Source organism: Rattus rattus, chromosome 15, assembly GCF_011064425.1.
Source record: "Rattus rattus isolate New Zealand chromosome 15, Rrattus_CSIRO_v1, whole genome shotgun sequence".
Classification (NCBI taxonomy): domain Eukaryota; kingdom Metazoa; phylum Chordata; class Mammalia; order Rodentia; family Muridae; genus Rattus; species Rattus rattus.
The window spans coordinates 14,824,241-15,112,598 of NC_046168.1; the positions used below are offsets into that span (position 1 = coordinate 14,824,241).

Sequence of the window (288,358 nt, forward strand, 5' to 3'; positions counted from 1 at the left end):
AGAGGCTTGTTTCTTAGATGATTCTAGTCGATTTGAATAACACAAATTTCTTATTCTGTGAAAATACGACATATATTTTTACATGGTAAAACATTTACAGCTTTTTCTCAAAGAATAAAAATATTAAACATGTTTCATTTGCTAATTTAATATTTTTAGTAGTCACAGAAAAATGAAATGAAAAAATTCTATCTTAAAATCTTGTGTGTGTGTGTGTGTTGTGTGTAATAACAAGGATAGTGACATCCTTGCACCTTTTACTCAGTTTTCTTTATAGTTAGAATTTTTCAGTGTGAACTGTATATCCACACAAGGTATGAGCATTCATTAACCTTCACTAATCTTACTCTTATTTTCCATTTTTACTTTACTCATTTTAAGGTGTATTCCTGCACATATGAATGAAGTTCATTAACCTTGTGTGGGTTTATAACTGTGGTTGCAGAACAATTGTCCTGTGAGGTAATGCATCCTTCTTATTGCCCTTGTATAGGCATGTCACCATCCTTGATCACATCTCATGCTCTAACTGGGCATCTAACTTTCCTATAATATTTGTAATACAATACATGTAATGTTAATGATATTTGATGATATAATATATCCAAACTATGCTTATTTCAGCGTGCAATGATGTAAACATTCTAGTCCATTACCTTCCGTCTTACTTCTAGTACATTCTTTAAAACTGAAGCGTGTTTTCTGTTTAAAATGTTACCCACTGGCTTGGTGGTCTTTGGAGTGTTTAGTAGCAATAGGTATCATGTAGCTACTGCCTTAGATCACAGAAATGTTGAAATAAAGTTATTGTTATATCGTGTTTGTAACACGTAATTCTCTTAAGACTTTAGATACTTCTGATTGGCCCAAGATCAAGAAAAACAATTAAAACACCTGACTAATAGCTAATCAGAAAAAGCCAATCAGATTCTAGTTCCTGATCATTTCTACTGAGCTGGAGAATCATCTCAATGGTCAATTACAATGTATTATATTGAATATAGAATTGATATCGACTAACTGGTTTCGGGATATGGTTAATATAAATGGAAAAATATATACAGATTATAACACTGAATCATATAGGACTGAAGAGAAATGTTTCTTCGATGTAATATTTCTAGCCATTTGTCCTGACTATCTGCTACTAAATCACCATTGAATTTTAGGCTGGAAATAGGTAGGTAAGGCTGCAACTATTCGGTACTTCATTTATTACTTCTCAGTTTTACTAGAATGTTACCTGTGGCTATGCAATGCCACTACATAATTAGCATGTCCTATGGAAATTTATTGTCTACTTTCTCCTGTTAAAAGTAGAATTTGCCACAATATCTTCAAGGACTGGCATCTTTGTTCAGAGTTGTTTCTTTGAGAGGACAAGGCCAATGTTGTAAACAAACAGAAAAATATCAATCATAAACATGCATGTTAAGGAAGGTTAGCCTAACCAGGGTAGGTTACAGAGGAACAACAACAACAAAAACAACAACAACAACAATTTTTCTCCTAAGGTACTAGCAAATTCAGATCCAGAGTATTTCAGTCTAAAAGCAGGTCTTGGCTTTCCATGGAAGTAGGTTACTCTGAAACAGCTTTGAACTCAGAAAGCCAGGTGTGCGGTTTCCTTCACAAGGCACTGGGCTATACCATCTGCTTCGGGGCCAAAGAGTCTCATCTCAGACAATTTATTTACCACTAAAAGATGAATGAATGGTAGTATGTAAGTGTGCTGGGTAATATGGTACCTGTTTGGGCAGGGTTTTTAGTTCTTTCTGTGTCTGGGGCTAAGGTTGATTTTGATAAGGTTGCCAAAGGACATACACACTTCTCCTCCTCAAAAACATCTGTGGGTGATCCATTCCCCAAAATGACATTATCTGTCTTTCTGCTAGCTGGCTGGGGAGCCAGTGTGCCAAACTCTCACAGCTGTGGGGGCATAGCTGACTATCCATCTTCAAAATGTGCCACATGCCAGTTGTTTGGATAGAAGTCACTTGGAAAAGTCACTTCATGCAAAGAAACTTTATCAGAGATCTATCTTCCTGGCAAGTGTTTGGCTTCTGTTTTGTCTGATCCCAAGGGAGAGCTGTGATGAACCCAACCACATCTTTCATCAGATGATGACCTTGACTCCAGGGACTTCCCATCAGCTTCAACAGCATTCCCGATTCACCTAAATTGAGTGTGTTCACACACTTGCCACACTGAATAAAGAAAATCTTCATTTTTCAATTTGTGATGGCAGCTACAAGTTTTAAATATTACAGTTACCTCTGATCAAAATATCTCTTACGAGCATGAGTTAATAGCAGTTCTCTTAAATAAATGAAAATACTGCAGGTATTTCAATCTTTTGAGTAGTTGTATATTTCGGCAGAAATATTAATTTATGTATTAAGTAGCAATACAAATAAGTTCTAAATTTCTATTAGAAAGTGTGTTCTATAGCATTCTATAAGGAAATAGAAGAGATTGATACATGATTTACACATAGCTATTATATTGTTATGCACACATACACATTGTAAAAGCACACAACATAATCACATAGTATGTGACTAATTTAAATATACTTAGGAACTTTCTAGATTTCCATGACAAGAGCTCTAGGTTCCTTTTAATTATGACTAAGTGAGTGTATAAATATGAGTAAGTGACTGTAAAAGTTTGTGAGAAAATGGTTAACCATGATGATGATGATGATGATGATGATGATGATGATGATGTGTGTGTGTGTGTGTGTGTGTGTGTGTGTATGTGTGTGTGTGTTACTGTGGCTTAAACCTGGGGCCTTATGCATGGTAGGGAAGTATAGTACCAATGACCTACACCTGTGACATAGCTCTCTGATGTTACTGCAATGTCTTCAATCATGGTTATTTATCGGGATTGACAAATGCATTTTTGACATTTTTCACAGCTAAGCAGTTTTTTTTTTTTTTTTGATTAAACTGATGAATAGCACTTCAGGACAACTAGTTACCTTTATCCTCATCAATGTCCCTTCTTACAGTCTAGGGCCCATTGACTTATCTAGGGATTATGATGCCTCTGCTTCACAGTCCAGGAGATTTACACTGGTCACTGCTCTCTAGTCCATATTTATTAACTGAAAAAGAGCTTTGTAGTAAAGTAAGTATCATATAGTTTAAATGTTTTTTTTTTTAGTTTTCTGAGAATTACCATACCTCTTCCCATATTTTTCCTCCAGTGCCTCTAATGACCTACAACTTTCAAATGATAGCCTCTTTTTTCTTTCAATATATCGATGATTCGTGTATGCATAGATAGGGAGGTGTTCATTGGTAGGGTACTTACCTAAAACGGACAACACCCCAGGTAGCACACACACACACACACACACACACACACACACACCACACACACACACATACACACACACACACATATACACATGACACACACACAGACACACACACACAGACACACACACACACACACACACACACACACACACACACACACACACACAAACACACACACACACACACACACACACACACACACACACATACACACCCACATATATACACACACATACACACACACATACATACACACACATACATCACACATGCAAACACACACACATATACACATACACACATACATACACACACACGCAAATACACACACATGCACACACATATACACACACACATACAAACACACACATACATGCACACACACACATATACACGCACGCACACACACACACACACACACACACACCCATGCTCCCTTACTCTCTCTGTCTCTGTCTCTCTCTCCATATGTGTGTGTGTGTGTATATGACGTTTGTGTATACATGGTTTTAAGGTTGACTACTGTGTACTAGGCCATCATTGAAGGGACTCATTCATGGGAGAAGCTAATTTTCTCCAGAATCAAAAGTTGCCTCTGACTCTTTGTCTAGGGATGAGTCCCTATGAATTCTCCCTCCTTGTATGCATACATTTCCATTGACACTGTTGCTGGTACAGACTTGATTATGTAGCCATTTCCTAGAGACCCCAACTAGACACAATGCAGAGATCAGCAGACTGTGGGAATCCAGCCATAATCAGTACCTCTACATCCCAGTTCCTATATCTATGGCTGAGTGAAGATCTGAGAAGAGGGGTAGAAATTAAGACCCAGAATACCAGAAATTCAGCTATAAACCATTGTATTGTTTGATGTAGCACCTTATTTTTTTAAACTAAGCAGCCATTATTTGTCAGTTACATAGCAGAGTTGCTTATCCAAGTAAGAGCTCAGTGGTACTTGTTCTATTTTGATTTAAATAATGAAGTACCATAGCAGCCAAGGAGAAAGACCACATGGACAATTTTCTCTGAGTTACAGAGTGAAATATGCAAGAAACTAAATGAAAACTGAATAATCCAAAGAGGGACACAGCAAATTGCTGTAAAAGAGTGCATCTTACGCAGTCGTGGAGATACAGAAGACTGGAAGGACAAAGAATAACCTATAGCTTACTTCCTGAAGGTAAAGGAGCCTACAGAATGCCGGTTCAACTTGTGAAATAGAAAACAATATCTCTATAATAGATGACATGGGATTTTAGTTTGTGGTTATCTGTATAATACTGCTATTTCTATTGCAGATTAAAAATTTAATGTTTAATAAGCAAATTTACTTATGCTGGTGATATGACAATTTAATTTGTTACACATTTTATGGCTGTATATCCCTAGATGGATTGTTATTCCTACACATAATCAATATCTGCTAAGAGGAGAATGAGTCTTCTCCAGGGATGAGCATCCTAAGAGGTTATCCAATCCCAAGTTGTCAGCTATAAAAACCTGTTCATATGAGTGTAACTAAAAGGACTCAGTAGCTTGTACGCTTGTGCTGGTAGCACCAGTAAAGAAAATGTCATGAAATTAAATGTGGGGGATGACAGAAGGAGGAAGAAAGGAGAGGAGGAGGGAGGGAAGAGTGGGAGGGGTAAAGAGGGAAGGGAGCGAGATAGCATGTACAAGAGGGAGAAAGAGTGTGTCGGGGGCCATACGAAGAGGTAGAGGAAGAGAAAGGGTGAGAAAAGATGAAAACTCAATACTCAGGTATGAGATTCTCAGTGATCTGAGGCAAAAGACTCTGACGTATTGGACAATGGATGCTTGTCAAATAGACCAGGACAATCAGCTCTGCTCAATAAGAAATCCAAGTACTGAGAGAAGTCATTTGGGAAATACTTGCTCGGTGTCAGCACATAGAACACATGGTCCATGCAGAGAGGGAACACTGCTCTTAAAGCTGGCAGCAAGTCATGACAATTAATATGCAAAAATTTCCCACATGGTAAGATTTTGAAAGGCATGAAGGGATCCCATCGAACAGGAGAACCTGGACAGTTATGGCAAAGTCAGATCTGCATTGAAGCTACTGGTTAAGGTGAAGCTTGAGTCTTAGTGTAGACATCAGCATATTGGAAGTTCTGGAACCACTAGATGTCCACCGAGGACAATGTTAAATGTGGAGTTGGCCTAAGATAATTGAATGATTTTGCATTCTGTGGATGACATGACTAGATAAATGGGATTATCCAAGACTTGGAACCGCAAAGACTGTGAGTGAGTTCTGGAGTCAGAATGGAGGTTTTTCTTTCTTTTTTTTTAAATACTCTTACATTTTAGTTTTGATTTGATCTTATTGTAGCTGTGGCCAGAATCTTTATATGTATATAATAATTAAGAGAAAATATGTCAAAAAAATTGAAGAAAGAGCAAGATGACGTGCATGGAGGTATATGGAGTAAGACATGGAAAATTATGTAATTATAGTAACAAAATATTAAAAAAGATTACAAGTTCTGCAGCTATTTTGGATTTTATAAAAGACCTCATTTAAGAATGTTTGGAATCTTAAATAGAATTTAGACTTTTAAAGTGTTCAAAAATTTTAAAGACTGGGACTTTGAAGTTGGATTGTCTTATATTGTGATATTAATATGAGATTTTTGAGGATAAACATGAAAGAAAGATATGGCTTAAGAGCAAAATATTTTTGTTTAAAGTTAACAAGGGGTCAGTGGGGCTGGTTAGCTTTTATCAACTTAACACAAACTGGAGAGACTTGGAAAGAGGAACCTGAATTGAGGCATTTTTTTTATTTATTACAGTGACTTATGGGCATACATGTGGGGCAGTGTGATGACTGAAATGGGAGAGCTCAGCCGGCTGCTGATGTACGGAGTCTGGAAATGCAGGGGATTTTGGCTTTGAAAACTAAAGCAAACTGAGGAATCTCTGCTGAGCAAGTCAGTCGGCAATATCCATGGTCTCTGGTTCGGTTTCCGAATCCAGGTGTCTGCCTTGAGTTTCCGTTTTGGCTCCCCTTGAGGATGGACTGTAGGCTGTAAGATAAAATAAACCCCCTCCTCTCTAGTTTGCTTTTGGTCTTGGTATTTATCACAGCAACAAAAGTAACCAGAGGAGGCAGGTAGATGGCACTACAGATAAAACATGAATAATTGAATTCCACTCGTCTAGGGGAGTCCTCTGCAGGTAGCACCGATAGACCTTCACATCCGGATGATGCATCCTGCATCTGAGCCTGCAACTGCAATGTCTGAATGCGGACAACACTCTCCCTTCTCCCCTCCCTCAGATAACATCTGTCAAAAGCTGCCTTGGACAAAGCTCTCAAGGACGTTTGTGTTTGCAAATCCTTCTCTTGAGGAAGAAAGGGAGGGAGAGAACACATGGCTCAGAGGTCTCTTCTTTCTCAGAGGATTCCCCTATCTCTGCTGGAGTCCTCTGAACAACAAGGGATACCATCTGAAAGCAAACCCTTCCCTCTCTGGCTGACCTACAAAAACAATGAGTACTGCAGACTCCCAGTGGAAGGCGTGTGTCCTTTTCCTCTTGACTGATAAGAGTTCACAGTACTTTCTGAATAAGCAGTGATCTTTTATTGTCTTTGTTAAGAGTATGATAAATGTGTATCCTGCATTAAGAAGATGGATAAACAGAGAGACGGTACCTCGGGGACATGCTTAGAAGGGAAGTGGCTGCCTTCTGAAGAAGAGGGTAAAACAGATGCCAACAAAGGCCTTCTCAGAAAACGATCCTTTGTGAGCATGCTGATAAACTTGACTGGAAGGAGGGCTGTTCTGCCTATCTGAGAGCTTAATTTCCTATAATCGTCTTTGATGGAAGAGTTTATCTACACAGTTATCTCAGGTATTGTCTGAGTGGAGAATGAATTACTTTTATATTTCCAATTGATGTGGAGAAACAGGGAGTAGTTCCAAACTTTATTTCCAAAATCTTTTTTATTCTTCTTCTTAATTTTCATATGTCTGTTTGGGATAGTAACTTCTTATTTTAATCTGCTTAAAGTTTCCTTCTGCAGATATACTAAATATAAGATTTAAACACTAAGAACTGGAAGACAGCAATGAGCTGATCAGCACTCATTGTACAATGTGAAAAAAAAATGTTGGAAATACACAAGCCACAAATGGCAACATTTTGAAGAAGCTGTTTATCCTTTCCACATCAGTGAGTTTAGGCTTCTCCTTCTAACTGAAATGCCATTTCCTAAAGAGTGATGTAACGTATTTGTTGACGTCACAAAACAATGCTTTTAATGTATGAAAATACATTTCCCACATATAATAAAAATTAAATCCCCTGTAAATTATAGCGTGGCAAACAGTCCTATTCTTCTGTTGAGTATATTTAAGGGATAAATGCTGATTAAGTTTTCTTTTTCTTCTTTCTTTTTGTAAACTGTGTGCTGGGACCATTCCAAATCTGCTTCAAAGCATACCCAGTTCCCCCATGGCAAACTAATAAAAAGTAGAAAATCAATACTGGTCTTGTTCCCTTGTATAGTATAATAAATATGGCTGTATATATCTACTGTTTGTATGTCTGCCAGGTGCTTTGATTCTCTCAACAGAATCAAGAAGAAGTTTACATGTTAACGTGTGAAGTAATTTGACAGTATGAGAAGTGTTTTTTTTAGATGTGAATGGTGTAGTTGTCTCTCATCTGTTACTTTGTATTATTTCAGCTTTTAAAATACACTAATACAAACATTTTCAAAGTGTGTTTTTCTTTTGTTAGTCTTGTACTTCTAAGAGTTTGGGGATTATCACATGCATTCACACTTTTAGAAGTTCTACTTTACCAATAAAATGCTCTAAAACTGGACAGAAACATCTGATGGTTAAATCAAGTGGGATGTACTTCAACTAACTCTTTGGTAAAACCTATTAAAAGACGGAAAACATCAATCTGTCAATAATTTACAAAGATCACACATCCCAATTTGAAAAGGTCTATCTATATACCAGAATACCATATAACAATGCATTAGTTCATAGCATGGACATCTTTAGAATAAATACAGAGTAATAGCCAGAGAGTGGTGGCACATGCCTTTATCCCAGCTCTGGAGGGTAAGAGACAAATATATCTTTGAGTTCAAGGCTAGCTTGGTCTACAGAATGAATTCTAAGACAGCCAAGGTAAATGCTATCTTGAAAAACAAACCAAGCTAAACCAAGCCAAACTAAACCAAACCCCAAATCAATCCAAATCGAAACACAAAATCTTGACAATTAGAGGATAAAATAAACGAAGGTGGTGGCAGTTGGCTCTTGTACATAGATGAGGTAGCATCTGATTTTCCAGTTATGAACTAGAATGTCATGAGATACCAAAGGCGTAAGAAGATGACGACAGTGTACAATTAGTTCTCATACTTTAAGCCTTAATTGACTTTCGGAAACAAATAATGAAGTCAAATAAACTGGCTAAGGTTTACTCAGTCCCACAAAATAGAGAATCAGGCAGGAGGCTCTAATCCTTCTTTAATGTTTTTTAAGCCAAGTGGTAAAAGCTGTGTGAAAAACCAATGTAGCCCAACTGGGTATGTAGAAAACAAAGACCACGTGATGAGGAGGATCAAGCTTGTCTTGATTTGCTATAGACACCATGGAAAGTCTTGGCCAGATTCCAGAGTTTGAGTCTGTTTCCATGCTTGTCAGTGTCTCAGGTTAATATACGAGTGTGTTCCTTGAACTACACTAAGCTTCTCTGTAGAAACTGACGTAATTGAAATGCACTTGAGGAACTATAACTGCAGCTGGGAGCATTGTCAGGGGGTTTCTTGTCCCTGGATTGGGAGTGACAACTCTCTGTGTCTAGTCTACAGACTTGTTGGCATGGCTTCACAGATTATAGAGTCTGCTTGGCTTTTGGGCTGGGAAATTAAAATGGGTCTACCATTATCTCTACTAAAGATCAAGTTGTTTTTTTTTTTTTAATTCTTTCTAAACGTTGATTATTCCATGGTCACAACTTGTCTTACACAGATTCCATCTATGGTTCTCCTCTCTCCCCAGATTTAATATGCACAACTTCAGCTTGAACATGGTAAGTACACAAGTGAAACTCTATTGTACCAAGTAGAACAAAATCTTCACTTATTTACTTGTCCAAAAGCATGTTTTTAGTTTGCATTTTATGGGATTTTTAAAATTTGTTTTTGAGACTTGGTTTTCTGTAGCTCAGGCTTGTTGTGAGCTTGCTATACACTCAGTGATCTCCTGAGTCCTCCTCCTTCACTTCCAACATTGTGGAACTCAGGTGTGCACTGGAACTATGCTTTTCTGTTTGAAAACTGGACAGAATAAGAGCTGAAGTCAAGTTAAAGAGCAATCAAGGAATGACATTTAACATATGCTAGTGTGATGTGTGCTGATTTTCATTTTTCATTCAGAAGATTTATGCTAAATTTCATTTGCTCTGATAATACATATATAGGACGATTTCTTTCCTCCTTTTTATACTTACACCACCATCATGGATTCCGATGTCATTTGTCTGGGCTAGAAATCTCACACTGGCACTTAGCCGCTTCCATGTCTTTCGCTTCCATTTCACTCACAGAGTGTAGAAGAAGGGAAAATGGCAATACCTAACTAAAAGGGCTGTTGGACACATTAGATAATGTCATATTGATAAACCATTTAGAACTGTGTTCAGAACAAAGGTAATTTAAAAGTACCATGAATTCTCATCATTATCAATAATGGTGTTAATGTTGCAATCATTCCCCTATTTATAGGAATTAAACCCACATTATTTTAGTAGTCTCATTTCATTTCCTCTTCTTCTGAAATCTATGAACTAAATACCTTCATCCCTGGATATTGGACATGTGAATATTGATGCATAAAAAATTGTAAATGTGACAAGCTTGTATGCAAAAAGCTAAGTTCCAAACTTCTCTGATTTTGGTTTGGCCTCTTCATTCATACTCATGCCATATTTGTTGAAAACACCAGTGAAACGCTTTGCTTCCATAATGAGTGTGTGTCCCTTTATGTCTGTATTGTATTAATAACAATCACTGTAAAACCAGGGGGTATTTTGAAATTATTATTCTTATCCTTTGTAAAAGACTCAAAGTCACTGTCACAGTTCCTTTGCCACTCTCTAGACATGATTTCATGGGCTTAGATGGAGCTGCTTGTTAGAGGAAATGATCTCACATGTGTGCAAATCCTAGGCCTGATACATTATATTTTAAGTGTAGAAATTTAGAGGCATATTTCCCGCATATTTCCTCCCGAAGGATTATATATTCTATTCCCGAGGAAATCAGACATCCTTGAAAATGATCAATTAGTACATTTATATAATTAGACATTGTTAGGATTGCATAAAATAAGAACAATGCACCTTAGAACACAAGTAATTTTCAAATAGATTCTTTCAAGTGAAATAATCACCCACAATTCTTATTTTCTTCTTGTTACGATTTTTGGGGAAGTTGAATAACCATTGAAGGTCTGACTACATCTTTACTCGTTCCTGGCTTACAAACTGAGAGACCCTTAGGTATATCTAATGTCCATTTCACATAAATGTTTTGTGTGTGAACAGTCACTCCTTGCCTCTTTGCAATTTAGAATACACAGTTCCTTCAATCCCTTTATTTCTCTATATTCTACTATTATACCTGAAACAATAATCTTAACTTTTTAAAAACTAAGATCCTGTAATTTGTTTTCTAAAATTCTTAATAATTGCATAAGATCCACCTCTTCTAAGTTTTTAGTTTGGTTACTTCTTATAATTGTTTACACACACACACACACACACACACACACACACACACACACACACAAAGAGAGGGAGAGAGAAACAGACAGAATGCAGACAAATGTCATCACTGAACTGTTTTTTGAATTTTCTGTTTGTATCATACAAATTGTTTAACTCTCATTGTAGTTCATATTCATAACTTTTAGTCTTCTAGAAAAATGCTGTATACTTAAATGATTCCCTTTACCTTCTGTGATAGTTTATATAAGTTTGGCCCAGGGAGTGGCACTATTAAGAGATATGGTCTTGTTGGAGTAGGTGTGGTCTTGTAGGCATGGGCTTTGATACTCTTGTCCTAATTGCCTGAAAGTCACTCCTCTCATAGCATCCTTTACATGAAGATGTAGAATTCTCAGTCTCTCCTGTGCCATGCCTGCCTGGAGATTACCATGCTCCCACCTCCACGATAATGGACTGAACCTCTGAACCTGTAAGCCTGCTCCACTTAAATGTTGTCTAAGAGTTGCGTTGGTGATGGTGTCTGTTCACAGCAGTAAAACTCAAGACACCTTCTGCTTGTCACCACAGTCCCAATCATTCTACTTTATTTGTCATAATATGTACCTCAGGTACCACCTGTAACAGAAATCCAGCCATGTATGTCTTTTCTATAATGTGTGTATTTCACTCAGTCCAATGTGCTTGAGGTTTTATAACGATGTCATACACTTGCAAAGCAGATTGTTTACTGTATACGTGCATGTAAAGATAACTGGGCTCCAAATATAAACGTGCTTTTATTACTGGTAGCAATGTGATTGGAGACGAAGAAAGCACACTGATGTTGAACAAAGCAGGGGATAGAGAAACATCACAGAGGATAGGACATATATGACAGAAAACAGCAGAAGACAAATACTCCTTAGATCCTCTTCAGGGGAAGCATCACATCTTTGAGTTTAACTGGACACCCAAAGCCACTCAGGAGGCTTGGAATCATCCGACCCCTTGAGCTTATAGCAAGAAAGGACAGAGAAGCCTCTGAGACATTGAATCACAGTAAGCACACCCAAAAGACACCTTCAATTGTCCTGTCCTCTGTGACGTTTCGGCCAGATATCCTCTGCTTTCTGCAAGATTCTTATTCTTCTTCTCCAATCACCCCGGGAGCCAAATGTAAAAGCACATTTTACTTTTACATGCATGCATTCCTCCAAAACACTGGGGAAGAGGTTTTGTCTGTTTCCACATTTATCAAAACACTATGGGTTCCATCAATTGATAAAGATCCAATATGAATAAGAAAAGTTTTGACCTGAAAGAAATGACTCATGGAAGGAAAAGATGCAGAAAGGAAGAAATACAGATGATGCAGAAAGCTGACCCACTGCATGGGGTCAACAACCTGGCTGAAAAAGGACAGATCATTTCTCAGAGTGGGAGAATAGAAATGGACATTTGTTGAAGGACAGATGATCAGGTCTGCAGTTATGAAAGATGATCACGTGCATCAGAGTATGTATTTTCTTAAGGACATTTAGACTGTTAAATTTTGGGGATTGTTAAATTTTGTTGTAAATGTTAAGCAGCATACACTTTTTAGCTTAAGTAGAAAGGAAGAAGATGTAGAGAAATTTTAATATAGCAAGATGGTTTCTCTGGCAAGGAATCACATTTAAAGACCATCTAGGACTATATGATCTGGCTGGAATGCAGACGTGCCCTTAGTACACACATTTAATCCCTAACACTGAATTAACCTGGAAAACTTTACAAAGGCAATTTGAAGGTAAAGACAATAATCCAGAAAATGAGAAGGAGCTAGAAGATTAGAAAAGATTGCAGAGTTAGTTTGAGGCCAAGTACAGCAATTCAGTTAGAAGTCAAGGGAAGCTAGTCTGAAACAATCAACCTAGGGAGTTTAATAAATATTAAATATATTTGATAACATTCTTATTAATGTATCAAACCACATGAACAAAGGTTGAGATATACAAGGGAGTACATAATAAAGAGCAAAACACAGAGCTAAATGTGGTGGTGGGTTCTCCACTACATCAATGTACAACCAAGTTCTGAGACCTAAGTGAGCCACATGCTCTTTCAAGCATGTTTGGTTTTTTTGTATTATATCATTTTCAAAGCTCACTACAGAAGGAAAATAATTTAATGTTTTATATTATTTGTATTAAATAAATATATCTATATTTATAGATAATTTTATTTAAATATTTATATAAATATATTTAATAATTCTTGAACCATAATTCAATATTTTGGTAGTTTCTCATTGTATTAACTAATTCCATTTGTTTACTACTTTTTAGTTTGCCCTCTCTCTACTTCTCCCATTTCTCCCATCACACCTACCTCCCTTCTTCCCCAAATCCATACTCCTTCTATCTCCCTTCAGAAAATAACCAAACAGAACAGTAAAAAAAAATACTTAAAGTAAGACAAGGGAAAAGCTCTCACACCGAAACTAGACAAGGAAGCCAAACCAGAGTTAGATTCCCAGGTTAGGCAAGGGAATTAAACACAGTTAGGAGTTCCACTAAAACATCAGTTAACTGCCACAACATATATACAGAAAACCATGCAGGCCTGTGCTTCCTGTTTTAGTCTCCAGGAGCTCATATGTGCCCAGTTTTTTAGTTAACTCAGTAGACCATGTTCCCCTCCTGTCTTCCATCAATTCTGACTCCTGAAGCCTTTTCATTCTATCTGCAATAGGATTCCTGGAGCTCTGAGGGAAGAACCCAATGGAGACCTCCAATTTAAACACTATTTCTTCATAATGTCTGTTTGTAAGTCTGTACATGCACTTTCATCAGCTGCCAGTTTTAAAGCCTCTCTGATGTTAACTGGACATGGCAGTATATCATTAGAAATCATTTCACTAATTTTTTTTGATTTATTTATTTTTGCAGCAGTTGGGTTTGGTTCTATCGTAGGTCCCTGGGCTACCTAGTTTCCAGTTCCTGGTTATCTCAAGCACTGTTGGGTATGGGTACACCACCATTGGGTAGTCCTGTCATGGAGTGCTCCTCAAATTAAATCAGAAAATGATCTGCCAAGCACACAAGGTCCATGCTATTATTGATCCAGAACATCTTGTAGGTGGGAAAGATTGTACATCAAAACTGTTGTGATTGGATTTGTCCTTTACAGCTGCCTGCCTTGTAGCATTCAAGAGATCTAGAACATAGAAGGTTCCATGAAGGCATCAGCTCAACTTCTCTACAATCAGTGAGCAGTGTGGATATCATCATCAGTAACATGATCCAGCTGTCAGTTTGCTGAGAGAAACCCTCTGTCCTAGCATCAGACTTGGTTATTTAAAGATCTCCATAGGACTCCCTGGGCCAAGAACTGCATAAAAGCAACCTAGTCCCACAACTGGGTGCCTGGTGTAGCTGTATTAGATGTCCAATTCACACTGTATATATAATCCCTTACTGGAAGTCTTCACTAGGATTCCATAGATACCAGGAAATTTCCATTGCACTAGGTTTTAGTCCCATGGCCCAAATTTTACCCCAGTTCCAGTGGTCTCTCCCTGCACTCTCTTCCTCAATCCGATCTTTTCCTTCAACCTGATTTCAGACACTCCTGTCCCTACTTGGGCCCAGTCAACCTGGAAAAATAAATCCATTCTATTTCTCCTTTTCTGGAAGGTTCAAGTGTACCCCCTAGAGCTCTCCTTGGTTTATGAATTATAAGTTGGTTATTACTTGTTTGTCAGCTAGTATCCTCTTTGAAGTGAATACATAACATATTTATTTATGGGTATGGGTTGTCTCAGAGAGAATGATTATTTTCCAGGTTAGTCAATTTTCCTGCAAATTTCATGATGTCATCATATTCTGAAGAACTGAGTCACCACCATTGGGTAAAAGTACCACATTTTCTTTATCCATTCTTCAGATGGGGCCCATATAGTTTGTTTCAAGCTTATGGATGTTATACAATAAAGCCACAGTTAACATAGTTGTGTACATGCCCTTGTAGTAGGATGGAGTGCCCTTTGTGTATCTGCTCAAGAGTGGAATATCTGGTTCTTGAGGTAGATCAATTTGTAATTTTCTGAAGAATCACCATATTGATTTCTGTAGTGGTTGTACATGTTTGAACTCTCACTAGCAATACCAAAGTATTTGTCTTTCTCCACATCTTCTCCAGTAAAAGCTACTATTTTTATTGTTCATAATCATTCTAAAATGTGTAAGATGCAGTCTTGAAGTAGGTTTGATTTGTGTTTCCTTAGTGCCTAATAATTTCTATAAGAGCTTCTCAGCCATTTGAGATTCCTCTATTGGAAATTCCCTGTTTAGATCTGTACCCCTTATCTAATTGTATCATTTGATTTTTAGATTCTAGTTTCTTGAGTTCTTCATGTATTTTGTATACTAGTCCTCTGTGAGATGTAAGGTTGGTGAAGATATTTTCCCAGTTTGTAGGCTGCTGTCTTGTATTGTTGACAGTGTCCTTTACCTTACAAAAGCTTTTCAGTTTCATGAGATCTCATTTATCAACTGTTTATCTTGGAGCCTGAGACATTGATGCTCTATTCGGAAAGCTGTCTCCTTTATCAATATGTTCAAGGCTATTTTCCACCTTCTCTTCTATCAGGTTTAGTTTATCTGGTTTTATGCTGAGGTCTTTGAACCACTTGGACTTGGGTTTTATGCAGCATAATAAACATGGATCTATTTGCACTCTTCTATATGCAGACATACACTTCGACCAACAAACTTTGTTAAAAATGATTTTTTCATAGTATATTTCTGGCTTATTTATAAATACTCAGCTGTCCACATGTGTGGATTTATGTCTTTAATTCAATTCCAATAATCATTACATAAAATTAGTTTTATGTCGACAACATGAAGTCTTTGTTACTGTAGCATTGTACTAGTACTTTAAGTCAAGCACGGTGTCCTTTGAAATTAGAGCAGATAAAACTGCAGAGCCTTGAACTTTTTTTTTTTTTTCTTTTTTTTTTTTTTTTTTCGGAGCTGGGGACCGAACCCAGGGCCTTGCGCTTGCTAGGCAAATGCTCTACCACTGAGCTAAATCCCCAAACCCCAGAGCCTTGAACTTGAAGATGAAGTCAAATGATTGCAATTATTTCCACCACTACCCAAGGCGAGTGCCTCTTTTCAGTAGTTGCAACACAGGTGACCATCAAAGATATTCTGATAATGCTTTAGAAAATTTCTCATATTAAGGATTTGATATGAATGATTTGAAATGCCTGGGCTTGCTTATTCCTTCCACTGATTATTATACATGACAGCATAAAGCCTGCTTCCTCTACTGCAGTCACACCTTACAGAGAATTATGCAAAGTTCTAGATTAACAAATTGGGGAAATTTTCCATTAATGGGGGAAACAAAAATCTTGTTACTTTTCTTTTGTTATTGAAAATAAATTATCTTATGAAATCAGTTTTAAGGAAATTTAACTGAATTATCTATCCTGTCTACCACAGTAGTGTCTTAGGGTTTCATTTGCTGTGAGGAGACACCAGGACTAAGGGAACTCTTATAAGAGACAATTTTTATTGGAGCAGGCTTACAGTTTCAGAGGTTGAATCCACTATCGTGATGACAGAAAGCATGGCAGCATCCAGGCAGACTTGGTGCTGAGGAAGCTGGGAGTTCTATATCTTGATCCTACTGCATCCAGAAAAGACGAAGATTCAGGCAGCTAGGAGGAGGTTCTCTTCTGCCTGACCATAGGACCTCAAAGCTGGCGTACAAAGTGACTCACTTCCTTCTTTTCCTTTTCTTCTCATACCCTTCCTCTCTTTCCTCTCCTCCCTTCGTTTTTTTCTTCTATTCCTTATGGGGAAAAAAAGAGTAACTGTTCTCTGAGAGGACAGCTAACTAAAGCAGATGCAGATACCTACAACTAAACACTGAGTAGAGGACGGGGACCCTTATGAAAGAGTTGAGGGAAGGATTAAAGGCCCTGGATGGAAGGCAAACCCCACAGGAGGACCAGCAGAATCAAAATCAACTAACTTGGACACCTGGGAGCTCTAAAAAACTGAGCCACCAACCAGAGAGAATATACGTGGGCTGGAGCACAGTCTCCATGTGAACCCCCAACAACTGGAGTGGAGGCTCTCCGTAAAGCTGTATCCTGAATGTGGTATCTTTTCCCTAACAGGGCTGTCTTGTATGTCCACAGTTGGAGAGGATGTGCCTAATCTGGCAGAACCTTGATGCCCTAGTTGGGGGGAATATTCAAGGGGAGCTACCCTCTCAGAGAAAGGGAAAGGGGATGGGTGAAAGTCACTAAAGATGGGGAGCATTTGGGATGTAAATAAATAAATGTAAACAAACAAATAAATATAATAATGGCCATTAGGCTTTAAATGTTTGTTCTCCTTGTAGAATTTTTCACTACATCATTTCTTACCATTTCTCTGTTGGATCATTATTGACAGTAATCACCACTGAAAGTTGTATTAAAATTGTAAGTGTATGCAGGGACTTATCAAGAGTAATATCATATTTGTAGTAATAAACAGTCACTGCAAAACCAACAAATATACTTGATTTATTTATTGATTGATTAATTAAATTTTGCTGGTGATGGGGATATAAACCAGAGCTTTGTGCGTTATAGATAGTTTACATACTTTGTAATTGAAAAAAAAACATTAATTCTAAAGTATCATCTTTTTCTTCTCTAAATTCATGTTTATCTCATTTGGCTGGTCTGAATCTGGGATTGCAATCGTGTGCGTTTAGAATACCTTCATATGGAGTCTTGATCTTGTATTTATTTTGTCAAACCTGAAACACCAAACATTATTTCTCCTTAATAACATTTCGGTCATTTATTTACATCTATTTAGAGAATAGTCCAAATAAATGCTGAACTTTTAACAGTAATAAGATCAAGGAGTTGAAAAATAAGGAAAAATACTACCATTTTAGAAATCGGCATGCATGTTGTTTAAAACTTATCATAAAATTTTCAACGAAAATTGAAAGCTTCTTAAATCTTTACTTCCTGTGTTTTGTCTGTTATATTTAGAATTTTGAAAGAGAAAATATCATTTTTTTTCTGGCCAGGAATATGTGGTTTATTTTGAAAATAGAGATAATCATAAACGTGAAAAAATAAATAATTCTATAGTCCAGTTTTCTAGAAAAACAAAAGCAGTAAGAAGTGATGTATTGTGTTATCTACTAACATATTAGGAAAGCTGAGAGGTCCACATTCTCACTGCTCTTCAAGCTGAAGCCACGAGGTAGATGATAAGTAGGCAAGCTAGAACTATAAAGCAGAGAAAGACCATTATAAAAGCTGAGATGAAACGGTTCAGTTCCATCATGAGGCAGAGCACCAGAACACATGGCAGTTTAAATCAGGTCAGATTTGGATTTGAATTTTTAATCTCTCCTTTTCTTCTGAAAGGACAGAAAGGCATCCAGTAACAGTTCAAAAGCTAATTTTATCTGGTGACATACATGCAGACAGACTTGAAGATTTCCCTTAGCTAGATATCTGGACATGCTCTTGTCCACTCAAATTCACAAAGAAACCAAGCACCCTAACCCCTGATTTTACTGTGAAGACAGGAACACAAACCCTTTAGTGAATTAAGCATTATAGGAACTTATCTTCGACTCCTATTTACTAAATTCATGCTATCATACATGATTAATGAACACATTTGCTCCCAACTTATATTTTCAACAAAAAATATGTAATGATAGCATTTTAATAAATGTAATATACATAATCATATGAATGTTCCATAACATATTTAAACAGGTAATATGATTATGTATAATTTATTGCCAAACTCATAAGAATTTAAGCACATCATCTGAATAGTTTTATCCATATCTTTTATCACAGAACTTTTATGTTCTAAAAATAAATTTTAAAAAATATGTCTCATCAATGAACATGCCCCTTTTATTTTTAATATACTATTATACTTAGTCCTTGAGACTTTCATATGTGAACACAATGCATATTTTTTCATAGTGAATGCTCCATAGCCCACTTCTTCTTGTTCCATATTCTTCAGTTATGGCCCCTGACATCCCTGAACAGGGGGCTTGGTTCAGCCCCCTCACCAAAGGTCATGGAGGTCTACCATTTAGAGCTTGCAGTTCTAGAATTACTACAACACGTTTGCCCGTGAGGTAGAAAATATATCACATCTCATTTTAAGGTATCTTTTGAGGTAGTTTGCTCTTGATATCTTAGTTGCTTCGTAGACCCTTACATTGGTCAAAATGTAAACATGTACACGGGGATTTAAGTTTGCTAATATTGTAAATTTTGTATGAGTTCAGATGAAACTGTATAACTGAGTCATGAAATTAGTCACTTCATCATCTGATCATCCAAATCATACACCATTAGGTACAGGCCAAAATAACAAATTGCCTCAATTTAGTCTCAGAGGAGGCCTAAAAGACTAAAACCTCAGACCATTTCTGTTCTCCTTTGGAAATTGTCTTTCATTTAGTTATAAAAAAAATGCACCATCAGTTTTTGATTGGGAAAAAAGACAGATTTTAATACCATGTATTCAAAGAACAAACAGGTAAGTAATTAATTGGTTGTGCTTTGGTAGCAAATTTTCATATATCTTTTTTAGAGTCATAATGCCTTCAGAATTTTACAAAGTTTTGAGGTACTTGAGTAGCTTTGATCAAGGGATACCTTAATTTTTACTGGGACAGTGTGTAAGGGTGTGTGTTCTGAGTGTCACCCCAACACCAGGAAGTCAGAGTTCACTGTCAATGGTATTTCAAACTGTACAGTCCATCTGACTTCTAAGGCTGTAAGGAGCATATATGCTGGACTTTGAAATAATGTGAGACGAAGGATTATAGAATATTTCTAGCAAACATCTTCACACCTTGCTTTGTTTGAGTGTTCTGATCTTTCAAAATCTCCAGTTAATGTCTACGTACTCATATAGAAATTATCTTCATGCCAACTAGAAAGTGGCTTCCTTATCTGTGTTCCTGTAACCTGTTGTGGTGCTGTTCCGACTGTGTCTTGTCATATCTGACTAAATACAGTAAAGGATAGTTAGACTCATAGTTAGACTATAAACCTTAAAGGCACTGCAACTGCCATCATATGAGTGACTGACCAAATATTTTTGATTAATGTCCATACAATTCCCATATTTAATTTAATTATTACTTTTTGAAACAGGGTCTTATCTCCCAGCCTGGCCTTAAATATTCTGCACAACTAAGGATGAAATGGAACATCTTGTTCTAGGATTGTAAGCATGCACCATATGCTTGTTTTATGCAGTACTGGGAACTGATCAGGATTTTGTGTATTCTAGACAAGCACTGACAAAAGTACATGCCCAGTTAGATAGGATGCCTATTAAGAAAGCGTGCAAGCTAAGGAGATTAATTGACCATGGCATAGCAAATCAAAGACAATACGTCCTACAGAGGAATAGTGTCTACACATTAAATGTTATTTGGCCTAAAATAGTGCAGCATATCTCTTAAAGTTCTGCTCAGAAAACAAGAATACATCACAGGTATGTTTGATTGATGGAGAAAAAACCTAAGAAAACTCTTTGATAAATTATGTAACATATAAGATTGCATGCAGAGGGACAATATTTTTCCCTTAAATGTACCATGAAGAGGAGGTTCAGATATGTATGATATGGTAATCAGTGGGAACATAAGAATCATTATGCTAAGTCAAATAAATTGACTAAGTGAAAAATAAATTGAACAAAGATATTCAATTAAGAGTGTAAAGTGATCGACTTCAAAAAGTTCATATTTCGAATAATCTTGCGCTTTACAAAATTAGGAAATTCAATAAACTTTGATTGTTTTTAATTCACACTCTAGTTTTGGCAAATAAAACAAGGCTTTAGTGTTGAGTTATGTGTTGTCAAAGGGTACAAGAGTGTTAGAGGCATTATTAAATAAAGATTAATGCAGCATGACCAGGAATTTGAAATAAAGCAAAAACAGGTAAATGGGATAGTTTTGTGGGAGGAAAGGGAAGACAGAACTGATTTAATTATATTATCATTTCCAAAATATAAAAGAAATAATTTCTAAAACGTAATGCATTCTTGATCTTACATTTTATAAAGGCAAAAGGTCTTCCAGATTTAATTCCAGAAATTTATTGTTTTCCTTCAAAACATAACACAGCATGATCTACAAAATGTTTACAGTTCTCTTAGTCTTCTCACAATGAGTAAATCATAGGAAATGGTCTCTGGTAGTCAGCATTCCTTTTGAGAAATCAACGTACATTTGTAGCAAATATTCTTTTATTTGATATATAAAAATACTTGATTCTGGCACTTCAAGTATATCCGATTGTTCTATGAGTGTCTGGCATCTGTGAGTTCTGATTACATAGATTCTGAACATGACCCATATGTGTTAACCTTATTGATAATATATATATATATATATATATATATATATATATATATTCTTTCTTCTAAAACTTCACATAAATATCTCATCTTATTTATCTTTAAACTTCAATAATAATCAGTAGGAAACTTTTGCATTTGTCCTTTGTAATGTTCATTGAACTTCTCACAGGTATGGATTCTGCTTGGCACTGATCATAAACTCTGCAAGTGCTTGCCCACCAAATTTTGATGTTGTCTCCAACTATCTCTTTTCTTAAGGGATCTACAGTACTTGCCATGCCTTTAAGACTGTTCATCTATCTTCTCCCTTAGAAAGAATAGTGTACATTTACTACATTTTAGATAATATCTGAGTTCTTGAATCCACTCAAATGTGTGGAGCTCTCTGGTGATATTTTTAATTTAAAAATTCATATAATGTGTGCATTGTCTGGTTTTATGTGTTGACTGTACACAAGCTGAAGTTTTCACAGGGAAAGGAGCCTCAGTTGAGGAAATGCCTCTATAAGATCCAGCTGTAAGGCATTTTCTCAACTAGTGATCAAACGGGGAGGATCCAGCCCATTGTGGGTGGTGCCATCCCTCGGCTGGTAGTCTTGGGTTCTACAAGAGAGCAAACTGAGCAAGCCAGGGAATGCATGCCAGTAAGTCACATCCCTACATGGCCTCTGCATCAGCTTCTACTTCCTGACCTTCCAGACCTGACTTCCATTGGTGAGGAACAGCAACGTGGAATTGTAAACTAAATAAATCCTTTCCTCCCACTTGCTTCTTGGTCATGATGTTTGTTCAGGAATAGGAACACTGACCAAGAGAAATTGGTACCAGCATAGTGGGGGTATTCCTGTGAAAACCTGACCATGTTTTAGGGAAGACTGTGGAAGGACTTTAGAACTTTGATCTGGAAGAGCCATCAGGATGTTAAGAGCTCTGTGGAATTTTCTATAGAAGCTTGGAAGATAATGTTAAGAACAGTGCAGAAGAAGAAGGCCTGGCTTGTGCAATTTCAGAGGGAAGATTAATGACTCTTATCTGGCTGTTGATATTTTGATTGTGATGATTCTGTGGTTTTGGTTAGCTGGGGCTGAAAAATCAGCTGTGATTAACAAGATACCAGAAATATTGAAGCAAAACCTTTGCATTTACTGGGACCATTGATGGTGGTTAGCTGGAGCTAAGAAATTAGCAGTGATTAAGAAGAGACCAGCCAAACTAGATAAGATGAATGAAGCAAAGAAGTGCAGGCCAACAGGAACCAGATGTAGATCTCTCCTGAGAGACACACCCAGAATACAGCAAATACATAGGCGAATGCCAGCAGCAAACCACTGAACTGAGAACGGGACCCCCGTTGAAGGAATCAGAGAAAGGACTGGAAGAGCTTGAAGGGGCTCGAGACTCCATATGAACAACAATGCCAACCAACCAGAGCTTCCAGGGACTAAGCCACTACCCAAAGACTATACATGAACTGACCCTGGGCTCCAACCTCATAGGTAGCAATGAATAGCCTAGTAAGAGCACCAGTGGAAGGGGAAGCCCTTGGTCCTGCCAAGACTGCACACCTAGTGAAAGTGATTGTTGGGGGGGTGGTAATGGGGGAAGGATGGGAGGAACACCCATATAAAAGGGGAGGGGGAGGGGCTAGGGGATGTTGGCCCGGAAACCAGGAAGGGAATAAAAATCAAATGTAAATATGAAAATACTCAAGTTATTAAAGATAAAGAGAGAGAGAGAGAGAGAGAGAGAGAGAGAGAGAGACCAGCATCAATGAGGTAAGTCTTCTAGGAAGTGTTTTCTGAGAGCGCGAAGAGGCTGTGTTCCAGAGAGGCTGTGTTCCTCATGCTGTGGCAGGACTTTGTAATATGTAAGAATCACTCAGCTGGTACTGGTTTTGCAGGCATGAAGGGGTCGTGAAGAGCAGCTGAAGTTTGGCACTATGAGAAGCCATGGAAGGCCACTGGTGAAGGTACAACCTCAGTTGCAATTGATGGCTCAGGATTGAAGGGGTCATGCAAGGGAGGTGAGGCTTGGCATAATAAAGAGAAGCTATTGGTGAAGCCTAGTTGTAGAAGAAAACAGCAGTGTTTTAGATGCAAGTACCATGAGATGACCACCAAAAACAGCAGCAGCAGTGGAGAACAGGCAACTGGAGCCTAGAAGACAAGATGTGTACTGCAAAGGGCAGACCTGGAGAAGTGTCCCAAGGCCCTTTGAGGAGCCCAGATGATCATGGGTGGATCCCGATATTGGATGGATAGAGTTTGATTTTTGCTTTTGATTGTGACTGTGCCCTGATATTTTTCCCTCTTGAAGGAAAGAAAGTATTTCAGTGGAGCCCACAGTTAAGAGACTTTAAATTGAAAAAAGACTTTGAATTTTAAAAGAGATTAAATAATTTAAAGGGATTGAAATTTTAATATGAAGTTGTAAGAACTGTGGGACTCTTAAAGTTATTTAGATCTTGGGGATGAATAAGAAAGTAAGGGTTGAGGCTTAATAGTGATGTGTTTGTGTGTCAAATTGAAAAGGGGTCAATTGTACTAGTTCATTTTGTGTGTCAACTTGACACAAGCTGAAGTTATCACAGAGAAAGGAGCCTCAGTTGAGGAAATGCCTTCATGAAACAAAGCTGTAAGGCATTTTCTCAACTAATCATCAAAGGAGGATCCAGTCTATTGTGGGTGGTGCCATCCTTGGGCTGGTAGTCTTAGGTTCCCAGAGAGCAAACTGAGCAAGCCAGGGGAAGCAAGACATTAAGTAACATCCCTTCCTGGCTTCTGCATCAACTCCTACTTCCTGACCTGCTTGAGTTCCAGTCCTGACTTCCTTTAGTGATGAACAGCAATGTGGACCTGTACGCTAAAGTTCTTTCCTCCCCAACTTGCTTCTTGGTCATGACGTTCGTGCAGGAATAAGAGTCCTGACTAAGACAATGTGATTTTGTCTTCTCTCCTCCTCCCCACAAAATTCAAAGATGCCTTCACTTTACTATCACCCCACTTCATGTTCTTTCCCTCTCTGCTTAAAAAAATTGAATACAAAAACTAAAATAAACAAAAAAAATACAAGCCACAAAAAGCACGCATACAAAAAAAATCAAAGTAAGTAAGCAAAAGAATAAGATAAAAATGGCAACAGAAAAGTGAAGGGTCACAAACAAAGAACACCATGGAGTTTGTTTTGCACTGGCCACCTACTCCTGACATGGGGCCTGCGCTCAGATGTGGTTAATATACCTAATGCCACTTTATTGGGGAGGAAAGATTTTCTCATTGTCAGCCAGTATTAATTGCAGAGAATTTCTTGTTTATGGATGAGTCCCTACATTCACTTATTTTTTCTCTGAGTGTGTGTGTGTGTGTGTGTGTGTGTGTGTGTGTGTTATATGTTGTTTCTGCGTAGTTTATTTTCTGTACATTAACCCTTTACCTCCTGCTTCTTACACTCTTCAATTTTGGAAACTGTGCCCCGTACCTTTTGCTTCTACAGTTTTGTGGCAGATCTTGTTTCTTAATAAGTTTTCTGAACTAACTATGATATTCAGTGTTTGTCAGATGAGGTGAATGAAACCCTGTGTTATCTTGGTACTTACCTAGAGACATGTAATAATTTCAGGAACACCCAGAACAACCCCCCAAAACAAAACAAAACAACAACGAAAAACAAGATGGTGTGTGTTTGAGACTCACATGTAATACCTAGGATTTTCAAACTTATTTAGAATCTACCCTTTCTGATAGCAGCCAAGATGTTGGTTTCTACTATGACCAAAGCCTCCTATGTTCAAGGCTATTGTGAGCTGGATGAGTGAAGAGAGGAATGGAAATAGGCTGAGTTAGGGTATTAGGAAGCTTACTGTTCTTGGCAGGGATTGGCAGTTTTTCGTGAATAATTGCTCCTAAAATTGCAGAAAGCTATGGCTAATACCCATGATTTGAGAACTGTTCATTTGTTACTTTTGCTGGCTTTCTTGTTTTTATGGAGTGGAGAATTTTTAGAGGTTCTTCACTGACCATTCTTGCTGAGCATAACATTTTGCTCTCTCACATTTTTTGTCGATTTATTTAAAAATTTCCATCTTTACTAAGGTATAATTGAAAATATATTCTACGTGCATTTGTTTTAGGCAAGGAGACATTCTCTGATAAAGGTAAACATTTGAAATGACTGTACTGTCATAATCGAATAACATATCAATGAACACACATAATAAAGATATAATTGTGTATATAATGATTAAGATCTACTCCATTAGCAAATTTTAGCTATAAATATGCTCTATTCCCAATCATTTCCTAGCCCTGCCTTAGGTACAGGCAATTGTTCACTATGAAGACAAATGTCAATATTATTAATAACATATCCTTCACCTGTTAAACTCTGAGCTACAAGAAGCCACCACTTTTTATGGCTTCCATTGGTTCTGATATATATCTTAATTTAGAACACAATGGACTTGTTTTCTATGACTGGCTTCTTTCATTTAGTAATTACCTCCATATTCTTTAGTGTCTCAAAAATCATGATTTCTCTATTCTATGTGTTTAATGTGTGTGTGTGTGTCTTTGTGTCTGTGTCTGTGTGTATATTGTTTGTACAGTTGGAAAGCAGGTTTTTACGTACATGGTGTATGCTTATGTGTGTGCTTCTTTGATGTGCATGTGTGTATTTTGCATATGCTATATGTAGCATGTATTTGTGAGGGTGAGTGCGCTTTCTTTCTGTGGTATATATGCCTGTGTATATCTGATATACATGTACACACATGCTGTGTGCTACATTGTGTCTATATTTCTGTATGGGTAGTGTGTATGCATATGCTTGGTGTATATGTGTATTAATGGGTGTGATCAGGCGCTTAAATCAATTTCTTTAATAGTTCATCTGTTAATCAATTTATTTGTGTCAATTCCATCTCTGAAATGTTGTTAACAAGGCTAAAATGAAAATAGAAGTGCATATACCCTTAGAAAACACCGATCTAATATTTTTAGGTATTTCAAAATGTAGCCTGTTATATTGATTGTTGATTCTATTTTAATATTTTAAAGGCTTCTGTTCTGCTTTTCCATAATGACTATGGTTTGAATTGCCAATAACGGTGACCATGGACTCTTTATTCTCCATACAGTTGATAGTATCCATATTCTCATTTCATGTTAGTAATAGCATCCTAATAAATGTGATAGGATATGTCCTTGTGATTTTTTCACACCTCTCTGGTAATTAAAATTTTGAACTCTATTTCACATATCTGTCATCTACCTTTATGTCTTGAAAAACATATATTCTGAGACATTTCAATTTTATAACTGGATTATTTATTTTTATGGGATTAAATAAATTAGTGCCCTTAGGTTATAAAATAATTTTTCTCTTACCAAATATACAATTTGCAAATATGTATCCCATGAATTCTTTCACTATTTCAGAGGTTTTTGAAGAAAAATATTGATTTGATCCACTTGTTATTTCTGCATTGTTTTCATGTGTTTTTGTAATGTACAAACAACTGCTGTTATAACTGCTTTTATTTTCAGTGAATACTCATCTTCAATATTGACTTAAAGTGGGCTAGAATGTCAAATTACTATTTTAGAGATATTTTTAAATTTTGGAAGAGTTTATTTTATTTTGGTATATTAAAATGAGTCAACTAATTAAATCTTTATAAATAGAGTTTTTCATATTTTAATCTATATTGTCATTATTGATAACAGCAGATCAGCTTAACTCTGTTGGGGGTATTTAATTTATGAAAATGCTGACATTTTTATATTCTTACGGATTTGCCACCCCTAAGAGATCTGCCTTCTCACTCACACATCAGTAATTATTTAAACCCAAAGCCACATGATAGAGAAAACAATCTTCACCTGAGGACGAAAGAAGAGAGCAAAAAGGAAGAATTGCTCAGAGGAAAAAAGTAAGGTGTGTTTGTGAACAGAATGTTGTTGGTGTTCTGTATTAGAGAACAAACACAACTGAAGAAATAAATCTCACTAAGACATAGCATGACACAAGTCTTACTGTTTTCATTTTTTAATAAATAAAGAAAATTTAATAACTGTATTTATTGGGTAAGAGAGTCATAACTCTACTATGGTCATGGGTCTTTCCTCTTCTTTATTTTTTCCCCAAAAATATGAACTTAGGAAAAGCCAATTTCATGTGCTATTAATTTCATTCTCTACCATAAAACCTTACTTCTACTGATGGAAAATGAAATTACCCTTTCTATATTCTTTTTATCTGACAATTAAATCCCTTTTTTAACCCTAAAATTGTGAACATTATTTGAAATATTATATCATTTTATGACAAAATTAAAAACAAACTAATTCACACTACTAAGACTAGCAAATTTTGTTACTCATTGTCGTTGTCACAATGATTCCCAAATTTACTGTTCACAGTAGTAATAGAATACAATCATAACAGAGATAGATGAGGTTATTTTTCCTTTACATGAGTATGTATATACATGACATTCTCTAGGCAATTGAACAGGAAGCACCTACGCTGTGTTCGTGTGTATATCCTCAGTTCTTCAATAACTCTGACACAAGAATCAGGAAACTGAGGTTGTGAGGTGAGAAAGATACAGTACAGAACAATACAAAATTATTCTTTCAACTTAATAGTGGCCCTGAGCACGTCACTTCAACCAAAAACACACATTGGACTTATGCACAGACACAAATACAATATTATCTTTGAGCTTTTACTGGTTTATGATTTTTGCTTTTTTTATATAAACTTCAGATAAAGGGATATACAGATACACACACACACACACACACACACACACACACACACACACAAATGTCCTTGATAAGGGAAGTTCAGTATTAAATCTCTACCACTTAGTATGTGGGAACTAATGTGAAAATAGTTAGTGTAGTTAGAATGTGAAAAGGGACATCATTGATAGAAGATAGAGTAATTTTAATTGCATGAAATTACATTAAAAAGGAGATCAATAAATATCTAGAAACATAAAAATTAAGCATGAAAGTGAGCAATCTTTATGAAACAATTACCTTAGATAGACTGGAATGCTGATGTAAGGTCTGCTAATTAGACAAAGCAAAGCCCATATAGGTTTCTCTGTGAATTGTGAATAGGCTTTAATGATTATACAATTCCAATAATATTCAAAATATTGTAGTTTTATAATTGAGTGTATGCTATGTCAAGGCTTCTAACTCAGATAACATAATTATAATCCTAAATTTAACTCAAACTGTGGGAGAACAAATGAAGGTTATCTAAAAATCTTTGCAATTTGTTAGAGGAAGTATTTTTCATTAAATTAAATTAATTTAATGTTATTATATATAAATATTATGTATAAACAGTTTTTCCCTGTAAGTACATGCATGTTGCTTCAATATTTGGGAACCAACCAATGAAGTGACCAGGCATGAGGACATTCAAGGGCAAAGTTTACTGTCAAAGTTGGTTAAATGGCAAACAGCTAAAAAGCTACCATGAACTGCATAACATTTCATATTGAAAACAAAGCAAACCTCTGCAAATAGAAACATAGATAAATAGAAAGGTTTTTCCTGTGATAAAACCCAATTCTCTATGAAGAGCCTTAGCCATATCCATTGCACCAGGAGTAAAAAATAAAGTCGTTTACTAAATTAATAATTAATTACCATGATTTTAGCAGATCTGAAATAACAACTTGTTCATTTAGTGGGCTCCAATTTCAGAGTTGAGAGGTATGCCAGGTATGAGAGCTATGACAATATAAAACTTGCTCACCCTGATTTAAGTGGAATTATTTATTCTAGTGGGAGCAACAGAAAATAAACACTAAAGACTCTAAGATAAAGGTACATGTGGAAAACCCAAAGATGCGAAGCAACTGCACAGCTTTTCTTTTCATTAAAATGCAGATATAGTGTGTCCTCCACATAAACTCACTGCAGAAGTCTACTTCCTACAAGTTTCAATAGTGACAAATGTTACCAAGAAATTAGCATATTTATAAGTGTAGATGAATAGTGGAGAAACTGTGTTCATTTTTTTTATAGAAAATGTGACATAATCATTCTATGAATGAATTCGAGTATAACCTTTTGATTTCAGAAAGAATTTCTAGGAAAACATCTTACTTAATAATGTGTCTTTATTTGCAATGATTATTTCTGCCATTTTATTCAAAGGTGACTAGAGGTTTTTATTGAGTTGGTTTTTTTTAACATTATAATTTTTATTAATTTTAACATTAATTATTTTATTTATTTTCATCCCAATGTTGCCCTTTTCTGGGTCCCTCTCCCTTCTTCGTGCTTATCCCATTCCCGGCATCCCCTTCACTGGAGTATCAAGTATCTACAGGATTAGCCGCATCCTCTCCCACTGAAGGAGAAAGGGGATCCTCTGCTACATATGTGCTGAGGGGCTCAGACCATCCAGTGCATTCTCTTAGGTTGGTGGCTTAGTCTCTGTAAGCTTTGAAGGCTCTCAGTTAGTTGACACTGTTGGTCTTCCTATTGGGTTGCCATCCCCTTCAACTTTGTCAATCTGCTCCCTAACTCTTCCAAAGGGTTCCCCAACCTCAGTCCAATGGTTGGCTCTCAGTATCTGCATCTGTCTCAGTCAGCTGCTGGTAAAGCCTCTCAGAGGACAGACATGCTAGGTTCCAGTCTGCAAGCCCAACATAGCATCCGTAATAGTGTTAGGGTTTGGTGCCCACCCACAGGATGGATCCCAAGTTTTAATTTTTTTGAAATTATAATTTCATCATTTCTCCTTTTCTTCCCCTATATCCTCTCATTTGTCTTTTCTTGCTCTATTTCAATTCATGGCCTCTTTTTTCATTAGTTGTTGAAATACATGTGTGCATGTGACTGTGTCTAGATATTGACAGAGACATCCCTAAATATATAAATATAGCATGATCAGCCTGTATATAATGTCGCTGGTATGGATGTTTTCATAGTTGACCATTTGTTATTGGTCAACGATTGATGTGCTTTTCCATGAGTAAGACTAATTCTCCTACTCTCAGCATCCCTTAGATACCTATGTTTCTTTATATAGTTTTAAGGCCTCTGGGACTTTCTCCATCCACATCAGAGTTTCTGTTTTTGTCCTTTATTCAGCTGAGGTTTAGGCAATAATGTTGGTGAGATTGTTCTTGACGCTGTTCTTGTTGTCCTTTTGTTTTGTTTTTAAGAGAAGTATTCTGCCTTATATATTATTTAAAGAAGAATAATTTAAAGTTAACATAACACTAGTCTACAAATATGGCCTAGGTGGATTTTGATTCGGGGGCAGTGTTTTATGCAGTATAACTTATTATTTTTAAGTTATTTAGCACAATTTTTTAAAGAAATGAACAGTTCTGGAGATACAGATGCTGCTCTTGCAAAGGACCTGACTTTGATTCCCAAAACCTCCTAGAGTGGCTCCCAACTGCCTAACGTCCAGATCTAGAAGATCTAATGTCCTCTCTTGGCTTCACCAGGTACCTACATTCATGTACATAGACTGACGCCTCCCCAAATATACACATAATTAAAAAATAAGAAATCCTTGACCAAAGTAAAAGTTGATAGTGTCCAAGATAATGTATCATGAAATCCACATGTGTTCTTCCAATATGTACCTGTAGTCTACACAGAAATTTGGGTCTGAAACCTTGGCAAGAGAAGGGCATATCATATCTCCATCTGATACTGCATCAAGAACAGTTGCTTCAAATGAAATATCAACTTCACTTTGTATACTTTTAAAATATTCCAAACATGAATTTCAGTTATGAGGTTAGAGCTTAAAAATAACTAAATCACCAACCAAAGAGTACAAATGGAGAGACCCATGGCTTCAGCCGCATATGTAGCAGAGAATGGCATTCTCTAGCATCAATAAGAGGAGAAGTCCTTGGTTCTGTTAAGGCTGGTTTCCCCAGTGTAGGGGAATGCCAGTGTGTTGAGGTGGGAGTGGAAGCATCCTCATAGAAGCAGGGGAAGAGGTGGTGGGGACTGGGAAAGGGGATAACATCTGAAATGTAAGTAGCTACAATATCCAATAAAAAAAGAATTGGCTAATATAAATCATGCCGTTAAAGATGAAAAATATGCCATGACCACCACTATTGCTCTTTCTACTTTGCCATCAGTATGAATTTGTTTCTTCATCAAAATGCAAATACAGTGTAAAAAAAAGTAAGCTAGCCTCTGAGTGTTCATCATGAAGTTATGTGCATTGTCGGCTCTGGTTATGAGATGGAGGTGGTCTTGTCTGAACAGGCATTGGTATTTAAAGACATCCCACTGCCGTGGAACTGGGAAAAAAAGAGCTAATCTCTCCCTGCACAGGAAGTTCCAGTATTATATAATACCATATACCATACTCACAGAGGGTTTTTCATTCCTTCCATCAATGTTCTAAATGAGGGTTTTCATGAAGTGAGTAATGTCACCTTTGACGCTCTTCTAATATATATTTGCACCTGTAATTTCTCACAGGTGACTTAAATGGGAAAAATGCAACCAATGATATTATGTAGTATAACAGTACACAGAAACACAATTGCTTGCACTCTAAAGATGCTACATGGCAGAGCAGAACTAAATCATGTGTTATATTTTAATGGAAATTATAAAAATTTAAAAAAGACTTATGAGAAAAATTATTATTTACTTTTATTTTTCTACACATTTATTTATTAATGATAGCACATGACAGGAACTGTACCTAAGAACTGACAAACAATAATGATGCTTTGAAACTCATCAAAATAAATCATTTCTGTAGAGTTTCACAGACTCACAGCAGGTCCCGTGCATACCCTAAAGCAGGCTTTGTTGTTCATAGACTAGAGTTCATGCAATTTTCTTATGCCCTGTAATGTTTTTTAGCCACAGTTTTTTGGTTTTCATAAGATAACTCAGTATGTTCTCTCATTACAGCCTTCATCAGTCAGCAATAGAATAAAATTGCATTTGGAAATTCATTTATATTCATAAAAACATGGTTTATCTATGATTTTTATAGCTTCATCATCTAAAATATCTATAACTTTTCAAAGTCCTTGGCAGTATTCATGTCACTGTAAATTGTTTTTAACTTCTAAAATCCTTCAACGTAGTCTACTCTAAGATTTTCTATAAACACATAGAATATAATCTTTAATTAAATTAATAAATTTTGGATGGCATGAACAACTTTTATGGCTTGCCTGTTCTTTCTATTTCCTAAGTGTAAAATTCTCCTGGTGGGAAAAGAAAGAAGAGCATTTGGTAGGCTAAGCGTTAGGCTGTGCCTGTAAGAGGAAATCAGCTGATTCTCAACAGGAAGTTGCCTGTAAAGTTAGCATGGGTAATAACCAACCATGCTGACCACACTTGCTAAGTGTATAGTGACCCAGAGTCAACCTGTTTCTCCTGGATTTACTTCTATTCATAACATTACTAAAAAGGATACTATTTAATTAGAAAAGACATCTCACTTTGTAGCTGGCAGAGCCAAAGGAAAAAGCTAAGCCAACAAGTGGGCACTGGGATTCAGAAAAAGAAATCAGAGGATGGGAAAATACATTTCTGAACCATATGGAGAATGCCAGATACTCAAGTTATGAGACTTTCTTTCAGTAGAACTGAGTTCCTGGACACATCTTGCTTTCCTGAGAGTAGGCTTAACATTGTGGTTTGCCCTTCAGTTATCTGTATTTTGATGCTAATTCCACTGCCCCAAGGACAACTGTCTAGTCACTCAGGTGACTTCCCCAGAACCTTCTCCCCATTGAATTTGTAAAGTACAGGTGAGGGCAGGTACAGGATAGAAGGAGCCCTGTCATTGGATGAAAGGAAGGATGGGCGGGAGAGAAGTTTGAAGGAAGAGGAGGAGACTAGAACGGGAAGGAGAAGAGACAGAGGAGGAGGAGGGAGCCATGACAGGACAATGGAGGCTGACGTAAAGATTCCGCTCTGTGTATTCACAGGTTGTTATTAATGTTCTCAAGGGATGGATGGTACCGGGCTTTATATGTTTAAGAGGGCAATTATATCTTACCAATTGGGTCAAAGATTATTGTGTTGTGTGGTTGTGTGTTCATTTATGTGATGGTTTGAATGTAGGAAAGTGTGTGGCCACTGGAGACACTGGGCCGCCACAGAGGTGGGATGTGTTTCTGCCAAGATATCTGACAGATATCTTGGGGCACCTCGGTGCCGATCCTAGTGAGGTAAAAGACAAATTTTTTTTTTTTATTTTTACAACAACAGCTTAATACAACAGTTGGTGTAGCATTTACTAAGAAAAGGACAATAGTGTGGTTCCACAGACAACAGTAATGCCACCCATGCAGTGAGTCATCCCACATAAAACAGTATCCAAGTTGCATAAATTTCATGTCAGTATGCAGCTCACACATTAAATTTTGACTGAAGGATATCTAAGTAGCCTCCACAATGTGAGTGTGAATAACAGTCGAAAGACTGAAATCAGGTCAAGATAAGTCAGACTGTATATCTACAACCTCTGTGTTCTGTCCTTGTGGGGCAGGTTTCAAAAGCTAGAAGAGAGAAAACCTCAAAGTAGTGAAGGGTAAGGATCTGGCATGCCAGGGGTAGACAAGGAGGCTGAGACGGGAGATCAACTCCTCTTTGCTATTCTCTCATCGATAGTCTTATAGTTTCTACCATTCTATATGTTAATAAGAATTTCACTGATGATTATATTACGAAATAAAGAAGAAAACTGAAAAAGTGCTGATATCTTATAGAGGAATCATTTAGAGTATTTCTTGACAATATTTCTGCCACACTTTCAGGTGGATGCTTAGGGAATGTTGTTGGGTTTGTTGCTGTTTATTCGTTTGATTTTGCTTTTGACTTTACTTTTCTTTATTCTTTCATTTGTCTAACTTTTTGGCTGTTGGTGAGGTCTGAGACCACAGTTTGAGAATCATGTCTTAGTGAGACCTATCATTATATAATAACTCTGAATTTATATTTGTGAATTCAAGTCATTTAATGTCCTGAAATACAAACCAAGTTGATGTAAACAAAAACAAAACAAAAAAGCTGGTTATGTCGCGACGGAAAATGAAATCTTGCCTTCTTTCCATGGTGACAAATTCACCATGAGCAGTCACAGTTTTACTAGAATGAAAACAGACCCTTTTCAGTATTCGTTAATTACTTGTCCACGCCACACCGATATGAGACACGGTAAGTGTTGTGTTTGATTACGCTTTGTCTGACAGCATTTGGCATGACCTTCTAACATTTTGTACTACACTCATTCACATATTTGCTGTGGTGGGTAAAATCATTAACTAGTTATTTTGGCAGCTTACTACACGCTTGCCCAACACACAGCAGTGTTGTCAGGACTTCTGTAGAGCCTAATAATTGAATACAAAATTCAATGAGAGCTACAACAGCATACTGAAACTAAGTGTGTAATAAGCCGAAACTACTGATAAATTCCCTAAAGACTTCTGGTTTGGATTATTAAAAGGAAAAAAAAACCTAAACTATGTTGCCTATTAAAGGAGGTATAGACATTTTTAATAGCAGCACCAGAGAGGTAGAGGCAGAAGGATCAGGTTCTAAGTCATCTTCATCGATATTTTCAGTTTAAGGGCCACCCTGAGAGACTTGAGGTCGTGCCATTAAAAACAAACAGGCAAACAAACAGACAAATGGTAGGGGTTGAAGAGGTGCCTTAGCAGTTTTGAGTGCATTTTGTCCCCCCACTCCCCCTCTGGACTAGAGTTTGGTTCCAAGCAAGCAGATAGGATATTCCATAACTGTCTGCACTACCAGCTCCAGGGGGGTCTGATGCCTGTGACCTCTGAGGGGACCTGCACTTAAGACAATTAATGAGAATCCAGTGCATTTGAAACACACACAGAGATATATGGGAGGGTACAGAAGGAAGGAAACGGAAATGCTTTTGTTATATTAATGTCAAAGATAAAATAAAATTTAAAATACTTTTAAAGGAAAAGAAAATAAAGCAACACCAAACTCCACAAATCCAACCAGTTGTTGAGATCCGAGCTCTTGGGAGGAAAGAAGAGAATTTCTTAGTTCAGTTGTACCTGTCACCTACGTCGCTGTGTCTAAACAGTGGCTTTCCTGCCACTATTGGTTTACGCAGTTTCGTCGTATGCTGGGTAGATCTGTCACAGCGTGCCACCAAATACGACGAACTTCCAATGATCATTTATAACATTCAAAAAATGTTTGCTCTTCTTCAGCCGTTCGAGCCAAAACCTTACGTCTCCCTCCTCCTCTCACCTCACCTGCTTCATTATGTCCACAAGCGTGAGTTGGGAGCGACACATAAAGCGAACTGTTCATTAAGAAAAGAAAACCGCAGCCTTTACATCAGGAATTTATGCAATTTTTAACTGTTTTTAACAAGCACAAAATGGTTTGCGGGAATTGTGCACAGATAGATCATTTTAATTTGAATCATTGTGGAATCATAAAAGACTCAGTTCTTTAATTTCGTGCCTTCAAGTCAGCTACTTTGATTAAAAAATAATAAAGCATGAGAGCCGAGGGGTCCTTGCAGGTTCTCAGCAGCTCCTGTGGCTCCCCATCCTCCGTGCTAATTCTCCTCATTAATATTAATGAGGGGCCGGTAGGCCATTGTGAAGCAGGAAGCAGGAAACAGGCAATTAATTGCTTGCAGTGTTTTTATATTTATTTTACACAATGAAAATAATATCAGAGGACCTACCATCTCCTAATCAATACTCTCTGCCTGGAGACCTACTATCTGCTAATCAATGCGATCAAGCCTGAGGAGCGACGATCTGTTAATCAGTTCTATCGGCTGTGTTGAAAGGAACACTTTCAAGTTCTTTTTGATAAGTTTCTCTTAAATCTGAGAAAACATGAAAATCCAGGGCATGTTTTGAAATTAAGAGTATCGAGCAGACTTTTACTTCAGCTGACATTTCTCTGTTTGGAGACAGAAAATGGAATGTAGTCTCCCTAGCTACTGCTTCTTAGAGTGTCTAGGTCTGGGGGTTGAAACCAAGGGTAAGAAGGCCAAGTGTAGGGGATTCCAGATCAACGTTTTTGCTTGTCTGGAAGGTGTAAAACCAGTATTCTTTAAACAAACAAAACAAAGGTTGCTATATACAGTTGTTGTATGTTTTGAGATCAAATTCATGAATTGTAAAATGATTTTTAAAATTCTAACAGAATTTTAAAACAGAAGAGCTTAGAGAGTACTTTAAGGAGGCCAGAAGGAATGAGCAGGTTGTTTGCAGAAGGAGAGATATTTTCTTTAGTGATGTCCATAGGCCTATGAAGAACCCTAAATGAACTGGCAGCACCACAAGGCGTACAGAAATGAAGGAATGAAATAAAGGAAGAGAATAAAGAAAACATTAAGGTGAAACTGTGATGGGGAAGGTAGTCCAGTCAGCGTAATGGGGCAAATATTGTCAAAATGAATTATAGTGCTAATTTTAAAGTCAATCAGGGAGTGGAGTAGCTCTAAGAAAGTAAATAAAAGTCCTAGGTTTACAGGACAAAGTTTAATTTTTACGAGAGATGAATGAAACTGTTCTAATGCCTGCATTCCTGCCTTACTTGAAGAGAGAAGTCTGTAGTGGTTTTATATATTGAAAAACCATTACCTATTGAAAGGTTATGTTGATGCTGGTAGCTGCTATTCAGACAGAGAGAGCTCATTCCTTCTGTCAGCTGCCTCTATTCTTTGAACCCTATATCTTCCTCATGTTGCCAATTCTTAGTTGAGTTTCCTACATATATGTATATATCTTATATAGAATAAAATTAGTGGATGAATTTGAGGAACTATTTTCTAAGTAATTTTGCATGAAAGATAATTTGTGAATTTGAAGGGCTGTGGACATAGCTCAATTAGGAAAGATTTTTCCAAGCATGAAGCAAGTCCTGGGTTCAATTCCAAGCATCTCAAAAACCACCTGTGGTGATATATACCTATAATTTCAACACTTGAGAGGAGAAGACAGAAAGATTAGGAATCTAAAGACAGCTTTAAGCTACACTAAACCTTTCTCAAAATCAGTAATAATTTGCGTATTTAAATTAAAATAAAATCAATGTCAGAATGCAGTGAGTATATAAATACCCAGTATTTGAAATAACAGAATATAAAATTTTAACAAATAATGAATAGACAGTGGAATAAAGTGGCTAACTCATCAGAATAGTATTCTGGGCCTGAAACCTCCTACTTTAATCATGACCTAGTGACAGGAGTCAGTTCCAAGAGAAAGAAGAGGAAGACAAAGAAGACAAAGAAAAAGAAGATGGAGAAGGAGAAGAAAGGAGGAGAAGGAGGAGAAGAGGGTAGAGAGGATGAAGAAGAGTTATCATGATCTATGCAAGTGGCAAATCAAATTTACACCCCCTCATCCTCCCACAAACTTACACACAATTTGGACATAGGATGTGATCAGAGATCTCACATATCGTTCATGAATACCGTCTTGATTCATCGGCAGAAAGAATGGCACGTAGGGACAAACTTTATACTGAGAAAAACCATTTGCAAGGACTTGGAAGACGTGCGCGAAGCAATACATTTTCCTATGTTCAAAAACAATTCCATTCACTAAACATGAATATGAGAATTGTTCATCTCTCATTTGTAAGGCAGACAGTCCATGAGGTTCACAGAAGTGATTGATGGCATCACACACTCTGACATCTTTTAATCAGAGATAAAAGATTATCAGTGACAGAGTAGATTTAAGGTCCTTTTCAAAAACACAACTTGGCACTATATTAACCAACTTACCAAAATGAAAAATGATATAGGAAAGTTAAAGTAAGGATCACTAATCATGAGAATAGTTTGTTTTCTGTTCATTAGTTATCTGAAGCCAATCGTTAACCTGTAATTATTTACTGGGTACATTCTTGAATCTTTGATAAATGCTGAGTTTTTCTAAAGCTAAAAGAGGGAAAACTTTTAAACACTGACATACAAAGATATGCACACAGAATGGAGGCTGTCTCCAATGACGTACTCTAAAAGCAGCTCTTTATTGGAGTGGGAAGCCTTTTCTGACTTTAAAGTTGTTAAAAACTAAGCTGATTTCTATATTTCTTAGAAACTACATTTAAAAGGAAAGCTATTAACATGACTATTTTTCCTTTTCTTTTAATTTTAAATTGAAACTTAATCGGTATATTGTTTTACTCTTTCAGGATGGAAGCAAATGACTTAAAGGCCATTGTTTCTCCCAGTGAGAAAGAGCTGCACTTTGGCATAGACGCGATTTCTATGTTGAAAGTTATTTCAGAGCCCTTTTACAAAAACCACACATATTATAATCAGCAGAACTGAATACATTAAAAAAGGTGAGAATTGTTTTGGAAGTTATCAGGCTACTAGGAGCAGTTGACAGGCCACTGAGTACTTCACTCCAATGTGATAACACTTCATTCTTACTCAGTCCTGTGTGGCCGTGGGTGCCGTCTTTTCCCTCCGTACCATCTTCTCTGGCCTCTAGATTATAATTAATAAGTTCCCAAGTGACCCCCTAACAAAAAGGGCTGCTTTACCAGGTTCCTACAAAACTATCGTGTTCCTCTCTGAAATGGGCTCAGTTCACTTAAAATGACTTTGATATACTACTTGGTCCTACAATTTGAAAATTTTCTACGTGATTCAGTGGTAAAGCAAAATACTTTCTTGCTATACACAGTCTACCTGCCCGGACCTGCATTTTTCCACTATGACCACATCTATGACTCTTATCAAAGATAGTCAAGGTTTTAACCAATGAGCCTAACAGTACAGGCCTATTATAGAATGGGATTTCATGGTTTATACTATTTTAGCATATTTCTGGGACATATCTAAATCAAGTTGAAATGTATTTTTCTCACCATCATTCAACATTCATGTAAGTGTTGTGAAGGAATTATTGTGTTTAATAAATCAACAGTGAAGAATAACAAATGCAATGAACAGGCTCTATCATTAAAGATATCAAGAGGATTTTGGGTAAAGGCCAGGAACTGAATTTATGGTGGAAACAGGATCAGTATATTCCGGGTACTTAACAGAGTTGTAATTTCAGTGTGGGTATGTATTATAGTTCCCTGGGAAGTAGTTGGATTGGGCAATACCTAACGTTGTCCTGAGGTCCTCCAGTGAAAATAAATTTTCAAAACGTCCCTTTCCTGAAATGTACTGTGATTATTTCTTGGTAATACTCCAGATCTTTCTCTTTGGTGTTCTCAAAGCATTGTCAGATAGTAAATGTTATTATTATGTATACTTAATGCATACATTGCATATCCCATATTAATTGACCGTACTCCTAGCAGATACTTTTAATTATTTCTTTCATATTTATATTTTGAAATTATAAAATTGTTTTATCATTTTCTCCCTCCCTTTCTTCTCTTCAGAAACTTCTTATATAATGCTTCTTTTTCTCTCTCTAATTCATGGTCTATTTTATTTTAATTATTCTCTGTCTCTCTGTCTCTCTGTCTCTCTGTCTCTCTGTCTCTCTGTCTCTCTGTCTCTCTCTCTCTCTCTCTCTCTCATACTTAATACAACTTAAATACAGCTTCTCAGTCCAGGTATTGTTATTTGCATGTGTGTTTTCAGGGAAGAGCAGGACAACTGGCAGATAATTATTATGAGGCAGCCTAAATGAAGACAAACTCATATTTCCAAACAAGGTGTTCATTTTCCCCTGCTTTCTTCACAAATATGCAGTCAAAGCCACATGTGGCAAGAAATATCTATAATCACAAAACCTAGAAAGCTGATACAGCCTGGGCAGTTTCAGATACCTAATAAGAAGTTGTCTCAAACAAACAAACAAACAAGAAGAAAGAAGGTAGAATAAAAGAATAAAAGAAAGAAAAAAGAGAAAGAAAGAAGGAAGAAAAAAAATAAAAAGAAAAAAAATAAAAGAAAAAAAGAAAAAAAAAAAAAGAGAAAGAAAGAAAGAAAAAAAAAAAAAAGAAAGAAAGAAAGACAGACAGACAGAAAGAAAGAAAGAAAGAAGCAAGCACTGTGGTCCAGGAATTGCCTCACAAACCACAAAACCCCAATTTTAGTCTGACAGGGATCCTTTATTTAGCCTATGCCCTAGGACTCGATGACCAGGGTCATGGTCTGGATTTGAGAACTGAACTATGAAAATTAGTTAAAATTCTACAGGATTATTAAGCCTAAAAGCCACAAACGTCCATGCTAAATTATTTCACCAATCAGGATTTAGGGATAGGGGATTAGTAACATGTCTCTGTGGTACATTTATTCTGTTTCCACTGGTTGGGGTGTTCAGGTAAGGCAGAGGATTTGTCTTGTTTAACATTCATGTCTTAACTTGCCAACTAGGATGTCATTACCCAAGTGAATGTCTCTTTCTGTCATGTAGGATGTCAATTCCCAGGGAGGACTTAGGAACTTAAACTTTACTTGACCAGTATTCAAACTGGAAATCTTATTACAAATAGAAACTTATATTGGTGCAGGTATCTCTCTTATATTGGGGTCCATCCCCAGGGCAGCTTATAAAGTCAGATACCATAAAAGCTTATACATAAGTGCAGGAAATGCTGTTGGATGGTTGACTCAAATCCAAGCTTATTGTGTACAAAACAGTTCTGTTTTGTATATCATGACTGGTTCCCAAAGGCACAGAAAATAACAGAACACATCATCAATATTAGCATTAGAAAATTCCCTAGTTGGGGCTGGAGAGATGGCTCAGTGGTTAAGATCACTGACTGTTCTTCCACAGGTCCTGAGTTCAGATCCCAGCAACCACATGGTGGCTCACAACCACTTGTAATGAGATCCCTGTTGTGGTGTGTCTGAAGATAGCTACAGTGTACTCATATACATTAAATAAATCTTTCAGAAAAAAAGTTCCCTAGTAGTAGAAGAAACATGTGAACATTTACTTACAATGACACTATCCAGTTAACAGTTACCTAGGCCTTAACATTTTCCCTAGGTCTTAACACTCCATTTAGGCATTAATATTTTAGCTAAGTCCTAACAGTAAGAAAGAAAAAGCTCAAAAAACAGGCAAATAGAAATGTAGTAATCTTTAATACTGATCAGTCACAACTTTGCATTCATTCTTTATTCTTCCTCAAATGTAGCACTGATTATCACCTGGCTAATACCCACAATACTCCAGGTTTCCCTATGATGATAATGTGTTTCAGTTATCCTAAATAACTCAAACTCAAAGTTTATGTATGATAAAGTCATCTTAAAGCAACCACTTCTCCCAAAACTTGCAGTGGATCAGAGTCATAGAAGAAACTAACACAGAAATAGTGTTCCTATACATTTTAATAGTTATGATGCAAGTATCAGATGGAATAGTTATTTGTTTGTTTTATTCTACTTTTTGATATTACAAATGAATTTTTCTTGGACTTAAACAGACATGGCAGAAACAAAATAATGAGAGCAAGATTCGTTAATACCTGTGGTTTTCAAAGATGACTCCTTTGGTTCTCCAGTAGGACCTTGATGAGCTTCAACATGGAACGGTACACTGAACATGTGTCAGCCAGGGCCTCACATAAGAGCCTGTAAATAACACATGATTTACACACAAACTAAAGAAAATTCTAAAAAAAAAGTTTTACTTTTCTAATGTAAAAAAATAAAATGCCACTGTTAAGATGGTTTGTCTGATCCTGATTTAACTTTGTACCAGGAATCTTGTCTAGACAATTGTCCATTTCATCCAGATTTTCAACTTTTATTGACTATAGGCTTTTGTAGTAGGATCTGATGAATTTTTTAATTTCCTCAATTTCTGTAGTTATGCCTCCCTTTTCACTTCTGATTTTGTTAATTTGGGTAAACTCTCTGTGCCCTCTGACTAGTCTGGCTAAGGCTTTATCTATCTTGTTGATTTTCGCAAAGAAACAGCTCTTGGTTTTGTTGGTTCTTTGTATAGTTCTTTTTGTTTCTATTTGATTTATTTCAGCCCTGAGTTTAATTATTTCCTGCCATCTACTCTTCTTGGGTGAATTTGCTTCTTTTTGTTCTAGAGCTTTCAGGTGTGCTGTCAAGCTGCTAGTGTATGCTCTCTTCAGTTTCTTTTTGGAGGCACTGAGAGCTATGAATTTTCCTCTTAGCACTGCTTTCATTGTGTCCCATAATTTTGGGTAGGTAGTGACTTTATTTTCATTAAATTTTAAAAAGTCTTTAATTTCTTTATTTCTTCCTTGACCAAGTTACCCTCAGTCATTGTTCAGTTTCCATGAGTTTGTGGGCTTTCTGTCATTTTTGTTAATAGCCACAGATAATATAAAATACCTTGGTGTGACCCTAATCAAGCAAGTGAAAGATCTGTATGACAAGAACTTCAAGTCTCTGAAAAAAGAAATCGAAGATCTCAGAAGATGGAAAGACCTCTCATGCTCATGGATTGGCAGGATTAATATTGTAATAATAGCCATCTTATTGAAAGCAATCCATAGATTCAATGCAATTCCCATCAAAATTCTCACATAATTCTTCATAGAATTAGAAAGAGCAATTAGCAAATTCATTTAGAATAACAAAAAAAAAAAAAAAAAAAAAACAGGATGGTGAAAACTATTCCCAACAATAAAAGAACATCTGGGGGAATCACCATCCCTGACCTCCAGGTCTATTACTCGAGAATAATGATATTGATACAGAGACAGGCAGGTAGATCAATGAAATAGAATTGAAGGCCCAGAAATGAACCCATACATCTATGGTCACTTGATCTTTAACAAAAGAGCTAAAACCATCAGGTGGAAAAAAGACAGCATTTTCAACAAATGGTGCTGGATCAACTGGCAGTCAGCATGTAAAAGAATGCAAATCAAATCATTCTTATTGCCTTGTACAAAGCTCAAGTCCAAGTGGATCAACCTCCACATAAAACCAGATACACTGAAAACTAATAGAAGAGAGAGTAGGGCAGTGCCTCGAACACATGAGCACAGGCTGGACCCCCCCCCGCCCCCAGTGTAGGGGAATATCAGGGTGGGGAGGAAGGAAGGAGGAGTGGTTGGGGAGGGGAAATACCCTTATAGCATAGGGAGCTTATGGATGGAAAACCAGGAAAGGGAATGACATTTGAAATGTTAATAAAAATATACAATAAAAATAAAAGAAATGTTGAGCGTCCTTAGTCATCAGAAAAATGCAAATCAAAATAACCCTGAGATTCCACCTCACATCAATCAGAATGGCTACAATCAAAAACTCAGGTGACAGGAGATGCTGGTGAGGAGGTGGAAAAAGATGAACACTCCTCCATAATTGGTGGGATTGTAAGCTGGTACAACCACTCTGGAAATCAGTCTGGAAATTTTTCTCAGAAAATTGGACATAGCGCTACCTGAGGGTACAGCTATACCACTCCTGGGCATATACCTAAAAGATGATCTAATATATAACAAGGACACGTGCTCCACTATGTTTATAGCAGCCTTATTTATAATAGCCAGAAGCTGGAAAGAACCCATATGCCCTTCAACAGAGGAATGGATACAGAAAATGTGGTACATTTGCACAGTGGAATACTACTCAGCTATCAAAAACAATGACTTTATGAAATTTTTAGGCAAATGGATGGAACTAGAAAATATCATCTTGAGTGAGGTAACCCAATCACAAAAGAACACACATGGTATGTACTCACTGATAAGTAGATATTAGCTGAAAAACTTGTAATATCCAAGATACAATTCACAGACTACATGAACCTAAAGAAGAAGGATGACCAATGTGTGGATGCTTCAGTCTTTCTTATAAGGTGGAGCAAAAATATTCACAGGAGGAAATATGGAGACAAAGTGTCGAGCAGAGACTGAAGGAAAGGCCATCCAGAGACTGCCACACCCGGGCATCCATCCTCTATACAGACATAGACCTAGCCAATATTCCAGATGCCAAGAAGTGCATGTTGAAAGAAGACTGAACTAACTGTCTCCTGAGAGGCTCTGCCAGAGCCTGGCAAATTCAGAGGTGGATGTTCACAGCCAACCATTGAACTCAGAATGGAGTCCCCATTGAAGAGTTAGAGAAAGGACTGGAAGGAGCTGAAGAAGACCAACTGTATCAACCAACCAGACCCCAAGAGCTCCCAGGTTCTAAACCACCATTCAAAAATGGACCTAAGGCTCCAGCTGCATGTATTAGAAGATGGCCTCATCAGACTTTAATGAGAGGAGAGGCTCTTGGACCTGTCAAGGCTTTATTCCACAGTGTAGAGAAATGTCAGGGCGGGGAGTTGGGAGCAGGTGGATGGGTGCGTGGTGGAGCACCCTCATAGAAGCCAGAGGTGATAGCAGGTTTCTGGAGGGGAAACCCGGAAAGGGAATAACATTTGAAATGTAAATAAAAAGTATCCAATAAAAATTAACAGAAAAAGAAAATTGTTTTCTTTTTATTTGTTGACTGGTTAAAATCTTCTGCTACAGACAATGGCACATTTGGAAAAGTCATTTTAGAATGTTCAATTTTGATTCTTTTCTTTAAGATCAGGTCTCTCAAATCATAAAATAGGCTAAAAGAATGTAGAGATGAGAAGTCTAGTGTAAAACCTTTGTCCTTTATTACTTCCCTAATCCGAGGCTGGTCTTACCTACCCTTCAAGGAAGAATCCTACACATATAACAACACATAAAGTTGATCCTATTATTAAGTTAAAATATAATTTTTTGAGAAATTATTTGCTCTTGCCAGGTGTAAGTGCTTCACTTTTCAGGAAATCCCTTTCATTATCTTTGTTTTGCTAACATTTACTAGGAGAAATCTGAGCAGCACTTGTTTCTGAGGAGCTATTTAGTATTAGTTCACTCCACAGAAACCATGGGCAAATCAACAGCACCTTTGTTCAGAGACTGGTATCATTGAGTAACATTATTATAGCACAGAGAGGCATAAGGTGGGATGGGTGCCTGTCCTCAGTAACCTCAGATTCAGTCTGGTAGGTGTGAAATCTTATCGTGTTACAGTGAGAACTACTCTGGATTTTCCACATCCATCAAATGTAGTCTGAATGGCACCATCACTCCTGCATTTCAAGTCTGGCCTCGTAAGAAGAAAGGTGTTATTTAGAAGGAGAAAATAATATCTTTAAAACACAGATATTTCTACATATATGCACAAAGACATCTATGCATTTAGAAGAGAGCAAATAATTTTTAATTGATTCCCATTTTCTAGGCGTCATGGAAGAAATATATTCATTATGCAGAGATCTAAATGCCCCGTTAAATGACATCATAGTAGGGCACTATTATATTTCACTTTGTATGATTGGAATTAAGATACAAAGGCAGTTAGTAGTGACATTAAATTAATTATGACTTGGTGTGGTTGATAATCTCCAGTATGTCAAAGATAATATCTTGATAAGTAATACTGAGCCCAGATAAACTAAATGGATTAATGCCAGCATATTACCCATAAATTATCACATATTCACCACTAGCTACTGAAAAAGATTAAACACATAACGATGCCAAGTTTCTTCCCATATAAAAACTACACGGAGTTCCTGTCAGCAATAGTGCACCATACATAGGGACCCACTGAGCATCTGTTCTGTTTTCCAGTGTAATCCTGAGGCAGAACCTACAGCAAAATGCGAAATTTGGACCTTTAGTATCAAACAATATTCTTACTTCTGAGGGGGAGTTGTCAGTCCACTCCAAAAAAAAAATGACAACCGTTTTGCAGAATGTCTAATTAGTCTGAGGATGCTCCCATGTCAAATGGAGGGTCATTTATTAGTTTGTTTATTATAAACAACCTCTCCAGGAAAAATGAAACAAGGCTTAAGACTTATTTATATTTCCAGTTCAATGTAAGATAATGTATAAAAGCCATATGAATAAATGAATGAGTGAACAAATGAATGAACAAAGGAATGTCATAGAAGTTTTGAGTGCAGAGTTGTGTTGCACGTGTATCAGATATGGCTTGACACCTACTATGGCCAGTTGTTCTCCCCATTCTGATTAGCTACGGCTTCCTGTAACACTTCTGCTGGAAAAAAGAAGCTTCATTGATGAGAAGTGAGAGCTATATTTTCAGTTTGTAAGGATAAATTTCTAGATTCATCCTGACCTTTCTTCATTTTTTCATACTTAAGTCTTTAACCTACCTTAGTTGTCATTCAATTCATTTTTTTAAGTTTAGAATTTCTCTAAGAGCATGCACATCTGATGTGCACATGACCTCAAATTGAACTCTCCTACCTTCTCCATAAACCTGCTTATTTTATTTTTGACTTCAGTCAATGAAATATTAGTACAGTAAATAGGAAACTTCCTCAGGTCTATCTCGCCATTCACACAGCCATATTACCACCTCTCCTATGCAATTCCTTTTAATTTTTATCTTCAATACAAAGTTCTCCCTTTGTCTATTAGTAAACACTCTACTTTCTCTAGATAGAGTTGAATGACCTTCTTCTAAAATGTAAATATGGTCTTAACTCTATGCAATTGGATTCTGTAATGCCTAGTAGTAAGTTTAGGCTAAGCACTGTGTGTAAAAATACAATTTATGTCCATTACTGATCTCCCTGGTTTCATCAGTAGCAGATGGTCTAGGAGTAATGGTAATTTGTGGTTCATGAACCCATCTCCTTGCCAGGTCTACACATTTCCACAAGGTTATTACTCTTTCCATATGACTACCCTTCCCCCACTTATTTATCCTTGCTTAAATTGTTCCTAAACAAATGCTATACTAAGATCATCACTTTATTCTACTTGGATAGAAATGGAGGCAATGATTCTAATAATTCTTATACTCTTGTATGTGGATAAGATTGTATGCCCGTGTGCCTTTGTACTTACATTTACTTGTGCCTGTGTGTGTGTCTGTGTGGTGTGGTGAGAACTTCCAATGTCGTTTTAACTAATAATTTACCTTACTTTATGAGGCGGGATTTCTCACTGAATGTGGAGACCATTGGTCCATCTAGGCAGGCAACCCAGTGAGCTCCTGCTGTTTGCATTCCTCTGCACAGGGCTGGGATTCCAAACGCCAAGCATAGCATCTGCCTTTTATGTAAGTGCTCTAAGTGCCCCCATGCTTGTGCTTGTGGGGCAGGCACTGGACTGAGTGACCCATCTCTCAGGTCAGGAGAGAGTGACTCTATATATTTGGATTCCTATCTTTTATAAGCAGACTCAGAGACTTCCTATCCTTGCAGAAAGCTACTTAAAACACAGCACCCAGCATCATAAGTAAATACGTAGCATCTCGAACCAGCTCCACCTCGATCTGAACAATGCACATTTTATTGTGTTCCTTTCTATATTTACAAAACCCAAAACAGTGTGGGTGCTCACTATGGTTGAAGGAATGAATAAATGAAGTAATGTTGGTTTTATTATTGTTGTTGTCATTGAATACAGTACTTGATGTGAACTTGATTATCTTCTTTGCCTCGTTTTGACTCCTAGAGTGACAGGCCTGCAGAAAGTTCACTGCTTAGAGAGCAGGTGATGATGTTATTATCTACCCACCAGCCCTCCTACAGTCATCCTTAATTCTGCAGGGCATTAAGTCATAACAGAAAAATGCATTTCATTTAATAACTTCTGCACATGGGACGCGGATAGTCAATATGTGGTAAATAAGTCTGTTTCCATATATAGTGGGAGCTGTGTGATTCTGAGAGCTGCATTGATCTCAAATGGCAGTTAGTCTTCTTTGGGGAGAATATTTCAAATAAAGCTGTGAGGGTGTTTGAAGGCATCCACACTTTGATGTTTCAAAGCCTCAATTATTCAGGCACTGTGCAGTTGAGCATTGTACAGCTGCCAGTGCCACATTAGCACAGCTCAGATGGGTAAGTCGCCGTGTTCCGTGACTCTTCTCATACTTAAAATTAGAGAAGAGTTCTTTCATTTTCGTCGCTCCAAAGCCTTTCACAATCTCACACTGTTGCTTTAAAACCCACCATTGTTTAATTGTTTGCAATCTGAATGCAGCACTGATGAAATGCAGTTTCATGGGTTATAGTTCAGAGTACACCTTAATGCAGGAGGAAATATATGGATATTGTTGATGACAACTAGTTATTGAATCAAGGGTCTGTTGAACGCAGAATTGTATTAGGCAGATTATCCAAGAGGAGTAAACACAAAGTGTTTTTTATCATGGGTAGTAACTGCCAATCATGACCAACCTATCCTATTCAAAACATATGTGGCCCTCGTCCCAGATGGGCCTCAAAAACTTTCCCAAGAAATCATTGACAACTCTGGGATTTAAGACTGCATTATAAAACATAGCTTTATAGCATTCCGTGAGATGGGAAGACTCGGTGCTGCTGGTCCTGCCTGATGCTCAGGCATCTGCTGGTCTGTACTAGCTTCCCTTTGTTGATGGAAATACAAATAGTTGGATGTAGTGTCCTAGTGCAATTCCCTTCAAAACAAATACATTTGCTCAGACTCAAGGGTTAGATTGGTTTTAGTCTGAACTGGTCTGAAAATAATACTTTGAATAATCTTGGCAGTCAAAATTGATTTAAAATAATAATTAATGAAAACAAGGCCATGAGTATTAAAGAGAGCTAGGAGAGGTATATGGGAGGATTTGAAGAGAAGAAATGAAGGAGCAAAATATTATAACTGTATTATGATCTCAAAAAATAAAAGAAATAATTAAAAGATGTGAGGGAAGTAATGTAGAAATCAGATTAAATGTTCTGTTAATAATCACGGTAATTACAACTTCATTTTTTCACATCCTGACCTATGTGAAATCTAATTCTCAATAGATTCAATCATGGGATTGTTTAATCAAGAGGGGAAAACAGTGTTCATGGTACCTGCTGCTCTTGGATGGTTTCTTCTAAAGGATCATTTCAAAAGGCTAAAATTGCGACATTAACATTCGCTCTCAGCACTGCTTCGATGTCTTTCTACTCCCGGGCATGAATTTCTACCTTTGGGCTTGAGCTCAGCTAGATGCTCAGATGTACACAGCACTTCAGCCACACCAGACCCAGTGCACCATGGCAGATTCTGCTAAGAGAAGAGCGTCCATCTTTGAGGAATCCTCTCCCTCTGCCTTGTCCAGTGCAGTAAAAGCTCCTTGCCTCTCATTTATCTCTCTTACCATCTGCCACATTTTCTTGGTTTGTAACACCCATTGCCTCATGACATCTGTTCTATTTTTGCCTGATATTGCCCCTGACCTTTTTATGGATGTGCCTTGTCGCTCTAACTAGATGGAACACTCCTTGAGGACAGGTCACGAATTGAATGATAGATTTTTACACCTTGAAGAAACCTTAGTAATCAAAGGGTTCAACACCTCATCTTATAATTGAGCAAAAAAGAATCCAGGAGAAGCTATGCAACTGACTTAAGGTCAAACAATAACTTACTTACAGGACCAGAAATAGAATCATGGGCTTAAAATACACTACTTTCTACAATGTAACTTTCACAATGTATTAGAGTTGAAAGGGGAATTAGTAATATAAGTTCCTCGATTTATAGAGCACAGAAAGTTGTGAATTGTTGCCAATGCCATGGAGGGGCTAAGGTGACAATTCAGGAATGTATGCTAGTCTCCTGGCTCAGCATACAGTGTTTGACTCAGTCATCTATGACTGTTCAGCGTTCTCTATCCACAAAATTCCCCGTGTAAATATCTAGTAAATATCAGTTTAATTGTATATACAAACTATAAATGACTTCAGCAAAGAGCAAGATAATTTGACATGTCAATGGAAATAAAAATGAATAGATCAGCTCAGGATTGAGTTTTGAGCTCTTTCTTATTCAATATTAACACTGTATGTGCACCCTAAGAGATTTTAGTTCTATGTACAGTGGGTAGATGTAGGTGTACTTCTAATTAAAAAAGGGAACAAAATTATATTTCTAGGTAAGGAAAATTATTATTCTGTGCTCCATATAACCATGGAAGGTTCCAACTGTCAGCCTCATATAAACTTGGCGTCAATAAACTTGGCAGCCAGAAACATGTAGTGTTTCCAGAGTTTCAAAAACTAGTGATGTAAAATGAAACTTTAGTCTTTACAAGTCCCTCAGTTCCAGAGTTTTCACACTGACTATAAGATTCAGGAATTGACCGTGACTGTGATTCTGAGAAGAAACTATGCAGTTGAGGGTCTCAGTTCAGTGTACAGAGAAGAAAAGTATATAGAGAGCCTCTGATCAGGATTGTCTGTCTTGTGGGATTATGTAGTTCTTCTGAGAAGATCACTGTTCATGATTACATGTACAATTCAAATCAAATTATTCTTGCCTTCGATGATGGTGTCTGTGGCTCTGTGTGTTTCTCTATGTGCATTTTCTCTCCCTCTCTCTGTGTGTATGTGTCTGTCTGTCTGTCTGTCTGTCTCTGTCTCTATCTCTGTCTTCTCTCTCTGTGTGTGTGTATATCTATATCTATATCTATCTATCTATCTATCTATCTATCTATCTATCTATATATCTATATCTATATCTATATCTATATGTAACTGTGTCCATGTGCATGTGCGTGCGTGTATTAGGCCAAGTTGAATGCTCTTAATAAAGTATTTAACATGCTTTAGGGAAACTGTAAGAGTCAAGTTGTTCTCCACTAGAACAAATTTAAGATTGCATGGAATATTCTAGTAACTTAGGTCAAGAAAGCCAGTCTCCTACCCGACTCTTTCAAATAATATTTTCTTACTTGGTAGAACATATAGAATTTAGCATCCCCTGGAAATATTGGTGAGGCTGAACTATCATGTTCATAGGAATAAATTATGGTAGTAATTGTTGCCATTGGGACACACTCAATTTTCATGCATGCGTATTAATGTGTTATCAATATTAGATACCTTCTGCTACCTCCAGTCTTCTTCCATCCACATATTGACATTTATAAACCCTCATGACTGTTTTGAAACTGATAAAGACAAAATCATAAGCAAAGATTTGATCTTTTACATTTTAGCTATACTTACTTAAAGTTCTTGATGCCCGTTTTTCATGGAATCCTTTGGTTTATGTTATTATTGTCACTGTTGTTGTCATCATCGTCATCATCATCATGTTAAGTTCTAGCTTTGTAAGCCAAGAGGCCCCAAACTCCTGATCCTCCTTTTTCAGCATCCCAAATACAAGGGATGTACGCATTTGTCATCACTCGTGGTATTTTTTCTTTTATTTTTAATGACCGATATTGGGTTCTTCACTTTAACCATAGAGACTTGAGTTCTGAATTTCAAGAATGTCAAGGACTTACCTCCTGGTATTTGAATGTGACACTTATATATGATATGCTCCACTCTATAACTATGTCCCAACTTCAAAGTTTAAAAACAATAGTAAATATAATTTTAAGTGTGTTCAAGTTGAATGACAAGAGATATTTGCAATGAATTTTCCAGCTGAAAATTGAAAAAAAAAAAAAACAAGAAAACGCAGGAGGATCACAATTATTAAATATGTATCCATTCAATTGTCTACCTTAACCAAGCAATAAAATTACCACAGCAAGCAAATGTTCCCTCAGCATGATGATATATCAAAAACAAGCCTGGCTTGCTATTCCTAACAGTAAGCTCAGGCTACTAACTAGGAAGATGAAGAGGAGTTACAAATGCATTAGCCACCTCTCGCATTTCAATTTTTTAAATCTAAATTCTGTGTACCAACATCTTTATTTGTCAGACTAGAGGCCTCTCCCAAGTTTTCCTAAAAGAAATTTAAATAAAGGATGGCGATATTTACAATTTATTGCATCATCTATAGAAAAAGAATCTTAGTTAATTTTTAAAAAGCTTCAGGTCACTATATATCTTAATTAATTTCGGCTGTAATTTTAGTGTGCTCCAAGTGCTAGGCAGTGTAGAATAAATATAGAAAGCGAACTGGAGCTGTTTAATTCTCTTAGTTTACTAAAACCTATTCTAGTCTTTGATGGTGTGTGAAATCACAGTATTCTATCAATCATGATCTCAAAAGATTTCAGAAACATTTTTAAGTGAAAAGTAAGTAAATTATGGGATTGTCTTTTAAAATGTTTTATAACATCATTACTTCAAATAATGCCAGTTGCTCAGTACCAGAGTGGATTGTTATGGGACATTTGGATTGCAAAGGGGCGTGATTATCATTGTATATTCTGGTATAAAAAAGACTTTTGCTAGATTACTTTTTATCGGCTCATGAATTTAGATGCAGTTCTCTTAGTTCAGTGATGGGACTGTCTCGGGGTAGATATACACAGCTCTCCAGACTGGCTGCCATTGGAAACATGCAGTGGTGGGGAGAGATCACTAGCTCTCCTGGGGAAAGCACTCTGAAACAAATAGCTATAGCAAAGGATGAGACTTCAGTGAGACGCTTCCCAGGTAGTGTCTGTCTTCTCCTTCTCTATGTGTGTGGCAGGAAGAGGAGAGAGGACGTCTGTGTACACTCATTGCGATGCAGTCTGTAGATAATTTCTCCAATCATCACTTTCCAGCTAAAGCCTCTCTGATATCGGAATTATTCACTGAATTGGCAAACTTATTCTTTCATTTAATGTGCCTTTATTCACATTTGACATCAACAGTGTTCAGCCCATCTACTGATGAAGAGTGATATATGCTCCTCATTAATGCTCACTTAAGAAGATAATTCCTGTTCTTCAAGGGTTGACTAGGCACACTATACATTAAAAAAAATAGATTCATGCTAAGGAAATTCAAAGTCATTTGCACAGGCTTGGTCATAGCCTCAGAAACATAACAAAAGGTTGGGACAGCAGGGACGTGCTTGTTCACACAGATACTTCTATCTGGAATTACAGCAAGTTTTCCTGGAAGGACCTCAGTTATAAGTGACATGTGTTATATAGAGAAGTAAACACTGAAAGCATTCCGATGCTGTTACAGAGAAGTTGGTTTCTTAAAATGATAATGAAAGTGATATTAGACAGAGTAAAGAAGATGTTATTCAGGTGTAGCTTTAGATCAGTGCAGTAGGACCCCACACTGGAGGTGGTACTACTACACAGAGCATGAACGAACGGGACTTTCTGATGAGGATGAGCCAGCAGAGTGAAATCCAGAGCAGGCAGAGGAACTTGTGAACTAACGTGGAGAACTGTGCTAAAAACTGACTTTTGCATGGAGAAATTCAATGCGGCTGCAGCAAAAGTCTTAAGAGACAGAATAATCGTCAGTCAATCACAGATGGCAGCTTGATTGGCTATGAGCCTTTAAAATGTTACGTCCTAGTAAGAATTTCTTTTTCTTTTGTTTTCTGACAGTAGGGGCACTTCTCCTATGTGTTCATTAATGTTCATATGAAACACCATTTTCATATTATGATCTAATATAAATGCAATAATGGTAAAAGTAATTGTAGTTTAGCAAAAAAAAAAATAACAAAATATCTTCCTCCAGAACTATACAAGTCTACTTTGTACAAGACTTTCTTTATTTCAATAGCAACAATATCTGAGAGGCAGTGCATATTTTCTTAATAAAAAATTAGAGTATGTGTGAGTGAAATTATGAGCCCAGGGTCTGGGAGTAGATTTAGGACAAAAGGCGGGTTTCCTTAACCCATAGGAAATATTATAGACTGTAGACTTGAAACTATCTAGAATTCTGAACAGATCAATACATTCCTAAGGTTACAAAAGTTTCATAAAATTCATTAATGTGGAGAAACACAAAAATAAATGGCTAAGGGCACAGGAATAATATTTTCTACTATACAAGGTGATGCATGAACAAGTTGCCACACTGGTGACAGAAGGGTCTTGGAGGATTTTAAGTGAAGGGCCAAAGACAGTCATTCAAAAAACAAACAAACAAAAAAAAAAGAAAGAAAGAAAGAAAGAAAAAGAAAAGTAAGTTAATTTTGGGCATAAAATTTGTGTGCATTTATATTTATTATTTTAAAGAAAAATTCTTGAAAGAATTTGGTAGTCATTTATTTATTGTGTGTTGTATCTAGTTCTAAAAGTGGGCTTCTCTTAAAACCCAATTTTAATAAAGAATCTACCTGTCATACAACGGTCTCGGGAGGGAACTAGAATAGACTTAGTTTTGGGATAAAAGTTGAAACTGTTAGAAGCCAAGGCCCCCACACTGACAAAGGAAACAAGAAGCATTATAGGAAATCTCATGAAAGGGTAAGCGAGAATAACAGTTCAAACAAGACTCAAGCACACTACTGCGATGAGTCTTTGTTGTAATGGAAGTGCCTGGACCACTTTCCTTATCTACTATTTCATTAGTGAGTGGGGATCTGTCCACACCAGCTGTGGGTAATTGCCATCTTCTATGTCCCAGAGATTGACAGTTGACACTTTGTGATGAATGAGAATGGAATATTTAATGTAATATGAATGCTTACATATGGCAATAATTTAATCATTCTGCTCTCTCTTTGTCTCTCATAAACCATCGAAAGCATGTAAAAATACAAACCAAGAACGCACAACTCTATGATGTAGTTTTTTTCATTTTTGTGTTTTGTGTTTTAAAAGATGAGCTACACAAAATATTAACAATAAAGTGAAAGATAAAATTGTAAATTTGTACAGGGCTCAGCATATTGCTGCAAAAAACATCACCAAAATGTTTCTATCATGACAATATGATGATTTGTATGCCTCTTGTTGTATTTCAAATGACCCAAATAAAGAGTGAGGATATATTATGAATAATAGGACTGTATTTTATTTAAAACAATGTTTTTACTGATCTAAATGTTTATTCTATAAAACCGATAAGACTATTGCTATGTGGGCAAAAAGGAACCATATTTTGGATAAAGTAGCAGGCGACAAAATCGGAAAAGATTTCTACCAACTACACATATTAGAGTGCTGATATCTAAAATACATAAAGAACTAAAAATTTCTTGATAGCAAGGTACTTAGTTGACACTGAGTTAAAAACAGAATACAGATCTAAACAAAGTATTTTCACCAGGGTAAACACAAATGGCCGAGATACACTTAAAGACTGCCAAGGATGTGAAGTAAGGACAACACTCATCCATTGCCGATGGGCGCCTCTTCTTTAGAATAGAAGCAGTCTAACTTCTTGAGATCTTTGTATATTTATGATATAAGCCCTCTATCAGATGTAGGATTTGTAAAGATATATTCCTAATCTGTTGGTTGCCATTTTGACGATGTCCTATTGACAGTGTCCTTTACCTTACAGAAGCTTTGCGGTTTTATGAGATCCCATTTGTCCATTCTTGATCTTAAAGCATAAGCCATTGGTGTTTTGTTCAGGAAATTTTTTCCAGTGCCCATGTGTTCCAAATGCTTCCCTAGTTTTTCGTCTATTAGTTTGAGTGTATCTGGTTTGATGTGGAGGTTGTTGATCCACTTGGACTTAAGCTTTTTATAGGGCAATAAAAATGGATCGATTTGTATTCTTCTACATGCTGACCTCCAGTCGAACCAGCACCATTTGTTGAAAATGCTATCTTTTCTCCATTGGTTCCAGCTGCACATGTTACAGAGGATGGCCTTGTTGGGCATCAATGGAAGGAGAAGCCTTTGGTCCTGCCAAGGCTGGACACCCTCCAACCCCCCACAGTGTAGGGGAATGTCGGAGGGCAGGAAGGAGGAATGGTTGAAGAGAGAAATACTCTTGTAGAAGAAGGAGAGAGGAATGGGATAGGGGGCTTATGTCTGGGAAACCGGGAAAGGGAATAACTTTTGAAATGTAAATAAAAATATCCAATAAAAAACATATAATGAAAAGAATAGATTAGAACAGAACAAAGTAGATTGTAACATATTGTTGTATAAGTGCTAAATTGTAAAATACATGATGGTTATAATATTTACCAAAACACCTCTTATAGTCTCTGGCATGTCAATACTAAGCATTGATTAGCAATAGCAAGATAAATATGGCTTAGAGTAGGTCTATGAATTTAATGTTGTATAAGAAGCATTGGGTATGCTTATTAAGGATAACCTAAGGTCTGGTAAGAATAACACCTCAATCAAATGTAGGGCACACTTCTGTGGTGTGTGGTGGTTATATTGGATGTACCTGGACCATTTTCAGTATCTACTATGCTCACCAGGGCTTATGTGGATCTATGCACACCAGCTGTGGGTGATCATGATTGCCTTCTAACTGTTGGGCACACAGCCTATACGGTCTTATGTTCCCAGAGACTGACAGTTGATATTTTGTGTTAATTAGAACTGGAGGAATGGGACAATAACTGTAAGAGGTGCTTTATAAAGGAGCTTCATGGAAATATATTCCTGAGGGCCTTCCTTGCTGAAGCATGTGTGTTAAAATACCAAAAGATCTGTTTATTCTTTTTCTATTAGTCACATATCTGGCAGCTGCATGTCAACCAGTTTTTAATCACACAAACACTATCCTAGCTTGGGGTTACTATGCATATGCTCCCGTATGAGGAAGAACTCCTGAGGTACATAATACTTTTTTCAGTTCCCTCCCCATTTATCACTAGCTCTTACGTTCTTCAAGGCAAAACTGCACCACATCCAAATACATCACCTGTTACACACCTCGCAGAACTTCAGCCCTGACAGTAAGCATCTCCTAACTCTTCCCCATCAATTATGTCTAGGATGAAAGCCAAGGGGAGGCTTTTCTCTGTGATGGATCTAATTAGAAAGAGAACAGGAATGCATGATCAGGTGCATCTATACATATCTGCCTGAGCACTGTGAAATTATTTGCCCACTTTCTTCACCTTTCTTCATTATTGGGTATTTGTGTGTCCTGATTTGCTCTATCCAAAGAAGTAAATATTAGGTGAAATGCATGGTGTTGGGATAAGCAGCTAGTAACCTGATTATCTTGACCTTGGGGTGAGTATGCGCAGTGCAGAACAGGATGATGTTTTTCAGGTTAATTGCCTCTATGCTAGAATTGTTTATGACAACATAAAATTATTGGGACATGATAGAGTGCACTGTGTCTTTGTTTCCAGTTATTAGTCTCCATCAAAGCTTTGTTTTGTAAAGACCACGTTTAATTTTAATGATTTATATTTTTCCTCTGTTTTATCTTGACTGGGTTGAGTTTTTTTCTTTTTTTTTTTTAATACAGAGTCATGTTTTTCCCTAGGAATCTGTGAGATATTTAGGAAAGAAACAAATAGGGAATTTATTCTGAAAGTCAGTTGAAACTGATTCCATGATACCTAAAACTGTCTGACTTAAAGATTTGAGCAACAGGGATCTCCACGTCCAAAATTCCTTTTTTGAGGGGTGTATACTGCTCACATTACATTCTCTACTCAGGGTCTAGAATCATGGAGCTATGACATATGACTTAGAAGCAAGAGGATAAACCTTTTCATTTTGCCAGGCATATTTATTAAGTAAGAATTAATCATCTGAGGACTCGCAGCTGTTCAAACGTCAAATGGAAAACTAAGGACTACTTGACTTAAGATCTGTTTACATTGGTGTCTTGCAGTTGAAAAAATTCTTTCCATCCTGAGAGATGTCATGGGCCCCTTACCTCAGCAGTGAGAAGGTGGAAGCAAGGGGATTGTGAGTTTGGTTCCAGCCCAAGGTACATGAAGAAAGCCATCACATAGCCAACGCAAGTTTCTTTACTTCTATTTAAAGTAAACCCTTCACAATGAAGTAGTAAATAGCTTCGGTGGGATTTACCACACCATCATAGTTCAGTTTAGAAATTTCCAGACACAAACCTGAGTTACAAATGGAAAAGAGGGAGTTGAGAGCTGAGGGGACCAAAGCGTTACTAAGAAGTGTTCTTAAAACCTCAGAGGGACCAGCCCCGAAAAAAAGAAAAAAAAAAAAAAAAAAGAAAAAGAAAAAAAAAAAAAAACCTCAGAGGGAATTGCCTTTATACTTTTTAGTTGAAGGGAAGAAAAATACCCTAAACCTACAATCAGCCCTGGAATTCACGTAAAATATTCTACAAACAGACAGAGCATACCCGTACTAACTCTATCGTAGTTGGTTTCGCTCTTATTAGTCCCTAAGCAACATATCAAATCAGTTATTCGCACAGACTTTGTGTGATATTACCCACTGTCAAGCATCTAGACAGGAGATAAAGTACATAAATGAGTACATAAGTTGTGATGTTTACTTGTGTATGTTACATCATTTCCTAAGGAGTATGAATTTCTGCAACAGGGTTTCCCAGGCCCAGTTCCAGTGAGCACAGGCTATAATATCAATCCACCAATGCTGTTTCTATACATTGAGGCCAAATCTACAGTATCTGTGGAATTTCTGTCTCATGTTGACTAAAAGAACCCATTTATAGAGGGGTGTGTGTGTGTGTGTGTGTGTGTGTGTGTGTGTGTGTGCGCGCGCGCGCACGCGCGCTCCCGCTATCAAAGAGGTTTTTGCCTTCCAAACCAATTTTGGCCATTTCTTTGAAATCCTGTGTGTGGCACATGAACGAAATCAGAGGAAGCTGCAAGGTCATCGGGCATTTACAAAAGACTAAACTATGTCTGAGAGAAGAAAGACACGATAGCAAAGCCAGATCTGCTCTCTCCAGATAAACAGTCTCTCTTGGTCCTTCTAGTCCCCATTAAAATGACTGACAGGAGCTGCCTGATCTTAGCGAGAGGAGACAGATAAGCAAGCAGGAAATAGGGCTGAGCAAGTGTTCCTGAAAGATTTCAGAACCTAGCTGTGTGATTCCAGATTGCACAAATGTGAACACAGGAATGGTGGTGAGAAAAAGGCTGAAGTGTGAGGGGTTTGAAATCAGAGACTTTATATTTTTTTATTAACGTTGTAAACTGAGATATGTACTTTTTTTCTTCCTCAGGACCCAGAGGTAGGAACAGAACCAACGCCTTCTGTTTGGCAGCCAAGCACTCTATCCTTGCGTTAAAACCTCAATTCTTTAAATTAAGATTGTTAAAGGCTGCATGTCTGCTACATATGTGTGGAGTCCTAGGTCCAGCTTGTGTATGTTCCTTGGGTGGTGGTTCAGTTTAAGCTATTGCCTGTCTGTGGAATATGTTCCGCTAACTGGGATGACTTGTCTGGTCTCAGTAGGAGAGGATGAGCTAAGCCCTGCAGAGACTTGCTGTGCCAGGGATGGGGAATACCTGGGAGAGGCACCTTCTCACAATAGAAGGTGAAGAGGGGTGGGGGAGGGACTGTGTGAGGTGGTAGGGGGTGTGAGGGTATCAGTTATACTAAGTAAGTTTTACCCAAGACCTTCAGCTTTAATTCAAGTGGTAGCATCTGTTGGACTGGAAGTCAAGGTGGAAGAGTAGCTAGCAATGAACGTGGGAGAAGCAGATGACTTCAGGAGGAGCAGGGGTTCCGCGACTGCTTCTGGCAGTTTCTACTGGAGAGCTTCTCCTTACACCCTCTTCCAGGTAAGTGTTTCTGCAGATTTAGCCTGTAATTCACACACTAGACGGATTTAGAGGAAAATTTCAGGCAGTTTTTCTTGTGTTTGTATGTACTGGCTGGGTTTGAAGAATAGAGTGTTAGCCCATGCAGAAAAGCTTTGCTCTAGTCTCACCAAAGGAAAACTAGCTCAAGCCTACCAGAGCTCTCAATGGAGAATGAAGGGACTCCTAGTTCAAATCACCAGGCATGGGGAAAGGAGGAGGTGTGGGGCAAGTGAGGGCATCAGTGGAGATCTGGAGACAGCGTGAATGTCTTAGAAATACTCAGAATCACCCGGCCTGCACCCGAGACTGAAGCTCGGCTCCACGTGAGAACACATCCTTCTTTTCTAATTCTTTATGACAAGACTAAGAGGTACGCAGTGAGAACCTGTAGCATCCAGCAGGGAAAGAGGCCAGGCATATTGCCTCCGGGGCATTGCACAGGAGGAAGAGCCAAAGGCAATTTGTTGTAGGGAAGACATTGAGAAAGTATCTGCTGGGAATGCATTCGCCACCCTAAACATTAGGCAGGAGTGAACAAACAAACAGCCTGTGGTGTGCTGTGGGTAGCAAGGCAATCAGAAGAGCTCAAACACATCCCTCTTCTTCCTGTATTAAAATAAGCCCATATGGTAAGTGTTTAGCAATGAGAGTTACCTTCATCTGGCATATTACAAAAGCATTTTCTGCATGTCTACTATATGTGTTATTATTATTAATTAGTATTATTAGTAGCAATAGTAATAGTATTTTATTTTCAATGAAATGTTCACAACCATACAGTTAGGGATCAAATGTACACATTTCCTTGATAAAGATCTTTGAAGCTTTAATGGGGGAAAGTAGATAGGATACACCATCAAGAATGTAACCGTGGCAGAGGGATGAACCCTTTAATGCCAGTCAAAGGGGAGCTCTGAGCAGAAAGCATCTACAATGTTTAAGTCACAAGTTTTAAAACTTAACTAAAAAACAGTTGAACTTGAGTACAAGGCCCTGTAAATCATTGTAAAGAGGGAAAAATAGTAGAGCCAGCAAAATACCAAGAAGCAACCTGGGAGTTCAAGGATGTCTTCTGTTGTCCTAAGGAATCTCTAACTGGAATTCTAAAGAAATGGTGGAAAACAAAGTTATAAAAATTATTGAAGAGGCAGAGGACATGGATTTCACAAAAGTTCTGGCAAACACTGTGCTATATATTTAAAAAGCTGAAGGAATTCTGATTTCTGTGTGCTGCTTCTACTCCCCACTCAGGACTAAGCAAAGAGGTGAAAAGCAGATGACAGAGAGAGAGAGAGAGAGAGAGAGAGAGAGAGAGAGAGAGAGAGAGAGAGAGAGAGAGAGAGAGAGAGAGTCCTGAGAGAGGACAGAGAAGGTGGACACATAACCCAAAAATAGATAAGGGATGCTATTATATCTAATTATCATTAGACATTAGGCAAATAGGAGATACTGGAAAAGATGTATTTGAAGAACTGATATGAAAGGAAAGGCAGACAAAGTAAAATACTCCTACCTAAGAATATTTCTAATTATCAAAGGCATCCTTCAACAGAAAACTTAAAACAAAAGCTTTTTTAAATAACAACAACAAACAAAAATATCGAAGGAACCTCTTTGTCCCACCTTGCAAAAATGACAATATTTTTTTGTAAAAAGCAATTTTGGGGTTGGGGCTGGCAGGTCTGGAAGGGAGACATTGATAAAGACTAATAAATCTACCCAGAAAATAAAGACAAAAGGAAGTCAAAGACAGGTTTTTCCCCCTTATATAAATACTCTACCTCTGTCTAAAGCAAAATAGTAACACTAGTGTTTTAGTGTTTATCGCATCAATGAAAGCACTAACATCTTATTTAAAGATTATCCTAATTAGAAAGGCCTTGGTGGAAATGTAACCACTGAGAGCAACATAAACACATATAATACTAAGCCGAGACAGATAAAAATGTACCAGACAATCTTCTTGCAGTAGGTGGGAACTCACAAGTACACCCACAAGTCTATAGTGTAGAGAGTGAGGGACTTTGGAGAACCAGGTCCTGAATGGGATGTCTTCATCAAATCCCTCCCCTCAGTGTTTAGGAAGCTACTCAGAACAGTCTGCAGAAAGATTGTAAGATCCAGTGGGGATGGACGATTTTAAGGAAACAGAGTCTCCAGACACAGCAGGACTGATGTCCACATGAATGCACTGTGACATCATGCACAAGACCTGTAGAGTGTCAAGGAGAGAGATCCAAGTGCTAAGAGGGGAAGTGGATACAAAGTCTCAACACTAACCAAGAGACGTTCTGCAGTAGATACCTGAAAGGTACTGTGAGACAGAGGAAAAATCCATTTTCTCCAGTGTGGTTTCAAACTTCATGGCAGGCCCCACACTGAGGAGAAGTTGGCCAACTCAAAATAAACTCAGTGGTATTTTTTGTAGACTTTTTCTCATTTTGCTTTGAGCATTTTTTTTTGTCCTATCGTATATTCTGGTTTTGTAGGATTTTGTGAGTGTGTTCCTTGTTTGTTTTTATTTTAGTTTTGTTGGTTTACTGGGGTTCATCTTTTGCTTTGGTTTGTTGTTTCATTTTATTTATTTGAAAGCTTATGGAGGTTGGTATGGAGAACCTGGGGGAAATTAGGGGAATCAAAAGCCTGATCTTATTAAATTGTGGCAATGTGTATTTTCTGTCCTGATCAGGTAAGACAACTTCTAAGTGCATGTTTCTTTGTGTAATTATAAATAACTATTTCACTACATTTGGATTGTGTTACTTTAAATGAGATTACAAATAGAGTTACAACTGAATACTATTTGAGTCAGTTTGTTGGCATTATTGATGCTTGGGCTTCCATAATTGTTTTTTGTCCTTCATCTTGTGTAAAGAGGAAAATGTTGTCTAACTGTTCTTGACAAGTTTTCTCAAAGTTGAAATCTTGAATATGAAGCTCACATATGCAAACATATATATATATATATATATATATATATTTGTGTTCATAGATAGAATGATAGTTAGAGACTTGTTTTCAAGATAAAACCGTGTAACTTATATCAATATTTTACAAGTGATGCAATCATATTTATATTGAATCCAAATTGAGGTCTTTTGTATAACACTGTGAAAATAAATTACTAACCCTTTTTTTCTGAACAAACATAAGTATTCTGGTAGTTTGAGGGCTAGTGAATTATAATGCCTCTCACAGACAACCTTTTTTTCTATTTCCTGAGGAACAATGTTACTATATAAAGCATTGGTTTCACTCCATGATACATTATATGTATAGGAAATTCTAACACATTGGCCTTTGAAATAGCTGTCTTAGCTAGACTCTTACTGATTAACATGCTATGCTAAAGTGTTGGTAGACTGCTAGACATTTGGATTGTTCTAGAAGAATCCAAATATTTATAATACAAATATGTTCATTATACTTTGCACCATCGAGACTTATTTCTTCAAGAAAATTGAAACACACATTATAAAAATAAGAGTGTTAAGGCAAAAGGAACATATACTATGTTTTTAAAAAATATAAGCTATTATATTTATTTATCAAACAGTATAAATTAAAAAATAACATTAGATATTTTTGCCTTTCTTCCCTTCAAACCCATCCCATATACTACTCCCATTTTCAACAAATCAAGGCCCTTCCTTTTCACTAATTATTGTTTCATGCACACATGCATATGTAAATACATATATATTCCTAAATATAACCTGCTCAGTCCATATACTGTTTCCAGAGATGACCATTTTGCACTGGACAACCAGTTAGTATACTGTTCCCTGGCAAAGTTCACCTCCCTCACAACGTTCCCGAGTTGCTTATACTTCGTTGTGTAGGGTTGAGCTCTCATGCTTGCAGGCATCATTTTTCTTCCTCAAAAGTAGTGCTTTTGACCATGGAGCACAGAGTTAATTTTGACAAAGGAAAAGGATCCCTGCAAGAACTAGGAATCATAGCCAGGGAAAGAATGGGATCACGCATGAAAGTGGAGGGTGCCCCACAGCCAGTCGCTGCTTTTTCCAACTTTCTCCTCCTATAATGTGTGGTATTAAAGTTTTCAAACAGAGCCAATTTTTCACTTGTTAAATACAGGCCTGGGGAGTTCTGAAAGAAATGCATTTGGCACGAAGTTTGTTTCCAGAAGAACAAGCAACCTGGGTGGTTTATAGAGTTCTGTTATGAGATACAGAGCGCCTTAGATTAATTATATTTTCAACATCAGGACCTGTGGGCATGAAAGTCTACATAAGCATAAATCTCAGAATGAGTTTGGTGGAAGCCAGCAAATATTTATTAAAACTCTACCATTTGCAAACTAAATGAAGTTAGTTAACTGGTTGGTTGGTCCTGGGAAAGCACCCATAAGACTAATAATTTGATTAAATAAACTACATCATCTGGGGATATGGCATGAGGTTCATGTAGGAGAAAAACACATATGCATCTTTCCCAGGAGTACATACATTAGAGTGTTTGAGGAAAGCTGCAAATTTGACTACATGTTGATAGTTATAGAAAGTTCACTTTGATTCATCACTTCTGCTTAATTTCACCTAAAATTACACTGAGAATCACTTCACTTCTCTCTGGATCATTATCCATCTGTAGCGTCTACATTGTCCTTCTAGGGCTTTACAATATGTCTGTCTGTTCTTCTTGCTTCGACCTTTTAATTACTTCCATTCTAACTCTTCATCAATGTATCTAAAAATATTGTTAAAATTTTTTTCACTACATTTAGCTCATGTCATTTCTTTGTTTAAGTTAGTTTGTTAGTTTCTGCTTGTGGAGCTGATTAAAATTCTAACAGCAAATTTCAGTCCTTTCTTAGTTCTTATTTTCCATCCATTTATTTTACATACTGTTATACTTTCATGTTTCTTGGTCATGGCACTTATGGTACACTGGCCTTCCTTTGATTTCTTAATTATTTTCTCTGCTAATAATTTTCTGGAAAGAGAATTACGAGTTTTAGCTCATGTGATTCTAAATGATGTTGACTTAGTTACTATTCTATTGCTGTGAAGAGGCACCAAGACCAAGGCAACTTATAAAAGGAAGCTTTTTTTTATCCCATCTTCATGCAGGATTTGTACATGTATTTAAATTAATAAGTGTAATTCACCACATACACTCAGGGAGAGAAACTACAGGATCATCTCATTAAATACATTTAACAAAGTCCAAAGGAAGCTTTTTGTTGTGTGCTTTCTTACTGCTTTGGAGGGTTAGTTCATTATCACCATCATAGGGAAAATGGTGGTGGGCAACAGGATACTGGGGCAATAGTTAAGAACTTTATATCCTGATCTTCAGTCAACAAGCAGAGAAGGAGAGGGAAGAGAAGGTGGGAAGGGAGTGAGGAGAGAGAAAGGGAGGGAAGGAGAGAAAGAGAAAGAGAGAGGGGGAAGAGGGAGAGGTAGAGGATAGAGGAAGAAGGAGAAGGAGATGGCAGAGGGAGAGGGAGAGGGAGGGGAGAGGGAGAGGAGAGGGAGAGGGAGAGGGAGAGGGAGAGGGAGAGGTCCTAAGTGGGCTTCTGAAAACTCAAAACCCAAGCCCAGTGACATATCACCTCCAACAATACTATGCCTTCTAATTCTTTCCAAACTGTTCCTCTAACTGGAGATGAGCATTCAAACATGAAAGTAAGGGAGCCATTTTCATTTAAACTACAACAAGACCATGTCTCATTGTCTACATCTGGGAAACTGAAGGGCTAGTAGAACTAACATGGGGCAGGAAGAAGAGGAGAAGGAAGATGAGAAGAAGCAGAAGCAGCAGCAGCAGCAGCAGCAGCAGCAGCAGCAGCAGCAGCAGCAGAAGAAGAAGAAGAAGAAGAAGAAGAAGAAGAAGAAGAAGAAGAAGAAGAAGAAGATCAAGAACAAGAACAAGAACAAGAACAATAAGAACAAGAACAAGAACCAGAAGTACAAGAAGAATAAGAAGAATGAGAACAAGAAAAACAAGAAGAGAAAGAAGAAGCAGAAGCAGAAGAAGGAGAAGGAGAAGGAGAAGGAGAAGGAGAAGGAGAAGGAGAAGGAGAAGAAGAAGAAGAAGAAGAAGAAGAAGAAGAAGAAGAAGAAGAAGAAGAAGAAGAAGAAGAAGAAGAAGAAGAAGAAGAAGAAGAAGAAGAACAAGAACAAGAACAAGAAGAACAAGAAGAAGAAGAACAAGAAGAACAAGAAGAAGAACAAGAAGAACAAGAAGAACAAGAAGAACAAGAACAAGAAGAACAAGAACAAGAAGAACAAGAAGAACAAGAAGAAGAACAAGAAGAAGAACAAGAAGAAGAACAAGAAGAACAAGAAGAAAAACAAGAAGAAAAACAAGAACAAGAAGAACAAGAACAAGAAGAACAAGAAGAACAAGAAGAACAAGAACAAGAGCAAGAGCAAGAACATCTGTTTTTGCTCCTTGCTCACTGCCCCAGTTCTTGTTAGGAAGGACTCTGTGCTTCTTGAAATGTCTATGAGACCTCCACTCTACTTTTTTATTTCTTCAGTGACCTCCATGGGCCTAGTAGCAGTCCTCTACTCTTGCCAGCCTCTGCATTATCTTCCTGCACAACTTGTACTCCTTATTCCTTTGGATAACAAATTTTGTTTATTGAAATTACCATGATATAATGAACGAGGCTGCCTTGCATAGTATTATCAAGTTTGATTTATTCATTACAGTATATTTCTTGATACAAAGGATTGAACTTCATTGCCTTAAACTGTTGGGTTCTCTCAGAAAAGAGAATGAACAACAGACTCTAGGGATATCAGTGATGGAATTTTCTCAGTTTGTTTTCTGTTCTGTACTTTGAGAGCAGTTTCCCATATTTGACAGGTTGTATAAAATTAAGATGTTTTGAAATCATTCACTCAAGGATGGTTCCTGCCTCAGGCTTCCAAAATAGGATACTACGGCTAAAGGAAATTACATTAGCCTTTAGGACCTGTTGCAACAGCAGATCAGAAATAAGAAGACATACAACAACACAAGCTTACACATTGTACAAATGAAGGTATTGTCCAGGGTTCAGCCCTATACATTTTACAGACCCTGAAAGAGGATTCTTCAGTGCCTTCCTTCATTGTGGTAGCATAACTGCCATGACTTGCTCTGATACAGGGCCCACTTCCATTGATCTCTATCCAAACTTCTTTGTTCTTAAAATGACATCAACAAATGTAGACAAAACTGCATCTTAAAGACCTTCACTTAATCACTTTTCTTTTGTAGCAGCCTTACTTCCAAATGAGGTCATACTCACAAGTTAACATGAAGTTAAATTTTCAACTTAGTGGGCTTTTAATTGGTTATTTTATTTATTTATATTTTAAATATTATCCTACTCCTTGGTTTCCCCTCCACAAACCCCCTATCTCATCCCCTCCTTGCTTCTATGAGGGAGTTCACCCACCCACCCAGTCCTGCCTCACTGCCCTAGCGATCCCCTATGTTGGGGCATCAAGTCTTCACAGGACCAAGGACCTCCCTTCCCATTGATGCCAGATAAAGCCATCTTCATCTACATAAGCAGCTGGAGCCCTGGGTTCCTCAATGTGTACTCTTTCATTGGTGGTTTAGTCCCTGGGAGCTCTGTAGAGTTGTGTTGGCTGAGCAGGAGTGTCATTAGCTGAAATACCCAACAGAGCAGAGAGAGAACCTGTAGGACACCATATCCAGAGGTTAGGCATGGCTCCCAGGTGAGGGATGGGGCCATCCATTCATCTCAAAAATATTACAACACAGAATTGTTCCTGTCTAAAGGAAGTGCAGGGACAAAGAGTGGAGTAGAGACTGAAGGAGAGACCGACCATCCAAGACTGCCCCACTTCGGGATCCATCCCATCTGCAGACACCAAACCCAGACACTATTGCTGATGCCAAGAACTTGATGACAGGATCCTGGTCTGGCTGGCCTGAGAGGTTCTGCCAGAGCCTGACCAATATAGATGTGAATGCTTGCAGCCAACCATAAGATTGAGACCTGGGACTCCAATGGAGAAGTTAGGGGAAGGACTGAAGGAGCTGAAGTGATTTTCAATCACTTAGTGGATTTAATGGTGAGAGATTTCTACCTAGAAGAAAAGTACAAAAGTTACACATTCCATTCTGTCTTCTCTTCACAATTTTATTATTTCTCTAACTTTGATCTTTTACTTATTCATATTTTATTGTATGTGTATGACTGTTGTGCCAGTGTGTGTGAGCCTGGGGTTATACAGATGGTTATGAACTAACACAAAAATGCTGGACATCACAGATCAAATGCTGATATCTGTTGTACCATCTCTCCAGTCTCTTCTCTAACTCTTACCGGTATTTTCAATGTAGGAGCTCTAAGTAGGCTGTCTTTGTATGTTCCTTCTGTGGGTCCTTGTCAATCATAGAACTTCTTGATAGCCCTTCATGACAATAAGGTACAGAGGACAAATTCAAAATACTTTCATTTCAATGGATCAATATGTCCAAGCATCTGTGAAAACTTACAACTTTTTCACACTGCCCACCTCAAACATGGTTATTTCTGAGAAACTACACTTATTGGTTTCTTGTGAAGGGATGAAAAGAGTATGCTTCATTTCACTGTCTGTCAAGGCATAGCCTACCTGTTAAACCCCTTAGTAAGTCAGCAGTCTACAATGTAAATTCAGAGTCAATAGCAAAAAGACAATATTTTATAGACTTCCTGGGTTCCCAAATTCTAACATTTTCATATGTAAAGGGAATACATTTAATATCTCTGAACATAGCCTCAAGTTCATGATTTTAAGATCTATTATTTACTGTGCTGTTTAGTATGCTTTTATCTCTTATTTATAACCAGGTACGTTTTAATTGGGAATAGGTTGGAAGTCATCCAAACTAGGTGGGCACTGTGGTCCCTGCTGTAAATTGATCTTACAAACACCTGCTTGTTGTGTGAAGTTATGCAAAAATCATCCTTGAGCTGTTGCTTTCTTCCCCCACTTTCATTTTTTTTTAAAACTTTTGATGTGAGGTGAAAGTTGCCAATTAAATCAAGGAAACATAAATAAATTTCTGAATTTTAAAGAGGTAGAACCATCTTTGTTTAAAGCATAATTCTCTTGACTACCTGACAATTAATCATGTTCATGTATTATGAAGGTTCTTATTATTTTACCTACCTTATATGTGATTGAAAGTATGTTAACTTTTAAGTAATTAAAAAAGGCATAATCCTAGAATATGAAAGTAAGTACACAGACAGATGCTAAACCTTGGGGGTGTGTAGGGGAGGGGGGCTTTCATGAGTGTTTTGAATGCTCATGGTCGGTGGTTCGTGTTTTTCAAAGATATTGAGAGTAAAGTTTTCCTGCAGTCATTGAGGCTGACAGGAGGAGGCTACTTTCCCTTCGCGGCACTTTCAGAACACTAAATCAATATTTTGGGCTATGAGGTTAAGCCAGTGAGGCTCATGGGTATTGTCTGTTCTCCACTGTACACACGTGGGTGACTGTAAGTGGTTACTTTATTTCCTGAACACAGAACGTTGAGAGACTCTGAATTTCAGCGTTGAAATAGTCACTTTTGCATTCATATTCCGGTCTCAATTACGTGCGCTAACAGAGGGGAACAGTTGTATGATTGAGTCAGAGAAAAAGATTAGTCACAATTGTCTTCTGATTCTGTCCTTTCTCTTTTTGGCAGCACAGATGAGGTGCTCCCTTCTTCATTCTGTTTCGCTTGGCTATACGAAAATGTTTTGTTGGTTTATTTTGAGAGATAGAGGCAGCCTCCATGATCTCTACTAGGTAACCCATGACTGGAGGTTTGTAACCACAAAAGATAGAAGCATGCAACACAATCACTAAATATTAGCATGCCTACATTGTCTTCTCTTGTGATTATAATTTGAAATAATGAGAAAAAAAGTGAACTTTACTAGAAAATTATTCTGAATTCAGCTTGTCTATACTCAGATTTTCCCTTCATACCTGAGATGAATAAAATTCCTCATGGAAAGCTTGGGAGGATGACAGGACAGTTAAGGGGCCTGACTGGAGGAAAGAGGTAGGACTATTAGTTGTAGTAGATATATGGGGGGCTGCCATGTTCTTGTGTGTATCTCCTTATGTATGAAGAGAAGATGAAATGCTTACTACTTAGCCCTTATTAGGTGCTCTGATGTTCATGATTTACTGGCTTTGACAGTTATAATATGTTGCACAAACTTAAGAAGAAGGACAATAATACATTATTGGAAAACACAGTCCTACCAGCATGGCAAGTCTGCTTTTAGAATCCACACTTTCTTCAAACTCACAACTCAGGAACCACATATACATTGAGGGAGACATATGTTCATTCCTACTATGCACACAAGTAGAAGAATGGGAGTTGTTAGTAGCGTTTTTTTTTCTGTTGCATGTCGGCCATGACTCTAGATGACTCACATACATTATTGTGCATTAACCAACAGAAATATTTTGTGGGGTAGAAAGAAAACCATGTGCTTCCTATTTGCCAATGCAGGTATGTAGACATACATTAAGAAATTCTTCAAGAGAGTATGAAAAGACACCCTTCCTTGTAACAACAGGATTGCTCCTAAGACATTGCTTCCTCAAACATTGTTGTATTTCTTAAGAGAAGAAAGCCTTGAGCTGAGAGGCAATACCGGCAGGCTAACATTTAGGATTCTTTGGGAAGAGTTTAAATGCATGCGATTTGTCCAGTATCTATAGCATTTTGAAATAGAATCAGTTCTGCTCAACTCTTCCGTGCAGGAACTGAATTTCCACAGGAATAGAATAGTAGAATGTAATAAACTTTAATACTGTACAATGCACAACTTTTTTCTTTATACTTTTCTTACATTTTATTTTACTTTATTGTCTATTTTCTTTTTGAAATTAAACATATAATTAAACATATAAAGTAAACATATAAACATATAATTTTTCCATTACTCCAATATATGTTCAGTCCACATAATATTTTTTTGTCTATGAGTTCGGAGCTGACTATTGATGCTGGATAATGAAGTTGCTGTCTTTACATAGGAAAGATCCCCGAGATGGAGGCAAACACTATTCTTATTGAGCTCTGACACAAACAAAAGCAATGGCCAAGGAGGCATGGTATCCTTAACAGTGCAATATCAGCCTGCATACCTTGGTAACCAAAAGTGCTGTAATTAGACTTAAGACCTGCTCAACAAGATGGAATCCATACCTGGGATTGGAAACCTATCCATCAGGTTGAAACTGGTAAAATCATGATCGTAGAGGAGAACCTATGACTTTAAGAATCATTCAATCACTGTAAATCAAAACTATATTTTATATATCTATTTTTATGTTCTCGGATAAGTAGAAATTACATTCCTCATCACTGAAATAAGTCCTTGTAATTGTATAAGATCTTAATTATATTTATTTTTATTGTGTTTGATAAGGAGGAAGTATCTCATACCAAGGTAACAAAATAATTTTCAAAATTGTCATTATAGGAATTGATTCTGGTAAAACATTTGTTACATTAAATATTATGAAAATTGGTGGATTCAGATATTATTTGTTTACTCAAATACATAGGATGTAAGATGATACATAATAAGTAGCACTGGGAATAAAGCATAGTTTTACACAACCATGAAAACACCATGCTCTTGGAGAAATGGCAACTGCAGAGCTCTTTAATTTAAGGGGAAGAATAGGAGGAAGGTCTGTAAAGTGTGTTGCTTGTTTTCAGTCGGGTGTATGGTGTTGAGGAATGCTGGACCACACTGGAAAGTCAGCCACTGAATTCCTCCAACTTTAGCAAACTACTATTTCACAATTTGGTACCAGCATCTAGGACAGTAGATCTAATAAGATGTCTTGAATAAAACATCAACTACCTATTTTCATATAAAAAATAAATTCAAAACTAATATTTATTTTTAAAACGAGAGTGTTGCAACCCTCCAAATGAGAATAATTCATTCAGGGCAGGGTTTGTTCTAATAACCCTCCAGGAAGGAGCTCTTGCTCTATCTATTTCGCTCATAAAACCATGTCCAATATCACAATGATAGGATATTGATAATGATTTTGTATTTTAGACACTATTCCCCACCAAGGACAATGTGAACAAGACCTCACCATTCCCTTCTTGTTCCAGAAAAACCTTAGTCATAAGAACCCCCCTGCCCATAACATTGAGACCTATTTCCTCTTTTGGAATGCTGCCAGCCCATTTCATTGCCTTCCTTCAGCCAACAGAGGACAACAAAAGATCCCTGAAGAAGAAAATGTAAGCACCTCATGCTTCTGAAGCTGCATCATCATTGGATGCTTGCCAATCACTGTCTCAATATTTTTCCTGCAAAACTTACTCTGACAAAAATGTACTCTCCTTTCTAACACCTTTGGATCTCTGTGAAATAAGAGAGATTGACGACAGGTTCTCTGGCAGGTGCATTTGTGAATCAGCAGCCTCTATAGTCATTCATATTTGGGTACAGTCTGCTCTTGAAGCCAATGTCGTCCTGTTTCAGCCTCCTTATGGTTGTGATCAGGAGCACCATGCCAATATATATGCACTTTCTTTTGTTTGTCCAAGAATCTTTGTGCTGTCTTATATCATTTGATCTCATGACTATTGATTTAGGAGGGGAAGGGACAATTTCTCTACCTAGTGAGTCACCTTTGCTTATGGTGTCTTTAGATCAGTCTTAGTAATAAGACTCAAATATCAATATCACATTCTCTGTCATTCTGAGCCTATGAAACAGCTAGATAGCTATTTAGTGAAGAAGACAGGCTTCATCTTTAGTGCCTACAAACCTCACATGTCAAAGTTGGACAACTGTTTTTGACAAAAATCCATTTATTATTCAAGGTGGATTTATGGATTTGTTTCTTTATTTCCTTGTTAGAAAGCTACAATCTTCTCCATTGTTGAATAACTGCTTCAGTTTCTGACTCCAAACTCTGGTATTCAAGTGATGTGTCTAAAAAGAGTTGATAACCCTCCTTCTGAATGTTCTAAAATAGGCTTTCTTTGATCTTCAAACAGGAAAATTTGTTATTTGGAATACTCATTGAATAAATATTTTACTTTAACATAAGCAAATGGACGCTGAAGGTCCAAATGTCAAGCTAGCTGTTAGCTACAGTGTTTATCCTTTGTCACTCACGGAGATAGGTACTATGGAGCGACTATCTTCATGGACTACATAGTAAATTGTCATTCAAGCAGACAGCACAAGAGAACAATGATTAGATTTTCTAGAACTGTAGAGAGGACAATAGCCCAACAATTCATTGAGAACAGCACAAACAATGTCATCATCCAGAGCTCAAGTCACGCTATTGGTTTCAAAAAAGACCAATAGAAGAATCATGAAACTCAATACTGTGGTGGCAAATCACAAAAAGATTATTGTGACAATTTTATCAATGAGAACATCCCATTAATTTCTGCTAATTGTAAAAGTGGCTGATAAAAAAGAAAATTGCTTACCTTAACATTGACTACCTTGCTACTTTGACATGTAATTGACCTCTTCTTTATCTATATGTAACAAGATCCCTGAACTATGATATAAGTTTCTCTGAACATATTTGTCCAAATTATTCTTCAGTGGTTGCATCTTTCTGTAAGTTTTCTTTTTGCAGACAAACGAAAAACAGGAAACTGTTTTACAGGGACTGATTAGTATACTCACCTCCTTCCAAAACCTTCTTCTGGAGTATAATTTTCAGATGAAAAAGTGTATTTTCCCTTAGGATATTTACACTGGAGAAAAGAACATTTGAACAAAACAGTTTTATCTCATTATATTCCACAATATTATAGGATGAGGACTAGGATGGTGCCTGGCAATTTCTTCATGGTTCATTTCCAAGGTTGAGCTACAGAGCACATTTTACAGAATGAAAGACATACCTGATGGAGCTCCACTTACATTATCTTTTGTGCTTTCTGTGCTAAAGATATATAATTATAATTAATGATATATATGATTATAATTATAAATATATAATTATAATTATAATATATGATATACAATATATATTATGTATAATATATAGTTATATATTGCAATTCAGAGTTTATTTTCTGTCAATATTATTAGAAATATAATATTATGCATAACACTATTTTCCTTTGCTTATTTGGAGAGTTCAAGGTTAAAAAATGATGATTTTACAAATTAATATTCACTTCTGGCAGAATATATGCATTCATATTCACACAATCATACACATTTGAACTCATATGCCCAAATATACATGTTTGTTACTCTCACACACAACTATACATGTAAATGTGTAAGCACTCACACACGCATGCATACTCAGACAAACATACAAGTTCACAAGCACAGGAATGCACACACAGCTATCATTCACACACACACACACACACACACACACACACACACACACACACACACATATCAGCAACCTGCTTTGTATGGAAAAAGTCCATACAACAGAGGAAGTCCTGCTATTGTATTACCCATTCAACAACATGATGGAGGTAAAAGTGTTGCTGAATGAAACCAGCCTATGGCTCTACCTCTGATAGTTTCTAGCGGCATCTGGGCTGGATGTAAACCCTGACACAGACCCACCTCACAGTAATAAGACTTCCCAAAATCCATTGCTATTTTGTCAGGAAGACCCTACTAAGCACCTATGCTGTAGCTTTCTTTGATGCAAGACATTGGTAACCTCCTTTCAGTATATTTGCATTCTCTATACTTTCTTTGCATTGGTTTACATAAAAATAAGACAAAAGAAAATGAAGTTATGTGTTAAATTTTTATTTTTTATTGCTCCTCTATATATATAGTATCTCTCTCTCTCTCTCTCTCTCTCTCTCTCTCTCTCTCTCTCTCTCTCTCCCTCGCTCTCTCTTTCTCTCTCTCATATGTTGCATTTTAGTTAGTCACTTCTGTCTTCATTTTTCTTGTTCATTTGGCACCTAAACCCTCTGAAATTCTTCTTCTCAACAATCTTATCCTAGACTCACGTCTTTCTTTTTGAGTCTGAGGCACACTCGGGTCAATTGATGTTCATTGTCCTAATGTGAGTGGGAGAGGTGAATTTGTTGTTATTTTTAACTGACTTCTGAACTCTAATAAAATTGATCATCATTGTAATTTTTATTAACAAGTTGCCACAATCATTTGGACAGGGTCTAAATGAGAGACTGTCTTTACCCGGTTGTCCTATATGCATGTCTGTGGGGAATGGCCTTGAGTGCCTGAATTGATGTAGAAAGTCTCAACCTGAAAGTAGGCGTCTTCCCCTAGAACATATGCCTAACAACAGGTTTAGCTTCACCAACATGGGATAGCATCTATTTAAATAGATTAAGTCTTTTAAGAATGCTTGTCTGTAAATTAATCTACAAATTGCATGCATGCAATTTGTCTCATGTTCTTGACTACGGATGTTGTGATTTTTCAGTTATTAATACCTTGACTTTAGCACTATGATGGACTGTAACTAGTATGTGTGAGCTAAATTAAACCTATTTCTTCCTTAAGTTGTTTTCTTTAAAGGTATTGTATGACACTACAGAAACGAAACTAGTAGTTTTGAAAAGCCCCTACCTGGAAAGAGTAGCATTGCTTTTAGGAAACATGGAATGGTGCATTTACCAATAGATTCCCTGGAACAAGTGTCTGATATAGCATAGCTGTATCTCTTCCAGGATCTGTAAAGGGTGGAATACAATCTGTATGCTTGTGAAACAACCCTTTATACCTCATTATAAAATGCCTGGTGTGTACTTTTCAAATCTTCAGTGGCTCGCTAATATATTGACTTTTGATGACGAGGATCACAGTTGGTACATCTTTGGTGAGTGGAGTTGAAGGGAAGATGAACTTCTTGGAAAAGAGCTGGTGTGATATTGGGGGTTTAGTCATTTGGTAGGGGTTTGTCCCAACATGTATTAAGCCCTCAGTTTCCTTTTCAGAAACCCATTAAAAATCTGGGTATGGGGATGCACACCTCTAATTCCAGTATTGGAGTGTCGGAAGAAAGAGGATCAGAAGTTCAAAGTCTACTTTAACAAATGCTCCTCAGTGTACTCCATGCTGGCCTAGGCCACCTTGTCACAGAAGGGGAAAGACAAGAAAGAACCATAGGTCATGTGACGCTGAGGACTGGTAAGAGACTCGATGTGCTATACGATGCATGAACATGAAGATAAGGGACCCCTAAACAGAGCACCAAAGGGAGAAGAGAATTCAACCCAGTCTTGATTAGACAGATTCACAGTACAAAGAAGCCTGGAATATTCTGTGAGGAAAACAAAAGGCTTTGCTTCACCAACATGGGATAGCATCGATTTAAATAGATTAAGGCTTTTCAGAATGTTTGTCTGTAAATTAATCTACAAATAGTACCAACATCTCCCTTTGCCCCATTGGTTTATGTCTGAGCTCTGTTTCATATGAGCATGGCATTCTTGAATCAAGGATTTAAAGTTTAGTTGTGAATTTTCTTGCCATGGTTCACATCTCCGCCTTCCTTACCAAGTCGATAAAATTATAAGGTTATTAATTCATGTTCCCTTCTAGCCTTATAAAGTTCTACATGCAAGCTCATTGTCCAAACACATAAAATGTCTTAAATCCTCCACGTTACACACTGCAGTGGGTTTTAAACAGCCAGTGGGAAGGTTTGTGGAGGAGGGGGATGCTTTTACAGCCTTACTGATTTAGGTGAAGCTAGAAACACCAAAGGCTTTGAAATGCTACAAACTTTCCTGAAAGAGAAAGCATTACCACGCTGGTCATCACTTCTTTCCCATGACATTCATAAAGAATAACTCCCAGGGTTTAATCATGGTCCCCTCAGGACCTTTGTGGATCATAAAACATTTTGTTTTGGGTGCAACAAAACAGTGTTATATCTTCCTTTTCTAAGGATTGCCAGTACCTATGCATTTCTAAGAATTCTGGAATTCTAAAGTATTTCTCTGTGTATTTTCAGTACCCATCTGAAAAGTATAAAGTGATTATTCATTAATTGACAAACTAAAGATTTTAAAGCATACAAGTGCACATGAGAAGAGTGCTTTTCAAGATAAATATGTACATGATATTGCTAGCTGCCTACTTTTCTAGGAAAATACATGCAAAGCTCTTTAGCTGCTGGTAGTAAAAAGAGGTGAAGCGATCTGTCCAAAGGCAATCATTTGCCTCACATTCTGCAGCCCTGACGCTGAATACCATGCCTCTTAATACACTGGATGCCAGCAAAGTAGGTCAGACAAGATGGGCAAATGCAATAACTGGAAGCCACTGAGAGAGTTAATCACCCCTTAGGTTTTCTACTCCTTATAAAAAATGAAGGTTATCCTTGATCATACTTCTCCAGAGAAATTAAGTAACTGCTAAGACAAGGTGTGCATTTAAATGTTGTTTGTGCTTGTCTTCCTCCATAGTCGGAGATGAAGAGCAAACAGGAGAGGGAGGAAGTCTGTTACTCTTAGACTACTCTCAAACAGTGTAGCCCTCTGTATCAATGTTCCTAAATACTCTTTCCTGACCAGGCAAGCCAGTCTTGTCCTGCAAGTGGTAATAATTACTTACACTGTGTGTGTGTGTTTGTTTGAGTGGTTATTTGCCTCTGTGTGTCTATCTGACAGGGTCTGTGTGTATGTTTGTGTGTGTGTCTGTATGCATTATGTATATTTATGTCTCTGTGTGTTTATTTGTATATCTGTACTTACCTGCTTCTCAAAAGCTGATCCCACTCTTCTCTGAACATTACTAGGTACATCCAACAATGACCAATACCAGTTCCTTCATTTAAGTAATAAAATTAAACACTCCCTGGCTTGTATCCAAGACCTCACCATCCCTCTCTCCTGTGACATGTCTAGGCCAAACATCATGATCAGCTCCTGAATGGCCGTAGTAACTTCCTTAGTTGTTTCTTCACTCCATTAGTCTCTGTTCTCATCATGGTAGCTAGAGCAACATTTTACAATATGCATAAATTGATCTCACTGGACTTACTAAAAGCTGACATAGTCTATTCTGAAACATTTTGTGAAATCTAACCATTGAATGACAGTCCACATACCCTTCTTTCCACTCACCATACAGTCTTTCTCTCAGTTCCAATTACTGACTAGATACACTAGCTTCCCAGGTAGTTAAGTAATTAAATGAGGATTCACTGTATTTTACTTGCTCTAGCTTTATTCTGTCTTGTGGGATTATACCCCAAATTATGACATGATTCATTCTTTTCCTCTATCCTTGCCTCGATAGAATTGTCTTCATTCTATTGAAGAGTATTCTCCAAATAGTTCATCATGAATAATCCTTTCATAGGGAGAAAATACATCACCAATGGCTAGACAGTTCTATGTGTGGGTAATGCCAACTCTCTGTCCTCCTTGTGAGAAAAGGTAAGTTGGACAATGACAACCCTTCATTTCCACAGTAGACCTTTCCACCATGGTCTCTTTATAGCAGTTTTTGTTGTGTTGCCTGACTGGGGAAGGTGGCATGTTTGAATTTATTTAAACTCAAGTCTGACAAATACATTGGAAAACTTTGAGCAAGTAAGAAAATTTGGATTCTATCTCAAACAACTTCTTACTGAGCCTAGTGTAATTGTATAGTATCTTCATAGGTGAATAGCAGAAGCATCTTGGGCTACTGTGCTAAGAATAGGAAATCATTTTAGTGAGAGTCTCACAGCACCGTTCCAGATTTGCTAAGATAGACTGGTCATCATATCATCCCTCTTGTTATGTAAGTGAATGATGTAGTTGTGGTGACATGAAATACCACCAATGGGAACTTTACTCTCCCAGTTCTCTACTAAGTGAACAATAGTGACAGTTAGAGGTACCATGACTACTGCAAGACCTGCTGACCATGTCCTACATGGAATTGAGTGAAATGCCTACTCATAATAGAGTGTATGTCAGTCACGTCCTCCAATGTCCAAACACTGAGAAACAAGCACCTATTCCATGCCTTCACTTTCCCGTATAAATATTACCACGTCTTTCTATTTTTGCAAGGCAGCGCCAGTGTAGACTTGATCCCCACAGCACACATTTGACAAACCTAAACCCTCAGGAAAACATCAGTGAGGTCCAGGCTGAGGACTCTTTCTGAGGTAGAAAGAAACATCTCAAGTTGTCATTGTTAACATTCCTCAACACAAGATTAGGATGTTTCAGTTGAGAGTAGCTGCCAGCTATCCCTAAAACGGAGTTTATACTCTAAAATATTAACATGTTTCTTGTTGAGAACCTGATAATCCTTTAAAAAGGGAAGTTAACATTTCGATGTAGGTTTTAGAACCAACATAGTCTTTATTTTCTTAGGATTTCTTTAAAGTCTCAGGAATTTGAGATATTTCTTATTTATTTAATTACGGAAGAATCTCATTGAATGAAGTATGTTCCAGAAAACAGCATGTACCCATTTGGATTTAATGTTTTTTCCTTTCCATGCTTGCCCAGAGGAGAAACTACCTTCTAGAGAAACTTGGAGGTTTCTGTCAATCAAGAAGCTAAAGGTTGTCTACGGTCAGCAGAGCCTCTCAACGTTCCCTCTGCCATCTGGTCAGGGCCTTCACTTCAGCTTGCCCTGAAGCCTTTTAAGTTCAAGGGGACACTTACTTACCAGTCCCTTCCCAATAATCACAAGGAAAATGCATAATGTATGGTAATGGTAGGACCAGTAAGAATTAAAGTAAATGGTGTGACATAAAAAGGGCTTCGAACAGGATTAATAATTCTGCAATTTGTTATACAAAGTCCATTTTTTTCCACTTTCAGAGCAGAGCTGCCCGGTGGGTTCACCAGCTCACTCATTATTAGGTATATATCACTTTTATTGTTTTAAATTTTTATAGTTTATTAAAAAAAGACATTATTCATGAATAAAACATTTTGGCTTCAGGCTTCCATACGGAGAGTTGGTCAGAGAGTTTACCCAGTTTCTGTTTTAAAACAATAATCAAAAACAAAAATGTAATCAGCACATAGTCAGATGGCTTAGCAGCATGTGTGGTGCAGAGTCCTCTGCCTGACACCCCTTTAATTGTATAAATTCTCTCTAGATAGGTTTTTCCTGAAGGAAGTTTGCTCCCTTTGTTAAGCATCTTTCTATGGTCTGTATTAATTATTATGTCATCTCTTTATATAAATATTCTTTTTTATTGGATTTTTTATTTGCATTTCAAATGTTATCCCCTTTCCTTCACCCAACCACCAAACCCTTCCTTCCTCCCCGCCCTGACATTCCCCTACATTGGGGAATTTAGCCTTGGCAAGACCAAGGGCTTCTCTTCCTCCTGGAGCCAAACAATGTCATCCTTAGCTACATATGCAGCTGCAGCCATAGGTCTGTCCACATGTACTCTTTGGATCATGGTTTAGTCCTTGGGAGCTCTAGTTGTTGTTGTTGTTCTTATGGAGTTGTAAGCCCCTTCAGCTCCTTCAATCCTTTCTCTAACTCCTCCAATGGGGACCCTGTTCTCAGTTCAATGGTTGGCTGTGAGCATTTACCTCTGTGTTTGTCATGCTCTGGCACTGATTCTCAGGAGACAGCTATGTTAAGCTCATGACAGCATGCACTTCTTTGAATCAGCAACACTGTCTGGGTTTGGTGGCTGTATGTATATGGGCTGTATCCCCAGGTGGGGCAGGTTCTGAGTGGCCATTCCTTCAGTCTCTCCTCCAAACTTTGTCTCCATATCCCTTCCTATGAATATTTTTGTTCTCCCTTTTAAGAAGGACTGAAGCATCCACACTTTGGTCATCTTTCTTCTTGAGCTTCATGTGGTCTGTTGTAATATGAGCTTTTGGGCTAATATTCATGTATCAATGAGTGCATAGCTCACTCAGGATGATATTTTCTAGTTCCATCCATTTGCCTATGAATTTCATGAAGTCATTGTTTTCAATAACTGAGTTGTACTCCATTGTGTAGATGTGCCACATTTCATGTATCCATTTGTCTGTTGAAGGACATCTGGGTTCTTTCCAGACTCTGACTATTATAAATAAGGCTGCGATATAAATATTCTTTATATGAGATAACCTTAACTTAGTAGAACATGTCATTATTCAAGAGTTGCTGACTAAGACTGAAATGGGCATAGTTAATGCTTCTGTTGTTTCATTCACTCCACACATTGGAATGTCCCTCACTACAAATCACCAGCCATAAACTAAAACACGCCAGTAACATCATCTTAAATTTGATTATTACTTTGAATGGTATGGATGTACTAGAACTATTGCAAAGAAGGCTAATTCTGTGACCAGAAGATAGTCTTAGCTGGGCATTGTGCTACATATCTGGAATTGCATAATTTAGGAAGTAGACATAGAAGAGTGAGTTCCAGACTAGCCTGAGTAGATTGGTAATTAAGCAACTGACTCTAAAACCTCAAAATATATTCTCTGTATAATGAAAGAATTTTTATTGACAAGATAGCATGGCTTCTCATAAGTCACTAAAATTGTTATATTAAACTATAGATCACATGTTCAAAAGGATCCTAGTGGAATTACATTCTGTACGCATGTGGAAACTGATTCCTCTTTTGTTTTGTTTAATTTTCATTTCAAGATGGAACATCAACCAGTTACTCATATAATATTCAACTCATTTAATCATGTTCTTATTGTTTTTCACTAGATGGGATTTACATGGCAATGTAGAATTTAACTCCAATGATATACATATCCAGTCAGCACTGCCTCATATGATGTAAAAATTTAATTATAAAAGGTCTACATTAGGGTCAAATTTGGAAGTTCAAACCTGTGAGGACCTTTAGAGAACAAGCTAGACTCTGTTTACAATGAGGAAGGGGGAAAGGTTGCACAGCTAGCATTTGCAGACTTATAAATGTGAGTTGACAAGCCCTCTATAAAGAATTAAGATTTAATAATTAGCAGCTACTCACACATCTATAAAAAGCATTCTTTGTGTTTCAATCTCAGTAGAATCATTTGGATTATCCAGAGACAATGCACAGTGTCCCCTGTGTTTCTGTCCCTCTGGAGTAGGTAAACAGCATCTGTTTTAGCTTGAATGTTGTTGAATATTATGCAACTAAACCAATTTCGATATATTGATAAACAAATCATATAAACAAGATTCTGAGAAGCTTGAAACTGATATATCATCTGATATTTAACTTAATAGAACCTTTAGAAGATAAACTGCCCAGGGTGATCCTGTAATAAACACATAATATGTGGTCTGTCATTTTGTTTCAAAAGCTTTTACATTAGAATTTGTAAAAATTAGAAACTACTGTAAGACTTTGGCCCAAATCTATTATATGTTAACATAGGAAGGTTGTTATCCTCTTATGGTTCAGATAGAATGGCACTTGTTGCTCCACAGGTTTAAAATATGTAAATCAAATAGAACTTCATAGAATGAAAGGATGTGAATGGTATTGTGTACCCAGATAGATAAAGAGTTTTCTATGAAACAACCATAGTATATCTTTATGATGGATGAGAACCATAAGGGAATGTGGGTAAGCATATTCTCCTCTAAATGATAGCATATAGTTGGTTTCCAAAGAATTATATGCAGAGTCTTTTTACCCAGTCTGCACTAAAAGATAACGATGTTTAGATTGTGTCTGTAGTTGTAAGGCCTGGGAGAATCTGAAAGTCAAACACGCCATGCTTCAAATGCTGGACATTAGTCTTGCATTTACTTCATTTCAATAGAAGTTTGAGGTTTGTTGTAAGGTGACAGATCATGTATTCACATTGTACACATATTAATTTTAAAATCATAGATGCAGAGTAAACTGGCAACTTCAGTTAAACTTTTACCATACCTGTTCTTCAATGTGCCTGGGTAAGTGGATGATAACACAGGAGTGTTTGTGCTTTTGATGTATGCTATGACTTAAAAGCCAATTCACTTTTGAAATGGTCTTACCATATACTCCATATAACTCTCAAAACTCAGGTTGCTGTTACTGCGGACTCCTGAGCACTAGGCTTGTAGTGGAGCACCATGAGGTCCAGAAGAACATCACATTTTTAAAACAACAGGACATAAGCCACAGTTTCAATTCAAGATAATATACAGAAAGTTTAAAAACAAACTATGAATAGTTTACTAATGTTTTAATAAAGGCATAAAAATTACCAGAAAAACTGACCATTTGTTATACAAATCAGAATATTAAAATGTTGCATGTAATTTCCTTGTAAATTCTATTATTTAGCTTTTTCTGAAATTATTTACAAAACTATAAACTATATTTATAAATATGAAAGCTACTAATATATTAAATTATGTCAGACAACAGTAGAGGGAGAGTGAGAACATGCTTGGAGACATTTTATTTCATTATGAGAAGGTAATTTTCCAATTATTATTGTTATAATATAGTTCATGTGTATATAGGTAATTCAGCTGATTGTCTAGTTTACATCAATGAAGGGTGGCATATACCATAACTAAAAATACTCTTAAAACTGGTAAAAGTCAAGGAAATAATATTCATGATGGCTTGAATTAAGGGCATACTTGTAGAGATGGAAAAACCTCCTGCTTTATGAGAAACTTGCATAATATAAATTTAATTGGACTATAAAGTTGTTAGAAAGTGAAGGAAATAACCTTGCGGTTGTGGGTTTTTAAAGTAGGCATTTGGGGCAAAGACAGGAAGAGGCTGGGCTGGAAGGTATTCAGAATGTTAAGCATGTGTGTGTGTTCTTTGCTAAGAAGACACTGGAAAGTTAAATTTGGAGCCCATGGTAGAGTTCTCAGAAGAAACACATGCATGGAGAAAGAAGCAGCTTGTAATCATCACTAATTAAGCCCCGCAAATGTGGCTGTTTGCACTGCATACATCTGGTTTTATTACAGTTTTCCCAAAAGTTCCTGTTGTGGATGGAAGATAGAAGATAATGTAGAATGAGGAAAAAGAGCATAAATTTAAATTCTTCATGAGTAGGCAAAACACTAAATAATTCCAGAAATAAATATATATATATATATTTTATATATATATATATATATATTACATACGCACACACACACATATATATATACATATTTATATGATAGGCTATTATGAATGATGAAATTCTGACAAGAAATTTTAAAATTATTTAAATTAAGAAAAACAAATAATAATATTTTTTACATCAGAATAAGCTAATCCAGAAGTGTGCTCCAGTATATTCATGAAATATAAAATAATACTAAGAGAGAACATCTTGTTCTGGTTTACCTTGCTCAGTATATTTTCTAGTTCCATTTGATTACCTTCAATTTTTTTCTCTCCTCTCAAGTCATATTTTGCTGTCTATACACGCCATGCTGTTGTTCTCTAGCCATTAGCTGTAGGACAGTAAGGTTGTTTACTTTTCATTGCTATTGTACAGAGACTCACTGATGGAGAGTCACAGGCAGTTTGTGACAGCTAAGAAAACTAAAGTTAGTCTTCCTCAGGAGTGAGCATAATAATCAGTTTATGCATTACCAAGTGATCATTCCTAAAAGCATATCCAGTCAAGCAACACTACCTGGAATCATAAATTTGAGACAGAATGGAAGCATGGGGGCTTGTTAGAGGTAAGAAATGAGAGAAATGGTATATAGGAGACATACATGAAATTTAGGAAATAAAAGTAAATGAAATAAAAATTTAATGAATAGATAAAAATAAAAAGAGAACAAAAATATTTATGTTGTTGGAAATTTACAAAAATCTTTCATCTTTCTTTATTCTTTTAAGAATTTTAAAAAGTTTCTTTAGCAAAATATCTACAGACATACAAAATGACTTGTCTTTTCTTACGTAGAGATTGAATCGAGGCATCCTTCCTCCTTTCTGCTAAGAACATTTCTGCACTGGCCAATGGAGTAGAAGAGAAGGTATTCTCTTTGACTTCATTTTGTTGTCATTTTCGATTGTCTTGACACCATGACCAAGGCTACTTTAAAAATATTTAATTGGGGGCTTGCTTACAGTTTTGAGAGGATCAGTCAGTAACCATCACTGTTTGGAGCACGACAGCAGGCAGACAGGCATGGTGTTGGATCAGGAGCTGAGAGTTTCCATCTGGTCTACAGGTAGAACCGAAACAGAAAGAAAGCTAACTTGGAAAGATGTGAACATTTGAAACCTAAAATCTGCCCTCAGTCACACAACTCTCCCAAGTCCACACCTCATTATTCTCTGTAAACTTAATTCTGCCAAATGCAATAAAATTATTCAAATATTTGCAACCCTGGGGTACATTCTCAATCAGACCATATCTTCTAAGGCTAACACTCAAAGGTGGACTGACAATGCTAAATATGACTTGTATGTTTTATAAACCTCCCCCCAAAACAGATATGAATTTTGACTATTATACGTCAGCACTGGGGACACATATCTGGTATTCCAGCAATTGTGGGGTTGAGGAAAGAGAATCCACATATTTTCAAGATCAGCCTGTTCTAAATAGTCATATCAAGGTCAACTTGAATTACATGGTGATTTGAAGGCCAGGCTGAGTCTCAAATTGAGTTTAAAGCCACCCTGGAATATACAGTGAGAGCTGGATCAAGAAATAGGGAAAACCTGAATAGCCTAGTAAGGGCATCAATGGAAGGGGAAGCCCTTGGTTCTGCCAAGGCTGGACCCCCAGTGAACAAGATTCTTGGGGTGGGGGAGGGAGGCAATGTGGGCAGGATTGGGAGGGGAACACCCGTATAGAAGGGGAGTGGGAGGGTTTAGAGGGATATTGGCATGGAAACCGGGAAAGGAAAATGTAAATAAGAAATACCCAATTTAATAAAGACGGAAAAAAATACCTGCAAAAAAAAAATTAAAAGAAATCCAAGGGCTACAACTGCATGCTGTTAGAGACTAGAGACACAGATGCCAACTAACAGTTAGAGTTAAACACGAGGTAAGAGACTTTGCAAAGGCAATTTTAGCCATCAATGTTGAATTTTCCTTAGACAAATGTTTTTTTTTCCTGAAGAAGCCTCTGAATTGTAAAGAATGCACATAGATCAAGCACATTATAAATTATGTAATATTTCAACCAAGAAAATCTGATTGAAATTAAATATTTATTTTCAATTATTTTTTGGAGTTGATTTAATACCCAAATTATTAACTCAATTGTATCTTCTCTTACTCACTGCAATCAGGAACAAACCCAATTCATTAATCTTGTAACATATATTATATATGATCCTGGAGGCTCTAGAAGTGTAATAAGCAAAGAAAACAAAATAGAAAGTATAAACATTGCAAAAGGAAGAAGTACACAGTTAATTTTCAAAGAACATGATTGCCTACCTAGAAAATCCAACGGAATTTACAAGGCAATTACTTAGAACAAATAAGTAAATTTAGCAGGTCACAGGACAGAAGGCCAATATAAAAATCAATTTTATTTATGTGTACTAGGAGCAGACAATTTGAAAATGGAGAACAAATCAATATTATGTACCATAACATCAAAAACAAAATAGGAAAGAGTAAATTTACAAAGCAACGGGAAATCCAAGAACTTTTCCAAATATCAACTCAGTTCGATGGGTCCAGTTTAGATTTGAAGCGATTTTCATAATGTGAATATATTATAGAACTCAATGTTTTAAGTTTATACTCTTGGGAAGATCTATAGTATTTATTAGCAATTGAGAACTCCTTAAGGTTTCTTTCAAGTCACAGAAAAAAAATAGCAGCATCAATGTTAGTGGAGACACATCTATAAGATTGGAGAAGGGACTGAAAATTACTAGAAATCAATAATGAAACCTTAAATGAAAGACTAGAGTTTTGTCATCCAAAAACACAGTTTGACTTAAATGATTTGAAATACATTAAATGTAGGGAAACTTGATTGGTAAAGGAAATCATGGCAATAAAATATGATCTACCAAATAAAGCAGAAATCCATGATTTCATATCAATGCATGCAACTGACAATACGTGAATATGAAAGAAATCTTGTCCTTAGAGGCGGATAACACTAATAAACACAGAAGTGATAGAAAACCCACGAAGGGTTCTAAAATTAGTAGGGTAACATTGGATTAGATATAAGATGTTTCTGTATTCTCAGAGTGTTTCCAGAAAAATCAATTACTTATTACAAAGGAGAAAAATCATAACTTTATTGTAGAAAAACCTGAGGGAATCCCATTTTAACAAAATCATTAAAGTAATATCAACAGCATGTTGTATCTATGGATATGAGTCTTGAGAAAAGAAAGAAGCTAAGTCCTGAGCTACCACAAGCTACCACAGTAAAACATGTTCACCTAAGAATATTTACAGAGAAGCAGCAGGGGTAGCAGCATTAAAAGGCATAGTACAACCTAATTGTTCCTTTCTAAGATGCAAGGTTAGAAAAGAGATAAAAGAATATTAATATGAGAAGACGGGATTTTGAAAACCAAATATAATGTGTGTATATACAATAGGCAGTGCTATCGTGTGAGGCGTTACTGGACTCATTTAAAGTCTAGAGCATACTGTGGAACCATGATCATGGGCACCAGTTGGGGGTTTGACAATTGCATTGGCAACAGAAGATAAAATACTTTTATTTAATGACAGTATTAGTTTATAATATTATTTCACTCTCAAGTTAGAGGCGTGTATACATAGCCACCAAAACAGTCTGGTGCAAAGGGAGAGAGAATGTTTAGACATGTAAAGGAAATGCAAAAACAAGCTATGTAAGAGAGTTTAAGAGTTTCTTATATAACTCCTACAAGGTATCTGTGTTCGAACTAATAGAATAATAACACACACACACACACACACACACACACACACACACACATATAAAATAAAATTTTATCTTGAAGCTGTTGCTACTTTTTATTGAGTTGAAGTTACATTCATTGGAGTTCAGGAAAAATTTATCACACTGAATCCACATAAGTAGTTTAAATTCTCTCATTTAAAAAGAGCAAAAACAGATTTCTGAAATGTGACTGACAAGCTTTGGAAATTAATTTCACTTTCCCTAGGCGTCAATCATATCGGTAAGCCCGGCATCACCTCACACGGTTAAACTGCTTCACCTTGGCCCTTGTTGCCACTGGAAATGAGAAGTTAGTTTTGCCTTTGGGGCCTATTCCATCACTGGGTCCTCATGGAGCCTGACAACTAGAGGGGCGCATGAATGTATTTCTGATCTATATGTGTCCGTTGGGAACGGGGTTGAAATTCTGATCTGTTTCACATGCCTTCCAGAAACAGGTCTGGGACGGTAACGATCCTCCAGCCCTATTCATCTAAGTCGAAGGGAACCTGAGTCTGAATTCTTAGGAGGAGATTATCATCTTCGAACTGCTTTGGTCCTGTGAACTCAGACAGACGCATCGCTTACTGTTGCCTTGACTCCTTGCCAAGCATAATGGAGAATTGCAAGTGAACTTAACTGAGGAAACACGGTGCAGGCTTGGACTGCTCAGATGCAGCTTAGGAACTGCTCAGATGTCTTTGCCTAAAGCTGGTGATGAGTGAGAAAGCAGAGCGGCGTGTTCACCTCGTAGTCAGGGTCCTGAAGCACACGCTTTAAAGTTCAGTGCTCCCGTAATGATCTCCTTATTCAAACCATGGAAAGGGGGGACCCGAGATAGATATGATCTAGATGATCTGAGTGAATTCCATCCAAATATAGTTCAAGTCTTTTATTTGCTAATCTCTGTGCAATGTCTTATGTTTTAACAAGTTTAGCTGAGGAAAATGGCAGAGATGAGCTGAGCAATCGGCACAAAGTTACCTTATGTAAAAAGTGGGCCTCACAGAGGGGATGGAAAACTGTAATTTCCAAACCTGATAGTACTGACTTACAGAAGCAAAGGGATGTGGAAATACCCCACTAAGTAGTACTTCATACATACTAGTTCTATTGACATCATACACAATTACACATGAATATAAATAATTTCCGGCTAGACATGGTAGCTCAGGAAACAGAGACAGGGCAACTCTAAAGTCATCTGGGTAGCCAAGATTAGGTGAATAGGCAAGCTTTGGGTCCAAAAGACTCTTTTTCCAGAAAACAATGTAGAAAATCAACTTGGAAGACACCAGATTGGGAACACTGGTCTTCCACACATTCATATAATGCTTCCACATCCAGGAGAAAACACACACACACACACACACACACACACACACACACACACACACACACACACACACGCACACACACACAGAGAGAGAGAGAGAGAGAGAGAGAGAGAGAAAGAGAAGAGACACGCATGCACACATACACAACATACATACAAGTAAGTACACACAAAAGATTCTCATAGAGTTTGTATCATAGGAAATCTCATGCTTCCAAAACCAAGGACATGTGTAAAGAAACACACGTACAGTGGTCGAGAGGACTATGTGCTTTGTCTAAAATAAAAATGCAAGCATTAGTCAGTAAAGGTGATAGGGAAGGATGTATATTTTAACTATGTAAAGATCTTAAGTCTCATTTTTTTCCACAACATAAATAATAAAAATCTTCAACTAATGAGATTCTAGGGTCAAAGATAACAGAAAATTTTGTCCTACATTATCTGGCAATGCCTGCTTTTTTTCTGGGGTGATGCATTAGAGCAACAATATTTCTTTCTATAACTAATAATGTTATGAATTTTCATAAATTATACAAATTTCAGGAGATTCAACCTTTTCCAGAGCTAACATATAGATAAACTATTTTTCCATATTTTTCACGTAAGTCACAGTAAGCTCATGACTTAGATTAAGTGATAGCAAATACTGCTAGGATAGACACTCTGAAAGCCTCCATGATAGATGCAAGGTACATATATAAAATAGTGTCAAATAATCTAATCGCTCGAGAAAATATACATGACCAAATACATTTTATTCTTGAAAAGCAGAAGAAAACTTTATTAATATAATTTATTATAATAGTACGTATAACAAAAATATACATATTAAATGACTCTAAAACACAATGAAATTAAAAAAAATCAAAAATTAGTTATTGTTTGAGAACAATGTTCCTGGAAGTCTCCTCTATTGAATAGTTAGTCCTGTGGTAGAGGTGCTATTTTTATGCATTCCAGAAACTTTAATAAATTGATCTGGGTTGGGGGAATGTGAGTCACTGGGGGGCATATTAGGTTTATCTCTCTGGGTCACTTCAGCCCTCTGCCTTTTGTGTCCCATGAGGGGAGCAGCCTTCTGCTGAGTTTCCTAGCACTGTCACATTCTATACCAGCATAGTGGGGTAAGAAACCTGAAAAAGCCAAAATCTCTCTTTGCTCTTGGTTCTCTCAAGTATTTTGTTCACAGCCCTGCAAAAGTAACTAACAAACTTGTAACGACAATGTGCTATGTGCCTAAACTATTATGTTTAATGAAGGAATCTCACAGTTTGTACCAGTAAAAATGAGGAAAAGATATCAGCTTAAGTTTATTATACAACATTCTGTATATCTATCCAGTAAATTACATAATGAAAGAACATTACAGAGGGTGATGAGTTGATATAAATTATTTTCCCATCATGTGACTTATATGTAACAGAAGCATTTTGTACAAATAAACATGTACACTATTTTGTCATGAAGAAAATTCAACAGCTCTAAAACACAAAAGTAAAACACGTTCACAGATCTATTTGTTTAAGTTTTAAGTTTATGCGAACTTTTACACAGGCTGGAAAACTGGCAGGAGATACCATTTTCATTTCAACCATGTTAGCCTCTTGCAGTCTTTTCTACTAGGTAAACTGAGGAGTGGCTGATAACAAAAGGACCTAATTTTTGTCATGCCTTGGATTACTAAGGGAATTATCTCATTTAGAAAATGATATGCCCTCACGTAGCTAGCACACTGACTATAGACATAGTGGATTTGAGCTCTAGATTTCGTGGGTATTTGTAATCAGGTAAAACCCTGAAACATCTGAGTTGTAGAACACACTGAACTGATAATAGAGTAATACAGCTACAGAGGTTTGGATGACACTTGTGATCAACATGATGAGATTCGATCATCCAAAGAAATGTATGTGGTCATCATTAGAGCCTTTTAAAGTATAAAAAGTTTTGAAAATATAAATTAAACATTATGTAAATTTAACAGTTTCTTCAAAGCTGACAACTTTGGGTAACTAGAAGGAAGAAAGAGAAACACCAGTGGAGGACAGAGACATTAACTATGGAAAAGTATATTACTTACTGGTGGCTTCCAGGAAGAAGAATGTCATACGTCAGGCAAACATGTTGAAAAGTGTCTTTGAAACAGGCCCTGTCACTCAATCTAGAGTATAGTTTGATCACCTGCATCTGTATGGAAGTCCTTTTTTCCTATGAGATCCTGTGAGTGTCCAAGGCCAGCAATGCTTAGGCACTGAACACACACACACACAAAAAAAAAAAAAAAAGAAGAAAGAAACAAAGAAACAAAGAAACAAAGAAAGGAAAAGAAAAAGAAAAAGAAAAAAGACTAGCACACTCCATACACACACACACACACACACACACACACACAAGCGTCTGGTAGTTTATAGTAAACTAATTTCCTTAGTAAGTTAATAACGTAGTTATTTTATTCTTTCTTTTCCCTCAACTCTTCTTAGATCCTCCTTCCCTCCCTACAAGTCATGTTCTCCCAATTCATGTCCTTCCTTTCCCTGTCTTTCTGAAAACAAAACAGAAAACATGTCAAACAACAAGCAAAAAGCCTGAAAATCAAAGCAGACAATCTTAAAAGTAAAAGAGGAAATCAGTAAGACAACATGCTAATTAACAAAGAGGCTCACAGCTGGACAATGTACAGAGAGTGAGAGATTTTAGAACACTCAACCCTAAATGAAATGTCTTCATCACAACCTCCTCCTTCAGGCCCATGGGTCTATGCCAAACGGGAGGCAGGGAGATTGTAGGACTTAGAGGTTATAGATGACTCAACTCCAAGGGAACAGCAGGTTGGGTATGGGAACTGAATAAAATAAATTTACATTGTTATAGGTAATTTGTTATAACAGTTACAAGAACTAAATCCAAAGTCAAATAAGTAACTGGATGGGATTAATTTCTAAGTCAGCCTACCTGTTTATTATGTGAAGGACAAAAGGAATAGAAGAAAATTAAGTATACAGTGTCTAATATTTTTTATTAAAGCATAGAATTAGCATTCCCAAAATAACACAAAATGAATTACTGGAAAAAACACGTTTTTAAAGAGCATCATATAGCTTAAATGATCATGCTTCTATTTTGTATGCATGAATGCACAAATTACATTAACTTTTAGCTTATTTACTCATCAGATAAAAGAGTTTTGGTATATTAGTTATAAAAAGCAAAAGGCCATAAACTACTTAAAATTTAAAATCTGAAAAAAAAAAAAAAAAAAGTTTTAGGGTTGGGGATTTGGCTCAGCGGTAGAGCGCTTGCCTAGCAACCGCAAGGCCCTGGGTTCGGTCCCCAGCTCCGGAAAAAAAAAAAATTTAAAATCTGTCCATGAAAATTAGAAATTAACAGAAAAAAATAGATCTGATGTAAGACTAAATATGTACTTTCTTTTCAGCATGAACCTAAATCTTAGGTAAAAAGTAGTTTGACAGATCACAAGGATTTCAATTACGTCATGCTCAGTCCAACATAAGGCAAATGTTGAAGAGCAGAGGAAGAATAAAATTCTGAGAGTAAATATAGGAACTAAAATACTACTTGGAACAAAGTCAAACTTTATTTGGTCAAAGCAATAATTAAGGAGATAATCACAAAGGACATACATTTACAAAATGGACAAACATGCAAGAAAGTGGAAACCTTGAAGATTTTTGCACTAATTATCTGATTCTACAAAGAATGTAAATAATAAAATAAAATGCAAATAGAAATAGCGAGGAGTATGAAAATAGAAATTGTTGAATGAAAACAAAGAGTCTTTAAGTGTCCATCAGTGATAAAAGGAGACACGGCTCCCCGGCAATCCCCATCATAATATAAGGAACAATATGGTAATCTGAATAAGAGTCATTTGGAGCTGTCAAAACACATACAACCAAGTCATTCTTCTAATTCTGAAAACCCAGATCTGGTAGTGAATACCTATGGGCATTTCATAATAGACACCCGAGCATATAGATTGTGGACGTGTAAGACAAAACGGTAGTAAAAATTACATTAAAATCCTACTATGTAATAATTATACAAGAAGTGATTATAATTAGAGAAGAAAGTAATTTGTAGATACATGGAAGGGATTCATTAAAAATGATGTGGACTGATATTGTAGCAGTTTTCTATTAGGAGAGCTAACTGAAAAGTTGCGCAGTGTCAAAGTCCACGAAGCACATGGCTGTCTTCAAACTTTTCTGGTCCCTATTATCTTGAGCTCCAGTGGTTCTGGTGATGTATAAAATACTCCAAAAGTTGATATATTTAAAGTAAGCATGGTACAAGTCAGTAAATAGGGATCATTAAAACCAATGTCATCTGAGATGTCTGGAACTATGGGAACTCAATGAAGTCAGTATCTTTTGAAGATGTCATGGTGGATTTTGCAGGGTCAAACCCCCAGTAAGAAGAGTGATTGCAATTGATCAATGTGCAGTACACAAAGAAAAAGATGAACCATTTAGGGATAGACTTTAGAAAAGACAGGAAAATGAAATGCAGAACTATCATGATTTTCTTCTCCAAAAGAGAGGTCCAGAGAGTGTATGTTATTGATAATGCATCAAAGAGAACATTTTCTTGTAAGAAACATGGACCAGCCTCTTTTCTTTTCTTTTCTTTTCGTTTCTTTTCTTTTCTTTTCATTTCATTTATTCTTTCTTTGCTTCATCTTTCCTTTTTCTCCTCAACTTACATATTTTACTTTTCCTTTTATAGGTTGAAAGACCACATTTGCTCCCCTGTGAGAAAAGTGGCTTGCTAAAAGAAAAATTGTACATCTTCACATAGTAACAAATGATCCCATTTATACATTTTCAAGCCATGCTATTTTAAAACGTGAGCCCAGAATTTCGCAGGTAAAATGACAAGTATTTCCTGAGAAGCCTTGCCTCTGCTTCCCAACATCATTGCTCCTAGAATTTACATGTCTTCACTTGATCTTAGCCAAAAGACTGAGAAGCGAATTTACATATCTTTAAGGGAAAGCTTTCCTCCTTCCATAGATAGTGACCAGGATCAATATGCAAGACTGCTCTTTGAAGTGTCATACAATGCACCAAACCAATGGTCAAAGGACAAAGTGCAGATAATGGGTGACATTGGAGTTTATAGAACAGTAGTACGTCACAGTTATAATGTGTGGTCAGCTCGCTCACACTGTGTCCTCAATAATTCAAGAACGGAATGGGGATATTAAACTACTGTTCATGTTTACCCAGAGCCTACAGTCACACAAATGCTCATTCTCCAGTTCATGCACACATAGGTTTAAAGAGAAAGGTTTGCTTAAGTGGTTATGATAGAAATGTATCAACATTAATGGATAAAACCAAGGAAAACATGTCTTCCAGATACAGTGGGACCGATGCACACATGAACTCACAGAGTCTATAACAGCATTCATAAAGGCGACACTGCTTCAAGACTGATAGGATCTCAGAGCAGAGAGGAGGGAGTGGACACAGGCTACTAGCACTCGCCCAGAAGTTATCTGCAAGAAATACCTGCTGGCAAGGGAGAGTTTTCTCCACTGAAGCCTCACTGGGTATAATAACCATAGTTCAGGGTAGACCTCATGCCCAGGAATAGCTGGACAATACAAAATAACTCAGTAGTATTTTTGTAGTCTTCTTTGTTTTATTTCACTTTATTTGGGTGTTTTTTTTCTAACTGGATCTTTGCTTCTTTATTTTGATTTTATATTTGTGGGAAGCTTTTTGTAGGCATTGTGGATGTTTCTTGCTTTTTATTTATTTAAGATCTTGTTTATTTGTTTTAGGGAAAGAGTAGGAAGAGTAGGGCCAGAGGGAAGAAAAAGTGGGAGTGAATGAACAAAACTTTGAACGTAATAGGAAATTCAGAGAAATTGGAAGGAATTGGGGAAGGGGAAAAACTTGATCAAAAATGTATTGTATTAAATTATTTTTTAAATAAATCATAAACTATCTTATAAACCAACATATTAGCTTATCACTAAAAAAAGTCATTATGTTCACTAATTTTCTTTAGAACCTGGTGCAATTTTGAAAGTTACTCAGAGCTTAGCTAACAAATGATTTGGTTAAAGTTGCTGTAAGCAATATTATATCCTCAATATATTATCTATATATCAACCATATTTATTCATTTATCTATGTTCTATAAGCTATATTTAGTATGTAACTATGACTATTATTTATCATTCTATATATTTTAAGATATCTGTCACCTATCTAACTACCACCTACTATCATCTAATTATCTATCATGTATCTGTCATGTATTTATGTTCCAGCTATACATTAATCTCTGTGCCATCTACATATAATCTATGTGTCATCTATTTATATATCTATCTGAATGAAGATGTCATTGTTTTAGGTTGTGTTTGTCAAAAGGGTTTTGTCTATGAATAAGAAGGGTCTAGGGAGTATGGATATTGGGGAGGTATCAGAGACTAATTAGATAGAATATGGCTCTCCAAATGTTCCTGTCCCTAACAAACTAGCTTATGCTCTTACAGACACACAACAGTTGACCTCTTTCTTAGCTAAAGCCGTAGCTATTTTTATTTGTTAAAAAAAAAAAGACATCCTTTTTATTCACGAAAACTCCAGCCATTAGAATTTCAGGTGAGGGGAAAGTATTAATTATCTCTAAGAGGCAAGTTGAGTTAAACATGTAATAATAGACAGAAAAATTAGTTAATATGTGTGAAGTTTTGGCCAGCAGAACTTCTAGAATCCTGCCAGTAAAGCAGTAAGAGGTAGTGACCGGGAAATGAGTAGATCACGCATCTTTTCTGGGCACTATCATTTCATTTGTTTTCATTTCTCCCTCTTTAAAAAACATCTTTTTCAGATGTCTCACATTTAGTTCTAAGCCCCTAGGTCAGAGAACTCACAACCATCTATAACTATAGCTCCAGAGGATCCAGTGCTCTAATATTGCTTCTATGGTAACACTCCCCCTCTCTCTGTCACACATTTGTGAGTTCACACACACACACACACGCACACACATACTGCACACACACACACACACACACACACACGCACACACACATACTACACATACACACACACACAAATAAATAATTTTTTAAAATAAGTCTTGAAAAGTGTATACTTCTAACAAGAGTGCAGCTGATTAAGATGAGGTTGCTTACTGGCCACCTACTAATTATAAGTGCTCTGGGATTATAAATTATTTTTCTCTTCAACTGGATCCTGGTAGGCCCATTCAGTGTTTCCATAAACAATCACTTTAGAGTTGAATGTATGAATCTCTTGGCCTGACTAGATTTTATGTCAGTGTGACACAAGCTAGAGTCTTCTGATAGGAGAAAAAACTCAATTAAGAAAAGGCCTTCTTAAGACTGTACTATTGTCAAACCTCTTGGACACTTTCTTGATTAGGGATTGGTGTCGTAGAGGCCCTTGTGATTGGGGATTGATGATCCTGGCTTTAAAACATATTGGAATGTACGAGCTAGTGAGCAGCATTCTTCAGCAACTCTGTATCAACTCCTCCCTCAGGTTTCTGTCCTACTTAGATCATGTCCTCACTTTCTCCACTAAATGAATAATAGTGAGGAAATTTAAACAAAATAAACACTTTAGTCCCCAAGTTGTTTTTAGTCTTTCATTATAACCAAGTAAGACTAAGTAAGACAACTCCTAATAATATTGTAGCTCTACCCAAATTATAATTGATCACTTAAACATCTTGTTAAATCCATAAACCTTCCTGAATATGTGATTGGACAGAATCATATTGATAACAATCTCTGATGATGCTTTGCACATTGGTGCTAATGGTACATCTTTTCACTAATAAGCTCACAAGATCAATTTTGCCTCATCTCTATGTTTAACACAGAAAGCAGCCCACAGCACGGGATGCACTGAGTGATGTCTACCTCTGTGGAGGCTTCCATTTCTGAGTTTGATTAGAGCTGAGAGTGTTCCAAATGTCTTCCTGCTTTCCTTCTGCCCTCCCTGTCTTCAAAAAAATTAAGGTCAAGGTTTATGCATTGAGAGGCTGTGTATGCTGAAATTCCTCTTCTAAATATGAGTGGCTAGGATGTCAATGACATTATTTGATACACAGAGCAAGATAGAGACCGCACTACATGGCATGAGATTCTATGGAGAGAGGGGGAAAGGAGAGAAGAAGAAGGAGAGGGAGACAGAGAGTCAGATAGACAGAGACAGAGAGACAGAGACAGACACAGAGAGAATTCATTTTAGTTTGCCATTAAATTAGACTTGAACCAGGTTTAGTCCCAAACCTGATAATTTGGCTCTATACTAAACTCTTTTTATATGTTTCATAACACAGTAACATGATGCATTGAAAGGGGGTGCCTTAGTATATAGCCACACCTAGGGAATCAATCATATAAATACAATGGGTCTAGCACACAATGAATTCTATTTGGGGTTATACCAAGGAGGTGAAAAAGGAGTGGAGACAGAGAAAGAAAGGAGTTAGAGAAAAATGGAAAGAGAAAAAAGAGAAAAAGACTAGAAGACGATGGCTGAGAAAATGTGAAGAAGGGAGAATAAAAAGGAAGGAAGGTGAAGGTGTGAAAGGTGTGAGAGAAAGGCCAAATAGTCCTTTATAAAGCCAGACTCCTTCCTGTCTATTGCTATGTAACTGTTTGAGGGAGATTATTAGAAGTGCTAACACTCTTCCATTTTTAATGTAATTAAAAATTGAGAAACTAGAAAGGTGAAATGGGGTCATCGTGATCTTTAGCTGCTCCTGCTGACTTTGGGGCAACATGTCTCTGGGAAACCTAAGAAAGAAAATGGGGATGGGGATGTGTTGGTCAAGTCTTAAAAGAGTTTGGTGTTTTCTGGCTTATATGACATAAAACAAAGGTAAGTAAGTTTAGGAGGAAAAAAGTTTCTTAAGGGTACATGTGGAACCCTTTGGACTTGGTGGTAGAGGTGTGGGGAGTTCCAAAGCCAGGGAATAGGGGAGGGATCCCAACCTCTGGAATAGGCAACAGGGAGGAGCTAAGGCTACTGATTGGCAAGTGTGTTTATCTGGACAGAGTCTATTTGGCCCATGAGACATAAATCTGAGTGGGTTTTCTGGAGCTTGCAAGCTTACAAAAGAGATACATTTCTTAAAAGTATGAGCAGTTTCTAAGATGAGCTTAGGGAAGACAAAATCTTTCAAAGATCAAGAGGAGCAAGAGGGATTCCCCTCTTTCTAGAAGACTGAATTCATATTTTTTTTTATTAACTTGAATATTTCTTATATACATTTCGAGTGTTATTCCCTTTCCCGGTTTCCGGGCAAACATCCCCCTCCCCCCTCCCCTTCCTTATGGGTGTTCCCCTCCCCACCCTCCCCCCATTGCCGCCCTCCCCCAAACAGTCTAGTTCACTGGGGGTTCAGTATTAACAGGAGACTGAATGCATATTAACTTACCATTTTGAGAAGCATTTTTAAGTTTACATTTAAAAGAAAATCAAAGGAGACCCAAAAATTTGACTTTGTGAATGATAGTTGATTATATAGATTTAATATGAGAAACATCTTAAGTTTATAGTTAAAAGACAACAAAAGCAAACTTAAAATTTGAACTTGTGGTTAGAAAAGTAGATCATATAGTAGAATGTTTTATTAGAATTAGGCTAATTAATCAGACCTCCACTGATAAATGTTAGTATTTTGAACTTTTAAAGTCTCAATATAAAAAACAATGCCACAGCAAGGGGAAGAAATTTGAAGTGTTTTCTATCTTAAATCACTTTTTATTACCATTTAAGTTTGTATATCCTCTAACTTTTATATCTTAAAATTTCCAGGTTTAAAACATCTTTCTAGAACTTTGCTTAGGTCCTTAATATGTAAGGATTTTATTTAATTATTTATCAGGAGACATAGGGTGGATCATTGGGGAACAGTCACTGTAAACTGTTGCTTTTTTGATGTTGCTTTTGTTTTTGTTTTGTTTTTGTTTTTACTTTGTTTTTGTTTTGTTTTATATAAAAAGCAGAGGGTTCCATCTAAACTTGTAAAGTTTTTTATTATGAAGCCTTCGAGCCAGGCAAACATGTCTGTCTTTTTGATAAGAGATCTGGTAGTCCTCACTAGTTAAAGAATTGATTGTGTTAGTTTGGTGGTACAGTACCTTGGCGTAAGGAACTAGTTGTAGATTTTCTAGAGGTTAAGATGCAGTTAGGTTAGGTGTCAATGTAATTAGAAATTGGGGAGGAATAATTACAACCTAGATGTCATATATTAGTTAAAATGGCAGAGGTTAGTCTATAGTTCACTATGTAAACAGTTCACTATGTAAACAGTTCACTATGTAATTAGTTCACTATGTAAACAGTTCACTATGTAAACAGTTCTCCCAGGTCCCTGTTGACTCCATTGTAACTTGGATAAAGGCAGCCTGGCCATCAGACCCAGAAGACAAGAAGCTTTTGTTTTGTTTCATTTTTTCCCTAAAGAGGAAGATCTTGGGAGAAATGACTCACCTTGGCATTAAATATGAGACATTTAATTTTCCAGGTTCCTCTGTCCACAGTTTGGGCTGAGCCCCGACAGTGGACAAGGCAACGGCACAATCTTTCTTAGTGGTTATCATACCAGAATTGAGATAGAGCCCTTTGTTGTTGTGTCCACAACTTGTTGAAGACTTGAGGAAAAGTCATTGTTATGAACTGGATCTGGGAGTCTCTATCTGTTATAGTAAGCTTAAACATTTAATGATATATTTAGCTGATCTCTGGCAAGATGGAGAGCTAATATCTATTTAGCACATCTGAGTTAGACAATTTGTGTCTGTTTTAAATTATTTGCTTTAGATTGCATTTAATAAACAGAAGAGTGTATTGTACCTTAATACTGGTTACAAAAAACAAGGCTAGACATATTTTTAAGGCAGTGATATTTAATTTTGTAATGTTGTAAACCTTTAAAGCAATACTAAAATTAAAATTTACTGAGGCAGGATAGAGAGGATATGAAAACTTATCTCAATTGAAAAGTACATTTGGAAACTTTTAAAATTTTTATTAATCATTTTATTCATTTATATTTCAAACGATATCCCCCTTCCTTAACCTCCCCCATTCCAACTCCTCTGTTCTCTTCCTTTTTGTATGAGAGTGCTTCTCCAACCACTCACTCACTCTTGCCTCACTGCTCTACTATCCCCCTATGCTGGCGCATCAAGTCTTCACAGGGCCAAGGGCCTCTGCTCCAACTGATGTCAGATAAAGCCATCCATTGCTACATATATATCTGGAGTGATGTATATTCTTTGATTGGTGGTTTACTCCCTCAGATCTCTGGGAGGTTCAGTTAGTTGATATTGTTCATCCTATTGGGTTGCAATCCCCTTCAGCTCTCTTATTCCTTCCCCTAGCTCTTCCACTGGGGTCCTTGAGGCTCAGTCCAATGTTTAGCCGTGAGTATCTGCTTCTGTATTGGTCAGGTGCTGGTATGACCTCTCAGAGAACAGCTCTACCAGGCTCCTGTCAACAAGTACTGTCTTCAACCAAAGTGGCACTGAAGCTTCAGTCAGTCTTATGACTTCCCTAGACTAAAACGATGCAGAAACTGTAGTTCTGCCTTTTCCCCCACCCTTAGCAAAGATTGTGGAAAGGCACATGGTGTATCCCAGAATGTAATATATTTACAGAAGCATGGCTATGTTTCAGTAAAGAGACAGTAGTTAGACATATAGAGAGGCTGATAGAGAAATTGTGCATGCCAGGAAGGGTGTTATATGCATATAAGGAGATCTCGCTCCCTGCCATTGCAGGTAGCCTCTGCAGTCCTGAGTGAGCAGCATGAAGGCATGGTAGGTATAAGGCTAGCATACAAACTGGCTTGGCCGATTCTACACACAGGGATCTAATGACTGTCTGGCCCTTCTCTGACTATAGCTGGCTTAGATCTGATGCAGACCAGAATGGAAAGAAATTGGAGATAAAATTTTCCCAGGAAGTAGAAGTTTTAAGACGGCCCACTGTAGCAACCAGCTGGCAGCATCGCAACAGCAGAGTGGGGCACCAAGCGGGGAGCAAGTCAGCTTGAGAAAGGATGGGAGCTGAGTTGGTTAACAGGAGAATGAAAAGAAGGTTTGGAGGGAAGTTAGGAGGAAGCCTGTACATTGGAAACCTTCTATTTTCAGGCTCATGGCAAGAATCTTCCTAAAAGCAGTGAGATCAAAAGTGTTATCATGCGGCCATTTAGACTTATTTACTAATGAGTATTATGGCCAAATTTAGTGTGTGAATTGGGAACTCTGTAAGTCCAGGAGGTCTCCCAGTAGGGAACATGGAATTAATGGTGAAGACACAATATCCATGGGTGAGAATAAAGGTAATTATTTCCTGTCACTAGAGGTGACACGAGGATGGATAAATAATGACAGAATGTGCCATGGAAACTGAATGGCTAAGTCATCATCATGTGGCAACCAGGAGTCAGCCAGTGTCTGAGAGAGGTCAGATGAAGAGGTCATAAGGTGGGAATTAGCAGGAAGTGCCAGCTGTGAGCACAGTGAGTACTGACAATCCCAAGAACACCAGAGGATGGTTGGAAGATTAACAACCCTTCTTCAGAAGCAGGGGGCTGTTTTTATAGACCAGAACAGGTTGGGTAGCTTACCAATTTGATGATATTGGAATGGAGAGATCTAGTGTCCAATGGCTGGAAAGTGGGCCTGAGTGACAGGTGGGCTTGTCAGGATGTGGTCCATGTGGCATCGGGACCATTAACATTCGGGTTTATGATCCGAGTCTTGGCATCGTTGATGTGTTTTGTAATGCTGAGCCATCTCCCCCTGAAGTACCAGTTGTATGTTGGGTTTAGAATCAAATAAATATTATTTGGGTGTTTGGAGGCATGAGAAGGTGGTAAGAGAGGAGTGGAAGCAGAAAGAGAAAGGAGAGAGAAAGAAGAGAAGACAGCTGGGAACATGTGGAGAAAGACAACGGGGACAGGATGATGAGGAAGGGAAGAGAGAGAGAGAGAGAGAGAGAGAGAGAGAGAGAGAGAGAGAGAAGAGAGAGAAGAGAGAGAGGAGAGAAGAGAGAGAGGGAGAGAGAGGAAAAGAGAAGAGAAGAGAAGAAGAGAAGGAAGAGAAGGAAGGGAAGGGAAGGAAGGGAAGGGAAGGGAAGGGAAGGAAGGGAAGGGAAGGGAAGGGAAGGGGAAGGGAAGGAAGGAAGGAAGGAAGGAAGGGAAGGGAAGGAAGGGAAGGAAGGGAAGGAAGGGAAGGAAGGAAGAGAAGGGAAGGAAGGGAAGAGGAGAGGACATTATTGAAAACCAGGCGGTTGCATGTAATTTTTGAATGGCACTGACAAGAAATGCTAACTAATTTTATGGTTCTTGAGAGTTTCTAAAATTATTTCTGGATTTTTCTTCTTTCTCTGGAAGCTTCCTGACTGCTCCGTATTACAAGAAGCATTCTTCTTTTTTTCTTTTCTTTTGCTGTTGTTGCTGTTGTTTTCTGGTTTATTTGCATTTTCTACACTGTTGTTGGATGCAAAGTTCTTGTCCAAAAACATGATGGGTAAGAACAGATGGCATATTTTCATGTAGAGGCCAAATAGATAGATAAAAAACATCATATTCTGTTTTCAGTCTTGTTTGCTATAAATTTCTGCTATGATCATTGGATTACTTCTTAAGGCCCAATCCAAGGCAGGGTCATTGCAAAAAACTGACACCAAAACTCTGTTCTTTATTACTGGTCTTATAAGGAACAAAGTAAAATCCATTGGAAATTTTTGTTTCTTGGGAGTCACCACAGAAATTCCCTGTGTTTGTGTGTATGTCTGTCTGTATGTGTTTTGTGTGCATACATGTTATGGGTCAAATTTAAAGCAAGATTTATTAAATATTAAATGCTAATCAAGAGAGATGGACTGTGGTCAAGACCATTCCTAGGAATTTCTTAGCTGGAAATGGCCTTGAATCAGGCGTTTCAGGGGCAGCGGGTCACCATACTTTCTCTTGAGGCTTTGTTACTTTCTAAGAATTACAGTTCCTAACATCCTAGGAAGCTACCTGGTTCCTGGACAGATAGGGTTTACAGGTTATTTTAGGATATTACACCTGTATTCTTATCAACATTATTTGAGTTATAGTACAAAAATTCTAAGACATTGAATAATTCATAAAATTTTGAAATTTCTATGATTTAAGGTTAGAATGTGAACTAGTTTTATTTCACAAATACTGTTTGGTTAACTGTTTTTGAATGTCTGTGTGTACTAAGCTAATTCTGATAAATATGTTCACTTCCTAAACTTTCAGATTATGGATGGCTGTGTACTGTGGAACCAAAGGTGAGTAAAAGTTTTGCATTTTACGAAATCTCCATGAATCTTATGTCCCCCCCCCATTCTCCCACACAAAATTTTATGAAGTGGTGATAGCTGATGGTTGATGTCAACAGGGTCTGCTGCACCTGTTTATATGTAAATGTATTAAGCAAAGAGACTCCACTTTTCATATCTGCTGCTGATTTCTGTTTAAATTCTTTAGTTCAGGTTGGCTGGGACAAATAACTCTTGCCTGGCAAAATTTGCTCTAAATTCCTCAATATGTGGCTGATCTTCAGAACAAATCCCACATTGGAAATACATCTCGTCTGCCACACTTCAAATCTCTCTCTAAAGCTGAACTGTCAAAAACAAATAATTTCTTGATCTTAATATGATATAGAAAACAAAACTGTTCCCAGACAGGTGAATGCAATCGTTGTAATATTAGTGTAAGTTAACCCATTGCATGAATTTTCCAGTAACATTCAATGAAATGTTGTTAAGTATAAAATAAAAATAAAAATGAAATATTGAAATATCAGAACTATGCAAGCCATCCCTAGCCTTTCTTCAAATGTGAAATGGTCATGCTTTTCTGAAGTTCACACAATTTTCTTTCACTGACATACACAATTAAATGTAAACCAAGTTCATAAAATGATGAAAAGTCAGAAATCATAAACAGTAACAATACAAGTGGTGATGTGAGAATTTTTATGTATGGATAGTTGAACATTGACAGTGTTTTACTGTTTTAAGAACATTAACTGTAACAGTCCTTATAACAGTAGTGGTAATAACTTATTATACACCAAAGACTATCTTCTGCAAGTTGTCTATCTTTTCCTTTTAATCTGTCACTTACATTAGAATGGCATTTTTATTTGAAGGATACGAACAGAGAAATGGGGTCCAGATTGCCTGGGGGTCAGGCAGATATGGACATATAAGAGTAATGGAAACATTATATTCCCATGCCTGCTGCTGTAATCACACATAACTATAGATGGGAACTTGGAGTGACCCACAATCACACACTACCCAGTCACACAAACATCTGTATTTTGTTAATGGCCCAAATCACAGGACTTCCATAATAATATAGCTGCAGTCACTCCAGGTTGTGATAAGGCAGCTTTTAGGCAGACATGCAGCAAAATGAGAACACCAACTCATTTACAAGTAATATAGTGAAATATGATTAGTTTTTATGTCTATACGTTTTATTGTTTTATCTTTGACAAAGTCTGACATAATATACAGGTGACATTTTTAAAATTTAGTGTTTCGCATTTAAAGACCATCTACTATCGTCATCTCTCATTGTTCTGGAAATGTCACATTGATCTTATCCTTCTTCCAATAAATGGTAACATCCAAAAAAACAAATAATTGTCTCACACTTTAAAATCAGCTGCCTGTCAAGGCTAGAGCGAAAATGAATGAAGGGACAATTTTACTTGAAGGACAGGGGAAGAGTGGAAAAGGGAGAGCAAGCTGTTCTATCAGACTCCCACAATATTGACAATGACCTAAAGTAACCTAAATTATAATATTTTATCTTTTCTATTTAAAAAATGTCACATAAATGACAGAAAGAGCATGTCCTATCACAAGTTCTATTAAATTTTAAATATCATGTAAATTTCTGAAAATGGATTTAGATATGGAACCATAATAAAGATTTAAAATTGTAAAATGATGTTCGTGAAGGCCGATTATGTCTAGATAAACTATTGTGGAATTTTTATGTATCATATCACATTAATACTATATGAGCAAAGATAGGACATCAAACTGGCTTGTGAATATATTTAAGATTTCTGTGGGAAGAAAGTAAATTTACTGTGTGCACAAGTGAACTAAGAAACTCTGAACATGGCCCTCAAATCTGTGGAGTTCACTAGAAGTTTTCAGAGGACTGTTCTTAGTACTGAAGAAATTCTTTGAACTTCATACAGAGACCCAAAAAAATATTCAAGTTGAAGAATCAAACTTAATCGCATATAACCAGAAAACATGATGCTCTATCATTGGAAGAAGATTGCAGTTAAGTATCAACAAGGGACATTGCTCAGCTGGTAAAGTAATTGGCATTTAATAATATGAGTTTGATTCCCCAAAACACAGGTCAACACTTCCATAGGAACCAGCAGATGTAGTTCCAGTGCTAATGCACCATGAGAGACAGGAAATCTCTGTAACTTCAGGGCTCACTAAAGCTGGTGCACAAAGTAGGGAGTAATATGAAACTCTACCATACAACATTAGGTGGTTATGTATTACACGTATGTTTAGAGAGAAGAAGGCATTGGCCTTCTCTTTACACTTTGAAGAGGAAATTTAATGTCACAACATGACTTCTTTAACAAGGGATCACATCAAAGAGTTTCTAGGCCTATGTGATCCAGCCAGAATGCAGACATGCCCTGAATACAATATGAACTGGCTGGAAGATAGGCACGCCCTTATTACACAACCTTTAACAGTGAAGATAAGGTTACTTTGTAGAAGGAAGCAGCCATGTTTGAAACTGACAACTAATTGAGGAGCAGACAATGTGATGATCACATGACAGAGTGAGCTAGAATAGGATCAACTTACCTGAGAACACCACAGGAAAGATGCTAGTTAGAGCAGCAAAAGATAGAAAGGTATGATATATGGTATATAATGTCCTATGTGGTAGCAATTTTACCAGGACAACACAAGCTAGACATGGGTAAGGCAGAATGAACCAGAGTACAAGAAGGAGCCAGAAGATTAGCACAGATTGCCAAAGTTAGTATGAGGCCAGGCAGAGCAACTCAATCAGAAGCTGAGAGAAACCAGATTGTATCAGTCAGCTTAGAAGATTAGATTGTACAGATTAGATTGTTTCTAGTCCTAAGCCTAGGGATAGTCAGAAAAGAGAAAGAAATGCTCTCAATTTAGGACAAGTCATGTACTCACACAGCATAGCTGTGTCTCTCCTTTCATCACTTCATCTGAGTAACTAAAAATGTCATTTACATACCATGTTTGCCACACTAAGTTTCTTCTCCAATGGTATAAGTTGAAGGTCAAAATTTATTGTTGCCTTCTGCTCTCTAAACATACATGTAATGCATGACCTCCTAGTGTTACATGGTAGAAACCCAAAGAATACTCAGAATGACCAACGTCAGAGTTTGTATTATGCCTATTGGCAACTGCCTCAAGAAAAACACTTCTCACAGAGCAATGTCACTTTTTATAGGAAACCTTTAAAAGCAAAAACACAGAAAAATTATCTTGGTTGACTGTTGTAGAGGGAATTAAAACAAGAAAGCAGTTTAAAAGAAGGCCAAAAGCATGCACTTAGCTAGTGCATATTGACCCTCAGTTTCTGGGGACTTTGCCATGGGACTTCCACAACTAGCAATAGAAACTGACAGGGAGTGGGGTTGGTTTAAAGATGGCTCCAACTCAGACAAGATGGAAGAACCTATGTCAGGTCACACATACATATTTATACCTACTCCACTCCACACACATATTCACACTATAAAATAGTTTAATGCGACATTTGAATTAGATGTTTGAAGCTAAATAATCTTAATTAGTAATACCCATCTGTCATCACTGGAAGAGGAGGCAGGGAATAACATCTCTAGCCTGGGAGGCATTTACTCTCTTCCTTCCTTCCTTCCTTCCTTCCTTCCTTCCTTCCTTCCTTCCTTCCTTTCTTTTTCTTTCTTTCTTCCTTCCTTCCTTCCTTCCTGCTTCCTTCCTTTCTTTCTTCTTTTATGTATGCATGCATGTATGTATATGTATGTATATATATGTGTGTATGTATGTATGTGTATGTATGTATGTATGTATGTATGTATGTATATGTGTGTATGTGTATGCTTACTTTATTTGTGCCCAGCTTCCTCTTGAGCTCACTCTGTAGACCAGCAGACCTTGAACTTGTGATCAACCTGCTTCAGATGCTCAAATAACTGGATTACAGGCCTGTGCCACTGTCTTTGGCTCATGTAATTCTGTTATACTCCAAATTTCAGTAATGGAAGCAAAGACACTGAGAAATGTCTAGCAAGACAGAGTTTATAGATCTATACTTCCTTAACTGAATATTTTCAAAGGAGAAGGCATATTTAGTGGATACTATTAAGAGGCCTAACGGGTCAGCATAGTCTGTGTTGGTGCTGTTAGCTGTTTGTAAGTATGTATGTATTCACATGACAATCTAGGGGTAGAATCTCTTTACAGAAAATATCAGTCGTCAGACATACTTCCTAAAGGAGAGGGTATCTTGTCTTAGTCCTCTTTAAAACTCTAAATTTGTTATTAAATGAATACAATCTATAAACTGGGATAATTAGGTATATTAATCCAAATAACAATTTTATTCTGAGGAAGTGCTGATTTTTTTCCACACTGAAGTTAAAACTTTGGCAACTCCATGGGCTCTGCTTATGTAGTTTGCTACTTTGCTCTATTGAGTAGGATAAGTTGCAAAAATATTGCAACATATAAATAATGTGAGTTTGCCTTACATGGCAGTGGTGTTATTGTCAGGTAGAAAAATCTTGGTCATTGGGGGTCAATCAACATATCAGGATTTGCAGGACAAGTTATTCCTTTCACAAATCAGTTGTTGTATTTTGAAAAGAACTAGAGAAGTAAGTGTCCAAAGAGGGCCACTGACTTTAAATAAGTCATTCTATAATATAAGAAGACATGCTATTAAAGGGACAGTGAAAGAAAAGCTAATGTGCAGATTCCCATGAAGACTTGCTCATGTGGTCTACAAAAGAGGAAAATGTATAGGTTCATAGGAAGCTGAGTGGTTCCACAGCACATCTGTTCATCTGAACATGTGACCAACACTGAGTTTTCAGCTAATGTGTAGGTCCATAGGAAGCTGAGCGGATCCATAGTATATCTGTTCATCTGAACATATGACGATGACCCTGAGTTAGCTGCTAATCCAGTTCTTGGAGAAGAACGAGATACAGAGGAACCATATTTGATAATCTACTTTCAGAACTGCATCAAGTGTCTTCAAATTCAGCCACACTGACCATCCAAGCAGAGGATATTTTGTTTTGCCGCCACCTTCCAAACTGTGTTCACTGCCTTCTTTTACATGCCTATAATCTAACACCATTTATAAAGAGGCAACTTGACCCTATTTATTCATTTTAACTTTCTATACTTGTATTATATTGGAGTGAATCTTAAATTCATCTCCCTAAAGTATTCACTCCAGCTGATACTTAGTGTAAAAATTTGCTAATAGGTCTTGATCATGGAAACAGGCAATTCAGTTTTATCATAGCATTATATTTATTTTTGAATGTATGTGTGTGTGGTTATATGTGTATATACATATGCATGTGTATTTGTATGCATATAGGTATGTATGTTGTTTATATCTGTATATAGATATCCATGTGTGCGTTCATATGATTTTATAGGTTTGTATGTGTTTGTGGTAATATGTATGTATAGATATGCATACATATGTGTGTGCTCATATGTGCTCATATGTATGTATGTGTGTATATGCATGTGTGTACTGGTATGAATGTATGTACATGCACATGTGGTTGTTGAACTCAAGGCTGAATGCTGTGCCTCAGATGCCATGCACTTAATTTTATGATACAGCTTCTATTGTTATCCTAAAATTCACTGATTCAGGTAGATTGATTGGTCAAACAATTCCATGGACCCTCCTTTTTTGTTGTTTTCATAGCATTAGAATTAAAAGAAAACACAAATATGCCTAGAGTATTCTACTGGGCTCTAGAGGGATCAAAATCAGGTCCTCAAATGTGTAACTGAGCCATCTCGAACCGAGGTTTTCAAATATTAAAGGCACTAAATGATCTTTCTGAAGAATGAACAGTATTGCTTGTGTCATCTAATTAGCCTTGACTTGGCATCTACTCTAGTTTCTTAGTCTGCTCAGAAAGCATGAAAAATCTTAACAATCTTATTCTGTAAATTAGTGAAACAGTGAATTGTCTGACATCATTTTATATATTTGCATTCATTTACCTTTACCTGGTTTCTGAATTATAAGATCTGAGTATTGTCTGTAGATCGACCTAATACAGAAAGTTACACCAATACATTCACCATTGGAAATGGATAATGTCTAGAATTCCCCTGGAGTTCCTTGTTGTCTGTAGTCAAGCCCTGTCTCTCTCCTCTCATGGTTCCTGAACTCTTTTCAGGTATGTGAGATTTATTGGTTTATACCTGTGTTCATCTGTACTTAGACAAATGCTGCAGGGATTAAGTGATGCCTTACATTGATTCGATTTAGTTGTTAGGTTCTATTCCAGTTTATAAACATGTCACAACCTATTAATTCAACTACCAGTTGATGAATATTGAGTTGTTTCCAGGTTTTTGTTTTGATCTATCATAAATAAAGCTTTATGAGAAGTTAATTCATGTTCTTTGATAGACTTACATTTTTCTTTCTCTTGGAAAATACCTAGGGGTACGATTGTTGAGAAAACATTAAATATGTGTAATGATATGTGGAATTGACAAGCATTTTCTACAGTGGCTTATACTTTTGGTTTTGACACCACATATTAAATTTTACTCTTTCTATGACTCACAAATATTTGATATTTTCGTTGTTGATTTTTCCCCACTCTTCTTGATATGAAAGTGTGTCTCCATATAGTTTAAATTTGTACTTTGACATCATTAATAGCGTGATGTGCATTTTATTTATGCATTTGCCATTCACTTAACTTCATTCTAGAAATATTCTATTCCTACCTTTATTCATTTTAAATCCTTCCCTGTGGATATTTAAGGAAGAAACAATTGGACAATTAGGCTAATTGTACTAGAGAACATGAAACACTCCAAAATGCACTTAACAAAATTATTTTAATATTTAAGAATGTTATTTTTGTGCTTCCACATTGGAAAAAACTACAAATAATACAAATTAACGAAATGCTTGGAACTAAATAACAGTAAAAGGGGTGAGCTTCAATGGAGAAAATGTCCCTATAAAATTTGGCTATAGGCAACCCTGTAGGATACTTCCTTAATTACTGTTGATATTGAAGGGTATTATAGCCCATGGTGGCTGGGGCTTCCACTGGGTTGGGGGCTCTGGTTTTTATACGTGCGGAGCAAGCCAGCCCATGGGTGGCCTTTGCATCAGGTACTTCTTCTAGGTTCTTCCGTGTTTGAGTTCTTGTCCTGACTTCCTTCAATTATGTAGTATAATATGAAAGTATAAATCTAATCGATCCTTTCCTCTCTGACTTGCTTTAGTAAACTCTAACTCGGACAGAGCTTATCAATATTTAACAATACTAGTAAGGGGAATAACTGTACTATGTCAAGGTATTTAGGGAGTGATTTAATAACTTTTATAAGTAATAGTTATAAGTTCATTAATAGATATTGTGATCTACCCAGTCATGAATCCTTGGTCCACTTAGCGTAGAAGGTAGGCATGGGTTATTTCTGTTTAAGTGTAATCAAACGGTAGTTGGCGATTCCTATAACATTTCTGCTATGAGCACAACAATGGCCATATAATGTAAGTTAGAGGTAATGCTAGCAGGAGGCAGTTTTTTTAATGGACTGGACTCCTTGTAGGTTAGCCATGCTACATTGGATGGTATATAACCATGTAGTACTGGAAACACTAACTGGATTCAATGTGTTTTAAAAGAGTAGGTAAGGTTGGTAAAATGACAGAGGGGTTACATGAGGATCCAGGCAGGAGGCTCTTGAGATGTGTTTTATCAAAACATATATGAATGGATAATATTTTAAAACAGTATTTTAAACCAAAACACACACACACACACACACACACACACACACACACACAAACACACAAACGCACATATATATATGATGATGATGATGATGATGATGATGATGATGATGATGATGACGACCACCTCTCTTCCATGCTTACATGAGTTCCGTGAAATAAATTCCAATCTCCTGGCTTATATAGCTAGGATCTTTACCTGAAGATCCATCTCTCAGGCCCCAGAATCCACATGTCAATTATTCTTAATTTTGAGGTACAATATAGCATGGAATAAAACCCAATCTGTGGTTTAGATTTTTGAAGTGCTACCAGCCCGAAAGCTCTAGGTGGGCTGAGAAACACTGGGTACGAAAGTTAACACCTGATAACACCTGTGATTGTCAGGATCTAGAAAGCTTTTAATAAGATTAACACACCAAACTCCACTCATACAACCTGCAGATAGAATGTGTGTAAACCTGCAGAAAGAATCTTACATCCCCAACATTTTTCTTCTCCACCCTTTAAAGCTTCTATGCCCTCTGTGAAAGCAGCATATAGTCTCTACTCCCTTGGAGAACATGATGTCATTAGATGTTCTAATTAAAGAACAGTTCTGCTCTTGTACAGGTTGGTCCCTCTTTCTTTTATTTCCATGTCCTATGGATCAAGCATAATTTAAAATTTGGGAGCAAAATCTTCTCTCTGAGCAATCTTTTCAATTTCCCCTTTCTAGTCTCTCTCCCTTTTCTTGGACCCATCCTATTTAAAACATGGCTACTTAGGGTTTAACGGTCAGTAGCCAGTACTTGAAACCTCTTGCATTTTGGTTTCAGGCAAATTTAGTTTAGATTGTTTGCCTGCCTTCCTTTCTTTCTTGATAGGTATCTCAGCAACAATGATCACCCAACAAAGTTTATAGCCAAATATAAGTCTGTATTCACACTAGCTGGGACTACAAGGAATACACACAGGTATTCTGAATAAGCCCGAACATTTAGACCAAGTGGCTTTTAAAGGTAAAAAACATATCCTAGTTTCTCTCTTAGCAACTGCAGAGGGAGATTTTTCACAAACAAGCACTTAGCTAAAATAAACTGTTATCTGGAGGAGGAGGTTCTGTGCAAGCAAACAGTTTAACAGAAGCTAAGATAAGCAGTTAGCTGGAGGGGGAGTTCTGGACAAGCATGCAGTTTAAAATAAGCTAAGTTAGCTGGGGAACCTAAACCTTGTGTCTTAGAATAGAATTGGGTTATTTCCCACAGGATTCTCCATTAAATATATCTAATTCTAGGTAAACTTCATCTGGCTTCAGCAAGAATACAAGATGTATGTATGTAACTCTGCTTTGCCCTGACCATTCATACTCTATCTTTTGACCTCCAGAGCAGAAGCCCCTTGTCATTAGACACAACAGCATACTCAACATACATATCAAGAATGTAAGGTCTGCAGTTCAGCATACATGTGCCCTAGACTGACATTTTGGTCCTGACCTCAGAGATTCTACAGATTTCTGCTACCAACTTTGCCTGCTAGGCTTTTGGAGCTTTGAGCCCCAAGGATCCTTCTAGCTTTCTGAATTTGGATTTGCCTACCTGTTCTAACCTTTGGGCCACTCTTATTTCCTGCCACTTTCTGGTTGTAAGTGATGACTTATTACCAGAAACTAGTCTTATCCTATCCCTTCCTAAAATGGAATTGAAGATGCAAAAGCTCCGTTCCTATACAATTTTGGCTTTTCTAAAAAGAAAGAAAGAAAGAAAGAAAGAAAGAAAGAAAGAAAGAAAGAAAGAAAGAAAGAAAGAGAGAGAGAGAAAGAAAGAAAGAAAGAAAAGCAAGCCTCAAGGCATTAGTAAGCTTGTCAATTGAGGTCTACACTCCATACAATTTGGACATCCTGAATATTATTTTCCACTTTCAAAGTCTCACTGACTCAGACAATTTCCTGGAAAATTGTCTGAAGTTGTCTTTCTTCAAAACTCTTTTCTATATATTCATTCCAATCCTTCACTTCTGGACATCCCGTTTTACCACCATAAATTTCTAAACCTAATTGCCTAAACTCTCTCCCTCTCTGATGCTAATTTGACCGATCAGCCAACCCCTCTCAGAGAAGAGCATATTAACAATGTTTACATATTGTACTGTGCTATTTAAGCTCACCTAGAAGCTGGCTCTCAAAGATAGGATTTAGCCCTAATACTTCAGACTCAATCGTATCTCTCTCAAAATATCCTAAACACTTATGTTGGGCCAGTCATTATCCCTGACTTGGGACTGGGAAAAAGAGAACAACATAGCACTAGCCTTTCCACCATCCTGGAACAGGGCTGGTAAAATTCTGTAAGGAGTTCTCTCCAGAGTCCCTTTGTGTCTTCTTATCTCTCCTGAAATGAGAGAAACTTCATTCTGTGATTCTAGCTACTCTGTCAGGTACTTTGGAAGTCAGCTTCCTTGAGTTAAGACAATGAATTCCTTCTTTATTTTGATATTTTGGGCCTACCTGCCTAGGCCATAGATATCATCTTCTCCTATGCCCATACTAATAAACCCAACTAAAGTGTCTTTTTAAAGAAAAGAGTATAACATTCCAGATTCGATCTGTAAAACAGCGGTTCTCTCAAGAATGAATAGACTCATTTATTATGAGGCTGAATTCACCTTGAACAGCCAGCAACCATGCAGTTAGCTACCATATTGTCTAAGGGACTGTATCAAAATGGAAGCAACAATGTTATTTGTCAGCCATTTTGTCGCACAGGATCCCATAAAGGAGGAAAATGTGATATGACTTTACCACAATCCAAAATGGAAGTGTCCATAAAACTTCCTTGTTTCACTGAGTCCCGTGAGTTTCCTAAAATCCCTATTATATCAGACGAAGGATAAAACATCAAACCTCTAAAGAATTTATTTTGTAATTTCAATGCTTTGCTTTGATTTTGATAATATTCACATGGTACATTTCTGTGTAAGTAGAAATAGCAAAGGACCTATTGGCTATCCTCGTGGCTGAATTTGTTATAATTAGTTTCCTTAAAATTGATTTTGATGGTGGTAGGAGAGCTCTGAATGAGTTGAATAGACATTTCTTTGTACTACAAAACTCAACCAGAAAATGAATCTTATTGCAAAGCCACAATAACTGGAGTGTTAGAGATGCTACCCAATGTTAACTACATTGGCTGGTAGGAGAAATTGAAAAGTAAAGGTTAAGACTGGGTTATAAACACAAGATACTTGATTTATGACAGAAGTAGCAATTAGGAGTTAAGGCGGTTGCTCCAGATTTATAATATGCTGAACATGCAGACTCTGTCGTATTATTTATAAATTTGTGGTTATTTGATAAAAGTGTGCTACAAACAAGAACATCAATTTGAAATGCTTTATGACAGAAATTCTTGTACATGTGAAAGAACACTAAAGAGACTTCTGGGATACAAAGCAAGGTTTATATTTGTGCAGGATGATGGTGAAACAGGGAGAAAATTTGTGTGCATGCTCTAGGGTAAATTAATGATGGTGATAGTCATTAAGTGGGGGATTTATATTTAAAGAAACCATGTGGCGACAACCCTGGTTCATCCATATTTGGGCAGACATGTAAAGGGTTGCTTGATCTTCTCTGAAAGATAAGTGTTCTGTTCTGCAAGATGGCTATAATGTCTATTCATATTACTGTCATCAGCACTCAAGGTACACAGCTATTCAGAACTTCTTCATGCTGCAGCTAACAGGTATTGTCTCTGAGTTCACAGTGCATAAAACACAACAAACAAAACTATTGTAATCCTTCTGTTATCTCTCTCACATAGACACCACACACCTAGATGTCCCAATAATTAACTGTGATTCCTTTGCAGCATGGCTTCTCAGCAGATACCTGAGACAGAGGCGGTTCTATCAGTCTCACCATTACATTCTCTACTGGATTAGCATGCTTACATTTCAACCTCAGGGTAAGCTTAGGACCAGGGGCAGATGCAGCCTGTGTTAACTTACCTGTTCCAGATAACCCATGTATTGGTTTGGAACAGAGCAGTTAAACTGTAATTGGGGGGGGGAAAGAATTCCTCAGGAATGACTTAAGACTAATGCAGTTCTACTCCTAGGATCCATCACTTCTCTGCAGGAAGAATGTGGACTTTTCAGTAGAACAAAATCCTCATTAGCAAGGTGAGTTTTTGTTGAGCAAGTAAGGTGAAGTAAGGTGAGCTCTTGTTTGTTTGTTTGATTGTTTTTTAGATTGGATTTTTTTATTTACATTTCAAATGTTATTCACTTTCCCAGTTTCCCAGACATAAGTCCCCTATCCAGTCCCCCTCCCCTTCTTCTATAAGGGTGTTCCAGTTTAAGAAGGACATGAAATTTCTTTTAGAAGGTGTGTCAATGGGCTTCATTTTGGGGAGGGTTTGAGAATAATGAAGGGGAAATGGAAGGAAGGACAGAATTTATGAGGTTTTGGTAGTTATCAATGCTCACAAATCCCTCGTATATCGACTGTAAGCTTTGTAGTAAAACCATTACAAGACTTTAATTTTGTGCTTATATCTTATATTGGTATAGATAATGTAACAGTACAAACACACCAAAGCGCATACAATAAGAAACTAAAACATGAGATGGTATAGCTATCCTATAGAAGGAGCATCGTCTAGCCTCCCATAAAGAATCAAAATAATGATGTCAGAGCCCCAAAACTTACCACAGTGAGTCCCTGAACTTACAGTTGGGCTTGCACATATTAAATCAAAACATTAGTTGCAAAAGTCATAATGAACCACTGCAACAAGGAGCCCAGGAAAGATCATAAGTGATCACATTTACTGTATGTAAGGAATGAAGGCTTAAAGTCATTGAGCATACTGGCAGATACAAGAGTTGAGGGTATTTATAATAAATATAAAAAAAATAAGCCTACCCCCCACTCCTCTGTAACAAGCCTCAGGAACGTACAGAAGAAGAACACAGGAGCAGAACCCCCTTCCCCCATTCTGCTGCACTAAGACTTTCCTTGGAGGTCACAAGCAACACTTAGCTTGCAGCGCTCAGGATTATTGATGGTAGCAGCCAGCAGAATAAAAATTCCATAGGTAGGCAGTAAATATTTGAAAAGACCTTTCAGTTTGGGGAATGGTTTATATTGTTGCTTAAAAATGTAGTTTGAGAGCCATGGGAGCCTGCGATTGGGTGCTGCGTGTTTTACAAATGACACCCATTTGTCCTGGGCAAAAAACATTCCAGCCTGTAAATGTCAGGTTCACAGTGACCAGATATGATAAATGAGTCCTCTGGCTCCTATTAATATGGAGGTCACACATTTTGGAGAAAAAAAAATTAGAGACAATTCAAATTTAATCCCCCTTTTCTGCGTGGTAAAAATGATAGGAAAAGAAACGGGGAGAAAGTTTGTAAAAAACATAAAGCATCAAGTTTCCTTCTGAATATCTCTTTCAGCTTCCAACTTCATAAAGGAATTATCTTAATCATATTGAAAAAAATGAGAGGGCTTGAAATATGGTCACAGATGGAGACGCCGACACAGGGAGGTACAGCATAAATTTCTAGGCACTCAAGCCTGGGATATTGCAAGCATGATTCCATAGCTCAGCCTCTGAAAGGCATAATAATTACTATTTGGCTGTTTGTCAGGATGAGGGATCCACTGGAGGGAATGTCTTATTCAATTTGGGAGCTGAAATTACACAACTGGTGTTATATTAAATAATATTGCAAAGCTGAAATGGGAAAGAACCAAAGCCAGCCACCCATCTATAAGTAAGAAGTAAGTATGCCCAAAATGAAGGAGGTTTTAAAGGAGGCTGCTGGCTTCCACTGTGCTGATTTGGGGCGTAATTTAATTATATGCAAATTCATATAAATTTTCATAACCTATTTATGTGTCTGGTAATGACAAATGATGTCACTTTTCAATTAGCAGCTGTGCTAAATCCATTAACAAATATTTATTAAGAACCTAATACAATCAAAGACTATAGATGAACAGGAACGAGAACATTTTACAATGCTCATCCTCAAGTTTACTTAGGAATAAGACTCCACACAGCCTCTAGTGACACCAGAGGAAATGGCGCAGGCACATTATGAATGAGTGATACATACCTAGAACTGAACTAAATGAAAGCCACCCATCCTGAAGGAGTAAGGCACAGAAGTGTCCTTTGGTCTCTTGACTTTGATTCATTCCTTCATTGAGCTAAGTAGCAGTCAAATTGTGGATGACATATATCAAAAATACATTTTTTAAATATTAGATAATTAAAAACTTTCACAGGATGGGCAAATATACTGACTTTTGTTTTCAGTTCCACTAAACTTCATTTACTGGACCCCATTTTATTTGAATACCTACTATGTGGTTATTATTTTTATCTGAGCATCTGTGCATGGATGTTAGGGGTTAGTTTTTAATCTCCAGTGTTCTTAAAAAGGAGCCTAGTTTATATATGAGCAGCTGCAAAAATATTTAGGCATTAATATATTTTATGACAGAGGCTCCTGCAACCTCTTAGTTGGGGTTAGAGCAAGGAAGGACAGGTAACTTTCCTTGGCAAAGCTTTCAGGTATCTAGTATAACCTTTGCCCATCAAATTACTCTCTGTTTGTCATACCATTTTAAATTTACATGGCAGCAGGGCCTTAAATGTCAGAAGTTCTGTTATAATGGAGACTCGAGTCTCTTTAATTAATGCTTCATGTTCCTGTTATGGTTATTTAGAATTTGCTGAAATCCCTAGAGCTATAAATTTCTTTTACAGGTCTTTGCGGTATGAACTTTAACAAAACAGCTATAAAGGGGTAATAGGCAACGGCGATATATCAGCTCATGGCCCTGGTGAGGTACGGAGGAGAAGGGGATATTTTACAAACAGATTAAAAGATTTTGTTTTCGTTGAGGGGGTTGAAACTGGAGCAAATTGGACATAAGACTGAAGCAGGAAATGAGGAACTTCGTTAAAGTGTTTGGGTTCAAGGAACTACTCACAAGATTGACAAATATACTGACTTTTGTTTTCAGTTTCATGAAAATTCATTTACTTGAACCCATTTCATTTGAATACCTATTATGTGGTTGGTGTTTTTAGGTCATTGAAGAAGTGAGAGAGGCAAAGAAAGGAAAGGCGTTGACTTATTAATCCCAGAAGCCAGTTTTGAAGACAAGGTTAGCATATAGCAAGCGATTTGCAGCATTTTCAGGCCCAGCATAAATCTGCCACAGTGCTCAAGTGCGTGGTCTCTGAATGTTGAATTCTGCTACATCTTACAGGAAAGATCAAGGGAAATAGAATTACCCTGGGATCCACCCCGCAGCAGACGACATGAAGTGTTTCTTGTAAAATGGATGGCCATTTGGAATGTGAAAACACAGGGGAAGCTACTCTAGAGGAGAAAATAGCACAAGGCAAATCACAGAGGAGGAATAAAAAAATACAAAAAGCAGTATGCTGTTGTGGAGAGGAGCACGGCCTTATACTCAGCAGACAGAGTTATGAATGAATTACTAGACTATTGCTTTGGATCCATGATTGGTAATACATAAATTTAACATGTATAATTTTAGATACTTTAAGAATAATTTAATGTGGTTGGGGTTGAAATTAAAATCCCCATTGGTGATATTGGAGCTGTATATTTCATAGACAAGCTTGGACCATAGGTGACTGTGATACAGAATTTAGGATTTCTCTCTCTGTGTTTTTGCAAGACAAGACTTCTTTCAACTTTCAATGTCTCTTCTTTATGCTAAAACCATAAGACAAAGGAATAGAAGAGGATAAGATGAGACTCCCTCTTTCTCTATAACTGCACAAGAAGTTCAGAAGAATTGTTCTCAGTTGTGTGTCACACCCTTACACAAATAGAGGTGAGCTGCCCATGGGTCTGGACAGGTTCACTGTCACTGTATAAGAAAACCGCACACCATGGAAGTGACGATATACACTCAGTATATGAAAGACTATTTATCTTTAGTTACTTTTCTTATTGCTGTAATAAAACACCATGATCAAACATCAGATATGAAAGAAAGCATTTCATTTGAGGTTTACCATTTCAGGGAGTCCATGATTATCATTGTGGGGAGCATGAGCGCAGCTAACCACAGCTATGGAGCAGCACCTAAGAGCTCACATCTTAATCTATAAGTAGGATATATAGAGGGGGGGAGAGAGAGAGAGAGAGAGAGAGAGAGAGAGAGAGAGAGAGAGAGAGAGAGAGAGAGAAGATTGGGAATGCTGTAAGTCTTTTGAAACCGCAAAGTCTGTAGCCAGTAACATACCTTCTCTGTCAAGACCACAACTCCTGATCCTCTCAAACAGTTGTATCACCTGGGGACCATGTGCTCAAGCATAATATTCAGAGTGGACAACTGGGCTTCTTTGTCCTTGGTTTTCAGGTCTATTGTCAACTCTTCCCATTTACTTAACTACTGTAAGACAATCTCAAACGCAATCTTTGATTGCCCTGTATTTTCTCTTCTCCTTTTTAATTGATTATGGTATTTATAATTAGTCAACACTATAATTTGTGTTATTTGGGAAACATGAGAGCAACATCAAGAAGCTGCTGGAGTATTTCCCATTTGAAAATGCCAAAAGAGGGTAGCAAATCCCGTGAGACGGATGTTACAGACAGTTCGTGAGCCACAGTGTGGGTGCTGTGAATTAAATTTGGGCATTCTGGAAGAACAGCATGTGCTCCTAATCTCCAGGCCATCTCAGTAGTCCCCAATTAGAAGTTTGGTTATCATATTGCTTCTTAGGTGTTATATGTTTTACCACATTCTTTGGTCTTGATGTATTTCTGAGGAGAAGCATACAATGTTGAAATTATGATTCATGGAGTCAGAGATTATGTTTAGCAATGTTCATCATCTTTCTGTTTTAACTAACTGGGAAAGATGGTCTAATAGCATGCGGCCATCTAAGATAAAGGTCATGCATATTGATAAACATCCCTAAGTATGCAGGCCAGATGTGACCAAAAACATTGTCTGTCTGGCCCAGTCTGTCCATCAACAGTGTTGGGTTTATGCAGTTTATGTAGACTTCCCAGTAGGTGTTAATTTATGGTTTTGGTTGTCGCTTTTTATTTTTGTTACTGTTCATGTTTCCCTTTGGTTTTCAGAGATTAGAGTGTAGTGCCTTAAAATGTATTGTTCTGCTTATAGCAGTTTATGATGATAGTGGTATCATCTCAAACAAATACAACATATTAAAAAGCAATTATCAATTGCTAAAGCAAAAACAAGATAGCTTCTAGAAAATAATCTAATTCCATGCCTTCATCTGTTTTGGCTAATGCTAAATGTATACAACATGGGATGCTAACTTCATAAATAAAATTTTCAAGTAAGTAGAAATAAACATGGACATATTGTGATATTTACTTAGGTTTCTTATTTGCATATTACATCTTTAGTGGAACCTCTCACATATATAGTCTAAAATCCAAATCACACTTTAAAGTCTAAAATCACCAAAGAAGTGGAGGGTACTCAGATATATCACAGGAAGTGTACACTCGGAATGCTATGGGAAGATAAACAATTAAACATTTGAATCTTGACTTTAATGGGCATCATTATCTAATTGACCAACACTTCCATGTATCTGTGTATTAATTAATGTGAACATGAATTAAATCAAAATACACATTAATATAAGCAATAAGATGGGTGGATCTATTGAGCTGTAGTGATATAATGTAGCAATGAGAGTAAGCAAAGAACATCTGGACACCCTCAGAAGCAATTATACAATTAAACATAGAGTTCTTATAATTATGATACTGAATTAAGTCAGGTATGAAGTAGTATATATTTATTAATGATTATATTTATATAATTAAATTTGTGTACAATGTTAAGCATTAAGGAAGCTTTGTGGTTTAAATACCCTACGAGGAGAGGCTATTGGAATAATGTCTCTATTGCCACTCATGTTCTGTTTCAAGACCTGGGTGTTGTTTATGGTTTTCTCTATTATTTATGATTTGTTTTTATACCTCAGTAAGAAATTTGAGAGATATGGAAAGATAAAGAGAACAAAGTAAGTTGTAGGTGAAGAAAGAAGATGTCTAAACAACATTTTTATTTAATGCGTAAAGAAAAATCTGGGAAAATAAATGAATAAATTCAAACCTGGTGGTGTAAAAAATGGAGAATATTTTGAAATAGAAGTGAAGGGGACTATGCCATGTGATACACTAACTCGTTAAATAAAACTGTGATTGGAAATTCCGTTGTATAGAGTTGGGTATGAGGGTCAAACCAAACTCAAAAAAACTTGAAAAAACTATACAGACACCCACTAAATGCTATGCTCATGGTAGTATCTTTGTGAAGTGCTATGTCTGTTGTAGTTCTAACCACCCTCAGTTGTGATGACTTTCACAGGGCATGTGCGAGTACACACGTGCATACATTCTCTCTCTCTCTCTCTCTCTCTCTCTCTCTCTCTCTCTCTCTCTCTCTCTTTCTCTCTCTCTGTAGGAAAGTGGGATTAGAAAGATGGTAACCTGTAGAAGTGGGTGGGGGACACAAGGGTAATTGGAAGTGAATATGATATCAATATATTATAAGCACGTGTGAAACGTGTAATTTTGAAAATATTTTAAATGCTAACTCATGATATCATAACTGAGGAGAGTTGGAAAATATAAAAGTTTATCTATAGATAGAAATGAAGTTCTGACTGGGAATAAAATAACCTTATGGGGCACACACACACACACACACACACACACACACACACACACACACACACACACACTCCTGAGATAAGTGAGGGGGTAGGTTAAGCAAAATTTACTGAGGTTAGAGACATAGCTCAGGAATTAAGAGAACTTTTACCTTTTGACTGGAGTTGGTTCCTAGTACTCAGGCACTTTACAACCATATGCTCTAGCTCCAGGAGGTACAATGCTCTCTCGTAGCCCCCATTAGCACGTGTATGCATATTCTTATTTACACACACATAGACACATATACAAAATATAACAAGTTATTACATATAATAAGAATGCCTGTCTGCTGAAACTCATCAAGTCCAACAAATGACGTGCAAATTTTGGAGAAGTAAAAGAGAATAGGAAGTGGACTATCTCTGCTGTACAAACCACTTAGAGCAGAGATAAATCTCTAGAATCTGTATTCAGAAGTGAGTGATTCGATAGAGAGAAATCCAATTACAATTCAGTTAACTGCATATGTCTTCTGAATTCAGTGTGTGCAGAGCCCAGCTACATAGCTAGATAGGGAAGACAAAATGACTGGGAGGGAGGTAGCAAGGCATCATTTGGATCTAGACAACGATATGTTCTTGGGGAATTTGTCAGAGTCTCCGTGACAAACTGAATGTTCATGTGAGTTTGTGACAATCCTAGTGTCTGTTTGATTAACACATCTAAGAAACTGTTCAAGGACTAAAAGCATGGCATGTGACAGTGAACAACTGAGACTAATTGTCATCTTAAACACTTAGATAAAGCAGCTATGTGGGAATTATTTAATTATTATTCATTTACTGTTTTCATGTGGACCAACAGAGTACAAATGAAAGTTCTCAGTTTGAATCATGTGCTTTTAATCTCAAAGGGTGCTGGAGTTGAGTCATATTATTAATGTATTCATTTGTGAATTCGCTGAAGTATTTACTGAGCTTCAATTGCATATGAATCATAAGAACACTCTCCTGAGCAAAGACTCTTCCTCCCCATCATGAATCAGCTGTTGTGCCGAGAAACTGAATGTACAGCTGCAGACTCAATTTTCCTTTGATGCTTTTATAAAATAAGTCACAAGTTTTCTTGGAATATTAGATTCTTAAAGTGAAAAATGAAGTTAATTTTATTTTCCTTCCCAAGCATCTAAAAATGTTAAAAATTAATAAAGGCAAAATGAACTAAAATGATTATTTGTGTAACAGGAAATATGGAAGCCATAAAGGAGTAAATCATCATCACTACAGCCTCAGAAAACAGAGTGTGTTCTTCTTTATGGTTCATTTACATTTTAGCATGGAAAACGAAATGAGTGTCTGTGATCTTTCCTACATATAAAGTCAGTTAGTAATTCTTGGTCAGGGAAGAAGACTTTTTGAATGGACATTCTAGTGTTGACTTTACACAAAACATCCTCACTAGAGAAATATCCCTTTAGGTAGTTTTTTGACAAATTATACTACAGTGATATTTTATAAGAATATATGATACATTGTAAATCATAATATAATCTTTCAATATTTTACTTGAAGATGTCTGACTAAATATGATCACCAGTCAATACCTCTGCATTAATTTCAGCAAGACAATCAAAGATGAACACACTATAATTATGGCCACCTCTAGAACAAGATTAGAATCTTAGTTCAATTAATCTACAACATTAATCAGTCTAAACAGATCAATTTCTGATCTTCTCCTTCTTGTCAACATAGGCAAATACATTTGGCTAATATCAGCAGCAAGACTCTAAGATATAGTATGTGACATTTATCACTACGTCTTCCTCACTGGAAAGACTATAATGATCACCAGACCCTTGTGATACTCAAAGTAAAGACACTACAAATTGACATAAGAATTTGAAATAAATATAAAGTTCACATGTCAAACTTAGTTAAAACGGAGGATGCTTTTTTCCCCAAAGCCAATTTTGTCCATAAGTTTTGAGTAATGAAGAAACATCTACTGTAATTATGCATAATCTTAGCACAGACTTTTGCAGATGATCTAGCCAATATCAGCACATCAGCTTGTCTTTCTCCTTTCAATGGTTAGAAAAGAACAGGCTCACTTTAACTGCCTTGTTTGACATTCAATCCGTCTAATTTGTTGAAAGGAAAGGCCTGCTAGATGTTCTCTTCCATGGGTACCTTCTTGCTCAATGCTCTCTCAGCTACCATTTTTCATGTGCTTGCTAATAGTGTAGAACTCACATGTTTTGTGTGCTCGAATTTATTGTTGAAAGCAGATATGTTCATCTTCCTGGGGGGTTAGGTAGCTTCTCCAGTAGCATCTTACAATCTTTTTTTGATTGTGCATGCATCTTTGAGTTTCTGAGTTTTTTGTTCCTTTAATTATCAAGATTGTCACTCCCTTGCTTAGTCAGAGGAAGTGGCCAGAGTATAGAGTTAGGAGACATAATGTTGCTGAATCTTCTTTCTCCAGAAAAGCATTTGCTTTTGGTGTATTTGTTTTGGTGTATTTGGCGTATTGAGTTTCCTCTTCTGTATTAGTCATTTTATGTTTGATGATCATTTACAAGAAATTTCAAACACATATCCCAATTCTATTTGCAGAGTTCAACATGCAATATAAACCCACCATTTATGGCCTGACATAATTTGATCAAATCATGAACAGGTTAACTTAATAACACTAATTTTACAAATAATTTCATTGCTGAAGGGGTCCATATAAATTATTAAACATGTTTGTTCACTTTATGCTTTGTCATTTATCAATTTGCAATGTGTAACAATCTCGAGACAGGTGATATCATTATCCTATAACAGTTAAGAACTCCTTTAAATTTGTCCTACCACATCCTTTTCTTGCTGGTAACAGAGAGCCTAATACTTCACAACCAGGAAAAGCATTGGAAAGCCTCAACAAACAGATAAAAGGCAGAGAAAATTCTTTCCTTTTCTCCTCTTTGATGAACAGTCCTAAAATACAATTGACCTTACTCCCTAGGGAAAAATTCCATAAAACTGGGCAACTGGTTTCACTTAGTGGCAACCACGTTAATAGCATTTCTTCCTCTAGGCATTTCCCTCTTTTCAGTGTTACTGTCCTCATCCATCACTCTTGATATCAGAGAAAGCAATCCATTAAAGAAAAATAGAATATAAGCCTCCTGCCTTAGGCTTTGTGCTTTGTGAAACTCAAATTAAAGCAAGAGCAAAAGAACTTAAGGATTTTGCCTATCTAAAGCTATGTGGGGCAAAGTTAAGATTAGAAATAAACATAATTTTTAATCCAAAGACAGTCTTTTCCCACAAAGCTTAGGCATTTGAGTAAAACTCAGTTGTAGTCATACATAAGGTCAGTACTGGAAAACTTTGGAATATCTTTCTGAGAACTTCACTGCCTCTTTTATAATTATGTAATAATGTATAAGAAAGTAGGGATTATCACTTTCTGAAGCTATGTCAGTGAATTTCTCAAGTATCAGTAGTCCTGGAGTATCCATAATCTCAATAGAGAGAATGAATTATCAGAAGCAATATTTTATTTTCAGGTCTTGCTAAATGTTTTCTATTTTTATTTTTTTATGTTGATTGAACGGGTATGGACTCAGGTATACAGTCAGAATGCTAAACAAATTTGTATTCTTTTTTCCTGTAAATACTTTTTTTCTGATTGAGAGATGTTCAATAGCCAGCCTAGTAGAGGATCCATTGCAATGGAACAAGGAAAGAGTTGAGGATCTCTTCCCTTCAAAATTGTATACCATAAATATGTGAGGATCTCCCTTAGAAAACTCCTCTGACAGGTATGTCCAGGGGAATGAAGAAAATCTGGTTTTCTCCTTCTAGAAAACAGATCTCTTATATACTATGAGTATATCTAAGTGACAGCTGTTTAACTGCCTAAAATGATATTGAGGGCATTGATATACAATATGTCATCGTGCAGATTGTAATTGACCTACTACTTTCAGTATCACACTGTACTGTCACCATGTGTTTATTCCTATTCTGGCTTCATCTCTCGTCATCAAACTTTGGATATTCCTACTGTCCATAAGAGAAGAATTTAAAACTATTTCCCCCCATGTGTGGACATCTCTTAACACATTTATTACTTTAGACCTCTGATATTAAGCCATTTACAGTTACTATATTGAGTCTTAAAATGTATTGGAAATTAATGCATGTCTTGAGATAGTTATGGGTGACCCAGTTCTTTCTTTCCTTCTTTGTTCTTTCTTTCCTTCCTCCCTTTCTTTCTTTCTTTCTTTCTTTCTTTCTTTCTTTCTTTCTTTCTTTCTTTCTCTCTCTCTCTTTCTTCCTTTCTTTCTTCCTCTATTTCTTTCCTTCCTTCTTTTTTTCTTTTATTCTTCCTCTTCCTTCATTTCCTTACCCCTTTTCTTCTTCATCTTCTCCCTTCTTCTCTTCTCCCTCCTTCTCCTCCTCCTCCTTTTCCTTCCTCTTTGTTTATTTTTTTTTTTGAGACAGTTTCTCTGTATAGTCCTAGCTGTCCTGAAACTCACTCTGTAGACCAGGCTGGCTTCATGTTCCTAGAGATCTGCTTGCCTCTGCTTCCAGAGGTTTTAAACTGCTGATATTAAAGGCATGGGTCACACCCACCCTGTGGTATTAATTTTTCTATAGTATATCACACTTTCTTTTCATGATAATACTGTCCTAGCTTACTCATAGTTTATCTGAAAGTTCAAAGTATAACTATTTTGGAGGTTGATGTTGAATATCTGACATTTTCCACAGAAAATATAAAAACAATTTTACATTCATGTACACATAAAAACTATTAATAAAAAGTTACACAAATATGCAAGAGAGCAAGAATGATAATATGGGATGGTTTGGAGGGAGCAGATAGAAGGGTTAAATGATGTAAGTATAATCTGAAAAAATAATTATTTTTATAAATATTATAAAGTGAGTATTTTAAAATCAAAAAAGGCAGTGAACACTCTTGGATGGTGATGAGTAGTTCAGAAAGTGACCTCAGTTCCTGTGAGAAATGTGGCTAGAAGTGCATGTAAAGAGTGGAAGAAATAGCAAAGTAGGGAAGCCTGACAAAGTTAACAGCATTTGGAGCCACTCCTATTGACAGCAACTATGAGAAAAGTGGACATTGTTTTAAAGATGTGAGGCCTGAAAGCTTATTGTTTGTCAGAGGGTATTAGGCAGTTGACACAGAGAACTGAAGATGTTACAGTGGAATAAGGGAAGGATCAATTGTGTGCACAGTACGAGAAGGAAGACGTGATGAGATGAACATCCTCCTGTGTAGCGTAAAAGGGAATTGAAAGGAAACAACATAAGAGTGTGGGGTCAGTAAAGACTTAAAGTTCATGGTTTCTACTTTGACATTAAAATCTCTTATCCAGTTTTCAAGATTATGGCTTATAGGGTCTTATGTTCCTTCTATGATAAGATAAATATTAGTTATACTATTTATATAATGAACAAGAATTGGAAAAGTTTAAGGCTGTTGAAAGTGGAGGGAGTCAGGACAAGGGAAAGCGTTGAGAAAATGAGAGAATAAATTCAGAAAACACAGTACACCAGTAACAACATGTGCATCTATGTATCAATTTGAAGTTAGATATAACTGATAATAGAGTCACCATTTGATTCATCTACCGAAATGAACTATGATCTCATGTAATGGCTGTTGGAACAAGTACACAGAAATCATCAACAGTGGATGATTTCAAAAGGGAATGTGATTCTCGTAGTAATAGAGTAAGAGAAAATAACTCTGCCATTTATAATATTGAGTAATTAAAGAGTTATAAAAATAACGAGAAATGTAAATTAGAGCAATGGAGATGTAGTACAGAACAGCTAGTGAGACACAGATCAAGTTAGAAAAAACTTCCAGAGTAATTCTAGGTTAATGAGCAGAAAGATTGAGGTGTGGAATGGAGAAGTAGAAAGTTGCTATCTTATTTTTATATTTGCTTTGCAAATAACTTATTTATTATTTGATAATTTAATATCAAATTGAATACAGTAAATACACAATGTGCAATAAAAAGTGTTCATGCTAGAGATGGTTACGGGGGAAGCATGTGACTACACATAAACCTTGCCTACACTAAAGGTGGTAGCTAGTTTGAGTGAAGAGAAAAATTACTGTAATATCACCAGTTAAATACTTTATGACCCAGGTCCAGCCTCAGCATGAGGAGGTTTCTAGGAAATGGAAATATGGGGGCAGTGGCACTGACTCAATAATGAAAGGACCTCATTCTTTTGCTCTTTCCCTTCTGATTCTTTTCCATTTTCCCTTCTATTCTTTGGCCTTCTCCCATTCAAAGAGCCTGAATCCAGTCCTTTATTACTAAAGCTATGTCACCAAGACTTTGAACATTGTTAATATTTTTTTTAGAAATACTTACATATATATGTTTTCTGTGAGTTCTGGGTCATTAGTTACAACCCCTGCTTCCTTAAACAGAAGCTAAACACAATGCAAAAGCAAATTTCTTTATTGTTTTTATATAGACTTCTTCATGGGTATCTGGGCACAGATTTTAAGATTTCCTGGTGCAGAAGAGAGCAGTCTTTAATAACTATTTTCATGTAAGAACAGAAAGGTGACAGACTACTAAGGTTAAAATGATTTCTTGCAAAGTTTCAAAATGTATGGAAGTAAAGCATCTAGCTCTCTCTAATATCTCACTAGGTATTGTTACCTCCAATCCTCCAAGTAGCCAGGAGGATGAAGTACTAGCTTTTTATATGCTTATAATCATATTTTCATTCTCTAAACTTTGTTTCCTATTTGAACAATCCCATGGCCTCATATACTCTTTTTCTAATGCCATTTATTTCTAAATCTTATACAAGCCTTTCTCCTATAATTGAAACCAATCTATCATTTGCTTGTATGTTATAGATTTCTTCTTTTCCTATTCATGTCTTTTCTTCTTGGTATTACTTTAACGGTCTAGCCTTGAGGTCCCCGAATTTGCCCTGGCTAATTAATGCAGTAGTCATTGCACCAGGGCATACATGGCTCTCCTTATGATTCCAAGTTCAAGGCAAAGTCCAGCAATGGCCAGTTTCTACAAAGGAAAGAAACCGTGTAGGTTTTTATAGCCTCTGTGTTTAACTTGTCTAGATTCCTTTCCAGGGCCCTAAAGAACCAAGTGGAAGGTGTATTCCACACCCTCAACAGCCTTATGGCCACCTCAATTCCTCATTATGCATCTGTTCCATTTGTGATGGCATAGTTAGCTCTGAGTAATGGGGGAAGTATATTCCCCAAAGGAGAGTTTGAAAGTAAAATAGTAAAAACAAAAGATCAGTGTCAGGGAATTAGCAACGCTCAGCCACGCAATGCTCCAGAGGCAGAAACTTTGTCACACTTCCCCTTAAGCACTTTTGCTGGACCCAGCACTTTACATTTAACAATATCATTTTTGTATTTTGTACTCATAAATTATTTTTTCATAATGAAAACATTAGGACAAAGGTAATTCTGAGGAATAACCAATTTGCCAACACCTCTAGATACTGTTGAATGGGAGGAAAGAACATGAGAGAGTAGACATTTAGTAAAAACCATATGAGAAAATTCCTATCTAATTATTAAAAAGTTTAGTATCATGGAGAACATATGTAAAGGAGAACTGTGTTGTCAAAAATTTACTTTTTTGTTTAAATTGTCATGAGTTTAGAAATAATGTTGGGTGTGATGTTATAAAATCCACATACCAATGAGTTAGTCAAGATTTAGTGTTTTATTTTTCTTTCTCAAGTAATAAATAAACCTGTGGGGTTCAAGTGTCAAGGAAAAGAATGACTTATTTTATATGCACAATACTTAGAAGTAAATGAAAGTCCCTCCTTCCTGTGGATTATACAGTATAATGCAATTTACCTCATCTACAAACTCAGATAAAATTTCTAACTGTGACCTCATTACTAGTAAAAAAAAAAAGGTATACTTGAAGTCAGCTAGTCTGTGTAGACTTTGGAATCTATAAAGTTTCTCCTGGAGACAATTAATAAGTAATTTACATAAGTTGCATGTTTATATAAGTTATCAGAATTGTATGATTAACAAAAGATAACCAAATCCCTGCATGGTTGAAAACACTGATTTTCGTAGCCTATTTTTGGTCTATATTTTTAATGTTTTTTGATTGTTCTGATGCCAGTTTTCTCTATTTCCATTAAAAATGTATGCAGTTGTATTTAGATACTTATCAGATAACAAAATTATCTACAAAAGATGTGGGATTAACTGTGGAAAATGTATAATTACTTCTTAATTAATTAATGAAAGCACGTAGTGGTTTTCTTGAAATTAGAATGAAAACATGGCGTGTGTTAGGGGAAGAATTGGGAAGGAGTGGATAGGGACAGGATTGGACCAAAAAATATTACATGCATGTAATGAAATCTTCAAAAGACTAGGAGCAAGATATATTTAACAGATACTAAATTACAGCCATAAAATAAGTTAAATTAAAATTTATTCAATTACTTTTCAAGATTCTAAATTATAATTTGTTTTCTGAGCATTATGAATACAACAGCAAATGAACAATATGTTTACAAGTCAGAAGGAACAAAGCAAGTTTGGATAAATTCAGTAATGGAAAACAGACTTTGTCTACCAGACACCAGTTTGTGTCATTTCTGTCCTGTAGGTTCACATTTCCTTACATAAGGAATACACCTGACAATGCACTAGTCACACACACCCCCATTCCTTCTTGATCAAGTTTACATCTGTCCTAGAGACTTTACCCAAGTACCAGAACCACAATGGAACCAGATCCTTGGCCAAGTCAGGCCAATTCGTGTGATTGATGGCCACCCCCTGCATTATATCTAGGAACTGAAAAGTATCTCGGTAGTGCACTTTTTTTTGTTATTGATGCAAATACATTACAACTAATACATAAGTGACCCCCAAATTATACAGTGCATAGTATCATTTGCAGTCCTAGCCTCTGAGGCTTCCTAAAAACTGTTTGTAGACACAAGATCAAAAGGCATGCAGAAAACTGAACTAATCTGACGTTTCAGGATCACATTTGGCTTCTGATTTTGTCTGGTTTCTTCCCTTCTAGTACTCCTCTGTGTGTGGGGCCCTTGAAAGTCCCAGGTTGTCATCCATGTATAAGTCACTGACAACACAACTCCATCCTGGAACTCCTTTCTCCTCTGCCTTTCTTGATGTCTGAACTCTATGTTCCAAGGTAGTGGTTCAACTTCATCCTTAAGAGGCACCAGAAAGGAGTATCAATAGTGCTGTGCTTCCACGGAGCACATGTCCTCAACATCAGGAATATCTTCCTCATCTTCCATTCACTGGAGATTCTTCCTCTCATCTTTTACCGCTTCAATCTTGTTTTCTTTGTCTGATTTTGATGTCATTGCTTGAGGTTGGCCTTTTGGTGATGAAGATTGAACTACATGACCAAGTAGTCTCCCCTTGAACCATATGCATGGCTGACCTTTGCTAATTTTACTCAGTAAACTCAATAGTTGCCTGGTAAGTGATATATAATCATCAGGAAAGAAAGGGTAGCATAAGAATGGTTTTTCACTAGGGTCTAAGCTCTACTGTGGCAGCGTGACGGGAGCATCCCTGTTCCTTGAGTCAATTAATAATAAGGCTTGTCTTCCCAGCAAATGGCATTTCTGCTGTACTTATCTCTTATGACCAATGTGTCTCCCCCTAAACCATATGTCTGACCTATGTATATAAATCTTAATTTATATAGTCCATAGCTTCTTAGTGTGTGTAATGGTTTATGTCCTTTTTCCCCCCTAGAATAAATAAGATCTACCTTGCTTCCTTTTTGAACAAGATGTATATGGGAGCACAAAATAGAGCATTCTATACATTCAGAGGAAGCAAATGCAATAATCTAGTCATTTCCAACTATGGAGTGTTTATGTGGATAAATTCTCTTCGATTGAATCATTACTCAGAATCACTGTGTATGATGAGATTTGAACCAGTGTTAATGTATTTAAATTGTTTCTACCTCTGTAATTCTAGCCAATCAATTGAATTTATTTGTTCAGCTCACATTCTAGAAGTTTTCATATCTCTGCTACTAAACATCAGATTACCTGAATTTTGGACCTTTGCAGTGAAGTCTCAGGGCAGCGCTGTGCAGGCTACAAACACATAGTAGGCAATAAACATTTGCAAAGCCAAATTGGATTCGTGTCTGCATGTCTCAGCCTACCACAGCACACATATGGCCTTCATTTATGTTAGAGTCAGAATATTTAAGAACAGATTAAATTAAAGTGCCACCTGCCAAATTTCTACAACCAAGGGAAAAACAGATTTGTGGAATAATTGGTTCTGGAGATGAGAAAATAAGTGCAAAGGACAAAGACCAGATTTTATTCCATCCATTTTAATTTAACAGTTATTAATGAGTGTCTCATCTGTGGAGATTCTGTGTTAGGTGCTGGTGATGTGATGATGTTCATGCATACTGTCAGCCTCAACCATTAAATGTCTATTATCTCCCCTTCATCGTTCTCATGAGGGTGCTGGATTCGCTGGCTGTGCCTTTCACACATTGAAGGTAAGCATACTCATGGCAGCTGTCTTGCAGGAATACGATGCGATTGCTATTAACGCTTTTATCAGCATAGCACTGCCCTCAGCGCAGAATCCTGAGAGCTGCGAGGACGTCTGTGTACCAAACAGAAAGGCAGTGATGGAAATGAATAGACCAGGAGATTCTGAGGTTCCCTGCTACCTGAGATTCTGGGAACAGCCCCTTGCAAAGAATGCAAACTCAATTAGATGACACTCTACAATCCATCTGAGCAATGTGACAGAGCAGGCTCTGTCATTGTTCATCCACAAGGAGAAGCTTTTGTATCTACATACAAATGGGACAAGCATTCCTAAAACCCTTTCAATTCCCAACAAAAATGTCTTCCTATAACCATTGCCTCAAGGGGTCTGAGGCTCTCCCTATAGGGACAGTCAGGCCTGATAAAGCTCTCTCCATGGGACATCCTAGTAGAGAGAGAACCTTTTAATGTTAACAGAAGGTATTGCTCTGGGTGCTGATGCAAAAGAGACCAGATACACTGCAAGGAAAATAATGAAATATACTGATGAGGGGCTGTGAATGAAGACAGAACATTTGTACTGAACAATAAAATGCAATGCTCTGATGAACTGCTTCCTTGCGCTCTTACTTGGTAGGTTTTTAAAAATACACTTTTGTTCCTTATTTAGTTTCTTGCACTATATTTTCTCCTCTCTCATCACTTTTCCCATTTTGACACTGACTTTAATTGTGAATAAATCCAACTCTGCAAGGCCTGAATATGAACTATAATGTTAGCATCAAGAAAACCAATTTTTTGCGTGCCACATAAAATAAAAAAAATGTTAGTTATGGATAGCACATATTAGAAACCATCCCCAGCAGAGGCTGGAGAAATATGCATTGTCAAAACCACATAGAGTGTTCCTGAATACCCGGGGCAAGTCAGCTAAATGCTTCACATCCTTTAGTAGCAATATCATACACAGAACTGAACATTAGTATGGGTGTCTACTTATGAATGTGTATGGCATGTAAGTGTGCATTCACATTTCTCAGATATATGAACAAAGGATGGGCAGAAAGACTAGTAATGACCTCAGTGATTATGATGTGCATAGGAATGCTACTCCAAAAAGTTTCTAAGTAAAACATAAATTTGAGGAGAAGTCAAGTTGGAACATTCTTATGCAGGTAGCCACATTCTTTTCTAATTATCATATGAACCATGCTATATGTAACCCTTGTCATTATATATGCTATCATGTCACTTTATTACCTCTTTGTTTCACCTTCACACATTCTCTTGTTCCAAGCAAGGACCAGATGTTAACTTCATGCATGTCTCAATATATTTTAAATCTTGATTCATTTAATATGATAAAATTATACTCTTTCTCAGATTTTGTTTTCTTTTGTCGTCGTCATCATCATCTTTGGATATTATTTCTGAAAATTGTAAATTCTATGCTGACATAAAACACTAAGATTTAGATTTCTTATTTCTTTTTTATACTATGCCCTAATAGGATATCCATATTTCTCAATGCCAACTCCATCATCCACCATTGCATAGAACATATCCTCAGACTGCTGGAGACTGATAGGATGCTACCAATGTTGATATGAAAATGGGTGAACTATAGATGAAGGAATGTCCCAGGACTCTTTAACTGGAGAAACGTTTTGAGCTGAGTCTGAGATGTCGCACAGAATGATGTTGCATCCCAAATCTTCCCAGACAGCATCCTGGGCTGACTATCTAGCTGCGAAAGATAAAATGAAACAGGTAAAACCTGAATCCCCACAATGGGAACCTTCTCCAGCATAGGCCATCCTCGAAGTATACATCAGCGCCGGCAGGGAGAACACACATGGCTAAATGACATGAGGTGTCGCTGCTCTTGGGTAGTATGGTTTTGATCTCCAGGCACAGAGCTGGAGGTTTGATTTAAGACAGCAGTTGTTGACAACAGAAGGAGCTGCTGGCACAAATGCCAACCCTCCTGGCCAAGCATGATCTTCCAACTGTCCTAGATTTGGAGAAAGGTAAAAAGAGCCACCAGAGGGGGAGAAGGAGGGAGTGAGCCTAGTAACAGACCTATTGAAGAGCTGGGCTCTAGCTCCCTCTGAGGAATTACATTAAATGAACTCATCCGTCATCTTGCCTTTTATTGATGAGTGGCATTGCTTGGTGGCAAGTGACATAGCAGAACAAATAGCATCACAGACTTGGCTCCTGTTCCTTGGTGCACAGACACACGGGCCCCAAAACAATGAGTCATTACTTATTATATCCATTATTAACTCAGCTCAGCCTCATTAGGCTCAGAAATTGAGGAGAGAGGAAAAAAAATCAGAAGCTAAGTAGCACCAAGTAACCACACACTTAGGAAAAGGGAGTGATGTAGGAGAAGCAAGGAACAGGTGAAGGGCAGTTAAAACCAGCAACTCAGCACCTGAGACATTTTCACATCCAGAGGGTCACAGAAAGTTGATTGGGCATCTTCCTTCTTCTGACATCAGTGAACAGAGAACCTCATTTTAATGTAGTGAAACTCAAATTGGAGAAATATAGGTAAGGCATCATTAGGTAAAACCAGAGGAAGTTTTTTTTTAAGAGTGGTTTTGCATCTTTACTAATGGTGTGCTGAAGTGTGTGCATATGCATGTGCTTGTGTGTGAGTGTGTGTGTGTGTGTGCATCTGTATGTGTAAAACACAAAAGACCTTTAGTGACAACAGGGACTTCTTGGTCCATTTTGAGAGAATCTCTTTCTTTACCTATTGCAGAATAACTTTTTTTCTTATTTCCATTCATACCTCTGCCTTAGCTCTCTCAAGCATGGCTGACACACAAATTGGCCACATTTTCAGAAGCTTAAGTATGCTGATACAGAACCCAGGGCCTTCCAAGATGCAGACTCATTATGTGGTACACATCATATCAGTGTTATGCTGTACAGTGATGGTAAGATGAGGAAGAGTAGTTAGGACTAATTATTTGGGAACAGTTGCCTTCTCAAAGGGCGTCTTCTTGCTCAGAACAGTCAACAAATTTCTTTCTACCGTCATCCATGCATAAAAATGTTTTCCTGCCTGCACACGTGGCAAGCCACACATTCCCCTCAGCTGACAGTCGTAGCTAATGACTTCAACTGTTAGATTTGCCTTTGACCACATTAGTTAATAAAATTACTCTTCCTACATGGACAGAACCTTCCTTTGGTGAACTTCTGGGATCTAAAATACGTTTTTCTTTGAGATTTCAATATTTGGAAATTGTGGAGAGTGCAGTAAAATACATGCCTTAAAGGCATAAAGAAATAAGTTTCAGTCTCTGAGCCTATCTGGGGGAAAAACAAAGCAAGCAAGCAAACAAGCAAGCAAGAGGGCAAGCAAGAAGGTAAGCAAGCCAAAAACAAAACCCTGCTAAGACACTATCAGGTGGTTATGAAACCAGCACTGGTTTGACTGAGAGAGAAGAATCCTCATGAACTTCAGGGCAGAGAAAAATCCAATTAAAACCCAGATCACCACAACCGAAAAAAATAACAAACAAACAAACAAACACATGATTAGAATGGAGAGTGATGCCAGGGATGGGCAGGAATGAAGGGTACATTTGATCTAAACGAAACATATATGTGTATAAAATTTTCAAACAATAAGAAGATAATGTCTCAGGACTGCCCCGAGGTTGACCCATGGCCTGCATGTGCATGCACATATGTGCACATATGAATATCTTTACTTATATCTTTCAATATCATAAGAGAGTTGAAGAAAATATTCCTTAGGTATGCTCTCTTACTTGAGCTTACAAAACATTTACTTGTCTATAAGGCTGAACAATTTATTAAACTTAGAATATGTCACATTCTGCCACTCCTGGAACTTTCATATCTTTCTGTATGATCACAATCATAAGGAACAATTAAGACAATTATAGTCTCTAAAATTGTTGAAATGATAAAGGTAAATTAATGAATATGGCTAAATGTTAATTTTCCCTATGTGACTTTATACCTGTATTTATCTGAGTATGGGTCTGTCTGTCATCTATCTATCTATCTATCTATCTATCTATCTATCTATCTATCTATCTATCTATCTATCTATCTATCTATCTATTGGATAGACAGACAAACAGATACACAAACAGACAGATAGATATAATCTCATTATATGGGATAGGCTGTTCTTAACTTATAGATCCATCTTTCTTTGTCAAGTGTTGGGATAAAAGGAGCATATCACTATGCCTTTTGTCTACATCTCTATTTATATCTATATTTGAAAAAGCAACTAAATGTCTCTAAGTGTGGTGTTATATACACTTACAGACTGAAGGACACTGAATTGAATTTGACTGTATTAAAACATACTCATGATATATTTTAATATAATCAAAATCACTATGTATTCAATTGTGAGTTAATTAAGCTAGCTAATATGGTGTGTTTAATGGTCATCATGATTATGAATCTGTGCATAACAGAAACAAATTACAATTCTCCACTTAAAAATCAAGGTGTCTGGACATATATATTTTAATTACTCAGCTAATACATTTGTTATTCTTTTTTCACTGTTATGAATTTACATAATGATCACGGTTTGTAATGAAGACTTTAAGACCAAGAAGACTGAATTAGTTAAAAGGGCATACACGTTTTCTGGTTCTTGAGCAATTTATAGTTCTGTGTGTATTCATTCATGTTTGGATTTTCTCTCTAAAACGGATGCATCTACTGGTTTAATAAATAACATATCTCACAAACTTTTCTTCATATAGATTATATTCATACTTATACCTTATGTGCGCACACAAACACCTGTATTTATATATACACATGATCCCAATATAAATGAGAACATTTGCTTTTTTCTGAGTTTAATATTATATTTCCCAATACTGCCCAATCTCCTGAAAATTTTTTTTTCTTTTTTTCAGAGCTGGGGACCCATAGTCTTTATCTTTTTCCCTATTGGTGAACATCAAGACTGTATCAATTTCTGCTCCGTATCATAAATTAGAGCTGTAAAAAATCATGAATATGCAAACATTTCTGTAGTAGGTTATATAGTGCTTTGGCTATTTACCTATGAGTGACGTGGCTGGGTCACATGATAATTCTACTTCTAAATTTTTAAGAAATGTTTAAATTGACTTCTATAATGGCTCCATTAATCTCACTTCCACTGTCAATGAATATAAGCTTCTTTTCCCCATATCCTCACCAATATATTTTTGTAAGATTCCTTTTCTTTTGGCGGTGTGAATGGTTCAAGACAAGCTTTCACTCTATAGCCCCGATTGTCTTGAAACTCTCTTTGTAGATCAAGCTGATCTCTTGACAGTTGTCAACTGACTAGCATGAAGTGATATCTCAAAATAGTTATAATTTGCACTCAAAAAAAGTGCTGGCAGAACTAGATATCCTTCTGAAGAAGAATTTAATTAAATATGTATCTAATTGTATCTTGTAAAAAAGTCCAAAGTTGAGGGCTAGGAGCACCAAGTCCATGCCATGTAGAGCCCATTGTCGTCTAGAAATAACCCAAGAACCAGCATCCTTAAATTTCACAATTGCAACAGGAACTAGAAATACATCAGTAGAGTGCTTGACTGGTATACACAGCCTGGGTTTACATATTCAGCACAGCATAAAGCAGGGGTAAGGAACTATATGCCTATAGATCCAGATCCGCTCAAGTATAGCCAACAACGTCAGGAATTCAAGATCATCCTTCACTACATACATGAAACTCAGTTTCAAATCCAACACACAACACACACACACACACACACACACACACACACACACACACACACACCAGGATGGTTGGCAGATATTTTATCAGTTTTTTTTCTATTTGTACTATAGCTTCCTTCATTATCCTACATCATTTTAAATGGGCTATTTGGAATAAACAGTTTATTAGGTGACATTGCCATCTTTATATCATTACCAAGACTGAAGAAAGATTGAATTCAAATTTGATGACACAAAGGACAGAGTTATTTTTAAATGTTGAGTGAGCTAATGAGAAAGTATCAGAAAGAAGAGCTTTAGAAGCATGGGCTAACCTGATTGGAGACACTGAGATGGGTCATCAGTCTCCCTTGACCATGATATTACAAAGGGACATCCAGAATATTGAGCCAGGCAGTTCTATATATTTGCATCTCAAAGGGTAGTCCTTGGAAGCCTCTCTAAGTAGTAAGTACAGTAAAGAAAAAGTGCCCAGGAGAGGTCTCTGGAAGGACTCTTGTCTAATGCAGCCCTGAGGGAAATGGTAATTATGCCTTTGAGGCAGGAGTTCCACAAGTGGTGCTACACTGTCACTAGCACTTTTCTGTAATTTGATCTCAACTGGTCCAGGCAAGCTTTGCCTCCCTTCCATGAGGGAATCCTTCACTTGTGTGCTTCTGGCTGACTCAGCCACTGCCACGCACTTAAATGCTCCCACTTCCATAGTTTTTTTTTCCCACATCTTTTAAACAAATAACACAAACACATGTTTCTGTTTTGTTTTACTTGCTGAAACAAAAAGTTTCTTGGGTCAGAGGAGTTGTCCAGTAAATAAAGTACTTTCCAAGCCTATGTTAACCCGAGATTTGAAAGACTCACAATCCCAGTGCGCTGACTCTCCTAAAACCCGAGCACTAAAATGATGAAATCAGGAAAATGTGAAGTTCAAGGTGATTCTCAGGTCCAGGGATTGCTGAAAAAGAGCCCAGACTTGAAACGTACATAACAATAAGCATTTATTCTGCAGAAGTAACCAGCATGCAGGGGTCAACCATCCAAGCAAAATGGTGACCATGAGATCCCTTTTAAAGACAATTAAGGGTTTTCCAATTGCATTTGGGGCACCCTCATCAGGCTTGATACAGCATACTGTTATGGGATATTTGTACACTACTGATTGGTTTGTATTTCAAGGGAGAGAGAGTTGCCTTATAGGAATTTTCTTATATCTGTGGTAATCCATTGGCCAGATGTTGGGGCAGATGATGATTGTCTGCTCTTTTTCTGTGTTTCCACCACTACCACCCCTACTCCCACTCTCCACTCCCTGCCACCAAGATGTGTCTGCTGTCCTTCTGGGAAACTGAAGTTTAAGGCCTGCCATGGCTGCCTGTTCTAAATTGGATTGAGTTAGGTCCTCTCACCCAATAAGTTCTAACCAGTCTATGCTACAAGGTACTCAGTCTTACAAATATAAAACAAAATTGATGCTGTTTTTTACCTCAACATCAGTTATCCAAGTTGTTTCTGAAAGCTTAACTCTAATTTCATCTCTGAATTCTTCAAAAATCATCCGTGGAATTCATTTCCTTTGAAGAACAACATCACTTTAACACCCCTTGCTTCCACCTTCCTTCCCATCTTCCTTCCTTCATCCTTCTGTCCTTCCCTCTCCTGCTTCTCCTTCATTCCTCCTTCCTCTCTTTCTCCTTTCTTCCCTACATTTCTTCTTCCCTTCCTCCCTTCTTTCTCTCTTCCCTCTGGTTTTCATTGACATTCACATTTTCTTTCATGCTTTCCTTTTATTTATTCATCTATGTTTAGTTATTTGAGAACTCTGTGTACTGTATTGTGACCATACATATCTGTCCGTTCCTCTTCTGTTATTCTGCAGGCCTGTGAGTACTAAGACACAGTGCATTTGCTTTTCTTTTACTTTAGGTTTCTAACTGGTTATTCTATCTCAGAGGAAGTACTTTTCCACTTGTACATCCAGGGGCTTCCAACAAAAATACATAAGCCAAAAAATATGGGCACTACCAGCTCTATGCCATGTCCCCATCAAACCTCTTCTCCAACTCTACTCAACTGCCTCTGTTTATTAAGACAAGCTTCTCACTGTGCTAGTTTCCATTACTCTACACACAGGGACATGTTCACACAATGGAAATGATACAAGTGACCTTGCTATTCCTGTTGGATTGATGAGGACAAGGAGACTAAGAGTAATGTGGATATTTTCTCTAATCTCTTACCAGAGTTGATAGAATAGATGACCTCAAGATCCTATGCCCTGTTCCTAAGCTTCCACTCCTGAACTTCCTTCTGACAAGTCATGCAAGTCAGTCCACTCTTCCCTGTGACCTGCTGACCCACCTCTGGTAGACTCTGCTTCTTGCAATTGCTAAGCCATTTGCATTCCACTTCCTTCTCTTGCAAACCCCACTCAATGTTTCAGGAGGTCATTTAAATAGCATTTACTCTAAGGCACTTGCTAAGGCTTTGAAAGGAACACACGTTTTAACAAAGATAAAATATCCCAAAAGAGTAGAAATTCCTTCTTTTAGAAAAAAGAAAAAGATAACTGTCCTCTTGTTGATTGCATTTGAATAAATCAGTAGCTGAGAACCTCAGAAGAGGACCTTAGCTTGCAAGTTACAGAGTTCTACAACACAGTCCTCAGGAAGTTTTAATTGTAGAGAGAAAAGGAAATTCAGTTGTATGCAAAGGTTATAGTAAACTGGTTAGTGTGGTTCTGTTATATGCATTATGTCAGGAACATCAAAGGGCACAGGATAGGGAAAGGCATCTAGTTAAATACAAAACCTATCAATAAAAAATGGAAGGATTAAATATATACACCGTCATAGATTCAACAAGCAGATTTCTGTCCCATGAATATTTTCGTATGGAGATCTCTATTAGACAAGGTACTGCTTTATGATTTTATGCTTATGAACATCCACTAGTCCTAAAGTTATAAATAAAAGGACAGAAGTATGGAATATATACAAACAGCATATATTAATGTTATATAAATGTACATATATAAAATAACTAATTAAAACTCTAGTCACTAATCATTTTTGATGATATCTTATACTTTCATTTCTTTTTTCTTCAAACAAACAATAGAACAAGTACTATTTGTGTTTAGACCTTTGGTATCAAGTTACTTTGCAAAGCCATAACATGATAGTTAAGACTAAACTTTGTTTAGATCTCTGTTAGGTTTTTTTTTTTTTTTTCCTTACAATACTGTGTTCACAGACTGGAGAGACAACTGATGGTTAAGAGTACTGGTTATCTTTCAAGAGGTACACAGCTAGATACAATCCTTTATAACACTAGTTCCAGGGGATCCGACACCTTCTGCATTCTTTGGGTGTCAGACGTGCACATGACATACAAACATATGTGTAGGCAAGTACTTAAACATATTTGACATCCATGGAGAACCTTTCAAGAAGAGCAGGTGGGAACTCAGTAAAAGAGAGAAAAGGGCTATGGGATATGGCTATCCTCATAGCTTCTGGGGATCTGTGATGACTTCTCCTGGGTAGATATGAACAAATATGTATTTACGTTATAGGACACTAATGACGGAAAAAGCACTTTAGTCAATTCCAACATGGTACACCAGTGAGTTTCATTGGAGCATGACCAACTTAGAGTTGTCTACTCTACAGAATAAAGTTATTTTCCTCAGAAAGTGTTAATCATTCACTTATCATAAGAGAGGACAGAACCTTGTATGTATTCTTAGGTGCCTCCTATATGTTGTCTTGTATCTCTCATGTACACCTCACAAGCTTTTTGAGTGATTTCTCTCTTCCACTGAAAAAATGTGATGGATACATTCTTAATGTTGCATCTTGTATATAGTCACAGATGTTCTGATTCCAAGTCAAAATAAACTGTGCTGACCACAGAGTACAAGCTTCTGTTGGTGTCATCTAAGAGATCCCAGTGATCAACTATTTTCCAAAATCTCAAACAGAATGGCAGAGAGCTTCAAACAGCCCAGCAATTCCTACAAACAGTGGAATCTATGATTTGTAACTGTACTAATGATCTTGCCAATAGATGCTGATATCGATGGACTTCTTAGCTTTTGTAATGGTGAACAGAAGAATTGTAATTTGTACCTACAGTATGTAATGATCTAAGAAGAGAATTTAACATAAAATGAGATAGACCATAATTTTACTCTCAAGGGACTTACAATCTGCAGCAGGGGAATTAAATATAGTACAAGGCAAACTATAAAATGATAAACATAAAATAATTCAAAACAATTAAGACTGCAATCATTGAAAGTAGACTGGAAATGACAGATTGTGTTTTACAAGGTCCTTTTCTTTTCTATGATTGGTAACTTTTCCAGGTCTGAATACAGTGTCCTAACATGCCATTTAACACAAGAAACGTGGTTCCAGTAGCAGTCATTAATCGATGTTAATTGAAGAAGCTTTACTGTTGCCCTCTAGCAAAGAGAGTCGATTTTGATTGAAATGTTTGCTCTGGAAAGTGATTGAAGTTGCATATTAAATCAGAGGTCTATTCATTTTAAGAAATTTAGTAATAGCTGAATGGTGATAGAAAAGTAAGGGGAAGATACATTTGTGCGATTGTTGCAGAAATTCAAAAATGTGGTCAAAGTTATTACCTTCTTTTCAGTACAGGGGAATTTGAAACTTGGAGTCGAATTGAAGACATGAGTGCAAGTGTCCACTGAGCACTACCAGTTTTGTATTTCTATACTGCATCTAAAATATCAACCCTCAAAAATATATTTACAAAAAATGAATTCGTGCAGCCTGTGGATCATGACCTAGACAAGTCCAGTTTTATACCTCCTTGTAAACTGGATGAAGCTTGTTTGGGGCAGTCCTAATTCCTGTTGTGAAGCATGCTTGCTTTCTGGCCCTTGGTCTTTCTCTGCTATAATTCTCCGGTCCTAACTGTCACCTCCCTCCTAGCAGAGGGTTCTTTTATTGCTCTATCTTTCTTGCAGAGAGAAAGCAGATAGAAGATACACGGAATGAATTTTCTGGTTTCTTTGGCCCACAGTGCCAATGGTCTAGGATTAGAGCAAGGTTATAGTTATATACCTGATAATAAATTCTATGTATTCCTTTCTACTTCCTGATTAGAGTCCTCTCTCAGAAACCAATTAAAGATTTGTTTTGGGTACATCTCCACTGAAACATATTTCACATGCAATATATTGTCTTGTTTACTCATTAAGTGTGGGAAATTTTAGGAATCAGTATAATGATCCTGGGATCATTCCATTGGAGAGAAAGTAACTTGACAAAGAGAATGGATGAAATGAGGTGTGATAATGTATGTTAGAAATATTTAATTTTCCCAGATTTCTTCTTGGCATGTAAATAACTCAAATATCACATGTATTTAGGAAGTTTCATACCTGACCTTTTCGGAGAAAGATGCTTGACAAAAATTATGCTCCAATAAACAACTGTATATTTATGGGGTGGATTTTGCCCAGTGACATACAGTTCACAGTTAATAGAGCAAATGCAAGACTCTGAAGTTCTTACCTTCATGACTCTTGATCATGCCTGTAGGTGCTGAAGATAATTATTAAAATGAAGATATCACCATCAGAATAAAATATGTTAGCCAAGTATACAACATTAACTTTGGATAGACCAAGGACCACGCTAAGGTATAAACAAATCAGAGAGAAAATGGTGGTCGATGAAGACAAAGGGTAGAGGACAAAGTGGTATGGGTTTAACCACTCTCCACTGCCCCTTCACGTTTCTCCTGTAATAATGGAAGTCTAGTTACAGTTCCCATTAACTGATATAAATCAGTATTAAGATAACTTTTAGGCAAAGTCTCAGAGGTTCAGGTCCTAAATTCACCTAACTGGATAGCATTTGTTACCAGTTAGATGGCCAGCATCCCTTCTGCCTTATGTAGGTCAGAATTGTGGGTAGGCAAAAACATGTTTTCATTCTGGCTTTGGCCAGCTATGCTAAGTAGAAAGTCTCAGAAAACTCAGTTGAAGTAGGTAACATGCTCTAGCGCTGCAGTCCTCCTGCACACTTTGGGTTCTGGGATTAAATCTTATGGTAGAAAGAAGTCCATTCAAAGACTAGAAATGTAGGATTCCTAACTTTTACACCATTTCTGCTGTCCCTAGCCCTTTTCCCAACAAGCATTCCACTTAATTTATGCCTTCCTTTTTTTCTTTTTAAATAACACACTGGCTTAACTAAAAATTTCTTGCCAAAGTGTGTATAGGAGGTTATTTCCTGGAGCAACGGCAATGTTACCACTGAAGAAAATGATCCTTCATAGCACTGCAACTGTAAACTCTCAATGGTCCTTCAGGGAGGACAGGAATCAATCCCATGAATGGAATGCTGCTGTGTGTTGGTGAATAAAATCAGGTGTGGGTCTTGTATCATAGCTGTAAATAGTTCATTACAGCATTGGCTACGTTTTTCCCAGAAGACGTCAATTTTGCTGTAAACCTCTCTATTGTCTGACTCTTACTTTCTTCCCAACCCTTATTTTGGTGATATTCTCTGAACATTGGAAGAGTTGAACTAGATGTTTCATTTAGAACCAAGCATCCCAACATAATCTATTCTTCACACTCTTCTCAGCTAAATATTCCCTTACCTACTAATGTAATCAGAAGACTCCTTGATGAAGGCCAGGTTCAGCATTAATCTATGGTTATACACAGTCAAATTTGTAAGGTAGTTTGATAACTTGATCATTTGGCAAAAGAAAAGGTCTACATATCCCCGTAGGGCAAATGATCTGCCCAGCCAAGGCTTTTGACCAGGTTTATTGAGACAGACTTGAGTTCCTCTTATGAAGCCTCAAATTTAATTGGAAAGCAATTTGTTACCCCCATAATCATCATCCCACTGCTTCTCTAGTGGGCATATCTTGCCTGGAAGGCCATTATTGTAGCTTATTTGGGTTCACAGCTGGATGGGACCATTGATTGAATTTTATCCCTCAGCAGCATGTATAGCTACAAAGGCTAGCAAGGAAAACCATTAAGTGATAAAGGAATGGAAATTATGAACACCACAAATGAGTGAGGACAAAGGTAAACAGAAGACACAGAAACAGAGAACTTCCAATAGCGAAGCCCTCCAGTGAGTGAATGAACACTGAAGAAAACTACTGTTGATAATTATGTTTCTAATATTTTCATTAAAATGTTTACATTTTAGACACACTTTGTATTGGATCAAGTGTGCTTCTCACCTTTCAACTTTTGAAGAATTATATTAATATAAATACAAACTTAATATGAATATTCTTCAAATATAGAATTTTTCTTCTTTTGAAAACTTATATTTTACTTTGTAAAGACTTTTGAATAACTGGTAGAATTTATTTATACATGACTACTTAGAGTTTCTGTTTCTACTTGGTTCTATTTGCATAAATACTTTTTCTTATACATATATGTTTGCATCACAATTTTATGTCACACACTTATCTTTTAAAATTTCCCTGCAGTTTTAACTCTGAACTATTTTTATTTGCTTCTTTTCTATTTTCTTCACTTTGCCTCACATTATATGTTTGAATATTTTGTTAGTTGCATTAGAACAAAATTTGGGATTTTTATAGTCTCTTTTTTATATTTTTATTATGTTTTTAAATTTTGTGGGTATTATTATTTTTATAGAAAATTGTCCTTGATTATTGTTCTCTGTTGGACTATAGTTCCTAAGTTAAACACCTAATGCTTTTTTGTTTTCTTAGTCTAAATACAATATTTTTATAATAAATGTCTACTTAATTAAAACTTAAATGAAGCTTTGCAAGTTATTTATTACATGTATGCTTTGAAATTATTTTGGTACTTTACTTTTTGTTATGACCTGTTATTTGACCTGGAAATTATTTCAAACATTTTAAACTCAAAAGTATGTAGAATTTCTATTTACAGTTTTTTAGCATTTATTCATTGCATTGTAAAAGAAAACAAGTCTCTATATAAGTATCATTTTCTTCTTTTGGAAATTTTATTTTTTATTAGATAAATTTATTTACACTTCAAATGTTACTCCCTTTCCTGATTTCATATCCATAAGCCCCCATTCCCTCCCCCTTCACCATATCGGTGTTTCCCCCCCATCCACTCCCCATTACCACCCCTCATCCGACATTCCCCTGCACTGGGGGACAAACCTTGGCAGGACCAAGGGCTTCCCCTTCCACTGGTGCCCCAACAAGGCTATTCTCTGCTACATATGCAGTGGAGCCCTGGTTCAGTCCATGTATACTCTTTTGGTAGTGGTTTAGTCCCTGGAAGCTCTGGGTGGTTGGCCTTGTTGTTCTTATGGGGTTGCAAGCCCCTTCAGCTCTTTCAATCCTTCCTCTAATTCTCCCAAAGGGGGTCCTGTTCTCTGTTCAGTGATTTGCTGTTAGCATTGACTTCTGTATTGGACATGCTGTGGATGTGTCTCTCAGGAAAGAACTATGTCCAGTCCCTTTCAGCAGGTACTTTTTGGCTTCATCAATCTTACCTAGTTTTGGTGGCGGTATATATATATGGGCCACATGTGGGGCAGGCTGTGAATGGCCATTCCTTCAGTTTCTGCTCTAAACTTTGCCTCCATATAGCCTCCTATGGATATTTTTGTTCTTCCTTTTAAGAAGGAGTGGGAGTATTTACATTTTCATTATCCTTCTTCCTGAGCTTCCTGTGATCTGTGGATTGCATCTTGGGTAATTTGAGCTTTTGGGCTAATATCCTCTTGTCAAGGAGTGCATACCATGTGTGTTTTTCTGTAATTGGGTTACCTCACTCAGGATGATATTTTCTAGTTCATTTTATTTTCCTATGAATTTCATGAAGTCATTGGTTTTGATATCTGAGTAGTACTCCATTATGTAGATTTTTTAAATCTATTCCTCTGTTTAAGGGCATCTGGGATATTTCCAGCTTCTGGCTATTATAATAAGGCTGCTATGAACCTAGTGGAGCATGTGTCTTTGTTGGATGTTAGAGCATCTTTTGGGTATATGCCCAGGAAAGGTTTAGTTGGATCCTCAGGTACTGCAATGTTCAATTTTCTGAGGAACCTCCACTGATTTCCAGAGTGGTTGTACCAGTCTGCAATCCCACCAACAATGGAGGAGTGTTCCTCTTTCTCCACATCCTCGCCAGCATTTGCTGTCACTTGAGTTTTTGATCTTAGTCATTCTGACTGGTGTGAGATGGAATCTCAGGGTTGTTTTGATTTGCATTTCCCTGATGACTAAGGATGTTGAACATTTCTTTAGATGCTTTATGGCCATTCGATATTCCTCAGCTGAGAATGTTTTGTTTAGCTTTGTACCCCATTTTTAATAGTGTTATTTGGCTCTTTGGAGTCTACCTTCTTGAGTTCTTTTTATATTTTGGATATTAGCCCTCTATCAAATGTAGGATTGGTAAAGATCTTTTCCATATCTGTTGGTTTGCTGTTTTGTCCTAATGACAGTGTCCTTTCCCTTACAGAAGCATTACAGTTTTATGAGGTCCCATTTGTCAATTCTTTATCTTAGAGCATAAGCCATTGGTGTTTTGTTCAGGAAAATTTCCCCAGTGCCCATGTGATCAAGACTCTTCCCCACTTTTTGTTCTATTAGTTTGAGTGTATCTGGTTTGATGTGGAGGTCCTTGATCCACTTGAACTTAAGCTTTGTACAGGGTGATAAGAATGGATTGATTTGTATTCTTCTACATGATGACCTCCAGTTGAACGAGCACCATTTATAGAAAGTGTTATCTTTCTTCCAAAGTATAGTTTTCACATTAATGAAACAATCATATTTCTTCTGTTAAATTTTTAACTATTCATTTCAAACATAAGAAATTATAATGGTCACACATATCCGTATGTTTGCATACAATGTAGTTGGTAAAAGTTAACTGTGTTGCTCAAACTTTTGCATCCTTAATTTTGAGGATCCCAGGGGCTCACAGATATTGTAGTTCCTTAGAAGATTGTTTCAATGTTCCATGTGAGTTGCTGGACTTGCCTATCAGCTCCAAGAGCACCATTGTTCTTTTTTAGAGACAAGCGTCATTTACTACCTCACTTTTTCTTCTGAGAAGCATGAAAGACAGGACACTTTCCCTTCTGTTTCTCCCCCATCATGTCTCCTGCAGGACTGCACCAAGTTACAAGGGATCTATCTCTGTGCAACACCTGAGGATGGAAAGCCTTACTTCCTCTTCTGCACTGGTAAGTAACAGAAATCCTAGGTACACTACCAGTGGCCTCATACTCATTAGGAATTTTCACTATGTCTTCTTTTCAGAGCTGACAAGTGTCTGATTCTCAAGAATTTTCCTACTTCCTGGTACCATGAAATTGCATTAGCTAGAATGAAATGAGCATTTTATATATAACTTTGGAGAGTGACACTTTGGAACAAATCAAACTTTCCAAATACATGTTGAATAAATGGACATAATGCAAGAAGAAGGGTCTCCTTAGTAATATAATAAAGTATAAGAAATCACAAGTTTTCTCAAAATAATAATCCTTAGCACAAGAATAGCACAGTGGTGATCAGTGCCAAGCATTGTTCAATCATTTTCCTTCGCACTCATATCTCTGGGATATTCATTTTGATGATGGAGAAATTGCTATGTCATATTACTCACCAGAAAAAGGTTAGAATGTTGGTTACCTATGATTTATTTTTAAATAACAAATCTGCCTTTTAAAAACCCTTCAGTTCATTCTTTGTGGAGTTGGCAAGCCTGCCTCACTTACAAAATCCTAAGAGCTGTGGTTGCCTGATCAAGTCCTATACATGGTCAAACCTGGTGACATTTTAGGATAGACTAGACAGTGACGCACAAATACTGAGGTACTACAAGCAGTTGATGGACAATAGGGAGAGGATAATGAGTTTTCTTTAAAGAGATTAGATCCTACTTGATGGACCATACTCTACCCTATGACCCTACAGCTATGCATGTTTTGGAAACACAAAATGTACTTGGTAGGTTATAACTTGGTAGGTTATAAGGACATGGCATTGGGAGAATGATGTAAGGGAAGGATGGTTAGATGGAGTGAATATTATAGAGATACATCATACACATGTATGAATTTCTCAAAAATAAATTAAAAATATTATATAACTACACAAAAACAGGAATTGTGTTTGGGAGGAATAAGATATTTCAGCCAAAATATACCTTGGACTATTCATATCCGAGTAACTCTTCAGATATCTGGAAGGACCTGCCAACTTTGGTGCCTTCACTAGGAAAAGATCAGTAGGCTTGTGTGTGTGTGTGTGTGTGTGTGTGTGTGTGTGTGTGTGTCACAAATACCAAGTAATCTAATTTAAGAACAGTATGAGTTTCTTAAAAAAGAAAAACTCTAATAGTGTGTGCAAAAGACATGGCGACCAGATATATGTAAACATATTTAGAATACTGGATACAGCTGTTGTGTGAAAGCATAGGGAAGAACATTACAGAAGTAGATGAAGGAGGATGGAATGAGGAAGGATGAAGGAGGATGTGGAAGGAGGAAGACAACAGAAAATAGTTCTCTTATTTTAGGGAAATGAAGCATTTGACCTGGCTGAGATATGGCCAGAGAAAGACTGTACACCAGACTAACATAAAATATAAGGAAAAGAAAAATGAAGAGCATTAAAATTTTTTCTCTCCTAAAAAGATAACCCAAAACTTATTTGCATCTTGTAGCACTTGACTTTATGTCTCTGAGTTTTCTCTTACTTGTTATAAACTTCCCTATTGAAACAGAAAATCACATTGGAACCTGCACAAATCTCAGGTATCCTTAGTCATAGAAAACTCAGTGGATTATAAAATAGCTGAGGAACGTTGCTGGAAAGTTGTCAAAGCAAACTTCACCCAGTACAGTTTTGCTATAGGCCACTTGTACAATAATAATCCTATCCCATTCTCCCCAGGTAGACTTGTATTACTGTTTCAGTGCTAAGACCTTGAAGAATTGGCTTCCCCGATGGCTGGAAGCAAGCATGCCCTCAGTAGATTTCCCCCAATTTTTCAGGCTGAGATGTGGTTCCACGAATTCTGTGAAGCGTCAAGCAATGGCCTCTGAAACTTATTCACCAACAGTCTTTCATCATTTCAAATGACCAGAATTGATAATCATATCACTATTCTCTGGAGTTGTTTGGTTTTTCATAAAGTAATTCTTCCTGACACATGGGCAATGTGTACATAACAGACCAATCTATAAAAGCATAGCTAATTTAGGATAACCTTGGTGCATTCTTATATTCATGTTCCTTCAGAAAGAATAAGGTAAGTGGAGAGACTGGCAGAAGTGTGCCATATTTAAAGGCAGTCATGAGTTACAAATGGATAAGATGGATAATATATTATACATTATTATATTTATATAATTCCATATATATGGAATTTAGTGGCTTACATGCTGTGAGCTAGGTAGCTCAACAATAGTTGTCTAACAAGTGAATGGGCAGGATGAATGTCACAGAGTCTTATCAGTACTAGAATCCCAGGTAAGTCCTTGAAAGCTGCCTGTCTTCAGCCTGTATTAGAATATCAAAGCAATGGTTTCTAACACCAGCAAAGGAATGCCATAGTAGCAGGATAGTTAAATCTTCCAGTCAGAGAAAGCCAGAAAACACTAGCTTCCATCTTTTATGTCATTTTGGTGGCCTGCCATTAGGTGTGGTCCAAATTTGATGTGTTTTCTCGCCCTAAATGATCCAATAAAGAAAATCTCTCCCAGGACTATCCATCTGCTTGAGGTCTAGTTGATCCCAGATGCAGTCAAGATGGCAACTACAAGTAGCTAAAACAGCTTTCTACCCATACAACTGCACGTCTTAAGTTCAGAGACTTAATGGGCAACCCATAGTTTGGCTTAACAATGAGCTCACCCTTTTTAGTGTGCATAATATCCCTCGTTTTATTTCTTTCTTTCTGGACTTCCCAATAGTTTGCTTATGAAATTCTGAGTCTAAAGACAGCCTCATTTGTAGTTAAAGAAAACAGTACAATTTTTGCAAATATCTGAAGGAGAAAGCGAAAGTAAGAGGTTAAAATGTGCTGAGTGGGTAAGTTTTCAGGTGTCTTTTGAGAGAACTGAAGAGTATCCCATGCCAGCTTTCATTGTCTGTTGTCTCTGTTCTCCCTTTCTTTCTCCTTCCCATCTTCCCCCTCCATTTTCTTACATTGTCTTCTTTCTACATTTTTTCCTTCCTGACTCCCTCCAACATTCCTTTCTATTTCCCTCCCTTTCTCCTTTCCTCCTTCCCTACTTTCGCCTTCTTACCTCTCTTCTTTCTTCTTCAGTTCAAATAAGTGACAAATTAGGATACAATGAGTAAACCATGTTTATCACAATCTCTTATGTACAATGATGACATTAGACTTATATGTTAAGGACTTTAAGAAAGAAAAATGCTAATAGAAGCAGAGTTTATAACATGTGTTTTACGTACCTGAAACAGAACCTTTGATTTTTCACAAATGTAAAAATGTATTTACAGAATCCACAGTAACTTACTTTCTCTATATTATTGTCCCATTGTGCTAGCAATCTTTTTTTCCTGCCTATTAGGACACAGGTGTTTGACCATTGATTGATGGCATGAAGCAGTAAAGTGCTAACATCTCCTTTTATTATGTGCCCATGCAGATATAGTCTAATTGTACCAATATTGTTAGGTTTAAGCAAATATACACATTTTCATGGAGTGTATTCCCAGAAGAGTCATCTTCCTGGTGTCTGGTCACTTGTCATACAAGGTTATTTGAAGGTGGCTGAAGAAGAGCTACTTTCTCAGATGTTCATTTTGACCTAGAGCTTCCACTGGAAATTTCAGAAAGGTTGCCTATAGATTATGCTGGCAAGTCAAATATGTGGGAAAACTTTGATGCAGTAGTTCCCAATCGTAAATTATCCCTGAGAGCAAGTCAAAGAATGGTGTTGCTCATGCAATAATGTTAATAAGGAAGGAGAGAAGCAGCTTGGGGATTCCCCTGGAAGGGAATTGGCAGAGTCCCCAAGGAGATGACAGGCAGGGCTGGAGGCTAACAGGTGAGAGCTGGAAAAAGGCTCAGAAAGAGAAGAGTGGAGAAACCCCAGGAAGAGGAATCCCAGGACAGCTGCAGAGCAGGAGGTTTGACAAAGATGTGGAAGGTCAGTACCACATTCTCATGTAAGCAATGTATGCAGGGAACACAGGCAAAACTAAGAACAAAAGAAAAACAATAAAACCTGATTGTCAAATTTTAAATATAGTAATAGTTACCTAATGATGTTTATTATGTTTCAATACTGCCTTAAGTACTATGGGGAAAATAAAACTGAAAATTTAACTTCTAACTCTAAAATTAAACAATTTTTCAGCAATCTACAAAGAATTTAAATTTGAAGTTTTTCTTTGTAAAAATGTGGATATTGGACTTTCAGAACTATTCATTTAATTGTTAGAGGAAATACATATACACATATAAAATATAAGGTGTATGACACACATACAACATAATACCCTTAAAGATATGCCCACCCATCCTATTATATATCAACATTTCTTTGTGTACTAAGCATCTGAATTGAATTTTACACTATATATAAACATCCTGTTATTGCTAACACTGATGAATACATCTTTGTGATGACTGAGTGTTTTATTGTACTAGGTAATGTTCTTGAAAAGATGAGCTTAGTATACCCGAAAAAGTTGACGGGAAGCTGTGTAATGTTAGAAAACTGACCCGAGTTTTCAGAAGTGGAGAGGACAGAATTCTTCAAACCAGTAAATCATGAATCAAGGGTGCTAAGAATGTAAAACAGTAGCTGAATAAAGCCTCGTTCTAGAATGAGATAAAAAGATGATGTGAATATTGACAACTCTGTAGGTTCATAATTGAGGGTTTTATTTGTTGTTATTTTGCTGATGGTTTGTTTGGCTTGCCTTGCTTTTGGTGTAAATATACAATTCTTAAATTCATTGTTTTTCTTTTGTTAATGTCCATGTCCTTACAATTTATCTTCTGAGGGAAACACATTGGTCTGTGAGTGACTATCAAGTCTTAATGTATTTCACACCTGAAATTTACCTATAAAGAGGTTGGCTGTCTTCTTAGAAGAGTTCATGCTAAAGTATTCATGTAGGTATGACCTTATGCTGGCATAAGACAGTGATTATGGAAGGAAAGGAAAGGAAGAATGGCCAAAAGAGTTATAGGTCAAATTATAGTCATACAATGTATTATCAGGGCTGGAGATTAGATGATTCTGGAAATGGAACAGAAGAGAAAACCTTGTAAAGGAGCCTGGGGCAGGAAACGAGAAGCAAAACAAATGTAGGGAAAAGCAAAGAGTCCTAGACCCTAGCTTAGAATTATTTTACAGAAGACAGAAACATGTTCAAAGAGAAAATGGAAATTTTTTATAATCGCTAAGGTGATTTCAAGAGATTGTTATATACAGATTACTAACTTTTTATAGAGATTTTACATTGCTGTCTCCATCTTTTCTTGAACGTTCAATTTTGCTACTGTGATTTATCCCTCCTCTTCTTTCTATCCCTCAGTCACTTCTGAATGGTTGTCTTACTAAAGTGTCACTTTGGCTTTTTGTTTACTATGTGATAAGTCAGCCTCCCCAACAATGATGCTTATTCCTTAAACTAGATGCTCTTGGCCCTGCTGCTGAGTTCTCCTTAAGCACCAGATGCCTTTTCTTATTGTAACATCAACCTCCATTTTCACACAATGCTTGATGTTCTTCTGTTGCGTCAACTCTGATGCCCCTTAAATCATGAGTCACTTAGAGCAGGAAATAGTGAATCCATGTAGAAATGTATGGTCTCCACCATGGGGTACTGAGAAACACTTTGAGAATGTATTTGAAACATATCTCAAAGCTCAACACCCTTACCTGACTTTTCCTCCCATTTTCTCTCCATGTAAGGTATATAGCCTTTCAACTTCAAAAATATTATCAGATCCCAGCAAATATCTGAAATTGGTCCCAGTAAATTTATTTTTCAATTAATTTCATCTACCCTGGAAATACAGATTGAGAGATTGTTCAAGAAATGGATATTCTGCTTTTTTTTTCACATTTCCCTTAATTTTATAGTTTGATTATTCTCGCTAGTAGAGACATAATTTAAAAAATTGCCAGGATATATTCAACATTTTAAATATGTGTCATTCAACTCATTAATGAATAGTTCTGTAATATTTTGAAAGAAAAAAATGAAAAGTAAAGATAAAATGACCTAAACATTCCCATATATAGATATATAGGGTGATTACTCTTTGAGAAAATGGATATGTGTGAGCGCGTGCATGCATGTGTGCATTTGTGTGTGTGTGTGTGTGTGTGTGTGTGTGTACACATGCACATGTGTGTCCATCTGTCTGGGAATGTGCTCTTGTGTGTATACATTTACATTTAGGTCTTAGTTTGTAATGTAAAATTTGCTGTCACTCACACCTTAGTAATAGCCCATCACAAAGTTGCTGACAGTGGTATCAGTTTGAGTTTCTTACTATTCGTTATCTCTTGGTCTGAGACTATCTTACTTTTTTATTTTTTTCATTGTTTTTACTTAATTTTCTTTAATCCGTTTTTCTTCTTTGTTCACATAGATCGTTACCTACTATACAGTTTTAAAATTCAGTACCAAAAGGTTATTCCTCCAAATCATACATATTGTAACATTATATGAACCCAGTAGTTATATTTTGGAATCTGTATGTATATACATATAAATATATGTGTGCAATTATGATAGATGAAATGGAAACTTACGTTTTCTTTGAAGTCAGTTGTGTTGGATGGCGTTTTGCTGAGGCAGACATGTGAAGGATTGTTTTCCTGAAGTGGACACAGGTGAAAGGATGCTTTTCCAACACAAGCACATGAAAGGACAGGAGGTGATGAAGGATTCTTTACTAATGACGTGTATTGTGGTTCACCCTACATTGCATAGCTGAGCTCTGCCTGTGGTGACTCCATACAGAGAAATGCACCAAAAAAAAAAAAATCTTCTGTTGATGTTCTAGTGGCTTCTTGCTACTTCTTCAGGCTCAGGCAGATTGGCAGAGTGATGTCAGCTGATACAGACTCTCATGGAGTTTTGCAAGCACAGACTCATGGGCTGAGGTCAGACACGTGGTGAGGCAAGACCTGTGGAGGACACATGATGTTTGGAAGGAGTATAAATAGGACACAGTGGACAGTGACGTGGTGTTGCCTAACTAGCCTTGCAACCCTTCATTGATCTTGTGTCTTCAGGAAGGGAGGCACTGTAGAGAACTTCTCCTGACATCACAGGTGGCCATTGTTGTTCCTGCTGACTTGTGCAGACTCGGTTGCAACCTATCTGATTCTACTATGCTGTAGTCCTGCTGCCGCTTCCTGTTTGTTATCTTGACACTACCGAACTGCACTGCTGGTATATTTATGAAGTGTTTGTAAATAGATTGTGCTGCCTCTGCTGATTTCTGTGAACTGAACATCTGATTTTCTGAAAATACCGATTGGATTAGCTCCAAAGAAGAATTTTTAAACATGTACAATTCCCCTGTATCCCAATAACCTTTCTTTAATACTTCTTCTGGTGGGGGGTGGGGTAGAAGGGAGGTTAAAGCATTCAAGAGCACATATTCAAAGTAGATTGTGAAAAACCAAAGCTTATAGAGTGCAGAGGTTACATAGAAAGTATTAGAGGAAGAAAGGGAAAGGAGGAAATTATGTAATTTTAATTTAAATATGAAGGAAATAATTATTTAGAGTAAAATAAAAGCTTCCAGAGAAAATCTTTTGACTTTAAGATAAGACCAGTTCTTATCTTCAATTTTTAGCTTAATACCCAATATGTTTCTTTTTCCATCTTGGTTGTTACTTAAACATCAGTATCATAAACTGTTGTGACCTTGTTAGCAAACTGTTGGAGCTAATGATCAGAATAAAACATTGTCTATGCAGTTTTAACACAATACACAGATGTTACCTTAATCTATGAGATTTTTCTTGGAGATATATATATATATATATATATATGTATATATATATATATATATATATATATATAATATTCTTTTCCCTTTTATTAGAACAGCCATTCCTAGCAGTATACTTTCTTATTCTGTTTTCAAAATTTGCCTTTTGTTTATTCTTTTGCCCAATCATTCTGTCTCTCAGCTTTTCTAAGAAATCAATGTCACAATGCCACTTATCTTTGTTTCTTCTAGGTTTACTTCTAATATTTACTGTAAAACTTTTCTAAACTCAAGACTGTATGCAAATATCTGTGCATCCATTTGGGACATGTTTTATTAATCATTATATAGAGTAGCACTGATAATACTACAGTGACAAAACTATACAGAATTAATATTTTAAAAGATGTCATTCGTCGAAAAAAATGAAGACATCAATTTGACTTTCTTTTTCATAGCAACCAAGGTGAGGATTTGAAAATGTAAGTGCTCCAGAGATACAAGAGGATTCTAATATTTCTAATATGTGGTCTCCAAATTCTCTTCTCACATACATTTACAGTATGTCGTACCAAACTCACAGGGAAGAGGTAGGATGATCAGAGGTGGGAGTGTCCTGCTGTCCCTATATCTACTCATAGATATAGGGCATATTTGTACCAAATGATAATATTTGTGCCAAATGAAGAAAGCAAATTACAACAGGCCAGAGCCATTTTAAACTTAGGGAGAGATGTCAAATTATGGCTTCAGCCCTTACTGTGAAGAAGGACTGAGCAGACTTATTACTAGCAGGAGTTGTAAGTCTCTGACACATCTAAGTAAGAAAGAAGTCACAAGGATCCTAAAGTGAAAACTGTATTATGCTACTGAATATTCAAATGTAATCGGAGAAGGCAACATACTTAGAAATAGCTGTAATCATACACAAAAGCCAGGTGAGTGAATCATAAGACTAGTTAGTGAAAGGTCTCTATTGCCATGACAGACAAGTTTCAGAACCTTGACAAGGAAGTATGTGCCCTTTGAAGGATGAACAGAGCTTCAGCAAGTGAAAGTAACTGTAAGAAATGTATCCCTTGCCCCAAGGACTCTGCTGCTCAATGTTTTTTTTTCCTTAAACATAGATTTCTTACCATGTATAAAACAGACCACATGTATCAGGAGTCTGTCTGTCTATCACTCTCTCTCTCTCTCTCTCTCTCTCTCTCTCTCTGCCTGTGTTTCTCTTTCTTCCCTTCTTTCCTTTTTCTGTCTACCTCTCTCTCTCTCTATCTCTATACATATATCTACATCTACATCTATATCTATATCATCTATCTGTTTATCATTTTTGTCCTCCTTTATTGTCTTGGCTTTTCTTTCTTTCTTTGAAGAAAAATTTCACAGCTTACTTTATAGCCTCAGCAACTCAGAGTTCACTTTATAGAGAAGACTAGGTCTTGAATTTACCATGATCCTCCTGTCTCCTGAGTGCTGGGATTATGCAGTTTCATCCTATTCAGTTACATGATTGGTGTTATAAAAGCATGGTGCTTTCTAATCTTCACTGATTCTAGAAATATTTGTATTACTTGAGAATAGAGCACTTGATTTCTGAATATTATATATAGTGCATGTATATAAAATTAAAGAACAATAATAAATAAACTGAACTCAGATGTACTCGCAACTGTACCTTGGAAATCCTGTGCTACTCTGCCAAGTTAGGTTAGGAATGAAATGCTGTTCTCGATTCATGAGTTTCCTAGAGACTTCCAGATATAAGCAACCTTCAGTCCTTTGGTAATCATGTGGAACTTGTTCACATTATTTTAGTCTTCATTAATTAATTAATTAATTAATTAATTAATATTTTGTCCTGCTTCTTTTTACTTCCAAATAAAATGATATGACTGGATTTAATATCAAACATGTGATAGGCGTACCAGCTCCAATCCAAGTATACAAAAGGCATATCAGCACCCACACAGTAAACAGCAGTGTTTCTATTAGCATACATAAAAATTTTACTGTTTTACATTAACTGATAAAATTCAAATATGTCAGGGACGCAGTATGGTAAACAGCACCAAAGGTCATTTATCTATTATGTTAAAATCATGCCAGGAATCAAATGTTGGAGGATTATCTGATATCTTCCTTGTCTCTTTGTTAGGTGTTTTGGGGAATTAGATCTAGGGACTAACATTTGGTAAGCTAACTCACATCCCTGTTTCCAGCCTTATTTTCAAAGTCTTACCATGAGTTGTATCTGTATAGAGGACTTGTATCCCTATGCTCTGTGAGCAGCTGGGAGAAACAGACAATCTGGATAGCACGCATTTCATTTTTACCTGGAAAAGCCCTTGAATGAATGCACATTCATTTCCAAGATTTTATTTGGTGTACTACTGTCACGTTGCTACAACTGACAGCAAAAGGAGGTAGAGAGTGTTTTCATGGGAAAGCTATGTGCCTAGCTGCTCTGTCCCTACAAATTAAATGGCAGTGAACATTTACCACACATCCTCATCTTCAGCACATGCATCAATGCTTGGAAATACCACCAATGAGGCTTTAAGCTCAGCTATTAGCACTCTTCAGTGGTAAGTACATTTGAATTTAGTTTATTAATTTATTATTATATGTAATTGCATTTGCATAGTTTATTTATAATATACATAATTTATTTAATAAATGATTCCTGACGTGCTAGTTTCCTTAGATGAAGTCAGTGGTTTCACATAGGAATAAAAACTCGCTTTATACTGTAGTTCTACTGAGTGTAGTTCCTTGCTCTACCCAAAGGAAAAAATGTCATGATTACCTATTTTTCTTTCCTATGCAATATCTAAATATACCTCTGAGAACTTCCTTTTATGAAACATGGTCCTACATATTTTTCATTAAAAATTCTACATTTACATTTCAATCTGTTTGCATTTCAATTACATGCCTTCTAATATTTAATATCTAGGTGGTGGTATGTTATACATATACCTCACTTCATGATGAAGGGTCAATTTTTAATCCTGAGTACACAGGTTTTTAAAGTTCCATTCTACTGGGAGTTTCCTGATAGAATGACAAGTAAATAACCTACATTTCAATGGCATTTGTCATGCTTTAAAGCTCATATTACCATTGTAGAAAGGAGAAAAAAAACTTGATTAAAACTTCTTACTCTAAGGAGTTAACATATAGATTATTTTTGAATGTTTAAAATATGATACAGTAATTGAGCAGAATACATTAAAACAACATAGCAACAAAGAAACCCTTGCTTTAATTCTTATTTTCTATGTGTTATGGGAAAATAAAATAAAATGCACCATATATTACAGTTGGCTTATGACAAATATTCTTCAGTGAGGACAACAGAGTTCATGTCTATTAAGCTACTGGTGTGAACTGTCTGCAGACAATTGATATTATAGATATGAACAGGAAGGGAACTCTTAACACAAACCTTATGTCCTGGTTCTTCATGTACCTGGTACTCAAGAGGTTGTAATAAATGTTTTCTATTCTGACAGCCCTAAATTTTAGCCCTAAATTATGTGGAGATGAAATCAAAGCAAAGCAAGAAAGAAAGAAAGGAAGGAAGGAAGGAAGGAAGGAAGGAAGGAAGGAAGGAAGGAAGAAAGAAAGAAAGAAAGGAAGGAAGGAAGGAAGAAAGAAATGAAGAAAGAAAGATGCCCTCTATTTCAAGTATAAAAAATAGACTGTATAAGGTCAAGTGAACTGATTCAGATGAGTGTGTAAATACGTATTGAAGTTAGGTTTGATTATTTTCCTGTGCAAGGAGACTTGATGTCTTCTACAAAGTGGTGTGTGTGTGTGTGTGTGTGTGTGTGAGTGTGTGTGATTTTTTATCTTTTGGCTGTTGAGATAGAATTATGCCCTGTCATGCACATGACAGTGCAGCCATACCAGTCTTTAAGATACTGATTCCAGTACTTTGATATGAATATCAAGATGTAGGGTTGCCCTAGAATTTGATGACATTTAGTTTTTATCTTTATTAAGCATGAACATTTTGATACTTGTTAAAAATACAGGCAAATATGAAGACTGTTGAATTAACAGAAGAAAAAAAAAAAAAAAAAAACAAAAAAACAGATTCATGGATACAACTACCGTAAAGGCCGATATTTAAAATATATTCTTTCTAAAGCAGCCAAGTCATAGATAGACATAGATAGAGGAATATAATGGAGATGATCAAGGGACACAGGAGGAATCACAAGGCATGGTTAATGAGTAAACGATTCAGGTATGCAAACAAGTTTTGGACATTCTTCATATGACATAATGTGATGACTACTCCTGTTGTCACCTAGACTATATCTGGAATTAACTAAGACCCAAGCATCTGGGAATGTCTTTCAGGGTATTATTGATTGGATTGTGTAAGTTGGGAGAAGTCACTGTAAATTTGGGCCACAACTTCCTATGGAAGCCCACAGAAAAGGACATGGAAAGAAGAAAGCTTTTTGTTTTGTTTTGTTTTGTTTCTCTGCTTTTCTTCATTCTCATGGGCAAGTTTATCTATCCTGTTACTTATCCTTACTTTGTTGGTATTAGAAACTACTTCTTCAGAATTTCAATGTAGTCTGAAGTCTAGAAATTATCAGAATGCTCTGGGACTTCAGTATCAAATCTGGATCGTAGACTGAACAATTACTATGTTCTTGGAATTTTTCTTATGAGAAAGCCATAGTTGCAGTACTAAGAACATAGCCTCCAAGTCACTATAATAATTTTCCTTTACATATATAACATTTAAAACATTATATATAATATATAAATATATAAAATATAAATAAAATATAAATTTCTTTTATATTTAACACACATATACACATACACAAACATGTCAGTTTACTAAGAGAATCTTGAAAAATAAACATAGTGGTGTCCATATCTAATGGTACTGATTTACATTCAATGATGTTCTAAGAAGTTAGCTATTATTTTACAGTTTCTTATTATGCACACCCAAGCAACAGTAACAAGAATAATGGCAATAAGGAAGAAAAAGGACAAACTTTTACATGTACTAAATAAAGCTGTCTATTTCTGGATAGCAATGATAATTTCATGACTTATCCCTCAATTCACAGGGAGCTTTTATTACATACATTTACTTTTTGTAATGTTGAACATCCCTTTATTGCACAATATACAAAATAAATAGAGCAGGCAAGGAGACCCCCTTTCAAACTTTATATTACCTTCCACTAGAAAGAGGATGTCATGTTTGTTACTCTGAAATCTCCTGCTGATGAACCTTTTACCCAGGTTTGTGAAACAAATTTGCCAAATTTCAGGGTAGCAGGATTAGTCTCTCTAGCCTCAGTATAGTGTCAGTAGAACACAAAGCCTATGAATATGTATTCAAATCCCTCCATCCATCACAGCAGCAGCTCTATGCAGAAAAATGGTTTTCACAGAAAATTTTCATAGACACTTTGTAAAGGTGTGTGTGTCTGTGTGTGTGTGTGTGTGTGTGTGTGTGTGTGTGTGTGTGTGTGTGTGTGTGTTGGGGCAGGCATTTCATCTTCTTCTTCTTCTTCTTCTCCTTCTTCTCCTTCTTCTCCTTCTCCTTTTTTCTTCTTCTTCTTCTTCTTCTTCTTCTTCTTCTTCTTCTTCTTCTTCTTCTTCTTCTTCTTCTTCTTCTTCTTCTTCTTCTTCTTCTTCTTCTTCTTCTTTCTTCCTCCTCCTCTTCTTCTTCTTCCCTTCCTCCTCTTCACCTTCTTCTCCCCCTCCTCCTCCTCCTCCTCCTCCTCCTCCTCCCCTCCTCCTCCTCCTCCTCCTCCTCTTCCTCTCCTCCTCCTCCTCCTCCTCCTCCTCCTCCTCCTCCTCCTCCCTTTCCACCTTCTCCTTCTTCATTCTTTTGCACTTAAACTGCTCTCTAAATCATTCACTTTCAAAAGCTAATGCCAGCCTTGCGTGTGGTGGCATTCAACACACAGGTTGTAATACTTTTAACCCTTTCCTTTCTCATTGGCTCTTGCTCTTCTTTCATCCTCTACTCCACTACTAGCATTCCAACCCAGAATAAAATAACGCCCTTCTCCTCAGGCTTTTGTACCTTTATATAATTAATTCTAAACCCGTTGATCAAAGCAATAGTCAGATGTTAGTTTCTGTTTTCATTTGGGAGCTACACGATTAATAAGAATGTTGACAGGGAATTGAATACATCAGGTATCAAAAAGAATGGAATTGTTTCAAAACCACTCAATGGACACCTAACATTTATGTATATTTACAGGCCCTTATATGTTATCAATATTTTGATGCATCTATATACTGTGTGACCAATAAATCAAGGTAATTAGCAGACCCAATCCTTCTGTAATTTTTTTAAAGAAACCTAGAAATCCTTTGCAAATAAAAGCTGATTTTTCTTTTGTGTCCTTCATATCACCTTCCACTTGAGGCCTTACCTCAAGTACTCACAAGTACTCAGTAATGAATTCACTTGTATTCTTTACGTACTGGTTTACTAGCCTTGTGTAAAAGATTGCACCTTCCTGATGGTGGAAACCTAGGATTAACAGTTGATGGTAAAGTCATACATATTTAAAAGTAAAGTTGTAAGGGATTTCACATTAAAAGATAAGGCTTTATATTTACTTATCTTTTTCTAAAAATTTTTGAGTGTTTCATGAGGTCTCTTTATAACTGTAAAGATCTCTCATAGCCGCTCTATTGAATATTGTAGCACTTTTTACACACTGCTTATTTAATCCTCTGATGTAAACAAAAGTTCAGGGTTTCATTTTTTCACATTTACTCTACTATCTGGCAGAAATTTGAGAGTAAATGTCAATTTATTTTGGGAAGTCCACTATCTAAAATAATTCAAACCATCACAATAAGCAGCATAGACGTAGCATGACATATTCTTTCTTTCAGTTCGTTGGTCAAGATACATTTCCAAAAAGTTTATTTAACAAACACAATAGAGCTACAGATAAGTCCTTTGTAGTGAGAAGCCAAGAAAGTAAAATTCACAATCTACTTACCACTCAAGAGATTAATTACCTTTTGGTACATATCTGGTTTGTTCATATCATTTATATTATAAAATTATTTACAGTTGACAGAATTTTATCATTTCTCTTTCTTTTGGTTCTCTCTCTCTCTCTCTCTCTCTCTCTCTCTCTCTCTCTCTCTCTCTCTCTCTTATTCTACCTTAGTCACCCATAACACATTATTTTATATAAATGAGATAGGGAAGAAGTACATGACACTGTCTGTCCCGGTCTTTATGGAATTTATAGTTTAATAATGGAAAGTAACACTAAGATATCATTTAAGAGCTTAAAAAGATTAAAGGTAATTTAGTTGCCTCTCCAACCTTCCACTCAGAACAATCTTCTGGTGAAAATGCCGAGATTCAACTTAGATTCTTGAATTTGGATCTGGAGGTCATCTTGACCCTAATAACAAGTGAGTCTGCTAGCTCAATCAACATGGGGAAGATTATGAATATGAGGGAAAGGAACATGACAGATATTATCAATTTATAGCAATACCTCGATTTGATTATGCTAAATTCTCTCATAATCACTTCAGTTTTACGAAGAGCAAAGTAACGAACAGCAAGAAGTTGTGCTTACCAGCTCATTACTTCACTGAAGCAAAGTCAGCTTCTTCGGTTTGAGTGTGAAATATCCCGACAAGTCTCGGTATCAGTAGGAACCCTGGTTTCCAGAGGCTTTCAGCAGCTCTCACCTATTTGGGAATGAGGCATTTCTAGCAGTGGTTGGTTTTGGTGGAAGGGTGCAGGGTACTGAAGTTGTGATCCATTTCTTATTTCAGCAAGTTCTTCATATCCTCATTTTTGTAAAATGAGGAAAAGTCATGGTAATAGCTCCAGCCGCCACAGACTTTGTTAGTGGGCATACTTTTCCTTCCATAATGAATTTGAAACCATCTACCCAAATAGATGCTTTTTCACTTAGGTTGCTTCTGACAGGTGTTTGGTCACAGGGGGAGGGAAAATGTTTCTGAATGAAAAGAAAAAGGAATGGGTAAAAGCTCATTAAGAGGCTGAGAAAGTTGGTGATTGGCAGGGTGCTTGCTTACCTAATATTCTAGGTAGTGTGTACTTTGTCACTAACACTGCATTAAACAAGGCTTGGTGATGAATGCTAGCAGTCAGAACACTTAGGAATTGGAACAGGAAAATCAGAAGTTCAGGAGCATCCTTAGATGCATATAGAATTCAGGGGCCACACACATTTCTTGAAGCTTTGTCAAGAAGAACTGAAGAAGGTATTCAAAGAACTTGTTGATAAGTTTGGTAGTGTTATGTTGTATGCTAAGTGTGTTTGATGTGCACAAAACTATACCTTTAAATACTTCCTCAAAAAGAACCAGAAAATCATGCTTTGTGGGTATATTTTCCTTTGGATACAATTTTATGAGCATGGGAATTCACAGGTCTGTCTGTCAATCAAATGTGAATGTAGTTCATTATCCTTAGGAAAATAATGTCTACAGACTAACATGCAGGGTTCCATATTATTTCACCAAATACTTCCAAACACAAGCTTTCTTCTGAGAAATATTTGTGTGTCATATATATATATATATATATATATATATAATCAAAATAATATATACAATTCTGATGTGTTCTGTAGATTGCTTTTCAAATTTTGTATTTACTTCAACTAATTCTGTATTAGCCATAGTTAAATCAACCACTTACTTATATTTAGTAAAGTAATTGTATCCATATTGGTTATCAAATAATCTAAAACTGAAAACTAATCTATGATTAGTTGAACATTTTCTACTTTATTTGTTTGATTCTTAAACACTCTTTTGTGTTTATTACAGAGATGACTCAGCTTTTAAAACACTATCTGCTAAGCAACTTAAGAGCACACCTGAGAGCTCTAGAACAAAAAGAAGCAAACACACCCTAGAGGAGTAGAAGGCAGGAAATAATCAAACTGAGGACTGAAATCAACAAATAAACAAATAAAACAAAGAGAACAATACAAAGAATCAGCAAAACCGAAAGCTGATTCTTAGAGAGAATCAACAAGGTAGATAAACCAGTAGGCCAACTAAAGGGCCCAGAGGCAGTATCCAAATTAACAAAGTCATAAACGAAATGGGAGACATAACAACAGAAATGGAGGAAATTCAAAAATCATCAGCTACTACTACAAATGTCTATACTCAACATAACTGGAAAATCTAAATTAAATGGATTGTTTTCTAAACAGATACCACATATCAGAGTTAAATCAAGAGCAGGTGAATTTTCTCAACAGGCCCATATCCCATAAGGAAATAGAAGAAGTCATTAAAAACCTCCCAACCAAAAAATGCCCAGGGCCAGATGGTCTTAGTTCAGAATTCGACCAGAATCAAAGAAGACCTGATGCCAATATTTCTCAAACTATTCCATAAAAATAAACCAGAAGGAACACTACATATTCATTTTATGAAGCCACAATTACTCTGATACCTAAATTAAACAAAGACCGACCAAAAAATAGAACTTCAGACCAATCTGGCTTATGAATATCAATGCAAAAATACTCAGTAAAATTCTCGCAAACTGAATTGAAGAACATATCAAAACCATCATTCACTATGATCAAGTAGGCTTCATCCCAGGGATGCAAGGTTGGCCAACATATGAAAATCCATTAACGTAGTCTACCATATAAACAAACTCAAAGAAAAAAAATCACATTATCATCTCCTTAGACGCAGAAAAAGCATTTGACAAAATACAATACCCCTTCATGTTAAAAGTCTTGGAGAGATCAGGAATTCAAGGCCCATACCTAAATATAATAAAAGTATTTTACTGCAAACCAACAGCCAATATCAAATTAAATGGAGAGATACTTGAAGCAAACTCACTAATATCTGGAATAAGACCAGGAAGCACACTCTCCCCACATCTATTCAATATATTATTTAATGTGCTAGCTAGAACACTAAGGCAACAGAAAAGGATCAAGGGGATACAAATTGGCAAAGAAGAATTAAAGGTATCACTATTTGTAGATGATATGATAGTATACCTAAGTGACCCCTAAAATTCTACCAAAGAACTACTAAGCTGATAAACAACCATATTCAGCCAAGTGGCCGGATAGAAAATTAAGTCAAACAAATCAATAAACTTCCTTTATAAAAAGGATATACAGGCTGAGAAATAAATTAGGGAAACAATTACCTTCAAAAAAGTCACAGATAATATAAAATATTTTGGGATAACTTTAACCAAACAAGTGAAAAATCTGTATGACAAGAGCTACAAGTCTCTGAAGAAAGAAATTGAAGAAGATCTCAGAAAATGGAGAGATCTCCCATGCTCATGGATTGGCAGAATTAACATAGTAAAAGTGGCCATCCTACCAAACACAATCTACAGATTCAATGCAATCTCCATCAAAGTCCCAACATAGTTCTTCAAAGACAAAGAAAGAGCAATTCTCCAATTCATCTAGAAAGGCAAAAAACCAAGAACAGTGAAAACAGTTCTTAACAGTAAAAGAACAGCTAGGGAATCACCATCCCTGACCTCGAGTTCTACTACAGTGCAATGGTGATAAAAACTTCATGTTATTGGTACAGAGACAGAAAGGTTAATCAATGGAATAGAAAGACCCAGAAATAAAACAACACACTTATGCACACTTGATCTTTGACAAGGAAGCTAAAAGTATACAATAGATACAGGAAAGTATCTGCAAAAATTAGTGCAGTCTCACTGGATGTCTGTATGTCTGTGTGTAGAAAAATTAAAGTAGCCCCATATTTGTCACTATGCACAAAGCTTGAGTCCACATGGATCAAGTACATCAATATGAAACCACATACTTTAAATCTAATAGAAGGGAAAGTGCGAAAGAGCCTTGAATGTAGCACAGACAGAAATTTCCTAAACAGAACTCCAATGGCTCACACGCTAAGACTAAGAATTGATAAATGGGACCTCATGAAACTGGAAAGCTTCTGTAAGACAAAAGACATAGTCAATAAGACAAATTGGCATCCTATAGATTGGGAAAAAAATCTTTACTAACCCCACATCAGATAGAGGGCTAATATCCAAAATACATAAAGAACTTAAGAAGCTTACCACCAAAAAAACCAAACAACCCAAAGAATGGGGTATAGAAATAAACCAAGAATTCACAATTGGGGAATCTCAAATGGCTGAGAAGCACCTAAAGAAATGTTCAAATTCCTTAGTGATCAAAGAAATGTTCAAATTCCTTAGTGATCAAAGAAATGCAGATCAAAACAATCCTGAGATTCCACCTTATACCAGTCAAAATGGTCAAGATCAAAACTCAGGTGACAACATATGTTGGCGAGGATGTGGAGAAAGGGGAACACTCTTCCATCACTGGTGTGATTGCAAACTGGTACAGCCACTCTGGAAATCAATTTGGAGTTCCTCAGAATATTGAAAATAGATCCAACTTAAGATACAGATATACCACTCTTGGAAATATTCTCCAAAGTTGCCCTACCATGCCACAGGGACACATGTTCCACTATGCCCATAGTGGCCTTATTTGTGATAGCCAGAAGCTGGAAACAACCCAGATGTCCCATGACAGAAGAATGGATACAGAAAATGTGGTTCATTTACACAATGGAGTACTACTCAGCTATTAAGAACTAGGACATCCTGAGTTTTGCAGGCAAATGGATGGAACTTGAAATGTCATCCTGAGTGAGGTGACTCAGACCCAAAAGGACATACATGGTATGTTCTCACTAATAAGTGGATATTAGCCCTCCCTACCCCCAATGTACAGGATACCAAAAATAAAGTCCACAGAAATCAAAAAGGTCAACAAGCTGAAGGGCCCAAGTGATGATACTTGAGTCCCACTTCAGCAACTATAAGGTGGACAGAGGGAGGGACAGGGGAGGGAAATGGGGGTGGGGGGAAGAGGGGAACATGATCTGGTTTTGGGTGGGCGAAAATGACTGAAGTCCTGAGTGCCAGCAGAAAGGATCAAAACTGGCGACCTCAGGAGGAAGGAGGCTGGGAAGACCCTGTAGAATATACCAGAGACCTGGGAATTGAGTGTTAGCATTCTGTCTAAGCTCCACCACCACAGTTATTTGTATGCTCTGCTACTTAGTTACCTGGCAACAGCCAGGTATGCCTAAAACTATAAAAGGGGCTGCTTGCCCCCTCCTAACTCTTTTGATCTTATTCTTTCTCTTTTCCCCTTCCCTCTCTGTCCCTTTTCTCCCCATTCCTCTCCCCTCTTGTCTCCACATGCTCATGACCAGCCTCTGCTCTCTCCTTTTCTATTCTTCTCTCTCTCATTCCTCTCACTTGTCTAGCCCTGTCATTAAACATTTCCATGTGAACCGTGTTGACCTGGTGTGGTTTGTTCGAACGTGAGCCGAGATTTCTACACCAACATTGGTGGCACTTATGGGGAGATTTGACCTCCTAGTGACTGTGCCTGGCCTTGCGCCGCACTGCTCTGCACTGGCCACAGCAGCAGTCAATAGCAGGGTGGACAATGGCCCTTCCCTTCCCACCACATGCTTCTGTCACTTTCATGTGCCACCCGAATTTTGTCACTGAGTGTCCCAGTCCACTGTGTCTTCTAGGCCTCCGCTGCACCATTTGAACACCACCAACTTCTGGATGCTGTGGGACTCCGAACGTCCACCCCTAGAGTTGCTGCTGCAGCTGGCACATGCAGACTTCTACACGAGCTACTTACTCTCTTCCATGGTTCACCACGTGATGTCATCTCTTGCCACATGGGTCATTTAGTCAGTCAGGCCCTCACCAACCACAAGGTTTCACTTTTCCTGCTACCAGACCATCGATAAAATCCCCCCACAAACACTGGCAGATTAGTAGGTTTATTCTTCCAGTTGGCAAGGAGGAATACCAATTTCCCAGATAGGGTCTGGCCAGCCTTTATGGGATAAGGGTAGCTGACATATAAGGTAAGATTTCCACCATTGGCAGAAATTTGGTGGAAAGCCATTCCTCACCCCCCTCTCCTTCCAGGCTCTGGAAGCCAATTAGAAATTCCCAGGCCTGGGTAGAATGCTTCTGGCAGATCCACGACCCACCATGGCCTTCAGGAGTCTAAGTGATGACTCAGACACCTGGCCTGGCAGAGTGCTATAGTGCTGTTATTAAATTAACCACTGCGATGCTGGTAAAGATCATTTAATAGCTCCCCCAAAGTTTAATTTGATGTCTCAGAATGTACCTCCAGACTCCACATTGGGATGTCTCCTGGAAAATTTCAAAACTCTAAAACTAACACCTCACCTGAGGACATCAAAACCGATACTCCTTTTTGCTAGATTCCTCAATTTTACTGGACCTTCATACTCACCCAGCCAGTAAATGGAAAGAGATCCTTTATGTTCAAGAGTTTATTGACCTTCGCTCCAAACCTTCTCTGTGTCCTGCTTCCTGTGTCATCCCGCTGAGGTAACCCACAGCCCCGGTACTGGCTGTTGGTCCAGTAGGCCTCCCATTGCTGTGATGCCCTGAGTGCAGCTGTCCTCCAAGGAGAGTGTCCTCTTCAAGTACGTGCTGGTGAGTGGTGGCCCACTCGACCTCTGTGTACTCTCTTTACCTCAGAGCTTGACTTTCCATGATGTACATATGGTCCTTACTAATCATTTACTTTCTGAGGAAGGCCTGCAAGTTTGGGAGCAGGCGAGCATACATACAGACAAGGTCCGTCAAACGGATGGAACATATCCAATTGGATCTGAGGCAGTAGCTGATCAAGATCCCCAAAGGAATTATAATTCCACAGGTGGTATTTTAGCCAGAGATAGACTCATAAACTGCCTTCTAGCTGGTCTTTGCAGGGCAGCCTTAAAAACAGTGAATTTGAAAAATCTCAAGAGCTCATCCAGGAAAAACAGGAAAACCCATCCAATTTTTAGAATGCCTTACAAAGGCTTAATTGCAATACACTGATCTAGACCCTGAAAACCCAGGAGGTAAGCAATTCTGATGACCTATTTCTTTTCCCATAGATAACACAACATAAAAGACAAACTTAAAAGCTAGAGAGGGGGTCCCTAACTCATCAGGCAGAAATTTTGGCGCTGGCCTTTAAAGTGTGCCGTGGAAGGGATGAGAAGGCTCACAGACTAAAGTACCACATGCTGGCAAAGGCTGTCCGACCAGTGTCTGCCACTGCACCAGACTCCTGGTCTTCTAAGGCTAAGGGACCAGCAGGCTCCTGCTACAAATGTGGTCAACAAAGTCATTGGGCCAGGACTTGCCCTAACTTCCGCCAGGAAAGGGGCCAGGTCCTAGGTGCCATCAGGAGGGACATTGGGCTGTCGATTGCCCTTAGGTTGCGCAGGACAGAGGGATATCACATCCAGATAACCCTCCATCTGATCTCCTAGGCTTGGCTATGGACAAATGAAGAGACTCGAGTTCCCTGGACCCAACCACTGCCATCACCAGCAGGGAGCCCTAGGTAACCATCATTGTATGTAGGCAGCCCATCTTCTTCCTCTTGGACACTGGGGCCACTTACTCAGTCCTAATGGAGTTTGGGGACCCATTTCTCTCTCTTTTTTCCCTATTGTTGGGGTAGGGAGGCAACCTTACCTTCCTCACCAAACCCCACCACTTATTTGTACTTTTAGGGTTGTGCCTCTCACTCATTTCTTTTCGGTAGGGCCACCGTGCCCGGCCCCCTTTTTGGGAAAAGTTCTTCTAGCTAAATTGGGAGCCCCTATTTCCTTTGCCCTACTCATTTGCCTAAATCCAAGCTCACCAGCAGCCCCTCGGCTCCTTCTTGCCAACCAACCTACTGAGACAGATATGATGCTTCCTTTACCAGCTTCTCAGGTATGCCCCCAAGTCTGGGAGGTCCAGAACCCTTCTGTTGCTAAACAGTCTTTCCAAATAGGATCTCGAAAGTGCTTTATCTATCTCTCTTTTTGGCATGGCAAACTGTTTTAAGACATCCAGGGCACATGCTGTAGGAATGTTGGGTTCCTTAGATTGCAATAGAACCATAACCCTTGTTACTCCATCTCTGCCACAATGTTCTGCAGTCCAAAACATGTCAATCCTTTATGGTACTCAGATATATCATTGCCTACCTGCCAGTTGGTCAGGAGTTTGTACATTGGTACTCCTTTTCCCTAAACTAGGAATAATCCAGGGAAATGAGCACCCGACAATCCCAGTTGGCAGGGAGGACCCCCGATTTCCCAAGTAGGGCCTTGTAAGCCTTTATGGGATAAAGGTGCTTCATAGCTGACATACAACATCAGACTTTGACCCTAGGGCGACTATTCTCTTGAAAGCAACTCTCAAATCTCTCCCCATTCCAGGCTCTTGAAGCTGTAGAAACTCCTAGGCCCGTGTAGAGCCGCTTTCTGGTGTGTCCAGGACTCACTGTATAGCCTCTAGAGGGTCTGAGTGACGACATAACATCTAGCCTGGCAGACATTTTGGGTGTTGAGATTATTCGAGGATGCCAGTATGAATAATTCAATACATCCCCCATGGGCAACTCATTGTCTTCAAACTCAGCTTCTCTTAGCCATGAGGCACATATCAAATGACAGCACAATCCTTGATCAAGCTAATAAACTTTCTCAGATAGAAAGCAAACTGGGTTCCTATAATTCTAACTCCTCTGCCTTCCTTAAAGACTTTCAGTACACTACTCAATCTTATAGCTTGACTTTCCATGATTGGTTAAATGCTTCCTATTTTATCTTCTTTCTAAATTCAACACTATATGATACAACTGTAATCACAAATTCTTGTCCCTTCTGCTCCACAAAAAGCTTATCTTAAAGAATGTCCATGTTGTTGACTCATGTTGTTATCTCTTTTGTAAACTTATAAGCTACAGGAAGCCCACTCAGATCTACCTCTCATGGACCAAATAGTCTCCACCCAGATAAGTACATCTGCCTAAAGTTCCCACTTATTACCTATTCCAAAGGGTGGGATTCCTCTGGGTTTCAAATGTACATCTAAGAAAACAACATTGCTTTTCTTCCAAATGTGCTTAATCTCTACCTAGACACACACACACACACACACACACACACACACACACACACACACACACACACACACACACGTTTCAGCATCTTTTCAGGTCCAGGCACTTACTACACCAGGGACAGCTCCAGAGAAGCAACCTCCAGATATCCAATCTCCTCTCACAGACATAGATGCTTCTATTGGACCTGTTCCTTCTGCCCTATCCTCAGACGGTTTCACAGACCCTGAACAATGAAGAAACAGCCAACTCATAAGACTGGACAAACATCCCATACTCAGGTTCCCAAAACAAGCATGAAGCAGTCAGAGATCATAACAACCCTATTCCTGCTCCACCATCACCTTTCTAATTTTTCTTCTTAATTAAACCAAAACGAGGAATGTTAGCATTCTGTCTAAGCTCCACCCCCACAGTTACCTGTTGCAGCCAGGCATGCCTGACACTCGCCCCCTCCTCACTCTCCTCCCCTTGCTCTTGTTCTCGCTCTTCCTCTCTTCCCCCTTGTCCCTTCTCTCCACATTCCCCTCCCCTCTTCCCTCAAGGTGCTCATGGCCTGGCTCTACTCCTCTTTTCTTCTACTCTTTTTTCTCTCATCTTCCTCCCTTGTCTTGTCCTTTCATTAAACCCTCCCACGTGGACCATGTTGGTCTGGTGTGGTTTGTCCGGACTCGAGCCGAGATTTCTAACCCAACAGTGAGAAACTCTCAGGACTCAAGGGGCTGGGGGGGTGGGGCTAGATGGAGGCTCTACAGTGAGGAGAGGAAAATTATTGAATCCACCTTCAGCAGAAAGACAGGGCATCAAGTGAGGGATGGGGTTTCTATCCCACAATCAAAGCTCTGACCCATAATTTGTTCTGTCTAAAGGAAATGCAGGGATAGAAATGGAGAAGATACTGGTCTCCATTAACCTGGATCCCTGAGACCTCTTAGACACTGGATCACCAACCCAGCAGCATACACCAGAGGCCTCAAACATATATACAGCAGAGGATTCCCGGATCTGGGTTCAGTCAGAGAAGATGCACCTAATCCTCGAGATACTGGAGGCCCCAGGAAGTTTAGAGGTCTGATGGGTTGGGCAGGGTGGGGACATCCTTGTGGAGACCAGGGCAGCTAGAATGTGTGTTTGTGTTGGGGGAAGGTATGGGAGGGGGTGGACTGGGAGAGGAATGAAATCTGGAGTGTAAAAAAAATAAAATAAAATACAAATTAAATAAATAAATAAAATGGAAGAAGTTTAGCAGAAAAACAAACAAACAAACAAACAAAAATCCAAAAAGAAGCCACTCGCTGCTCTTACACAGGATTTAGGATTCATTCCAAGTACCCACATGACAGTTCACAACTATCTACATCTCCAGTTCTAGGGAATTTGACACCTTCTGTAGGAACCAGGAACACGTAGTGTGCACAAAGTACTTGTAAGCAAAAACATGCTCATAATAAAATAATATTAAATAAAATTAAATACTTTTAAATAATATTCCATCTATTTTCTGTAGCTGGTGTTGGTAGCTCACCAACTCAGGAGAAAGACCGAGTGATTTACCAAGCTATCCACACAGGAAGTGATAAAGGTGTGTTAGAAACCTGAATACTGAATTTGAGTTCCAAACTCGTAGTTCCTACCTAGACAAATTATCATCACTAGAGATGAACCTGTGGTCTGTCTCACTAAAGATCGTGTGAGGTTATGATGTAGAATTTGAATGCAAAGAGGGGAAAGAAGAGAGACTTCTCTACGAGTAATAAGCATTCAGCTGACATCAAGACACTTCAGGGGTGGAAGGAAACAGTGCTACAGAGAGAGCTTTCATTTTGAAAATTCATTTTCTCTTCCAGTGCAATGAATCCCGGGTTTATTACTCCATCTCTGCAGTAAATTCATGGATGATGGATCCATAATGAGAGATAAAAGGAAATTAGGTTAATAACAGCGTCTCTCACTAACCTAATGTTCTTTACTTCTCAAAATATTTTCTGTCATAAATGATAGGAATTAAATACTTTAGTAAAGTTGCCAAGATATATTTTTAGTGTTTCTACCCAAACACTAGTTGAGTGACATTATTTTGTTCACTGGATGTGTTGTGAATAACACATATCCCATATCCACATATATGTGTACTCCATATCCATATATACATGTGCTCTGAAAGAGCACTAACGATTCAACTCAAAGCAGCACAATAAGAGCTATTCAAATGAACCGTGTGCCTGTGTGCTTATGTGTGAAACAAATGCAGTATCTTAAATTTGAAGGTGAGGAGACTAAGGTATTTATGAAAGCTGACTGGCTACACCAGCAGTTAGTGAAGACCGAAGAAGGAAATAGACAGCTTGCTTGAAGCTACGATAGCAGGGGCAAGCGAATCTTCTGACATCTAATATGATACTGTCCCTGTCAGGGGTAGGCAGGCATCCACGCTCCATGGGTCACAAGTCTGAGTGCTGCTGTGTCGCTGCTCAGATTTTTAAGAAAGCATCCATATCCTCATGACATTAAATGGTCTTTTTCTTTTCCTCTATGCCTTTTATGAAAGCTTTTATCCTCATTGTATCACAGGATTTCTCAATGCAGTATTGGAAAGCACTTTGAACTCCTTGGAAGAAAAGTGCTCTTTAATTGGGAAATGTTATTAGTCTACAGCTAGTGTTATATGCAATAGCACAATTTTACAGTTAATGCATCTCAAAATTACCACTGTTGACATACTTCACGTTTCCCTTCTTAACTGGCTTAACAGCTGATTTAGAAGTATTGGAGGCTAGTTATTGGAAATTGGATTCAGAGTTCCTTGCTTCAAGGTCTTTACTGTCCAATACACAGCTATATTGCCCCATGTTGAATGGTGTTTTAGTAGCATCAATACTAACCTCGCAGCGCTCACAATCCTGCAACATTATCCACCAGATTTACTTATGAGAAAAGATCGATTTGCAGAGATGTAACTCTACCCAGATTTAATGATTAGACCATCTCTACCTGGAAATATAATTTATTTCACTAATTGTATTCCATGTCCTATCTTTGTAAAAAAGACATTTACCATTAAATTGCTTAATCTGTACTTTTAAGAGCAATAGCGTGTGTGATATATTCTTTTAGATTCCCACTGATCGTGGCTGGCTCTGCTGACAAGTAATTGCAAAAGCATATCTCCTTTCTCAGAGGTAGGCATTCATTTCTGGTTTTTCATCTCTTGATGAGAAAGGCAGTAATGTGTATAAAATTCATTAGGTGTTCTTCCAACTTTAACTATCGAGCTGCACAGTTCTTTTTTACATTAAAGACTCTTCCTTTACTTCCACTGTCGTCTTCTCCACCGTCATATTCCCCACTTTTGACCCCATAGGTATGTCTATTTGCCATCATATGCAGTAACATTTATGGGACTCAAATATTTTCATCAGGATTTTTCAGTGGGATTGAAATAAAAAACATAACAAAGAAACAGGTGGATCTTTGTGAGTTCAAGTCTCCACAGTGACTTACTTAGCAGCCAGGATATATAGAAAAAAAAAGGATAGAACTGAATTTTCAATGAGCAAAGGAGACAAATAACTAAACCAGCTTTCCAAATACAGCTCTTCTTGAGAGACAATTATTATACTTGCCAAGTTTACAAGGCCTTTCTGTGAAAGGCAAAAATAAGTAAGGATATTTGAAAAATCATGAGTCACGAGGTATTGGTGCATTTATGAAGTTTTACAGTATACTCTATGGATAACTGTGACTCTATTTGTGACTAGGACTGTACTTTGTCAATGAGAGGACATTTAGACATGTTTGCAGGTATCTGTGAGGATGTTTTCAAAGGGAGTTAACAAAAGAAGGAAGATTCTCTCTGAATATGTTCTCCTTTGATCTTGGGTCCAATACTAAATGAAAAAGATAGTGTGTGTGTGTGTGTGTGTGTGTGTGTGTGTGTGTGAGAGAGAGAGAGACAGAGAGACAGAGACAGAGAGACCGAGACAGAGACAGAGAGAGGGGGGAGTGTGTGTGAGAGAGAGAGAGAGAGAGAGGTGTGTGGGAGAGTGAGGGAGAGAGAGAGAGAGAGGGAGAGAGAGAGAGAGAGAGAGAGAGAGAGAGAGAGAGAGAGAGAGAGAAAGGGGTTGAGACCAAGAATCTCTTTCTGCTGCCTGCTTAAAGATCCATGTGAAGAGCTTCTTCATAATCCTTTCACCATGCCTTCTGTTTCATGATGGAAGCCAAAATATAACCTTCTTACCTTATGTTAATTTTGCCAGGCATTTTTCATAACAATAAGAAAAATATCTAATGCACATCTGGAAAGAACAGGGAGGAAGGAAGAACAAAAATAAGTGTTGTCAAACACATATATAGTTTAGATTAGTCCACAAATCAAAATGCAGGACATGCCAGTCCACAAAGGGCCTTGAGAAAAGTTCATTTACTTTTGCGTAAAATTAATATCACTCCCCACTGTATGAAGAGAGCTATGTAAATGTAAGCTTTAAACTTGAGGGATAAATTATGCATCATTAAAGGCCCATTGAGAAGACTATCTTTGAAGCAATAGAGTGGATGGTTTCACACCTAAAGCCTGGAACACATAAACCAAAGTAGAAGATAACAATGAATTTCATTGAAATGGTAATTTTCTTCTTAATTAAAGTTACTATCAATAATGAGGAGATAAAACATAGGATAACTTATCCAAGGTGCTGAGCAACGCTTACTCAAATGGATGACTTCTGATTTCTATCCAGCTGTCTCTGTAATGAGATGTGGGGGTTTGGCAGAATTGGTGTCCTGTTCAGTAAGACATCATACTTACAGCTTGGCCTTGACCTCAAACAGGGCTTCCGTCCATGCCTGAGGATGCACTTTACTTTGTGCGACGGCTCAACCAACTCACTTCGCCAGCTCAGGTGAAGGGGGAAAGTACCTGTGCCATCTCAACTACTGAATTCTGTCATTCAACATTTACAGGTCATCACGAATTCCCAGGTAACATTGTACCACAGGAACATACTCTTAAGTATGGATTGATTTTCGGCTTATTTTCATTCATTTTCTCTAGTTATTTCTCCTTTATTTTCTCTTTGCTTTATATAGATCATGATACCAGAAGATTGAGAGGTAAGAGAGGCAGGAAAGACCTGTCTCCTAGGAACTTGCCTAAGATTTTAGATATTTATTACATTTAATAAAACAATTAAGTAATCATGACAAAAATACCCTAAGTAATCATGACAAAGATACTCTAAGTAATCATGACAAAAATACCCTAAGTAATCATGACAAAAATACCAACAATGATGTGGTGATTTGAATAAATGTGCCACCTATAGGAGCATATATTTGAATGTTTCATTCACCGTTGGTTGGCAGTTTAGACAGTATTAGTAAATCTGGCCCTATTGGAATCAGTATGGCCTTGATGGAGGAGATGTGTAATGGTTTGTAGGCTTTGATGTTTCTCTTTATTATTTTTTAAAAATTTATTCTTCTCTGGAACAATACATCCCGACCACTGGCCCATCTCCGTCTACTTGCCACAGTGCCCTTCCCAATGCCTCTACCTCAGATCTATTCTTCCTCCATTTCCCTTCAGAAAAGGTCAGGCCTCCAAGTGATATCACCCAAACATGGGGTAACAATTACAATAAGAATAGACACCTCCTCGCCTATTAAGATTGGTCAAAGCAAGTCGGTAAGAACGAAAGGGAACCCAAAACAGTCTAGAGAGCCAGAGACAACCGGTGCTCCTACTTCTTTGAGTTCCAAAAATGCCCTAAGCTGAACAACCACAGCAAATGTGCAGAGGACCTAATACAGACCCACCTATGCTGCCTTCATATGACAGTCACTTCTAGCCTTCAGTCCCGTTTAGTTGATTCAGTGGACCATGTTCTCCTGGTATATTCATCCCTCTGTCTCCTACAGTGCTCTACCCCCCTCCACAAGATTCTCCAAGTGCTGACTAATATTTGGGTTTGGCTGTGGGTATCTGCATCTGTCTCCATCAACTGCCTAAGAAAGCTTCTTTGATGTTAATTATACTAGGCATCACTCAATCTATGAATATAATAGAATCTCATTAGAAATAATTTCAGGCCTCAGTGGAAAAGAATGTGCCTAATCCTATAGACTCAATGCACCAGGGTCGAGAAATACCCAGGGACTCTACCCTTTCAGTGGAGAAGATGGTGGGGGGTGGGGAGAGGAACTCTATGAGTAGAGGACCAGGAGTGGGGCAGTGTTTGTGACATAAATAAATAGATAAATAAATATAATTTCAATGATTTTTTTCTCTTTCGTTCTTTCTTTCTTTCTTTCTCTTTTTTTTTCCCAGTTGTCTTTGGATCTATCTTAGGTCTTTGGGGTATCCCTCTTCCTATTGCTGGCCATTCAGGCAGTACCGAACATGGGGTTCTTCATGTGGTTTTAGACAAGTCATTGGTTAGCCACTCTCATGGGCTTTGAGTCACCTCTGCCCCAATACTTCTTGTAGGACTGGTCAGGTGTAGGTTGAAGGTTTGGTGGTTGGGTTGGTGACCTGGTCCCATCATTGGGACCTTGCCAGGTTTACTGAAGATGACTGATTCAGGCTCTATATCCTCCATTACTAATAATTCTTGAAAGGGTCATCCTCGAAGGTTCCAGAAAAATCCCTTAAATGTACTATCCCACAATTCAAGTTGTTTCTCCCCAAACTTTTCCCTCTCATTCCACGGCCATTCTACTTGCTAAATCTATCCTTTTTCTTCTTCCCAGGAAGATCCATGCATTCCCCCTAGAACTTTCTTTGATGTCACGCTCTTTGCTGCTTATGGATAAGATAAGCTCTCAGTTTAATTCTCCAACACCATGTCTGCTTGCTGCTGCAAAGTTTTCCAGCAGAATTGCCATGGGTTCACCCTCTGAAACTATAAGCAACCCCCAATTAAATCCTTATTTTATAAGTAGCTTTGTTCATGGTATTCTTCACATCAATAGAACAGTAACCAAGACAGATGATAAAGACCTTACGAGATAATATAGAAAATATATGAAGAGGAAGTGTGAGTTTTGCAGATTATGAAACGCGAGATTATAATGTAACTGTAATGTTCAATATCACAAATAAATTGATACTAAATGTAATTATTGCCAAGTTGAATTAAACTGGGTCATTCCAGAGTAATAGAATTTTGTTTGTGATGAAAATTTCATGGGTCATGGAAGGCTACAACCTCCTCTTTCTCCTTTTATGGACACTGGGTAAAGAAGAGTGATTGGGTCTGTAAGAGGACTCCTCAATTGAAGAAGCTGCTGGCAAGGCTAATGACTTGAATCTATCCCTGGACATGATGGACGGGTTGCATCCACCACACGTACCACAGTATGCGTTTGACCCTCTCATTAAAAACTAAAAAAGAATAAAAAATGTGAAAGATACAAAGGAGCATCATGATCTAACATGATCTAATACCTTCGATATTGTTTTTTCTAATAATTAAGACTGATGAGTATATTAATATTGTAAAAATTATTATGATCACTAATTTCTATTGAACATCTAGTCTTGCATTGTCTATTATGAGTAATTTGAATGTGTGATTCCAATTCTCACATCAGTGAAATGAGGTAGATAGTGAAATTTTACATTTTACTAATGAGAAGTCGTAATTCATCATGAGCCTCCACTCTAACGTCTTGCATATGGAGCATCCATGTTTCTGTCTGCTCTCAAGCACCAGGCCATACGTGTCTTTGTGTCTTTCACTGTTGGACATTCAACACATTCTGGACTGCACTAGGAAAGCACAAGAAACTCTGGCTGTCTTTCCTGTACCACTGACCTATTTACTGACTTGACAGACTGTATTTATAGACTTCCTACCATCCACCTGGTCAAGTGTTTTTCTCCCTGAAGGTTCAACATAAGTACAGACTTTCCTTGGTGACAGTACCTAATTTTAAACCAGAGTTTGACAATTACTTATTTCCATAGGTAAATCGTGCTTTTGCATGTATTCAAAAGCAGGTATTGACTGGGAAGTGGATCGGCAGACATTGCTCCTTTGCCTTATCTGTGCCATTGTTCTTTGAACCTTGATAGATGGCTCTCTAGTTTATGATCACAGCCCCTTTTCTTCTTTTCTTAAATGCATAGAATGGAAAGGCCCAGCTGAGGACTTCTCGGTCTTTCCTCAGAGTAGCCTTATATCTTGAAGGAAAATTAGAAGGCAGTGGGCACATGCCATTATCAAATAATGACTTTGAATTGGTAATACATAGGAGAAAATATAATTCACTGGATTGAATTTCAGTGGAAATGTGAATTGGGGATGGGTTTTATAAAGGAGAGATTGTCAGTTACTTGAAGAAACTAATAAGCTGATGTCCATCCATGAGGACAAAGGAGAAGAAAGTGAGGGAATCACCATTTTCTACTGTAACAATGACAGTTGGGAGGCTCTTATGCCTGTCCCAATGATAATAATTTCCATTTCGAAGGTTCCTCTTTTACGATGTTTGAAGTATTTTACAACAGGTTACTGCCATCCACCCTTACATTTCAAAGAGAATACAAATAATCCTACCCTCATTTTCCAGCCAGCAAAAGCGACTTAAGAAAACCCGAATACATTTTGATTTTTTCCAAAGAAACTTTTAATAAAATGTGCTCAGTCACAATTGTGAAGGAAAAGAAAGAAATGTAAAATATGGGCACAAAGTATCTCCCAAAGTCCCCACTGTCTTCTACTAACTTACCTATTTAAAGGAGAAAATTGAAGAATAAGAAGAATAAGTGCAATATCATATATTATATCAATCATATATATATATATCAATATATATATGCCATTGACTAATATCAGTTTAAGCATTTTAAAATTTCATCTTTATCTACTTCTCCGATTCCAACTATGTTCTTTCTTTCAAAGAATCATATAATCTATGTCTAAGAGTAACTGAACAGACATATTGTCAGGTTAATTTTTGAATATGTACAACTCAATTGCTTTCCCTTAAAAATAGAGTAGAAAGATAAATAATCAATTTCTACACAAAATGGAATCCAAGACTACAGCCATCTAGAATGGGAAAATACACTGTAAACAAAAAGGACTTCCATTTCTGGTTTAGAGGATACTGTACTTTTGTCTTGCTTCTATCTCCCAATTTTCACTGATTAAAAATGCTCTCTGATCATTGCCAGTGATAAACAGATGCAAAGAGAATAGTGGGGCAAAGTTGTTGGTACCTGTAACTTGGAAGTGATGGTTATAGACACAAAGGGGGAGTTAAAACTGAGGGTGGAATTTAAGCAACCAACCCTCTAACATTAAACCATACATATTTTTCTATATTGTTTGGATGGATCACATGCTAGCTATAATTATTCACGTCTTTAAATATAAAAACGTGCACTGGGAGAGATGTGAAGAAAACTCACTACTCTTGTGTAGGATACGTATTCATTTCTCAAACTTACATGGCAGTTCACAATTACCTTCAGTTCCAGTGGATCTGATACTCTTTCTGGCCTCTGTGGGCTCTGTATGTATGTGGTGCAATATGTTCAGGCAAGTTCACAAGATACTCATCAATAAACATACATAACCATTAAAAATAAAATAAATATAATAAGAGATGAGGAGAAGTCTTCCAGCATGCCAACTCTCTCACCTGATAGTCAATAAATTCTTGCTACTGATAGCTTTGGCTTTTCAAACCAGGAAACAAAGAAAACCATTAAAACAGAGCAAGACAAGGAAACTGTCTTGCTAAGTGCACAACCTGTGTTGTGGGTGAATATGTGATCTATGTTCAAATGTGTTTGTAGATGGGTTTCCATGTATGTACACGAACGGCTAGAGAAAGACATTGTGTATTTTTCTCTATCATACTTCTTATGCAGTTTTTCACACATGATCTTTTCCTCAATTTGAAATTCATGTTTTCTGTCTGGATTGGTTGTGCAGAAAGTTTTGGACAAGACTTTCTCCATCTTCTCACAATGAAGCTGGTATTATAGCCATGTATTTACATACCTGTTTTCTACATGGTTTCATGGAATTGGACTCAGGATCTTGCACATACACAATCTCAAATATTTATAGTTTGAGCAACTGAGTTCTATCAAATTGCTCCATCAGTCATGGGTGTATGTTAAGTATTCTGTGCCTATTGCTATTGGAATAAACAAAGGAACTGGCTAACAAAAGTCAGATCCCATCATTTGTTTACATTTCCATTCTGAGTTAAGGGCAGGGGAATTATTGCTTATAGCATAGTTTTAAGAACACACATGATCCGCACTCATTGATAAGTGCATATTAGCCCAAAAGCTCAGAATACGCAATATACAATTCATTGACCATCTGAAGCTCAAGAAGAAGGAAGACCAAAATGTGGATGCTTCAGTCCTTCTTAGAAGGGGGAACAAAATACTCACAGGAGGTAAAGGGTAGGAGAGAGTTGAGAGGAAGAGGTGAGGGTGAGAGGTAGGAAGGGGGGTGCAGGTATATGAAGAGACAGGATGATATACAGAGAGTCAGGAATTTGAACAGAGGTGTGTAACAATAGGGATGGGGAACTGGTGGTAATTGCCATCAAATCACAGATGCCAAGAAAGCAAGAGGCTCCCAAGACCCGACAGGGATGAGATTAGCTGAAGAGCTGAAGAAAGGTGAGGGAGGCCATTTCCAGAGGTTAGGCAAGGCCCACAGTAGGGGGATGGGGCCACTCACTCATCTTCAAATTCTTAACCCAGAAGGACTTTGCCCAAATGAAGTACTGGGCAAAGTATGGAGCAGAGACTGAAGGAAAGGCCATCCAGAGACTTCCCCAGCTGAGGATCCATCCTATATACAGACACCAGACCCGGACACTACCGCAAGAAGTGCTTGCCGACAGGAGCTTGTTATAGCTGTTGGGCTCTGCCAGAGCCTGACAAATACAGAATGAGAGGCTCACAGTCAATCACTGAACTGAGCACAGGGACCTCAATGGAGGCATTAGAGAAATGACGGAAAGAGATGAAGGGATTCGCAACCCCACAGGAAGAACAACCATATCAACCAACTTGACATCCCAGAGCTCCCAGGGAAAAAAAGATCCAACCAAAGAGTACACATGGAGGGACCCTTGGCTCCAACTGCATATGTAGCAGAGGATGGCCTTATCTGGCATCAGTAGGAGGAGAAGCCCTTGGTCCTGTGAAGGCTCGATTTCCCCAGTGTAGAAGAATGCCCTGGTGCTATGGTAGTAGTGGCTGGTTGGGAGGGCAAGCACCCTCATAAAAGCAGGAGGAAGGGGATGGGATAGGGGATTTCCAGAGGGTAAACTGGGAAAGGGGATAACATTTGAAGTGTAAATACATAAAATATCCAATGAAAAAAGAACAAAGTTAAATTTGAGGCCTTCTCAATGATTCCTTTATAGTCACATTTACTGTAGCTATATGTATTCACGTCTATTTAAGAAGACCATAGCGTGGGAAAGAAAGCTAGTGCTCAGGAAGTGTCACAGGGAAATACAAGGAGGGCTCAATGGTACCGTCCTAATTATTACAACACAGGATTTGTCTCTGTTCTCACTATAAGTGTATTGCTCTGACTGTATGAGTATATTAACTGGGTTACTTCTCATAGCAATCCCATGAGGAAGATACTATCTTTATATTTTAGGGATCGATAATATTAAAAAACTTCAGAGTTAAAACAACATGTTCAAAATTGCACAGTTTGACCGACACAAATGCAGATCCAAGACATTACTAAAATACCACACTCATTTGTCATGAAAACTTTAATAGACAGCTGACATCTTGGTTCTTAATTAAAATCTTTTATCACGACATGTAGACATTGTGATAGAGAAAGGAATTTGCATGGAAACCAGGCCTAATGATGATCTGGAAAAGTGATTTCTTATGAGTACCCTTTAAGCTTATGAGGGACATTAGTGAAACAGAAGATAAAAGCTTTTGTGTTTTACTACTTAGATATTTCTGGCCTGCAGTAGAAGAGGCCTAATTCATTTTATTAGTAGAAAGGATTGCCTTTTCTTGTGTGTGTGTGTGTTTGGTTTGAGGTAAAATAGACAAATTAGTGAAAATTACCATGGTGGCACCAGTGAAATATGCTTCCAGCTTGTTTCATCTTTCTCTGGATCACTTTGGTTCTCAGAGATCTTTTGTGTTTCCATATAAATTTAAAGACTGCACTCTGTATTTCTATGAGTAATGGCATCAAAGTACTGGTTGGGATTGAATTGAAGGTAGATGACTTCTGGTACAATAGCCATTTCATAATGTTAGTCCTTCCCGTCCATGAGTATAGGAGGTCCTTCAATCTTCTATTTTCTTCACATTCTTTCTAAAATCTTATTTATTTATATAAAAAACTGACCCCACCCATGGTCCCAACTCACAGAGATCCTCCCCCAATACCCTTCCCTTCTCCTCTGAGAGGGTGGGCCCCTGGTTATCTCCCTACCCTGGCACATCAAGTCTCTGCCAGGGTGGACACATTCTCTCTCATTTAGGCCAGACGATGTAGCCCTGGAACAGATATCACAGACTCCAGTTTTATGGAAAGCCTCTGTTCCAGTTGGTTGGGAGGGGCATGGAAACTGGCCTGAACGTCTGCTACATATGCGCTGGTGGCCTTGTTCAAGACACTGTATGTTCTTTGGTTGGTGGCTCAGTCTCTGAGAGTTCCCAAAAGTTCAGATTAGTTGACTCTGTTGGTCCTCCTGTGGACTTCCCATCCCTTTCAGGACCTTCAATCTTTCTCCTGACCATGAAAGTCTGCAAACTCTGGCCAATGTTTGATTGTGGGTTTCTGTTTCAGTCAGCTCTTGGGTAGAGTCTTTCAGGGTACAGTTATGCTAGGCTCCTGTCTGCAAGCAGAAGAGCATGTCATTAATAATGTCAGGGATTGCTGTTTGCCCATGGGATGGATTTCAAGGTGGGCTGGTTATTGTTTAGCTGTTCCCTAAATATGTGCTCCATCTTTCTCATTGCTTTCTTTTAGACAGAACAAATTTGGGGTAGAAAGTTTGTGGATGGACTGGTTCTACACGGGGGGTCCTGCCTGGCTAGAAGGATGTCCTCTTCAAGTTCTATGTCCCTGTTGTTAGACATCTTGATTAAGGTCACCCAAGTTGATAGTTGGGCCCTCCTCCATCTCAGGTCTCCTCCTATAGAATCCCCCTACTTTCCCTGCTTGGGGCTTCTCTCTTGTTTAACTTCTTTGGGTCTGTGGAATGTATCGTGGGTATTCTGAACATTGTGGCAAATATTCACTTATCAGTGAGTACATGCCATTATGTCTTTTTCTGGTCTGTATTACTTTACTTAGAATGATATTTTTCTAGCTCCATCCATTTGTGTGCAAATTTATCACCCTCAAGTAATTCTGGCTACATTGTTATTTTGCCTTAAACAAAACTCGAGTCCAAATGGATCAAGGACCTCAACATAAAACCAGACACACTTAATCTCATAGAAGAGAAAGTGGGAAATAACCTTGAACATGTTGGTACAGGAGACAATTTCCTAAACAAACACCAATGGCTCATGCCTTAAGATTAACAATTGATAAATGGTACCTCATGAAATTGCAAAGTGTCTGTAAGGTAAGGATACTGCCAATAGGACAAAACAGCAGCACACAGATTAAGATAAGATCTTCACTAACCGTACATCTGACAGAAGGCTAATATCCAAACTATATGAAGAACTCAAAAAGATTCCAAAATAGCAAATAACCCGATTAAAAATGGTGAACAGCACTGAAAGTGAATTGTTTACAGAGAAATATTGAATGACCGAGAAGCACATAATGAAATGCTCGACATCCTTAGTCATCGGGGAAATGCAAATCCAAACAATGCTGGGATTCCACCTTGTACCAATATGAATGGCTAAGAACAAAAATGCAAGGGTCAGAACATGCTGGTGAAGATGTGGAGAAAGGGGAACCATTGCTGGTTGTAGTACAAACTTGTAAAACCATTCTGGAAATTAATCTGTCAGTTTCTTAGAAAATTAGAAATAGTTCTACCTACGACTTCAGTCCGGTCGGTGGAGCTGTTTGGGTGATCGCAAGGCACCCCCACTCTGCAGGAAGATGCTGGTGTTGGAGGTCGCTGGTATGGGGAGCCAAGGCTTTGCAGGCGCTGAGGGAGCGCCTGGGAGTCAGGGGAAGCACTGTGGGCGCCCTGCCCTGCGCCTGGGCCTTCCTTTCTGCTGCAGCCTGAAGAAGCCCGGCTCCTGGAGAAGATAGGCTCTGTGACCCTAGTCAGCGCCCCGCGTCCGGATCCCCGCAACCGTGGCTTGGCCCTAGCATCCTTCAAACGCCAGCAAGAGCAGAGTTTTCAGGATCAGAGCACTTTGGCAGCAGAGGCCGGGAGACCGGCCTCAGGAACTTCTAGAGAAGATCTTAGAGGGCCAGGCTGCTAAGAAGCAGAAGTTGGAAACAGGATTCAGGGGCAGATGAAGAAGGCCAAGAAGTCGGTCGAAGTGAAGCTACCCAAGGAAGTGAGACCAGTGATGATGATCAGGCTTCTGCGAAGCAGGAGGGAGCAGATTCTTCATCGCCCCCCAACCAGGACCTTCAAACAGGGATGACTCCCTTGCCCAGATCAGCCCTGCTTATCCAGCTGGCCACTGTCAGGACTCGGTCTGTAAAAGCTAAGGTTCTGGACTGGCGTGTGCAGTGCAAAGATTGGCCCCATGCTGGCCGTCCTGCTCATGAGCTTCGCTACCACATCTGCAGAGACCTGTGGGAGAGAGGCTTCTTCCTCAGTGCTGCTGGGAAGTTTGGTGGTGACTTCCTGGTCTATCCTGGTGATCTGCTGCGTTTCCATGCTCACTACATTGCTCAATGCTGGTCTGCTGAGGATCCCATCCCACTTCAGGACCTGGTCTCTGTAGGCTGCCTGGGAAACCAGTGTCAGAAAGACTCTGCTTCTCTGCTCCCCTCAGCCTCATGAGAAGGTGGTTTATACTTCCCTGCAGTGGTCCAGCCTGCAGTGAGCTGGCAACTGAGGGGGATGTGGCTGTGTGTGGCAAGAACCCTCCTCCATGGTCACCCCAGCTCATCTCCTCATGATAGCTTGTGCTCTCCTGCCCTGCCTGGTTCTGATTGCAGGGTTTTGAACACTACATCCTTTCTGGTTTTTTGTTCGTTTGTTTGTTTGTTTTTTGTTTTTTCCTGTTTTAAGGTGATTGCTGCCTGTGTTGCTCTGTATTCTGTTTCCAAACTAAACTTGTTGAGAATGGAGACTGTTTTGTGTTTGGCTTCTCTGTTTCCTATGGGGCTTAGGTCCCAGCACTTCTCAATAAATTTGTTGAATTAAAAAAAAAAAGTTCTACCTAAAGAATTAGCTATACCCCCCTGGGCATATATCCAAAAGATGCTCTACCATACTACAAGGATACTCACTCCATGATGTTCATATCAGCCTTGTGCATAATAGCCAGAAACAGGAAACCACCCAGATGTCCCTCATCCCAAGAATGGATACAGAAAATGTGGTTCATTTATACATTGGAACACTGTTCAGCTATTAAAAATAAGAGCATCATTAATTCCTCACATTATTTCATCAGTGTTTTAAAGTTCTCATTGTAAAGGAAATACTTCAAACATCATCATGGTCAAAGGCTTTCCAAATAGCTGCCCAGTTTCCAGAAAATGCAGCCAACAATCAAAATGGCAAGTCAGGAAACTGACAAGGACAAATAAACAACAACAAACATAAAATACTTCTGTTTAGCAAGACAGTCAATTAATTGGTTGAAGTGTCAGCCTAAAGAAGGCAGAAATACTTTAATATACTAATATAATCTATATAGAATAGTTATATTAGACCATACAAAGAACTGAAGAACTGAACAATAAACCATGAAAGCACCTAAATAATAAATGATTGAAATGGGAAGAAATGCAAACAAAAGCGACTTGAAATTCTATCTCCTTCTAGTCAGAACTTATAGTCAATAAATAAACAAAAGAAGAATTGTAGAACTATGGGAACCCTTACATAATCTTCGTGGAAATGTAAACTAGTGCAGTTCATTTAGAGGTCAGTGTGGAGTTTTCTCTAAAAACTGAAAGAGAACTGTGAAATGGCCTAATGCACCACTCCTGGGATCTACCCAGAGGATCTACATTGAGAGTTCACACAGACACTTGTACTTCGATGCCTGTCACAGCACTACTCACAACCGCCGAGAACAGACCCCACCTAGTTATCCATCACAACAGGAATAAAAATAGAAAATACTGTTTGCATATATAATGGAATTCTTCATCCATGAAGAAGAACGAAGTCATGTCATTTCCAGGATAATCAGTACAATGGGAGGTAATCATATGCAATGAATTAAGTTTGTCACAGAAGAAAATATTGCATGTTGGCTCCCAGTTACAGCTTCTAAATTTCATAAAGATACATAAAATCAGACATGCACAAAGGATGTGAAAATAGAGGCAAAATTGTTTTGGGGAACGGAGGAAACTAATAGGGAAAGAAGAGAGGGAAAAGAAAGAGGAAGGTAGTGGGGTGGGGTATACCCTTAAAATACATCATAAACTTTAACAAAATATGGTTTTGTAACTTAGTCTGAAATAAGATGATGAACAATCAAAACAACAGCAACAACAACAGCAGCAGCAGCAGCAGCAGCAGCAACAACAACAACAGTAACACCCCTGAAACTTCATGGAGAGGATTGTAGCATTCTCCACATTGATAAGTACTGAAGGTCTTGGACAGGAGGTCACAGTAGAGGTGGCAAAGGGTTTTAGGCGAAGAGAATGTTTTTACAGGAACCCTTATTTACAACTGTTTCTACATGTACTGGATGACAAAGAGATAGCTTGAAATAAGGCGGTTAGAGTTCAGGGAGGCACGACAGGCCTCATTGGAGAGGAGGAGACAGTGACTTTTAAGAAGATGGCTCCATTGTGGTGCAAAGATGAGATCCACTCATTTTTCTATACCCTGGATGCTCACATAACTTATGAGAAGTGGTGTGGTGTGTGGTTTAGCATAATGTACTCACATATTCCTCTTTCCCGTGAGCCATCCCACGTTTACTTCGAATGCCTAATATGATGCCCTTTCTATTTGTATAGCTGCCATCCTGTGCTGTTCAGGGAACAATGGCAGGAAGTCTGTAGGGTTGAGTACTAATGATTTAAACTATTTTCTATCTGTGAATGACTGAATCCGTAGATGCTGAGTCTACAGATATTCAAGGTCAATTCTTTATCTGAAGTACTTAGTATCACGTTTAAATTAGCAAGAGGGTTATGACGGGCATTTAGAAGTTTCTGGAAGTCATTTTTTAATAAAAATATTTATTCACTTTACATTCCAACATCTGCACCCCATCTGCTCCCCGTAATCCCTCATACAGATCCTACTCCCCATTGTCCTTCCCCTTCTCCTCTCTCCCAAACTACATCAAGTCACTGCAGGCCTAGGCACATCCACTCCCACTGAGAGCAGACAAAGATATCCAGTTAAGGGAACAGGATCCATAGGAAGGCAAGAGATTCAGGTACAGCCCTTGCTCCAGTTGTTGTGGAACCTACATTCAGACCAGGCTGAGCATCTGCTATACATGTGCAGGGGCCCTAGGTCCTGCCCAACTTGCTCTTTGGTTTGGTGGTTCAGACTGTGGGTCTGGAAAACCTTTAAATAAGTCTTTCACTACGAAGCTACTAGGAGAAATGCCACTCATCCTTACAGTAGATTTATCCCACTAAAACAATTTCTAGGGCTGGGGAGATGGCTCAGCTAGCAATGTTCTTGCCATACAATAGTGTGAATTTGACTTTGATTCCCCCAGAACTCACATAAAAATCAGAGAGCTCTCGTATATGTTTGCAATGAGATGAGATTACTGGGGAGGTAGAGAAAGGTGGATCCTGGGACTCTGTCCACAAATCCTAGCCTATCATGCAAATTCCATGTCAGTACAAGACTTTGATTTATATAAAAAGATGAATGGTTCTTGAAAAAATGACACCTGAAGTTGCCTTCTGGCCTCCATATGCTTGGTACATGCACTTCCACATTTCTACATACATCAGCACACACACACACACACACACACACACACACACACACACACACATATATATATATATATATGGAGAGAGAGAGACAGACAGACAGACAGACAGACAGAAACAGAGACAGAGACAGAGGAAAAAGAGAGAGTGAGATCCAGGTTCATTTGGAGCACCACATCTATAATTCTAGCATCCAGAAGGTAAAAGTGGTACTATGACAAGTTGGTTCTAGGACAGACCCATAATGAGACCGTATCTCAAAGTCATTAACCTATCTAACTACTACTGTTTTCTAGAAAGTCTACGAGTAGTTCACAACTCCTGCTTCCCCATTGTCTATTCATAGTCCCTTTTCCAACTTGGAACTCAGTGGCCAGCTAACTTAGGCTACTTAATGAGTTCCAAGTTAGTAAAAGGCGTTGTTTTACATGAAAAGATTATCAGTTCTTATTATAAGACACCTCTGCTGTTGCAATGTCTCTAGATCAAAGCATTTGTCTTTCCCAACAGTAGCAGTTCTGTGGGGCAACAGTAACAATGTCCCATGCATCCTGGCCTCAACCTTCAGCAGTCTCGGTGATTGTCCAAGGACATGAATGAGATCTAGGTCTGACTCTGGGACACCCTTTACCAAAATGCCTCTTCTGCTTTCTGTAGGTGAGTCAGGCTTAAAGGCTGCTAGACTGTTGTTTTGCTGAGTCCCAACTAATAAACATCTACAGCCTTTGGCGTTTTGTTTTATGTGTGGTCAGGTGCTTCCAGCACATAAACAAGGTTAGTATCTGCCACCTGTGTTCACTGTCTCTGCCCTGCTCCAGCCAGCCTCCTCATTGCTCAATGCAAGCCCCTTAGCAGGATACCCACAATACTGACTGCCAATCTCCCTTCAATTGACTTCTCCCTTCTGATGTACTTTAAAAATTCATCACACTTGAAAGTCATAATGGATGGGCAAATCCTCCTTTTTGTTAGAATCTGTCGTAATGGCTCACAATCCATTGCAAAGATTACGTTTAATCATCACAGGAAAGCTCTCACCAAGTTTACTATGATCATGTTAAGTACAGCTTCACTGCTGGTCTTTAACCACAGTGATTTTTTATGGTGGTGTATAGTTTTATGAAGCTTGTCGAATGCCAATAGTTCTCATTTAGATCAGAGAAACTTACAAATGGGTGTTTGGATGTTTGAATACCCCTCTGTCTTTACCTCCAGCTGGTTTATTGTCTCTCATCTATTTTTCCTCTGAATCTTGTGCAGTTCAGCTCTTGTCCCTATAATTCCTTACGTTGTTTATATCCTCATCTCTAATGTTCAGAATGAGTTAAAACATCTTTGAATGTACCATGGTTTTGTCCATGCATTCACGATTTGCTGAAAGCTGACCTTATGTCCAGGATGTTACAGTGTTGAGAAATACCTTGAATCATCCTTCTTTTTTTCAATAAACCACTATATTTACGACACACTGTATATTAATACCTCTTCAGAATCTTGCAAGTGAGGATTTCTTTTGGACATGAATATTAAAGTGAAAGTTTTATAAACTGAAGGGGCCGTAGAGCTACAGACAAGATTGTCTCCTTTTGGTCTGGCACTCCTCCCAAAGCAAGTATTGAATGTCCATCTAGCCATTGTTATCAGGCAAGATACGCTGTGCTTCTAATCCTGAAAAAAAAATAAGACTAGTTATACGATCAACATTTTAGAACTGCACATAAGAAACCAACTGATAGGAACTGATGCCCAGAGTGTCCTCCTTGATCAGGAAAAAAAAAATGATAAGAATAGTTCCTTCATGCAGGAACAGTGATCCACACCTCTGTCAGGCCCTTTCCCAAAAACCCACTGGGAAATTAGACCTCATCAGTGTCAAGCATCAATTCCCAATCTCACAACAAAGTGGCAGAAGTTGCTGGAGTGACACGCTTGGCTGCTGAGGCCAGGGCTCTTGTCACAAAGAAATGAAGCAGGACAATTATCCTGAGATTTAAGTCTGTATAGACAGTCACCTTATATCATCCAGGACCTCGAGTTTCACATTATTAGAACTCCCCAAGGACTTTCTCCAGCTACTGTCACATCAGTTCCCATAGTTTACATTACTTCTTACAGAGTAAACAGGGGCTGAACTTGAAGTCTATGGAAAGAGTAGGGCCACCACCCAATCATACTACGTAAGTCTTGACAGCTTCAGGCAACATGAGAAGCCCGGAGCTGTTGTCCCCTTGGGCCCCCCTCAAAAATGACACATGTACTTCATGAAGATATACTAGCAGGTAACATTTAAAAATAAATAAATAAGTCTTACTGCAGAAGCCTGTCAGACAGGAAGAGTGGCATGGCTTCATTCTCCCGGGACTCTGCTAACCTGCTGTCCCTGCTGGAAGGAGGATAAACTGGCCGATGAAAGTGTGTGGCTGTCAGTGCCTGCAGGGAAGTGATGGCTGAATATCACACTTCAATTCGGATGAACTCTGTGCGGGGAATCTGTTGCTTAGGAGGGGCTGGGTAGGAGGAAGTAAACTAGCACAATTACAACACACCTCACCATGGCAACGTGACTTTCCAGTGGTACTGAGTTTCCATGAAGGCTAAAAGGAAAAAAAAAATAGGAAGTCAGGAGAGAGATACAGAGGTTGACTCTCAACACATACTAGCACGGGATAAATTCCAGTCAAATGTTAGTGTAGACGGCAAAAAATTAATCCCAATGTCCATGATTACAAACAGTTGAAAAGACTGCAGAATTAAAAGGAAATCCAGCTGAGCATAACCTTGAAAGTCAGAAGGCAATGTTGAGGATTGCTGTGAGTTTGAAGCCAGCATGGGCTACAGAGTAAACTCAAGGCTAATGGCTAATGGGTGTAACATACTGAATTTGAGGCAGCATGGATTAGCTAGTGAAGCATTATCTCAAAAATTAATATCTCTGTATTTACCTATCTATCTGTCACTTCCACCATGCATACACAGATACATTTATTATATTTAATATCCCTGATATTTAACACTTTAAGAATAATTGAATAAGTATGTTTGTACATGTATCCACACACCTGTGCATTGAAGATAGTAATATCTGTACCATATTATGTCCCATAAAGTTTAGTTCCTAAGTGATTTCTATTATAGATTAAGCATGCATGATTTTTGAGACTGAAGCAAAAATTCAGCTTAACCCTAAGCAATCATCCAATTCCTCTGAGGGTGTACCCTGAGAAGATCCTCATTCCAATAATAAAATGCTAATGCACGATGTGATATTATAAATGCAGATTACTTAGTATTCTTTGTAATGTTTTAGAAAATGCAGTGAATAGCCACAGGGAAGAGCGGGCTGACAGCCTGGGATGAGGAGACAATGGCGTCATCAATTCTGGAGGCTTTCAGTACCATTGTGTCTACTAATCTGCAAAGAAGGACTATGCCATTGTCTTTCTTCCTTAGATCCAGCACCTAGCACTTCAGAGAAGTGGGTGCCTTTAGAAGGTTGAAAAATTGAGCTGAACCAGCAGAGAAAAGAAATCTCACTATCTTTCACTCTCCACACACATATTCATGTGCATATTCATACATATTCATACAGCCATGGGTTCTTACAATTTGAAAGAAAAGGACAAATAGCTACTTATTTCTTCTCTTGTGAAAATTCTGTATTCATAATGCAATTTTAAATGTTTAAAAGAAAAACTAGAAAGCAATCCTCTGCTGTAAGCCATAATCAGGAGCCCTTAGATAAGTAGACAAAGGTGAGCTTTCTCTCTCTCTCTCTCTCTCTCTCTCTCTCTCTCTCTCTCTCTCTCTGTTCTCTCTCTCTCTCTCTCTCTCTCTCTCTCTCTCTCTCTCTCCTCTCTCTGTTGTCTAATGCTTGGATTAACACACTTTCATCACTTCAAAACTGACATATCTGCAAACATTGTCCTGGCATGTTTATGATATTTGGACATTTTAAACAAAGAATATGCCAAAATATTTTTTCTAGTAGATACTGAGGTTATAGAAGACAATGAGTTGGAGACACAGAAGGAATGGTTTGAGAATATTGCTGGAAAAAAAGTGAGCATCTCTTGTATACCAAGGATCTGTCATCAAAGCAAAGAAATATCCTCATCTTTAGAAGTATGAAACAATATGTGACCTCATAATATTACTGTATGATAGAACTAACATATTTGTGTTACACAGCAATATATCTACAATGTAATCATAAAAGTACATTTCCATCCAGAAATTACTTTGTAATTTAGACGTGTGTGTGTGTGTGTGTGTGTGTGTGTGTGTGTGTGTGTGTCTATATAAAACTATATATCATCTTGGTTGTTAATATTAACTCAAATAACACACACACACATACACACAAACAAACACACACACGTATATAGATAGGTACGTAGATAGATGATAGATAGATAGATAGATAGATAGATAGATAGATAGATAGATAGAGACAGAGCACAGATTTTTCTATACTTATAAGAGGTTATACATATATTTAAAAAATCTTATTATTTTACTTATCTTTTCCACTTAAAGCCAAGTATATTCCTTGGGTCAATGGACCCTTAAAATAAGGAAGGGACAATTGACTATACATTGCCTAAGTAAAAAATGACTTAAAATCATAAGATGCATAAACATATTCAATCATTGAAATGAGACCAGTCTCAAAGTACAGATCATTACATGATGAAAAATTGTGTGTCTGCAACATTAAAAAGCCAATAACTGACCACCAGTAAGACTTTAGATCAGAAAGAGAAAACAAACAACTCTATTAAAAATATTCTTTTACACTGCCCTGGTGAGTGCTGAATTCTATCTTACAGATTTGATACTGTCTTCTTCCTCTCAGGAATATTTTCACTGTGGCCTCCCATGTTGATTATTATAATAGCAACTATTACTTCAATGTATGTCTCCATGCAGTCGTATCCAGCATCTAATAGTGAAGCTCATATTCTCCCAGGCTGTGTGGTCATTCTTGTACCAGATGCCAATTATGCTGAGGAGTTAGTGTGTGAATATATGTAGATATCTTCACATTTGGAATTCTATCCTTTCGAAGGAAAGAATGATTTCCTAGACATCTCTTTTATTAGTTATAAACATCTAGTATAAAAATAGACAGTGCATTGATCTGTGAGTTCTCTTGATACCTTATAAATTGACATTTTTGTTATAATACCACAGCTTCTATATCTCACTTGCAAGGTAGCATGGACATGTTTTGATGATTCAGGGTGCAATTTTTAATTTAATTTAATTATTACTACAAAATTTTTATTATTACATAAGGCCAAGAAATAAGATAAAAGCAGGTTCATCTGTGGTGGAAATCTCAAAGAATGAGAAGAGAGAAAAATTAAACAGAGCCTAGGGAAACAGACAACACACAATACTCAAGGCAAGTGGCAGGGTTAAACTCTACTCATCTTATGACAGAGGGGAAGGGAAACTAATTTCTAATTTCTTTTTAGTTGGAAGGAGCTACATGTATGATGTACTGAGATCTCTGGAATTTATGGCAAAAATTAATGATCACTATATTCATGGACAAGGCAGGCAGCAGAAGTGTCCTAAGATAGGAGGTCCTAGGCTTGCATTGCATGGGGTTCCATGAAATCCTTCATTTTTGAAGACCTTTTGAATCTTCTAATTTGATGATTCTTTATTATGTTCAACATACTTCTGATAAAATTTAATTGATCAGCTTGCATAGATCCAACTCCATTATTACCATTCCTGTGGCCAATTCATATATTATTGTTTAAGTAAATTGTATTCCTTAAGATGAAAATTCTTTGAACAGTTTTTCAATATTCATTCATCTATAAAATGCGTGCAGTATCTTGAATGAAGTGTCCTAGATATTCTGGAATATTTGGCTACTGGTTCTCCAGTTGGTGATGCCATTTGGGCAGTTTAGGACCTGTGGCTTCATTGGAGAAAGTTTGTCACTGAGAGTGGACTTTAAGATTTTAGAGACTAGCAGAAATGCTAGTGTGTTCTATATGCTTCCTACTATTGATTCTCCACTGTTCCTGTGACCATACCTGCTCTCTGCTTCATGTTGCTCCAGTTCTCAATCAGTACAGACTTATTCCTTTGGAACCAAAGGCCTGAATAAACTCTTTCTCAAGGAGGTTGCCTTGGTCATTGTGCTTTATCACAGCGATAGAAAGACAAGATATTCTCACATATGATCCTCTTACAGCAGATTTTGGGATCAGCACTAACACATTTGCTATTTGGCACACCCATATTTAACACCTGGTTCTCATAGGTAAGATTGGTCTGACACTCAACTCCTGGGGTACCATTAGGACTTCTAAGCAATACCTCTGGAATATACCTGGCCATCTGTGGCAACTTTCAGACTGCTTTTTTCAGAAAATTCTGGATAACATGTGGAATCATATTCAAAAATTTATGGGATAGGTTATTTTGGAAGAGTAGTTAATAATGGCTTATTGAGAAGTCAATAAATGGTGGGTCTAGTACAGCCCTCTGAGGTACACCAGGACCAACCATATGGTATTATTCTCTGACTTTTTAACTGGAATAATAATGTTTAGAGACAGCACGTCTTTTTCATTTGGTGGCACTGTTTGATGGAAAATGACTTATCTTCATTTTCAAATTAGAGCTTAAATGTCCTGAGATCTGAAGAACATAGAGTGTATGAATGTAACATTTTGAGTGAGAGGAAGAGTGAGAGAGAAATTGTAGATTGAGGGTCAATGTAGCTTAGAGGTCAGTCAACACTATTAGGTTAGCCTTAGATGTCCTCCAAAACAAAGGCAGGATAAAGCCATTTGGGAAGAAATTTGGTTGTTATTGATAGACCATCAGGTATATGGAGTAAAGGAAGTGCTTTCCCATAGATGGTGTTCATCTGGGATTTTGGATTTATACTATGGGTGGAGATACAGTAGAGCTCACCAGTCTTAAACATCATACCTTAAACCCTTAAACCAGACCTTAAACATCAAAGTCTCCTTAGAGAAGAACAATATTGTGTTAAGATAAAAACAAGCCTTTATAGAGTACAAGCACTAAGACCTGCCGTCCAGAGTAAGACCATTGCCCTGTGTATTTCTGCCTCCTGTTCTTGTTATCAGACACACTGAGCATGACAGGCCTGAGCTGAGCTCTAACAACAATATATTCTAATAGGGTGCTGTTAGAAAACAGAGGAGGCACACATTAAAAGTCTTCTTCCTTTTTTCTCTGGGCAGTGTTTGTGGAAGTGGCAGCCTCTGACCATCTGCTAACTGACAGGCATATCCTGTCAGTTCTGTCATGTTCTCTGAATCTGACCCAGACTGTGGACCAGATCTACATCCTAACAGCTCCTGTTTGTGCTTTACCGTTTTCATCTGGTTGTTCACACTCTGCGGCAGTATTCCAGATTAAATTCTTCTGCTGTATGAAGCAAAGGGACGTTTGTTTCTCTTGTTTAGTCCCAATTGGATATGATTTGCAACTGCTGGCTTTTGTACAGATATAAGTATAATAATCCCCTAACACTAAAGATGTTCTTATACATTCAGCTCATGAAGTTAAGGGTCAAATGAAACGCAGGACATGGCAGTCACAGTGACAGCTAAGAGCACAGGGGATTCACAATTTTCTTAATAAATTTTTCTAAGTCTTTCAAAATGAGAGGTTGTTTTTCTCACTAGATCAGTATCTTCAATGCCTTTTATTGTGATGCTACAGTATGTTTGCTTTTGTTTTTTCTTTTTTTCTTGATTTTTAAAGTTCTCAAAATAAATATTTATTTATGATGAATTTTATATACTATATTTTTATCATATTTGATCATATTCATCCCATCGTCCAAGTCCTCCAAGATATACACCCCTATTCTATACCCAGAATATTTTTCTTATTGTTATATATATATATATATATATATATATATATATATATATATCCTTAGAAATGTGGCTATTCAATGTATTAACAGTAGCTCTTCATCTAGGGGTGGATCACTTGCAATCTCCATCCTGAGGTTTTTTTTTCCTCTGGGCTGAAACTTGCACAGGTCTTGTTATACTGTTACAATACAACTGCTTTGAGTTCATACATGCAAATGCTCTGTTGTGTTTGAAAAACTTTATGTGGTTTTGTTCATTTGCTTGTTTTGTTTTTGTCTTTGTGACTATTGTAGTCTAAGTTTTGAAAAACGAAACATTCTCAGGATGATGTATTTGCAAGGAAATTTCTATGAAATGTTTTTTGGGTTTTTGTTCATTTGTTTATCTGTTTGGTGGCTTTTCATCATTGTGAAAATCAAAATGTTCTACTGGTCTTTGTTTGCAGATATGTGACAATTTTCTAAAACTTGTTATTCATAATATTACAAGTAATATTGCATTATAAAATTATATTGAACTAGGCAACATACCTAGAAAAGAGTACCATTGCTTGCAAGTGTGATTTAGTATTATGCAGCAGAAGCAATATACACCCTATTCAACACATTCCTCAGAAAAGTGTAATTGTTTAGCTAATTCTGAGAAGACTCATCTCAATTTAAGTAGAACCTTCACATTTGTTTGCCTGTTTTCTCTTTTCATGAAGGTTTTTCATACATCAAACAAATCTTTATAGAATTACATGATCAGAAACTGACTTTTCACTGGGGAGACACGTGTGCAAACAGCTTGATTTTATGATGTATGTACAACTTTTGAAAAATCAAGTAGGCAGCTTCAAAGAAATAACTCTTAAGAATGAAATTTCCTAGGGAGGCATCCTCACTGATGAGAGAGCTTAGAAGTTGTTGAGGTTAAATTTGGTGAAGTGTTCATATATATTATAACCTCCAACTTCTTGTCTGAAAAACGTTACAACTATGACTTGAATTCAAAAATATTCTCAGAACACTGTATATTATGAATCTTGTTTACTGACTGTTTTTTTCTTCTGAATATAAAGAGTAGAAATAAAACTATTTCTTTATTCTTTTTTCCTGCAGTCCGAACCTGGAATAGGATACATCCTATTTACAATGGAAAGGATGTATCCCCTCATGTTTGGGACTACAACTCATCTCATGCAAGTCTACACACTTGGATTGATACACAGAGTAGCAGAAAGAAAGGAAGCAAGCTCATCTGCCAATCAGATGAAAATATATGGTTGTTAAAAAGATTCTGAGAAATGGGGAAAAAACAGAGAAGAATGACTAGATGCAAGATAAGTACCTGTGGTGCAGAGTTGTATTCACAGAAAGATCTCTATGTAAAGAGATGCGCTTTCTATTTCTTTTGATAGAATATTTAATACAAGTATCTCCAGAGGGGAAATGTAGCATTCACAACCCTGTACATTATTGTCCATGTTGTATAGCCATTTATTCACTCCAGATGGGCCACCAAAGACAGAGTAAATGAATGATTCCATGTAAGTCTATCCTGTTGAAATAATGTGCTTAATAAGGTCACTTATGGGAGCATGGATGACATATCACAGAGAAATTAATCTCTTAAATTCAGCCACAGTTAACTGTGTATAAATAGCATTCCAGCTCTAGTGAGGCAAAGTTAATGGGACCAGTCTTTTGTAGATCTCCAGACAATCATGGCTGCCAAAAGTTCAACAGGAAAATGCTCATGTCACTCCAGATGACAGAATCCCACAATAGCCAACTTCTTAAAAAATGAATAAACTTACTTTTCATATAGTGGAAGAGATAAAAAACACAAGCAGAGTGTTCAATAAGTCATCAAGATTGTGTGGAGGATCAATTTTGCTATCAGTTCTTCTGATCGTGCTACTGAAAAATCAGGTTTGAATCTTGAGAGACTATTAAATTAGTAGCAAGGCACTGGGAAGACAGAGGACCATTTTCTCTCAGAGAAAAAATACGTTTTTACACATTTTCATAAAAGACAAGATTGCATCTGAGGATTTAAGAGTAACAGGTACATGCATCAAAGCTCTCAGACCTATAATTCAAAATTCTGAAAACTTGAGCAATTTTATATTAAAGTAAGAAAATATCTAACTCTAAAAATTATTGAGAAGTATTTCACTTTGGAAAATGGAATGAAAAGTTTAGAATGTATTATTTTTAAATAAAGATGGATTAAGGCAAGAATAAAAGATGTAATTCTTTTCTGCTTAAGCGTTTGAATGTCAGGATGGTGGCTGAGTGGCTGTGAAATAGATGCATAGCATCCCCAAAACATAGCGTAGATGGCATCTACTTAACTTTTAGGAAAGATGATGAAAAATGTATAATATCTTCAGTTTAAATGATACATAGAGAGTTTTCTACTGACAACAACAACAGCACTTTCTGCACAGAGTGGTGCCATACATAGAAGGCTGAAGAATGTAGATTGCTAAAATGTCCAGCCACTCAGTGCTTTGTCATTAGTTGAAGACCACCCTGGACTTCCAGGGTGAAGACCAACCAGGGAAACATTGTCTCACTGTTTCATAAGACATGAATTGTGCATGTCTGTAAAGCCATGGAAAGCTATATATGTACATGCGTGTCTCTGGGTAGAGTAAGAGAGATAGAACAGGAGGGAAAAAGTGGTGGGAGAGATTGGAAAATGGTATAAAGGAAGGATGGGTGGTTTAATGAATATTTTAACAATAGGCATTGTGTTTGACAAAGGAGCTAAAACCATCCAATGGAAGAAAGATAGTATTTTCAACAAATGGTGCTGGTTCAGCTGGAGGTCAGCATGTAGAAGAATGCAAATCGATCCATGCTTATCACCCTGTACAAAGCTTAAGTCCAAGTGCATCAATGACCTCCACATCAGACCAGATGCACTCAAACTAACAGAAGAAAAAGTGGGGAAGAGTCTTGAACACTTGGGCATTGGGGAAAATTTCCTGAACAATACACTCATGGCTTATGCTTTAAGATCAAGAATCGACAAATGGGACCTCATGAAAATGCAAAGCTTTTGTAAAGGAAAAGAAACTGTCATTAGAAGAAAACGGCAACCAACAGATTAGGAAAAGATCTTTACCAATCCTACAACTGATAGAGGGCGTATATCCAAAATGTACAAAGAACTCACGAAGTTAGACTGCAGGGAGACAAATAACCCTATTAAAAATGGGGTACAGAGCTAAACAAAACATTCTAAGTTGAGGATTATTGAATGGCCAAAAAGCACCTAAAGAAATGTTCAACATCCTTAGTTGTCAGGGAAGTGCAAATCAAAACAACCCTGAGATTTCACTTCACACAAGTCAAAATGGCTAAGATCAAAAACTCAGGGGACAGCAGATGCTGGCGAGGATGTGGAGAAAGAGGAACACTCCTCCACTGTTGATGGGATTGCAAACTGGTACAACCACTCTGGAAATCAGTCTGGAGATTTCTCAGAAAATTGGACATTACACTACCTGAGGACCCAGCTGTACCCAAAAGATGATCCAATATACAGCAAAGACATATGCTCCACTATGTTCATAGCAGCCTTATTTATAATAGCCAGAAGCTAGAAAGGAGTCAGATTCAACAGAGGAATGGATTAAAAAATGTGGTACATCTACACAATGGAGTACTACTTAGCTATTAAAAACAATGACTTCATGAAATTCATAGGCAAATGAAATGAACTAGAAATTATCATCCTTAGTGAGGTTACTCAATCACAGAAAAACACAATTGGTATGCACTCATTGATAAGTGAATATTAGCCAAAAAGTTCAAATTACCCAAGATGCAATCTACAGATCACAGGACGCTCAAGAAGAAGGATGACCAAAATGCAGATGCTCCCACTCCTTCTTAAAAGGGGGAAAATATTCATAGGAGGGGATATGGAAGCAAAGTTTAGAGCAGCAACTCAAGGAATGGCCATTCAGAGCCTGCCCCACATGTGGCCCATATATATACAGCCACCAAAACTAGATAAGATTGATGAAGCTAAAAAATGCATGCAAAAAGGGACTGGATATAGATCTCTCCTGAGAGACACATCCAGAGCTTGTCCAATACAGAGGTCAATGCTAGCAGTGAACCACCAAACTGAGAATAGGACCCCCTTGGGGGGAATTAGAGGAAGGATTGAAAGAGCTGAAGGAGCTTGCAACCCCATAAAAGCAACAGTGTCAACCAACCAGAGCTTCCATGGACTAAACCACTACCAAAAGACTATATGTGGACTGACCCAGGGCTCCAACTGCATATGTAGCAGAGAATAGCCTTGTTGGGGAACCAGTGAAATGGAAAGTCCTTGGTCTTGCCAAGGTTGGACCCCCAGTGCAGGGGAATATGGGGGAGGGCAGTCAGAGGAATGTATAGGGGGAATACCCGTATGGGGGAGGGGGAGGGGAGGGAATGGGGTCTTATGGACAGGAAACCCGGAAGGGGAATAACCTTTAAAATGTAAGTGAAGAAATATATAATAAAAAATTTAAAAAAAGAAAGTAACTCTCTCTCTCTCTCTCTCTCTCTCTCTCTCTCTCTCTCTCTCTCTCTCTCTCTCTCTGTATATATATATATTCATAAGTTTCACTGAATACTGAAACCTTGTCTGCATTTTATTTCATTTTGAGAGAATTTAAGAACAAGACAAGAAAGAGTGTGCTTTGGGAGAAGCATAGGTAATAAAAACACTCAAAAAACAAAACCAATAAGAGAACACTACTAAAAGAAAGCACAACAAAAACAAACAAAAAACTATGGAGTTTGTTTTGTGTTGCCCAACTGTTCCAGGGAATGGGGCCTAATCTGTAGTGTGATTGAGTATATCCAGTGAAATTCCATTTAGCAAAACTGGTTTTCCATTTCTGGGTAGATACGTGATTAGGTGTGGGACCCTGTGTCTATGTCCCTTTTTCAGTGTTGAGATTTTGTGTGGTTTGAATTTGCACACATCTCATGTATGTAGAAAAAAAAATACAAAATACCACACTGCTATCCCCACTTTCTTTGACCTATTTTTTTAATAAATCCTTTAAATTTCTATCAGTCCAAAAACAAAAACAAAAAACAAACAAACAAACAAAACAAACAAACAAAAAAGGGACAGTTAAGTCTTAATCTCTCTTGCTTGCTTCCTGAAGAACTTCCCTTCTTTTATCCTTTCCCTGGCAACTAGTAAAATTAGGGCTACATCCTGCTTCTGGAGTCTTGAATCTTCTTTGTGTTTCCTGAGAAAATGATATAGTCGATGTCACAGGCTTAGGTCAAAGAAAGAACAGATTGCTTTTACTTAAGAAGCAGGATTGCTTGTAGTTGCACCTCTAGCTGTGTGGAACATTTTTCAAGTGACTGGGAGGATCCTGGGCAGAAGGAAGTAACTGGACCAGGAGTCAACAGCAAAGACACAGGAGAATCTGATTGATGTATACTCACACTTTAGAAGGAAGTCTTTGGTGTAAAATGCATTTGAAACAAACAAGTGTGAAGGGCAGAGATATAGTAAGTCTCACACGAAGACCACAGAACAGGCGTAACTGAGCGGAAATTTATGAGCCATCCACCACAGCATTGTAGGGATGAGAGATATCAATAAAAGATGGCAAATCACACAGAGGCTCACCTGAAAGAAATGGCATGATGGAACCATGGTCACAACACAGAGATACTTGTAGCTCTAGATGTCATGGTGCTCCAAGCTTACCCAGAAAGCAATCCTGGCTCTATAAGAAATAGATGTCTGAACTTGTTCATGGAAATTTTCACTACACAGCCACTCCTGTACAGTCACTGTTCAGCACAAACCAATTGTTTTCTTAAAGCTAGTCAGGCTTTTTCCTTCACCACCTTTTCCAGTGACTGATGGGCCCATAAAACCTGGTTGAAAGAGCAGGGCCAGGGCTGACAGGAAATAGGTCCAATTAGGCTGATGGACAATACACAGAATGGAAAGGTTACCCGTTTCCTCTTCCTGTTATTTGGTCTTGAGACAAGTCAATCTCTGCTAGCCTCTGTGAAATCCTTCCATTGCTGGCTGTTCTGGCTTATGGGCCACTTCGACTATGCCATTCCTTGAAATCTCATTATGGGCGTTAGGTCGCTGCTGTCTTCATTGCTGGGCACACCCACTGCAGCAGAGGGACATAGCCCCCTTTATTGTCAGCTCTGTGCAGTTCACCTTCATCTCCATTATTTTAAGCCACCGATAGAGATTTTAAGAGATTATTCATCTCTTGTGACCTGTGAAGTCACAAGAGAAAATCTCCAGCTTTTCCTAAATGTGGGGTTTCCTCAAACTGCCTCTCTCTCTAAGAAAGTGCCAGTGGTTGCCTTGAATGTTGGACACAACAAAACAATTAGCTAAATTAGGCAAAGATTTGGACCGTGGTTTTGTCTCTGAGTAACTGGTCTCTCTCTCTCCCTATGCCCACCCCCTGCAGTCTCTCCCTGTCCCTCCCCCTGTCCCTCTCCCTGTCCCTCCCTCCCTCCCTGTCCCTCTCCCGCTCCCTCTCCTTTTCTTCCTCTCCCTCTCCCTGTCCCCCTCCCCCTCCCCCCTCTCTCTCTCTCTCTCTCTCTCTCTTCTCTCTCTGTGTGTGTGTGAAGAGTATATGGTAGCTAGAGGACAACTTAGAGTATATTCATTGGGGATGCTAGTCACCTGGGTTATTTGAGGCAGGGTTTCTCATTGTCTTATACTGACTTAGAGTTGTCTGCCTGGAAATCCATTGAGATCTAGGAACTTGCTTGTCTCTGCCTTGTTTAATATTAAGATTACAAGCAGATGGCACCACCCTCTTCTTTCTCTATTTTGTTTAAAAAACTATATTACCTAAATGTTTTTTATAAGAAAGTATCCGCTCACGGTAATGTTAACAAGTCTAGCACAATAGATATGTAAAAGAAAATATCTAACATCATCACAAAGTCTTATGTGCTACAAATCATTTTATTGCTACACTTTATGTAACTGTCATTACGGTAGGCTTGATGCTTCTAATGTCACCACAAACAATATGCAAAGGAGGAACGTATTGCTCTGAGGAACGCGAAAGCTAAATACTCATCAAGGAGTATTGGTTTTGTTTGTTTTATTTCATTTTTTGTCTTTGGCTGCACTATAATTTTATGGGATAACCATCATATATGCAAAATGTTACCCAGCACGTGGATGCCAGTGAAAATAACCAAAGGTCAAAGATAATGTTGATGATAGTAGAATTCGATTTGCATTTTAACAAAAGCACACTGAAATATGCTCCAGGACAAAGCAAGATTATAATCAGAGGCCAAACAAGGCCTAGTAGAGAGTGCTGAGCTGAGGAAGAAGATGGGAGAGTGGATGGAGAAAGGCGTGGTGTAAGAACAATTTGGAAGACAGTAACAATCCGAATTCATTTATTAAATAGAAAACCTTAGAAGATAAAAATCAATCACTTTTGCTTGTTGAATGGGAGGATCAGTAAGTTCAGTTTCTTTGCAAATTTTTGATTTTGAATGTTTACTGAACAGCTGCTTTCTTGGGAAAAATCTCTGGTACCCATAATCCAAGGCAAGTGGTATTTTTTTTAATTAAGCTATTTCCCCAGACTTGCTAAAGTCCACCTCAACTTAGTAAGGTGTACATCTCTTTAGGAAATTTAGAAAGACAAATAAAAATAATTATTTATTTCCAGAAACAGCCCTTGGGGCGCTAAACCAAATGTTGTGGGGAAGCTATCAGAGGTGTAGGTTGCTGACCATATACTAGGGACAGAATGAATCTGGAGGAATTGAGAAGATCCAGTTTTTCAGTGTGCTACAAGGGTAGTTAACAGGATGGTCGAAAAGAAGCCAATGGAGTTTTAACTACTGATAGAAATAGTGATCACAAAGCATTTGCCAAACTTTAATTTCTGCCCATTTTTAGTTCCCTACTGCTCCAGTCAAGATTAACGAAGAGCAATTTTCCTTCCTGTCCACTGGGTAGAAGCAGTCACAGCACTTCCATTCAACTACATGGTAGATTAGAACACACAGGAAAGCAAATAGAGTGCTTCTTGCACAGTATCGTTTCTTCCTAAGAAGATTAATTAACCAAGTTTGCATTTGGTAATAGTAGCTGGAAGTGAGCTGGAACACTCACTTTTAGAGACCTAAGTATGCATTTATACTTCTAATTTATTTCATCCATGAAGAACCTTCATCCGGGTATAAGAAAATGAAATAAGAAACCATGGTAGATGGAGCAGTGGCCACTAACAACATCTATATCTCTTTAGCAGGATAGTTTAATTATAGTTGAGCCCAACTTCCTCAGGAGTTATTCAAAAATAATATTCAAGTTTAATGTAATTAAATGGCTATTTTCAAAAATACTTTTTGCTTAACAGAAAGGCAGATATTTAATTTAAGAAGTAAAACATAGTAGTCATCTATCTGTCCTCATAGACATTGAGGAACATACTGAAATGGGCTTGAGTTTTGTGGAGATCCAACTAAATTAGTTTGACCTAAGTCACTACAACCTGATTTTTCTCCCCTAAAATGAGTAGACATATGGCTTTCCTTTACAATTCCATAATCATGTCAAGTCTTGAGATCTAATTGTAGCAAAGACTCCCTGTTTGGAATTGGTTGACTTGGGCAACAAACCAACAGTAGAAGCAGCAGGCAGGTGTTGTGAAATTGTCTGATGGTTTCCATTTGGTTATTCTTGTGGGCCCCTTGGCAGGGCTGCAATGTCGTTAAACTCAAACCTGTTCATTGTCTGAGATGCATGGTTCAGGAAATGAATGCCTTAAAGTGGATGGTATCACATGCAGCTGATGATACCTAAGAATTCCCAAGTACCTAAGAGACCATGCGGCATACAGTATGATTATGAAACATATGCTGAAACAGTAGGCTTTGAGCTAAATACAGACAAAAATGTACCATTTGGCTTGGGGTATATGATAAACAAGAGAAACGTTTGCTTCCGGAAGATGTTTAGGCTGCAAGTGGAACAACTAAAATTCTAAAGGGTGTCTTTGGGAGTCAAATGGCCCAATGATGTACTGATAGTGGTACATGAGCAGTGAAAAGCACAGGATCAAGGATGAGGGTGAAGGAAGAGACTTGGAATTTATCTTGTCTCAGAGAAATCAAACAGCTCATGTTCGAATGTTGCTTTCCAGACACAGGCAAGAATGAGTTAGGGTAATAGGCGTTTTTTACATTTTTGAAATTAACTTGCAGCAAAATACTTAAGAAATGTATAGTTGTGAGAATATGTATCAAATATTTTTATTGTCTCCCGTTCTATTGATACAACTAAAATTAGAGAGTGTATCTCTCAGTGTCTGACCTCTGGGTAGTTGTAGCGCAACCCTGTGTAATTTTACCGAAGAAAAAGATAGGAGGAAACATCTCTTTTCCTCACAGTCTGGGGAGGGATTCACAATCATTTTTGAGATCTATAAACTAAGGAACCAGGCAGGCTTCAGATGTCTGAATGTTATTCTCTCACTTTGGTGTGAGTCTGAGATGTGGAGTAATGGTGAATTTTAAAAGTTTTCTAGGTTTTTCTAATATAAAGTTCAGGTGTAAACCATAATTTGTTTTACATTTAGAGAAATAGAAAGTTTCTTAAACCAATATTAAAGTACAAGTAGTTGAAAGGTCGACTGTATAACCTGTCTATAAAATATTATACTCAAGAAACGTAGTTACATCCAGAAAACAAAAATGACATGAATAAAAGCAATGTATTTTATAAAAAGATATCAGTGTGGAATTAGCTAACATTAATTTCATATTGGAGATTTGGAATTTGGACAAAGTGTTTGAGTTTTGCAGAAAAGATATATTACATACTTGCATACAGCAAGGTCACAGGGCAAAAGACATGCCAAGTAAATTAATTTCTTTAGTATACATTTTTTATCTTAGAAATAAGGAGAAGGTCTAGGGGTATCATTGAATTCTATTCTATTTTCAATTTTGTGCAATTCAGTTGTAAATTTGTGGGCTTCATATTGATTCAAAGTAACTTCACTTTGCTCCTGAACCAAGTGCCGATTTATTTTAATTTTTTCTTCATTTAACCAGGTGACTTGAAGTCATTTATTGGTCTCACTGGCTTGTGAGGGTGGGAAGAAGTGTGGAGCAGGCTAATGGATGTCTGGGAGGTGCCCTCTTGGCATTACATAGAGTAGAACCAATCTGAATAAAAGCACCTATTATTCACGATGCTTCAGTGAGTGCTATCATGACGAATTTGTTAAGGAGCCAACCCATGTACGATAAGCAATGCAGCAAACTGTGTATTCCAGAGAGAATTAGAATGATCAAATTCTGTAAAAACAGAACAACCTGTCTTAAGATGAAGATAACAAGGGCCCTTAATATCATAATGTAAAATTTTATTATGTCAAAATTCTATGAATAAAAATGAGAAAGAATAAGATGTGTATGTCATGAAATTCCATAAAGATCAACATTTTATGACATTTGGTGAACATTTTTTAGAAGTCTTCTTGGTCATATGTGTTTTATTAAATTGACTTCTACCAAGCTTTGAAATTTTAAAAGAACTTTCACTAAATGATTCTCAAAAAAGAGCCAAATGCAATTGGTTCCTATTCCCCAAAATTCAAGGAAATGACTGCTAATGATGTTCATCAGAGAGGCCTCACCAGCAACTGGTAATTATCATCACAGAGTCTTCCCTGAGCAACTGATAAAACCAGATGCAGAGACTGACACCTACCATTAGATGGAGCATGGGAAATCCTGTGGAAATAGGAGTGGGGAGTGGATTGAAGGATCCACCGGGGTCAAGGAATATATAGGGCTCTGGCACCGGGGCTCTTCACGGTGATCTCTCTCCAGACTAGGTACATGGGTTCGGGTGAGAGGAAAGAGAACCCAGGCAGGGAGGGGGACAGCTTTCACCGCTCTCAGCTGCTACTGCCTAGGTTGCTCAGGCCAGACTAAGCCAGCAGGAGATTGACTAGACGGTGAAGGGTGCAGGGAGCTTGTGGCGGTGATTTTGGGAGAGTAGATCTCTTCCCCAAGTGGCAGTGTTACAGAAGCTCTCAGACAATGGACCAATTCCTGCACACCTTTAATTTTGAACACAAATCTTAAATATAGTTTTTTGGATGGGTCAGTGTCTGATGGCAGGTACTTCCTATGGGTTTGGTCTGAGAGCTTGGGAAGACCTCATCTACGTATTCGGGGACATGGTCCTGTTTCTATGACTGATCTGTCTTGAGCCTACATGACCTGTGGTCACATCCTGACCTGTGGAGTAGGGGTTTGAGGCGTTGCCCTGTGTGACTGATCTGTCTTGGGTCTATGTAACCCGTGGTCATGTCCTCACCTGTGGAGGAAGGGATTGAGGCATTTCCCTACATGACTGGTCTGCCTCAAACTTCTCTATAGGGGTCCATGGGGGAGGCAGCTATGTGAGGCCCTGAGATCCTGGGAGAATGGGAATGTACCTGCCATTCCTTTTAGGGTCTCCCGAGGATTCGATCTATCTCGACCAGGAATCAGGGTACCTCTCCCAGTCTGCCACTCTTCAGGACACCACAGAAACAACTAACATGGGCTCATAGGGGCTCAGAGAGACTCAGTTGCCAGCCAGTAAGACAGCATGGGTCTGATAATCTGCAATATGTTTCAGTTGTGTAGCTTTGTCTTCTGCGGACTCCTAACAGTGGGAGCAGGTATTGTCTCTGACTCTGTTTCCTGCTCTTGGGACCCATTCCCCCTGCTGGGCTACATCTTCCAGCCCTGGTGCCTCCTCTTACCGAAACTTGATATGCCATGGTTTGTTTGATATTCATGGGAGGACTTCTCATCTTTGAAGAAAAACTGAGGTGGACAGGGTAGAAGGACTGAAGAAGCAAAATAAGAGCAGAGAGAGTGGTAGGAGAAAATAGTAAGGAAACTGCTGTCTGTATGTAAAATTACTTAATTAAAATTCAATTAAAAACCTAGTTTCCCTCTGAATAACTAGGGAATCAAGATGGAAAAGTATAATGTATGACACTGACATACTGCTAACCTGCCTAAAATGGAAACAATAGTAATTCTACAGTTTGAGCTTTACACAACATATAACCTTTGAAAGAAGACTCTCAAGGAAGGATTAGTTAACTTAGTTAGCCTGTAGTTGTGTCTTCATAGAGTTAATGCAATTGGGAAGACATCTTTGTATGAAGTCCAATTCCCTAGATTTGGGTCTTAGACTTTATAAATAGAGGCAGATGAGCATGAGTAAGCATGCATGTATTCACTCTCTGCCTTTACCTGTAATGTGATTACCTGCTTTGAATTTCTGCCTTGTTTTCTACCTATGATAGCCTGTAACTTGAACCTTCAAGTAAAACAAACCCGTTCTCTGTTAAGCCAGGCTGCTGTGGCATTTTGTCACACATCTGGAATGGAAAATAATAACATTGGAGTAGGATGATAGCATTTCATTTAAATCATAAAATCATGGTTTAGCATTTGATTTGCCTGTAAACAGATGAAATAATTTTACCTAGTTTCACTCAGTTATTAAGATACAGAAAGGGGTAAGGGAACTGGAGGCCAACCACCTTCTTTAGTTTATTTTTATTCTGCATAAATCCTATGTGATATGCAAATGATTAGTGCAATTTTTAAGTTGTAATCCTATTTTAAGAAAACAATTGTGTCATAGTTAACATGAAGTGTTTTTCTACTGTTCTGCCATCTAAGCTTCATGACATAGTAAGTTCTACAAATATAATACGGTATAAAATGATATAAATATGTTAAGATACCTTACCCTGATAAATGCCAGAAGGGTGACATTACGGTAGGTCACCTATCATTTTAAGGTGATATCTAAGAGTATTATTATTAGTCAAACACTAATTATAAAATATTATGAGAACTTGGTTGACCATGCTGTCAAAGAGTCATAGATTAGCTCTTGTTTTCAGGCAGAACCTAGAGTGAAAAATGCTTAGTGTTCCCTCACAGTAGTGAGCTAAAAAGAGGCTCCAGATGTCCAGGACTTCAAATTAGAATTGGGAATATCTGCGTGTATATGCTAGGATAACTGGTTTCTGATCCTAAAAGGCTAGGTTGGTTTATATTGGTTAACTTTCCCATCTGTTGTATAGCAGTTCTTTGCAGACTGAAACATTCTATCCTTTAAGGAAGCTCTTTAAGGAAGAAACTAAACAACTGGAAACAGCTTTAAGGAGTCCCCTAAACTGAACAAATTCACTAGGAGTCTCAGAAGAGTAAACAACAAAATCTACAGAAGAGTTACAGATTAGCCTAGCTGCAAAGGACTCTGGTAGCAAACCAGAAACTTGGAAGAAGCAGAAATCGACCAAGCTGTCTGGAAGTTGTTTACACCAACTAAATCACTTGAAAATGACACTCCAATGAGGTGAGTTCCCTAAAGGCTGTTCAGTGTGCACAGGCTCCCCATTTGTGCACGCTGTCAATTGTACAGTGATGAACTTTGGAAATACAGCTGTCTTTGAGTTATTTCTGCTTCTTTAAGTAATTCCTTGCCTACATTCCTGAGAATAATGCTCCCCCACCCAAATAAACCAAACCAAACCAAACCAACCAAACAACCAAAAGGAAAAAAAATTCATGGATTAATCATGATGGTCTTCAGTGGTATCTGTATATTCAACCATCAGGGACCTCCTGTCTGAGGAGGATAGACATTTGTTGAGTCTCCCTACAGAAAGTCTTGGAATACAACTCCTTTTGAACTCACATAAGTAAATTTCAAAAGTAGTTGAACATAGTAGTTGAAGATTTAGAATAAATTTGGTTTTGTATCATTTGGTTGTAAGAATGATTTGGAGAGAAAATTTTAGAGTTAGTGATTCAATTTCTGGAGACTTTTGCCCAGGTCGGATATTCGCAAAATATCCCAAAATTAAGAAAAGTTGCTCATGGACCAGGAAGATTAACATAGTAAAAACCGCCATCTTACAAAAAGCAATGTACAGATTCAATGCAATCCTGATCAAAATTCCAACTCAACTCTTTACAAAGATACAAGGAGTAATCCTCAATATCATGTGGAACAACAAAAACAAAACAAAACAAAAACCCAAAAAGTAAACAAAAACAAAACAAAACACCAGATAGCAAAAACAAGAACTTCTGGGAGAATACCCATCCCTGACCTCAAGTTGTACTATAGAGTAATAGTGATTAAAAACTGCATGGAATTGGTAAAGAGACAAATAGGTCCATGAATGTAGTAGAAGTGAAGACCCAGAAATAATTCACACTGCTATGGTCACTTAATATTTGACAAAGAAGCCAAAATTATAAAGTGAAAAAAAAAGGAAGCATCCTCAACAAATGGTGATGGTCTACCTGATGGTCTGCACGCAGAAGGTTGCAAATTGATCCAATATTAAGTACATTGTACAAAGTTCAAGTCCAAATGGATCAAGGACCTCCACATGAAATCAGATACAATGAACATAATAGATTAGAAACTGGGGAAGAGGTTCAAATGCATTGGCACAGGGAAAAACTTTCTGAAAAATGGCTCAGGTTTTAAGATCAACAATTAGGAAATGGGGCCTCATGAAACTGAGAAGCTTTGTAAGGCAAAGATCACGGTCAATAGGACAACCAGAAACCTATATATTGGGAGATCTTTACTAACCCTACATATGATAGAGGACTAATATGAAAAATATATGAAGAACTCAAGAAGTTAGACTTCAGAAAAATCAGATAGCCCAATTAAAAAATAGACTACAGAGCTAAACAGAGAATTCTCAAGTGATGAATCTCCAATGGCCTAGAAGCACCTAAAGAAATAAATGTTCAGCATTCTTACTCATCAGGGAAAGACAAATCAAAAATGACCCTGACATTGTACCTTATACCAATCAGAATGGCTAATTTAAAAAATTCAGGAAATAGTAGATGCTGGCAAGGATGTGGAGAAAGAGGAATACTCTTTCATTGTTGGTGGGATTGAAAAGTGGGACAATAACTTGGTAAATCAGTCTAGTAGTTACTCAGAAAATTGAAACCTGAAAACCCATCTATACCACTCCAAGGCATATACCCAAAAGATGCTCTACCATATCACAAGGACATGTGTTCCACTATTCTCATAGCAGCCTTATATATAATAGCCAGAAGCTGGAAACAACCCAGATGTCCCTCAACCAACGAAGGGATATGAAAAATGTGGTACATTTACACAATGGAATACTACTTAGCTATTAAAAATAAAGACATCATGAAGTTTGCAAGCAAATGGATAGAACTAGACTATATCATCCTGAGTGAAATAATCCAGATCCAAAATAAATATATTTAATGTACTCACTGATCATTGGATATTAGCCAAAAAGTTCAGAATGCCCAAGATACAACTCACATACTATATCAAACTTAACAATAAGGAGGGCCCAAGTGTGGATGATTCAGTCTCACTTAGAAAGAGGAATAAAATAATTGAAGGAGTCAGAGGGATGGAGGGACTTGGGTTGGAAAGGAGAAGGGAGAAAAAAGAAGAGCAAGGTCAGATATGGGTGGTGACAGGAGAGAAACCTAGATGGCCAGAGAAATGAATAAAAATATGAAGTCGTGTGGGTTGGACGACAGGGGGAAACCACCAGAAAGTCCCAGACCTCAGGGATGTAAGAGTCTTCCAGAACCCAGTGGGGATGATATTACCCAAAATACCCAAAAGTGGGGAGATGGAACCTGAAGAGACAACCTCTAGTAGATATGCATGACCTCCGATGAGGGATAGGGCAACCCTCACCCATTTAAACTTATTGACCCAGAATTGTTCCTGTCTAAAGAAAATGCATGGACAAAAATTGGATTAGAGAATAAAGAAAAGGCCATCTAGATTCCTTCCCAACTTGGTATCCATCCTATGCATGGTCACCAAACCCCTATGCTATTGTTCATGCCATGGTGTGCTTGCATAGAGGAGCCAATCATGACTGTCTTCTGAGAGGCTCTACCAGCATCTGACTGAAACAGATGTAGATACATACAGCCAACCATTAGACTTAGCTCAGGGACCTCAATGGAAGAGTTAAGGGAGGGACTAAATGAGCTGAAGGGGACTGCAAGCCCTTAGGAAGAACAACAATATCAACTAACTGGTCTCTTCAGAGATCCCAGGAACTAAGGCACCGACCAAAATGCATACATGGGGTTGGTCTGTGGACCCTGTTACATGTGTAGCAGAGGACTGCCTTGTCTGGCCTCAATGGGAGGGGTTGTTCTTGGTCCTATGGAGGCTTGATGACCCCACAGAATAGGAATGATAGAGGGGTGAGGTGGGAGTGAATGGGTGGTTGTAGGATCACCCTTTTAGAAGGGAAGAGGAGGGTGATGAGGTGAGGGAATCATGGAGGGGACACCAGGAAGGGAAAAAACATTGGAAGTGGAAATAAATAAAATAATTAATGAAAATTGAAGTAATAAAAATGCTGTCACATATGGTTGTTATAACTGAAAAATAAAAACATAATATCCACTATGTTCCTTAAATTTATGTTTTGATATATAATAACGGTAACTGATACAAGATTCTAATTATTTGAACATCAATTGTCTTTTGTCTCAGTGACAGCTTAACAATTCTATATTGCAAACTTCAGGAGATGGAAAATTTAGCTGCTTTACTTACTTTAACTAAAATTGTTTTATAAAGAAATTTGAAGGGGTTGGGGATTTAGCTCAGCGGTAGAGCGCTTGCCTAGCGAGCACAAGGCCCTGGGTTCGGTCCCCAGCTCCGAAAAAAAGAAAAAAAGAAATGTGAAGTTGTTCTGTATTAAAAAATGCTTACTATTATACCCAACTTGACCCATTATCTCAGGGTTTCATTCATGTAGTTTCTCAAGAATGAATCTTTGTAGTGGCATGTAAGCAAGGCCATGTTCAGCAACAGTGTTGAGAATTGAGAAGGTGTGGTGTTAGTGGGAAAATTCTAATTTGGAACATAATAATGGCATTCCTAAGCAATTAGCTGAGCACATCAGAGGAAATTAAAGAGGAGGTGGAGAAAGAATAGCAATTTATGAACAGCAGCATAAGAGATGGCTAAATGGGAGTAAACTCACTTCAACCAGAGATAAGACACCCAGGAGAAATATGGTAAAACGTTGATCCTCTGTGGCTTAGCCGAGAAGGTGCATGTGCCCTCAGGAGAATCTTGCAGTCCCTCTCCTTGGCTAAGTCCCTGCCTGAACATAGAATTTGTATATGGTCAATGTGGCATCTTAGTCTTGTTCATAGATAGCAAGTGCTGTCTCTTTGTGTTGTGCTAACAATTGAGATGCAAAGGATGATTTATGAATATGTATATTCATATACAAAGGACATAATATAAATATAAATTATGCTCACTTTCTCAAAATCTTTTGTTTAAATGCTTCCAGGACATACTATAGACATATCTGTTTTCTCTAAATAATGACTAGAGTTTTGAAATGGACAGGGTTTTAATCATTTTTATTGATTCATTTTGTGTCCAGAACATGCAAAGCAGCCAATGAACAACTGATTGAATGTTGGATTGTACTATAAAAAGAAAATCAAGACAGGAAAATCAAAAACCAAGAATGGAGAGATAAACAGAAAAAAGGTCTCTGTTAAAATGTTTGTGCGTTGTGATAATTGCCTAGTGGCGTGTTGGGAGTGATAAACCAATGACTTGGATGACCATCTGTCAAGAATACCATAAACTAAATCCAGAAGAGACTGAAGGTGTCACTGCCTTGCAAACCCATTTCCCTAATGCTGTCATAATATAATGCAGTCATAATATACTGTATAGAGATTCAATAAAGTGGTACGGGTTGGTCCTTTTTGTTCCATGTTGAAAAGGATGGTGACCAGAGAGTATGCTGTTGTTTTTTTAACTGTTAGAGCGCTTGAAACAACCATGGTGACAGACATCAATATCAAGTCCTTTTTTTTTTTTTTATTTACTTGAGTATTTCTTATTTACATTTGAAGGTTGTTCCCTTCCTAGTTTCTGAGCAAACATCCCCTAATCCCTCCCCTCCCTTCTGTATGGGTGTTCCCCTCCCCCATCCTCCCCCATTGCTGCCCCCCCCAACAATGACGTTCACTGGGGGTTCAGTCTTAGCAGGACCCAGAGCTTCCCCTTCCACTGGTGATCTTACTAGGATATTCATTGCTACCTATGAGGTCAGAGTCCAGGGTCAGTCCATGTATAGTCTTTAGGTAGTGGCTTAGTCCTCGAAGTCCTTTCTTTACATAGGAAAAGATGGCTAGTGGGTATCTACTCCCTATTCCTCACATTTTAATATACTTACTAATATTTGGGAGAGAGGACACAAGCTTATTGGTTAATAATAATCCAACCTACCTGAATAACAGTAGTGTCTCATTTGCTGGACTTCACATACTAAGCATGAGTATGGACTTCTGTGCTTTCAACTGTAGAGTTTTTCTAGTATGGTAGGAAAAAATACTAAGTAAATATGTATTTCTTACCCACGAATGAAGATAATGAAATTGAATCATTTACTCAAATGGTACTCAATTGTATTTTTCCAAGTAATATGTCTGTATTAATATTTTCATTTCTTTCTAAACCTCATTACAATTTATTTAATATGGTAAAATGAGACAAAATCTTGGAATCATAAAAATGAATTCAAATATGGATTATTTCCAGTAATAATAATAGGTACTGGTCTTGTTCAGTATTTTTTTAATAAATGGAATCCTTGAGTGCAAGATTAGCATTTTTAGTGACTATCAATACTCTTTATTGTAAACATTCCACAACACCCCTATTTCTATATTAAAAAAGTGCATAAGAGCAAATCTTCTTGAGATCTTTGAAAAACATGTGCTTTGCCATTTCTGGAAACCCAAAGACAAACACCCATAAAAAGTGTGAATGGATGTCATCAGATCCAATTTCAACATATTGAATTTATACATGCCAATTAATATTTCAGTGTTTAATATGTACACTCAACAATCAAAAGCATAGGATAATCAAAATGCCTATCTTTTGTCTCAGAGATATTTGTGTTAGGGACAATGAGTTTGACTCAAAATGTACTCTGATTCTACATGAACCATTCTCATAGGCAGAGTTGAATATATGTCTGTAGTGATAAATTTCTTGATTTTTACATAGGAAGAACTTGGTTGGAGGATACCACGCATTCTACTTAGTTGAATAACCATCTATTTGTATGAATTCTCTCTTCACTGAACTTAAAATTAAAGCTAAAAAGAGAAAGACATATTATAACACAATTGAGTTTTTTTCCTTTTAATCAGTATTGTATCTGGGAAGTTCCTTTAAAAAGGAGACAGATAATATAAAAGTAATAATTAGTTTAAAATAATTATTTGCAGCATTCTTTGCTAACTAGTGTCAAATGTCTGTGGTGTGAGGCAGTGTCAGAATGCAGAGTACATTAATTGTTTGTCTTGGGAGATTTTACACTTTAGATGTCACTAGAAATTTATTCCAATTATATAAAGTAATTTTTGACACCCATGAAAACATTTGTTTTCTACTAGCTTAATGACAATGACTGAGTAGTGTTGTTCTTTGTAAATTTCCTGGATCAAATATTTATACATTGTGACAATTTTGCCTTTGTGTTTGGACAATAAAATTACTTAGGTAAATCATAACTTTTTATGATAAAACATATATTTATACTCATTTTCATCAAGATCTATTTTCAGATTTTCTTAATAGTAAATGTGATTCTACTGCTCTAAATTAATTTTTCCTCCAGTTTGATTTTCTAGTAATCAGAACTCTCTTGTTTGGGGACTCTCTTAGACAATTATGGCCACAAATTGAGAGACAGCTTCAAATGCCTGGTGTTGGGTCTTTTCTAAGATTGTCTCTGGCTTTTGGAGGGACAATGGTCTCTCCAAGAGCAAACTGACAGTAGATGACAAAGACAATATTTGAGTCATTATCTTCTATTAAATAATATTTACCAAGAGACAAAAGCCTGAAGTCAGTCAGTCAATCAGATGGTGGCAATAAGTCATGAGAAGAGGAAACAATCTGAGAATTAAGGGGAAGGATGTATTTGATGGCCAGGAACTGAAACCGACTGTTTGACCATTAAGAGACCCCAGAGACACTCCTGGTATATTAGTTTTCAGCTTTCACATTTTAGTTTGATGCATTTGATGATCAGATTTAGTTGCTTGACATAGATGTGCTACTCTGAGGCAGTTTGAGTGTACCATGAGGGGTCAATCTCCCCAACGTCACAGTGGGGCTGGGGAATGCACCTAAAGCTCATTAAAATGCACAATCATGTCAATGATCTTGTGAACTGCACCATGTGATCCCAACACCCCATTTTGCATAAAATTAATTCAAACAAACTTGTAGTTAGCTGCATCGACCAGATGGTAGCATAGAGAAAATGGAGCAGTTGCATTATTGCATAGTATGTGAAAAGAAAAAAATAGAGCTTTATTATCTCCAAAAACAGAGTTGGTTAGAAAGGGAATTCTTTCACGTGTCCAGACTGTTTCCCCTCAATATTGACCCTTTTTGTAGCACCATGAAGAAGATAGAACATTCATCCCAATGGCTCTCTCATTCCTGTTAATTTTGCTTGCCGACATGGGGCTAATTAGTAAGGATGGGTTTGAAATTTTCTTTTGTGATAAATCCCTCCCCATCAGGGAATGATACAAACTCTTCAACGTCTTTGTCTAAGATGACTTTAGGCAGAAGATTCCAGCCACCATGCAAGACGCAAAGCCATTCATACCTTGAGGAGGAACGGAAGGTTGGCAAGGTAGATTCAACCTTTAAAAGTGAGCTGAACAGTGAAAGAAGATTTGGTGTGTTTTTGAACTGGAAAATGTTGCTGAGTTCTTACATTTCATTTTAAAAGCACCCAGACAATGCAGGTTATATTTATCAGGACTATAAGGGAAACGATGCCAAATGGAAAAGAATCTAGTTGCATAAAAGAGGTAACAAGATATAGTATTTTACTCAGAATTTTCATAGGAGTATCTTATGATGTATTTCACATACAAAAGCTTTTAATCTACTACCCATATCCTCAGTGTCACATACAAAATAAATTTTATTGAATTGTATTTAAATTATTTAAGCATTTTAGAAGGCATAAGGTAATCAGATACATAATGTATCATATGGCTCCCCAAACGTTTCTGACACCGGCTGTCACCATTCTGCCATTTAAATCTACACGGCTGGAAGAAAAGAGATTTTTAAGGGTTTTGGTTTCCCTTGCTTCTTTCCTTCCTGTTTCTTTTTTCTCCTTCCTTCCTTCCCCTAACTCCTTTCCTCCTTTCCTTCCTTCTCTTTACCCATTTTCTCATCCGTTTCTCCCTCTTCCTTTATATTTCATTCTTCATTTCATTAACTTTATTTTGCTCAGTCTAATCCCTTTCTTTAAAACAAAAATTAAAGGTCATGTGCTAATTAGCTACTTTTGAACAGTATCCATTAATATCACATAAATTACTGTGCACAAATCCAATTAAGTTCTTAGGTCATGTTGGAACGAAATACATGATTTAATTTTCAGGCACATTAGGAAGTGAGGTCTACAGGAGAAATCAATACAGTTACAGCAAAGGACCAAGTTGTCTATATATCTGTGTTTATTGGTGTGAATGTCCTGGTTTTTCAATTTTCTATGTATAAGGATTTAGTTTTTATGATTAAAAGGCAATTTTCTGGATGCTTCGATAACACTTTGGTTCATTACAGATGCCAATAGCCACACTTACCCACTACCACTTCAGTGATTACAAAAGAAAGGGCTCAATCACAGCGTGTGTGTCGAATATCTGTAATTCCAGGATGTGCAGGTCTACAGGAGGATATTAAGTTCAGTGTGAGATCAGCCTGAGATGCATAGTACAATATTGTCTCAAGGTAACAGCAAAAGCAACCACATTTCAGGAACAAATTGGAAACGCAGAAATGTTCAGAAAGTCTTGTATTTGATTGAAAGAAATGAAGAAATGCAGTGATATGAATGGTAGTGAACCTGCCAATCAAAATCATCAACTTAGATCTTTCCAAAACTTTCTGAAGTCAACAAACCATTATGACCAGATGAGTAGAAACATTATATACGTGTATATGTAATATACATGTATATATGTGTTAAACATATGATTTGTGTGTGGAAACATGGTCACGTGTGTGTGGATGCATGTGTGTGTGAACATGCACTATACACACCACCACACACACACACACACACACACACACACACACACACACACACATATATATATACATACATATATACATAAATTAAGGTAGAGATGATTAATTATTGCCTCCTTTATTATCTGTTGCTCCTGGACTTTTAGTGTTTTACCCATCAATCCTTCCTCATCTTAGGAAATGCATCATATTGCTAGCGAGGCAGCACCATGCACTAGGTTTCTTATATATCAAAGGTATATCCTCACAGCCCTTTGAACCTCAAACCCTAGCTCAAGTTAGGGTTGGATTTCTCCAAGGCACTCCAGTTGCTTATTTGTCAGTTTAATTGTTTTTATTTTATCATTGCTATTTAACTTTTTGTTAATCCTTAATGAATTTCACATCATGCCTCCTAATCCCACTCATCTTCCTGTTCCTTGTGACTCTCCTTTGACCTTGCAATCTCACCACCAAAAGAATAAACAACTCCTTTTGCAATCATGTCACACAGTATCCTACAGTATACCCTTCTGTCTACAATTCTTTATTTGCAAAAGTCTTTGCAATGAGTCATTAGCTTGAGGCCTCTGGCTTCTGCTATACTATCAATACTGGGTCCTCACTAGGACTCAGCACAGATATTCTGTTGCTTCCCAGTGTCAGGGAGATACCGCAGCTTTAGGTCTGCAGGACTAGCCCCTTCATGCATTCCATCAATTCATAGATGTGGTAGGTGTTGGGGTGAGTCAACATCTGGATCACAGCCTAGGTGATAACTGAGTTGACCAGCTATCTAGTTCCCAAGTACTGTGCCAGTAGGCTGAGCTCTCTGACACTGACCTGGTTAGTTCACCCATGCCACAATTAGAAAGGGACAGAGCCAGCTCTCCTTCTCATATTTCAAGACCAGCTCACCAGCAACCCAATAAGCAGGGCTAGCTCAATTGTCCTGCCCAGGCAAGGCTCAGGGTCTACTCTTCAAAGTGCTACAGTATGTGAGGAGAAGAGCCAGTTCTTTTGTTCTAACAACTTCAGGGTCAGCTGTCCCATGATGATCAAGGTAGGAGTGGGTCTGTACATCCCTCAGAGAGCAACACTTTCCCATGTGGTATCTCAGACCAGAGACAGTTGCCTGGTCTTTGGTATTAACAAACCCCTACTAATACAGGGCCACAGACCCAAATGTGGCTCTTTTTGTCCACATGGACGAGAACTTCGCTCTGGCCTAACGTGGCATTTCTGGTTACTCACATCAGGCTGTTCCTAGCTACCATCAAGTCTCTAATTGTGTCTCTCTTCATTGTACACACATCCTTCTGCTTCTCTTTCCCTTCCCATTTCTCCAACACTTACTTGCTCATCTTGGTGGCACCAGCTGCCTCTAGGTGTCTGGGGTCATATCAGGAGCCCGTTGCCCCACTCGATGCATCTGGAAAGTCTAGGAATCAGTAGTTGTTGAGTACATGGGTGTGGTTTTCTCAACAGTATAAGAATTCATATAAATAGACTTGAATGTCACTGAAGGAATAGAAATGCCAATGAATAAAAACAGGTCAGGAGAACAGAAGCTTTCTTGTTTCATGACCTTTTCTTTCTTTTTTACAATTATTATTATTTTATTTTACATTTCAAATATTGTCCCCTTTCCCAATTTCCTGTCCATAAACCCCCTATTCTATTCCCCTTCCCCTTCTTCTATGAGAGTGTTGCCCACCCAACCACCCACCTCTTCCTGCCTCCTGCCTCTCCTCCTCCCTGCCTCCCTGCCCAGACACTCCCTTACACACGAGTGGGAGGGGTTGAGCCAGGACCAAGGACTTTTCCTCCCATTGGTGCCCAATAATGCTATCCTCTGCTACATATGCAGTTGGAGCCATGGGTCTGTCCATGTGTACTCTTTGGATGGTGGTTTAGTCCCTGGGAGCTGTGGTTGGTTGGTATTGTTGCTCTTATGGGGTTGCAAACCGCATCAGCTCCTTCAATCCTTTCTCTAACTCCTTCAATGGGGACCCTGTGGTTGGCTGCCAGCATCTGCCTCTGTATTTGTCATGCTCTGGGCTATAGCCTGAATTGAGATGGATTCTCTGACTTGAAAATATCTGGATTACATGTGTATCTTCCCACATCAAAGCAGTGGATTAAAAACTGATCTTCCCAATTCGAGTTAATGAAAACAAAACAAAAAAAAAGCACCTCATAGGTGTGCCCATTAATTTGCATGTTAGTTAATTTCAAATACAGTCAAGTTGACCCCATAGAAGACTCTAGCTCCCTCTTACTTTTGCAAAACGCTGTTAGCGTGAGAGCCTCATTTAACTTCAGGTTCTTAGACTGCATTAGAAGAAATGTTTTGTGAGGACTATAATCTAATTAAAGCATTTAAAATGGGGATAGTCCAGGAAGTAAAGAAGGGCTAATAAATAGCAACTAAAGAGGAATCTTATATGGAATTCAAATCCCATACCATGAAATCTACTCTTGGTAGGTGATCAATTTAATGGTTATTAATAGATTTACAAATCTATGGAGCCACCATAGCAAGCTGGCTTGAAAACATTCTTGTCTGCTCTTACATTACAAGCAACTCTGTAAATATAAAATTTACTTTATGTTTTACTCAAATGTAACAAAATTTAGATATGATTTTTAGGAAATTTTCTGTTTTAATCCTTAACTACTTTTCAAAAAGCAGTTTCATTTTTATTAATTTTGAATAAATACATCATTTCTCCTGCCTTTCCTCCTTCATATTCCTCATTGTACTAATCTTCTGTTCTCTTTTGAAAACATAGTCTCTTTTTCTTTAGTTGTTACACTCATACACATAAATTCATACCCTCTCACATACATACATATATGCATACATACATACATACATACATACATACTTACATAATAAACATGCACACCCACACACCTTCTTCAAAACACACATATGCACACACATACCTTCTCTCTCTCTCTCTCTCTCTCTCTCTCTCTCTCTCTTTCTCTCTCTCCCTCTCTCATACACACACACACACACACACACACACACACACACACAACATTACTTAAGATCAGGAAGGAATGATGGGCAAAACACACTAAAAATCTAGGAGCAACAGTCAAGGAGATAATAATGTAATCATTTCTACCTTAATGTATATGTATATATGTATATATGTATATGAATATGTATGTGTCTGTGTGTCTATGTGTGTGTGCTTAACTGTCTGTCTTTGTGTGTGGTGTGTTTGTGTGCATGTATGCCTAAATATATAAATCCAGCTCAGTTCATCTATATGTGTATGTCTATGTCTATGTGTATGTCTATATCTAATTATCTATCTATCTATCTATCTATCTATCTCTTTTTTTTCAGGGATGACAACTTGGCATTGACTAACCAATTAGAAAATGAAAGAACAAAACCACATGATCATTTCATTAGATGCTGAGAAAGCATTTGACAAAATTCAACACCCCTTCATGATAAAAGTCCTGGAAAGAATAGGAATTCAAGGCCCATACCTAAACATAGTAAAAGCCATATACAGCAAACCAGTGGCTAACATTAAACTAAATGGAGAGAAACTTGAAGCAATCCCACTAAAATCAGGGACTAGACAAGGCTGCCCACTCTCTCCCTACTTATTCAATATAGTTCTTGAAGTTCTAGCCAGAGCAATCAGATAACAAAAGGAAGTCAAGGGGATACAGATCAGAAAAGAAGAAGTCAAAATATCACTATTTGCAGATGATATGATAGTATATTTAAGTGATCCCAAAAGTTCCACCAGAGAACTACTAAAGCTGATAAACAACTTCAGCAAAGTGGCTGGGTATAAAATTAACTCAAATAAATCAGTTGCCTTCCTCTATACAAAAGAGAAACAAGCCGAGAAAGAAATTAGGGAAACGACACCCTTCGTAATAGACCCTAATAATATAAAGTACCTCGGTGTGACTTTAACCAAGCAAGTAAAAGATCTGTACAATAAGAACTTCAAGACACTGAAGAAAGAAATTGAAGAAGACCTCAGAAGATGGAAAGATCTCCCATGCTCATGGATTGGCAGGATTAATATAGTAAAATGGCCATTTTACCAAAAGTAATCTACAGATTCAATGCAATCCCCATCAAAATACCAATCCAATTCTTCAAAGAGTTAGACAGAACAATTTGCAAATTCATCTGGAATAACAAAAAACCCAGGATAGCTAAAGCTATCCTCAACAATAAAAGGACTTCAGGGGGAATCACTATCCCTGAACTCAAGCAGTATTACAGAGCAATAGTGATAAAAACTGCATGGTATTGGTACAGAGGCAGACAGATAGACCAATGGAATAGAATTGAAGACCCAGAAATGAACCCACACACCTATGGTCACTTGATTTTTGACAAAGGAGCCAAAACCATCCAATGGAAAAAAGATAGCATTTTCAGCAAATGGTGCTGGTTCAACTGGAGGTCAACATGTAGAAGAATGCAGATCGATCCATGCTTATCACCCTGTACAAAGCTTAAGTCCAAGTGGATCAAGGACCTCCACATCAAACCAGACACACTCAAACTAATAGAAGAAAAACTAGGGAAGCATCTGGAACACATGGACACTGGAAAAAATTTCCTGAACAAAACACCAATGGCTTACGCTCTAAGATCAAGAATCGACAAATGGGATCTCATAAAACTGCAAAGTTTCTGTAAGGCAAAGGACACTGTGGTTAAGACAAAACGGCAACCAACAGATTGGGAAAAGATCTTTACCAATCCTACAACAGATAGAGGCCTTATATCCAAAATATACAAAGAACTCAAGAAGTTAGACCGCAGGGAAACAAATAACCCTATTAAAAAATGGGGTTCAGAGCTAAACAAAGAATTCACAGCTGAGGAATGCCGAATGGCTGAGAAACACCTAAAGAAATGTTCAACATCTTTAGTCATAAGGAAATGCAAATCAAAACAACCCTGAGATTTCACCTCACACCAGTGAGAATGGCTAAGATCAAAAACTCAGGTGACAGCAGATGCTGGCGAGGATGTGGAGAAAGAGGAACACTCCTCCATTGTTGGTGGGATTGCAGACTGGTACAACCATTCTGGAAATCAGTCTGAGGTTCCTCAGAAAATTGGACATTGAACTGCCTGAGGATCCAGCTATACCTCTCTTGGGCATATACCCAAAAGATGCCCCAACATATAAAAAAAGACACATGCTCCACTATGTTCATCGCAGCCTTATTTATAATAGCCAGAAGCTGGAAAGAACCCAGATGCCCTTCAACAGAGGAATGGATACAGAAAATGTGGTACATCTATACCATGGAATATTACTCAGCTATCAAAAACAACGAGTTTATGAAATTCGTAGGCAAATGGTTGGAACTGGAAAATATCATCCTGAGTGGGCTAACCCAATCACAGAAAGACATACATGGTATGCACTCATTGATAAGTGGCTATTAGCCCAAATGCTGGAATTACCCTAGATGCCTAGAACAAATGAAACTCAAGAGGGATGATCAAAATGTGAATGCTTCATCCTTCTTTAAAAGGGGAACAAAGAATACCCTTGGCAGGGAAGAGAGAGGCAAAGATTAAAACAGAGACTGAAGGAACACCCATTCAGAGCCTGCCCCACATGTGGCCCATACATATACAGCCACCCAATTAGACAAGATGGATGAAGCAAAGAAGTGCAGACCGACAGGAGCCGGATGTAGATCGCTCCTGAGAGACACAGCCAGAATACAGCAAATACAGAGGCGAATGCCAGCAGCAAACCACTGAACTGAGAATAGGACCCCCGTTGAAGGAATCAGAGAAAGAACTGGAAGAGCTTGAAGGGGCTCGAGACCCCATATGTACAACAATGCCAAGCAACCAGAGCTTCCAGGGACTAAGCCACTACCTAAAGACTGACCCTGGACTCTGACCTCATAGGTAGCAATGAATATCCTAGTAAGAGCACCAGTGGAAGGGGAAGCCCTGGGTCCTGCTAAGACTGAACCCCCAGTGAACTAGACTGTTGGGGGGAGGGCGGCAATGGGGGAAGGGGGGAGGGAACACCCATAAGGAGGGGGGAGGGGGGGGATGTTTGCCCGAAACCGGAAAGGGAATAACACCAGAAATGTATATAAGAAATACTCAAGTTAATAAAAAAAAAAAAGAAGAAGTTTCTTCCCTAGGGAAGAATATTTCTTGAGCTCTCAGTGTTCTTTAGTTCTCAGGAGTTCGAGAGGTGGCACCCATGAGATTTGGTCCTACAACCTTAGCATGTCTATGGGTGTTGTCCTGTTTAGGTCCTGTCTAGTGAGCCACATTGACGAGGCATGTGTCATGGATGAACCTTCCCTATCATTTATATGAGGCATGATATCTCAGTTATGTTTCTTATTCAATTCTTGTTTAATTTTTTAGTAAGAAATAAGATTCATACCACTTTTTATTGTGAGGCTTATGTTTTCATTTTGTATATATTGCCTTCTAGATTTCCATCCTTACGAAACTGCTGTTTCTTTCAGGTTTTTCTTGAATTTATCAGAGTTTCACCCCCTTCTTTCTGAACTGGAGATCATAACTAATACCCTTGACCTAGAAATGATTTTAGGGGAAAATGTTTAGTCCATTCAGCATTATTATAGTTATAGCATTTTGGTGGGTGCACTTACTCATTAAGGAAAAATCTTTGTGATTTCCAGTTTGCTGAGATATTTTTGTTTGCTACTAATCAACAGGTACTGGAATTCTCCAACTATTTTGCACACACATGCTTATGTGTTTAAATGGACACATAATTACTGTCTTTTACTCTGTATTGATGCAAAACCAGAGAAGATAGGAGAATATGCCCAGCACAAATCAATCAAAACATGTTTTCTAAATTAGGCACAAGAATTTTCTTAAATATATGCTTCTTAAAATGACATATGCATTTTCCAATGCCCAGTGTCCAGTAGCCACTGATTTTTATAACTTTCCATTTACTGAGGGGATGTCTGGTCTCATAATCTAGCTATTCTAAAGTCACTAAGCCCATCCACATAGTGGTAATTCTTATTCTAATTATTTAACTCTACCTTTAATTCTGCTTCTCCTATAAAATGGGATTAATAATCCTCCATTGGGTTGTTGGGAAGATTATGTGTGTAATGTATCTGGGATTGCTCATTGAAGCATCTTGCAGATGACATTCAATATATATTACTTGTATTAGAGGTTCAAAGGGACATAACAGAACAGGATCATTAAGAAGCAACCAAAAGAGATTTTGTGGGACTTCAGTATACCTTAGGATACTCTGTGGGATGTGTCAGTCAATCGGAGAGAGAGAACATAAAATCAATATTTGCTGATGTACTTGGTCTCTTTGTTCTCATAGACAGATCATTTTATGTCTTTTCATCTCCCCTTCCTCATTAAACCAGAGATGCTGTGTGGTAATCTGCCTTACTTCTTGCCGTAGGCATTTTACACTCAGCTTCACCGTAAGTATAGGAATGACTTGGATATGCATCTAATTCATTAATTCCCTTGGCAGTGTCCTAGGTGCAAGATTATCACAACACAAAAACGCTATCGTTACTGTTGTTATTCACATGTTCCTTTATGAGTTTGGTTATTTGTTATTGGATACGAACATGGTTTTGGAACAATGATAAACTCGTATGAATTAAATCATACTTGTGTGAATTAAATTACGTAGAAGATATTAACTGCACAGAAACTATTTTAGAAAATGTACTTATTTAAGAGTCAACTCTATATACAAGGATTCTACAACTTAACCTCCTCTGGAATAAGCATTACAATATTCTGTAGGTTCCTAAGTCTTATATTTACTATGTTGCCTTAAATTACTCCTGTATTCCTGAGTATAATTCAATGTCTATTAATAATGGCTTTTTGGGAGGAAAACAGCCTGTTAGTAATCTTGCAACCATATTATATACATATGTATATGCATACAGACACATAAACACACAAATGCATACATACATACACACACACACACACACACACACACACATACACATTGTTCTTCCTGACTCCTCAGTATTGTCACATACATACCCAAGAATATAGGGAACCTTTTAAACTACTGAAATAATCCACTTAAAGATGGAGTTAATGTCCTCTTTCTAATAAACAATTTCAATCCAAGGAGCCATAACTATCTCAAAGATGATTCTCTCTATAGCATTTCCATTAAACTCGGGGCTCTGTCTGGTGTTTTGGTTTTAAACAAACACTTGTCCCAGCAGTGCAACTTACCAATATAGAACAGAATTACAATGTACTTGCAGCCAAATTCAGTTTATTGTCAATTTCAGTCGTCTTTCTTATGGCAGCAATTATTCTCTGTAAGCCTGCAAGCAAGCAGTAGAAAACTGAAATCATCAAAGAGTTTTTATCTGCAGCAATTCCAGCAATGGCAGGTAGCTGATAGTTTAAACTTTAGTTCTCTGCAGTGGAATGGTGCAAGTAGGAAAATGCCATCTGCCTGCTCCTGCAGGCTTTCTGAAAAATATGCCTGAGTTAATAAAATTTGGGGATGATATTTGATGACTCTGGATAGCACTGCATCGGATGCTGGGGCACACATAGCTCTCTGCTGTTGGAGGAACTCCTGGGACAAACTGTGCAAGATGGAATGGCCTTGCTTCATATTTATATATGTGAATAAGATAACTGTGTGCTTTCCTCAATTTTTCAGTTATCTAAAATGAGTATTTCTAAACAGAAGGTCTTTTGCTTACTTCTGGAGACAGAATGGCTGCTGAGGCCACTAGGGATATGAACAAATGCAAGAACTTTCGGGAAAGGCCAGAAATATTTGTTTTTGTTCTTGGGATAATAAATAAAATTTTAAAAAATCATAGCTATGTCTTAGAATAGAGCAGATCCTGGAATTATTACAATTCTACCAAATTTTTTTCTATCTAGTAATGGCAATTTACTTAGACTATTTTAGTTAACTTGTAGAATACTATTTTGTATGATTTCTAGAAGAAAAAATTATGTTTTAAAATTTCTTTATTCATTATGTGAAGAATTACTGACTACTTCATTCCCCAAGTTTTGAGTATACAGAGGAGTGAACGCTTTGAACTTAAAGCAGTGAATCAAAATAAAATTGTCTTCTCTGTTTATATTCTAACATATAATGATAATAACACGAGTGACAGTGTATGCTGGTAAAGATGTGGAGCAAAGGTAGCAAGCACTCTTCCATTTCTGTTGGGGTGCAGTCTGGTACAGCCACTTTGGAAATCAAGATAGCAGCTTTTTAGAAATTTGAGAATCTGTCTACCTAAGATTTAGTTGTACTCCTCCTGGGCATGTACACACATCTCTATCTACCACAAGTAAACTTCCTCAACTATGTTCATAACAGTTTTATTCACAATAGCCAGAAACTGAGAAACAATCTTAATGCTCCTCATCAGAATAATGGAGGCAGAAAATGTGCTTTATTTATTCAATGGAGTATTATTCAGCTATTAAAATAATACATATTGAAATTTTCAGTCAAATTAATGGATCTAGAAAAAATCATCCCAGAACAAGAAAGATAAACATAATATGTATACACTTATAAGTGAATATTTCATGTTAAGTAAAGGATAATCTTTCTAGAACCAACAGACCCAGAGAGATTAAGTAACAAGCAAGGCTTAAGGGAGGATTTATGGATCTCTCAGGAAAAGGAGAAATAGAATAGATATTGTGGGTGAAATGGAGGCAGATAGGGATGGGAACAGGAGGGTCAGGTTGGGTGAGAGGAACAGAGGAATAGAATACTAGGAGAGACAACTGTAATTCTAAGGCATTTTGAGGTGATATAGAAACTTACTGTGTGGAAATAGCCTAGCCTCTACAAGGGTGACAATAGTAAAACCCCAAAGGGGGATATGGAGCATGAACTGGAAAGACTTCCAGTAATGGGACTGGGATATCAACCCAGTTACAAAACGTTCAACATATTTTTTTTTGTCTTGTTGGTGAGACGGGTATGGGTAATGGTGGTGTATTATGGGAGAGGCCATCCAATGGCTGCTCTAACTTGAGGCACACACAGTGAAAAGAAGTTCATGTCTGATGTCTGGATGACCAGGAACCAGATGCTGGACAGCTCAGTGACATTAGATAGAACCAAGCATGACTGGACACCAAAAATAATAATAAATAAAATAAAAAATGAAAATTAATGAAAATTAAAAAAGAGTCACTGAAATGATTCCTTGTCTTCGCTATACTTGTAGATCAGAGCCTAGAACAATCATTGTCAGAGGCTTTATTAGGCAACTGATGAGAGCAGATGCAGAGACGCACAGCCAAACATTAGGCAGAGCTCAGAGAGCCCCAGAAGCTGGGGAAGAAGGTTTATAAGAGCCATAAGGTGGAGGACACCTCGGAATCAAATAAACAGGGCTCATAGAGACTGAAGCAACTCTAAGAGAGCCTGTGTGGGTTTATGCTAACTCCCCTTTATTTATGTTATGTTTCTGTGCCTTGGTAATCTCGTAGTACCCCTAACAGTGGGAGTGAGGTTTGTCTTTGACTCTTTTGCCTGTTTTTGGAACCCTTTTCCTCCTACAGGGTCACGTTGCCCAACCTTGATATAAGGATATACGCGTAGTCTTATAACTTTTCATGTCATGTTCAGTTGATATCCCTGGGAAGCATGCTCTTTTCTGAAAGGAAACAGAGAATAATAGATCTGGAAGAGAAGGGAACAGGTAGAGGGAGTGGGGAATAAGAAGAGTAGAGGGCAGGGATATAATATATGAAAAAGAATAAAAATATAACAGAATTCCAAGACTATTGTTTTGGCAGGCATAAAATGACTCTGTTTTTATCTCTACAGGCTTCCTCCTGAGTCATAAAATATTAACTGAAAGTTGTAGGCTTAGATTTTCTCATAAACATACTTTATTTAAAATTCTTGAATGCTTCAATCTCCCTTTGAGCCCACTGACCAGAGGTGGGGGAAATTAAAGTTTAAAGGAAAAAGCAGCTGTGGGCTTGTTTAGAAGTAGTTCTTTGGGGGTGATTCCACTATTCCTGGTCAGGATACCTGCAGTCCAGTCCAACAAAAATGCCTAACAGAAATCAGTAGCAGCAGTCCAGTCCAACAGCAAACACAAAACAAGAATCAGCAGTAACCAGCAAAACTGCAAGGTTCTGCCAAATTCACGTGAATCCAAAGAACTGACCAGAATCAGCAAGGTTCTATAGCACATTTCTCTCTAGAGAGTGAAGACTAGAAGAACCATGAAGACCAGCGAAACATTGCAGAGCTCTTTCCAAGCATCATACACCCTCTCCTACAAATCATCACATGCCCTCTCATGCATTTGCTTCAGAAAAACATCCTCTCAAATGTCTGCTCTTGCAAAACACCCTCTCATATGTCTATTTCAGCAAGACATCCACTTACAAGACAGCTTCCAGACAAATATCATGTAACACAACTGTTTCCAAAGAAACCAGAAATTTCCACTTCATATCTGTCTTTCTAAATATAAAAAAGTCTTTTTTCACTAAGAAAAACAATCCACACTCAATAGAAATAATTATTAGAACCAACAAACTGTAACTTTCCATCACATTTAAAATAATCTGCTTATGTACAAAATACCAAAATATATTCAAACAAAACAACCTTAAATTTCTATCAAGATATAATAATCAAATGAAAAAAGCTAAAATTTCCATCAATTTTAAGACTAGTATTTTTATTAAAATTATTACTTATTGTTATAAAATTTCCTTTCCCCCTTTTCTCCCCATCCTTAGATAAAAGAGAAAGATAAGAGAAAAAGAAAAAATAGAAGAGAGAAATTCCTGATTTAAGCTTTTGTTTCCTCCCTGATCATAGCCAATAACAATTTACTACCCTAGAGGATAACAACTGTAACACATCACATGAGCAAACCAGCCACTCCAACTTAATGGGCCAGGATGGTGGCATTCTTATAATTTCTTCTTGCTGTATTGGGTCAAAGACTTCCTTTTTATCCTGTCTTTATGTTATTGGATACATATGGAGAAGCATTATCAGTCTTAATTTGGCTGGTTATCCCCATAATTGCCATTATTTCCAATAATTGTGTAATTACACAATCAGCTTCTTCAGAAATTAAAGCAGTTGCCCACTGAAACCATGAGTACTTGTCAATGGTATGGTGTATATATCTTTGTTTTCCTTATTCTGAAAAATGAAAAACTTTCATCTTTTTTGGTTACTACCAACAGGTAATGAAGTTTGGTTGTGCAGAAAACATATAGGCCCTTTAATTTCTATATATTTCTATGGCTGGTTGACAAGTGACAGAAAAAAATAAGGTTTTCCTGTTATTATGATACTTTAAGTGAAATATTGAGGTTTTTAATGCATTCATTATTAATAGTTGGTCAATTTCCTAATTTTCTTGAGCTAATGGACCTGGAAAACATGTATGAGACTGAATGTGAGTAACATATAATGGATAGTTTCTACTTCTGATATCATTTGGCAATTATGTAAATTACAAAGTTAACTCTGATTTATGAGGAACAAATTCAGCAGCATATATATATTTTTGCATACAAAGAATCAGTAATAATATAAAGTGAAAGTGATTCGGGATAATCTAATAATGCCATAAAGGTTACATATGTATGGAATTTTGAGCACCATGTGATTCCCATCTTGTATGTATTAATATAGAAGGCTGGTGCCTCTGGAATTAGTGTTCTTTTTACTATGCATGGAAGAATTCAATTAGTTCTTTTCACAAACTGTATATTTCCTTTTTTGAGTATTTGTTAATTTCACCCACGAAGTTACTAAGAGCTCTTTGCTAAGCTTCACTGATAACCCATAATGACATAATCTCAACATTAGTTAGAGGTACTACAGTTTTGGCCAGATCTGTTTCTGAAAATTAATGTTGTCTTATTCTAACTTATATAATTAATTCAGAAATCTTTTCTACATTTTTCTTCAATTTTTTATTTTGTATATGAACTGAGAAAATCCATGCCATAATACTAACTTCCCTATTCATAATGATCCCAGTAGGAAGAGTTGAAATTAAAATGCCCAAAATACAATCATTTTAATTATCAGTTCAATCCACCTATGAATCTTGCAGTCTTTGTTCTATAAGAGTTTTAATTCTTTTTCTGCTTCATCTATTAGATAACTTGGACTGTTTTAATTTGAAATTCTTTGTAATGTTTGAAAAAAATACTTAACCTGTAAGTACTTAAACCAACTGTAGCCCTCAGTCAGTTAATATTTCCCATTAAATTTTGAAAATTGTTAAGATTTTGCAGTTGATCCCTTTGCCTCTGTACCATTTTTTTTTGTTGAATGATTTTATAACCCAAATAACTAAGTGCATCTCCTTTTTATTGTTCTAGACCAATCTATAGCAATCAGCATGACAGAATTCTTTGTGTTTCTTTAAACGTTGTCTCTAAATAAACTTCATCAGACTCAGCCAACAAAATATCATCAATATATTGATAAAATGATAGACCAAGGACCTACTCATTCATAGTTCTATGAATTATTTTGAATGGTTATTGTACAAAATATCAGCATGAAGTTGGATGATTTACCATTCCCTATAGAAATATCTTCCAATGCTATCTTTTTATTTGACCACTGTGATTCAGAGTAGGTACAGAAAAGGCAAACTTTTTCTAACCTGTTCATGCAAGGGTATTGTGAAAAAGCAATGTTTCCAGTGAATTATTATTGTAAGCCATAATCTCGGGAACAAAAATAGTAAAGGGAGTCCAGGCTATAAAGGACCCATTGATTGAGTTCCTTTATTAACTGCTCTTAAAGCTGTTATCATCCTCCATCTTTCCAATTTCTCTCTTACAACAAAACAAAGGGGAATTCTGTGGGCTGGTAGACTCTTATATATGTATAGATTCCAGCTGCTCTTATACTAGTTCTTCAAGTATATGCAATTTTGCTTTAGTTATGGGCCACTGCTCTTGCCAAGGAGGCTGGTTTGAGAACCACTTTAGGGGCAAGGCTATTGGTCTGTCAGTAGTGGTCCCTTTTATAAGTTTGGAAACTCAATCCCTGTGATGTCCTTTTTTAAAAAAAAACCATGGACACAGATTATCATTGTTCTTTATCACCTCCATCAAAACCTTCCCCAGGGACAGCTACCATATCACGTCTAATTTCCTCTTTGCTTGCCTTGGAGTTGCAGGAATGCTAATTTTAGTACCCCATTATAATAAAAGATCCTTTCCCCCTACGTCTGTGGGTAGGTCAACCACATAAGGCCTCACCACCCCTGCTTGCCCTTCTGGTTCCACACGGGTAATCCATTAGACACTTTGTCTTGTTCATGATAACTCACCAATTCCTATGAATTGTGTGTAAACATTCTGAAGTGGACAAACTGGACTCCAAGACATTTGGGAAAGTATACTAACATCTGCTCCTGTATCTACCAAATTTTCTATTTAAACACCATTCAATTGCAGCATTACTTTGGGTCTTTGACCATTAACCACTGTTTTCCAGATCTCACTTTTTCTAGTTCTCTGAAAAGCTCCTGACCTTTCTTTTGCAGTGTCCTTGCCCTTAATTTAAGAAAACAACAAGAGCTGAGCAATTGTATTCCCTGAATTAATATGCATCTCCTTTTTCACATATAACATCATTTAATATCTTTCTTGATATAACCATTAGTATACATAGATGTAAAATAAATCCTTGAGACATTAATCTACTTTATTCCAAAATGATTGCTACTGTTCCTGAAGGTAAAGGACCATAAATACCTGGTGTTAACTTGTAACATTCAACTTTTGCGAATACTGTAACAGGGGTATCTATGGGGAGGTACAGAGCTGTAGCATGTATCAGATCAGAAAAACTTTGTATCATTTTGCCTGTTTGTTACCTCCTGGCTGACCAAAGGAAGATGACTCATTTTCTTTCATGCAGGACCTCCAGCTGGGTGGCCCCTTGGTCTATTTCCCAATGCCAGGAGGTGTCCCTTTTGGACCTTAGGACAAACTTGCTTTTTTTTTTTTATAGCAGATCCAATAACCTGGAAGCCTCTGTGTTTCATAGCAGCCAGAATCTGGCTTTCATTTATTTATTTATTTATTTATTTGTTTGTTTGTTTATTTATTTATACACTCCAGATTTTATTCTTCTATGAATACCATATTCTCTAGAGTTAATGTATCATCTATTTTGAGCTCTGAATCTTTTAGCCTTACATGTATTTTTGAAATGTCCAAACTCACTACAATTAATGCATCAGGCATTTTGATTCCAGAGACTTCTAACTGTAATTTGCACTATGATATTGACAGGATGCTCCTGAGTGCCAGTACCAGTTGTCTCTCCGATTTATTTCTCTATTGGGGTTTCTTCTGCTTTCAGTGGTCTGATTACTCTCTTTCATTCAGTATTTGCATTTTTAAATGTGAAGATCTCTATAAATGATTGTCCCATTTCAGAGTCTGATATGGTTCTATGTACAGATGTATCCAATCCCTATAGTAAGTCACTAAAGGCTTCTGACAAACCTTGTAGCCTAAACCCTTGGCAAATGAGGTAGATTTTTTTCCTCTGGCTAATCAATCATATCTCAAGCTCTTTTTTGTTTGTTTGTTTTGTCTGAGTTACTTTTATTTTTTAATGGATAATTTTTATTTACATTTCAAATGTTATTCCCTTTCCTGGTTTTCCATCCATAAGTCCCCTATCCCATCCCATCCCCCTTTGTCTATAAGGGTGTTCCCTCTCCCCAAACCCCCTCCTTCCTGCCTCCTCACCCTAACATTCCCCTATACTGGTGGGTCCAGCCTTGGCAGGACCAAGGGCTTAACCTCCCATTGGTAACCACCAAGGTTATCCCCTGCTACATATGCAGCTGGAGCTATGGGGCTGTCCATGTGAAGTCTTTTGGTAGTAGTTTAGTCCCTGGGAGTTCTGGTTAGTTGGTATTATTGCTCTTATGGGGTTGTAGGCTCTTTCAGCTCCTTCAGTCCTTTTTCAAGCTCTTAAAGCTGCAATACAACATTGTTCAATTAGACATCATCAGATCAGATTTGTTCTTATAGGTCAGCATAATGCCCTTTATCAAGCAGTTCGTCTTCAGCAACATTTATTCCCCCATGCTATATGTTTTGTTCTACTTTTTGTGGCTTCATGCCTCCACCATGACAACCATTATAATTGTGGATAAGCTTCTAGTACAATTGAAACCAATCCCTTTGAATCTTGGGAACTAATTCTATGCTGCATAGCCTGGTTAGTTGATATTTCTTTAATGAATAGAAAAAACAGGTCATATCATACAATGGTTTCTTTAAATGTTTTAAATCTAGCATTCCTAGTGGATGTTTGTCACCTCATTATAACCATGGCTATTATCATTAGCAGGCTTATCCTACACAAAGACTGGGGAGCATGAAGATGCCTGGGTAGCCCCAAGCAAATCTTCTTCTACTTGACTGAACACTAACTCATTTTCCCTATAATGCCTTCTGCTCTTCCTGGCCCCTTGTTTCAGAGGTGCTCTGGGAAACTAGCAGTGAAAGTGTATGGGGCAGGGCAGGGTGGCAGTTTGATTTCTAACTAGTTTGTTTCCCTTATGTAACAAGCAATAAATTCTTGGTTTCAGACACCAAGCCTAAACCAGTTGTTCATTCACTCATTCTTTGTACCTTGTAAACACTACAACCTCTATCTGCAAACTCTCTAAGTGTATAACCAATACTGTAATTCATTCCAACACAAGAGAATTGAGTAGACCTTCCAAGTTTCCAACTTTCTCCACAATCTTTTTCAAAATGGTATATATGAAAACCATGAAGCAAATTTAAAAGCTACTCCAGGAGCAAGGCAAGAGCCTATCCACTGGCAGCAGCAGCCCTTTTGCTAACCATTTGAAACAACATTACCAACCAACCCAAACATGCCTTTCTCACTAGTATATTAGAAACAACCTGTAACCTTGGAATTCTCTCTCAATCTACTTTATTTAAAGTTTTTCAAAGCCTCAACCTCTCTTCTAGCCCACTGACTAGAGGTAGGGCAAAAAGAAGGTTTATAGGAAAAGACTGTTGTTGATCGATTTAGAAGTAGTTCTTTGGTGGCAATTTCACTCTTCATCATCAGAATACCAGTAGTCCAGTTGAATAGCAAAAACCAAATGTGAATGACTAGCAGTGACTTGATCCATCCAAAACTGCAAGGCTCCCCGAATCACCATGAGTTAACAGAAGGGTTAAGAATCAACTAGACTACCCAGAGAAGTTCTTTGGCACATTTGTCATCGTGAAGTGAAAACCAAAGAAAATCAGCAAAAATCAGCAAAACGTTGCAGGGTCAGGGAAGACCAGCAAAGCACTGCATGGCCAAAGAAGACAGCAAAATGTAGAATAGTCAGTTAAGGCAAGTGATGCATTCCACAGCCAGCGAAGACCAGCAAAGCATTGGATGACCAGTGAAGACATATTAAGCATCACACTGTATTACAATGCAAAGCTGCTTTCATTGTTTATGGGGCTCCATTTATACTCATTCCAAAAATCACATACCTTCTTATGTATCTGCTTCAGCAAAATACCATAGGCCCTTTTATGTACTTCTTCAATAAAACCTCCTCTCACAGGTCTGTTTCAACAAAGCATCCTCTCACAAGACAGTTTCCAGAAAAACACCATGGGACAAAACTGAGTTTCCAAAGAAACCAAAAATTTCATTTTCAGAAAGTGGCATGGCAAAGATGAAGTTTGAAAGATCTTTTTAAACAATCGGTCAAAATGAGAAGAAACAGAACTCTTTAAAAAAATCAGAGGAAAGGTACTGAAAGGTTCAATCAATAGTTAAGATTCTTTGTTGCTTTTGTAGAAGATAGTTCAGTTCCCAGTATCCAAATGAGATGAATTACTGTCACTCTTACTCCAGCTCCAGGGCATCTAACATTCTTTTAGAATCTTTGGGACCTATACTCATACATATAAAAGCACACATAGTCATAATCCAAACAGATATAATTAAAATATTTTACATTACTTAATAAAATAAAACCAGTGAATAGATAAGGAAATAGTCAATCCACACTCACATACAAGAGCACACACACAAGCATGAAAGGAGGCACAGAAACTACAAGTCAGCTGTAAAAAGAGTGAAATACTATTACTTGGGCAAAAATGAACAAGCCAGTACAATACTGAATTACATGAAATATGACATGAGGAAATTTAGGAATGTTGGTGAACAAGTTGCAAGACCTATTAGTTAGGAGGGACCCTTTTAAGTGTTCCATTTCAAGTGGCTATGTTTCAGGTAACCATAGTCAACATAATATACATTTTAATGTAACATAAAAAGATCATTGTTTTAATAATAAAGAAATGACAGTTAATAAAGTAATCTCAATGTTCTAATTTATATACATATATATATATGTATATATATATATACATGAAATAAAACTTTATAATTGCAAGTAAAGCAAAAAATAAAATATAATAGCCAGCCATATTGGCACAGTCCCATGACTGCAGCACTTGGGAGAGAGGATGATAGGATCTAACATCTAACATTCACGTCAAGAAGCCTGGGGTAAATAAAAGTTCACAGCCAGTCTGAGACAGTGATGTTAGTCTCAGAGATACATGGAAATGCAGCTCAGTCAAAAAGGTGCTTGCTCATAATGCTCAAGGCTCTGGATCAGATTCTCAGCAATACTCAAGTCAGTGAATGAATCATTCAATCAATAAGTAACACTGATTAAGAAATAAAAATGTGAAAGATAAAACACACATGGTGGGGGAGAGAAGAAAACAGGTTGCTGAACACAAGATATGGAATAATGTTCAGAGTAAGGTTGATGAAATGGTGAAACTACAAAGTGATAAAATATTTTGACTCATATGTTTGATCACCACCATTGTCATCACCATCCTCGTTGTTGTTATCTTTCACATCATAGTCATCATCATCATTTTAAAATAGGGCCTCATGAAAGCTAAGATGCTACTAAACTATCTTATTATGTATCTCGGGAAGAGCATGAATCAGCTTTCTCCACCCACACTCCATATGCTGGTGTTCTAGAAGGAATTGCTACTCTCACCTTAGAATTTGTTTTGCAAAATATCATCAGATGGCCTGAGGTTCTAGCTCAGTGCTAGAATACTTTGCTGGCATGTGCAAAGCCCTTGATTTGATCCTCAAGACTTAGAAAGAAAATCAGAATGATACTACTATAACAACAAACAACAACAGCAACAAAAGCATTTGTTGAGCAGGCAAAACAGGAAGTGTTTGGTTTGCGTGCTTGAACTAATTTATTGGTTAATGTAGGGACAGTCATAAACATCAGGAGTGAATGACACAAAGGTAAAGATTATTTAATAAAGGGCTATGGAAGAAGTAAGAGAAGACTCATATTCTAAAAAAGTGTTTAGTTTTGTTCACAACATCATGAAAATTCCAAGAAATTTACCTAAATAAGGAAGATATATGAAGTGAAAACTTGCAAACACTGAAGAAATTCCAGAAGGCCATAGAGGATGAAAAGATTATCCTCTCCCACTTATTACAGAGGTAACCATGAAAATGTTATTCCTTATCAAAAGATTTACAAATTCAATACAACCCATCAAAACCCGAGAATTTCTTTACTCTATTAGAAAGCAATGACCCTAAAGTTGAGATATTAACCCAAAGAACCCAAGTTGTTATGACATTTCTTATCAGTAAGACTAATGTATGTATCACATTAGTTGAACCGAAATTGTACTATAGAGCTAAAGTACCAGAAGTATCATGATATTGACATAAAAACAGGCCCTGAGATCCATGGAATAGAATATATGCTCTAGATATGAATAAGCACATATCCAGATTCTGAGTTCTTAAATTCACATTTAATTTTTAAAAATTGCACGTATTAAGTTACTCTGTGTGTGTGTGTGTGTGTGTGTGTGTGTGTGTGTGTGTGTTGCTTTTATTTACTTATTTCTCTTTTTGTTAACTATGAGAGTGCCAGGGATCCAACTGATCTAGTGAAGCATGGTGATACAGACTTTTCCCTACTGAGCCATCTCACTAACTTAAACCTCTGACAAAGAAGCCACAAAGATGCAGAAAAGACGTCTTCCTTTACAAGTGGGGCTGGGAGATTGTCACAGATAGAAGATGGATCTAGATCTGTGGCTCTCATGCAGCAGAACAATCCATTCTAACTAGTACAACCATCGTAATGAGCAACCTAAAATTAGGAGAAAACAAAGGAGAAATCCCTCAGCTACCAACCTTCACAACGACTTTATGAACAGAATGACAACAGCACAGGGACAAGCCCTACAACTGACAAGATTTCATGGATTTTAAATACTGCTACATTGCCAATGTTAAGAGACAACAGAATGTCAATTACACATAAGATAGTAGAATAATATCTACATCTTAATATATCTATATCTATGTCTATATCTATCTATCTATCTATCTATCTATCTATCTATCTATCTATCTATATCTATATATATATATATATATCTTTAATCTTTCAAATCCAGATAATTCATTTAACAAGTTAGCTATGAAGTAAACAGACAATTTTCCATAGGAGAAATAAAATGTTCAAAAATATTTCAAAAATTGTTCAATACCCTGTCATCTCAGAAATGCCAATTAAAACTGCTTAGATGGTCATGAGATTCAGTTCACAATCCCTAGGCATACTGTGAAAATAAAAGAACAGAAGGCGCTGGGAAGAATGGAGGAAAGAAGGTTCCCTATTCAAAGCTCTGGTGTGGAAACTTATAGCCACTAGGGAAGGCAAAGTATAGTTCTTTAATAAACTTAGATACAGACCATCATGTGAAGTCCTTATTATCTATGAGGAGCAGTTCCTCTTTCCCAGGTGAAAATAACCGTCAGTACAATGTCCAGCTGTATAGACAGAGAACTCTTTTCATGTAAATATTATGAGAAGAATAAAGTGCACAACTAATCAGCTGTTTAGGCCTAATTGGTAATAACCATGTAATATATGATAATTTCTGTCATTCTAGGTGTCAAGACCTTAGTTTTAATAAGATGGTTGACAGCAAGGCAAACTACAGCCTTATAAAATGTTAATATTAGGGTAGTGTTAATTCATTCTTCGAACAAAATGTTTGGACCTTCATACCACTCTAGGAGTAAATGTGTAGCTCTTTTATAACTGCTGACTTGTGTTTAAAATTCTCTGCAGTGTTCCTACCTTGCTTGTATATGAACACTTGCACAAATATGTATAATTTGAAAATATGTAATAACCTTAACAATATCTTAAAGTGTAAATTTCTTGTGAAAAAATATATATCGTGATAGTGAAAAGATGGATTTTTATTGCTTATAATATTCAGAGAAAAATAATTATAAATATTTTATAGTAATATTGGATTACTATAAAATATAAATGGATTACTAGCATTTAAATTGATGGGAAGGAGGCTATATATGTGTACACACACACACACACACACACACACACACACACACACATATACTTTTAACACATGGAATATAGAAAGCATGTCCCTGTTGTTTGATGTTATTATGCAGGTGAAGTCAGGTACAGGATAGAACAAGGCCTGTCATTGGACAAGAAGGAATGATGGGCAGGAGAAAAGTTTTACAGAGGGAAAGGAGGCTTGAGTGAGAAAACAAAAGCAGCTGAAGATTGTGGCGGATGATTCTTCTCTGCGCATATTTACAGGTTGTAATGACTATTTTTTTTTTTTTTTATTAACTTGAGTATTTCTTATATACATTTGAGTGTTATTCCCTTTCCGGTTTCCAGGCAAACATCCCCCCCCCTCTCCCCCACTCCCCACCCCCCCATTGCCGCCCTCCCCCACAGTCTAGTTCACTGGGGTTCAGTCTTAGCAGGACCCAGGGCTTCCCCTTCCACTGGTGCTCTTACTAGGATATTCATTGCTACCTATGAGGTCAGAGTCCAGGGTCAGTCCATGTATAGTCTTTAGGTAGTGGCTTAGTCCCTGGAAGCTCTGGTTGCTTGGCATTGTTGTACATATGGGGTCTCGAGCCCCTTCAAGCTCTTCCAGTTCTTTCTCTGATTCCTTCAACGGGGGTCCCTATTCTCAGTTCAGTGGTTTGCTGCTGGCATTCGCCTCTGTATTTGCTGTATTCTGGCTGTGTCTCTCAGGAGCGATCTACATCCGGCTCCTGTCGGCCTGCACTTCTTGCTTCATCCATCTTGTCTAATTGGGTGGCTGTATATGTATGGGCCACATGTGGGGCAGGCTCTGAATGGGTGTTCCTTCTGTGTCTGTTTTAATCTTTGCCTCTCTATTCCCTGCCAAGGGTATTCTTGTTCCCTTTAAAGAAGGAGTGAAGCATTCGCATTTTGATCATCCGTCTTGAGTTTCATTTGTTCTAGGCATCTAGGGTAATTGAAGCATTTGGGCTAATAGCCACTTATCAATGAGTGCATACCATGTGTGTCTTTCTGTGATTGGGTTAGCTCACTCAGGATGATAGTTTCCAGTTCCAACCATTTGCCTACGAATTTCACAAAGTCATTGTTTTTGATAGCTGAGTAATATTCCATTGTGTAGATGTACCACATTTTCTGTATCCATTCTTCTGTTGAAGGGCATCTGGGTTCTTTCCAGCTTCTGGCTATTATAAATAAGGCTGCGATGAACATAGTGGAGCACGTGTCTTTTTTATATGTTGGGGCATCTTTTGGGTATATGCCCAAGAGAGGTATAGCTGGATCCTCAGGCAGTTCAATGTCCAATTTTCTGAGGAACCTCCAGACTGATTTCCAGAATGGTTGTATCAGTCTGCAAGCCCACCAATAATGGAGGAGTGTTCCTCTTTCTCCACATCCTCGCTAGCATTTGCTGTCACCTGAGTTTTTGATCTTAGCCATTCTCACTGGTGTGAGGTGAAATCTCAGGGTTGTTTTGATTTGCATTTCCCTTATTACTAAAGATGTTGAACATTTCTTTAGGTGTTTCTCAGCCATTCGGCATTCCTCAGCTGTGAATCCTTTGTTTAGCTCTGAAGGATGGGCATGTACAGAATTTTGTGTTGTCTAGATGAGCAAATTATATTAAACCAATTGGATCAGAGGATATCGTGAGATGTGTTCTTATATGTGATAACATAATTGAGAGTTCAAGAAGGTATATGGTGGATGCACCGGCCCTCCATGGATTTGGGATATGTATGCCTGGTGTGTTGGAAATCAGCCAAGAGAGATGTGAGTGAGGGCAGGGTGGCCTGACAGGGTACCCGGTTGGAATGGCTTGTGATCTGCCTGAGTCAGAAGGTACTTGGGGGCAGCGTGGAGCCTCTGAGATAAATAAGCGCCATTTCACTGGCCCACTGGAGCTGTAACTAGCGAGAACACGACCGCCGGGATATGCGCGGGAACCTTTCCATCCTTTCTAATTTTTACCGCAACATATCCCGATTAAAAAAATCTGTATATTTACCAGTACACAGAAACATTGACATAAGTCCCAGGTAATTCGTAGAAGCATAAAAGAGGATCTCTAATGCCTCTTCTTCTCTGATTACTTTTTAACACTAAAAACTACTAAGAGAGATTTATAGGAATTGCACAATTGATATCCAATTTTGGGGTTTTTATTTCTTTATTTAATATTCTTTCCCCAGTGTAGGGTAAAGCCAGGGAGTTAAGGTGGGTGGGAGTGGGAGCATCTTCATAGAATCAGGGGGAGGAGAGAGGGAGTATGGAAGAGGGGGAAAGAAAATGACATTTGAAATGTAAATACATAAATTATCTACAAAAATAAAATTATAAAAAAATGGAAAAAGTAAAATGTATGAGGTATCTGCAGAAGACAAAAGTGCATGTTAGGTCCTCATGTACTTCCCAACATGGTTATAGGTGTTAGCTGTCCGACATCAATTCTGGGAACCATAATCTAGTCTTCCATGTTCTTCTGTTCTGTTATCTTAAACACAGAGCCTTCTTCAAGCCCCAGGAATGATTATTTTTCATGGAACATTGAGTGAAACTCTCATTCTATTGCGTGCTACACTATGGAATGTACTATAGTTCACAAAGTAACTTCAGTTTTACTTTTTGGAAACATCCTTATTATTATTTTGTCCTTTCTTGACATAGATATTGTAATTGGTGTAAACTGATAAAAGTAAATCTTGATTCGAACTGCCCTAATAATCTATAAAGCTATTTTTCCATAAATCTCTTTGTTGTTGAAATGTTTCTTAACATAAATGATTCTCAAACTACTTACGTGCACAAACTATGTTTTTTCATGGATATAAAAACAATTCTAAAATTTACATGGAAACACATACTCAAATTGCTAAAGAAATTCCAGAGAAAAGACCAAAGCTATACATATCAGAGTCCATTACTTCAAAACATAACCTAAAGATCTTGTAATCAAAGCAGCACAGTATTTTAAAAACACAGGTACTGCAGCAGCCAGAAAGCAAGAGTGCTCACAAATAACTTCATGTAATTCAAGAAAAAAAATCTTATACAGGAGACATCAAAAGTAAGCCCTGGAAGCTCAATACGTCTTTTATATGGTACTATGAAGCTCAGTATTCTGCAGAGAACTGAAGTTTTATTTCTATCCTGCAATACACAAAATCAGCATAAAGTATAAAAACCTTCCGTTTAAGATGTAAAATAATGACATTGCTAATGAAGATTATAAAAGAAACACATGACAAGACTGAAAGAATTGAAAACTCTATTCGAAAAAAGTACAAAGCTTAGGAGACATAGTAGACAGACAAACTAAAGGAGTGAGATCACTCCAAACTCAGAAAAGCCAACCACATTGTTGGTTATTTTTTATGTAATTCCCAGGGTTCTTTTATGGGAAAAGGAGAGTTATCTCTGCCATGTGTGTCTTGTTTATTCCTGGTCTCAGGATAAGGAAGCGGATCCAAACATGTTTCTACCATGACAGTCCTGAAGCATTCTGGACCACTCACTGAAGATGAGGTTTGTGTACCCTCCCCAGTTAGGAAGATGTGAAATGGAATAAGAATAATTTGGCTTCAGGCATAGAAGTGACAAATGACATTTCAGATTCAACTCATTAATTTTTCATGTTTAGTTTCAAAAAGTTTAAAAGCTATTTGGCTATAAATGAAATAGTCACTTACTGTCAGGTCTTTGTACTGATCACTTATAATTTATCTTTTTTCTTTCTCATTTCCCTTGACTAATAGATGTATTCCATACTTTATTGTCATTATTGTTATTAGTGCCTCTTTCTCATTCATTTACCTCTTCGTATATCTTTGTACTTTAGCAAACACTGTATGAAAAAACTTGTTTTAATCATGACTCACTTAAACCCTGTGAAGTATCTTAGAGATTTTCATTAAAATTAATGAATACCAAAGGCAACTGAGAAATACCCACATGGGCAAAAATAAACTTCCAGAAGATGACCTGTATATATTGTACAATAAAATCTGGAATCAGATGAGCTCTATGAGTTTCTTTGCATCATATCTTCTGGAAAAACAATTCTTCTTAGCTACTGAACCACTTCTGTAGCTGAGGTCTTATTATTTTCTCCAAGAACCTTAATCTTAGTCTACTAGTTTTACTGCCTGTGTTAATTTTCTATTGCTATAATGAACACCATGACCAAAGAAACATATGAATATAAAATTTAATTCTGACATATGCTTTGAGTCTGTGACAGTGAAAATTCTATCTTAATATACAAGCATTAAGCAGAGAGACAATACTGGGAGCAATGACAGTCTTTTGAAATCTCAAAGCCTACCCTAAATGAAGCACCAACATAATTCCAAATCCTTCCCAAATAGTTCTACTAACTGGAAACCAAGTATTCAAATATATGAGCTTAGGAGGATCATTCTTATTTAAAACACTACACTGACAAAATTTTTTTCTTCTTTTCTTATTTACATATCAGTGTTATTGTAACTTCATATTTTTGAAGTCTTGAAGTTATTCAATGTTTCATTATCACAGGTTTTTAATAGATGTGATTACTATTTCCTTTCATTGATTAGTTTAATAGTCAGTTTGTTAGAATTCTGAAAAGCAGCAGTTCTCAACCTGCAGGTCACAATCTTTTTGGCAATCTAAGGATACTTTCAAAAGAGGCACACATCAGATAGCATACATATCAAATATGTATATAATTATTTATAAGAGTAGCAAAAATAGAGTTATGGAGTAGCAAGAAAAATAATTTTATGTTTAGGGAGGTCATCACAGAAGGTTGAGAACCAGTGCTTTAGAGTAAAAGAGCAGAGAGAATAAATCTTTACATATAGAGAGAGGATTCATTAAGATGACTTACAAGGTATGTCCAGTTCATTGAACACTTGCTGCCTGTGAAGAGAAAGCTCAAGAATCCAGCAGTTGCTCAGTCCACAAGGCTAAGTGGCTCATTGTTCTTTAGTATACATCGGAGTCCCAGTGAAGTAGAGCCTAATGCCAGTGAAGGCATGAACGTTACCAAGGAAATGGCAAACAGGCAAAGAGCAAAGGGATTTTATTCCTGACCACATTTAGGATTCTAATAGAAGGTGTGGCCCAGATTAAGGTTTGTCTTCCCACATCAAGATTTAGATTAAAGGCATGTATCTTCCTACCTTAGAGGTCAAGATTAGAAGTGGATCTACCTACTTCAAATTAAATAAAAATTGATTATAATGATGATTTTTGTTGGATTTTAGTTTATCCTAGATGTAGTCACATTGACAAGAAGAGTCATCATAGTAAGTTTTTGCCTTTTCTTCACTTTTGTATTGTTTTTCCATGTCATGTTTCTGCTTTTAATCTAAAGATCATTGATACATCTCCCCCCTTCAACCCCTATCACATTCCCCCTGCACCTTCTTTTGCTGAGTTGATTTAATTTTCCTTGTATGTACATGTTTTTGGGGCAGATATTTTATATTAGATAATCTATTAGGATTTTTTTCCCTTGGAGAAAACTAATTTTCTTTCTCAGTAGTCATTAAGTACTTCTAGATCTTTATTTAACATCTTCAATGAAGATATATTAAAAATCTCAAGTTTTGATTTAATAATTTATATGATAAACCACATTACAATAAAAAACCAAACATCAGTCACTTTTTCCTCCCCTTCTCATGTCAGGTGGGAAGAATCAGCTTTCCTAGTTCACAAGACAGGTCATAGAAATTGGAACTGATGTCTATGAGGAGGCCATAAAACCTGAAACTCCCTCTTCCCAACAGCTTTTTTTCCCCAAAGGATACTGGCCTTAGGAAGTCCTAGTGGAAATGACACTTCATATAGATGCCAGAAAGAATCATAAAACCAGTCTTTATAATGTTGTCCAAGTGTTTAGTTATTCATACTATTCCTTAGCCAATCACATTTCTGCACAGCTCTTCATTCTGCATCAAACCAACAAATAAAAATTCATTAAAATTATTGAGTATTATCATCGTTTATTGGAATGGTATGAGCACATCCTCTCTGGACTTGTAATACTGGAATGATAAAATGCAGTTATATTTGTCTCAATGTTTCAAGAATTCTTTCCTTTCCTGTGTGACTGATGAATTAGACACATGCTTTTAACTTACTAAGTGAAGGAGATTTTTATGTTTTCTTGCTATGAGCAAAAATCAACTTTGGAATTTATTACAAGTTAGAGTAGGAAGTGTGCAGGGACATTCGTGGAAATTTGGCTACTGGTTCTTCATTGAAGTTTATTGATATATTCCAGATCTGTCATCTAGGTTTTGACTATATTTAAATATGTGTTTTCTTATGAACCAATGTATTTCTAACTAATATATTAATAAACAAAAACTAATATAATATACTTCTTGAAAGCTTCAATTAGTTTATGGAATTGATATCACAGAACTTTAAGATTTAAGATTATGTGCATATAAGAAATGAATTATATTTCATGATTATTATGATTTCACCTTTCTTGTACAACACATATCTTTAATTCTTTTTTTGATGTACTAAATATGGAAGTTAACATTCAGTAGTGTACCATTTGTATTTATTTTGGAACTGTTTTATAGACTATTTTTGTTTTTTTAATATCATAATGTGAATAATTTAATTGTTCCCTTCCTTTTATTCTGAGGAAACCTCCCTATATGTGTCTTCTTGCTCATTTTCAAATTTATGGCTTCTTTTTTCATTAATTTAGTTATATACAGAAATGTATTTGCATATACCATGTAAATTCCCAAATATAATGTACATATATATATGTATATATATATATATATATATGTTGTGGGGGATTATATATATATTTTAAATTTTTAAACTTTGTAGCTGAGGCTAATACCAAACTCACCCTCTCACTGTTTCAGCTTTCTGTGTATTTACCTTACATGAATTCACCATTGTGCACAGCTTTCCTTGAAAATATTTAATCATTTATTCACATAAATGACATGTTACGTTATTGTACATATATTCTCAATTACTTTAAAATTCCCTTTCCTTTCCTTGCTCCTCAGTATTCTTCCTCTCTTTTTCCTTCTCTCTTTCTTCCCTCTTGCATACCCCTTTAGAACAAAGTTTCTTGAGTGCAGTGATGTTTCTCTGTGGCTTCGATACTTTTGATGTTTGGGATAGACAAGCGATTGTAAGATGCTTAGCAGCATTTTTGGTTTATCCAATAGATGACAGTCAAAACTCTGTCCACCAACTCCAAGCTGCAGCTACAAGTGTCTCTAGATTTAGCCAAATTTTTTCAAGTTGAGACACACATAAATTTTAATATTTTAATGTATAGACTTTTTTCTTTCTTACATATGTATTAAAAAGTAAGGTTCTCAAAATATACTTATGACTGTTTGTTCATAATATGCGTTTATGTGTGTATCCTCAGAGGACAGATTTTTAAAATCAGATCTCCTCTTTCATCTCAATATGGGCTTCAGTGTTTGAACTAGGTCAGCAGGTTTGCCTGATGATCAATATTACCCTTGGCTGTCTCATTGCTTTGTTCCATTATTCCATATTCCACTGTCCTCTGTCTTCCTATTATTCGTAGACATTATAATATCTCATTATAGGTGTCATATGGTTATGTTCACTATTTTAATGATTAAGTCAAAAATTTTGTATTCTTCCTTAACATATTTTACAAAGTCGTAGTAGATCTCCAACCTTCTGCTGTCAGTGTAGTACAATTAGTGGACATCTTTCTCTGATCACCACATCTCAAATCATTGCTGTCATTGTTTGTTTCTAAATCTATCTTTCTAATCTAATAAATTGAATACTATTGTACACTCTTTCTTTTCTTGGGCTTGCTCCCTATTACACATTTTCCTCATTTTTAATCCACAGATAAAAAAATGTGGAGAAAATGATGGTGCGTTTCACAATGACGGCAGTGACTAATGACAAAAAACATGGCATTAGGCTTTCACCATTGAATAAACTGAGCATGTACTTGCAAGAATCAACTTGGCAAAAACACTGATAGGAAATATATGTGACCACAGTCTTGTATGCTCTTGACCAAGATGAGATTAGGAACAAGGGTAGAGCAATAGGCATTCTAACTGCTGGATGCCATTACTCATCATGGACCTCCATTGAGAAACTCTGACATCTAATGATGCTGCTTGACTTTATTTGTTTATTATTCTCTGCACACGTTCTGAGCAAATGTTGAACCAAAGTTCTAAATTTGGAGGAGGCTCAGGTACTGATAGCTTCAACTGTGGATCATATTTTCATATTACGTTTAAGATAACTTTATCTGAATTTGATCAAAGAATGCATTTTATTTTCCCACAAAAATTTACTTTAGTTTAGAACTGATTTAATTAAAGTATAATGTATGAAAATATTCTTGGCTAGCCTATCTCATAGGTATCTAACTTTAGTAACGTTATTTATAGAAAAAAATCGTATTACCTATGAAGGTTCATGCTTTATTAAATATTAGAACATTACTAGCTCAGTTCTGCATTTCATTTTCAAAATTTATTCATCTGATCTGGGTTTGTTTTTGCTTCTAATTCTAATATTCTGTCTTTTAGTGGTGTATTCTACGAGGCAACTTGTCCTTGCTTATAGCCTGTAATTCTGAAGATCTTTAGATAAAACATAAATGTATACTCTGTTTCTCATTGTGAATCACTTAAGTTGTGTCTGGTAGTCAGGCTGATAATTCAAATTATTTAGACTGGAAATATGAGAGTTATAATTTCAAAACCATTTTGGGCACTTAGCATGTGTGCGATTACAGGATTAACCGCAGATTTAAAACCAAAATAAAATCAATGGGTATCATCATTTTCTTTTTTTTCCCCTTTTATTGGATATTTTTTAATTTACATTTCAACTGTTAGTCCCTTTTCCAGTTTCCTGAACATAAGCCCCCTATTCCATCCCCTTCCTCTTCTTCTATAGCAGTGTTTCCCTCCCCATCCACTCCCTGTCCTGCCCTCTCCCAACATTCCCCTACACTGGGGAGTCCACCCTTGGCAGGACCAAGGGCTTCTCCTTCCATCAGTGCCCAACAGAGACATCCTCTGCTACATATGCATCTGGAGCCATGAGTCTGTCCATGTGTAGTCTTTGGGTAGTGGTTTAGTCCCTGGGAGCTTTGTTTGGTTGGCATTGTTGTTCTTATGGTATTGCAAACCCCTTCAGCTCTTTCAATCCTTTCTTTAACTCCTCCAACGGGGACCCCGTTCTCAGTTCAATGTTTTGCTGCTAGCATTCACCTCTGTTTTGGACATGCTCTATTTTCTCTCTTCTGGAATCCAGCTTCTTCAGTGGAGTCCATCAAGCAGGTGTCTTATTGTAGTTTTTAGTTCTATAGTAGTTGGTTCTTAACATTTTCCCGTAGTTTCTCATATTTATTTGGTGAAAGTTCTGACTTTTATCTGACTACCACTAATTTTGTATAGCATCCTACATTTTAAAAAAATTTTGAAATAAATATACATCATTGCCCATTCCCTGATGTCCCCAGTTCTTACTCTCTTTCAAATCCATTGCATTATTTTCTCATTTCATCTAATTATTGAGGAATATATATATATATATATATATATGTGTGTGTGTGTGTGTGTGTGTGTGTGTGTATCTGTCTGTCTGTTTGTCTCTGTGTCTGTATTTCTTAGTTATGTTTATGCTTTGTTTTACATAACCAGTTAGGGATTGATTTGTCTTGCTTTCAGCTTTCATTTGACTGTAGTTGTTTGTCTAGGGATGAGACCCTTGATATCGTCTCTTTTCTATGTTAGCATCTTTATTGCTGTCATCCTTGTTCACATCATAACATTTAGTAACATTCTTGGGTTATATTTTCTATGATCTTGGTATTCATATATATGGATTATCTGGAACTATAGCAGATAATATTTACTTGAGAATCTGTACAATGAACGATTTTGAACTTTTTTCTCTGACATTTTGACAGTCTTGCCATGAGAGTCTATGTCCTGGTAACATGTATTTACTTGGTTGCTCTCACTGAGTTTGAGAATACAGATCTGCATCCACTTTAGATTTCTGCAGTTTAGCTGACATGATAGTTTTCAAAGAACCCTCAGGTTATTCTGATTTGGTTCATATGTGCATCATGTACCTCTTCATATGAAGCAGTGGTTACATCTCATGTGATAGTTTTGCTGTCAAATTCATTCTTTACCTGTTTTTTTTATAACTTTATACTCAGACTTGAAAGATTACTTATTGTCTTGTAGCTGTCCCTTCCAAAGTTTATTATTTTTAAAATAATAAATGAAAAGGATATGTCTGTTGCTTTAATGATTCATTGGAAGGCATGGGAAGAAGTAATCCACAGGGTTTTTGCAGGAAAGGAGGTACAAGTTTAGCCATTCTTTCAGAACCTCTGTCCTATGGTTTACTCTGTTTAGTTTTTGGTTTTACTTTATATGGAGAGGTCAACTGTCAACATAATTAGTATGACTTCTAAAGCTAATCTATGTTAATCTATGACAAATTCTTTATTTTATTTATCTTTATATTTTGCAGGTTCTTTTCATTTCAATTTAGGGGCTAATGTGCCCAGCATTTTTCTTGTTGATGTGAAAGTAATATGTTATTGATCAGTTGTGAGGAGTCTTCTAATTTCTCTTCCAACATATTTCTGTATCTCTCTCTGTCTTATCTTTTCTCTGGCATATTAGAGACTTTCTAGGATTTCTTCCATTTTTTATCTAGGCATGCATCTCAGCTGTTTTTGAAACTTCATTTGTTATTATTGTGTACCCACATATGTGCATTATGTGTAAACAAACTTGGGAACAACTTTGTTGAACGTGTTCTTTTCCCTTCATGTTAATTCCAGGGATTAAACCAGTTATCAGGCTTGTATGGCAAGAATTGTTCACCCACTGAGCTATGTCACTAGTCAGTTCAAAACATTTTGTTTGATTGTTTGAGTCTATGTACTCTAATCAGTGATATCCTATAGTTCTATTATATAGAAATGTAAATTCCCTGCATCCAATATTCACAAATAGTAAATTTATAATGATAAATGATTAGTATAAAAGCTTGTAGATTTGACTAGCATTACTGACAGAATGCCATGTCCTAGAAAACCAAGTGTGCTGAGACTGTATGGTATCATTGCCCAATTGATGTCAGCTATGTCTCATGGGGCAAACAGTTCCTAACCTGTTGGGACAAACAATCCTAGGAGAATGATAATTTAATCTTTAACCTGCACATACATTCTGCCAATATATAAATTTCTACAAACCCAAGGGTGTCCTGGCTCACCCTTATGAAAGGCTAACTAGTTCATATTCCTTCACATACCTCTCAAAGGACAGTGGAAAGTTGGCAGTTCTCACTGTGTATGCTAATAAAAAGTCTTACCAAGGTGGAGGTTATATTTTGGTGCCTCTCCTGCCTTTTGTTCCTTTGCTCTACCTTCTAAATCTAACAACTACAATACAATTGTTAAAGAAAATATGTCCCCAGCAGCATCTGGGTTATTCTAGAAGATTCATCAAACTTATTTATTTTCATTTTTCTTTCAATACTATATATTTTATTTAATTGCTATTCTTTTTTAACTTTACTTAAATCCTCTGAAATAGTTCTATCCAACTGTCTCATGGCATCTGCAGCTGCACCACCCCAAAGCTTTCATGGTATCCATGTGTATGCGTTTCTTTGGTTAAGTCTAATGACTTCCGCCTTTACCTGGAATTCTTGTTTTCCAGGGTGTTTATGTTTTATACTTAATTTGGATGTTAACGTCCAAGCCTCGTTATAACTCTACCTACACATCGTAAGAAATAGATTGATAGACACAAGAAATGCTCTCACACTTGGTACCATTCTAATGGTGACTGTCAGTTTGGTTTTCAAACATTATGAAACTCTTTTTTGCAGTATGTGAAGAAATACATAGAAATATGTAACTAATACTTTTGGTTTCTCCAGGGTCTTTGAATTAAAGAAATATGTGGATGTCTGTTTTTGTGTATGGATTTACGCACCAGTGTACAGGTGCTTACGTAGGTGAGAAGAGTGTGTAGGGTACCCTAGAGCTGGAGTTTAGGCAGTTGTGAGCCACTTGGTGGGATAACTAGGAATGGATCTTGGGTACTCTGAGAAAGAAGCACAGTGTCTGAATGAAGGAGCCTTCTTTGTAACCAGTCTTTGATGTTTTCTTTTAAAGAGAGATTTTCTGCACGCTATGGCAGCACATTGTAACAAGCGAAGCTCAAATCATCATTTGTTTGTTAGTCTAAATAATGTAGTCTAAATAATGTAATTATTGGATAAATATAATATAATTACCCATCATTATATCGTCCATGGATTTTAAAGTAGTATATTAGACTGTTTGGGAGTAAAATCGACAAATATACAATGTAGAAGTATGCTAAGCAAGAACAGTGCATAGCAATGTTCTCGGTTTCCTCTTCATCTTGGAATATCTCTTCTCCCCATGGCGCTTTCTTTGATTAACCAATAATTGTGATAATAAAGGGACCTAGGGCCATTTCTAGGTCCAAATATTTCAGAGGCCATGTGTTAGTTTCTGTTTTTTTCCTTTAGTCTGGAAAGGGATATGAGTATGAAAAACTACAATACTGAAACATTCTGGAATGTGCACTAGCCTCGGAGAGGTCAAATCTTTGAAAGTTCCTTTTTGTAACAAACCGGAACCTCGCTGGCATTGTGTTTATGTTGTGTGTTGTTCCTAACAGTAAGTTCCTGACTCATGAATATTTATTACATCTTCCCCTATGCTGATCTTGTTCTTTCTTCCAGAAATAAAATCCCTTAGGTCAAAGATACTTCTAAACCTTTTTATTTTTTTTTTCTTTGCATAGGTTTTTTTTTTTTTAAAAAAATATAATGTATCCATTCTTGGAAATAAAGACAATATTTTTCCTCATTTCACCCAGTTGGACTATCCTGACTATTGAAAATATTTATTTTGAGATAAAATTTCACTCAGTAAAAACCATGTCGGATATACCATTCTAAGAATGTGTGTGCCCAGTGAGACATAGAGAGAGGTTAAAGTAAAATATGTGAAATTTGGCATCCCGTGAAATAGTACGAAAATGTGTTGAAGTACAGCTATGACAATATATTTGTAAAACAAGTAATTTACAAGAAAAATAAATTATTTGGATTAAATGGCCCTTTAAAAATAATAATAAAAGCAGATTGTGCTCATTTGTTTGGCTATTCATTCTTTCCCTTCCAAGTAATCCTGACTGGTTTCAGTCCATACCCTAGAGCGATTGCACATGTTTTATAACAGATGTTTTATTGCCTGGAACTTTGCAAAACTCATCCATCCACAGTAGTATAATATGCCCCTGACACAACCAGGACTGAAGATAAAACAGCAAGATGGCAAAGCAGACCAAAAATAAACTCTGAAAATCATTGGGGAACTTAGCACGTGATGTAGGCTTGAGTTTCTCCACAGGATACATTTCCTCTTTCTTAATTAAACCTTACTTTTCAAAACTGAGAGGTCTAAGGTCTCACTTCTCTGGTTTGGTTCTTGTGCTGGGGTGCTGTTCTCATCCACCATGATAATGGAAGGCACCCTGCTTTACTAGTTTGACATGAGCTAGTTTAAGATTTATTCATATTTTTTTTCCTGACAACAGAGAAGAAAATATATTTTCCTTATTGCATACAAGAACAAAGATTACTTTTGAATTTCTCTCTGAATAGAGGATGGTAATCTGTGATTTCTAAGGACACATGCTTCAAGGATCCAGACAAACAGAAGCTAATCCTCACATAGGGCAGTGAAGTAAGAAGTGTACTAGCAGGGAAGTAGATATGTTGAGAGGTCCCTAATTACAACACAGTCAACTAAACTTGTTTTGCCAAGAGAAAACTCTTTGTCCTGTGATTTTCCCAAGCACGTTTTAGGCCAAATGTAAATGGATACTGATTTGTATAACTATTTATATTGGAAAGTTCAGTTTTCATTCAAATCTTTGGTTTTAGGACATCTTAAAATTAATGGGATAGTTTAGGAAAGCAGCACTTATTGTTAAGGGCCTTAAGTCCTTGCTTCTGTAGGTTTATGTCCTTATCCTGAATCATCCTTTTTATCTTATGCACTCATGTTTGACTTTCAGTTTGCCTTCCTCACTTCTGTCACTACTTCCTCTGTACATCATCCTTTTACTCCGAATGCTTATGTTGTAAAGGGAAGGGCCTCTAGGTCTAGATGCCCCACCCTATATCTATAGACACAGTCATCAGAAAAAAATGCAGATGATATTTTTCTGTGAAATTATAGAAAGCATGAATTCTATGAAGATATTTTAATAAGCAAACCCCCTTTCAATATTATTTGATAGAAGGTGCCAATACATGGTCTTGGCAAAACAATGACTATAAAATTTCCCTTTGACACTGGCTCTACTTCTAGAAAATAAAGACTTTGGAGAGGGGGTGGAGAAAGAGGAAGGTAGATAGCCAGAAACGCAGAAAGAGACAGAGAAAGGCAGAGACTGAGAGACAGAGAAGAGTAGAAAAATTACTGCTTAGCTTTCTAATCATGCTCTAAATAGGTAACTGTTATAGGCTCAAGCTCTATGGGACTGAGTCTTTATTCTTAAACAACGGTCACAGTATTCTGTGTAAACATGTAAACGAGTTTATGTTTACGAGTAGTTGACAAAGCATCATGTACTTGCGATTCATCACAAATTAGAAATTTGTGTATTTGAAAATTTCCCCATCTTAATGTGTAAATTATAGGTACTCTGTGACCATACATATCCTTTGTTAAAAACTGGTACTGTGTTCAACCAGAAACAAAGTTCTCAAGGCTCAATATTAAACTGTTAGGAACCTTGATGCCCTGTTATTTGTGCATAATTAATTAGACCTCGATTTTTTATAAATATGTGGTCTTTGGAATGACTCTTTCTCCCTTTAAGTGAATGTATGATAAAGTTAAAGTGTAATACATGGGAAAGGTCATTGTGAACCGAGTGCCCCTAGAGCAGGATGTAGTAGAGAAGGGGTGTCAGGAACTATGCAATTTATATTACAGAGAACATTACAATCAGACAACTTAGAACATACATAAACATTTGGGATCATAACAAGAACCAAACATACATCTCTTGGAAAGCCCATAATTAGAAAATATTTTATATAATTTTATTTTTTGGTTGCACTATGAACATTAAAATTTCTCCATATAGTTTAACTATAAGATTTTAAAGCTTTTACCCAAGATGCTCTTGATTCCAGACAAGCTAGAATTGGAGAATTACTGGTAGGGAAATTGACACTGTAAGAAATCTCACAAGAAATCTTCCAACAATCTCATCAACTACTCTGCTTTAGTAACTACTGTGTTAGTTTCTAAAAGTTAGAAGTTTCTGCCTTTCTGTTTTTTTCTCAGAAAATCCACATAAATTCTGTTGCTAATCTCCACATTTTAACAGAGTCACATTCTTCAAAGAAATAGTAGCTAGACCTCCAATGAGGTTCTTCGGAGTTCTCTATGCTTTTGAGCTTTTGAATAGTCAGTGCTGGATCTCATTTTAACAGAATGATGCCTTGAGTCCTACATACCTACAAATACAAGACTTCCTACATGCTGCAAATTCTGAGAGAGAAGTTCTATTGGAAGACCCAAAAATGCTAGTCCATTCATCTTTGACAATAATATCAGAAATAAAGCAATTATGTAATATATTTGAGATATTTCCTAGGAACAGGCAAGAATTTCATCACTTTCCCAAAAGGGCTGTGATGGATAATATTGTCAACTTGACAGAATCTAGACTCACCTAGAAGGCAAGCTTCCAAGCATGCTATGAAGGATTATCCTTATCAATTAAATTATGGTGAAAAACCCATGATAAAATGGATTAGCATCATTCTGTGAGCTTGTATTCTGGACTGCATAAAATGGAAAGAGAGAGGGGTTAATGGGGAGGGAAAGAGAGAGTCAGACAGAGACAGAGATAGACAGAGACAGATACAGAGACAGAGAGAACAAGTGCTGAAAGAGTTTAAATATTCACAACCCTCTGCCTCTTTCCTGCAGATGCCCCTGAGTTCTCTATGCCCCTGCTGCCCCAACTTCCCTATCATAATTAAAGTCCCTAAGAATTCTGAGTCAAAATAAACCCCGTCCTTCCTGAAATTGTATTACCATGGTGTTTTGTCACAAAAATGAGACAAGAAAGTAATACAAAGTGGTAAAAGCAAAGAAACCTAGAATACGTTATAACATAAAATATGTGAGACAAAGGCCAAAACAAACAGAAATCAAAACAGAAAATACAGTCTGTGACATTGCTCTTGCCCAGTGTTTGTACAATGTGGGTTTATTCCCCTGTATTGAAAATAAAATTAAATATTTTTTTATCTTTCTGAGTAGACCCTAATCCCCAGTTCACTCACCACCAGTTATCATAAGCATAGCATAAGCACCCAGATTACTCTTTGTCCAAAAAAAGTAGAGACTTCTACTTTAGAGACTTACGGGCTATGAAAAGAAGTGAAATTTCCTCAGCCATTTCGCAAACCCTAATTTCGGGATGCTCTGGGAGCGTTTGTAGTCAAGTCTTATTCTGATGAGTGCAGGTTTTCAAACTCATCTCTGTAACTGACATCCCTCCAAGGTACCCTGACCAGCCAAAATCTCAACACAGCCTGACCAAGGCTGTAACATATACACTTGAAATTCTGGTGTTACCAATACATTGTCATAACTTGGTCTTAATAAAACTACATTAAAACTCATTTTATTGCTGTCAAAAAAAACCCAAAAAACTACCCAGATAGGCATGAAAGTACCTTAATTACAGCAAAAGAAGCCAAGGTAGGATTGGACTTCAGCCACACTTTGCTAATTGTACTATTGTATCATCAGAATTCAGAATTCTGTTAGAGGTGGTTTTAGTCTTACCTCACTGTCCTATCACAGTGCCCTGTGTGTGTGTTAGGGATTAGACCTATTTCTGTACTTTGCTATGGGGTCAAACTGTTTTGCTTTCATTTTGCACAAACTTGAAATTTTGTAGTTTAGTTCTTATAAGTATTTCTCATGCCTATGTATATTAGGGAATAATGTTTTACAATTAAGCAAGCAATGCTTTGGAGGCATTTAAGTACACCTTTTCTCTTTCTTATAGCATTTTTTATAATAATGTGGGACCATATTCTCGAAAATGTAAGTAACTAGAATTCTTTGTTTAGACTTTCCTCTAAATATGAGTCTGTTGTATGCTAGCTTCTTCTCAGAGTTGGGCCCACCCTTTCTCTGAACATGTAAAAAATTCTAATCCTTTGCAAATATTATCTCCTTTCTTTCTCTCCGTCTCTCCATTTTTTCTTTATTCATCCTTTTCACTCCCTGTCTCCTCTTCTCCCCAAGTAGCACCACCCCAAATGATATAGTTAAACACTGTAAGTCTTTAATGCTTTACTGAAACTTACATGTTTTGAGGATTTCAATACACATGTCTACACGTGTTCACAAACAGACAGATGTACTATAGGTGTCTACAACATACACTTATAGCCATAAGATACCAGACAATTGAGATTGGAATGAAAAGAAATCTGTTAAGCCCATTATCATGTGCCTTCACCTACATAGCAAAGCACATCATAAATGGTGGAAGCACTATTTCAAACCTACAGATCATTGTTTTCTATGTAAGTAATGTCTGAATCTATATCTATCTATCTATCTATCTATCTATCTATCTATCTATCTATCTGGAGAACAGGAGGGTGTATTTCCTGTTTTATAGGAATTTCAAGATCTAGAAAGATGAGTGTCACTATTTTCATACAATCACTGTGGTATAAACCACTCAATTATTTCTCAGCCCAGGGACATAGTGACCATCATTCAAAATTGCCCTGGGAAAATTATTAGACCCATTTTCTGTTCGCCTAATATTAAGATAAAAGATGAATACTTTGTGAGATGGAGAACTGAGGTTTACATCACATAATTAAAACGATTATCTAAGGGTATACAGTGATGTACTTGTGGAGTTTAAGTGCTTCTTTCTTTTGGTTTATCCTGATAACAGACAATTTAAAAATGAGGAAAAAATTGTGTGCATATAATGGCTGCATTCCAGGATGGAATGTAAGATTGAAGTCCCAGTATATATTGTGAAAGATGGGTACTATCTGCATTATTCTCCTAGCAGAAAGTCAGGAAAGAGAAATGAAAGGTGAAAGGAGTAGGCCTGGGAACTGGTGTGACTGCAGCTTAGGACAGCTCTGAGGACGAAGCTGGGGCTTGAGTATTTATTTATTTTAATTATTTTTCTCTTCCTCCTATTAAATGCCTATGCCTTTGTTCTTGATTTGAAAGCAGTGCCATCTCTGTTTAATTACTGTGATTTTGATTGACAAGAATAGAGGACAGCAAAGAAAGAAAGCTGTCTCCTTCATGTCCTGTTTGACACAATATAATGAATGTGAAATGGCTAGTTTATTTTTTCCTTGACAACTTAAATATTTGAAGATGAAATGTAGATTTTTTAAGAGCATAATGTTAGGGAGCTGAGAGGGAAGAAAAAGAAAGGAAGTTAATTGGACCAGGAATCAAATACAACATTCATTTGTGCATTTGCCTAATAGTTTAATCACTGCCAATTTTGCGAAGGCATTCTGTGTAATTGTAATAAGAATTTCATCTCAGCTCTCACAAGCAAAAAAAAAAAAAAAAAAAAAGGTCAGCAATTAGACCTAGTCCACTGAATGCGTCAGTCTTGTGTTGTATTGTGTTTACTTTGTAATACCACCTTTCCAATGCCACCAGCATGCTTGAGGGGGAGAAAAGGTAGTTTGGCTGCTCCCTCTTGGCCTGGTGTCTTTCAGAGATGTCCTAAGGTACTTAATAATGACAGTACAAAGAATATATGTGTAGATGAGCCTGCCGCTTTGGGGATTTGGATGTTGTAGACAGTGCTTCTTTTGCTAGACTTAATTTCTTTAGCAGGGTGAAATACCATCGGTGGGGTTTCCTGTCAGGTATAAGGAAGTTAGTCAAGCTTTCCTTGGAGCTGAGTTTCTTGAATTTTAATGAAACTTGTGTCAACCTGTCTCCTACATATCCCAGTGTTAAAATCAGTGGTCAACAACCATCACCACAGTAAGTCTTGTAGACACTCCAACCTGAAGGATTTAAATTATGTTCCCTCTTTGAACCCTTCCATACTTTGGACCCTGAGAATATGCATCATATGACATTTCTGCTTTAAAAAGAAAAGATTGCATTCTAGTAGAATTCAAGATTTTTTTATGTCCTTCTTTTCGTATGTTTATATGGTCTGCCATGAGTCCTGGGGCTGTTGTACAGGTTATATAGAGTGAAAGTGTACTTTTACAAAACTCTCTGAGTTAAATGCTCATTCGAACCAAAGAAAAGAAGCTGTTATTCAGAAATTAAGAGCGAATGATGTGCTGCCACCTGAATATGCATTGATCAGGAGTATTGTAACCTAGAGAAGTAGGTGACATATTTACAATTAGCCTATGCATCATTCTTCAAACTCTGCACAGAATATAGTTAATTCAGACTGGATCTCTCTGTGACGTTTTAATATTCTGGGGCACTTTGCCACTGTCTCAAAGCAAGGTAGTTGTGGCACAATGCTCTTTGTCACTTTTCCTAGCCAATCCAAGTATGGTTTTATAAGGACAGATAGCGCAAGTGTTCTTTGATGGTTCTTTTTGTCAGAACTTCTCTGAGCCCCAGAAGAACTGGAGATGGTCCCTTCACGGTGAATCCTCCAAACTTTGTATCTGCTTCATTATCTCAGCCAGTGGTTAACATCACTGTCTGTTTATACAGACCTGCTGTCTCCAAGGTTTGTAACACTTCTCCTTGCTTTTGTTGCTGATAGTGCCCCACCCAAGACTGGTCAAAGTTAACACTTCCCATTTAAGTGAATTAATATTCTCATCATACTGGCTTATCAGGATTAAATGGGTTGATGCGCCAGTATCTGAGCAAACTTGCACTAAATCTACTCTCAAAAACATAGCTTAACTTATTTTTATGTTAACATGCAAGCGTCTGTCAAGTCTCCTTTGTGCTGCACTGTGTCTTTATCAATTCTCTATGCATTCACTCTTAGATGTGTAAATGTGTCCAGAAATCCACTGATGTCAAACGCCTCGACACAGTGGAAAGGGATAACGCTGATAGAAATATTTTGCTTGCCTTAGGAACAAAGGCACCTCACTGCCTTTTAAAAAGAAACCTTCCTCTATTTAGCTCTCAGTATTTACTTCTTTATCATGTTTCCTGCTTTTCTAGTTCAGTCAGTGGAGAGCATAGAACAGACATTCATTGATGCTTTTGATTAATGATGAAACACATTAGCTACTTTTTGAAATCCCATTGTTTTTGGGTTTGGTTATAAACCTGCTTATATGGAAATGGACCACATTCCAACTTTGAAGCCAGTGGAGGTCACAAATGCTGAAAGTTCAGTAGTCATTTATTAATATATTCATTTTAATTAATATATCTAAACATGGATTCTTTGTCTATCATAACTCTAAGCCATGAGAAAAGATGGCATGTAAAAAGAACATACATTTTCACCTCCAAAAGTTTTCCCTCAAGCACAATCACACATAACCATAACAGAAATCATCTTTACAGCAGGTTTCAGTCATCCATGTGTTTTGGGATCATACAGTGAGCCTGCAATGTGCTGAGCCTTCCATGGGCTTTCCATGTTCTGGGCATGCAGTGTGCTTTCTTTCAGTCGTAAGACTCTGGTCCCATAAGTCAATAGCTTGTACACACAGCTCTTCTAAGATGTGCAAAAAGGTAATGGGACTTCTTTTCTAAGGATCTGCTTTTATCAGTTTTACATGCACCCACAGACTTTCCTGATCCTGGATGTTTTTGAATGCTAAGCAACATGTTGCTAACCTTATATGAATGTCTGTTTTGTCTACTTTTCTGTTAATATTAAAAATATCCTAAAAATGAAGAGCATGGACAGGTCAATGGAAGGTGATTTATCAAATTAGCATTTGGTTCTCAGAACTCTTTCTACCACACTAAAGTTTTTATTACCAGACTAAAGTTCTTACCTCCAAGATTCATCACACAGCAGGTCTATGAGCTAGGTCCTCTTACAGACAGTGACGTATGTTATATAGATCTTCCCACCCGGGTTGGCAGGGCAGCATTTTCTCAGCTAGTTTCTGTCTGGAAGAAGAAGACTCTGGGGGAAATAAAAGACTCCCCAGGACCTCTCCTCTATCACAATATGCTACTTTGATGTTTTGATGCTTTCTCTGAAATAGTCAATAGTTACTGTTTGATGAAGGTTAGAGTTTCTCCATATGAGGTACTTCTAGGCATCCAAACTCCTAGCAGTTAGCAGTTATTCAGGGGATTTTACTGTCGACATAATAACTATACCTTACTCCTTCCACCACATCCATGAAGAATTCTTTAGAGACGATTCCACAATAAATATCTTTGTGTATACAATTTTACCTCTGTGAAAGACATCATAAGTTACAATGAAGTATAGGCTGCATCTACTGAGTGCTGATAGGAGGATGTCAGATCAGAGGTCTGGATGGAAACAGAATGAGTGGTATTTGAGGCCAGCAGAAAGCCTGGAAGAGCCAATGACTGGCTCCCTACGTGCTATCCATCAAAGGAAACCACCTCTGCTCTTCAGTGTCCATGTTAAAGGGTTATCTGAATTGCATGTTCAGTCTGTGAAGAATATTCTTCCTTCCTCCGGGATCTACTGGTCATCTGAGTGTTTCCTATTTCAGAACAATGCCCCACCATCATAAACCATTTGGATACAGTGCTATACAATATGCTTATAACTTTCCCCCATATTCTCTGTCATTTTTGTGTATACTAACAATTTTGATTTAGGTTTCTTTGTTTTCTTACCCAGAAATGGTGTCTGTCGCTCTAATTTCACTTTTCTGTAACTCTTCCATTATGCACGGAGCCCAGTATTTGTTAGTATGCAGAAAAATAAGGCACTCTTTCAGCTTTAGAGAAACAAATTCAATGTATTCATTTCTACAAACTTTGGAAATGATTTGGGAAACAGAAAAGAGCAGTCTGTTGAAACTTAATGACTTTATCTTCCTTGTCTGTCTTATGCAGCTAGGGCTGGCAGCATATACCATCAAATGAGTTCTTTCAATCATACACTTTGAACCTGATTTCTAATATTGTCTATGAATAACAGCATTGGAATTTCAAAGTAAAGAACAGAAAGTCAAAGATGAATCAAAGCCATTGAGTGCATAATGCTAGACTGATTAATATACTATAAAGGAGAGATAAAAATTGACATAAAGTGATAGTTCAAATATCCTCTCCCTTTTATGAATATGACTTTGTCATCCACTCTCAGTTAAAAATAAGCTGGAAAGAACTTCTGTGGGTATTTGGCTTGTTTTTTTAAACAGAGTGCGGGGCTCTGGACCCAAACATCTTCACATTGCAAAAGCTGCTGCTGCTGCTGCTGCTGCTGCTGCTGCTGCTGCTGCTGCTGCTGCTGCTGCTGCTGCTGCTGCTGCTGCTGGGTGCTAGCTGCTGTGGAGTTTCTCACTGGTTTCTGAAGGCACAAAGGGGCTGGGATTCAGCAGGTTCTAGCATAGATCAGCACTAGTCATCTTTAGGAAGAAAATTTGCTTAATGCCAGGAATGAATTTCAATAGCTGGACAAAATGTAATTTGGTCAGTTGCATATAGTCATTCAAGCACCATGAAAACCATGCTCTCCTCTGGTACAGAGAACCAGGGGATTTCTTTCTCATTTTTATTTTAGAAATCTTAGTACAAATCAATCAAGCATGATTTGCTAAGTGCGGTGGTGATATCTCAGAACTGATATATCCATTGCCCCTACTGACAAGCATGGGTTGGCTAGGGTAGAAAGGGTATGCGTTTCTATGCATTAATGCACATAAATAGGTGGTAAGAATTGCAGTTACATCATTTGCATCTGTGGCTTCATTTTTTAAAATCGAATTTGGTGCTCTGTGATTGCTTATTTATTATTCATAAAGTATGTTACTTTGATGTTGTATGTCAGTGGTCTTTTTGACAGAAAAGGCATTACCTCCAAGCCATTCTCTACATTGCTGCTGACATCCATGAAAGATGACTTTTGGGTGTTTCCAGTTTTACAACTAAAAGGAGAAAGAAAAAAAGAGAAAAGAAAGAACAACAAAAATATAGTTTCTCATGAAAAGAACACAAACATTTATTTTCATAAAAAGAAAAAATGAAAATGAATCTTGCCTCACTGCTTAGAATGTTTAAATATGGAAAAAAAAACAAGAAAAGCCAAAAATAGCTAAAATACAAACCCAGTGGTTTATGTAAGAAGGTACTTGGAGTGATTGATTAAAGTAAGTTTTGAAGCCAATCACATTTTCTTCTGTGCTTTTATCTGTGATATTTGCACTATCTAAATGATAACATCATAACTTCTCTGCCAAACACAGATTTTAAAACACTATCCTTTCCCCCAGTCTAGATCAAGTTGATAATCATCAATTCTCCAGAGTGAGAAACTGAATTCTATCCAATAAAGAGATTATTGCTGCTGGATTTAGAGGAGACTGTGTGTTAATCAAAGACTAGTAAATAAATAATATGAAGATTGAATGATGATCTATATATGTGACTTATATCTGTAATGTCCATTGTTCTTATGTTCCTCTTATTTTTCTTCAATCTCATAACCTTTTCTTCTTAGATATAATCTTCCACTTGGTTTTCAGAGCGAAAAAGAGAAACCAAAGGGCTAAGGGATTGAATGAGAGGTTTGTAGAGGAGGGAACAGGAATGGGCCAACATTTGAAATGCAAATAAATAAAACAACCAATTAAATAAAAAAGAGGAACCAATGCTCTTTGATGGTTTGCTGATGTCCACTGCACATGATCAGCCCTACCTGTCCTGTCATCAACATGCAATTATCACATAACCTCAAATAACTGTATCTGTGGCACAGGAAATAAGGGAGTCACTCCTTCCTGGTCCATAGCTTTGTCATGTACAGGAGACCTACTTGATCATCCTGACCTGAACCTTTGCTGAAGTAGGGATGCCATGGTCATCATATAATTGCTTAACAATGGAAGGTGATTTCAAAAGAAAAACTGTCTTTTTGGAATTTGTACTCTCACATAGGGGAATCACATACAGTAAACACTCTAAGTATCTTTAATGTAACATACAATGACATTTTCTGGCTTGTTTTCAGTACCTAATGAGCATTACTTAGGTCAACACTCTGCCAAACATTTCTTCTTGTGAAATTCAAGTGGAACCTCAGGACTGTAAAAGTACTTGAGACATTAAAAATATATATATTGGTGTCATCAATGCAGAGAAGAGAAATAAACGATTAGGAGGTAGTTCAAAAGTAAAACACAAAATCCTGCGTCACCCACCATGTGAACATTAGTGTTCTAATGCTTCTGTTCAGAAAGAGCAGGGTAGGGATTCTTTATAAGTCCCCTTAGTTTTCTCTTTTTATTCACACAATTTTGCCTCCGGAGCACAGTGAATGGCCAAAGTAATTAACACCCGAATTTACTTCTACTTCCTGACCTTATGCTTTTCTGGAAACAAGCAAAATAATATATGCTCCGAGCTGGAGTTAATTTTTTCCTTTCAAATTTGTCTCTAGTTAAAAATGTTTATTATTTTTTGACTCATAATAATAATAAACTACCCAAAGCCTTGCATAAGGCAAAGAACTGAAATTTATATATTTTTTAAATCCTCTGGATACACTCTAGTGCAAGGTTCACAGAGGCACTGTAACCTGGAGTAAAATGTAGGTTAATTAATATTCAGGTGTTTAAGATTTCTGCACTGAGAATTAAGGGAAAGCAGCTGAGTGTAGTAGCCTCTTCCCAAGCACTGCCAAGTCCAGGGAGGCTGAAATTGAGCACATTTGAGCTCCAGTGTTGTGTTCTCTTTTTTTTTACAGAGCAGGTTGAAAACTTTGCCTGGCTGTTTTGGGAACCCTGAATTGCTGATGGGTTCCATTTCCATTTCAAAAGAAGAAACCCACAAGCTAATATTTCCCCTCATTGTCAGTGAAAGTTAAAAAGCAAGCCAAATAAAACTACCAAAAACAAAACAAAACCCTAAAGTGCCAAGGAGCAATGTTTATAAGTTTTCAAATAGGAGCTGAAAAACACCAATAAAGTTTGGATTCAGCTCAAATGCACCATCAACCCAAGGCAGCTCCCCCCCGCCCCTGCCTCTTTTTAATGGTCCATTTGTCTGGTCCTCCTGGAAGATCTATAGAGAAAATTACCAGGGCAGAATGTGCATCCAATTGCACATCCTGCTACAGGAGAAACGGTTCCTGTTCTCATCATTGGGATCAATAATTTGCTAACACAGTATTAGCAAGAGCAACAACTCCACCAGGTTAAAGGAGTTTTACACTGAATAATGACGGCCCAGGAAAGGGAAAAGCTGAGCGAGTAAATCCTGGCAGCCTTTTACTATTGAGATAGCAGGTGCTAGTGAATCAATAGTGGCTCTGGTGCGCCTGGACTGTAAAGATACTTTATTGTTCTGCCTAAGTACATTGGCAGAGATGCTCCTCTTAATATCTGTACACGGGAGCCATTGGGATCCAGGCCTGCCCTATTAACAGAAACGTTTCCTCTTCTGAGCAGGTGAAGGCCCATATGTGGCCCCAGAGCCAGGTTGTACAACACCTCCATGAAAACCTTAATAGAATCAGTGGGGCAAGGGGAGGGGGAGGATCAATGAAGCCACAGAGAGAACACTGGAAAGGCCCTGGACCTGGAAGAGGCCATTATACCTGGACTGACTGAAACGATGCATCAAGAGAACTTTCCTGCTACCACCATATCTAAATCATCTCTTCAAAGGAAATGTCTTGAAACAATATCTCTAAGCCCCAGTTATAAAATGTGTCAGGTTGGGCCTGCAAAGGACCACTGTGTTGGAGCAAAGATCAGGTATAATGTGTCCCATTTGTGGTTTTTATTCTTTGGCTTCTATTGCTTTCATAAAATACTGGATACAACCAGCTCAGAGAAGAAAAGGTTTACTTTATCTTACAGGTTATAATGAATTGTCAAAGGAAGCCAAAGAGAATGTCAAGGCAAAAGCTAGAAGAAGGAACGTCAGAGGAAGGCTCGCTCTGGTTGGTTCACCTATTCTTACATGACTAAAGTACAGCTCTGCCAAAATGATGCTTGCTGTCATGGCTTTGGCTATCTTTTGTTAATTAAAGATAATTAAATTTTTCAAGACATCTCTTCAAGCTAATCCAAAGGACACAATTCCTCACTTGGGCTTCTCTCTTCAAAGGTGACACAGGCTTGTGTCAAGTTGAAAGCGAAAGCTAAGAATGACAGCATTCTTCCAAACTACCTGTTAGCAAAATGTGAACGAAGAACAAAACATAAGTACCAATGTTTTCTGGCTTTCCTTTCCTCCAATAAGAAGGGAAGAAATGGTTTCTGTTTTCAGGAGGATGGCCATACTTTAGAAAATTTCCATTTACAAACTCTTAGCTATTCCAGGAACAAATGGTTCTTGAAGGGAATATTGTTGCAAGAATAAACAAGCATCATCAGTGTCTCAAGCAAAAGAACTAACAGGCTAAGAACAACCCATAATTGAGAAAAAACAGATATATACTTGCAGAGAAAAAAATCTAGGGATGGGGGAAGTACTGTTATAGCTTTTGTTAGAGAAACTTCACAGTAAAATTCTAGATTAAAGGCTTGTACCACTTCTCCCCCAGCTTCTACTTTTTATTAATTAATTTTTTTCTTGTGCATTGGTGTTTTTTGTGCATTCATGTCTGTGTGAGGGTGCTAGATCCCCTGGAACGGTAGTTACAATAAGCTACTATGTGGGGCTCAGAATTGAACTTGGGTCTTCTGGACAAGCAGCCAGTGATCTTAGCTGCTGAGATCTATCTTTAGTTCCCCCCACATGCTTTTTTTCAAGAGAAATTACTTCTAAAAGAACCACTAAGTTCACAATAAAGGCTTAACATTTAAGCAACCCTTGGGATATCACACTGACTGTGGGTGAGAAGACTGGCTGAGAAAGTAATGCTGTCTCCAGGGGACCAAATGCCAAGACAGAATTCAAATCCTAAGGATTCAATTATTAAGGAAAGGATGAGCCTGTTCTATAGAACCCTGGGTTTTCTTTCCATGAGGCTGGCTGAGTAAATATGTAACTACTATCTCTCTTACCAAGAGGATTTCAGACATCCGTACTACACTATACATTTTTGTGTTGTCATCTTCCAAATAGAATTTCTTTGAGTACTTTAACCTGTTCCTTTGAGTATTATGAACTAAGTAGAAGACAATCATATCTCAAATACATAGATTCTTTTTAATGCACATGCCTTCAGAAGGACATGATCAAACAAACACCTTTCATGCACACAATCCCTTGATGCATCATTATTACCATGTTCTTTTATACTTAGGTGTCTATATATTTAAGATATATACATATATGCAGCTATATTTACATATGTTTGAGGAAATGTGTGTGTATATGTGTATGTATGTGTGTTTTCACATACACACAAATGTGGAAACATGAAGTTGACACTGTATGTCTTCCTTGATCACTCTTTACCTTATATATTGGAGTAAGGTCCCTAAAACTCAGCAGTCTCTGGGGCAGTCTGGCTAAAAGCCTTCTTCAGGGATCTTTGCCTCTGATGTCAAAGTTTTCCGATTATAATGAACCTGCCAGAACCACCTAGCATTCACATATATGCTGAAGATCAGAAATCCTGTCTTTACACTTGAATAGAAAGTATTTATCTAGTTAGTCATCTTGCCCAGGATTATCTTCATGGAGTATATGAGTGGTTTTGAGTTGTTTCCATGTAGGATCAAGTTTTCATTTGAGAAGCAAGCAGGTCATGAAGGTTTTATACTGTAAAGCTCACTTCCAACATGGGTAGAATGGTTTGAAAGTCATTTCTCTTTCATTTGTAGTTTGTAGATGACATCTACTAGGGTAAGGTGACATATCTATCCAGGCACTGTGAGCCTCTGAGATTCCCCTTACACCTGAGCAATAGCTACGATCTATTGCCCAGTTCTCCCCACAGATCTTCTGTCTCCAGGTGCCTTTTGTATTGTATGAGGAGGATAAAGCTAAAGGCAGGGAAGTGTTATGAAGAAAACTCTAGTCAACTTCTAGTAGGCTACAGAGAAACAAGAATAAACACATGTATAAGCCTTCAAATTCATGTTAGTATCTGCTTTAAATTATTCAGAAGTATATAAACTGACACTTTAATGTTAAGGAAAGTAATTGTTCCATACTCTGTACAACTTTGCACAAATTTTAGGTTTGATGATGACTTCAAGCTACTTGAGAAGTAGATATTCAGGCGAAATCCACATGCTTTTGATAATATTTTTGAAGCAGTAAGGGTCACCAGTTGTATTTATCCTACAACTATCCTAAAACAGTGTTTTTCATTCTAAAGTCACTTAGTCTAGGTTTAGACACACATTTGCAAAACAATATGCTGATGCCAGGAGTCTTAAGTGCTTCATAGATTTGGTGGTTCAACACTTACTTCTTCTTCTTTTTTCCATTTTTTAATTGGATAATTTATTTATGTACATTTCAACTATTATCCCCAATTCCTGGTTTCCCCCGACTGCAGCCCCTTATCTTATCCCCCCACCCTTGCCTCCATGAGAGTGCTCCCCCACCCACCTAGCCACTCACACCTGATCTCTGCCCTTGTATGCTTCTACACTGGGGCGTCAAGCCTTCTCAGGACCAAGGGCCTCTCCACCCATTGATGTCAAACAAGGCCATCATCTGCTATATATGTAGCTGGAGTCATGGGTCGCCCCTTGTGTATTCTTTCGTTGTTCGTTTAGTTCCTAGAAGCTCTTCGATGTCTGGTTGGTTGATATTGTTATTCTTCCTATGGGCTTGCAATCCCCCTTAGCTACCTCAATTCTCTCTCTAACTCCTCCACAGGGGACCCAGTTCTCAGTTCAATGGTTGGCTGCAAACATCCACCTCTGTATTTGTCAGGCTCTAACAGAGCCTCTCAAGAGACAGCTATATCAGTCTCCTGTAAGCATGCACGTCTTGGCATCCCCAGTAGTGACTGGGTTTGGTGAACCCACCCACTTATGGTCACTTGATCTTTGACAAAAAAACTAAAGCATCCAGTGGAAAAAATACAGCATTTTAAATAAATGGTGCTGGGCCAACTGCCTATCAGCATGTAGAAGAATGCAAATTGATCCATTCTTTTGTTCTTGTAGAAAAATCAAGTCCAAGTGGATCAAAGACCTCCACATAAAACCAAATGGTCTGAAATTAATAGAAGAGAAAGTAGGGGAAAGCCTCAAACACATGGGCACAGGGGAAAATTTGCTGAACAGAACACCAATGGTTTATGCTCTATGATCAATAATAGACAAATGGGACCTCATAAAATTGCAACGCTTCTGTAAGGCAAAGGACACTGTCAATAGGACAAAAGAGCAACAACAGATTGGGAAGAGATCTTTAGCAGTCCTACAACTGATAGCGGGCTAATATCCAATATATACAATGAACTCAAGAAGTTAGAATCCAGAGAACCAAATAATCCTGTTAAAAAATGTGGTACAGAGCTAAACAAATAATTCTCAACTGAGGAATATCAAATGGCTGAAAAGCACCTAAAGAAATAAATGTACAACATCCTTAATCATCAGGGAAATGCAAATCAAAACAACCCTGAGATTCCACCTCACACCAGTCAGAATGGCTAAGATCAAAAACTCAGGTGACAGCAGATGCTGGCAAGGATGTGAAGAAATACCAAGTCTTCCATTGTTGGTGGGATTGCAAACTGGTGCAACCACTCCGCAAATCAGTCTAGTAGTTCCTCAGAAAATTGGACATAGTACTGCCTGAGCACCCAGCTATACCACTCCTGGGCATATAATAAAAAGATTCTCCAACATATAACAAAGACACGTGCTTCACTATGTTCATAGTAGCCTTATTTATACGACTTATTTCAGGAAGCTGGAAAGAACCCAGATGTCCTTCAACAGTGGAATGTATCCAGAAAATGTGGTACATCTACACAATGGAGTACTACTGAGCTATTAAAAGCAATGACTACATTAAATTCTTAGGTCAATGGATGGAATTTGAAAATATCATCCTGAGTGAGGTAACCCAACCCCCAAAACACACATGACATGCACTTACTGATAAGTGCATATTAGCCCAAAAGCTCAGATTACCCAAGACACAATTTCCAGACCACATGAAACTCAAAGAAAGAGAAATGTGTGGATGCTCCCGTCCTTCTTAGAAGGGGAACAAAGTACTCACAGGAGAAAATACGGAGACAAAGTGTGGAGCAGAGACGGAAGGAAAGGCCATCTGGAGACTTTAACCCTTTTCAGGGTTTGACTTTGATTCTTCACTGTGTTCGTTTATTTAGACTTTATTTCTTGTCGGAGCAATAAGGCTTCTGGATTCTCACTAACATAGAAACCTATGATCTGGCACTCTGTGAGATGGCAAACTGCACTCTACATACAATAGTACAATGACACTTCTTATGTGTGGGCAGACTCGATTTATGTAAAACATTTTGGATTTTCTTCATTCATATATATTCATTCTTCTCTGTCTATATTATGCCATTACTTGTGAAAATAGTCACTTTATGAAAGTGAGAGTATTTCCCAAAATCATCTACTCAGAGGTTGTTATTTGCACATCTCAGAATCATTTAAACAAGTATTAATTTCACTGAAAAACACATAGTTGTTCAAGGTCCAGAAAACAAAATTAGTGCATTGCTAATACAGCTCTACTCTTATAATAAGATGCAGAAATCAGGAAAAAAAATCAATGGAATTGATTTTATGGGGAGATCTGCTTTTAATTAATTTCTATTCTGTTCCTATGGGGTTAGAAGACTTTAGAGTGATTGTAAAGCCACCAAAAAACTGGCAAGAGAGATAACCAAGGGGAAGATATTTCCTCAGACATGGTCAATCCAATCACGCAGAAAAGACCAAAGATGGTGTTTCAACTATTGCAATATTATGTTAAAAGAAAACAGAGAGACGTACATAAAGTACATCCCACTATTTCACAAAGGGGATATCCAGAATGATCATGATTTTATTAAATGGCACTGATTTGCTCTCAATATTTCATGTAGAAAATTAAAGTGTTATATAGTAGGGCTCCTTCAAGAGGGCCTTAATGATTACCCCATGTTTCTCATTCACATACCCAAATCAGTAAGTAGAAAATGACACCATATACTAATTTCACTCACAGATTTTTCTGAAATGATGGTGGAACGGTGAAAATGAAGAAAACCCATATAATGTCTGTATATTAGTCACCTAAATCAATTGTTTCAATGCCATATCTGTGTTCCTACAAATGGATCTTAGGTTCTCTTAGGATAGCTCACTAGTTGGGTAAGCATAAATGTACTTTGTTACTCATTTTGAGGAAAATTTTGTATTATTTATGAGCTCAAGCAGAAGTTGGAGTTACAAAGTCAAACTTAATAATTTTAAAAAGACAAACAGTCTGAAAATTGTTTTTCAAAATGGGGCATTTAGGGAGTGATTAATAGTAACGGAGATCACAAAGAAAAAACACCATTGTCTATGTCCATTGCTAATAAAAGAAACCATATATTTTTATACAGACACATAATAACTGTGCCTTGTCCTTGATGCTCTGTTTTACCTTGAGGCTCTGCCGATATTGCCATTTCACAAAACAAAACAATGGGCTTGGCACTTAGGATTTAAACATGCTCAACAGTGAGCCAAAATGAACCTTTTGGTGAAGTTAGATTGTCTCTAATATTTTATTATCCTAACAATAAGTTACTAAGGTAGGAACCACAAAAATTATCACCAAAATAAAATAGAAACAGAAAGTGCATTAGACTATAGAATAAAGCTAAGAGGATGCTAGTTCCCACTTATAGAAACAAATATTCTAAATAATGACAAAAGAAGGGTTGCTAGTTTGGGGTCAGAATTAGTTTCTCAGTTGTTCGTTTTGTGCATTAAGGTGAATATTAGTAGTCCTAAATTATTTGAAGGAGGAGATGCAATTCAGATTTTAATTCCCAATCTCCCAGGTCAAGTGTGTGATTACAGGTTATGTATTAGAGATCAGCAATGAGTCCATGACATCACCTTTAAATACTAATGAGTAGCTGTGTTTTGTATCAGAGGCATGTGACCTTTGAAATCTTAGCAGTACATCCTTCTATACTGAACATGCTTCCCTTACTTCATCCATGTTGAGTAACTGCAGTGTGAACAGTTCCAAGTCATGTGGTGCCAATCCCTTGTGCCCATCAGTGACTATTCATGAAATGCTTATCACATATTTCCCCATTTTTCTTGTTTATGTTTGTAATTCTATTCCCTGCGGATGTGGGTGTTTGTCAAAAAAAAATTATATGCAAACCTGCCATTCTTATCCTGGCACAGAAGGAACTAGAATTAGCTACCTTCTCAGGTTACCTAATCTTACCAACCTCCAGAGTTCTGTGTAGAATGGTAAATTGAATCACTTCTGACAAAACAGCTGTAACTGGTTCTGCCCCATGTACAGGCTCACTCTTCACTGACAACAAGGGAATCAGGCTATCTGAAATGAGAGGACAAATATGAATAAGAACCTGACAAAGAAAAAAAAGACCAGAAGAGAACAAAACATTCTTATGAGAGACACATGTCATAATGTGGAATAAAAAGATAGAACTCAAACTACTTCAGCTTTCTTTTACTGTCACTCTGTGTTTTATTAATGCTAGAATCGTGTTAGGATGTATAATTGACTTCTTGTCTGAAAGTCTTTCTCTGAGGATGCCAAAGAAGAAAATAACTCCAAAACAGTATCCATGGGTTCTTCTTAATAATGTGAATGCCTATTATGAGGATCAGAACTCCTTCCTATTTTCTATGTCCACATTTTCTGGTCTTAAATGAACAAAAATGTATTTGGCTCATTCTTAGTAACAAAAGGAAAACACAGAGTGCCGGGAATGTGCCCTTGTATTCCACTCCCACCTGCCTCACTCCATGGTGACTTGTTTGTGGGGACATAGAAATGTGCTACTCAGTTGCTGCATGTATATATCAACATTCTTGGCCCATGGTTTCTTATTTTATGTATCCTGCCACTGGAAAAAATAAAACACCACACTTTATTTATCATGTTTAATTCAAAATTAAAAGCATATATGCATTTACATAAATTTGATTTTTCCTTTATGCATAACTTGCTTGGAGGTGTCCCAATGTTAGTATGCTTTTTTCATTTCTCTCTTTAGTGGCAGAATTATATTTCATAGTCTATTAGTCAGGACAGACCTGGTTCTGCTACATTAACAAACAATCTTAGTGACTTAAGCAAGTGAAACTCTATTTGTTACATTATACATGATACATTTCTGTCTCCGTGAAGCGGGAGACCTGATTCACATTGCCTCTGCTTCGAGGTTGACAGTAATAAAGGGAACTCCCTCTGGAACATTGCGTGCCCCCTTGACACAGAAACAGCCATCACTTGCTATAAATTGTGTCTTCAAGGTACTTACCTGGAAGTAATGCATTGGTATGACTCAATATTTTCTTACCCAAAGCCACCTCAGAGCCCTGATTCATTAAAAGGAAATAGAGAAACGTATTGGTATGGTGGCCCATGAGGAACCAAATGTAAAAACCTCTCTGACTGCATATCATGATGGAGTTTGCATCCTAAGAAATGATCTTTTAATTAAGGTGAGTATCCAGTTACCTGAAAACATACTACAGCCATCATGACCAATGACCACGAGATCTTTTCAAAACATCCAGGGAATTCGTTTCTACTGTGGCTGCTCTGAGGGTTCTACTAGGTCGTTATCCACTTTGAAATCTTTAGTAGGTTCAGATTCTGCAGGGGGATTACAGAGTTTGAATCCAACACAGGAATTTGATTCTATTCTTTGACCTAGTGATCTAAATCTGTGGTGAAAACCACAGGATTGATTAGCAACTGGTCTTTCTTACAGTCTAGAGGGGCAACATGGGAAGATAGTGAAACCTTTAAAGGTAAGGCCTGAGTACAAGGTCATAGGCTATGGAGTGCATGTCCTTGCAAGGGACTGTGGCACCTTGGTCTCAAGTTCTGGCATCCGCTGGGTAAGCAGTCTATTCTACTACATACTTCTAGCATAGTGCACTGCCTTGTGACAGACTCAAAGCAAAGTAATATCTAAAGGAAAAAAATCTACCTCTCTACTTTCTGAACTAGGCAGGTGGATAGTTTGTTCCAGGTATAGAGAGCTCAAAGTTTTCTCTGAGTTACAGTCAGTCTGGCCATTCATCTTCAATGTACAGGCCTTTCTTGACTGGTACCTAGTAACTTCATCTGACTGAATTTCTGGGTTTGGCAAATGAGAACATCCCATCCAATGATCACATATTTTAATCTATCTAAATTCAAAGACATGTTTCCACAGAGCTGTTCAGGATTTTCCATGACCTCCTTATCTGAGTACTTCTGTACAATGTGCTGAATAGCATGTACAGCAGAGCTTTCTAGTTTTTGCAGGAACAATACACAAAACACAAGCAAAAATCCAGTCCAGAATTCCTCTCACCCTGAGTGAAGTCCTATTATTTTATGTAGTTCTTTTAAAAGTTATCTTCACCTGATAAAGTGATTATATCTCTCGGGTTTAGAAAACTAACTACACATTCAAAAGTATATAGTTGTTAATGATGTCTCTAGGAAGATGGATCAAGTAAGGAAAAAGACAGACAGACAGGTGAATCGTGATGAACACACTATTTCAAGGTTTGGCTATCCACGCAGGGGATGATAGGGACTGTTTGCAAAGGAAACTAGTGTTCCTTATCTAGAAAGGATATGCTGTCTTGTTGGTTTCTTTTAACTTCTCAAACCAGAGGGATCTCTTCAAATGTACACTTCCCAATTCTTATTCTCGCAGTTCTTTGGCCGTATTCCTTTCAACAACAACAACAACAACAACAACAGTAGCAGCAGCAGCAACAACAGCAACAAAAACTGGCATGTCTATGACTTCTATACATGTTGTAAGTTAGCTATATGAACAAATATATGGAAAATATCAGAAAAGTTGACTTCAAACCCATAGGAAATGAATGATTATTTTATACTAAAGAACAGAATTCACTGCTTTTCTGTCTTTGTTTTGATCATGTAACTGCCACATCTGTCACTGCTTTTCTATGTACTTCCTATTTCTTTCAGTTCTGCAGTCCTTGTGTTCATATAAAGTAGTGATTCTACCATATCATGAAATTGGATAGTAACCTGATATGACAAACATTTCTTTTTGTAGTTGCTTGATATCACACAGTAATATAAGGTGATCGGAATTTTTCCATCATATTTACTACCTTTACAACTTCAAGTTTGATCTGGTAGGTACCATCACTAAACGTTAACCTTTGGGATTATCTTTGGCAGAGCACAAGCTTGCATATGACTTTGGATGTCTACAGAAAGGTCCTTTCAGATACTGTACAGATGGAGGATTATGCAACTGTCAGATGAGTCATGGGACCAGATTTCAAGAAACATATTGCCAATAATATTTGAAGTACAGAAAGTCTGATTCCAAAGGACTATTGGAAAGTCAAAGATGCATTAAGAGCTCTTGGAATAACCTGCTTAGTTTCCCATTTGGTAAAATATAGGCATTTGAAATTAAGTTAGGTATTAATCATTTTCACTTCACGAATTATTCTATTTTACATATTCTCCCAAAAATCAGGTGACTTTTCATTTTCTACCAATCATATTAAAAGGTCATTAACAATGGTGGTGAGTTATTGAGCATAGAAATTTCTTAAAAGAGTTAAAGTTCGCATTGGAGTTATTTATATGCATTTTTGTGCTCTAACCAATGAATGCGTTTCATGGTGGCTCGACACACGTGTCATTTAGATACCTTGTAACCCCTGAAACCTACCTTTTCTGTGAATCAGACTCTCTTGAACTTAGTTTCTAGAGTCACACAGATTCTGGGAAAGCTGAGAGAGAGAGAGAGAGAGAGAGAGAGAGAGAGAGAGAGAGAGAGAGAGAGAGAGAGAGATGCATTTTTGTTTTGGGGGATTGATTCTGTGCCAGCGCTATGAACATCATCTACCATCCCTGTTACCAGTTACATGCATAAAATACAAGCAGGTCGTGGATCTGAAAGGACCTGCCAAATACGGCATTGAAAACCCTACAGATATTGATTTTACAGTCTCTCTACTGATTCTACATCATGCTCCTTTACTTTCTGGCAATCTTTATAACTTTTACACTGACATAAATTGCCATAAAATAAGCATCCAGCACACCCCTCCCTTTCCTCCTCTAGAAATGGTTAAGGACGCTCCATTATTCTATTAACATGTTTGACCATTAATTCTCCTGATATCCCTGGGAATGACGAGGTGACTCTAAAGTTGGAGGGCAATTTGTACTGCCTGCTAGATTTATTATTATCCTCTCTAGTGGAAAGCACATGAATTCATCTGAACATTTATTTTCCTTAGTGTGCTGCTATTTTTCTTTTTATGTTTTTTAACGTAGATTTAGTGGCAGAATATTAGCGGCTGAGGATACAGGCGCTGTTGTCAACACAGTAAGGCAAACAGCTCCGCTTTCGGATGTTGGTTTCTAATTCCTAGATGTCCCTTGATGGTCATGAAAGGAAGCCATATGGCAAATGGGGAGGTAGGTACAGTGCTCCCTAATTGGTTGGAAATTAGCCAGTCTACATGTGAACTCAAAGGACTGTGGGTTGTAAATATAATATAGGAAAGACTCTTGCTCCCTCCTTAACAGTGCTGTATGGGTTTTCCACTGCATCATAACAAATTACCCAAGATTTCATTGTTTAAACCAGCAGAGTTTTCTTGCAGGTTTTTAATGTAAAGTGTTCCATGTAAGTCTCGCAGGGTTAAAACTAAGATTATTCAGTCATTCTGAAGCTCAATGGTGGGATCTAGTGTCATCTTGTGCCAGCTTCTAAAGTCAACCGAATTCCTCAGCTTCTGGCCCACTTCAGACACCTTCAAAGACAGCCATAGTGTCTTGAGTACACAAACCATTTTATTAAAGACAGATATGGTGGAGACACCTGGTACAACCATTTCCACTCAAATAGTTGAAGGACAGCTACTAGGACAAGTTTAAGACTGAGCCAAGAGCATTTGTGTAGAATTCTGGTACATCAGTCATAAATTACATGAAGTCTTTGTTGGGATCCTTCTCATTGAGAATCTGGCTACTTGAAGATCTCAGTTTAACAAGACCAGAATTCTTAAGAGAATGTGGGCATTGGGAGATATTACAAATCTAAAGTCTGCTTCTGATTCTTCCTATATGTTGTATGTTTTATCTTAAATGGAACATTTAATTTCTAAAGACTTTATTTCCTGTGAGCATCAGAATTGTTATCATTATTTATGTAATTTCTTTTCATCTTCTAAGTCATAGAAATGCATTTGTCTCTTACTCCATGTCACTCCATTTATTTTTGTGTATACATTTAACTGTGAACAAAAAAAAAGATAATCTTCAAAAATGTGTAAAGACAAGAATCATCCATGGATTGACTTTTAATTAATTTTGAAAATATGGGGCATATGGAAATGTTAGGCTTTGTAACCCTGACATTGATGGCAAGTGACTGTCACTGAATATTAATGATATTAGATTTGAAGATCATGTGTACTTTTCTGTACTGGATTCACTTCATGGTAGCTAGTCATTATGCAGTCACTTAAAACTATATCTGGGTCTTTAAAACCACACACATTTATGAGAACCTTTCGAATACATGTCCATGATCCTAACTACTATGTTTCTTCTTATATTTTTATGATTGAAGAACAAAAGTTGCCTTGAGTTAAAGAGTTTTTAATTTAGTTCCTGTGATGGAATTATGCAATTAGAATTGGAAACTGAAGATAAGGAGAATACATGGCTAACAATAGGACCAAGCAGAGTTCATGATCTCTGAAAAAGGCATTCTGTGAATTGTGTGCTTATACAGAGATGGTATAAAAGTACCATGTAGAAGAATTTTTTTTAATTGGATATTTTCCTTACTTACATTTCAAATGTTATCCTCTTTCCCAATTTTTCTTCTGGAATCACCCTATCTCTTAGCCCTTCCCCTGCCTCTGTGAGAGTGTTCTCCCACTCATCTATGCACTCCCTCCTACCTCCCCTCCCCAATGGGCATTCCCCAACCAAGGGGCATTGAGCCTTCACAGTACCAAGGGTCTCTCGTTTCATTGATGCTCGATAAGCCATCCTCTGCTACATATGTAGCTGGAGCCATGGGTCCTTCCATGTGAACACTTTGGTTGGTAGTTTAGTCTCTGGTTGCTCTGGGGGATATGGTTTGTTGTTTTTCCTATGGGGCTGAAAACTCCTTCAGCTCTTTCAGCCCTTTTTCTAAGTCTTTCAATGGGGCCTCTGTTTCAGTCCAATGGTTGGTTGAGAGCATCTGACTCTGTATTTGTCAGGGTTTGACTAAGCCTCTCAGGAGACAGCTATATTGGGCTGCTGTCAGCATGGACTTCTTGGCATCCACAATACTGTCTGGGTTTGCTGACAGTATATGGGATGGATAGGTGGGGTCATCGCTGGAAGACCTTTTCCTCTATCTCTGCTCCACACTTTGTCTCTGTATTTCCTCCTGGGAATATTTTGTTCTCTCTTCTAAGAAGGATTAAAGCATCTACTCATTGGTCTTTCATCTTCTTGAGTTTCATGTGGTCTATGGATTGTATATTGGGTATTCTGAGGTTTTGGTATAATATCCACTTATCAGTGAGTGCATAACATGAGTGTTCTTTGATGATTGGGTTACTTCACACAAAATGATATTTCCTAGTTCCATCCATTTGCCTAAGAATTTCATGAAATCATTGTTTTTAATAGGTGAGTAGTACTCAATTGTGTAAATGTACCACATTTTCTGTATCCATTCCTCTGTTGAAGGACACCTGGGATCTTTCCAGCTTCTGGGTATTGTAAATAAGGCTTCTATGAACATAGTGGATCATGTGTTCCAATTTTATTTTGGAGCATCATTTGGGTATATGTCCAATGAGGTATAGCTGGGTCCTCAATAAGCTGGGTCCTTCAAAAAATGTCCAATTTTCTGAAGAACCTCCAGATTTGATTTCAGAGTGGTTGTACCAGGTTCAATCCACCAAAAATGGAGGAGTTCCTCTTTCTACACATCACCGCCAGCATCTGTTGTCACCTGATTTTTTGATCTTAGCCATTCTGATTGGTGTGAGGTAGAATCTCAGGGTTGTTTTTATTTGCATTTCCCTGATGACTAAGGATGTTGAACATTTCTTTAGGTGCTTCTCAGCTATTCGATATTCCTCAGGCTTTGTTTATCTGTGCCATCTACTTTTTAAAAGGGCTATTTGATTCTCTGGAACCTAACTTCTTGAGTTCTTTGTATATATTAGATATTACCCCTCTCTCAGATATAGGATTGATAAAGATCTTTTCCCAATCTGTTGGTTACTGTTTTGTCCTATTGACAATGTACTTTGCCTTACAGAAGCTTTGCAATTATATGTGGTCCCATTTATCGATTCTTGTTCTTCAAGTATATGCTATTGGTGTTCTGTTCAGGACGTTTTCCCCTGTGCCTATGTGTTTGAGGCTCTCCCCACTTTCCCTTCTATTAGTTTTAGTATATTGTATATTGGGTTTTATGTGGAGGTCCTTGATCCACTTTGGCATGAGCTTTGTACAAGATGATAAGAATGGATTGATTTACATTCTTCTATATGCTGACCTCCAGTTGAACCAGCATCATTTGTTGAAAATACTATCTTTTTCAACTGGATGGTTTTAACTCCTTTGTCAAAAATCAAGTGACCACAGGTATGTGTGTTCATTTCTGGATCTTCAATTTTATTCCATTGATCTAACTGCCTGCCTCTGTACCAATACCATACAGTTTAGAACACTATTGTTCTGTACTACAGCTTGAGGTCAGGGATGATTCCCCCAGATGTTCTTTTATTGTTGAGAACAGTTTTTACTCTCCTGGGTTTTTCATTGTTTCAAATGAATTTGCAAATTGCTCTTTCTAACTCTATGAAGAACTGAGTTGGAATTTTCATGGGGATTGCATTGAATCTGTAGATTGATTTTCTCAAAATGGCCATTTTTACTATATTAACACTGCCAATCCATGAGCATGGGAGATCTTTCCATCTTCTGAGATCTTCTTCAATTTCTTTCTTCAGAGGCTTGAAGTTCTTGTCATACAGATCTTCCATTTACTTGGTTAGAGTCACACTGAGGTATTTTTTGTTATTTGTGACTATTGTGAATGGTGTCAATACCTAATTTCTTTCTCAGCCTGTTAATCCTTTGAGTACAGGAAGACTACTGATTTGTTTGAGTTAATTTTATTTCCAACCACTTTGCTGAAATTGTTTATCAGACTTAGTAGTTCTCAGGTGGAACTTTTGGGGTCACTAAAGTATACTATTATATCATCTGTAAAGAGTGATATTTTGACTTCGTCCTTTGCAATTTGACCTCTCATTTCTTGCCTAATGCATTGGCTAGGACTTCAGGTACTATATTGAATAAGTAGGGAACGAGTGGGCAGCCTTGTCTAGTCATTGATTTTAGTGGGATTGCTCCAGTTTCTCTCCATTAAGTTTGATGTTAGCTACTATTTTTGCTGTATATTGCTTTTACTATGTTTAAGTATGGGCCTTGCATTCCTGATCTTTTCAAGACTTTTAACAAGAAAGGGTGTTGAATTGTGTTAAATGCTTTCTCGGCATTTAATGAGATGATCATATATTTTTCCCCACTTTGGCTTTGTTTATATAGTGGATTACCATGATGGATTTCCATATATTGAACCATTTCTGCATCCCTGGGACAAAGCCTACTTGAGCATGTTGGATGGTAATTTTGATGTGTTCTTGGATTCGGTTTGCAAGAATTTTATCAAGTATTTTTGTGTTGAAGCTCATTAGGGAGATTGGTCTGAAGTTCTCTTTCTTTGTTGGGTCTTTGTGTGGTAGAGGTATAAGTGTAATTGTAGCTTCATTGAACGAATTGGGTAATGTTCCTTCTGTTTCTCTTTTGTGGAATAGTTTGAAGAGTATTGGTATTAGGTCATCTTTGAAGGTCTGATAGAATTCCGCACTAAATCCATCTTGTTCTTAGGTGATTTTTTTTGGAGACTTTTAATGACTGCTTCTATTTCTTTAGGGCTCATGGGACCGTTTAGATGCTTTATCTGATCCCAATTTAGCTTTGGTACCTGGTATCTGTCTATAAAATTGTCCAGTTCATCCAAATTTCCTAGTTTTGTTGATTATAGGTTTTTGTAGTAGGATCTGATGATTTTTTTAATTTCCTCAGTTTCTATTGTTATATCTCCCTTTTCGTTTCTGATTTTATTAATCTAGATGCTGTCCCTGTGCCCTCTGGTTAGTCTGGCTAAGGGTATATCTATCTTATTGATATTTTCAAAGAACCAGCTCCTGGTTTTGTTGGTTTTTTTGTCTAGTTTTTTTCTTTGTTTGTTTGTTTCTACTTGGTTAATTTAAGGCCTGAATTTGATTATTTCCTACCTCCTACTCCTCTTGGGTGTATTTGCTTCTTTTTATTCTAGAACTTTCAGGTGTGCTATCAGGTTGATGATGTATGATTTTTCCAGTTTCTTTTTTGGTGACACTCAGAGCTATGAGTTTTCCTCTTGGTACTGTTTTCATTGTGTTCCATAAGTTTGGGTATGTTGTGCCTTCATTTTCATTAAATTCTAAAAATTTTTTTAATTTCTTTCTTTATTTCTTCCTTGACCATGTTATCATTGAGTACAGCATTATTCAGCTTCCATGTGTATGTGGCCTTTCTGTTGTTTTTGTTGTTATTGAAGAATTTCATCCTCATGCAGCTCATCCAAAGTTCACCTGACTCAGCTGATGTTCAACATCTCCAATGTTAATGAAGTCACCATGATCACCACTGCTTCTTAGTGACCTGTGCAGAGCTTAGTGATGGGCAACTTCAATGTCTATATTTTATAGGTGTGGAAGCTAGCTTTTAAAAAGTGCAAGTAGTGTGGTCTAATATTAATGATATTAGCCTAGGCTATTTCTATGACTTGAGGACTTGACTTTATTTCTTTTTGAAACAACTAGGTACCAGAAAGGTGCCCAGTATTGGCTTCTTGTACAATAAAATCATAGAAACCATAGCACTTCTTTCTAATCCCAGACAGATAGAAAAACCATCATCTAGCCTCAATCTCCAATAGCACTTCATATCTGGAGTCATTAAATTCAGGTTTAGAAATTAGCTGTACTCATTTCTAAAGGTAATCCAACGTGGTTCATTTTCTTACTAGTGGTAATGATTTTGTAACTAATTCTCACAATTCCAAAGAAGGAAATGTAGCAAGGCAGATGAACACAGGCACATAGAAGTGGTCTTATGTGTGTGTGAAGACACAAGTGAGTTTACACAAATGACTTTAAGCAGCTTCACATACTATAGTACCAGTTTTTCAAATAATATGTTTCCTTCAATTATATGGAGTATCTGCCTTTGGATAGGAGTAGTTGTGCCTGTCTTTGGAGGACATTTCAGATCACTGCGCCCACCCTTATTTTCAAGACCCATTGCTATCTTTTATCTTGATTGATAGTAGTCAACCACTCTAATGCTGTAATTTCCCAGGAACCTGCAGAGGAATCGAGTCTCAGCAGGACACCAGTAAGACAAAAGCTCAGGAAGCAGCCTTATCACCTGAAGTTCTCATTTGAGAGCAGCTGAACCCTAATGTCCCAACTTGCCAGATCCTCATGATGTAAATTGGCTGCCAACAAGCAGAACTGTCAGAGAGAACTACCTGCCTGGTGTTTGCTAGCCAGGATTTGTAATTGCCAGAGAAGTTAATGGAATTGTCAGACCATTGATAAAAGTGGATGCTGAAGAACAAGAGGGAGATTTAACGAGCAGTTCCTACTCCTTTGCGGTGCAGTGTGTTTGCTCTCTGAGTCCTGACAAACCTTTGTTCCACCGTTCGTAACACATCTGACTTACCAAAGAGAAAGTGGTCAGTTTTCCCAATAATTGCTTCCAAACTTATATATCTGATAAGTGCTTTCATTTAGAGTGTCTTACAAATTGCCCCTTTAAGGCTCATTCTAAGTGTGCTTCTTGGAGAATGTGCAGCGATTAGAATAGATGTGCTCCTTCAGGTAAGTTCTAACAAAACACACTGCATTTTTCTTAATAATAATGGAGCTGAATAATCTTTAATATAGAATTTTATTAAAAATAACTCCTATCTCTCTCCAGGTCAATATGTTGGAGTACTTCCCCATTAAGCACATATTATGCCCTTTATTACATCCTGCAAGACTCATTATTCTGCATTTATCTGCATTGAATTTTCTATCTATTAGGCCAAGCATTTAAGTGAACTAATTCTTTCCCTACCTTAGGATTGTTTTTCAGGTTTGACCTTTCCTCCCAATTTAGCATCATCTACCTTCCAGAACACTGTGTTGTAAGTAATACACATGGTGTTATTTAGCTTGTTAATAGCAATGGCGCTGAGATCATTTCTAGTCCAGGGTAGCTCGTTAACAACTGTAGCTGAGCCATGATTATATCTTCATCGTCGGTTTCATAATACAAAAGTCTTGACTGCTTTTTGCAGTTAAGCAAAAAGAAAAACATATCTTGATTAAAAGAAAACCTGAACAACAGTAGAAGCTTCTTAAGCTGTATTTCTTTGGATCATGATGGGCTCCAAGATGAATCTACAGAGAGATTAGCACTTGTATCCTGGCAGGTAACTATTCATTCTCCAACCCTGGGTCACCAACACAGACATCACTTAGACTCAGAAAATTGGTGCAATTAATTCTAAGTTTCTACTTCAGGAGTCCCTGAACTGGTAACTGTGGGTCAGTGAGTGAAGTGGGTGGCAATGGGGAGATGAAATTGGACTCTGCAACTGCCCAGATTCCTTCACTGAGAGTAGGGAGAGATATGCAGACTTCCTTCCATGTTCCCAGATATAAACTCTCTCAGTTTTCAAATTTCTAATACTATTACCTACTAATACAGAGATACCATTACAGAACAATGTGAGTCTTTCAGGGTGAATAATATTGCTTTGAAACATAGCATACACCTGAAAGAAGACACATTGCTTAGGTGACCTTGAAAAGTTACAGCATTTTTGAATTAGAAGTTCAAGTAACCACACAGGAAAGTAGCTGCAGGTCATGGATGTAAACAGATAGGTTGTCACCTCAAGCCATGACAATAATGATATATACCACATATTTAAGGTCTGAATTAGTTATCTACAGCTACCACACCATAAAATTAGGGATTTATAAAGATGCAAGTTTATTACCTCATAGTTCATCGTGTCAGAAGTCTAGTATAAGTCTCACACCAAGCTAAAATCAAAGAGTTGATAATGGCATCTTCCTTTCTGAATACTGAAGGGGCAACAATATTTTCTCCTTATTCATTAGTGGGTATTACTTGACTCCTTAATATTTTAAACTGGTATCTCCTGTCTTTGCTATTTACAAATATGGAACATGCCCACCATGTAGAGATTTTTCCATTCCTTAATTTAACTTCACAGGTAAAACTTCAGAGTCAAATTCTTAGTCTTGAGAGTGATGTCTGCATTTTTTATTAATTACTTTGACTCAAGCAGGAGGAACTTTTCTACTTGCATGAAGTTTTGTGATTGACTTGAGTCCTTCTGTTGATTTGGGGCAATCTTTTCATTTTATTTCATTTCATGGCCATGCAGTTAATGTGGTCACAGTTTAGGAGTTAGGGCATAGACATATGGGGAAGAGATGGTATGTTATAATGCTGGACTTTTGAGTCTTTTATTAGGATTGTGTTTACAATTGAACACACTGTCATCTTAGTGAATTAAGGTTGTTATAAACCCAATTCAAGACCTGAACATGGCATTTGCACCAGGGCCCTGAACCAATTAGTCAAAGTATATGAATATATTTAATACTATTACTTAGGCATTCTAACTACAGACATTAATTGCCATATTTGAACTCAACATATTTTTGTGATTTTAGTAATATTTTATATATATTATGACACAAGGCACATCTGTTCATGTACTTTATGTTACAAATTCAGTACTGCATCAGGTTTAGCATTATTGATAACTCACACACATTCAATATTTGGTCAGTTATGCACTTTTGTGCCTGTGCTATATCTAGTCATGGAAAGTAATTAGCACAGATTCCATGATTACAGAACACATAAGCTTTGGAATATAGAGGCTCCAGGGATTAAAACCTCGTTTTTTGGTCACAACATTAGTTTTAGAAAGATCTAGATTACAGCAATCTTTTTTTTGTTGTTGTTGTTCAACCTCCCTCGATCTTAGTCATCACCATTTGCCATGAGTAATGTGGTAATTCTCAAAAAATTAGCATATCATAGAATAAGGTAACCCCTGGATTTTGTCAGGTTTCTTTACCACACTTCACATAACTTATGATTGTTCTATGTCTTCTAGACCCCTTCAGTTTCCTTACTGTACAGTTTTCAAAGAATATAATGATTTCTCAGAGCACATACAGTCTATGACTAAGCAGAATAACATTCTTCCTAGATCGTACACCTTCTCTGCCCAATAGCCTTTGTACTTTCTACAATATTGCACAGAGTAAACATACAGAAGAAGACACAATTTAATTGATTCATCTTCATCATGGTGAGATAGAGATGTCATCCCGCAAATGTAGAAATACTAAACTGTATCACAGCCAGCCTTAAAAATGAAAATGCAGCATAAGCATCACAAGAATGGGTGTGCAAAAGACTCAAATAACCTTTGCTGCTCTGGAGACAGAAAAGGGTTCGGAAACCTAGAAATGGAGGAAATCCCCAGAACAGTAAAGGGATGTGAATGGATTCACTCTGGGTACACCAGAGGAATAAAACCCCGCTGACAATTATGTTTGCCAAGTGATAGCTTCAGAATCATGTTGTAGAGCAACTGAATAAAGACTTAGGTCTAGAACTGTACAATGACTCAACTCTTATGGTGAGAAAATTTGTTACAACAGCCATTGACCAATGCTTGACTAATAAGACCAATACCAGTTTGTGGAGTTGAACAAGGTCTGTATTTAGCAAAATGTTTTCATGATTTTTAGCTCCAGACAATAGTTGTACAAAACATTTTAAATATTTAGAGGCTATCATACATAGTCTTTAGCAAGTATTTTTAACACTAATTTTAATGGAAGGATCCATTAAAAAATAGAATTATGAGGGGATGCAAGATATAACAT

The 288,358-nt window shown here is 37.4% G+C and overlaps 1 pseudogene; it reads left to right on the top strand.

Annotated features, from left to right (window-relative positions):
• The first annotated feature begins 34,637 nt into the window (after positions 1-34,637).
• LOC116884930 lies at positions 34,638-187,261 on the top strand (annotated as a pseudogene).
• The last annotated feature ends 101,097 nt before the right edge of the window (positions 187,262-288,358 follow it).